The 273,048-nt window shown below is 36.9% G+C and overlaps 1 protein-coding gene across 2 annotated transcripts; it reads right to left on the bottom strand.

Annotated features, from left to right (window-relative positions):
• Positions 1-107,680: 107,680 nt before the first annotated feature.
• On the bottom strand, positions 107,681-265,059 carry Vps41 (VPS41 subunit of HOPS complex). Of its 2 annotated transcripts, XM_005319206.5 has the most exons (29): positions 264,992-265,059; positions 253,194-253,232; positions 233,389-233,496; positions 227,144-227,221; positions 199,283-199,357; positions 190,744-190,806; positions 187,382-187,447; positions 170,189-170,308; positions 168,705-168,851; positions 162,474-162,540; positions 151,443-151,540; positions 147,339-147,468; positions 145,792-145,907; positions 144,358-144,414; positions 141,362-141,423; positions 139,914-139,995; positions 137,513-137,605; positions 133,499-133,626; positions 132,030-132,174; positions 130,792-130,833; positions 130,183-130,233; positions 127,734-127,871; positions 122,757-122,811; positions 120,562-120,702; positions 118,914-119,050; positions 110,955-111,054; positions 110,808-110,852; positions 109,219-109,298; positions 107,681-108,395 (listed from the first exon to the last, which is right to left on the bottom strand). In XM_005319206.5, exons 1-29 carry the CDS (start codon positions 265,010-265,012, stop codon positions 108,315-108,317), a joined length of 2,565 nt encoding a protein of 854 aa, XP_005319263.1. In that variant the 5' UTR covers positions 265,013-265,059; the 3' UTR covers positions 107,681-108,314. The 2 variants fall into 2 exon arrangements, with proteins under 2 accessions (XP_005319263.1, XP_013211432.2); XM_013355978.4 differs by lacking the exon at positions 109,219-109,298.
• Positions 265,060-273,048: the final 7,989 nt, after the last annotated feature.

Below are 273,048 nucleotides of genomic sequence, written 5' to 3'. Positions count from 1 at the left end.
CACAGTAAAGGCATTACCTTGTACAGTGGGATCCATCATCACAGTGCCTCTCCACTCAGAGCCCTCACTCAGCCAAAGCCCCTGAGTAATAAGCTCAGCTCACTGCTGAGCCTCATCAGAGTTATGCTATGGTTCTGTGTGTATGGAGCCTGCAATAATTATTGTTTTTCTCTGTCCCAAACGTATGCCTACTCATCTGCAGTAGTTCCTCTTCTCTCTCCAGAGGCCACAACCTTACACCTGTTCTCACGTCTCAACTTTCCTCAGTCCCTCGATGACTCTCTCTGTAGTCCCTCAACCTTTTGCTTCTTGGAATCAACTTCATGGAAATCAAATCAGTTGAGTGATGAGGGCAGGATCATTCCTGTTACTATGATACTCATTGACACTATTATAGGTCAGCATTAAAGTTCAGACTTTCAAGAGGTCTTGCCTAGGACAGAATCTGTTTGGATAGAATCATATCCCTATAAAGGTGTATTGAAGTTCTAGCCCTTGATGCATGGAAATGTGATCTTATTTGAAAATAGGATCTTTAGAGACTTAAGATGTAAGTTAAGACGAGGTTATAATGGTGCAAGGTGGGTCCTTTATCCAAATGGTTGATGTCCTTATAATAAGAGAAGTCATAGAGATAGACACACAGAGAGGAGAAGTTCATATGAAGACAGACATAGAAGAGTGATAGCTATGTGGCATCAGTCACAGAGACTGTGTAATTTTATAAGATGCTTTTTAAGGAACACACTATCACCAAAAAACACAGAAGCCAGGGGAGAGATCCTGGTCCTTCCAATAGTTCAGTATTAGACTTCTAGCCCCCAGAGTGGTGGGAGAATAAATTTCTGTTGTTTTAAGCCACCTAATCTGCAGATTAGCCCTCACAAACTAATACAGAATCAAATCTCTTTCTTCTGAAAACAGTGCATCTCAGAAAATTTACCCCTCAGTGCAAAGAACTGGCAAACAGATTGCCAAAGCAAGATTGTCATTAGCTAGAGCAGCCTGTGTTCATCTGTCACCTTCTTTTGAAACCATTTAGTTTTGTAAGTGTATGATTTGTCCTTATTTTCCTTCTTAATTAAGTGGGAAACTTAGTAGCTTTGGAGTGAGCCTGTGGCATGTTGGGTTCTTAGGAAGCTGAGGCTGAGATGGAATTAGGGATATGGGTTAATTAGAAATCAATGAGCCTGTCAAAATAAAGGGAAGGTTTGTCAAGGAAGTGTGCAAAGCCTTGGCCCATCTGCTGGGGACTCTGTCCTGAGCATTAATAGGGTGTCTAGTCTCTGACTAGAGCCTCTGTATGCTGCCTACCAGTTACAAGTGCAGAGGAGTGGGATGAAGACAGTTCAGGCAGCTCTTGCTACAGTAGCTAATCCTGAAGGGACTAGCAGGTGGGACTGCTGAGACTGTTGAAGTGGTCCTTCTCTGTGATTCAGGTGTTGAACTCATATAACATGCAGTAGGCTTATGTTCCTAGTTCTGCTCTCCACAAATCATCTCCTCTCTCTTCCCCTGCCTTATTTTCATAGTTTCTCCTATACTGAGATGTTCCTGAAGTTATTCTAGTACTGACTTGACCATACTCTCAAATCCCAGGCTTTTACATTTGAATTTGGGCCATTTGCTCCTTCTAAACGAAGTTAATAATAGTCACCTATGTTATAAGATTTCTCAATTGTACAGTTACCATTTTCCAGTTCTAATAAATAAGAAACTTGTAGAGAGATAATTAGAGGCTATGCAAATACCCTTGCCCCAATCAAGCATGCAAAATTATTGGCCTAAATCTGTTTTTTTAAATATGAGAACTTTTAAATAGTGATTTTTAAAATTTTTTCAATGCTACTGTATTGAATAGTCAGAATTCTACTGCATAGAAGAGCTGACTTCTTTTTTCCAATGCATTTATGAGTTTTTGATCTATTCTTTGTTGAGTTCGGAGTCATAGATTCTTATTTTATTGAAACTCCTATTGTTCTTATTATCTTGATGCATAAATTATTCCAGATTTGGCGAGTGAAAGTCCTTTCAATGTTTATATATATATATACTCATTTTGGGGATCTCTTTCCTGTTTTCTGGCACAATAAGATGTTCTAGGCTCATCTTCCACTTTTCCTACCAAGTCCTTGAATATGCTATTCCTCCATGGAACCCTCATTCCTTTTGGTAAAGAATAGTATTTAGTGGGCTGGGGCTATAGCTCATTGGTAGAGCACCTGCCTCGAACCACCTAAAAATAAATAAAGATATATGTCCAATTACAACTAAAAAAATTTTTTTAAAAAGATTAGTATTTAGAATCCAACATGTAGGCTCTAGATTTGTTCACTGTTACTGATTATCATTGTTTCTGGGTCTTCCAACTAACAGAAAAAAACATATATGTATAATGTTTTATATATATATACATATGTGTGTGTGTGTGTGTGTGTGTGTCTATCTCCACAATAAAGATTTAAACTTGCTCAGGGAAGTTATTTCACTCATTTAAAACAGATTTGTTAACTGTGATTAAGTTTTATGGTTTTTCCCATTTTCTTTTTTTTTAATTTTATAGGCTATGTAGAACATTAACATGAATCCAAAAATCAAAATTGTATGTAAAGATGTCCCCAGAGAAATGTCACTGCTTCTCTTGTGCTATCAACCCAGACTCTCATCTTCATCCCTTGTTGGGAGCCAATTTCATTAGTTTTTTTAAATTATTGTTCCTGTTTCTTTTGGGAAAAAGTCTAATTTTTCTTCTTTTCTCTTCTTTTTATTCACATAATTTTTTTTCAGTTTTCCTTAAAAATATATTCTAGAAATTTCTCCCCTTAAGTTCATAGAGATTTTTTTTCCATTTTTTTTATTGATTGTTCAAAACATTACAGAGCTCATGATATATCATCTTTCATACATTTGACTCAATTGGGTTTTGAACTCCCCAAATACATAATGCAGACTCACTTCTGTTACATACTCACATTTTTACATAATGGCATATTAGTGACTGTTGTATTCTGCTACCTTTCCTATCCCCTACTATCCCCCCTCCCCTCCCCTCCCCTCCCATCTTCCCTCTCTACCTCCTCTGCTGTTGTTCAATTCTCTCCCTTTTTCCCCCTCCCCCTTGCCCCTCATAACCTCTTATAATTTTGTGTATCACTGAAGGTCTCCTACCATTTCCATATGTTTTTCCTTCTCTCTCCCTTTCTCTCCCCCCATTCGTCTTAGTTTACTGTTAGTCCATAGAGATTTTTCTTACTCTTTTTTTAAACTAGTCTGCAGTTCTTCATGGTGTGCATTTACCAGAGTTCATTCAACCAGCTGTTATTTTTCTTATTTTTTCTTTGATGCTTAAATTATTCTAGACCAGTGAATAATTTGGCCAGTGAAAGCAGTCTCCTGCATTTGAGCATTTAGGTAATTTACAATATTTTACAATTACAAACAATTCTGCAATGAGTAACTTTTGTAAATGCATTTTCATATTGATCAAGGTGTATCTTCAAGGTAAATCCTTAGGAGTAAAATTCATAGATCAAAGAATATATGCCTAAGTACTTTTGATCAATATTGTTAAATTCTCTTTCACATAATAATACTATTTTCTATCCCATCAGCAATATGTGAAAGTAGATCTTTTCCCATAAACTTGAAAATCTTGTCCAGATTCAAGGGTTTTTATCAACTTGATGAGCAAGAAAAACTTTATAGGAATTAAAAGCTTCAAAGAAATATGATTATTTCCTAAATCTCTCTCTAAAGTTAAGAAGAGATTATGGAAGTTCATGTTTCAAACTCCAAAATCAAAATTAACTACATCTGTAAGTCTATTTCTATCAATGATTTTTAAAACTAGATTATAAATAACATTCTCCTGTTTCTTCATGATTCTTACACTTTTTAAATTTTATGTTATGTATAAAAGAGTAGAGACCAGATCAAATAATATATGGTACAGTTTTTTCTGTCAGGAGGCTCAGAGGAGGCGATGATCTCTTTGATCTCACTAGGAGTTAAGCTGGGGTTGGGGATATATATATATATACCATCTGTATTAAACATGTACAGACTTATTCCCTCACCGTACAATATGATAACTACTTAGGTAGTTTTACATTGTATTAGGTATTTATAAGTAATCTGGAGACAATTTAAAATACACAGGAAGACATATACAGGTTATGTGCCACTGTCACATCATCTAGGGACTTGAGCATTCTCCAGTTTTGGTGTCAGAGTAAGGGTCCTGGAACCAGTCCCCATGGTTACTGAGGGCCAGTTATAACTACAAGGCTATGAGATTTCCCTCTGCTTCCCAGCTTCTCTTGCTACTAAGGGAGTGCTCTCCTTGACCTTATAAAAGTTGAGCTGGGTGGCAGCTGGGCTTTTGAATTCAGTAATTTATCTTCTAGTTTGAAGAGTTTGGTAGGTGATGCCAGGTCCCTCCAGCTATCACTAATTCAGAAAAAGCAGGAGACTAGAGGGGCTCCTTTCCATTAAGGGGCTGTGTTACTTTTCTGAGGCTGTTGTAACAACTTGTTATAAACTTGGTTGCTTAAAACAACACAAATTTAATCATCCTCCATATCTGAAGGTCAGAGGGTGGGCACAGATTTCACTAGGCTAAGATCAAGGTGTCAGCAGGGTGCGTACATTTCCAGAGGCTCTGGGGAGAATCCATTTTCTCTTTTTCCCCCAACTTTCAGAGCTGAATTTCTTGGCTCATGGCCCCTTCCTCCATCCTGAGAGCCAGAGGTGTCATTTGAGTCTCACTGTTTTCATTTTCTCTCTTCTAATTCCTTCTTTTACTTTTAAGAACATTGATGGTGACACTGTATCAAATAGGAAAATATCCCCCATTTGAAGGTCAATGGATTAACTGCCCTAATTCCATGCATAGCCTTTGCCATGTAACCTAGCATTCACCAGGTTCATGGATTTGGACTTTGAGGGTCATTATTCTACCTACTATAGATCTTTCCAGATTCCATCCCATCTTGCCAGCCTAACTTTGAACATTCAGCAGGCTTCTTCTTGGGGTGGAAAATTTCCTTTGATATGGCAGGCCCACTTCCTTAGTCATGTTTCAGGTTGAGGTCTCTGGAAAGCAGGCTATGTTCAGAGATGGGACCCAGTAGGACCCTGGGGTCAGCACCTGTGGAAGGAGGTGTGTTAGTGAGTTGGGCTGCCTTATCAAAGTACCAGAGACCAGGTGGCTTAAAAGTACCAGGTGGCTTAAAACAACAGAAATCTATTCTCTCATGTATCTGGAGGCCAGAAGTCCAAAGTAAAATTGTGGGTACAGCTGAGCTCCTTCAAAGGCTCTAGGAGACTCTCTGGGCCTTGCCTCTTTCAGTTTCTAGCAAATGTGACATTCCTTAGCCTCCAGCTTCTCACTCCAGTGTCTGCCTCCATCTTTACATGTTTATCTTCTCCTTTTTAATTTTTATGTGTGTGTGTGTGTGTGTGTGTGTGTGTGTGTGTGTGTGTGTATTAGTAACTATAAGGCTACGAGATCTCCCTCTGCTTTCCAGCTTCTCAAACTATTAAGGGGCTGCTCTTCTTGATCTTATAAGAGTTGAGCTGGGTGGCAACTGGGTTTTTAAATTAACCCAGTTGCCACCTGCCGCAGCCGGCTAGCTGGGCAAACTACTGGGGGGGGGGGGAGGTGACAAGGAACTTGTGTACATTGATACAGCAGGAGTGGAAGCCTTTTCTTGTAGGACAGGAGTGGTATATATACATTCCACACAGCTTATCTAATTAACATAAAATAGATACAGCAGTTAACCAATAAGGAATCTCCACACTTAATGGCTCTTGCTGGCATTACTTCACAAACCACTCCCTCTGGCAAAATGCCAGGCGCCATCCAGACTTGTTTACAGACCTTGACAGCCACCCAGCTCAACTCTACCTGATAGGGGAGAGATATATATCCCCTATCAGATCTTATTATTCCCACTTAGATAATCTAGGATAATTTTAATCTAGAACCCTCAACTCAATTGCATCTGTAAAGACTATTTGTTCACATAAGTTAACATCACAGATTCTGAATATTAGGCAGTAGACATATTTTTTCCCCCAAGGGAAGAGGAGAGGTATCATTCAATCCAGTACAGGAAGGGAGAAGGCAGGTTTGAACAGACGGAGAATTTGAGCTGCAATTAAGGCCCAACTGCCTCAGCAAGACACACAGAAAGATCTGGAACTGAAATAGCCCATCCAATTTCTAGAAATTTCCAGAACTTTCTACACCTGATTTATAAAATGAAAGGCCTCTAATCTGCAGCTGAAGCAATCCCTGTAGGGCTGTCAGCATTCCCACAGCTGAGCCAACAGTCCTCCTTTGTAAGGGAATCTGGACATGACACGTGCTGCTCAGATTCACTTCTCCATATGCAGCTGGGGAACAAACTTGCCTCTCATTATAGTAAAACTCTCCAGCTTCTGACCTGGCTTCTGTTGTTCTGGACCCTTTTCATTCCCATTGCCATAAGTGGCCTAGTCCTATAATGGCTTCTCATCAGCCATAGTCTATAGAGAAGAGCCACCCTGAGCCCCTTAGTGATGTCAGTGCTTTCCTGATAACCTCAGCAAATGTCACTTCTTCTAGGTTTTTCCCACTGAAAAGGATCATCTTTTGAGTTCTCTGGCCTTACATAGTGCATCCAGGTCAGCATGACCTTCCCAGCACTGAGTAATCCCTTCCTCTACCATCTGCAATAGTAGTTCCAGCATTTTTTGTCACTCAGCATTGGCCATTGCTTTGCCCATGCTAACAAGGGTAGTATCCTTGCCAGGCTGTTAAGCCCTGTATGTTAGGGAAGTACAACTAAATCATAAACTCTCCTCATCCAATCTTCTCTATCAAACATGCTCAGCATTCAGTCCTGCACATGCTCTCCCAGTTCCCATCAGTACATGCTATCTGGAACTCGCAGCTCCTTTGTAATGTAGGCCTCTCTCTTTTTTTAGACCCTGCACATGCCTGGTTGAGACATCCTGTGACTTCTCCCCAGTTATAGGCTGAGTAACAAGGAAGGACGTGGTGGGGCGGTGTACATCCCTATGCACGTTCCTACCTTTCAGTGGAGAGATTTTGGATTGTCTTCAAGGGAAGGGGTGCACTGTGCTTGTTAGGGAAGGCTGGGCTACTGATGAAGATTCAGAACTTTCAAAAAAAAAATCACATACTTAAAATTGTCAGGGATTTTGACACAGATATTCCTAACCATGTGTCAGTCTCTCATTCTTCCCTGACCTTGGTGTCGCTGGTCTGTGTGGCCAGGAGGTCAGGGTTCTCCTCCTGTGAGGATGAAATGACCTTCTGCCTTTTCTGTTCTCTCATGGTAGGACACTTTGCAGAGCTTGTTTGCTTTCTACCAGGAGGATATTCTGATGTTCACTCTGGTCCTTCAAGTGGCAGTTAATTGCTTCCTGTCTTTCCTTATCTTTTTCTAGAATGTCAAACGAGGTTAGCAATAGGCATCTTTTTCCTACTTACCAGTACTTTCCAAGGTCCAGCTGATGAGTTTCACCACCTGCGGCCTTGCTTTCCACACTGATTGTAATCAGTAGTCATCACAAATGAAAGTTTTCATGGCTGGACCCTCACCTCATGCCAGACCAACTGTGTACCACTTATCACCCCTGACAAGGTCCTCACTGCCAGGTGGCCAGGGGGCACCAAACCTCCACTTGAATGTTCACTTTTCTGAGATGCCCCTGGCATTAACTTCCTAGGTGGAGTTCTCCAGGCAGTGTCTTTAGTTGGGGTCTAATAGGAGGTTTATTCAGTAACAAACATCTATTGGAAGGGAGAGAAAAGAAGCAGATCCAGGCAGAAATACGCCACCCTGCAATACAGAACCAATAGCCTTAGCCAACTTCCCAAGTAGTTCTGAAATAAAATAACCAGTCACAGTTTCTCCAAATTGGGCCAAAATGTCTCAGCCAGTCACTGAATAGGTGCTATCCCCAGAATGGCATGACTTTGAGTAAATTGCATCTATAGCAGCAATCTTTGAAGGGATTAACAGCTAAAATTTCTCTCTGACAGCATTCCCAACAGGCCCTTCTCTGAAGGAGTTTTTGACTGTCACATCCATACTGCCAAACTATTCCCACATGTGGAAATGAACATGAGCCATTCCTCATCCAGAAAGGGCTTGCTGTGCTCTGCAATGTATTCATTTAGACCATGTTGCATCCACAGCTTTTCAATGGCACTGAAGAAAAGGAAGATATTTTAGCTTACATGTTGTTGTTAGAAAGGAACAAAATTTTTTTCATAATCTCAACAGCCTGATCAGTACTGAAACCCCTCCAAACTTTGAATTATTTTCTTTTTTATTTTTAGTTGTACATGGATAAAAATACTTTTATTTTATTAATTTATTTTTATGTGGTGCTGAGGATGGAATCCAGTGCCTCATATGTGCTAAGCAAATATTTTACCACTGAGCTATAATTCCAGTCCTAAACTTTGAATTCTTAAATTCAGTTATCTTTCAGTTCCAAAAAGCATGATACTAAGGAAGACTGGTCTCCTCTTTTCCTTCTGTAGATGCTGATTCAAGTGGGGTTTTGGAGCACCGAGGAAAAGAGTATTCTTAGCTTGATTCACTTACCATGTGCCTATTGATATTCAAAATTGAAACCATTTAACAGAGCTGAAATGATGAATGTTCCAGAATTTCCCATTTGATTCTTCTTTATAACATTCAGTCTATTCTAAAATCACCATCTTGTCATTTAATTGCTTCAGTGAATTAATCACAACTGTTTTAATATTCTCATCTGATAATTTTAATATGTAAATTTCTTGTCCAAATGTTTTCCTTTTTATTCCTCTTTTGTTCCCCCTCTTTTCTTTCCTTCCCCCTCTTTTCTTTCCTTCCCTATTTCCTTTCTTCTCTTTCTTCGCATTCCAACTCATTTTTTATTTCATACCAGACATATTATGTAATATACTATTAAGAGAAATTGAAGTTTTTCAATGATGACATCTTCTTCCAAATAGGATTTACTTTTGCTTTTAGTGAGCAGTGAGAAGAATAAAGATCAACTTTATTTCAATACAGACTAAACTCACTTTAATCCCCCTCCCCACGTTCTTTCAATTCTTAAAATTGGGCAATTTATGATTTGCTCCATTTGGAATATCTGCCCTTTGGTGATACAAAATGAATGCTCCAGATGTTCAGGGGTCTCTTCTTTCTTTGAAGGTCTGTCCTCTTTTGCTATGTCTCAGCCCCATGGGACTTCCAGAAGTTCTGTTCATCCTTGTTCTTCCTAAGTTTCAATATTATCCTCAACTTTCTAGCCTTGCAGTTGCCTATAATCCCAGCAGTACAGGAGGCTGAGGCAGGAGGATCACAATTCAAAGCCAGCCTCAGCAATTCAGTGAGGCCCTAAGCAACTGAGCGAGACCCTGTCTCTAAAAAAATAAAATATAAAAAAAGTGCTGGGGATGTGGCTCAGTGGTTAAGCATCTCTGGGTTCAATCCCTAGTATAAAACAAACAAACAAACAAAACCCTAGAGAACAAATAATTGTGCCAAATATCAGCCTCAGCTACCACTTTTCCCTCTTATGTGGAATCTTGCCTTCCCAAGTCCTCATCATCTTAGTAGCTCTTGGAAGCCTTCAGATAGGGTGTGTGTGTGTGTGTGTGTGTGTGTGTGTGTGTGTGTGTGTGTGTTCACCTGTGCACACACGTGCACACTTGAGGCACATATTCATGTTACATTCCGCTCAGCTTTTCTACACATTCTCAGCAGGATGGTTGATCTAATACAAAATATTCCATCACTTGCAGAAAGCCCAATTCCAAGTCTTGTTTTATCGATTCATGTCTTCAGTATCTTTCTATATAGTAAAAAGCAGCTCTAAAGAATTTCCTTCTGTTCCTTGCATTGTATTTTTATTTATGTTGTGCTCTGTCTTTTGCATTGAGGAGTTCTCACTGTACCTTATTTTTTTTCTGTGATATGTTTACAGGCCACTGTCCTATTTCATTCCATCTTAATTATGCTTCCTTGGCCCTTCCCTGACGTTTTGTTGGCTCTGATATAATCTGAATGATTTCTGGACTTTCTTCCTGCTGTATCTGGGCCCAGCTTGCTTGCTTTCTTCCAAGGCCAATTTGAAAGCTTAGAAGTCCATGTTCTCTCTGCTTTTTCAAAGCTGAAGAAGTCTCAAGGGGTAGAAACATTTTTGTGCAAATGTTTCAGCTCTTCACTTACTCATTCATTAACAAATATTTTTTCATTGTATAAAAATGCTCCATGTACTAATCTAAGCACTTGAGATCCATGAGAGAACAAAACACAAAATCCTCTCTGTATCTTAAGTCTTAGTCTTAGTGGGGAAAGCAGACAACGCACTAAGCAATAAAATAGTAGATATCATCTTAGAAGATGATGAGTGCTGTGGATATAGGAAAGACAATAACGACTGGGAATGCTCAAGGTAGAGACACTGGAAGTTTCCATTTAAAATTGGGTAGATGGTGTAAGTGTCACTCGGCAGGTGAAATTGGGGCAAGGATCTGAAGAAGGAGACATATGGACCAATGGAGGAAAAGTACTGTAGGCAGCAGAAATGGCTAGTAAGGAGGCCCTAAATCAGGAGATGCCGGATAAGTTCCAGGCATAATATGGAGGTCATTGGTGTATGAATGCATCAACCAAGGCAGCGAATAGAAGGAGAATGCAAAAAAAGGGAACAGGAAGCAGATCAGATAGGACACTGGCGCTATTGCAAGGACTGTGATTTTTACTATGAATGAATAGGGAAGCCAGTCTCCCTCCCTCCCTCCCTTCCCTCCTTGTCCTTTCCTTCCTTCTTTCCTTCCTTCCTTCATTCTTCTTGCTTTCCTGATCTTTATACTGTATTATCACACATAAAATCCACAGATATTAATTGTATAGCTTAATATGTATTTACCAACATAAACAAAAACATAGTTATTGAATGTCAGCAGCACCCCAGTCGCTTTGCATTGTTTCCCCACGTCTACATCCTCCCCCTGGGAAACTACTCTTCTGACTATTATGTTCAAAGATCAGGGTTTTTTTTCCTTTCTATTTTTGAACCATGGTTGTACTTGCTCATTTTGGATATCTCCCCAGGAGTGGAAATGAAGCCTTTTTTGCATAAAGTAGAGATTCTATCTGACTTGATTTTAAAATATTCATTGAGCATAGATGAAAATATCAAGGGTTCAATAGAGGAACCAACAGGAGTCATTGTAATGACCCAGGAATTGAAGATAGTAGAATGAAGATGGTAGACCAGGTGGTAGAATGAAGGTAACAAGAGAGCCCTCAGTGGAGTCAAAGGAGAGCAAAGACAGGGATGTCCAAAGAGGTAGCTTCTCTCCAGTGTGGAAAACGCTGGCTAAAGTTCACAGGACTTTGGTGATTTTACCAGTGTGAATTTCATGGATGAAAGATAGAGGTAGAATTAAGAGCTCAGGATAGTGTGTTCCTAATGGAACTTTTATTTCTTTCTTTGAACTTTAGGCTTTGAAGCTTATTGAATTTATTTAGGATCCTTTTCTTGTTTTATTATAAAAGACATTTGGGGAGGGTTTTCACTGTCATTGATCACACTGTCACATATTGGGAGAAGAGAAAATATTTACATTCACTCTTTATCCAGAACTCATTTTTTCAAAAGAGAACATTTTTATACCCACTAAGATGGCTATAATTAAAAAGTCAGGTAATAAGTATTGGGAAGGATGTGGACATTAGGATCCCCATACATGGCTGTGGGGAATGTAAAGTGGTGCAGTCACTTTGGAAAACAGCCTGTTTCTCAAAAAGTAAAACACAGAATTATCATATGATCCAGTAGTTATACTTCTAGGTATATACCAAAGAGAAATGAAAACACATGCTCACACAAAACAATCTGTACAGAAATATGTACAACTATTCATAATAGCCTAAAGGTGGAAATAATCCAAATGTTCCATCTTCACATGAAAGGATAAATAAAACGTAATATATTTATGCCATGGAATATTACTCTGTCATAGAAAGGCTGACTTCATGCAACAGGGATAAGTCTTGAAAACAAGACCAAAGGAGCCAGATGCAAAAAACTACATACATTATTGTTCCCCTTAAATGAAATACCCAGAAAAGGTATATTTACAGAGACATTTCAGAAGTGTGTTAGTGATTGCTTAGGACTAGGGGAGGAGAGGATGGGAGGATAAGTGGGAGACAGCAAAAGAGCAAAGTGTTTCTTTTTGAGGTGATGAAAATGTTCAAAAATTAATGGTGGCAATGGTTGCATAACTGTGTGACTATTAAAAAAACATTGATTTGTATTTAAAAAAACATTTATTTGATTGAGTTGTGTAGTATGTGAATTTTCTCAAACTGTTTCCAAAAACAACAACAAACTTTATAACATTTAATGCAGAAAAATAAACATACAAAATGGTCCATAATCAGTCCCTACAACTCCTGATGATGTTCTTAAAAAGTAAAATAATACATATGTGTTGGCTCTAATCAAATGTTATTAGAGAAAGGCACAAAATACTGAGAACTGTATATCCCTCTCCTCCCACAAAGTCCTTGAAAATAACTCAGGCTAAGGATCTCTTATCCAAAATGGTTTGGATCAGAAGTATTTCTGATTCCTTTTTTTTTCTTCAGATTTTGGATTGTTTGCACATACATAATAAAATACCTTGGGATGGGACCCAAGTCTAAACATAAAACTTATCTATGTTTTACATATACCTTATATCTGTGGCCTAAATGTAGTTTGATACAGTATTTTTAGTGTGCCTGCATATTGACTGCAACCTGTCACATGCAGTCAGGTGTAGAATTTTCCACTATGCCTTCATGTTGGTACTCAAAAATTTGGATTTAGAGCATTTGGGATTTCAAATTTTTGTATTAGGGATTCTCAACCTGTCCTATTGAGATTGAGTTCAGGTTCTTTTCAGAAAGCATTTTATACGTATCCTGACATATACCTAGTGCATATCATCTTTACTTTGACTTAACACACTATTCACACTGCTCTGCAACTGGCACTTTCCACTTCATATTGCTTAAAGACCTTTTCACTGAGGCACAGATGCAGACACTCCTTGACTTGCAGGGGGAAGGTTACATCCTGATAAATCCATCATAAATTGAAAATATCTTAATTCAAAACTATAGTTAATGAACTAACTACTGAATGTTATAGCTTAGCCTCACCCACCTTACACAATCTCAAAACATTTAAATTAGCCTGCAGTTCTGCAAAATTTCCTAATACAAAGCCTATTTTATAACAAAGTATTTACCATCTCATGCAAATTATTGAATACCTGTATCCCAAAAAATTCTGGCAACACAATACACTATAAAGTGTCATTCATTGTTTCTTTTCATTGTCATGTGGGTGGTTTGAAGCTATGGCTGCTGTCCTGCATAGCAAGACAATTATCTTCCTGAATATCAGTGGGCATGAAAAAGATCATAACTCAAAATACAATTTCTATTGACTGTGTACTGTGATAACCTAAATAACAAACAGAGATTCTCCAAAGACAATGAATTTAATTGGGAATAGCAGAGAACTGCAATGGGAATATGTATGCTATAGTAAATTATGGACATATTTGGGGGAGGCACAGGAAGACAGGGTTTTTTTTCCTAATTAGTTATACATGATGATAGAGGGCATTTTGACACATCATGCATAAATGGAGTATTACTTCTCATTCTTCTGGTTGTACATATTGTAGAATCACACTGATTGTGTAATCATTTATGTACATTGGCTAATAATGTCAGATTTATTCTATTGTCTTTCCTACCCTATAATCCCTCCCCTCCATTTGCTCCCCTCTACCTAATCCAAAATACCTCTGTTCTTTCCTAGCTCGCCACCCCCCACCATCTGCATCTACATATTAGAGAAAACATTCGGCCTTTGGTTCTTTAGGATTGGCTTATTTTGCTGAGCATAATATTCTCTAGCTCCATCCATTTACCTGAAAATGCCATAATTTCATTTTTCTTTAAGCCTGAATAATATTCCTATGTGAATATATAACACTTTTCTTTATCTATTCATCTTTTGAAGGGCATATAGATTGGTTCCATAGCTTGGCTACTCTAGATTGAGCTGTTATAAACATTGATGTGGCTGTGTCACTGTAGATGTTGATTTTAAGTCCTTTGGGTATAAACTGAAGAGTGGTACAGCTGGGTCAAATAGTGTTTTCCTTCCAAGTTTTCTGAGGAATCTCCATACTGCTTTCCATAATGTTTGCACCAGTTTGCAGTTGTGTACCTTTTTCCCCACATCCTGGCCAAGATCTATTGTTGCTTGTATTCTTGATAATTGCCATTCTGACTGAAGTGCATTTCTCTAATTGCTAGAGATATTGATCATTTTTTTCATATAATTGTTGCTTGATTGTATTTCTTCTTCTGTGAAGTATCTGTTCAGTTCCCTAGCCCATTTATTTATTGGGTTATTTGATTGGTTTTTTTTTTTTGCTATTGTTGAGTTTTTTATATATCATGGAGATTAATGCTCTAAAGATTTTCTCCCATTCTGTAGGCTCTCTGTTCATGTTATTGATTGTTTCCTTTGCTGAGAAGAAGCTTTTTAGTTTGAATCCATCCCATTTATTGATTCTTGATTTTATATTTTGTGCTTTAGGAGTCTTGTTAAGGAAGTTACTTTCTAAGCTGACATGATGAAGATCTGGACCTACTTTTTCTAAGACAGAGACAAATCCACTTAATACAGTTATCTCATACTAGACAAAGGCACACAAAAATATTCATTGGAGAAAAGATAGCCTCTTCAACAAAAGGTGTTGGGAAAACTGGAAATCCATATTAGCAAAATGAAACTAAACCCCTATCTCTCACCCTGCACAAAACTCAAAATAGATCAAAGTCTTAGGCACTAGAACACAGACCTTGCACCTTGTAGAAAAGAAAAACAAGGGTTTTTAAAGGTAAAATGAGGAGGGTTACTTAAGTGGTTTAGAAACAAAAGTCAGTAACAAGGATGGCATCAATCCAAGTTTGGACAGACAGTTTCAGGAACTGAGGTCCTTGTGGAAGTATTTTTGTGTGAGGTTGCAGTGGTTTTTGTTAAGGTTGTGGTTCTTGATTGTGCATGTTAATAGATAAATGTGCATAAGACACACTCCTTCATAGCCCTCAGGGTTTTGTTGTTGTTGTTGTTGTTGTTGTTTTGAGAGAGAGAGAGAGAGAGAGAGAGAGAGAGAGAGAGAGAGAATTTTTTTAATATTTATTTTTTAGTTTTCGGCGGACACAACATCTTTGTTTGTATGTGGTGCTGAGGATCGAACCCTGGCCGCACGCATGCCAGGAGAGCGTGCTATGGCTTGAGCCACATCCCCAGCCCCCCTCAGGTTTTATTTACTTATTTTTGACCCAAGTAACTCTATTTTTATTCTGACAGTTTGCACAATAAGAAAGTAGGAAAATTGAAAATTAAACCTTTGCAAGTAAGAGATCATCTTTCCATCTTTTTCGTGTTCTTTCATCCCTTATTCCCACTTTGCCTCCAATCCTCCCTTCTATTCTTTCTTACTTTCTTCCCAGAAGGAGAAAATTGGGTGTTGTTTTTTTTTTCACACAGACTTTTGCACAGAAAAAAAAATTTTTTAAGTGTATGTCTTTTTTTATTTAACAGAAAGAATTCTACTATAAAAATACTTGGGTCTATTTCTATAAATTTTCAGATTATATAAGTAATACCTTTTTATCACATGAAAATAATATAGTATGTGAGTGCTTAGTTAATGAAGACACACGGCTTACTTTGTGCCAGACCTTGTTCTAGGTGCTTTTAATACTGACTCATTCAGCTAAAATCTCAGAGAAGCCTGTGAGATAAGAGTTGCAAATTCATTTCACCAATGAGAAAACTGAGGCACAAGAAGGTTAAGTAAATGGCACCACTAAAAGGGAGATGGACTGGACTTATTCTGTTTGGCTCTAGAGCTTACTATACTCTGTGACCTGTTCCAGATACAAATGATGCCAGAGGCACTAAGAAACCTAGCCTCCTACAGTAAGCAACCACCAATGACCAAAGATGAACATCTTTTTGTGCATATACTCATGAACAAACACATTTTATATACAAATATATGTACTATATAAATATAAAAATATATGTACTATATAAAATAAATTTGTGCAAAATACATATGTGTACACAGCATTGGATATACATATGTCTATTGTTCATATGTACATATATACATATGCATACAAATATATATGTACATATATAAATGTGTATATGTACATATATGTACATAATAAATATAAATTTATATATAAAAATATAAATATGTATATATGTATACATATAAAATACATATATATACAATACATGATATATATATTTTACATATACATATATAAAATATACATAAATATATACATACATTTTTATATTAAACATGCATTATATATAATACATGTATCATACATTTATAATATACATATATATTTATGTAGGCATAAATATATAAATAAATATACATGCATGTATATATTATGTACACACATAAAATCAAGAGCTCTTTTTTTGTCATTGGCTTTCAATGACAAATAAGATCATATACACTCCTCTGCACTTGCATTTTTAGTTTACCAGTCTCATAAAATTCCTCCAAATCGATCAGTGCAGCTCTACTTGATTCTTCAATGACTTCATGATATTCCTTGATCAGATAGACCTTAATTTACTTAATTGTTCCCCTAATGATCTCTTGTTTTAAAACTTTATTGTATTTTTTTTTAATGTGGTGCTGAGAATCAAGCCCAGTGCCTCACACAGGCTAGGCAAGTGCTCTACCACTGAGCCACCACCCAGCCCTCCCCTACGGATCTTTACTCACCTTGTTCCCATGATTTTTGCTGCCATGATTGTGCTGAAATAAACACCTGAGTATCTATTTCTTTTTGCATTGGTACTTCCATACTTAGAGACTTCCATGAATTATATCATTCCTTTTTGTTTTTTTTAACAAATTTTGCCAGATTATTTTCACAGAAAACTGAAGAATGCACATATTTATTAGCAGTAAATGAGCATCCTCTTTTCCTGAGAGTCTCACCAGCAGGATGTGAAATTCATTTTTTATTTTTGCGGGTATCATTGGCTTGAACTAATAATTCATTTTACTTTAATTTGTACCCCTCCCCCCAACATCTAGGAAGCTTAAAGATCTTTTGTTGTTGTCATTGTTCTCCCAGGACATTCGAATTTGCCCTTCTGTGACTTGCCTGTTCATAACTCCACCCAATTTTCTATTGTCATCATTTTTGTTGTTGTTATAGTCAGTCATAGTGCTTTGTGCATATTTTGATGCTATGTTCATTGCAAAGTTTTTTTCAATCCATTACTTGTAGTCCACATTTGTATTTATTACATTTTACCTTTTAAAATATCCTAATATTTATAGAAACATGACTAATTTCTGTAATAGCCTTTAGCAGTTTCTTGCCTTACCAACCTCCCAACATATATATTTGGTCTCCTACATTTTCTTCTAAGATTTTATGGTTTTGCTTTACCTTATTTACATTAAAATTTTTAATACATCTGAAATACATTTGAGTGCAAGGTGAGAGACATCAAATTCATTCTTTCCCAAAGCATAGCCAAGTTTGCTACTATTATTTATTAAATAAACCATGGTTCCCTACTGAATTAAAATGAATTTTCCACATATTAAATTCCCACAGGCAGTAGAATCTATTCTGGGGCATCCTATTATATAAAGTTCCACTCCTCTTCTTGCATATTCCTATGATAATACTATGCTGCTTTTATTACAGAGACTTCATCTATTTTAATATCTCATAGATTTCTCTTTCTCACAATTTCCTTTATTATTCTTGAACTTTATTCTTCCATATAAACTTAAGCTCATTTAATCCAATTTAAACATGTGCATCAGATTTCTATTTTGGATTGCCTTCAATTTCTATATTAATGGAAAAATTCATATTTTCATGATATTAAATTTTCCCATTCAGGAATGTGGTGTATCTTCCTGTTTATTCCTGTTTTATATTATGCCCTCATAGGGAAATGATCACCTATGCCTTCATATGGAGCCTTGTACAGTAGGCTTGCCAAAACCCTTTCTTCTTAAGTCCACCCTGTAATAGGAGAAAAATCTTAGAGCATCTTTTGCATCTGCCATGTGATGTCCCTCACAGTGACTCTGACGTCATCTCACACTCTCTTGTTTCTTTGAAGACACTTCTATTCGTTTTCACTTTCATTGTTTCTTTGGGCATGTCTTCCTTTGTGCTCCTACTCCTAATCTTCAAAATTTGCTGAAACCTCTCCTGGTTTTTGACATATGGACAACACAATCTACTCCACAGCTCCCTCTAGTGTGTTCTTCAAGACCTGCACCTGCTCAGACATCCTAGTTTCCCCTGTGAGGGAACCATCACCATCCTAGCAGTTCTTCATTGTAGTAAGCTACTAATAACCCAGACCCACAAGAAACTCAGGAAGTGAGGTGACTCTGCCTGGAGACTTTGAGAGGAACCCCTCATCTGCACATTATTCTTGCTGCTGTCCCCCAGTGCTCTCATGTGAAATTATTATCCAGGTCTCATAGACCCTGTTTGCTGAGCTGCCATAGGAAACTTTCAGCTGTCATTGACTGATTCTGAGGCTTGAACATTTGTCCCTCAACCTTTCTAACACTAATTCATTTTCTGACTATGTTTTTCTTGTCACTAACATTCACAATTTTGACTCCTTTCAAAGTGCTTCAATTTTGGATATCTCTGTCACTCCAGAAGTGAATCAAACTAAGCAAAGAATGCCTCTTTGTGCTCTCTTTTTGCAAAGGGAAGACTGGTCTTCTCTATCGGCATGTCTTCTAAGACACACCTAAGATGATGACCTAAATGGTGCTTGAATCCAGGCAAAATGGTAAAGAGCCACGTTTGGATGGATCAAGGATTGATGGTCTCAATTTCTCCATGCTGCCAGATTCCACCTTACCCCAGTATTTGAATTTAAAATCTTTCAGTTCCACAAGGATCCATCAGTATCATTCTGAAAGATTTTCTTTGTATTTGTAATGTGTCGAATCTGCAGAATGTTGACCCACATAGACAGATGAAAATATTCACCTAAAATGTAAGTAAATTTTCAGAGAAGGCATCTTTCTAAACAAAGAATGATAGACCTGTCAGTTCTAAGTCAACAACCAGAATTAAGAATATATCTTAATTCTGGAGACATCGACAGGTTTCCTCCTAACTATCATTTGCCCATCTTATGGAGTATGCTATGCTGCTTTTTTTTTTTCATGGCTAAATTATTTTTCTGTTGAAAAGTTTATCACTATGGTATAACATTAATAATCTTGTGTCAGTTACTTAGCTCCTTTCTGTCTCTGTTTTCTTGTCTCTAAAATAAGAATAAAAATAGTATTCCTTTCATAAAGTTCTGTTGGGGGTTAAAATAGCTGATAAATGTTAGGCCCTGGGGAAAGCACCATGGTTAGTGTCATACAAATGGTTGTTGTCCTCAGCCTGCTTGTCACCGAGGTTTCCTCCCACTCTTTCTATTCAATGTAGAATTATTTGGTGAGCCTCCTAACTCTGGTTTTTGTTTCCTCTCTGTTGCCATTGCCAGGACTCTTCTTTTGGGGTCTCTCTGCATCTTTGGGGAATATAAAGGAAAGAAAGGTGAGTCGGTTTGTTGAACCTTGAAACATTCTCATGGTCCCCATGAGGTCCTTCCTATTCAGAAGAGGAGGCACCACAAAAGCCTATCCTATAGGAGGAGACTTTCATCCAAGTTTATACAAACTGAGACCCATAACATCTTCCTCTCAAATCAGCTCCTGACCCTCACATTGGCACAATAATCCCCTGAGAAAATTTCAACTTTCATCTTGATTGGCTTTTATGCAAGAGAGGAAGGCAATGGGTGGCATTTGATGATCCTCTTCAGGAACAGCTCTCCAAATCTTCCTCCTGTGGGTTCCTGGCATCTTGTTCTGCAGCACCTGCTCTTAAGTTTTTTTGTCAATTCCAGGCACATCAGAGTATCCAATGTGCCTCTGAAACTGACATTAACCACATCAAAATAAAAGCAGCACAAATTAAACCAACCCACACTCCAAAATAGAAAAAGTATAAAAAATACAGTTGTACCAAAGGTACCCATCTGTGAATTCAACCAGTTATGCATCAAAAAATTTCAGGGGGAAAAAAAAAACTTGCATCTGGTCTGAACACATGCTGGCTTTTTTCTTTATCATTATTCTCTAAACAAGACAACACAACAACTATTATGTATCATTTACATTACTTTCGGTATTAGAAGTAATCTAGAGATTATTTAATATATGTGGAAGGCAGTGTAGGGGCTGTATCCAAATATTATTCCATTTTATAGTAGAGACTTGAGGGTCTGCAGATTTTGTTATCTACAGGAAGTACTAGAACTATTAGACTTAAATCTTACAGAGAGAGTGAGTAGTATGTATGTTGTGGTTTATATATGACATGTCCTCCAAAAGCTCATGTATGAGACAATGCAAGAAAGTTTAGAGGTGAAATGATTGGGTTATGACAGTCCTAACCTCTTCAGTGCATTAATCCCCTGGTAGGAATTAACTGGTAACTATAGGCAGGTAAGGTGTGGGTCGCTGAGACATATCTTTGAGGTATATACTTTGTCCTTGCTGAGCTGAGCAGTCTCTCTCTTTTTTCCTGGTGCCATGTCCCCAGCTGGTTTCCTCTGCCATGATGTTCTAATCACCTCAGGTGCTGAGGAATGGAGTCATCCATCTATGGACTGAGACCTCTGAAACTGTAAACACTTCCTTCTCTAAAATTGTTCTTGTCAGGTCTTTTTATCACAGTGATGAAAAAAGGTAGTTGTATTATGCTATATGTGAATAATTAATTTAGTTATGACTATATACACATATTTAAATAAGTGTTATTGAGCCTACGCATGTATGTCATGCTGGGCACTGGCAACATATTGGAACAATAACAGGCACAGTTCTGTGGGGAGGTAGCTACGACAGACTACCCAGAAATTTTCTGAATAAGCACACTAATCAAAAATGCAAATATTCTTACTTAGGTAAGTGTTCCAGAAAAAAAAGCAACGTAGTAGAGAAAGATGACCTAAGCTTGCAGAATATGAAATATTGTCTGAAGAAATGACATTTGATACCTAAATTATGTCTGGTGTTACCTAGGGAAAGAAAAGGAAGAATATTCCATGCAGCTAGATCAGGACACAGAAAGGTCCTGTGATGGGAAAGAAGATAGCCAGTAGGAGAAACATAAGATATTTGGGAGACAAGAACCACTGACAGAAGATTTGTGGAGGAGCAGTCTGTGTTTGTAAGTTCAAGTTCTGACTCCCAGGATCCAGATGAACTTGGTACAGACTACTTACTTGGTTATAAATAGTCTAAAGTGCCTTTGAGACAAATAAAGAGACAATACTGAGTAGGTTATTGAATGTATGCTTTTGGAGCTCAAAGGAAATGTCGAAGCCAAAAACAATAACTGCAGATATAAATAGCTTATATACAGAGTTAAAACTAATGATCTTGGATACAGTTGCCTAGAAAATAAAAGCATGTACTGGGAAAGAAAAAAAGAAAAAACTTGGGCCTTAACAAGCTTCAAATTTAACATTTGAGTAGCAGATGAATGAACTCCACAAAGCAGGTAAATGGGGCCTGAAGGTAGCTGGGAAACCAAAACCAAAAGTGAGTGCTAAGTAAAATCCTAAGAGGCCTTTAATTTGGGCTGGTTTCCTGCACTGGGCCCAACAGACAAAATCAATATATAGAGTTCAATCACAATCACTAAACTTTGATTGGTTGCAAGAGGCCTTGTAACCAATTAACTAAGCTAGAAGCAGTTGACTGATTGCTTGACAAGGCTGTGGCCAATTAAGTTGTTTTCTTTACCTCACTTCCATTTTACTATAAATGCTGTTTGAGAAGATTTCAAGCCCTTTCCTTGTTTTGGGAGCTGCCCAGTTAGTGAACCATATTTTATTTTATTTATTGTTTTTTTTTTGGTCAAGTAATGTCTACTAAGTTTAATTGGCTTAAGGAATTTTTCTTTTAACAGTTTTGGGGTAGTCAGCAGGATCCAAAGCAGACCTCCAGCAGTCCCCAGGAACACTGAGTACCCAAAGGTAAGTTCCCCCAAATCCCTGTGCTCCCTATTTTCCTGTGGGTATACTCTCTCTCCCTACACACACACACACACACACACACACACACACACACACACACACACACACACAAAATTCTCTCTCTCTCTCTCTCTCTCTCTCTCTCTCTCTCTCTCTCTCTCTCTCTCTCTCTCTCTCTCTCTCCCTCCCCCCACCCCCAATTCAAAGTTTCATGAATTGGAGTTTGGGGTTATCTGAGTTTTTCTGAGCAAGTTTAATGGTCCAGACTGTGTTTCCAAGTCATGACTGGCTGGACTGGGTCCTATAGGCAAGACTCCGTGTCTGTCCAAGTCAGACAAACAAACAAACAAAAAAACACAAACAATACAAACTGAGTTCTGTAGGTGGGTTTGGTTACTAGAAGACAGAATCGTGAGTTCATCTGGATCCCAGGAGTCTGGAACTCAAACTTCTAGAGCTCCATCCAGGATTGGTTTATGCCCTGAGACTAATGGGCTTGGGTTGCTATGAGAAACAAACTCCCTATTTGTTTGTGAAATCTCCTGGGTCCAACAGAAACTAGGTTGGCCCAGGTCTATTTGAAATTCCTGCCAATTTTATGGATAAAATTATTAGAACCTGTACCTACTTTAGAGAAATGAGTGAACCTTACTAGAAATATTTTAGAATTACAGTGGTCACAATTAGAAACTTTTAATTTGTGTCAAGTTGTTTATTTGTGGGATACATTAGAAAGTCTCATAAGCCCCAACAGAAACAGTGGGAAATGATGAAGTGCATTTTTACATTGGTACCAAGAGGCTCTTAAAAGACTGATGGTGGAGAGTTCTCTATAAAATTTGAGCCCTTGGTTTGGCTGGGGGAGGGTGGGGTTGCTTCTTTAAGCACCTTTGTGTCTTGGTTAAGATTTTAAGCTCAGAACATTAAGATATCATAGTCCTCCTGGAAGATACTGTGACTGATCTGTTAGTTAATGGACCACACCCTGAACTCAGCAATTTAATCCAACCAAGGTGGGAATCTTGGTTATTTATTAATAATAAATATTGGTTATTATTAATTTTGTTATTGTGAAACTATCTTCCTATTGTGTGAAGGAAACTCTTATCTATGAAGGAAGACTCCATTTATAGAGGATCTCACTGGACACTGGGAAGAAAGGAAGGACTGCTATTATAGGTATTTACAAGTGGACAAGGCAGAAAGATTCGGGTCAATATAACAAGCCTTGCTTATGACCATTTGAACTAGGCTTTCTACTTACGTTTTTCTTGGCAGATAATGATAGTTAGGCCTGAAATCTAATGGCAAGAAGTAACCTAGCTAAAAAACCAGTCAGGGACATAATTGGGCAGGTAGATCAAGAGAAAAGCAAGAATTCTTTCACTCAACACCCTTGCTGAAATGAATTAAATAGTCAGGATGTAAAGAAAATATCCTCAGAGTGAGTAGTTTTTAAAGAGAATAGACCAATAGTATAAACTAGATGGTTGATAGTGAGGTTTGTCTGGGTGTGGTGAAGTCCCCTCTCCTGTGATGAGTTCATTTGCAGAAGAAAACATTGTTTTGACGCATTGGCTTTCACAGATGAAGGCATTTCAGAAAGCCCTGCTCTGTTTACCAACTGGTAATTAATATAGTAAGGCAATATATTTTGAGGGTGTTATTTTCCTAAACTACTTCAATGGCTTATTTATTTTCCTGAACTACTTCAATGGCTTATTTTGTTTAACAAGTAATTAAAGCCTAATGAAAAATGAGTAGACCAGGTGAAAGTAAGTGGGAGGCAATTCATGGATGAACTTGGCAGGAGTCGTTTTAAGTTTTAGAGCCATGTTGCAGTGAATTGGGTGGTAAATATTTATGAAATGTCTGAGTCATTTTCAAGTAAGTTAAAATACTGAAAACTTTTACAGAGGATAAATGTGTGATTCTGACCAGTGAAAGATTTCCTAATTGCCTTTATTGATTGGAATGAGCTATTTGAAATTGTCTGAAAACAGTTGTTTACTGCTTTTATTGAGAAAATGAGGACTGTCCTGACTAATTGGAAACATTAAGTAATGAATGATGAGTTGGTTGAGACCAATAATCAACACCTGGCAGTTAACAGATACTTGAACATTCCTGTCTAATACATTTTATTATATACGTTTGCTAGCGACAAATGGCAAGCAAGGCAGATGTAGCTCCTTCCCTAGTGGAATGTCACAGGGGAAATGGATGCATACACACTGTACAAGTAACGAAAAACAAATTAGTAATCACGTCAAGTACTGTCAACAAAGAGGGTTGTCCATTCACTAGTATTTTCAAATAGAAGAATGATTGGGTTGAGCTCCTCATGTCAGTGATTTTTGTTGACTTTAATTCTAAAAATAGAGCTGGTCTCATAGTTTAATATTTGATAATTCTGCCTGTGGAGCAGATTGTATGTGGTATAAGAGAACTTAGGTATGTTTGGGTGTCCCAGTAGACATTAAAACTATTGTCTTAATGAGAAAATATGTTGCTAAAAATAATGAAATGGTGCTTATTGACATAATGCTGCTATATATTACAGTTCAAAATTGCCAAGTTTTTACTAGAAATTAAGGTTACTAAAAGTTAAATTCCTAAAAAATGGTAATTAAAACTAGAAATAATAACAATTATTTAGGCAAGGAAAGTTAAGATATGTTTTGGGTTAGTGAAGCTACAAAGCATGAAAGATGTGTTTTTTAAGGGGGAAAAAAGTAACTTTTTGCCTTTGACCTAAAAGTAGAATAATTGGTTGTTCCAAAATAAGCGAGGAAAAGCATAAGACAAATAAGGGAATTGATAACCTTATAGAAAATTTGTGAAAGATGAATTTTATGTGTGATCAAACTGGATACATTAGAAGGGAATTATTTATAAGAATTAAAAATTAATATAAAAATGTGAAAAATTGGAATTTTGTTCCCTATGTTAAAAAAATTATTGAAGAATTGATCAGTTCTTAATTGGAAACAATTTTATTAGGTTTTTGGGTTACTTAGGAAATCATATTCAGTAATCCTCACTAAAGAGCTAGGATTGGTCCTATGGCTATGTGGCTTTCTGTATTTGCCTTTAGAGCCTTTTGATTGTCATTCTGTTTGACTGAATGACTTGTTCATGATGACCTGTCTCTTGATCAAGAGTTTCAAACCTTTGATATTTGAGACAAACTCCCAAAAATCAAGTACTAGATTAGGTCTTTTGACTTTGAACTAACTTTGGGATATTTCAGAGCAGCCATTCTAAAATGATGCTAAATCATTGAGTTGTAGGAATAGTGTTATGATTTCCAAAAATTGTATGAAGTTCATAGAAGTCTGATAGTCCTGATAAAATACTAACACCATAATTTCAGATATTATCTTATGTATGCAACAGAAATAATCAAATTTACCTGTCAATTTTATTATTGTAATGGATTTTGAAATGTTTAATCTTCAAGAAGTTTCCAGAAAAAAATCTCTGAAAAGTAGGCTTTTGATAACATTGATATCCTATCACTGAAGTTCCTAGAATGTGAATAGAAAGACTGATTGGTTCATAAAACTGTTATTCCAACATCAGGAGCAATAGGAATTGATTGAACAGCAGGGAAATGTTTCAGCAGGTTCATGCTAAGTCAGCCAATGCTGAGATGGTTGGGATATGCAATTGGAATGATCTCCTGAAGATTGATTTACTAAAGTGCTATATAGAGTTGGAGAAAGAAAACTGGTATATAAAAGGATGTAAATTCAATGTTAAGTATAAGTTCAAGTCATGGAAGGCCTGCTCAGCTTAACTTGTCATTATTGAGTTTGTTTCCATTATCAAAAGTTCCCTCCTGAACTCATTATGTAATGAAAAGATGATACAAATTTTCTGGAAAAATTTTGGCTTGGTGACTGTTCAAAAATTGCTAACATGGTTTGTGGCCAATTTGGTTTGCCAGATGAATAATCCAGGGAAAACGATTAAAACTTCAGGTGGTATATTTCTGCTACTTGATGGACCATTTGAATGTTTACAAAGGGATTTTGTTTAAGTGCTACCTTTAATGATATATGAATTTGTTCTTGAAATCTATGTTCTCATGTAGAAGCTCTCCATGTAGGACTACTGATGTATTAATTAAAAAAAAAAAAAGTTAGGGGGGATGGTAGATGTAGCTTGTGGTAGGGTACATGATTAGCATGCACTAAGCCCTGGGTTTGATTCTTCAACACTCTTTGAGCACGTCTGGAGACATCTCAGCAACAAAAGTACATATTTTATTGGGCAAATTATAAAAAAACATAGGATGTCATGAACATAGTGGTATTGCCATTATCTCAATCATCCTCAATCCTCTTGGACCGTTGAAAGGATGAAGAACATTTAAATTGGCAAGATCAACTGGGACTGCTTTGACCAAAGTTACTGTCATTAGTTTTAATAAATAGAATAGTTACAGAAAGGTCTATGTTATTAGTAATGGGATCTTTTATATCTCCTCTCCTAAATTATGACTAAATTCTGGAAAGCTTTAATGTACTGTGCCAAAGCATATTTTTACCAGGCAAAGGAATCACTTCATGATCCATCAACTGATGATAACCAGACATTTCATCATTTAGAAACTGAAGACTAAATGTTCTAGAAATGAAACTTTTAAACTACTCTTAAACTGTCTCAGAAAAGACTATACCGAGTTATTACCACCTGCCCTACAGTCAAGCTTCATTGTCTAACCCTTTCAACTTCAGGGGGCCCAGCCAGACTCCTGGAACTATACACCTTTTGGACACACTAGGGCAACACTAAGAGAAGTCTTGCCCGGGAGTACACAACATCTTATATATGGAATGCTTTTCCTAAGATCATAACAAGACACTCTATCATAACCACACTCTATCCCTCTTAATTATTCTCTGCTTATGCCTCTTTTGTTTGCCATAACTAGAATTTCATAGTCGATGACTTTTGAAGGTGACTTGATCTTTCATGCTAAGCCAGGATCTTTATACAACCTAAAGGATCTTTGGTCCGCTCAGTGGATGACTTTAGGAATATCCTTGACATAGAATGTTTTAAATAATACTAGATGTCCTTTTATCTAGACTCCTCTAGTCACTAGTTTTTACTTGCCACCTTAGTTCAACCTAATTGTGGGATTCTAGCTGATCAAGGAGGTGTCTGCAGTTAATAGTAAATTTTGTTTTCATGCAGACGAATACATTATATATTGAAGACTCAGGTGCAAAATATTAATGAGCAGGCTATTAAAATTGATACTCTTCATCTCATTTGCTCTCATCATTCACATTTGGTTGGTTTGGTTCATGGCAAAGCTAAGGAGCATGTTCCAAATTCTTGCTATTATTCTTTCTATAGTCATTAAGAGAAATCTCCCTGATGTGCTATATTTTCTGAAAAAGCCTCAAATTTATGTGTGTAGTCATCTGTTGAAAGCTAAGTGCTCTCTCTTCAGCTAGAATGACAAGAACTTAAAGAAATGCATGATCACAAGGGGAGTGTAAGCTATGGACTTATACATGTGAAGGCCAGAAACCCAGGAAAATAATGAGAGTGGGGCCATCACCCTAAATATCTGTCACATTGTTGTGTAGATGAGAGTCTGACCAAAAGGGTGGGGATTTTTTTTTTTTACAATTTTAAATAAAATTATAATGCCCATTTATTTGGACTAGACTCCTGCACATGGTCCAACAGATCACACCAATCTAGAGTTTAATCCCAATAACTGAGCCCTGTAGCCAATTAAGTTATAACCAATTGAGTGGTTGACTAAGTGGTGGCCAATTAAGTTGTTTTGTGTCGCTTCCAATTTTCTATAAATGCTGCCTGATCATATTGTTGGCTGGAGTTCTCAGAACCTGCTCAGGTTCAGGGAAATGCCTAATTTGTTGTTTTTTTGTTTTGCTTTGCTTTATTCAAATAGATGCTACTAAATTTACTTGGTCTAAAGAACATGCATTTCAACAGGAAGAGTTATAAGAGTTGGAAGCACATAATAACATGCAAAAGCTGCTGAACTGTGTAGTAAGATACAATCTGAACAGCATCAGATGTATTTGAGAACCAGAAAATCACTGTCAATCTTATCAGAGCTGCGACAGAGGAGGAAGACGGGAAGTAGCAGGAAGTTCAGGACATTAAGCCTGAAATAGGTTGAAAGGTTGGTGATTAAGAAAATGGAGATTGAAGTTAGACTTCTTTTAAGAAGTCTGGTTGTGAAGGAAATGGGTGACATGAGAACATGATTTGAGATAGGTTTTGTTTACCTTTTTAATTGTGAAAAGTTATAAATATGAAAGGTGATGCATAATATGTATATGAGTATATGTGCATGTGTTCATGTGTATATATGTGTGAGTGTATAGTATGAATCTACACCCAGCTTTAGGAAAAAAAACAATACTAGAAGTTTAAAAGCCTTTGTGGTCCCTCCCCAGTGGCAATCTGATGAAGGAAGAATTTTTGTAAGATGCAGAAGATTAAACCATGTTTAAAAGGCGATTGGGGAAGGATCTAGTTAGGAAGGACTGGTTGGATTTGCAAGGGAGAAGAAAGCACATTTGATAGATTCCTTTGAATAGCAGGAGCAAATAGAATCCAAGGCACAGGAGGTGTGGACCACGTAGAGAGGTGGAGAGAGCTCTGAAGATGTGAAGATTAGGTAATTTAGGAATGAGATTGCTGAGGGAGTTCCTACTGATCCCCTCATTTCTCAGTGAAGCAGGAAATGAGCTCATGTACTGAAAACAAAATTTTCAAAGAAAGATTTAAAGTAGTCATCAATAACATGGAAAGTGAATTGCTCAGAGAAATGTAATTGGTCTATTTCAGGCTGGTTGTGTGTTTATTAAGCCTTTTTATACATCTTTATGGGATAAATTATGATAATTCAATGCATATACAAATAGGTAATACTTGAATCAGTAAAAAGCCTTTCCATCTCTTCAAAAATTAATCACTGATGTGTTTGGGATTTAGTACTGTCATTTTGAAATAAATCATAGATTAGGTTAACCAAGTTACTCTACTGTGTTAAAGAAAAACCAGCACTAACTCTCTACTCCATTTTTCAGTGCCCTTATCGAAGTTCCTTCTTTTTCCCTCTCACTGCCCTTCCCAGTTTCTAGTAACTACAATTTTATTCCATTCTTCCATGAGGTTGACTTATTACTTTTACAAATGAGTAAGAACACATAGGATTTCTTTCATGGCATCTTTCACTTTAACATAATGACCTCCAGTCCCATCCATGTGCTACAAATGATAGGATTTCATTCTTTTTATGGCTGAATAATATTCCATTGTGTATACATAGTACATTTTCTTTATCCATCTCCCGAAAGGCATCTGGGTTCATTCCATATTTTAGTTCTTTTGAATAGTGCTACAGTAAACATGGGAGTGTAATGATTTCATCTCCTTTGTATATATATCCTGTAATGGAATTGCTGGATCATATAATTGTTCTACTTTTAGGTTTAGAGGAATCTCTGTACTGTTTTCCATAATACTATTCTAATTTGCATTCAGATCCACTTCCTCCACATCCTTGCCAGCATGTGGTATTTATTGTCTTTCTGATGATAGTATTCTAATTGGGGTAAGATGCTATCTCTGTGTGAGGGTAAGCATTTTTTTTCATACGTGTTGATTAATTGTAAATCTTCTTTAGAGAAGTGTTTAGATCTTTAGCCCATTTATTGAATTTTTTCTGTTTTCAGTATCCAGGAGTTTTGAGTTCCACACATATTCTGTATATCAATCCATTATTAGATGAACAGTTTACAAATATTTTCTCCCATTCTGTAGGTTAGTCCTTCTATTACTTCCTTCTTAGTTCGATAAAAGCCCCCTTGTCTCTTTTTACTTTTGTCGCCGTGACCTTTGGGTCCTATCCAAAAACTAACTGCCTTCAATATTGTCTTATAGTGTTTCCTCTGTTTTCTTATAGTAATTCCATGGTTTGAGCTTTTACATTTAAGTCTTTGTTATATTGAGTTGACTTGTGTACAGTGAGAAGACGGGACCTAATTTCTTCTACATTACAAGGTTCTACAGCACCATTTAGTGAAGAGATGGCCTTTTCTCTACAATGTGTTCTTGGTGCCTTGGAAAAAATATCAAATGGCTAAGGAACATGGACAAATTTCTATTTGTTTCTTTGTCCATGTGTCTGTTTTCATGCCTGTAACACACTGTTTTGGTTTCTGTAGCTTTACTGAGTGTTTTGAAGTCAGTTATTGTAATACTCCTGGCATCACTTCTGTTTATCAGGATTGCTTTAGTAACTGGGCCTTTTATTGTATCTACATGAAATTTAGCATTTTAATTCTGTAAAGAAAGTCATTTGTATGTTAATGGAATTGCATTTAATCTAGAGATTGCTTTAGATAGTGTGGTCATTTTAAAAATACTAATGCTTCCGATCCATGAACATGGAATATTTTTCATTTTTGTAAGTCCCCTATAATTTCTTTCATCAGCATTTTATAATTTTCATTGTAGAGATGTTTCACATCTTGATTAAGTGTATTCCTAAGTATTTTAATTATTTGTAACTATTGTGAATGGGATTGCATTCTAAATTTCTTTTCAGCAAATTGTTTTATAAAATGCCATTTTTCTGTATCCTGCAACTTTATTGAATTATTCTATAAGCTCTAACAGCTTTATGAAGTATTTTGAAGTATTTAGGATTTCCTGTATATAAAAATTACATAATCTACAAACATGGATAATTTAGCTTTTCCAACTTGGATGACCTTTATTTCTCTATTGCCAAATTGCTTTGGCTAAGACTTCCAACTATTATATCAAAAGTGATGAAAGTGAACATTGTTGTCTTGTTTCTGTTCATAGAAGAAACACTATCAGTTTTTCCCCATTTGGTATATTGGTTATGGGTTTTACATATATAGTCTTTAGTATTTTGAGGTATATTCCTCTTATCCTAATTTGTTGAGTTCATCAAGAAGGGATATTGAATCTTATTAAGTGCTTTTTCCTTTTAGTGAAAATGGCTTTGGTCCTTTTTATTTATTTATTTTAAATACTAGGAATTGGACACAGAGGTGCTTTACCACTCAGCTACATTCCCATCCTCTTTTATTGTTTTGAGACAGGGCCTCACTAAGTTACTGAGGCTGTCCTCAAGCCGGAGATCCTCCTACTTCAGCCTTCTGAGTCACTAGAATTACAAGCATGCTCCAATTCAATGATATTTTCTTATCTGTTGATACAATCTATGGTTTTCTCCTTAATTCTGTTAATATATAACATTTATTAATTTGCATATGTTGAATCTTGCTTAGATTTCTGGAATGAATCACTTGATCATGGTAAGTGATCTTTTTGATATAATATTGAATTTGTTTTGATAATATTTTATTGAAGTTGTGCATCTATGAATCTATAGATTTCTTTTTTATTCATATTTGTATTAAGTATATATTATCAAGGTACCTTAGTTTGCTCAGGTTGTTATTAGATATCACCTACCAGGTGACTCATAAACAATGGAAATTGAATTCTCACAGTTCTGGGACTGGGGAATCCAAAACCAAGATGTCAGCACATTCAATGTCTAGAGAACCCTCACTTCCAGGTTCACAGATGGCCGTCTTTTTGCTGTTTCTTCAAGGGCCTGAGGGGTAAAGGGTTCCTCTTTAATAAAGGCACAAATCCCAATCATGAGAATTCCACTCAAGACCCAACCTCTGAATAAAGGCCCTAACTCCAAATACCATCTCACTGGGGAATAGATTCCAACATCTGAATTTTAAAACACAAATATTTAATTTATAGCACAAAGCAAGGATTTGGATCTAAGACATCAGAGTGAGAATTCATCTCACCACACAGGGAAAAGTGTGAATTATATTGACACCACACATCTAGCCTTGTCGACATTGAAACACAATATTGGGTGAGTTTATCCAGACTAGGGTAAAACATCATCCTACTGATGAGGGGAAGGCTGAGTTTGTGTCAGCAATTCATTTTCTTAGTTATGAGAAGATATACAGGTAAAGTCTGGGTAATTAAGCAAACACTGGCCACAGCCCAAACACTGGCCCTTTTATTTGTATTTGCATTTCTGGTCACTTGATCAATTAACAAATCAATCAATAATTATATTTTCACATACTAAAATTCAATAAATTTACCACAACCTGATTTAAAAAAAGAGTAGATAATGTATAAAATTGTATTTCATAGAAAATTAACCCTTTTAGTTGATGTATACAGATGCTCTATTCAGGGGGTTATAAATATTTATATGTCTTATTGGAATATAATTCCGTTAATAAGTATGAAATGTTCTTTGTCCCTTCTGATTAACTTTGGCTTGAAGTCCACATTATCTCATAGAAGATAGAAACTCCTGCTTGTTTACAAGATCCATGTGAATGATGATTTCCCCCACATCCTTTTACCTTCATCTGTGGATATCTTTGCTTATTAGGTGAGTCTCTTGATAACAGCATATTGTTAGGTCTCTTTTTTTAGTTTATTTTGTCAATGGATCTTTTATCTTTCATTTATTCATATGCAGTACTGAGACTCAAACCCAGGGCCTCACACATGCCAGGCAAGTGCTATACCACTAAATCAAAACTCCAGCCCTAATCCAATCTGCCTGTCTTTGGTTGATGAGTTTAGACCATTTACATTCAATTTCATTATTGAGAAATTATTTTTATACCCTGTCATTTTGATTTATTTCTGGTTTTTAAATTGAATTATTTTCTCCTTTGACTATTCTAGTGTAGTTCCTCTCTTTGCTGGTTTTCATTTCAATTTTTCATTTCTTCATGAAATATTTTATTGAGTATTTTTTAGAGCAGGCTTTCTAGTGATGAATTCTTTTAATTTTTGTTTATCATGGAAGGTTTTATGTCATTAATCCTGAAGCTTAATTTTGCTGAGTATAATATTCTTAGTGTCCATTTTCTTTCAGAGCTTAATATATATTATTCCAAGACCACCTAGCTTTGAAGGTCTTTGAGAAATCAGTAGTGATCTGCATTGGTTTCCCTCTAAATGTCACTTATCATTTTTCCCTGGAGGCTCTTAAAATTCTATCATTCTGTAAGGCATTTTCATAATAATGTAGCTTGGTGTGGGTCTGTGGTAATTTTGTATATTTGAGGTTCTGTAAGCTTCCTATGTCTAATTTTTCCATTTTATTCTTTGGTTTTAGGAAACTTTCTTATTTTATTGAAAAGATTCTGCATTCCTTTGATGTGTATCTCTCAGCCTTCATCTAAACCAATAAATCTTAAATTTGGTCTTTTCAGGTTATCCCATATTTATTGGAAGTTTTGTTTATGATCTCTTAACATCTTTTCTCCATTGTCAACTTTATTTTCAAGATTACATATTTTGTCTTCATTGCATGAAACTTGGTCTTCCAAGTGGTCTAATCTGTTTGTGATGTTTTCCATTGAATTTTTATTTGGTTTATAGATTCCTTCATTTTGAGAATTTTCTGCTTGATTTTTTTTTCAGAACCTTTCTCTTTATTGAAGTAATCTTTTACTTCCTGTATTTTATGATTTCATTCCTTATATCACCCTTTCCCTTTCCAATTAGTTTTACTATGTGCATTTTAAACTTTTTCTGACATTTCTTCCACTGTGGTGTCAATGGATTCTTATTGAACTAACTTGGTTTGTTTGAGGTGATTTGTTCCCTTGTTTTTTCATGATGTTTGTGTGTCTACTCATCTGACCATATGTATCTGAGGCAGTAGAATTTTTGCCCTGTAGACTTCTAGTGTCCCTAAACACTTCCAGTACCTCACAATTTAGGGGAGACAAATAATAACAAGCAATGCAAATGATATACAGCATTAAATCTAATAGTTCCTGCTATGATGTCTACAATGTTGTCAAAATAAATAGAAATTATAACATCAGTTATTGCCTATAACAAAAATAGTAAGTTTGCAAAAGTATTTACAATTTCAAATGGTGAATAGGGAGAAAACAAAAGTGATACAGGACACGATGATTATGAGGGAGAAGGAGAGAAGATAAAGGTAAAAAATTAAAGGAAGAGTGAAAGAATAATAGACATTGGCTGTTAGCCAAAGGAAAGAAAGAATCCAGGAAAACATAAGTGAGAGAAAAAATATATACAAAGTAAAATTTTTAAAATTAAATAAAAATAAAAGAATGTAAAACAAATCAAAATATACTAATCAAACATCCTAGTCCTCATAACCTGATCAATGAAAAATAACTGGTTTCAAAAATGCTAGAAATGAGAAAAAAAACATAAGAATATGTATAAATGTCCATGAATAATTAAGGTCAGAATTAAGTAAAGAAAAGAAAAAGAAAAAATGATCTCATTGAAAAGTTAAAAAATGTTTCTGTTGGAGTTCAAAAAATTCTCAGCTTCCTTCTCAGCATTTAGGTGGGATTATCTGGAGTATGATGCTTGCTCCATCTCGGGGAGGGGTTGCTAGAGTGAGAGAGGTAATCCTGTATGTGGAACTACTGGAGGCAAGGTTTAGGCTTAGGTAGGCTCCAAGCTCTTCACTGAATGCCAATTGGCCTGGAGATTTTAAATTGGCATACCCCCAGGACCCAGAAATTGCTGGTCCACCCTGAAAGACTGCACTGCATGGATCTCTCCTAGGTTCCACTCATGTGATAGAGAAGCCAGTTCTTCATCCACTATGTTACCTGCAGATCCCACATTTCCTGGTTTCAGTTCAGTCTCCAAACTCAATCTCTCCCACCAATGTCATTTTGAAACAGCCAGGCCAGGGTGTTTCTCCAAGCTGATCCTCTAAGCAGCTAGATTAGAGAGGGAGTGGGAGAGCCAGTGGGTTTCCATGACCAATATTCCCCTGTGTAAACCTCTCTCCATATTTTATTCTAGTTACTTAGGCACACTATGTTGTGTAGTGTGGGTTAACCAAACCTGTATTTTTGGCCAAACTCAGGTTTGCCAGGAATGGGCTCTCCCAGCTGTCGGCCCCCATGCAATGGCTGCAAAATGGTTCATTCTTCTGCCCTTTGCGCAATGGGATAGATGCAGTTTTTTTCCCATACAAGGATATTGTGCAGCCCACCTTTCACTTGAGTCTGGCGGGGTCTTTGATCTATAAACTCTCCCGACTATGACATGCAGATTCCTTTAATTTTCTTATCCCTTCACTGTGCTTGCAGAGGGACCACTCTGGCTGGTGTCTCTGGCCACAGCAGCAGCTGTGGCACTGGGAATTTCTTCCTTATTATATCCAACCTCCTATTATATCCAGTTCAATCCTTGAACTGCTTTGAGTGTCCAGTATCAAATTCCCATAAAGTCCCCACCCCTTTTTCTTTTTATTCATCTACCTTGCTGAGAAGCTGTCTGCTTTGTTTCACTTCACAGAGCAGCCAGGAAAGCGACTCTCTTAACCCCTTCAGCTTGGATCTGTAGATTTCTTTGTTCTACATTATTCTGTTTTGTTTTTCCTGTGAGGGAAATGTTGGCCTCATAAATATTTTGCCAGAGTTCCTTCCATTTCAATTTTTGGGAATAATTTAAGAATAATTAGAATTATTTTTAAATGTTTTTTAATGGAATTCAACATGAATTCTGGCCGTAAGATCCTAGACTTTTTATAGATATTTTTTAACTGGTCTACCAATCTCATTATTCATTATTGATCTGTTTAGATTTTCTATTTCTTGATTCAGTCTTGATAGGTTGTAGTGTTCAGGAATTTACCCATTTCTTCTAGGTTTTGCAGTTTTAAAGTACTTAACTGTTCTAGTGGTTTCTTATGATCTGTTACATTTCTGTGGTATTGGTTGTTATACCATTCCCTCTGATTATATCTATTGGGTCATTATTATTTTTCTTGGTTGGTCTAGCTAAAGGTTTATCAATTTTGTTTATCTTTTCAACAAACCAAACTGTTTCACTGATTTATTTTTTGGTTTTATTTCTGCTCTGTTTTAGTCAGATTTTTTTTTATCACTGTGACCAAAAGACCTGAAAGGAACAATGTAGAGAAGGAAAAGTTTATTTTGGCTCATGGTTTCAGGGGTTCAGTCCATGGTTGGCCGAATCCATAGCTCCACACCCAAGGTAAGGCAGAGCATCAGAATGGAAGGGTGTGGCAGAGGAAAGCTCAGGATACTGCAAGTGGAAAGGAAAGAGAGCTTTGTTCACCAAGGACAAAATATGAACAATGTAGGCACTCACTCTCTGTGACTTCTCCAACCACACCTACCTGCCTATATTTACCTCCAGGTTAATCCATATCAGTGGACTAATCCATTAAGTTAAATTCTTGCATTGCCTCACACATGGGCTCTTGATACCAGGAATCTAAAACATAACATGCTGTAATATAGAAGGTCCTTTGGATAGGGTTGGGGGAGGGTTTGATTATTTGGAAACTCGGTCTGTTTAATTTCTTCATCTTTGATACCAGTAATATCTATGAATGCCTCAATAGCCTAGACTGCAGCAGTTCATGCAGGGAGCTCAACCACTTCACAGTGGACATGGTTCCCTCAGACTCCACAGAGTTGAGCCCCGATGATACTCTAACTTATAGTATCAGCTGACAATCTCAGTGGTCAGAATGTGGAGAGGACTGTCCCCATGTACTCTGGGCAAGCATTGCTGGTGTCAAGGATTGAGGCATCACTTGACCTGTTTTCTGAGCTACAGGATGTGAAGCAGTCCTCTCGGGATGAATGTAGAAGATTCCTGGGTCTGCAGCACTAACACCAATAGTTCTAGAGCCACAGGATGAGATGGGACCTTCACCAAGTACCACAGTATTAGCACTGGTGATTCTGGGGTCTGTGGACAGCAGTTACCATAGACTCAAGGTTTTGAAACAGAAAGATTACCAATTATAGATCCCAAGGGTGACTGTAGTTAGTGTTGGGCCTTGTAGCACTATAAGCCATTTTCAAGCCATGGGACTCAAATACTAACTTTTCCAGGGCCCAAGGGACAAGTACCAGTGATACCAGGAATTTTGGCACCAGCAGCTATGGTCTGAAGTCTATACTTGCAGAAATATAGTGCAAGTGCAGGATACCCTCACTAAGTACCCAGGAATATGTACAGGTGACATACTTGTTCTTATATCCATGTTCCTAAAGGAGTAAGACAATGAGGGAGATGACCTTACTTTTCACAGGTTTGAGCATGGGTGGTGCTGGAGCTTGTGGCTTTGGGATTTGTGAAGCTGCATAACATGGATGTGAATGTACCTAGGTCATGTGGAGCAAGCTCTGGTGGGGATACATCTTGTGGCATTGGTGGCCACAGTCCTGGAGTTGCAGGATATGGGTGGGACTTTTCCCTGGTCCACAGGAACAAGCTTAAGTGATGCCAAAGCCTTTTTAAAATGATCATCAGCAGTCCCAAAATCATGGGCTAGGAATGACACCTTCCCTAGTTCCTGCCAGATAAACACATGCTATCAGGTGTTGGGCAATTCTTGGAGCTGTGGGAAGTGGGTTGCACCTTTCCCAGCTCCTGATGGACAGATAACAATTGAAGTTGGGACTTACACCAATAGTTACAATTATAAGGCTGTGGATCAGGGAGGAGACTTTCCCTAGTTCTTAAGTGACCAGTTCCTACAGGGTGAGTACAGGTGGTGGTGGCAGTGATTGGAGCTACTAATAGCTGTTCCTGATGATGTAGGAAATGTTTGGGACCTTTTCCCAGTTCCCTGTGGATAGGTACAGGTAAATCTGAGACTTTGCAACAATAACTGTCGTCCCTAGGTTGTGGAGAACCCTCCTTATTTCCTGTAGCTGGGATTCAGGTTTGTAGTTACAGTAGCGGCTGGTCCTGAAGCTTCAGGATGTTGAGGGGATGGTCTTCTTGCCAGTGAGATGTGCATCAGTCCGAGGCTTCCTGTGGCATCAGGATGCAAACTGTGGGCTTCTAAAGCAAGATGGTGTCTAGAAGGGTGTATTGTTGTAGCTTGGGTTCTAGGAGATTGGAGGAGGCCCAAAGTGGTTTCCTTCTTTGGAGAAGAGCAGTCACTCTTATACCAGACAGGTCCCCAACTGAATTTAAATCTTATAAGACCATGGAGTTCTCTTGAAGTTAGGATTGCCATTCTGCTATGACTGGGGTCGATGGCACTTTCCCATCTATCTTTCCCTGGCAATGTTGTTCCCCTGATTTGCCCTCTAGGTTGACTTTCTGACTCTGTGCTGTTTAGGGTTCTTGTTGGTTTCTTACTTTCAGAATTCACCCTCCAATACTCCTTGAAACACGTTTTTTTTTTCCATTTATTGCCCTCATTTTTTGTGGCAGAGTTGTAAGCAGGGCACCTCTATTCAACGATCTTGTCTTGTAAGACATGGATTTTGAATGCCACCAATCTGCTCAATTAGATACCTTTCTGCAGGAGCATTTGGATGTTTAAATGCAAACACAAAAATTCTGTAGGGTTGTAGTTCTGCAAGGAACTACAGGAAAGTACTGAAGATTGTGGTAATAGGGACTATTATCTAGAGTTTAAACAGAATCTATACTATCATAGAGATGAACCAAAAGAAGTAACAAGACCTGGAATCCCAGTGAATATAAAGGGTAAAGAGCCTTTGTCAAAAATTAATGATTTTGGAGGTAAAACAGGTCTAAGCTGTGGTTTGTAATAATCACCTGACCTCCAGTCTTGGACATCACTTTTCAGATGATGTCCTTCATTTACTTCTGTCCGGTGGGATGAACAGCTTCTGATTGGTAGGTTGGGCAGAAGTTACTCAGGAGCATCCAGGTCCCTTTTGCTTATCTCCTGTGCTGCCCTGGGAAATGCACTATGCTCTGCTCTTCTGACTTCCTCATGAGGAAGCCTGTATCTGTTCAGCCAGTTAATTCTGCAGCTCATGATTAGGAAGATTTTTGGTTGCACAGTTTGGTCACCATCTGTAATAATTGAGTATTTCGTCTCTTTCACCTTCCCTCTTTTATTTGGTTTAGAAATTATAGAAAGGAATGGGACTATTTATTGGCTCCTCTCCTATCCAACACCATTACTTTGGAAGACAGTAGCTTCAGAAGAGAGAGAAGATTATGAGAGATAAAGTGATCAAAGAACAGAGAATTTAATGTGTTGGGTGGGTTTCCTCAGTAGGTGTTGAAGTCACCCAGGATACAGAACTTGGGACCAGAAAAGATTAGAAACCAGGTTTCAAAATTCTTTATCCATATGGATGACTGATCATGTGATCACGCCAAGGATATGGTAAATTCAATGGTGTGAACCTCTAAGAAGCAGAGTTGTTTTCTTTTTTTAATTTTTAACTTTATTTGGGGGAAAGGTGGTGTCTTATGTTTGGAATTGGAAGTGGCAATATGAAGTGAAGAGGATACCAACTCCATGCCTACAACTGGGCCAAGACCAAATCATGTAAAAACACAGGGAAAAGGCATAGTGGAAGATGAACATCCAGCTGAGCTTACATCTTGGCACTGAGGGACAAAAGCAGTGACTTGAGGCAGGGTTGAATTAGCCTAGTTTCTTTGAGAAGTGACGTTTAGCACCCTCAGCCTTGAATGAGAAGGTAAAAGGACTCATTTCTGGCAATTTCAGTCCCTACTCAAGTGAACTGGGGTTTTAACCAATCTAAAAGTTCATAGTCTTTGTGTTTGTTCAGTTTTCCCTGAAGATTTCAAGCCAACTGTGTGATGTGGGGAGGGGTCCACAGACTCGTAGTTGGAGTTGAGCTCTGTGGCTAGAAGCTCATGAAGCAGGCTGTACCCAATCCTCCTCAACCCCCCATTGTGAAGACCTGCTCCCCCCACTGCAGATATTCTTACCTATGTCCCTCGACCCAGCAATTAGAAGGGTTTTTAAAAAAATCATAAGCTTGGGCTGGGATTGTGGCTCAGCGGTAGAGCACTTCCCTATCATGGGTGGGACCAAGGTTCAATCCTCAGCCCCACATAAAAATAAAGGCACTGTGTGGTGTCCATCTACACCTAAAAAATAAATATTAAAAAAAATCAGAAGCCAAAAACAGATTTAAGATCATTATCCATCTTAGTTCCCATTTCTTTTTGATGAGTCTTCAGTGAGATCGTACAGACCAACACAGCTGATTTCTAGCGTCAGGGCATCTAATGTTTAAAGTGAGCTGAGAATATCAGCCCAATGGCCAGTTTCACGATCTTCTCCCCCTCATGGAACAGAGTAGTGCCAGGTGGGTGACAAAACAGATGCATGTAAAGGAATATCATAATTTTTCTACCAAATTCAGTTTCCTGCCATAAATTCCCATTCCTTCTCAGCAGTGAATAACTAGATATTTATCTTGTCTCTTGCAGCTACTCTAGTCACTCCTATTTTAAAACTTCATCTCACTGAGGTAAATAATCCACTAAAGTATGGCCTCAGGCATAGCTTCCTTGCCCAAACCCTTTCCTAAGGTCTTCTGACCACCTACTGATCCCATTTGTATTTCCACTGCCTTTGGTGTTCCCATCTGGGAAGGAGAACATGTTCCTCTCCCACAGGCTGGTGCACTGGGTGGCTATCTGGGAAAGTCACACATCACACACCTCCTCATTTTCTCATCCACATTTTCTTGGCATTGGTGCCTGTTTTTGTCAGCTTTGTGTTGCTGTGATGAAAAGACCCGACAAGAACAACTCAGAAAAGTTTCTTCTGGCATATGGTTTCGGAGGTTCCGTTCATGTCAGCCAATTCGATAGCTCTAGGCCTGAGGCGAGGCAGAACATCCTGGTGGAAGTGTGTGGCACAGGAAAGCAGTTCAGTTTATGACAGCCAGGAAGTGGAGAGAGAGCTCTGCTCACCAGGGACAACATAGAAACCCCCATAACCACCCCCACAGTGACCTACCTCTTTCAGCCAGACCCTACCTGCTTAGAGTTAACACCCAGTTAACCCATATTAGTGGATTAATCCAATGATTAGGCTACAGTTTTCATAATCTAATCACTTCACATGAACACACTTGCATTGTCTCTCACATGAGCTTTGGGGGAGACACGTCATATCTAAACTTTAACAGTGCTCACCCGTAACTTTAGGTCCTCCCAGCTCCCTCCTCCTGGATGTGCCCAACATTAACTTTTTATATGGCAATTAGATGATTTTGGGATGCCTAGGTTCCTCATCAGGTGATCCTAAGAAGTCGGGACTGCTTCCTCTCGCACTCCGAAGGTATTCTGCCTGAGTAGCTTGGGCTGCCTGCACATCATCTTTCTCAGCAAACTGCAGAGAGAAGCAAGCACCAGTCCTCCGTTGCCTTGAGACCCACTGTCCAGAAGAACAATCTGGAGCAAAGATTTGGGTGCAGTGATTAAGGAAGTGCTTTCACGGAAAGAAAAATAGTACAGGAATGGGGAAGGGGAATTAGGAGGTGAAGGGAAAGAAAGCAAGCAAGTTTGGGGGCAGATTCCTGAGGAATAGCTGCAGCCAGCCTGCCTTCAAGAAAATTCTAGAGTTCAAAGAAGTCTCAGAAATGTCTGGACCTGAAATGGGGCAGGGTCAGGCAGTCATCCTCGCAACCTCCCATCCTTCTATAACGGAGTTGGATACCAAATCCTGCTTTCAAGGAAGTTGTATGTTCCTGCAGATAAGGCAACTTCAAGAAGCTGAGAAAACCCTCACAGGTATGGAGCTTTGGAGGATAAAGTCCAGCAATCTCAGGGACCAGGCAGAGCAAGGGGTACCATGTGTTCTTCCTTCCTCCCTCACAAATCCTGTTCCCCAAACTCCTCCTCCTCTGCCAGCTCCGCCAAGCCTTCTAGCAGGGCCAGCAAGCAGTTCTTCCAGCCCATTCACCCTCTCCAGTCCATTCCAAAACTGGCTGATTTGTCATTGCCAACTCCAACATGTTAGTCTTTGGTTTTATATTTGTGTGTACACATGTCTGTACACACACATGTGCTTGCACAAAAGCATTCGTCATGGGGATCAGGAAATCATGAACTTGCCATTGTTCTGAAATTATCAGTTCATCTATTATCACAAAGCAAGAGTGTTCCCTTTTTCGAAGCCCATCTACTGCTCCCCTTCTTCATCCAGGCACCCGAATGGGTAGCATCAGGCATATGACAGAATAGGAAACCAAACACATTTACTGGGTTTATAATACTGTCCCCCTGCCTCACTTCTATTAGCAAAATGCTCTTTGAGTTCTCTTCCTATGGGTTCGATTTCAGCATGTGGTTTTTTGTGGGGGAGATAGAATGTCCCATCTGTTTTTCTTGTCATAGTACCTATGTCTGGTCCTTTGGTATACTACATGCATATAACTGAATACACACACACACACACACACACACACACACACACACACAATGTATTTCAACTGACCAAAGGATTAGAGGGGTGAGCAGGAGTGATTGTTGTGTCTTAAAGGCAACTTTCCAAGAAACAGGCGCATAACTGGAGAGATCCAAGGCACAGCTGGAATAAATAGGGAGCTGACAGAGATGATTTGTGGCAGGGATAATAACTCTCGGGCTGCTTTATCTGTTTATTGATAAAACAAATTCCATCACCCACTAAGATTGAAATCAGTTTTGGTCATGAAATCCTGAACACAGAAAAGGGTTAAATAAATTAGTAATCGAAGTCAAGTAGACACATGGGGGAAGGAGGAGGAGGTGGCAAATCCAAGAGATTGCACAAGCCACACAATCCAAGAAGTTAGTCTCACTGTGGTTCCTTTACTGGCACTGGATACACAGTCTGAGGATACTGAACCAGGGCCACTTGCCTACACCTAACACTAATGAGCCAAAGGCTCTGAATGTCACACACTGGAACTCCAAGGCGTCTGTGGAATGTAGCTGCTTTTGGCAGTTTAACGTCCCTGTGTGCTGTCCTGGCTGAGAAACGGATTCAAGGGGAAAACAAGCTGTAATAGCAAAACAGCATCCTCCCCACAGCCGCCTGCCTAAAGGTATGTCAGAAGCTCTGCTTGTTTCAAAGTCGGCATTAAATGGAACTAAAAGCATCTCATTTCCCAGTAATCTCATCCCAACTCATCAGCTTCTGCAGCTGTGCAGTGAGACATGGGGTCCCCTGGCATATTCTCGTCCTCAAAAGCCGGTTTTTGCTGAGGTCCTCACTGGATCAGGCACCAGTACATCATGATTTGCAACCCACTATTCCCCTGGCCTCTCTGCTGAGGGACTAAGGATCAATAACCCAATGAGGAATGTGCCAGTTATATAAATAGATAAGCATAAAATTGTCTGAACAAGAATTCGTTTTTGGATTGAAAACTTTTGCTTAATTAAGTGCAATATATAATTTTGAAATTTTTATTGACTCGAATGGTTTTGTTGCATAGGCTTATATAATCTATGAAAACCATTTTCACATATAAAATATGTTCTAAAAATAACATATTAACTTCAAAAATATTTCCAGTTCATTTTTTTGTCAGAGCATTATAATTATACATAGCATTTGGGTTCATTTGGGCAGAAATATATATGCATGGAATTTAATTTCAGTCTCCTTCCTCGACCTCCCCCCCACTTTTTCTCCCCTTCTTCCTCCTCTGTTCTTTCTCCTCTCATTCACTAAACTGCATTTCTTCTTCTTATATAAAGGTGAAATACCCTGTGGTATCTTTATAAATAGATATAATTTTGTTAAATTCATTCCATTTTTCTTCCCCCTTTCTCTTCCTTCCTCCCTCATATTTTAAAACTAAAACCTTCTTTATATTATCTGAGCATTTGAAATAACGTAAGCAAAATAATTATTCTAGGTACATATTCACTTACTGTAATCTGCTTCTCAGCTACAGCTGTTCAACTGGCACTGATAATTTCCTAAGCAAGTTTTTTAAATGATTGAACTTCTAAAAAAAAATCACTAATCATTTTCAAATGTGCATTTTATGGTTTATAAGCTTAAATTATCCCTGCTATCTCTTGACTCTTCTCTGTATACTGTAATCTATTTGAGTTGAGAAAATTCTTTATAGGTACTAAAGTGACAGGCAAGTCCAGAACAAATTCTGCTAAATGGAGAATGTGCTTAACTGTAGTTATTTTTAACTGAAATATGTAAATATTCAGCCTAAATATTTTCACAGGTCTTGCTTTGATTCCATTCAAAATATCTTTAAATCTCTTTTGGACTTTTCTTCTTTTTCAATGTACATGGCGGAGTATATTTTGACACACATACATGAGTATAACTTATTTTAATAAGGATCCCATTCTTTTTTCTTTCTTCATGCTGCTACTAGTTCTTTCATCTTGGTTTACTACTAGCTGTTAATTATTTTTTTTATTTCTTTTTTAATTTGTTCTAATTAGTTATACAGACAGTAGAATACATTTTGACACATCATACATAAATGGAGTATAACTTCTCATTCTTCTGGTCATACATGATTTAAGATCACACCAGTCATGTAATCATATGTACATATGGTGGTAATGTCCAGTTCATTCTATTATTCCTACCTCCATACCCCCTCCCCTCCCTTCATTCCCCTCTGCCTAATCCAAGTGTCTCCATTCTTCCCTACCCCTGCTTCTTATGAATTAGCACCTGCATATCAGCCTTTGGTTTGAGGGGATTGGCTTATTTCACTTAGCATGATATTCTTCAGGTCCATCCATTTACCTGCAAATGCCATAATTTCACTCTTCAAGATGGAGTACTATTCCATTGCGTATGTATACTACAATTTCTTTATCCATTCATCTGTTGAAGCTAGGTTGGTTCCATAGTTTGGCTATTGTGAATTGAGCTACTATAAACACTGATGTGGCTGCATCACTGTAGAATGCTGATTTTAAGTCCTTTGGGTAAAAACTGAGGAGTGGGATAGCTGGGTCAAATGGTGGTTCCATTGCAAAGTGGTTGCGCCAATTTGCAGTCCTACCAGCTATGTACCAAGTGTGCCTTTCCCCCACATCCTTTCCAACACTTACTATTGCTTGTATTCTTGATAATTGCTATTCTGACTGGAGTGAGATGGAATTTCTGTAGTTTTAATTTGCATTTCTCTAATTGCTAGAGAGATTAAACATTTTTTCATATATTGATTGGATTTCTTTGAAGTATCTGGTTCCTTAGTTCATTTATTGATTGGGTTATTTGGTTTTTTGGTACTGGATTTTTTGAGTTCTTTATATTCCTGAAGATCAGTGCTCTGAGGTGCATGTAGTAAAGATTTTCTCCCATTCTGTAGGATCTCCACATTATTGATTCCTTTGCTGAGAACAATCTTTTTAGTTTGAATCCATTCCATTTATTGATTCTTGATTTTACTCCTTGTACTTTAGGAGTCTTGTTAAGGAATTCAGATTCTAGGTCAGCAAGGTAAAGATTTGGGCCTATTTTTCATCTATTAGGCACAGGGACTCTGTTCTAGTGCCTAAGTCTTTGATCCACTTTGAGTTTTGTGCAGGGTAAGAGATAGGGGTTCAATTTCATTCTGCTGCATATGGATTTCCAGTTTTCCCAGCACCATTTGTTGAAGAGGCTCTTTTTTCCAGTGTATTTTTTCTGTATGAGAACTGTATTTATGTGAGTTTATCTCTGTCTCTTCTATTCTGTACCATTTGGTCTGCATGTCTGTTTTGATGCCAGTACCATGCTGTTTTTGTTTCTGTGGCTCTAGGTTTAATGTCTGATGTTGTGATGCCTCCTGCTTCACTTTCCTTGCTAAGGATTGCTTTGGCCATTTTGGGTCTCATTTCTCCAAATGAATTTTATGACTGCCTTTTCTATTTCTATGAAGAATGTTGAGATTTTAATAGGAATTGCTTTAAATCTGTATAATGCTTTTGGTAGTGCGACCATTTTGACAATATTCTGCCTATCGAAGAGCATGGGAAATCGTTCCCCCCTCCAAGGTCTCCTTCAATTTCTTTGTTCTGTAGTTTTCATTGTAGAGGGTTTTTCACTTCTTTTGTTAGATTGATCCCCAAGTATTTTATATGTTTTGGATTATTGTGAATGGGGTAGTTTTCCTAATTTCTCTTGCAGTGGATCCATCACTAATGTATAGGAACACCTTTGATTTATTGGTGTTGATTTTATAAAGGATCCCATTCTTGTGGTTATACATGGAGCTTCGCTGGTGGTATATTAATATATGAACATAGGAAAGTTATGTCTGATCCCAGTCTTTTAAGTTGTGGCAAAATGAACATAAAAAGCCATTTTTATGGGCAGAGTTTCGTGGCATTAATTACATTCACAATGTTCTGTAACCATCACCATCATCTATCCACAGAATTTTGTCTCTCCTTGCAAAACCTAAAATTCTGTGCCCATTAAACAATAACTCCACATTCCTCTCTGTCCCCAACCTTTGGCTGCCCTCATTCTACCTTCTGTGTCTGAATCTGACTACCCTAGATACCTTTTACATGGGAGCCGGTACAGTATTTGTGCTTTTGTTTCTGGGCTTATTTCTGTTAACAGAATGTCCTCAATGTTTATCTAGGATGTAGCATATATCAGAAGTTTCTTCCTTTTAAAGCTGAATAATGTTTAATTGTATGTGATACTACATTTTGTTTACCCGTTCATCCATCAGTGGATACTTGGTTTGCTTCCATTTTCTGGCTATTATGAATAATGTTGCAATGTAGATGGGCAAACAAATCTCTTTGAATCCTTGATGTTAATTCTTTGGGGGTATACAGTGAAATTGATGAATCATATGGTAATTCTATTCTTAATTATTTTAGGTTCTACTACACTTTTTTCCCCACCATTTTACATTTCTTTCAGGAATACACAAGAATTCCACTTTCCCCACATACTAAGCAATACCTTTTGTTTCTGTGGTTGATAGAAGGTATCATAATGGGTATGAAATTATATTCCATTCTGATTTAAGTTTGCATTTCACCTATGATTAGTGATATTGAGCATGATTTTATGTACTTATTGGCTATTCGTGTATCTTTGGAGAAACGTTTGTTTAAGTGTTTGCCCAATTTTTAGTTGGGCTTTTATTGCTGTTTAAATTATAGGAGTTATTTATATATTTTGGATATTCCTAATCAGATATGATTTGTGAATATTTTCTATGGGTTATCTCTTTCATTCTGTTGATTGTTTTTTTAAATTTGATGTAGCCTGATTTTTTTCTTTTGTTGCCTGTCAAAATTTTTTATAAACTCAATAAATACAGATTGTGTCCTACTTAATGATGGTTTCACATGATTTTAGACTTTATGGTGATGCAAAAGTAATACACATTCAGTAGAACTGATACATCAAATTTTTAATTTTGATCTCTTTATTAGCTACTAATGTGTAGGAAAATATCCTCTCTGAAGCTGGGAAGTGTTATCACAGCTCTCAGTAAGCCACATGATCACAAGGGAAATCAGCAACACTTTACAGTATAAGAGCAATTTTGACTTATGTTATTTTCAACTTATGACTATTTACTGGAACATGATCTCACTGTAAGTCAAGCATTTGTAATGTATTTGATTTTTTTTAAGTGATAATAAATTCAGATGTTGCAAAATTGGTAGATTCCATGTACAAATCAAAGTATTCAAAAGAGCAATTATAGAACTTCAAAATTAACCTTAAACCCCTGTTGATCTCACAAAATTTGTTCCATTTCCTCCATTTTAGAAGAGACGCATGTCAACATCCTCTTATCTACAAGTGTTTTGCAGATGCACTTTTATTTTTGTGGGGGCGGAGGATAGGTAGAATACTGGAGATTGAACTCTGGGGCACTTGACCAGGGGCGGAGGATAGGTAGAATACTGGAGATTGAACTCTGGGGCACTTGACCATGAGCCATATCCCCAGTCCTATTTTGTATCTTATTTAGAGACAGGGTCTCACTGAGTTACTTAGTGCCTTGCTTTTGCTGAGGTTGGCTGTGAACTCTCTTGATCCTCCTGTCTCAAACTCCTGAGCCTCTGCGATTAGGGACATGTGCCACCACGCCCAGCCCAGCTGTGGGTTTTTTTTGTTTTGTTTGTTTGTTTTGTTTTTTGGTAAAGTTCAAATGCTGAAATACTGGGGACTACATTTGTTGAATATCTTGAAGCAAATGCAAGTAAACTTTAGATTACTCAATTACACACAAGTCCCACATGTAGGACACCTAGTTTGATGTACAAAGTAATTCTTTAAAGATTCAAACATTTCTCAACTACAGTCAATTTAAATCTGCAAAGAGATAAAGACCTATATTGTCCTTGGTCACTGTTTTGGTTTTCACTCTCAGCTTAGACATACACAGAGCACAGTTAAATTGTACTGGTTTATACAAAGCACTTGAAAAAAAAATGACAAATATAGCTGCTATTTTTGTTGCTGCATGTGTGAATGCAAATGTGAATTACATGCTCCACAGGTTTCTTAATTTAGCAAGAACCTTGTTTTTTTTCTGATTCTGCTGCATCAAAGTATGTGTTTATAATAGTCCAAAAAAACAATACCTTGCTGGGTACAGTGACACACACCTGTGATCCCAGTGGCTGAGGAGGCTGAGACAAGTGGATCAACAGTTCAAAGCCAGCCTCATCAACTTAGGCCTTGTCTCTGAATAAAATATAAAAAGGGCTGGGGATATGGCTCAGTTGTTGAGTGACCCTGGGTTCAATCTCCAGTTAGAAATGGAATTTGTTTTGTTTTGTTTTTTAAGTTGAATTTCTCTCAAAAGTGAACACTTAGGCTGCCTGAGTGCACATTTCTATTTGGAGTTTCAGGAGCCCATCCAGTGAATCAGTAAGTGAGATGGGTAAGGAAAGCTGGCACAAAATGGGTTGCTTCTAATTTAACATGGTGGGCTTACTTAGCCTTAAAGGAAGTTCTGGATGTCCCTGTGAAATGCACACCCAGAATTATCTCAGGCAAGGGGCCAAGGAGCTGAGGTATTTATATCCTGATTCCCTTTAATTAAGGGATGCCACTGAGAGTAGTGTCCCAAGCACTTCTGGAGTTAATTGTGTGGCAAAGTGAGTTAGAGCAGCTTTCAGCAGCAGTCCACTGACAAATATGCTAAGTTTTGAACAGAACAATGACGGCTTTTGCTTCCTTTTTTTTTTTTTTTTTTTTGTATATTGAACTCATCAGTCTGGTCCAATCAGAAGACAGAACCAAACCAGTATTGAAAAGAAGTTTGATATACAAAGGTCAGGAAACAGTACCCATGGGCCAAATTCATGGCCTGATTTTGTAAATAAAGCATTATTGTAACACAGACATGCCCATTTGTTGACATATTGTCTGTGGCTGATAGAGGTGAGGAGTTGTGACAAGATATATGCCCTATGGAGTTTAAAATATTTACGATTTGTCCCTTTATAGAAAATACATGCCTCCCCATGATTTAATGTAAAGAATTATTAAGCTATGATAAGAAAGTAGCTATGGAGATACAAAGAAAATTCTGAGAGCTGAGAGAAAATACATAAAGGAAGAACAAACTGGCAATTGGATTATTCCCCAAGGATGAGCTCATAATTGAATGAAGAAGATAGGAATGGTGGAGAAGTTGCTGGGTTCCCCAACCACAGCTAGCCCAGATTGCTGGGCAAGTCGGAGCACAGAAGAGTCAAAGTTGGTGGGCAGAGTGTGAGTACCAAAACAGTAGTGAGGCCTGGTGCACATCATGTTTCAGTCAGGAGGGCACAGAAAGAACTCTCTGGGTCAAAGGCAGGCCAAGGTGGTGGGCACACACACACACAGGGAGTCAGGCACCAGGAGTCAGGGCACTGCTTCAAGTGCTACTGTAACTAGGGGAAGAAGCAACGTACCTGGCTTGGGTTGGAGTACCTGGCTCTCTGGGTATGATAAAGGTCAGGCAGCCAGCTCACTAGAGGACCATCTCTGTGGGACTATACATGTGCACATAATTGGGGCTGAGGAGACAGTGCAGGACTCATTAACACAGACCCATGTTATTTGGAACTCCTTGTTATACTGCGACTACCTGAGTTGAGGGATGCAGAAAGTACAAGGTAAATGTTAGAGAAAGCTGCACTTCGTAGTAATATTAGTGTTGGAGAAACTGAGGAAAAAGTGTATTCAGAAGTAAACCACAGTAGTACCAAGAAGGGAGCCCCCTTCCTCCTGTCTGTCCAGGGGTTTCTATTTTATAAAGCTTAACATTGTACCAGCTAACCAAGGAAAAATTTATAATAGCCCAGATCCATCATCACAGAGTAGGCAAAAAGGTTGAATCTGGAATCCAGAATCAGCAGGCTGACAAGCAACACAAGTTTGATGTACCTTCTGGTTTCCCAGTCACTGTTATCACCACAATCCCATATCAACAAATATTTGTGAAAATTTATGTTCATCAACTTCCTGGAAAAAAAATTGAAATTCAGTACTTAATTTTTTCATTAAACATATACTTTAAAGTCTGTTACTGATGCCAATTTTAAATAAACAAGTATTATAAATGTAAAATAAAGCCAGGGTAGCAACACCACATGGACTTTATTCTACATGTTCTCCAGTAGGGTTACTCAGCTTCTATTTCCTAACCATTTTCTATTTACTTTGATTTGTCACCTGGGAGCTTTTGTTCATCATGCACCACAAAACACGGGCCAGGATGTAGCCTGCTGGTAGCTACACCAAGGGGCCATCATGGGTAGTAGCATCCAATATTTCTCTACCACCCCAGAAAGAAAAGGGGAAGCTATTGCTAGCTGCCTACAGTTGATATCACATTGTTTTTATCAATGAAAGTGGTACTATAATTAAAAAGATATATGGATGTACACTAATTGGGAAAGAGTGATCATATTATCTGTTTTCACTTGTTAATGTGAAAACGATGCTCAGTGCATAGGCAAATCACCCACTCTTAGATGAGACTAGCACAACAGAACAAAGTGTGGCTCTACCAAATCCATCCCAAGGTCTTTCAGTGTGACTACTAATACTACTACTTAAAAAAAAATACAGCCAACCCTCCATATGCATTCTGTATTGTGGATTCATCCAACCACAGATGGAAAATATTTAAATATAAATTGCACTTGTATTGAACACTTATACTGTATTGTTCAGGTAATAGCAACAAAAAATATAACAGTTATTTACAAAGAATTTACATTGTGTTGGGTATTATACTGTTATTTAGAGATGAGTGAAAGTATACAGGAGGCTATATGTAGGTTATAGGCAAATAACCCATTTTATGTAAGAGAATTGAGCATCCATGAATTTTAGTGTCTGGGGCAGCTCCTGGAACCAACTCCCAATAATTACTGAGGAAGTACTTTAAGGACAGAGGATAGACTGGTTGAACATTTGCCAATTGTCTCTCCCAGACAGTTTGGGATGAATAGTTCTCCCACCAATTCCACACCAGAAATACTATAAAGCTGAATTGGAGACTGCAGCTTAAATCAGGATCACCAAGCAAGATAGATCTCCCATCCATCCTCCTTGTCTGAATTCAAACAGGTTGCAGAGGGCAAGGCAGGTCTACTTTCCTCACCCAGGCACAGTGGGCCATGGGCAGAACAGGCTTGCAGCAGGGTTCAGTGCAGTGGCCTAACCCAGTAGTGAAACGTGGCCCAAAGAATGCCAGATTCAGACTGATCAGATCAGCCACTCCTCCCTTCATGGAGATGGGTGAGTGGAGGTGTGGAGAGAGAGACATCAAAGGACAAAACACTCCTGACTCTGCACCCTGCCCCTGCCCCATTTAGCCATGTAAGGTCCTCTAGGCACACATACTTTACCCTCCTCCTTCACTACCCACATCCTTTATACCAACACCCAATTCCAGTGTCCTACCTCTCTTTCCTCTAAAACATAACTAGACTCGAATCCATTCTTTCCAGCCACTGTTCCAGCTTCATTTTCTTCAGCCTGAACTCCTACAACAAAGTCTGCTTACTAGTTTTTTTGCCTCCACATTCACCACCAGAGATATCTTCCTACAGATTTATGAAGTCTCCTCCCTCTAATGGCCTTTCATTAATAATGGGATGACGTTCAAACTCCTTGGCCTAGAAGGCAGTCATTTCTGCAATCAGTTGAGCATCCAAGTTATCTCGAGTAGTGCTGAAGACCAACAAAGAATGGTCTCCATCTCAACCTCGCTGAATCTGCGGTGGTGAGATATAGGAATCTTGTAGAGTGCATTCCATACAAGGGTCTTCACATTGTGGCCCCAATCTCACTTTCTTTTCCTGCAACCCATCATATTTTTTTGGGGGGGGGGGTAGTACTAGGGACTGAACTTGGGGCCACTCGACCACTGAGCCCCATCCCCAGCCCTGTTTTGTGTTTTATTTAGAGACAGGATCTCACTGAGTTGCTTAGCTCCTCACTTTTGCTGAGGCTGGCTTTGAACTCTCAATCCTCCTGCTTCAGCCTCCCAAGCTGCTGGGATTACAGACATGTGCCACCACAACTGGCCCCACCATATCTTATAACTACATAGACTATTTTCCATTTATCTACCATAACACATACTTTCATGCAGAGTAGTTTTTTTAATATTCTCTAGAATAGTTTTACCTGCCCACCTCCATCTTTATTCTTCCAGATACTTCAACATCTAGCCCCAATTACATCTACTCTGTGAAGTCCTTATGTATCCATTGTGAAGAATTGGCCTGTCCTCAGTGTCTTACAGAACTCATATTTAACACAAGTCCTATTTTTCTTGGAGTTTCAAGAGACACAGAAAATAACTTCTCTTGTCTAATCTTAAGAAAAACTTAGGAGATATCATATGGAGATAAAAATATCAGCTCCAATACTGATAGACTGGAAGGTGAGACTTAAATGTGCAGTAATTGTGACTTACTATCATGATTTTCTGTCTTAAGCTATTTATGTGCAGAACCTGTCCTACTGTGCTTCCTGTTAGAGTGGCAGAGAGCTTAAGAACAGGGGGGGGGGAGAAGGAGAGACCAGCAAAGTAGGTCCTTTTGTCTTTTCCAAATTCTCCATCAGATGCATTCACTCAATCTGGTGACCAGTGAAGGACATAAGAGAGAATAGTATTGGAAGCATAGTATTGTCCAATAGAAACATGAATTTTGGAATAAATACACCTTTCTAATATACTATATTTTTTATATGATCCTCTCTCATTCTGCTCCATAAGCTCTTAGAATCCCGAGAAAGCTTCTGTTTACTTTTGCATTTCCTTTGCCTGGTATTAAGTTCAATAAATATTTGTTAAATGAACGTTTAATCCTGAAGTGCTATTCAACACTATAAATTTTTAAAATAGTGATAGCTCAAATTTCTAAATCCAACAGACACTAGTAGCTTCTCAATTCCAGCAGTCTAACTTAATTACTTGGTTTACTGATTTTTTTTTTTTTTGGCCATTGTCTACAAGTGTTATTTGTTGTAGAATTTTCCCAGCTGAGTCTTCTATTTTTAGTTGTTTTCTTAATTTAAATGCAAACAAGACAAAAGCCAGTGTCCTATGTCCTGCTCCTGTGAACACATCTTAAGAATGGTGTCTAAATATTTGCTGGTTTCTTTAAAAGAAAATGACCTTGCAAGGCGTTATATATCTAGATTGTTTGGAACCAGAGGAGAAGCAGATGATTCTTATTTCCAGAAGCCTGCACATATGAAAGGGATTGGTAAATAACAACAGAAAAGTATCCTTCTAGAAAGCTGGTAGAGGGAAACTGTCAAGTTCCTTCTGCCTTAGCTAGTCAAGTTGTAGAATACTTTAAAAATCAGTAAAGGTGGGGAGAGGCTATAATGGATGCTAGGAATCCAAGAATGAGATGAGAAGATAGAGGCATTGAAATCATTGGAGTGGGAAAAGGGCAAGTCACTTGCATCTTAGAACCATAGTTTCTTCCTATGAGAAGGGGAGTTAATATCACTTCTGCAGAGTTCACTGTGATTATTGAGTGAGGCCAGGTGTGGTACCTGGGCAAGCAGGCACCAGTCATTTGTACATCAGGCTAACAGCACTCAGTGTCACAGAGCAGCAACCCTGCTTCTGTCAACTCTTTTGGAGAACAGACTAGAAGCATTTTTTGAGCAATTTTATTTTTCAGAAACTCCTTCTGAGGCATTTCCCATATGTTCTATGGTTGATTTTTTTTTTCTTTTGTGAAAACGTAAACAGACATCTGGGCATTTTTACCACGTTACCATTGCTGTACTATTTACCTTTTTTACTTGAGCACAAGCTGTGAGTTTCAATGCTCATCTGGTCTACTTGGCTAAGAAGATGACATTTATACCACTTAGAAGTGGTTGACATTTAAATCTTAGCAGTAACTGTTGGAACACTTCCAGGTTAATCTTGGAAAATTGATTTAAATCCAATTTTATTTTTACCCCCCATAAGAAACGATTAACAATGGTTACCTTTGGAGGGAAACCTGGAGGAAGAGGAGGTATGACAGGCAGCCTATACAATGGTCCCAGTGGTCCCAATGACCCCATGTCTAGTATTCAGACCATTGTGAAATCTCTTTCTCTCTGACTTACCTCTAATGAGTACAACTCAGCAGATGTTTCCAAGATTGGGTTGTAGAAGGACTGTGGCTTCCATCTTGAGTGTTCTCTGTTGCTTTCTCTCTCATCTGCTCACTAGAGGGAAGCTGGTTGCCATGTTGTGATCTACCTCATGCAAAGGCCCTTGTGGCATGGAACTGGGGCCCTCAGTCTGCTGTCTGTGATGAACTGAATTTCAACAACCAAGTGAATGATCTTGAAAGTAGATTCTCCCATAACTAATAATTACATGAGACTGCAGCCCCATGAATACACCTCATGAAGTTCTTTGAGATAAGCAGTGCCTAGACTGCTGATCTGCAGGAACTGTGACATGATAAATGCTTTATTATGCTAAGGTGCTAAGTTCGTTACCCAGAAATAGATAACTAATATAGGAAGAGATTGTGAAAAAGTGATAAAAAAGCAGCTTTTACCTTTTATTTTATGCCTCCTATGCTGCATGAATTTAAAAATTTTATACATATTATATTTACTCTTCAAAATACTGTCAACAGATGTTATTTAGGCTGGTAGATTATAGCAAATTCTGCAAATTGGCTCACTTAGCACAAATTCCAACAGCTTCTATTCTATTTCGTTCTTATACTTTTAAAGCTACAAAACTCTAAAAAAGTCAAAATAAACCCTCCATTTCCCAGCCTCTCTTGTTGCTGGGAACACATGTGACCTAGTTTTCACCAAGCAAACATACTGCCTGTAGACTTTAGAAAGAAATTAGCAATTTGATATGATAGCATATTCTGGCACATCTGCAGGTAGAGAAGTTTGTTATTTTACAGTAGCTGTGGCAGAGGTTCTTTGGTCTCAGTGTAGATTAGATTCTGGTTCTCAGAACCAAAAGTGCCAAGTGATAGTGTGGTGGCTATGGAGTTTCCATAGGAACAACTTCATAGAGTAGCTGGACATTATTATTGTTGGAAGGCTGGGTAACTTCCATGATAAGAATTTAACTCAACACTTCTCCTCATCCTTATCTGATCCTTCTCAAATTTTAAGCTAAATTATATGAAACTTTCCTTTTGGTGTCTTCAAACACAAGGGTTTACTTGTTTTGATTAGAACAACTTTAATTTGATTTACTTTAATGTCCCTCACCACAGAATAGCACTGGCGGCAGGATCAGGAAGTTACCGGTATCTCTGTTTCCACTGTATAGACTCGGTTTCCCTAAGTGGTCTGCATTGTGGCTGGCCAAGCTGCTCTGTATTAGGTTGTCAACAGATGAAAACGTGCAAGGATAATGTTACCAGACTACCTAGTTTCATTTTCAATCTATCAATTATCCGAGGATCTGGGCCTAGGAGGGCTTCTTCCCAAGGTACGTAATAACTTAGAAGTACCCTGCATAAGAGATCCACAGTGAAGACCAAGATGTGGATAGTTTGATGTTACTGCCTAAAGTAGAGGACAGCAAATGAAATAGAAACCCATACTTAAAATACTTTCAGAAAAAAACTTTCTCTAAAATTAAGGAAAGCAGTTATCAAATCAAAAAGAACATTTACAATGAGTAACTAGTGCCATGACATGCAGTTGGCCCTCCGTATTTGGAGGATTTGAACATCCACAGATTTTGGTATCCTTGGAGTGATCTGAAACCAATGCCCCATGTCCCTTATAAGAATGAATGTATTCTGGTGAATTTGGTGAACCACAAGTTAAAGATGGAGTCTTATAAATAATTATATTAATTATTAAACTTAAAAACTGAGGGTGGGGACTGGGGTGTAGCTCAGTGGTACAGTACTTGCTTAATATGATCAAGGCCCTGGGTTTGATTCCCAGCACCGCGGGGGGGGGGGGAACTGAGGGTGAATGCAGGCATCTTCTAAGTAGCACTGTATAATAAATATGGAGACAACTTTCATAGTAATGATACTCAAACATGATCTGCAGACTGGCAGCTTTAGCATCGCTAGGATCTTGTTACAACTCCAAATTCTAGAGCCTTTCCCCTGGCATTTCAGTTCTCTGTGGGTGTCCAGAAATCAGTCCTTTAATAAGCCTTCCAGGTGGTTGAGGCAGGCTAAGCTTTAAGAAGCACAGCTCCAGAGTTTTGTGAAATAAACACGGCAGCTCACGACTTTTCTGCATGCTAAATTGCCATTTGCATGCAAAAGTAACAGACAACCATCTCTTATCTGTATAATCTCAGGAAATAATATTTCTCATGAGTGTTTGAAAGAGGGGAAATTGAATGAAGGAATTCAGTTAATGTAAGAGCTAAGATAAAAAAAAAAAGAGACAATGAAACATTTCAAGTATAGCAGCAGTCAGTCCTCAGGCAGGTACAACAAGGAAGCCTAGGGGCCAGGATTACCTGAAACTGGAAACTTGGCAGACCTGGGCAGTGAAATAGAGATATTATTATAGACTTATGGGAGCTGATATCTGAGATGGACACGAAGAACAACAACTCTGAATTGTCCTTCCTCCATCCTTCCAATTTCTTATCAAACCCTCCTGTGGCCAACCCAATCTGAAAGGGAAGGGGAGGGAAGGTATTGTTTCTCAAGAACCTAACAAAATCTCTTGCAGAGGAGATACCCTCTGTGGTTCAAGGCAGAGCAGGGGAAGGTTGAGGCATGACTCTGAGGATGAGTAGGCCCAGGACTGGTACAAAGTGTTCATGCAATCTACTAAATGACTTAAAAAAAAAAAAAAAAAAAGAGCCTGGCAGCATGGCCCTCTTCATGGACCTAAATGCAGTTTATGGGGCTTTGTGCTTAAAAGGGCTTCATACGATTTAATGCTTTGCTATTGTCATCTGAAAGTTCTTGGTAATAATTGAGCAAAGATCCCACATTATTTAAATTTTGCACTGAGCCCTATAAATTGTATAGCTGCCCCTGACTAATAGTAAACATTAAATTGTTTAAACATAATTATGTTCATAATAAGAGTTTAGACATTATGCTTTTTTATAGAAGAGCTACATCATGTTAAAAATAACCATAATAGACTCAAATAAAAAATAACCATAATAGCCCCTAAGAAGCTTTTTGTCATCAGAAAGACCAAGGCAAGACTAGAGGGGTAAGATGTCTATTCCTACCCCTCAACCTCTAGAGAGGCAAATTGAGCTGTTTAAATGGCCAGTGATTTAATCAATCATGCCTATGTATGGAAGCTTCCATATGTGTTCAAAACCACAGGATTCACAGCTTCCAGATAATGGAATGCATGGAGGTTCCTGGAGTGGCCTGCCTGGAGAAGGTAGAGAAACTCCAAGCCCCTATCCATATGCTTTGTCCTATCCATCTTTTCTTCCTTCAGTGTTCCTTGGTATCCTTTGTAGTACCCTTCATAATAAACCAGTGAACTCCAGTGACTGTGAGCTATTCTAGCAAATTAGTCAAACTAGAGGAGGGGGTGTGAGAACCTCATTTTATAACTAGTGACTCAGAAGCACAGGCAGAAAAACCAGGGGTTGTGACTGGCCTTCAAAGTAGGCAAGCAGTCTTGGGAACTGTCTTCAGCCTGTGGGATCTGATGCCATCTCCAGGTAGGTAGTGTCAGAGTTGAACTGGAAGATACCTTGCTGGTGTCTGCTCAGAATTGTTTCCTTGCTGGGAGTGGGGGGAGAAATTCTCACATCTTTTAAGGTCACATAATTCTTTTGTATTTATTATAATTAGGTGACAGTATATAAGAAACAAATTTTTTGTCTGTATTTGTCAATGTCTACAAGACATTCAATTAAAACAGAAGGCCTATGATTACAAGAGACAATCCTAAGATAAGAAGAATCAATTTTTTAAATAAAAAGATAGAAAATGCCAACAGGTAAAAACATGGGTAATCAAGATACTATCAAACTGAAGGCAAACAAAGAATATTAAACTTGCCTAAGAGTGTCCATTTATATGAATAAAGTATCTAAGAGCGTCCTAACTGCCATGAAGACATAGCATCAAAATATGTAAATAATTTTTTGTATAAGATGTTCTTGGACATGTTGATGAAAAGATAATATGACAAAACTGAAAACTTTTAAGTTACAAAGAAAGTTCATTCCAAGAGAGCTAATTTATAGTAAGATTTCTAATTACATTTAGATCTGCACCATCTATTAAAGTAGCCACTAGCAACACATGGGCACTGTGGAGTACTTAAAAATCCGGATTTAAGGTGAGATGTGCTATAAGTATAATATACTTAAAGTGTTAAAAGCATCTTAATTGTCAATATAGAAATTAATGTTAAAAGCATCTTAATTGTCAATATAGGAATTTTTAATCTATCATATGCTGAAGTGATAATGACTTGGATATATTGGCTTAAATAAAATATTAATTAATTCCATTTGTAGCTTTTTACCTTTTTAATGCAGCTACAGAAAATAACATGTGTGGCTGTATATGCCACTGAACTATTCCATTGGATAATCAACAATCAAATATTATTCCCAAAAATTTCTTTAATTTTTGCTTACTTTCATAACAAATGCCTGCTTGTGGCTGAAGATTTGCTGCTTTAAGCACAGCTGATAAATCCTGTCTTTATTATGAGATAATTAAGCTTATGAAAAAGTTAATTTTATCATTAGTTCACACTTATAGTTCAATCATTTTAAAATAATGAGGAAATAAAATTAATATTCAGATAACTTCACAATACAAAACAGAAAAAATATAAAAAGTGGATTGTTACCTGGCTGACGGGACCCACCACCAGGGGGAAAACCACTGTGGGAGTTTGGGGTCAGTTCATGTAGGAAATTCTGAATGTAGCACATCAGAACTTTACGGAGAAACAGCAACAGCCTTTTCAAAATGCATCCAGCTTTTTTCTATAATTTTACTGTAAAAATATCAGCCACATCTTATTTAAACAAAAATATATTTAATAAAATAGTTTTTCATCATTAAAAAAATTGACTTTTATGAAAATTGAATGTAAAAGCAAGGATTTTCTATAAAACAAAAAAACCTTGAAAATATAGAAAATGATAAAATCAGAATCATAGACCTAAGTCTCCTGCAGTCATAGACTATTAGAAAAAGTTATATTGTAGATGAATATTATATACACATAAATAAAATACATATATGTATGTCTATTTTCTTCCATATATTGAAAATATAACTTTTTAAAGAAAACTACACATATATCTTCTCATTGGTGTAAAGATTCAACATTGTTAAAAGTCACATTTTCTTAAATCTACCAATAAATTCAATGTACTTATAAATCAAAACTTATTTTTGTTAAAGTTTAAAAGTTCACATAAAATAAGGCATAATGAGAATAGCTAGAAGAAATTCTAAAAACAATTAATAGAGTAGGTTTGTCCTTTGCACATAAAACCATACAGAACTATAGAAATTAAAATAGAGGTTAAGGACTACACAGTGAATTACAGGAAATTGCAAACAATGCTTTATCATATACCAATCAGTATGGGAATTCAGTCAATGACAAACTACTTGGAAAAAATACAGCATAGTTCTTACCACACACTTTAAACCCAACAAAAATTCAGAATGGATCAAAGATTATATCATAAAAAGTATATATATATATATATATATATATATATATATATATATATATATATATATATACACATACATGCATACATAACATACGCACACACATAGATGTGTATATATGTGTGATTATATTATTAAAAGTGTGTCTATGTGCATGTCTATTAGATTGCATTACTATTATGGTTTGCATTTAGTGGGTTTTTATATTTTTAATCTATCTACAATCTAGTCTTTTCCAGCAATAAGACTATCTCTGTTATTATAGCCTAATAATGTATTTTAATATCTGCTAAGGAAAACTCACCTCATTTTTGTTTTCAGACATTTCCTTAATATTCTTAGTTTTGGTTTTTCCTCTTAGACTTATTCTATATTTCATAATTTGTTTTTATAGGTTTTTTAAAATTATTGCTTTATAGATATAAAGATTAAATTCACTGTGGAATATTCATATTTGTACATATCATAATTTAGTCAATTTCATTCCACTTTTATCCAATTTTATAAGCAATTTTGGGGGATTTTGACTGGAATTATGTGGGAAGAATAGGTACATTTCTAATTCCTCCATAAATCAGTACTATCTCTACATTTATTCAATTATTGTATTTCTGTAAGTATAGTTGTTTTCATCAGAGACTGTAAACATTTCTATTTATATTTGCTTCTACTTGTCTTTGCTTCTGTTTGTGCCAAGTTTTCCTTCTTCCTGAAGCATGGTTGCAGAGGTTTGAATTAATCATACTCCTTGGTTTTCTAATCTAATCACTTGTACTTTTTTTTTTGAGTTCTAATCAGTTATACATGACAGCACAGAATTCTGTGATTCATTGTACACAAATGGAGCAGAATTTTTCACCTCTCTGGTTGTACATGAAGTAGAGTCACAACATTCGTGCAAACATACATGTACCTAGGTAATGATGTCCGTCTCATTCCACCATTTTTCTACCCCCATGCCCCTTCCTTCCTCCCCTTTGCCCCATCCAAATTTCCTCCACTCATTCCATGTGCCCCGCTTATGGATTAGCATCCACTTATCAGAGTGGAATTTTGGGATTGGCTTATTTAGCTTGGCATATTCTCCAACTCCATTTACCTGAAAATGTCATAATTTTATTCTCTTTTAATGCTGAGTAATATTCCATTGTGTATATGTATGACAGTTTCTATATCCATTCATCTACTGAAGGGCATTTAGGTGTCTTCCACAGCTTAGCAATTGTGAATTGTGCTGCTATAAACATTGAAATGGCTGTGTCACTGTAGTATACTGATTTTTAAATCTTTAGGGTACAGAACACGGAGTGGGATAGCTGGGTCAAATGGTTAGAATTCTAAGTTTTCTAAGGAATCTCCATACTGCTTTCCAGATTGGTTGCACCAATTTGCTTTCCCACCAGCAATGTATGAGTGTGCCTTTCCCCCCACATTCTTGCCAATGCTTATTGTTGTTTGTATTCTTGATAATTGCCATTCTGACTGGAGTGAGATGAAATCTTAGTTTTGATTTGCATTTCTCTAATTACTAGAGATGTTGAACATTTTTTCATATATTTGTTGATCAATTGCATATCTTCTTCTGAGTAGTGTCTGTTTATCTCCTTTACCCATTTATTGTTGATGCAGCGACTTGTGGTAGTGTTGGTATTTTTGCTGATGATGTCATCGGTGGTACAATTTTTCCAACAAGAGCCGTCAATTGGCTTGGTGTATCTTCCTCCCTTCTGCTTGTCATGATCGTTCAGCTAAAATTTGGGGGCCAAAAGAGGTGAGGCAAAGAACCTCATCCCCTCCCCCCCCCCCCCCCCCCCCGCTGGTACAAAGACCTCTCCACAGGTGTGGCTGTATACTGGACCGGTAGTCAATGACGGGTAAGATCCAATTACAATGGTACCAACCTAAGACAGGAGGCTGACGCCCTGAGGTCAGCTCATCCGAAGATGGGTAAGTACCATATGTAGTATTGGAAAACCTAAGGCAGGCACGGTCCCTAAGCCACATGCTTGTTGTTTAAACAGAGAGGGGGAGATGTTGAGAGCCATAGCCAAAGGGGCCCCAGCAAACTTCCAGCTGCCAGCAAACTTCCAGCTGCCGGCTGATGATTGGCTCACAGCGGCCCCAGCAACATCTAGCTGATTGGCTCCTCTGTGGTGATGTTCATTGGGCTGTTTCCCTGCCCTTTCAGACCACGGAGCTGCTCATTGGGGGACTTCTTTGGCTCTGCCCACGCAACCCAGCCAATCGGCCTCAAGAGCAGGAGGATATTGGGAGGTGGTGAGGCTTGTGTTGGGGTGAGAGGCTTGTGGGAAGCCGGTGGTGGCAGTTGGGCTCTGAGGGTTTTTTCCTGAGGAGCTGTTTGGAGTGTGTAGTTCTAAAATTAAAGTTAGTTTCTTTTGACAAGTGGCTCCTGAATTGTGCCCAGCCAGACTGCGGCAATTTATGATTGGGTTATTTGTTTCTTTGGTGTTAAGTTTTTTTGAGTTCTTTATATATCATGGAGATTCGTGCTCTATCTGATGTACATGTGGCAAAAATTTGCTCCCATTCTGTAGGCTCTCTGTTCACCTCATTGATTCTTTTGCTAAGAAGCATTTTATTTTGAATTCATCCCATTTATTGATTCTTGATTTTCTTTCTTGCACTCTAAGAGTCTTATTAAGGAAGCCAGGACCTAATATGACATGATGAAGACTTGGGCCTTCTTTTTCTTCTATTAGGCATAGGGTCTCTAGTCTAACTCCAGGTCCTTGATTCACTTTTGAGTTGAATATGATGAGAGATAGGGGCTTAGTTTCGTTTTTCTGTATATGGATTTTTTAATTTTTCTAGCACCATTTATTGAAGAGGCTATCTTTTCTCCAATGTATGTTTCTGGCACCTTTGTCTAGTATGAAATAACTATATTTATGTGGTTTTGTCTCTGTCTTCTATTCTGTACCATTGGTCTACATATCTATTTTGGTGCTAATACCATGCTGTTTTTGTTACTACAGCTTTGTAGTACAGTTTAATGTCTGGTATTATGATGCTTCCTGCTTCACTCTTCCTACTAAGTATTGCTTTGGCTATTCTGGGTCTCTTATTTTTTCAAATAAATTTCATGATTGCTTTTTCTATTTCTATAAGGAATGACATTGGGATTTCAATTGGAATTACATTGAATCTGTATAGCAATTTGGGTAGTATGGCCATTTTGACAATATTAATTCTACCCATCCAAGAACATGGGAGATCTTTCCATCTACTAAGGTCTTATTCAATTTCTCTCTTTAGTGTTCTGTGGTTTTCATTGTAGAAGTCATTCACCTCTTTTGTTAGATTGACTCCCAAGTATTTTTTTGAGACTATTGTTTTCCTAATTTCTCTTTCAGAGGATTCACCATTGACATATAGAAATGCATTTGATTTGTTGGTATTGATTTTATATCCTGCTACTTTGATGAATTCATTTATTCTAGAAGCTTTCTTGAAAAATTATTTGGATACTTTAAGTACAGAAACATGTCATTTTGGCAAATAATGATTGTTGAGTTCTTTTCCTATTTGTATCTCTTTAATTTCTTTGATCTGTCTAATTGCTCTGACTAGAGTTTCAAGGACTGTGTTGAATAGCAGTGGTGAAAGAGGGCATCCCTGTCTTGTTCAGTTTGTAGAGGAAATGCTTCCAATTTTTCTTCATTTAGAATGATGTTGGTCTTGGGTTTAGCATAGATAGCTTTTTCTTTCGAGTATGTTTCTACTATCCCTAGTTTTGCTATTATATTGAACATGAAAGGGGGTTGTACTTTGTCAAATGCTTTCTCTCAATCCATTGAGATAATCATATGATTATTTAAGCCTATTGATGTGATGAATTATGTTTATTGATTTCCATATGTTGAACCAACCTTGCATCCCTGGGATAAACCCCACTTGATCATGATGCACTATTTTTTTAAATATGTTTTTGTATGATTTGCCAAAATTTTATTGAATTTTTGCATCTATGTTCATTAGGGTTATTGGTCTGAGGTTTTCTTTCCTTGATGTGTGTCTGTCTGGTTTTGGTATCAGAATGATAGTAGAATGAGTTTGGAAGAATTCCCTCCTTTTCTATTTCATGGAATACTTTGAGGAGTATTGGTGTTAATTCTTCTTTGAAAGTCTGGTAGAACTCAGCTGAGAATTTATCTGGTCCTGGGCTTTTCTTGGTTGGTAGGCTTTTGATGGCATCTTGTATTTCCTTGCTTGAAATTGATCTGTTTAAATTGTGGATGTTCTCCTGATTCTGTTTGGGTATATCATACTCCTCTAGAAATTTGTTGGTGTCATTGGTATTTTCTATTTTATTGGAGTATAAATTTTCAAAAGAGTTTTTTATTGTCTTCTGTATTTCAATAGTGTCTCTTGTGATTTTCCTTTTTCATCATGAATTTTGGCAATTTGAATTTTTTTCTTTTCGTTAGGTTGACTAAGATTTTATCAATTTTATTTTTCAAAGTACCAGTTTTTTGTTTTGTCATTTTTTTAATTGTTTGTTTTGTTTCAATTTCATTGATTTCAGCCCTAATTTTAATTGTTTACTGTCTTCTACTACTTTTCGTATTGGTTTGTTCTTTTTCTAGGCCTTTGAGATGTAGTATAAGGTTGTTTATTTGTTGACTTTTTCTTCTTTTAATGAGTGAACTTGATGCAATGAACTTTCCTCTTAGCACAGCCTTAATAGTTCCCAGAGATCTTGATAAGTTGTATTGGAGTTCTCATTTGCCTCTAACATTTTTTATCTCCTCTCTAATATCTTCTGTTATCCACGCATCATTCAATAGCATACTTTTTTAGTTTCCAGGTGTTGGAGTAGCTTCTATTTTTTTATGTTATCATTGATACCCAATTTCATTCCATTATTGTCAGATAGAATGCAAGGTAGTATCTATTTTTTTTTAATTTGCTAAGACTTTCTTTGTGGTATAACATGTGGTTTATTTTGTAGAAGGATCCATGTGCTGCTGAGAAAGTGGATTCACTTGTTGATGGATGGAATATTGTACATATGTCTGTTAAGTTTAAATTATTGTTTTATTGAGTTCTATAGTTTCTTTTGGTTTTTGTTTAGAAGTAGTGAGAGAGGTGTGTTAAATCACTCAGTGTTTGTTAAATCACTATGTTTGTTTGATTCTTGTAGGAGAAGGGATTGTTTGATATATAAAGATGCCCCATTGATATATAAAGATGCCCCCATTGTTTGCATAGATATTTAAGATTGTTATGTTCTTGTTGATGTATGAATCCCTTAAATAGTATTAAATGACCTTCTTTATCCCTTTTCACTAACATTGGTTTGAAGTCTACTATATCTGATTGGAAACACATGCTTGTTTTAAAGATCCATGTGAGTGGTATGTTTTTCCCATCCTTTCACCTTCAATCTGTGGATATCTTTTCCTATGAGCCTCTTGAACACATAGTTAGGTCTTTTTTAATCCAATCTGCCAGTATGTCTTTTGATTGGTGAGTTTAGGCCATTAACATTCAGGGTTCTTATTGAAACATGATTTGTTTTCCTGGTCATTTTTGCTTATTTTTGGTATTTAACTTGATTTCTCCTTTGATTGGTTTTTTCCTTTAGTGTAATACCTCCCTTTGCTGATTGTTATTTTTCATTTCATCCTTGTGGAATATTTTGCCAAGAATATTCTGTAATGCAGGCTTTCTTGGTATAAATTCTTTTAACTTTTGTTTGTCATGGAAGATTTTTATTTCATCATCATACCTGAAGCTTAATTTTGCTGGATATAAGATTCTTGGTTGGCATCCATTTTCTCTCAGAGCTTGGTATATGTTGTTCTAAGATCTTCTGGTCTTGAGGGTGGGTTGAAAAATCTGAGATCCAAATTGGTCTCCCCCTATATGTAATCTAATTTTCTCTCTTTTGGCCTTTAAAATCCTATACGTATTCTTTATGCTGGGCATTTTCATTATAATGAGCCTTAGTGTATATCTGTATTAATTTTGTACATTTGGTGTTCTGTAAGACTCTTGTATTTGATTTTCTAATTCATTCTTCATGTTTGGGAAATTTTCTAATACTATTTCATTGAAGAGATTGTGCATTCCTTTAGTTTGAATATCTGTGCCTTCCTCTATCCCAATAAAACTTAGATTTGGTCTTTTGATGTTATCCCATAATTCTTGGAAGTTCTGTTCATCATTTCTTCACCATGTGGTCAACTTTATTTTCAAGAGTGTATATTTTGTTTTCATTGAGGTTTGTCATCCAAGGGATCTCGTCTGTTGGTGATGCTTTCTATTGACTTTTTAATTTGGCTTATCGCTTCATTCATTTCAAGGAATATAAAGATATATAAAAATATATATCTTTTATATATATATATATATATATATGAATATATATAATCTTTTTTGTTGTACCAGGGATTGAATTCAGGGGCCACTCAACCACTGAGCCACATCCCCAGCCCTATTTTGTATTTTATTTAGAGTCAGGGTCTCACTGAGTTGCTTAATGCCTTGCTTTTGCTGAGGCTTGGCTTTGACTTCCTGATCTTCCTGTCTTAGCCTCCTGAGCTGCTGGGATAATAGGCATGCACCACCATACCCAGCTTCTACCTCTTACTTGAAATAATCTTTTACTACCTGTATTTGTTCTCTTATGTCTATGTTGGTATGATCAGTGGTTGCCTGAATTTGCTATCTTAGGTCCTTCTTTAATTCACAGATTATTTTAATTATGTACATTCTAAACTCCTTCTCTGACATTTTGTCTACTGTGCTGTCAATGGCTTCTATTATTGTAGTATCTTGGTTTGTTTGGGGAACTTTGTTTTTTTCATGTTTACATGTCTTCCTCTCTTGCAGTGTGGATCTGAAGTATTGCAGTTTCAACACTATAATCTTTTAGTGTCCCTGCAGGTTACCAATACCTCACCTTAAAGGGGAAGATCAATGTTTACAGCACCCAATGCGACCAATATGCAGCCATAAATTAATTAGATCCTATTAAGACTTTACAGTTTTGTCACTATAAACAGAAATGATGACTTTGGTTATCGTGTATCATATAGTCAGTAGATTTGCATAAGTGTTTACAGTTTCTAATGCTAGACAGAGTGAGGAGAGAGGATAAAATGTGGTGTTTATGAGGTAGGATGTGAGAATATAGAGGTATTAGATTGTGAAAGAGGAATCAAAAGAAGTTGGCTGTTAGTAGGAGAAAAAAGAGAGTGAGGCACCCCATGCAAGGCTCCCTTTCACTTCTGCAACAGGATGGTGTGTGTTAGCACACCTAGTAGGGATATTTCTGGTGCATCTGGGCCCATAGGGACCTTGGTGATGTTCTTCCAGGTCCTGCTTGTTTTCCCCAGATGGAAGTGGCCACATTCCTATTGGTGGCAGCAGTAGTGTTAAGCCTATAGGTACCTTGATTTTGGGCTTCCAGGCCCCAGTCAGTGTCCCAAGATGGAAGCTGCCCCAACTAACGATAGCAGAGGCAGCAGTGGAGATAACCATGATGACAGTAGAGATGTCCCAAGATGGAGGTAACCACTTTCAGAAAGGATTCTAGGAGGATGGGCTGTGTGATGCTATTGGACAGCCTGTTTGGTGATTCCACACTGTGGCGTGCGGTGCTACAGTGGGTAGCTTCTTCCCTGGTCCTGTACACTGTCCCATGGTGCAAATTACCATGTGGGGAGGGCCATGGTGGTGGCTAAAGTTTCCCAAGATGGAGCCGGTTTGGGTTGAGCCACCTGTTGGTGGTTGGAGAACCACAGCAGTGGTCCTCTCCACATGGGTGCAGTGGTCCTTGTTGGCATAACTACAGCCATCTTCTTTTTCCCCACCCTCATTTTATGAATACAGTCCTGATTCTTAAGAAATCACTTCCTGGCCTTGAGTAAAAATTTGCCTTCCATAAAATCAGGTGATGGTTGCCATGCCAATTGCAAAGGATAACCCCACACCTAATATGCTGCCATGATTTTGCCTATTAAAGGTCACGCTCAATTGAGGTGTTGCTGGTGCTGTTTCTCTGCACAGGACAGCCTGTCAGGCTTTGAACAATAAATCTGCTTTTGTCTTTGGTGGTGATGTGTTTGTGTGATCAGTCCTGGGCCAGTTTCCTTTCTATGGTGCCCTTACTCTAATACAGGCTCTCCTGTTTGAGCTGCTTCTGGATCCTGGCCTGAGAGCCCAGGACGATCACTACACACCCCTTCCTTCCATCCACTGAGTATTCTCCTATATCCCTACATGGTCCTCATTTGGGTAAGTGACCTTGCCCTTCCCCTCCTCTCTTCCTCACAAGTCTCCACTCTGAAGACTCACTACAACTTAAATCTTGGTTCTGCACTGAGAGACGCTACAACTAAAGTCTTGGCTCAGCACCAAGACTCACTACAAATGACGCTACATTCCCATCCCTTCCCCCTGGTGAGTCTACTCTCTATTCTTAGGTCTTGACTACTACTGCCTACTGTCTACAAAGCCCTGGGACCAGGTACCAAGACTTTCTACTTAAGTCCAGGGCCAGAGCATCGTGTGGTGATGACCCCCCCCCACTTCACTGTTGTCCCCTTTCACTCTCCTCTGGTTTGGTCTAGAGCCAGGGATATCTGCCTCTAGCCACTCCAGCACTCTCCCTGGGGAACTCTCAATCCAAAATCACATTTGATTCACCTCTTTGTGTTCTCCTTGCACACTTAGTGCCCCTCCATTTGCCTCCAGATCTAAAAGCCCATTGACTACTTCAACTTTCCACTCAGTCATGGCCCATCTATGATCTGGACAATGGATCTAAATGGCCACCTAACTGCACCTTTGATCCCAATATTTTGCAGGGTCTTTATAATTTTTTGCAAGCGCTCAGGTAAATGGAAGGAAATCTCTTATGTGCAAGCTTTCACCTTTCTCTGCTCTAAGCCTTCACTTTGCTCTTCTTGCTCCCCTGCCCAGCTTTTACTCACCACTAAGGCTCTGGATTCTTCCAGAGACCCTACTTCTACACAAATAAGGGACCCCTGAACCCTCTTTAAACCACTGACAAGCCCCCTCCTTTCCAAGCTCTGCCAAACCCACCCACTCCCTCCACACCACCATCCCAGCTGCCCTCACTTCCCTGCATCCCACCCACTTGACAAATTGGGGCCCTCTGACCCTCCTGTCACCCAATCTCATCTAGCCACTCAGGAATCTGCCCCTCTACTCCCTCTCCATGATGTCACCAGGTCATAGGGGGTAGTCAGAGTCCATGTGCCCTTCTCTGTCAGTGATCTCTCTCAAATCCAGAGACTTACCTAGGGTCCTTTACCTCCAGCCCTGCCACATATACCAGGGAGCTACAGTGCGTAATCCAGGCCTATAACCTTAACTTTCATGACATGCACATGATTCAGTCCTATACTGTCCTCCCAGAGGAGGAGCCTGGGAACAAGCCCACAATTATGCCAGTGAAGTCCACCAAACTACTCCCACCCATCCCATGGGCACCGAAGCAGTCCTTGACCAAGTCTCTAATTAGAACTATAATTCCTCTGGGGGCCAGACAAGAAGAGACCAATTCATTACCTGCTTACTGACAGGTTTAAAAAGGGCAGCTCATAAATCCATCAAGTATGATAAACTCTAAGAGGTCATTCAGGATAAAAAATGAAAACCCTTCCTTCTTCCTTTTTAAACCACCTAATTCAGGCCCAATATGCCAATTTAGATCGTGAGTCACCTGATGGTCAAAACTTACCCATGACCTACTTCTCCAAAAGCTTCCCTGATATTAAAGCAAAACTTAAGTAGCTGGAGCGGAGTCCCCTCAGCCCACAGGCCCAAGTACTGGAGGTAGCCTTCAGGGTGTACAATGCTAGAGATGAAAAGGCCCACAAAGTTAAATATCAGATGCTGGCTAAAGCATTTCCACGACCTACTACTACTACCTTTCCCTAACCTATCACTACAACCTTTGGCCCTACAACTCACAGGGAACCACCCAGACCATGTTTTAAATGTGGTCCATTGGTTCAGATCCCATCCTAATCCTCACCAACCTCCCATTCCCTGTCCTAAATGCTACCAGGGTGGGCCACTAGGGTGTTGATTGCCCTTTTGCCCAGAGAGGCAGAAGGTCATATGACTCTACCACATCACAGGAAGATCTTCTGGGACTAGCTACAGTTGACTAAGAAGGTCCAGGCTCTCAACACCTGACAACCACCATTACAATGTGGGAACCCATTGTGGTAGCAGGAAGGCCCATCTCTTTCCTTTTGGATATGAGGGCTACATTTTCTGTATTTGTCCATTTTGGGGGACACACTTCTACCTCCATGACCTCCATTGTAGCAGTGGAAAGCAAACCATATCAACCACTAGAAATCCCACTTCTTACATATTCCATTCACGAGATCCCTTTCTCTCTTTCCTCATTATTCCCCAATGTCCCACTCCCTTAGTAGGTCAGAACCTCCTAAGTAAATTTTGGTTCATCTGTTTTCCTTTAATATTCCCATGCAGGGCTCTCTCCCAGACTTGTCCCCACCCCCCCCTCCTCCTATCACCTACAACCAGCCCCTTATCAACACCCTTGCTCCCATCCTTAGTTAATCCCCAGGTACGGGACATACACAACCCCTCTGTAGCCACATACCAAGACCCCATCCACATCACACTTAGAACCCCATCTCTCTTTCCATCTCAAGCCCAGTACCCACTATCTTTAGAGAGCCTTAAGGGATTCAAACCCATCATTTTTGACCTCCTAGACAAAGGCCTATGGCATTGTACAGACCCCCCCTTAAAACACACCCATTCTCACCATCAAACAACCCTCAGGTGCTTTCCATCTGGTCCAAGACCTCCACATCATCAACATAACAGTAGTCCCTTTGCGCCACATTGTTCCAAATCCATACACTCTCTTGTCCTCCATCCCTGCCTCCACAACACATTTTTCTGTTTTAGACCTTAAAAATGCCTTCTCCATTTCCTTACACAAAGATTCTCAAGACCTCTTTGCTTTTACTTGGACTGACCCAGACACTCAGGTATCCACCCAACTTACATGGACAGCCCTTCCTTGGGTGTTAGGGAGAGCCCCACCTTTTCATGAAAGACTTGGCCTGAGACCTCACCCACCTATCCTTATCACCATCATTCCTCCTCCCATATGTAGATGACCTTCTTCTCTCCAGTTTTTCCCTTTACAACAGTAAAGCCCACATGCCAAATCACTAAACTTCTTGGCCTTGCAAGGATATCACATCTCCCCCTCTAAGGCTCAGCTTTCTCTTCCCACAGTCACTCTTTTGGGCCTCTTACTAACTCCATCCCATAAGGCTATTCTAGAACATCGAAAAAAACTCATTTCTCATCTTTCTATTCCTACTACCAAGGCTGAAATACTCTCATTCCTGGGATTGGCAGATACTTGAGGACATGGATATCCAATTACTCTTTGCTGGTCCAACCCCTTTATGATGCTACAAAGGGCCCCCTTGAAGAGCCCTTCATCACACCCATCAACACTCCCTTTCAGGCCCTACAACAAGCCCTCTTACAGGCCCTAGCCCTTCACTTGCCTGACCTGTCTTGCCCCTTTCTTCTATATGTAGCAAAAAAAACAAAGATTTGCCCTAGGAGCATGAGGTCACCAGTTGGGACCATCCTTTGCAGCAGTGACATTTCTCTCAAAACACCTTGCCTTTGGGTACTAGCCTCCTCAGCCATTCTAATTCAGGGGGGAAAAAAATCAACATTAGATCACCTCTAACAGTACCCCCCTCCCCCTCGCCACTTAATTGGGTTACTCTCTATAAGGGTCTTCAGACCCTGCCCCCTTCCCACATTCTTTCCCTCCAAATCTCACTGATGGAGGACTCCACTCTAACCTTCTAAACTTGTCTACCCCTCAATCTCTCTCCTCTACTTCCTCCTCCCAATGGCTCAGATTCTCATCAACCTCTCCGTTCTTGTGTAGAAACCTTAGAACAGTTACTCCCCCATCCCTCCCATATTCAGGAAGGACCTTTTTCAGCTCCCTCACACACCTGGTTTACAGATGGAAGGGCCTTTAGACATGAAGGTCTTCAAATAGCAGGATACACCATCACCACGGCTTTAGAAGTGATAAGAGGCTAACCCCTTATCCCCGCCCCAACACCACCAATCAAGAAGCAAAACTAATAGCTCTAACCCTAGCTAAGAGTAAATCTCTAGCCATTTACCCAGATTGTAAATACCTCTTCCATGTGTTATTAGCTCATGCAGCAATATGGAAAGAGAGGGGACACATGACTTCGAAAGTTTTTTCCATCAGCAACATTTCATACTCCAATGCCCTCCTAGAAGCCTCCCTCCCACCTTCTATTGTCATAGTACATTGTAAAGCCCTTCAGACAGATAATTCCATTATTACAGAAGGCAACAACCTGGTGGACTAAATAGCCCAACAGGTGGCTTTAACTTTCCTCCCCAACAAAAAAATCCAACACCATTCTCTTTTCTATACCCCCAGACTCTGCTCAATAACACATCTATACCCCCGCAACACTACCCAGGATACCTATCACAGCCTCACCTATATACACAACTTATTTCATCCAAACCTGTCTTCTCTAAGGGACTTTCAAACAATCTCTTACCCTCACCCAGAACCATATCAAATTCCTCCAGGACTTCTCTGCTTCCTGTAAGATATGTCAAAAAACTAATCCTTCCTCTAACATTTGTCCTCCCTCCTTTCCAGCTCACCAGGCAAGAGAACATTTACCTGCCAGTGACTGGCAAATTGACTTCACCCATATTCCCACTGTAAAGCATTTCTAACATCTCCTGGTCCTGGTTGACACATTCTCTGGATGGGTAGAGGACTTCCCACCACTAACAAGAAGGCACAAACCATTTCTAACATCCTCCTTAAGGACCTCTTTCCTCCTTTCAGCCTCCCTTCCTCCTTCCAATCTCATAATGGGCCAAAGTTTATCTTTCAAGTAACCCAACAATTAACACAAGCACTTAACATACCCTGGTATTTTCACATACCATATCGACCTCAATCATCAGGCAAAGTTGAACACGCTAATCGAACCATCAAAAACATTCTCACCAAACTCTCTCAAATTACATCTTGACTTGGGAAAAACTTCTCTCTCTGGCACTCCTTAGGTTACAAGCCCTCCCTAAAAAGCCCCTACCTGTCTTTCCATTCAAGTTTATATATGGGTGTACCTAGTGATACCCCCTACTCTATGCCTGCAGCCCCCAGCTATTCCCCCCATCTTTGCACCCCTCTTCTGAGCCATCTCTGAGCACTGCTTTGGAAATACATAGATCTTAATCACTCCCTACAGACAACACTTTCCTCCCCTATTCAAGTGGGAGACATGGTATTCCTCTTGTCCTCCCATCCCAATGCAGTTGCCCCACCTAATGGCTTGTCCCCTAAATGGATGGGACGATATGAAGTCACTCTCGCCACTCAAACTGCTCCCAAGCTCAAGGGTTTCCCCAACTGGATATATAATTCAGCTCTCAAAATCTGTTCCCACAAGCCAGGTGCTGTGGCACACATCTGTAATCCCAGTGGCTTGGGAGGCTGAGACAGGAGGATTGCAATTTCAAAGCCAGCTTAAGAAAAAAAGTGAGTCACTAAACAACTTGGACCCTGTCTCTAAATAAAATACAAAATAGGGCTGGAATGTGGCTCAGTGGTCAAGTGCTCCTGAGTTCAATCCACGGTATTAAAAAAAAAAAAATTGCTCCCTCACTTCACTGCAGCTCCCACAGGGCCTTATGACTCAAGTGGACACAAGCCTCCAAACTTCACCGGATACTGGAACAACTTGAAGATCAAGTAATTCCAGATGTGTGAATCCCTCGCTTGTCGTTACTATCAATTTCTTCTCATTTTATGGGTGAAGTTGACCTCTGACCTAGAGCTTCCACATCTCATCACTACCACTTTCCTCTTCCAGCTCATTCTCCTGAATGATTTTCAGGGATCCTTTCCCAACTTCACCCCAACTGAAATTCAGCATTTTTTCCACATTGCCCTCCACTCCCTTTACTTCTTCAACACACTATGATCACCCTAGTCCTCTTCCTTCTTTGTTTCCCTCCTACGGCTCCCAAAAATCCTCCTGGCACTCACTATGCTTGGCAGTTTTATCTGCAATGGACAAAAGTCCTCCGCTTTTAATTAACTCCACCTTCTGACCTGTTGAGGGCTGCCAAAAGGCCCTCTCCCTCACTTTCAACTTTGCCCAGATGTGCATTACCCACAACTGTTTTGACTGGGCCAGATATACTCAAGGAAGCTTCCCTTTCCATAATTTCTATCTCTGCTTAACCTCTGATAACCCCAACACTTGTAACAACCTCTATTGGTACGGCTGTTCCTAATGGTCTTGCAATTACCACCATACAGACTCCAAGCCTCCTCCCTGTCCAAACTTGTACAGTAAGGTCCCACCTCTACTTATGATCCTTGGGACACAAAATGGGACAAAGGAATAGCTCGTTCTATAAACCTTTATGTAGGAAGCTCAGACCCTCGTGGATCTATCTAGATAATGTGAAGCTACGACCAAGCCCCACACACCCCATTAGATGAAGTCATTGATATAGTAAAGGATGGTTCCCACCAAATCTCAAAAAACAAGAGACACCCTCAAACTTCCTGGATACAAATCATAGATTATTCTCTCTCCCTTTTATGCCATATAGTAAACCAGTCCTTTTATAAACAGGACTGCTTCATATGTGCCCCAGTGGATGATTCACCTATATCAGCCATTCTCCTATCCAGTGTGTCCCTACCCATCAACTCCTATACCCCCATCTTAGAAAAATGATCTCAACAGCTGCCCCTTCTTACAACAGGGCTAAATGGGTCTTGATGGAACACTCAGTCTAATACCACATGGACTCCACTTGCTCTCTACACCATTCCATCATGGGGTCAGACTCTTATGAGTCTTCCCAGGAACTAACTTCTCATGCCAAAATAGTTCCCTCATGACATGTATCAATGCTTCTACCCCAGACCCTACAGTTTGGCTGAGATGGCTGTACTCATTCCAGCCTTTCAGCAGGATATAAGCTGGCAGTCATTCTTCCAGTCCTCCTAGGCATTAATCTAACATCCTCCCTGTTAGCCTTGGGGATGGCAAGAGGAGACCTTGAACATGGCCTTAACTTGGCAAGGAAGTAGCCAGATCCATGAACACTTCAACTGGGGCCATTTACCTCCTACAAACTCAGATTGTCTCTGTAGAAGAAGTCACCCTACAAAACAGGAGAACAATAGACCTGATTACAGCAGAAAATGGAGGTACTTGCCTTTTCCTAGGAAATCAATGTCATTACTATATCAACCAATCAGGAAAGATAGATTCTGTAAGGTTTGTATGTTTTGTTGTAACAGCTGAACTCCAACAAAAGTTCTCTGGCCACTCCCTCTCTTCCTCTCTCACCAGCCTGTGGAACCCTGTCCTTACTAGGACCCCTCACTGCCATTCTCTGCCTGGCTTTTTTGTTGCCATGTGCTTTCAAGTGTCTACAGGAAACCGTCATGGAAAGAACTAAGACCTTCACCAACCAAATGGTCAGTCAGATGCTTACAGGAGAATATACTTACCTGTCAGAAGAAACCTGCTCTAGGACCTGCCTCTGCCCCTGTCATTGCCCCCATGCTAGGAGGAAGTAGCCATAAGAAAAGACCTCCATCCATGAGCCCCCCTGAACCCCAATAATATCCTAAACTCCAATATTAAAACAAGAAGGAAGGAATGTTGGCATAACTACAGCCATCTTCCTCCCCTCCCCCTTTATAAACACAGTTCTTATTCTTAAGAAATGACTTGCCTATCCTTGAGGAGTAAAAACTTGCCTTCCATAAAAGCAGGTGATGGTTTCCATGCCAGATGCAAGGGCTAAGGCCATCCCTAACACAGGGCCAGGATTTTGCCTATTAAAGGTCATGCACAAGGGGTGGAGGTCGGGGGTGGGGGGGTGGGGGAGTGCTGCTGCTCTCTTTCTCTCTGCATGGGACAGCCTGTCAGGTTTCTGACAATAAATTTGCTTTTGTTTGTGTGATCCATCCTGAGCCAGTTTCCTTTCTGTCCTTCCCACATGGGCATGGTAGTTGGTGCCCTCCGGTCTCCAGGGAAGTAGGCGTGCTGGGGCAGGCCCTCCAGTCTCTGGCTCAATGACTTGTACTTTCGGTTGATTTGTTTAGTCGTTAGTTGCTGTGCCACTGGGGTTGCATACATGTCATTAGAGGAGGCAATGCTCCCAAGAATGGTCTCATCACTCTTGGCCTTTCTGGTCTCACTCTACAATATGCACCCTGACTGATTCTCAGTGCCTCAATGTGAGTCCTTTCTCTACAGTTCCTCCTGTCTAGGACCTTGGCTCCAATCCTTACTTGTCACAGTAGTTTTGAACTCCAGTCTGAGTTTTCCCAGTCTGTGTTAACCTGTAGTCTTGCTGGATTCTGTTGGGCCTCTACACCTACCTGCATTATGAATTAGCACCATGCAAATAAAAAGCTCTAGAAATTACTCATCTCACCTGTGTGAGTTTGCTTTCTCTCTTCTAACTAACTTGGTGGTTCTGATACCTTCATAGTTTTGTTTTTTTGATGGTTGGGTTATTAGGCATACTCAAAAGGCTCACATGTGAGACAATGCAAGAAATGTCAGAGGGAAACTTGATAGAGTTAAGAGTATTAATCCACTTGAATGGATTAACTGGGTGGTAACTATAGGCAGGTAGGTTGTGACTGGAAGAGGTAAGTCTCTGGGGGCATACCTTTGTCCCTGCTGAGCAAATGATCTCTTTGCTTCTTGGAGTCTATGTCCTGAGCCACTTTCTTCCACCACACACTTCTGCCATGATGATCTGCCCTGTCTCAGTCCCCATCTCAGCCAGCTATGTTTGGACTGAGGCCTCTGAAATTGTTAGCCCTCAGACTTGTTAGCCCTGTTCTTTTCAGATCTTTTGGTCACAGTGGTGAAAATGACTATAGACTTTTCCCACTTCTTATAGTGGAATGAAGTAGATGTCAGTCTTTCATGACCAAGCACAAGTCCCTCCCATAGCTTTTAATTAAACTACACTGTTTTCATTCAATATCACAATTTTGATCATTATTTTATCAAGTGGGAAATTGAAGAAATAAATTATTCTAAAGCATGAAGTCCAGATAATATGCTCAAGTTTGAATGACCAGCCAGATATTTATTCTAAGAATTTAGGATTTTAAAGGATATTTTCTGATTGAAAATCCAGCATTCTGGTGTGGGTATCTGTTGCCCTCCCTCACCAAATCTACTTTTTTTCCCCAGGGCCCTGCAGTTACCAAGGCTAGGAGAATAGAAAGGAGTCTCTGATAGTGAAGAAAGGCCCAGTCTTTTTAATGTTTCTCACAAGGTGGTGCACCGGAGATGTGCCTTGGGGCAGACCTTGGCAGCTGGTGTTGGATACCTAGCTGTACTTCTTTCTCAGGAGCATGCTGGTTAAGCCAAGCAGCTGACAGAAGTTTCTTGACACCAAGGTAAAGGTGATATGAGGAAGGCTCAAATGAGGTCCTGTGGGGAGGGGCAGAAAGAGGTTAGAGTTTCCGTGCTGAGAGGATAAAATGGCCATGTATGACACCAAAGAGATTAGCTCTAGCAAGATTTTGGGGAATTTAACTATTATAAACTAATTAGGAGACCTGGGGAGACCAATTAGAGATGCCACTTCCACATCTCATCAGCACTGTGAACTCTGCATGGGCTGCGATATGCCAACTGAATTCAAAGTGAAAGTGTGTATTTTGTGTATACTGTGTAGCAAGACTGGCTTTGAATGTAACCATATGGCTTTCGAAAGGAATCTCCTGGGTTCTGAAAAGCAATTACACAGGTGCATCTGACAGTTGGGCTATTTTTTTTTTCAAATTGGGAAATCAGGCTTTTCACAGTGGGGATCTATTCAAAATTGGAAATCGGAAGATTTGGAGCACTCAAGAATGATAGGTACACCTTCAAATGGAGACCCCCAAGGATGAAAAACAAAAGTATTGCTCCTGAGCTTAAAAAAAAAAATCTGAAACACATCCAGAAACAGATAATGCAATAGCATGTATAAGTCACTGAAGGATCATTCTTTGCCAGATCTTTTAAATCTTTACTATAACCCTTTGAGGTAAGCATTCTTATCCCTCTTTCACAGAGAAATATGTAGAGGAATCAAAAGGTGAAGCTAACAGTCCCAGGTCCCACAAGTTGTCATATGACAAAACTATTAGCCACTAGAGTCTTCCTCCAAAACCTGAGCTCCTCACACTGCACCATCCTGTGTTTCCTTTTTGCTGTTGACCTCAATGGTTGGAGAGTTTCAATTTTCATTGTTAGTATTTATGACAGTTAAAACAGATGTGGCAAGTGGATGTCTCATATATAGAATGATTTCTGCTGGATTTAAAAAATGGTTATACTTGTAGGGAACAACTTTTAAAATTAATGTGTGTATATAACTTCATTCTTTGTGAAGAATACTCTATAGTTATGTGAATATATGCACACATACATAGTGACATTTTATATAAAGTATATTGCAGCCATAATTATGGAAGAGGGAGCCCACATTTACTAGCATCCATGGTCAATTGAAAAATCTTAATTTTTGGCTTTAAGCACTGTCCCCTGTATGCTTTACATGGTCCGTATTTAACAATCAGTATAGGAACCACCTGGCAATAAGCCCTTTGTCTCACGGAAGCAAATGAACTGCACAAACTTTCTCATGCTCTGTGGAAAAAATCTGCCCACTATGAGATATAAATAAATGTCTCATTGGTCCAAATTTAGAACTTTCCCTGTGAATGGTTTTAGAAGTGACCTAGAGAGGAGGAGGCTGTAGGAAGGAATAGGAAGAAGCCATGATCCACAAGTGAGAGAGACTCAGTGGGCCCAGGTTTGGTCATTGTTAACCATGTGGCTGGAGTGAGTCACATCACCTTTCCATTTTGAATTTTTCTTGTCTGTAAAATAAGTTATGTGATGCAGATATCTTTATTCCTGGACCATATGGAATTTTACTGCATTAGTTTTTTTAAAAATCTCCATGAGGGAGAAGAGTTTATAGTATTTCCCACTTATCTCACCATACCTTCAGGGTTTGGGGATTGATGTTTGTGGAACACTGTTGGGAAATACTGGGCAAGCATGAGTTTTAAAGATTTAATTCTAATGTTCTAGATTTTTTATAAAGGTGATTGCTTTTATGTTTTGAAACATTCATCCTGTACTATACAGGAAGCATAGGAAAACTTTTCAGTCCTCAGAAAACATTAAGTGTCTACTAAGGGCCACTGTCCCGGGGTTGGATTATGGCGAAGACAAGCAATTGGAGGTGTGTGGAGTCAATTTGCCAACTGCAATTTCTGTGGAGTCCTGAGACTCTATAGCCTTTGCTTTGAAGGATTTACATTGGGGTGAGTAGCAGTGAATGGTATGGCAATAATTTAATGCTGGCCAAAAACAAAACTAACAACCAAAAAAAAAAAAAAAACATCCAGAATGTCTAACTATTGGGCAGGAAAACCATTTACATATTCAGGGAAAATTTCCTCCAAGGTATGAACACTGGTTATCGCTAAATGTTGTAATTATGGGAATATTTTATGATTTTATTTTTTAATTCTTGATGAACATGCATAACATGGTTGGAGAAAACTAATTTAAAATAAAAAACAGCTATGCTTTAATATCAGTTTATTAAACATCTGTTTATTCCAGTATTTGTTAACTATGGCTAAGACTGTAAATGATATATCCATTTCAGCCTAAAGAAGTTTCCAGGGAAAACAGGAAAGAGGCAAATTACTTTATATTTAGTTTTTAAGTCGTAAAATAAGAAGAGCAGGCAGAGGAAGGATGTGACGTCTTTGCCTGGATCACTATGGACACATGCACACGTGGCCATTCCAAGGGGCAGCTGCCAGGATGGAAACCGAAGGGCTTTCTCCCCAATATTGGATGTATTTCTGAAAGAGACAGAAGACTTTATACATATGTCAGTTCATAAACTAAATGTTCTAAACTTTTTTTCCCTAGTTTTAGCTCGCTCTCTAGCTTTATTTCAGGTGATACCAGATGCCATATCAGGTGAGAGGGCTGTCCCACACGTACAGACTCCGCATGTTTGCCCTTCCCTTGGGTCCCTGTGCTCAAGTCCACTCCACCAGAGTCGGCCACACAGTCCACAGATGCATGGGGACACTTGGGTAATCAATCTCCACAAAACTTTGTGTGGCAGCTCATCGTCTATTCCTGGGCAGCAGTTTGAAACCCTTACAACCTGAAGAGAACTCCTAGGGGGAGTTTTTGTCTTTTTATTTTAGAGCAACTAGCAGTCTCTAGGTAGAGCTAGCCTTCCTGTATCCTCTCTGTCCAGTGATCAGTATCCTCCATGGAGACCCCAGTGGAAGACTTGCCTGTTTCACCCATCCTCTGGACAGCCCTCACCTCTCACCACCTCACACTCTCACAGCATCCCTTTGTCCCCTCGGTCTCCAGTCACTCCTTCTGCCTGTTTCTATTCATTGCACATTAGAGATGCTCTATCCTTGCAGGGCACAGTGGCACAAGCCTGTCATCCCAGTAGTTCGGGAGGCTGAGGCAGGGGGATCACAAGTCAAAGCCAGCCTCAGCAATGGTGAGACGCTAAGCAACTCAGATGCTGTCTCTAAATAAAATATAATATAGGGCTGGGGGTGTGGCTCAGTGGTTGAGTGCCCCTGAGTGCAATGCCCAATACTCCCACCCACCCATACACACACACACCAAAAAAAAAAAAATGCTATAGCCTCTCCCACCTGAAATGGGCTCTTTCATGTGTGTACCCTCTTCTAGGTGTCACCTATCTCTGTCCCCGTATTATTTTTCATGTTTTTGACTTTGTGAGTTTCAAGTGACTGGAGAAGGTCAGGGCTTTTGGATATGTGAGTCTGAGGTCTGGGGAGCTACCTGGGCTAAAGGCATGGGATTAAGGTGTGGATTTGAGATCGTTGATACTGTGGTAGCAGGGGTAATTGCCCAGGGCTCAGGGTGACAAAGAGACAAGGTCTAAGTAGAGGAACACCTGAGATGCTATAACTTAGGAGTCACCCTCAGTAGATTTTTAGAGATTTCTGAAATCCCTAAAAATTATAATAGCTAACACATGAGCAATAGCTATATGCCATCATTGTTCTAAATGCTCTAAAATCCTCCCAGTTATGAGAGGCAGTTATTACAACAACTCCATTTTAAAGAGGGGGAAAATTGTGGTTCAGAGAGGTTGTATAACTTTGAAAAGAATTTCAGCTAAGCAAAGATGGGACCTATCACAGAGCATTCTAAAATCTGCTTGTTCAATCATATTTTACATCATAACTCCTCAATAAAGAATAGAAATTATGTGGATGGTGCAATAATATCTAATTTGTGCAATAAATTTTATATACCTCTAGACAGAATTAATAATAAAGTATAACAAAGGTTTATAGGAATTTATCAAGAATTCCATCAATATATGTACTAGCGCATGTGCTGAGATGATTTTTTAAATTGTTTACGAATTCATTTGCCATCACTTATTGAATATTTTACTTATGCCAGGAGTAATGCTTGGGTTAGCTTTCCCTCACTCTAATAAATACCCCTGAGATGACTATTTTTATTTTGGCTCATGGTTTTAGAGGTTTCAGTCTATGATCAGGTGGACTCATTGCTTTTAGGTATCTGGTGGGAGTGCTGACTGGCAGTGGGGAGCACTTAGCAGAGCAAAACCACTCAACTTGTATTTTTCTGCCAAGAAGCAAAAAAGAGGAAGGGACAATCCCATAGTCCCTTTCAAGGGCACAGCCCACAATAACTTAAGAACCTATGTCTTATGTTTCACCATCTCCCAGAAGTACTATGGGATGGGAACAAGCCTTTAACATATGAGGCTTTGGGAAACACTTATTCAAACTATAGCAATTCTGGTTAGCATGAATGCAAAGGTGGTTAAAAGCGGTCCCAGATTTCCAGAGGCTCACTGACTTGTAAGAGATCTAGCTGTGACAATGCTTGTCACAATGGGGAAAGGGCTATAAAAGAAGTTGCTAGAAGACAGTCTTGTGCTTTGGTTCTAAAGCCAGGTGGATAGAGCCTTAGTTTTTTTCATTCTAAAAGAAGGAAGAAATATTAATTCTCAAAAGGTTGTTGCAGGAATCATGGGGAATGATGCACACAGCTCCCAGTGCACTGCCTGGTACAGAACTGGCAAGAGGCTACTTTTCAATACAGAACATTTTACATAAGGAACCTGCAACTTACATGGCACAAACAGTGGCAGAGAGCATGGGGAAATGACCTAACCCTTGCTAAAGAATTTAAATGTTTATCCTTCAAATTAGTGTATTCTGAAGTAAGGAGCATGCATACCCTCTTAGAAGTCACCAAAATGATTCCCTTATTTGGCAAAGATACTGTGAGTGTATAAGATTTTTTCATCTATTAAAAATTTACATTTTGTATGTTTTAAGATAAACCTGTCTATCTTGCATAGTAGTATGTCTATGCAAGTTGTAAACAACAAATGTATTGGGGTACAGTCTTAAAAAATTTCATGCAGACAGAAGGGTATGTAAATAAAAGGATCATAGGAAGTCACTGAGGAGTTCTTAGCAGGGAAATAATATATACACTCTTGAATGTCTACTGGATCTTTCTAAATAGCATGAAGCAAAGACAGAATGTAGCAAAAATAAAGGCAAGTCTTGCCAGGAGATGTTTATGAAAGTCAAAGTACTCAAATTCCCAATAGAACAACCTTTGGGATTTTTAACAAGAACTAGAATTTTCATTAATTTCTTAAATCATAATATACCCTTTTTAAAAAATATTCTGTCTTTAATCAATGACCACAACCTTCTGTAAATTATTTTATGTGATGGGTTATATACTTAATTTTAATTTCTGCTAAAAGATACATAGTTTTAAAATTTTCCAACCAATATATTGCAAAGATAATGTGTTGCAATGATATGTAAAAATGATCTCTATCCAATATAGGCGTCTCACATGAAAACACAAGATGAGAAATCAATGCCAAATACCCATTAAAAATCACTTTAACAACTTGAAATATTATTTTCATGTTTAAAAGTTATTCTGGTTATTTAAAAAATTTAAATAGACCTGGCACCAATTGCCCATATAGCCTTAATTTTTGTTACATGAGACATTATTAGATGTAAAAAATTTCTTTCATATTACATCGATGTTGGTTGAATTAGTAATGTACCCAAAAACATTATCAGAAAGAAAAAAACTTATAAGAAGCAGTAGCTACCCTGCTTTCAGTTCAAAGAAAATATTTTATCTATTGACTTGATTTTGGTTTTGCTACTGTAGTTTATAATTTATATTGCTTTGTCATTTGAGATTTTTTTCCATTTTTAATTTCCCATTGCAGTGTTCTACAACATTCATATCTTCTTCTCTGTATGTTTTCTGCTAACGTGTTTATAAAGCACTATAGCACATAACAAATATTCAAACACTGGGAAGCACTAGTAAACACAATTAAGTAGCATTTGAAAAACAATATTTGGATTTTCTAGCAAGGTTAACATTAAACAGAATCAAGTTTCCAAATTACTAATTTAAAGACTTATTATGCATCCAAAATTTGTTATTTATTAGAATCCCAATTGTGGAATTTGTAAGTGTATTCTTTTGTTTTAGTCAGCTCTCATCACTGTGAGAAAATAACTGAGATAAGTTTATAAGGAATAAAGGTTTTTTTGGCTCATGATGTCAGTGCATGGTCACTTTGCCTTGTTGTTTTGGGCCTGTGGAGCCATGTATGTCATGTTGGGAGCACAAGTTACAGGATCTGTTCACCTTATGGTGGCCAGAAAGCAAAAAAGAGAGAGGCTGGGGTCCCGATATCACCCTTCAAGGGCTGTTCCTCAATGATCTAACTTCCTTCTCCTAGGCCCTGCCTCCTAAAAGTTCCACCACTTCCCAACAGTACCACAGGCTAGCAACCAAGACCTTAACACGTGGGCCTGTGGGGGACATTTGAGATCCAAATTATAGAACGTGTATAAGTTTCTTAATATTTCTCTTATTTGCAAGGATGTCTCATTGTTAGCAGGAGACAGGACCACAAGCACACACCTATTACATGGTTACAATTTCCCTCCTTTGTACTCCCTTCTTCATTCTTGAAAATGTTACCTTAACCTTCAATTCCCATATAGGGCTTTCCTGACAATAACAGTATCAAAACAACAATGTCTCTATGTTGATTATTAAGCTTCCATCATCGCAGAATTTTAGTCTTTTTCCCACTTTCCCAATTTCTTGACTGATTTGCGGGAGGGAATTATTGGCAAAAACATAAATATAGCAATCAAACCAGAGGGAGAATTTCTGCACGAAAACAATAAATCCAAGTGAAAAGTCAGTGAACTGAACTAGAGCAGTGGTGTAGCGTTATAAAAGATGGGTGGATTTAGCACTTCTTTGGAGGTAGAGAAGATCATAAAACATATGCCAAGGGACGTGAGGAGTGAGAGATTCCTCTAGAATGACCAGGTAAACTATTTCAGGGATCTCTAGCTTTGGCAGTGCTCAAGAGAAACATGATTAACTGCTATGAAAGTAATCATACAAAAACTTAGTGGCTCATTAGAAACATGCAAATCAAAACCGCAATGAGATACCACATTATACCCATTAGGATGATTACTATAAAACAAATAGAACAAATGACCAAAAAAAAAAAAAAACAAACAAACTCTCAAGCTCTCAGAAATAACAAGATTGGCAAGGATGTGCATCAGTTGGAGCACTGTCATAGAAATGTAAAAGAGTATAAGATGGCAGTTCTCAAAAATTAAAAAGAGGCCAAGCATGGTGGTAATCCCAGCAGCTTTGGAGGCTGGGGCTGGAGGATTGTAAATTCAAAGCAGCCTCAGCAACTTAGCGAGACCCTGTTTCAAAGTAGAAAAAAAATTTTTAAATGGCAGGGATAAGGGCTGGGGCTGGGGCTCACAGTAGCACACTTGCCTGGCATGTGTGAGGCACTGGGTTCGATTCTCAGCACCACGTATAAATAAGTAATTAAATAAAGGTCTATTAACAACTAAGAAAATTTAAAAGGTAGGGGGCAGGAATAAGCACTTCTGGGTTCAATCCCTGGTATAAAAAAAATTTAAAAATGGACTTATATGTAATCTAACAATTCTATTTCTGGGTATAATACTCAAAAAGAACTTAAAGTTGGGCTGGGCGCAGGGGTGAATTTCTGTAATCCCAGTGGCTTGGGAGGCTGAGGAGGGAGGATTGAGAGTTCAAAGCCAGCCTCAGCAGAAGCAAGGTGTTGAGCAACTCAGTAAGACCCTGTCTCTAAATAAAATACAAAATAGGGCTGGGATGTGGCTCAGTGGTCAAGTGCTCCTAAGTTCAATCCCTAGTAACCCCCCCCACCCCCCGCCAAAAAAAGAGAAAGCCGAGTCTTGAACGGATGTTTGTACACTAGTGTTCATAGCATTATTCATAATAGCCCAAAGGTGGATAACCCAAGTATTCGATGGGAATAACATATATAAGATATAGGATTATATGAATATTATTCAGCCTCAAAAAGGAGGAAATACTGAGGCATGTCACAACATGGATGAACCCCAAGGTCATCAGGCTACATGAAATAAGTCATGAAAGACCAAAGAATGTATGAAACCACTTACATAAGATATCAAAGAAGTCAAATTCATGGAGACAAAAAGAATGATAGTTACTAGGGGATGGGAAGGGGGATGGACAGTATTGTTCAATGGGTACTAAGTTTTTATGAGATGAGAAAAAGGTTTGGGAGATAGATGGTGGCAATAGGTACATAAAAATGAATATATTTAAGAGAATTTTACACTTAAAACAATTGAAATGGCAAATTTATGTCATGTAAATTTTAATGCTCCTATGAGAAGGAATCAGAACAAACTGCTGTTTTTAACCAGCCTCGTGATTCAGTAGGGAAACACTCGTGGCTGCCTGAGCAATGAGCAAAGATCTAGTGATACTGCTACTGTTCTCAGTATACTGTCTTGCTGGAGTGACAGAGGGAAACTCAAGTGTTGGGATGACCAGGCTCTTGTCTAGGTATCTCCCAATCTAGCTGGGCAAACAGCTTCCCAAGAGACAGGCTGTTAGGAGGAGGGCAAGAGGTACAGCCCCAGACTTACCTGGATTCGGAACCTCGGCCTGCCCATCCCCAACTGGGTGACCTCAAGATGTATGACTTCAACCAAACATCACATGTATGATGGTTGAAGCTGGCTGTCTGTCGAGACCTTAGCTGGGGCTGTCCTTGGACCACCTTTACAAAGCCTCTGTGGCACATGGCCTGGGCTTTTTGGAGCATGGTGTGTGGATTCTAAAAGTGACCATCCTAATGGAATAAAGTGGACCTGCATGGTGTTTTTATAATCTAGCCTTGGTCACCTCTGCCACACTCTTGTGGTCAAGACAGTAATATTGTAAGGAAAGCATATGAGATATATTGTCACGGCTATTTACTAGTAATTCTTTTTTATTCCTCTACTATAAGTTCTTTTACCCAAATACTTGAAGGTAGAGAAAAGGGGTTTTCATATAGCACAAATTGTCCTAAGTATAACACTGCCCGCCATTTCTATTTTGTATGTTTCAATGAGCCTGTGTTCTATTTTTTTTTGGCTATCAATTGTGGGCATGTACACAAGAGGCAAACATCGCAAAAGGATAAAGCAACTTCAGATTTGTGTAGTTGGGACAGATAATTGGACCTTAGACACATCTTTACCTTCCCACATGCTGACACTGAAGACCTGCTGAGGATATTTTCCCCAAAACCAATGCATAATGTTCTTTTACCCAACAATCTTTTATCCATGATCAGCATTCTGGAATCGACGTTTTCTCCTCTCCACTTTTATCACACTGTCTGTACATATTTTAGTGCATTTTTTTCCAGAAAAATATGATTTTTGTTTATATTTTCTAATTTAAAAAAAAAGAGTATCATGCATCCTAGGCGAGTGCTCTACCTACCACTGGGCTACACCTCCAGCCCAAGGCCATTGTTTAGATCATGATCCTTTCTTTCTTTTTTTTGTAATATTTATTTTTTAGTTGTAGTTGGACATAATACCTTTATTTATATGTGTTGCTGAGGATCGAACCTAGGGCCTCCAATGGGCTAGGCAAGTACTCTACTGCTGAACCACAACCCCAGCCCCATCATCATCTTTTTCTGGCTGATTAAATTTTCTAGATTATCTTCATTAAAAGACTACATTAAAAAATGTGATTTCTACTTCCTGTTAATTTAGCTTAAAATTAAAAGTTAATCTTTAAATTATTGATCCCAGCTACTTTCCCAACATGCTAACACTGGTCCCAAAATGCACAGATTGAGAAAATAAAATCATGCTTTTTAAAAGGAAGCAAGCCAAGTTTTGCCGCCTTCTTAAAAAAGTACATCACCCACAAGCCTGATGATCTGGCAAGTGCGCAGCTTGAGCTAGCTCTGAGAAAACGCCTTAGAAGATTGATTCTAAAAGTGTATCTTGACCTTATTAAGACCACAAAGTCACAGGAGAACATGAAGACATCAATATAGTAATTGATAAGAGCATTTTTGGTGTCATTAAGAAATGTATCAACCAATGCCACTCCACACAGAGTTCTTTCCAGGTCTGGATGAACTTGAGATTGAACTGTTAAAAGAATTGGCAAGACGGTTTCATTTCTTAGTCAAGCAAAACATAGGGAACAGCTATCAATTAGAAGATATGTAGCCATAAGTGGTATTTACTTTCAAGGAGGAAAGGGTCCGGGACAACCTCTTTATTGCTAGAATAACACTGATAACTGTAAAAACCTTATTCTTCTACTGATCATCCTTTTAACATTTATATTATTTTTAGCTATTCAAATGTATAAACATATTCTTATAAAAACAATATAGGCAGAGACAAAACAAAATGAAACAATAAAACACCTTGTGGGCATGGTGGTGCACTTCTGTAATCCCAACAACTAAGGAGGCTGAGGCAGAAGGATTGCAAGTTCAATGCTAGCCTCAGCAATTTAGCAAGGCCTTAAGCAACTTAGTGAGATTCTGTCTCAAAAAAAAAAAATATGCTGGGCATATTGGGCATATGTCTCAGTGATAAAGCCCCCTGGCACCAAAAAACCAAACCAAACCAAACAACAACAAAACTCCTCTCTGTCCCAGTTCTTCCCCATTCCTGCTCTCCACCCCATGGTAACTTACCCACGTTATCTCTAAGCCTATATACTAGTCTGTGTACTTTTTGATTGCTTTATTTTATTGTACTTACCTGGGACCATTTTGCGTGTACTATTTTATAACTTGCTTATTTATACTTTACAGTGCCTTGGTTCATTATGGTACTTAGGGTGCTCTTCAGAATTTCATAGCTTTGCAGGTCTCTACTGATTGACATGTACAGTGACCATCATTGGTCATGCTTTTTATGCACAAGTGTGAGAACTTCTCTACAAGATATCTACAGGAAAAATTACTTGGATGAGGCATGCATATTTTTAATGTTAATTAATGTTACCGAATTACCTTCCAAAAAACTGTGACCAATTTACACCTCCAACCTACACTATAGAAATGTGTCTGTTCTCTGTTCCCCTGCCAACAGCCTTGGCATATTTTATTGCATTTCCGTAGGTATTAGTGAGATTGAGCTTTTTCTGTCATTTTGCCATTTGTTTTTGTTTTTCAGAGAATTGCCCATTTATTAGTTGGATTATTTGACTCACTTGCTCTTCCTTTTTTTAAAAAAATTATCTTAATTGCTTATATGCTGTAGATATTAAGAGATTTCTAAACTTCAGGAAGGCAGGAATCATGTCTTATTTCTATCCGTTTGGACTTACCACTATGCTAACTTATTTTTGTGGCCTTTACAAAACTAAAGACTAGTTTTGGTTATGCCTCAACTATGTGTGAGATTAAAAACTGACACCAAAGCAAAAGAGACATAATAACTACACTAAAAGTTGATGTCCTAGAAGGAATTAGCAATGTATAAAAATATCTGGTCATAAAGCAAAAAAGGTTTGGAGACATTTTTATTAGGAAACTGTCACATCATTTTTGTTGTTGTTGTTAGAAATGAAAGCAGGAAAAAAGGGGAGGGGGAACCACAAATGGTAGCTGTGTTAAAGGACAGACTTGCAGGTAGGTTTGCATCATCAGGAAGACTCTTGGATGAATGGGCTTGTGCCAACCAGAAGGGCATTCATTTTTAGTTATCATGACAACTCTATTCCAATACCAGTGTCAGCAGAAGTCTTAAATAGTTCTCCTATTTAACAGAGATCTTTGTTTTTCTCCTTACTCAGTAGACTGTTTCCATATTGCTCTCTGATTCAGGATCTAGTACTAGACCCCACCCTACCACCTGAGTACAACTTACCCCTTCCTCAAATTTACCTTCCTGCTGTCCTCACATCATGGTCTATCTCCCTTCCTGACCATTTCTCCTAATGCCCTCTTCCTTTGGCATCTCTAGACCCATAAGCCTTCTATATTCATTCATCTATTTTCTGTTTTTATAACAAAATATCTAAAGCTGGAACTTTCTAAAGGAAAGAGTCACAATTTTGGAGGTTGAAAGTCCAAGATTGGGAAGTTCCATTGGTTCAGCCTCTGGTGCGGTCCCCCTTGACTATGTCGCGATATGGTGGATGAGATCTTGGCATGACAGATCACAAAGTGAGGCAGGAAGCCCAAGTTATTCAGGGGTCATAACTCATATCCCTAGTTTTGGAAAACTGTCTTTTGTGCATGTCAGTATAGACACGTTCTCTGGTTTTATCTCCGTTACTTTACATTCAAGGAGAGAAGGCTAAGGATGTGATACAGCACTATTATAAAAACCTTTTCCTTTATGGGAACTCCTCGATGCATAAAAATAGATAATGGCCCAGCTTATACTAGTCAAACCTTCCAAAGATTTTGCTCACAATGGGAAATCATACACAAAACAGGAATCCCATGTAACCCCCAAGGACAGGCCATTGTTGAACGGGCCCATCAACATCTTAAAACCTATTTGCAAAAAACTAAAGAGGGGGAGATATACCAGAGTTGTCAGGGACCACATGCACTATTAAATATAACTCTATTCACTTTAAATTTCCTGCTCACTGATGCCGAAGGCCGCACAGCGGCCACAGCGTCACTTTTCCCCTCCCACCATACAAAAGGCACAGATAAGATGGAAGGATCTGGCTACAGGGAAGTGGCAACCCCCTGCTCCACTCTTGGCTAGAGTGAGAGGAGCTGTTTGCGTCTTCCCTCCAGGGACGGAAAATCCTATCTGGGTCCCGGACTGCTGTATGAGACCGGTGGACGAAAACTCGGGAAGGACCGACGACCCTGGGACTTCGGGCTCTGCCATTTTTGTTTCTCCAAAGGAGTGACAGAATGAGTTTTGCGGGACGGATCTTCCTTATAAAGGTCCTGTCATACAGGCCTGCAGACGGAGGGCTAGATCCCCCATCAGGTAATATCTATCAACATCTCTTTGGAACCCCCTGTGACTGTCAGGGAGGGAATTGGAATCAGGCCCCCAGTAGCTGGATCCAGACTGCCGATTGTGTAACCAGGGTAGCTTACCTCCAGGCTGAAGTTCATCAACAAATTGGAGGATTTCACCACCCTAAGTGGGTATATGTGAACAAACCAAAGATTAACTCCCCTGGTCCCGAAAAAACCCTCAGTAACTGCTCCACAACTTGCACTTATACTTCAGCATTTCATGTCTCCTGCTATGAGATGGCCTCAATTTGTGTATACAAGGGACAACAGCATTTTGAGGCCAGATTGACCAAGACTCGGTCAGAGAAGGAAGTGGGGGTGAGCTATCACTTTACTCCGTTTCTTTTTGGCCAAGGGGGAGTTGAATCTAAACTCCATTTGGCTGGGTGCCAGGGTGAGGTTGGTAAGTCCTCCTGTTGGCCCACTGCAGCCCCTACAGGGATCTCTGATGGGGGGTGGGGTGGGGGGGAACCTACTGATTCTGTTAAACATCTTCAAGTTATCAAGCTTTTGAAACCGCAGATCCCTGAGCTCGTATACCACCCCTTGGTGCTGCCTAAGTCACAGCTCCCGGATCTGGATGCTAACACGTTAGATATCTTAAGGACCACCTTTTCCTTGCTTATTGACTCCAATCCCACACTTGCTAAAGATTGCTGGCTCTGCATGACAACAGGGGCAGTTATGCCCATAGCGGTCCCTATTAATGTCACCATGCATAGAGATGATACTTGCCAGCCTGGATTACCTTTCAAGGTCCAGCCCATGGGTGTCTTTACAATATGCCTTCTGGGTGTGATGCAAAACAATACCTACAATGTGGATGTTGGAGTGACCTCCTTTGGGAACTGCTGGATGGTGAAGAATTATTCCTCACCCACTCCAGCCCTCTGTCCCCCTAATGGCACTGTTTTATGTGTGGGGGAAATTCTGCCTTCCCCCGACTCCCTGCAAATTGGACAGGTGTCTGCGTTCTCACCCTGCTCCTCCCTGACATAACTATTGTCCCTGGGGATGAGCCCCTGCCCATCCCCAGCCTAGACACTCTAGTGAGAGGACACAGGTGAGCTATACAGGCTCTACCGTTACTCGCCACACTGGGGATAACAGCTGCTGTGGGCACAGGCACAGCTGGACTGGGTACAGCAGTACATTCTTATTGCCGTCTATCTCAGCAGCTTATAGATAATGTGCAGACCCTGTCTGGCACTATTAGGGATCTATAAGACCAAATTGACTCTTTGGCAGAAGTGGTCCTCCAAAATAGGCAAGGCCTAGACTTACTGCCAATCAGGGGGGAATCTGTTTAGCCTTAGGAGAAAGGTGCTGTTTCTATGCCAATAAATCGGGCATAGTCCGCACTAAGATCAAACAGCTTCAGGAAGACCTAGAGAAAAGGAGAAGAGAATTATCTGAAAACCCGCTCTGGACTGGACTTAATGGGTTTCTACCATACCTCCTTCCTTTCTTGGGACCCTTGCTGGGTCTCCTTTTAATTGCCACTTTGGGACCTTGTATTGCAAACAGATTGATTCAATTCATTAAAGATCAAATTAACATCTTAGTCTCTAAGCCAATACAGGTCCATTATCAGTGCCTGGAGGCGGAAGAACCTGCCCATGAGGTGTACTTACGGCCCATCTGAAGATGAGATGTGATCCCTGAGGATGAAGCCAGCATTCAGGCCCCTGCATATGTGTGTTTGCTTTGTGTTTGAGTCCTTTTGTTGCCTTGCCACCATCGCCATAAAACCCTGTGCTTAGGGAAGCTCACTGGTTATAACTGTCCCATCAACAGAAACAATAAACGGGATCCGCAGTCATGCCCTGCTGGCCATAATATTCCACCTATCAATAAAAGCTGATCTTGTAGTTCCCAGTGACGGGCAACTTCCACGCTTGCACTGCAACCTAAGACAGGGGAATGGGGCCTCCCCAGAGACAGGTAAGCACTGTGAGGGCAGTGGACGACCTAAGACAGGGGCTACTTGATTCCCATTGACATGCAAAAAACAAAAAAGGGGGACTTGCTGGTAGCAGGCCTGTCCTGGCCCCTGGGGACTCAACCCCCAGTCCTTTGTTCTGCATGTCAATGTGGCCAGCTCACAAGGCCGTGATGCGGGCTTGCGGTTTCCTGTTTATCTGCCTCGAGCACATGTGTCTCACGGGAACATCTTGACCTGTTCGGAGCCTCCTGATAGGGGACGGTGGCGGTAACCCAAGGACGGCAGTTATTACTCTTCCCTCCTCGCTTTTGAGTGATTTCCCACAGCTGTTACAAAAGATATATAAGGGGAACAAATTTAGCAATAAAGCGCGCGCGCTTCCTCCTGGATGAAGAACCTTGGTGTCCTGTGTGTTTCTTAACCCCGCCGTCCCTCACCGAACTTGGCTCCTGTGGCCGGACGCAGCAGGTTTATTCACTTTCATGAGTACCAGTAGGGACCCCATGAGAACTACACTAATTCTTTCCAAGGGAAGCTCCTTTGTGATCTGATCATTTTGAAAAAGCCCCACCTCTGAACACATGAGACTTTGGAACATTTGAGATCCAAATATAATATATATTGGTATGACACATTTGGCTTCTGATTTAAACAATCTGACTTTTAAAAAAATAAAAAATAAATAAGAGAACTGGGCTAATGTGACTACTGACTCGATATTTGATATTAAGAATTATTATTTTAAATTTATGACAATAAAATTGTCTTTTCATGTCATGTACTTAAACATGCCATTTAAAGTTTAAATTTGCTTTAAAGTTATCTAAAATCTGGGCTGGGCATGGTGGCATATACATGTAATCCCAGCAGCTTGGGAGGCTGAGACTAGAGGATCACGATTTCAAAGCCAGCCTCAGCAAAAGCAAGGCACTAAGCAACTCAGTGAGACCCTGTCTCCAAATAAAATACAAAATAGTGTTGGGGATATGGCTCAGTGATCGAGTGCCCCCGAGTTCAATCCCTGGTACCTTTCATAAAAAAAGAAAAAAAAAATTATCTGGAATCTGAGAAGGAGGGGAAGGACAAAGAGGAAGAAAGATTGACTATCAAAGTTGGTTCATTATATACTATTTTTGTGTAGGTTTGGAATTTTCCATAATAAATTTTTTAAAAGATAGTTTATATGGGTCAATGTACTTTGAAGATTGCACTTTTGAAATTAGTTCTCCAAAAGCCAATGTTACTTCCCCCTCTCTCCTCCTCTCTGGCTTCTGTCACTGTCCATCCCTCTGGTGCTTCTTTCACTTCAAACTGGAAGCACTTTAATCCCCTGGTTCTCATCCTTCTTACTTGTGTCATGGGCTTAAAATGACTTCTCTGTCATGGCTTAGGGTTTATGGCCTTGATAACCAGAAAAATATTTGCCCTGGCAGGGTCTTGGGACCCTCATCCTCATCTCCTTCTCTAGCCTCATGGACAGTCTTGACCGAGCATAAACCAGGCTCACAGGATCTTTTCCCTTAGTCCTAAGACAGCAAAATCAATATTGCTTGCCCAGGAATTCTACTAGCAATATTAGCCTCAGTTGCTTTCTCAGTTCTCTTGCTGTGTCTGCCTCACAGATAGTGCATGTTTGTGTGACCCAAAGGGGAATGTCATTCTTTTAAAGGAAAACATTACTTTTGAACACAAAAACTATATCTTGGGATTTCTTGGGCTCACCCAAGGATCTTAGTTCATGTGTAGACCTGAATAAGGTCCATGTTTCTCCATCAGAAATAAGCAATATGTTTTTCTTTAACACATTTTTTTTTTAGTTTTTGCTATTTTATTCCTTTAAAAAATCATCACAAATTAGAAATTGGTAGACATGTGGAGATGTAGGGATGGGAGTGAGGGCAGAACTTTGTCTCATTTCTTGTATTTTACTAAATATGCTGTGTCACTAGCAATGACAGTTTTTAAAATGTCCCCCCATATTTCTTCCTCAATATGTTGAATTGTCTATTTATGAATTTTCTTAAGTGTGGCATCTCCAAAATATCTTCCATCTTCAGTGTCGGACTGAGCTGGGCAATAGTTCCTCTAGGGAAACCTAACTCATGTGTAAGCTGGACATCTTCCTATGAAGAATGTATCTTTGTCATGCCTCTGTTACCAGTGACTTCATGGGTGGGGAGTCCTCATGTTCTAATCCCTCTAAAATACTTTCTCCATGTCAACCAAAGGGATCTCCCCAGAACTGTCTAAACATCCCATTATTTGCCTAACATCGTCCAGTGACCAGCCACCCCTACCATTCTTTTTTGGGACTAAAGTCCATATGCCTCAAAAATGTCTGTTATGTCCTTCATGACTTGACCCTTTTATGTCTCCTACTTCGAATCTTATTCTTACCCAGTGTGACAAACATCTTCCTGTCTCACATAAGCCGCTTCTCTGTATTTCTGGTCCCATTCCTTTGGTAAATGACAGGCAATTGAATACTTGCTGAACGAAGGAATGAATAAATGGCTAATTTATATGTATCTTTTCAGAATTGGCTCAGGAAGTTTTCCCCAGCACATATCTGAGTTAGATGGTTTGTTTATTTGCTCCTTTAGCATTTGATGCATTACTGTTTTATAATGGTCTTGCTTGCTCCATGGTATATTTGCCTATTATCTCTCATCTCCACATTTGCCATTCTGTACCTTATTCTGTTGGACCTAGTAGTCTGCAAACTACATTTCCTAGGCTCCCTTGCCCACCAGGTACTTATTTTATCCTGACAATCAAAAATACTCTTGGGAGAGATCAGAAGACAGGAGAAATCTTCCAATGTCTGGCTCCAAACAGTGTGGCAGTTGCTAGCAGCTAGCTGTTACTTGCTGGTGGCTGCCTGTGTTGCTGTAGTGATAATAGGCAGGGGGGTGATGGCAGACTCCAGTGGCACCTTTTAGAACTTCCATCCCCAGTCAAGGCAATAAACCCAGAACTGAATGCAAATGTCATAGCAAAATGGCAGGTCATGTCTGATTCAGGGACTCAGCATTAGCTGCTTCTTATGTTTGGGTATCACCCCTTCTTCCTATTCTCTTCCCAGCTTCCTTTATTTCTTCCTTTGGAGCATTTGTCATGACTTGCCTGTTCTAAGTTTCCTGTTCAAAATACATAATGGGGCTTTCTCTTTAACTGGCCAGTGCCCACCTCAGCGATACTACTTAGTTTCTCAAAGGGAGGGACTGTCCTATTCGTCTTTTAATCCAACTGCCCAGCATAATACCTAGAACATAATAGTCTTGTCAATGTGAGGATGCAGAGAATGAAGAGGAATTCTTGAGACACTTTTTATCCCCTTGGTAAATATGTCTGTATGAATTAAGTGCGTTAAAAAATATATTCACTTTATCTTCCTCCCATTCCTGTCCCAGCCTCCTCCCCACTCTTAATCTCTGTGGTTTGGATGAGACTGATTCCTACCCAGTAACTCCGAGTATGTGGATATGAACCACACTGCTCCAATCACTATTAATATCAGGAATTTTCTGGAACTATTGGAAAAGGGACTTCTTTTCCTCTAAGCTATGCCTCAGATGGACTGTAAATGTGTTTCTTGAAAAAGCCTTTGTTCAAGTCTCTTGAGGTCAATATGTCTTTTCTATTCAGAAACTTCACTATTTGTTACTGAAAAATGAAGTTTCCATTATTTTTGTGGCCACAAAGAAAAATTATATTCATAAAACCTTAGCTGTGGATACTGCTTATGATCAGGCTGCTAAGGTTATTAAAGTCATTTTTCTATATTAAATGAATATAAGAAATTGTAGGCACTTTGGGGAAAAAACCTACAATCTAATATGTTTCATGTGATCTTGAAAAGAGTATCCTAACTATGTATTAAGGTTGCAACCTGGAATAGAGGGTCTTCAAAAGGTTACGTAGCAGAGAATCAAAGATATTTCAGATGGGACAGAGGTTGCTATTGAGGTGTAGGAAAGAAATCAAACCAAAAATCAAGCAATAATTTTGTTCCTCTGTGGGTCTTCTAAACTGTGCATCAAACAAAATGGCACCCCTTGGGAAACTGCCAATTTCATGAGTACTTTTTGGATGACTAAGAGGCCAAATCGTTCTTCCACTGTCTGGTTCTGCTCTAGATTTGATTAGCAAAATGGGAGGATTAGAAAGAACCAGTTCTTAGCAAAGTTATGTCCGTCTCCTTTTGGGAGGACTTAAATCCAGAAATGCATATTGAGAACCCACTGTGTGTAAATAACTTTGCTAGAAGATGAAGCACAGAATATTCTTTAGCTTTTATTCTTCATTTTGTTCCTATAACAGAATACAATGTCCATGTGGATTTGAAAAATTCAGTATGAAAATGTAGGGATTGGAGGGGTAAAAGTTACCATAGATCAGCTCCCATCTCCTGAGTCTGCCTCCTGAGCAAATCATTTCACCTCTTTGGGTCTTAGTTTTTATCTTTGTGAATAAGTGTAATAATGCTTGTCTCATGGGATTATTATAACAATGAGACAATAGGTGCAACTGGAAGAAGTGGTGAATGTGAAGAAGCATCCTAACTCTGCCATGAAGGTACTGCCTTGAATAAAAAAAATCATCAAAAGCAGGCAGAATACACCCAGCTCACTGTGGTACCATGGTCTCTAGGGTTGCTCTTTCCCTTCACAGTATATCAGTAAAACATTTATCAGGTCTTGAAAATGTGACAGACCATTTAGATGTGCCCTAAGGGATGGTCACACACACACACACCCCCTTTGTTAACAGGCCACTGGAGCAGATTGATACTATGATAATTGTGACATGCTGTGCCACTGAAATATGCAAGGTGCTAGGTGAGTTCAGTAAAGTGACAGAAAAATGCTGCTATATTGTGAACCTAGGAAAGCCTGAAAATGATCTTCTTAAAAAAAAGTGAGCTCCTAACATAACTGGTCTATCATCAAAAAGTCATAAAATATTCTTCTTTTCATGGTACATATGAAACTCCTTGACCTCCTCACTCTAAGACCAGTATTATCTCCTCCTCCTCCTCTTTTCTTTCCCTCATCATTTAACATCCCACAATGGGAATGGCATTCAACATGCTTGGCCCTTGAACAGAGAAGGGGAGACATGACAGTTGGCCCAGGATTAGGCTTCATGGAGGGTAACATTCCTCTCTGTCTTGCCTTCAGTTTCTAGATTTGGATTTGCATAAACTGGCACTGATGAAGTTAGCTCCACCATTATCCCACTAGTCAGTGAACACATACTCGAATGTCTTTTATATATATTCCCTGGGCACTGGGAATAGACAGAATTAATGATCTCTGGGAAATAACCATAGAGTGGGGTTGAAACTAATAAATTATTCCAGGGGTTCAAAAGTCTTTGGCAAAGTCCAGGTGGTAATGGATGCTCTTAATGGAGTGACTAGCCTTATCTGGAAAGGCAAAGAGGGCAACGTGGGAAGCAGTGTTTAAGCTGGAGGATGCATTAGAATTAGCTAGAAGACAGAGGGAATAGTCCCCTTTCCAACTTGTCATCACTTCTGCCACCATTCAAGCCCAGACTCTGTCCCTACTCATGGAGGACAGCAGCCCTTGCTTTTTAGCTTAAACTATTCACCACTGAGAAGCAGTACGTGAGAACACAGCTTAAAGCTCAGATATTGATGAATTGCTCATTCTTGTGGTAAAACTCCTCGGTTTATTTCTTTGTATTGGGCATAGTGGGTGACAAGCCTTCCAGGAAGTCAATCCTCTCCTCAGGGTGGGCGAGGGTCATGTATTCTCAGAGAGATGGAGTCCTGGCTTCACCAGAGTCCCAGAGAATGCTCAGGCACTACTCCATTATGTTAAACAGCTTTGTGTCACTATAATAAAATACTCCTCAGTATGGGCTACTTACAGAGAGAGACTTATTTTGGCTTATGGTTCTAGACAACTGAGTCCAAGATTGGGTAATTGCACTGGTTTTGGCCTTTGGTGAGGGTCCTGGATGTCAATGGTGGGGAGCATGTATTGGAGCAAATTGTTCACATCTCAAACCAGAGCATTAGAGAGACTGGGCCTTAATCCTGTTCATGGGCATGCCCCCTAATGACCTAAAGCCTCATCTCGTAAAGATGTCATCATCTACCTATGGAGACCAAACCTTTAACTCACGGACCTAAGGGAGACACTATCTATATTCAAACTATAGCATCCCTCTTTATTGAAATTCTAATTCAAGCTTAGTTTGAATTTTGGTGTTGTCACTTATAACTATTAGAGTAGGGCCCACCTGTAAGTCCTTATTGTACTGTAACTATGTCCTGACTATTACAAACATGTAATTGACTGAATGTTTGCTTTTTTTTTGTATAGTATACATTTGCAACCTGAATCTTAGCATAAACCATTTTAAAAACTGAAAGCAAAAAGAAAGTTTAAAAACCTATGTTAAAATGAACTTCAGGGTTGGGTTTGTGGCTCAGTGGTACAGAGATTTCCTACTATGGGTGAAGCACTGGGTTTGATCACCAGCACTACATAAAAATAAATAAATAAAATAAAGGTATTTTAACTAGAACTACAACTAAAATATATTTATTTATTTTAGGGTGCCATCATCTATATATTTTACTAAGTTCTAAGAGTCCTTCCAGATTTTTGGAGTTAGAAATCTATATTCTTAACCCTTTAATGTTGTTTAAATGAAATGACAGTAATGGCTATGTTTTAAATTACATTTTGGTGAGGAAGCCTAGAGACCACAAAATAAAAAAAATACAGGTAGTACCTGGAAAATGGATAAAGACAGCATTTTGGAAATATATCCAATGTGTGAATGAACTCAGGTGGCTCCTGGTCCATTGGGCAGAAAGTGGGTCTGTTCCTATTGCTTAAACAATCTATTGAAAGAATAGGAAATGACTGTGCTGTATTAGTTTGCTAGGCCTGCCATAAAGCATACAAACTGGGTGGCTTAAAAAATGTAAATGTGTATTCTAGGAATTTTGGAGGCTAGAAGTCCAAAGTCAAGATAAAGACAGATTTTATTTCTTCAGAGACCTCGCTGTTTGGTTTTCAGATGGCTGCCTTCTTCCTTAGTCCTCATAGTTCTTTCTTCTGTGTTAATGCATGTCTGCATACAACATTTTTATTCTTGTAAAGGTACCTATTAGAGTAGGGCCCACCCATAAGACCTTATTGTACTGTAATTACTTTATTTGAAAACCCCTTATCTAGATGTAGTCACATTTTGAAGTACTGGAGTTAGAACTTCAACATACAAGTTTTGGGGGAACACAATTTATCCATAACACCTGTAGGAACATATTCACTTTTTGTTTTAGAAAAATGATTCATTTTTCCTTTAGAAAAAAAAATCTTAGAGTTATGTGGCAACTTGGTTAAGAACTAGCAATTATTATAAACTGAAGACTACACATTAATATGTACATTATTTAGCATACATTAATATATACATTATATAATATTAATATACATTAATTAAAAAGAAAAGGAAGTTGCAAAGTGATCAGAGAGGATAGACAAGTGGGTCTTACTGAGGAAGATGGCAAAAAGAACCTTGTAGTAACAATGAGTTAATAAGCTGGCCAAAGATGTGGGTATCCAGACGCACAACAGATGGGCAGAGGATCTGAGTACAAAAATAACAGTATGAGAGTAACTGATTAATTTTGCTGTTTCTGATTAAACTTGCTATTTTCAGAGGGATTTAGAAATGTTTCCAGTGGGTAGGGGCCTTAGAGACCAACTACTTTTTGGGCTGCTCAGAGGTCAGTCTGCAGCAGCCTGACGGATGTTTATCAACCTTGGTTCAAACCAGCCCTCTCTTTATGGAGCTCAGACCTATAGGGGCATACTTAACTCTAGGTGGACATTTCTAGATGTTAGAAAGTTCTCTTATGCTGAACTTGCATCTTCCTTACTTTAATTTTCATCAATGAATCTCATTGGACTCCCGAAGCAATGTGAAACCTATCTTCCCTTTCCCCATTGTATACAACATAATTTTAAGCTTTACAAATTCAGTATGCCCCTCGGTTTTCATGACTGAAATATTGTACTAGTTCATTCACCTGTTTCTTACAGGAAATGGTTTCAAATTCTATCCTTTTCCTAGTTATTGTGTCAAAATTAGTTTTAAAAATGCCCTAACCTACATAGACATACATGGTTTCACTTGCAGAATGGAGAACACTTTTTTTTTTTTTTGGTATCGAGGATTGGACCCAGGGGTACTTAACCACTGCCACATTCCCAGTCCTTTTTTTTTTTTAATTTTGTGACAGGGTCTCACTAAATTGCTTAGGATCTTGCTAAATTGCTGAGGCTGGGTTTAAACTTAAAATTCTCCTGCTTCAGCCTCCTGAGTGGCTGAGATTACAGGCATATGCCGCCATGCCCAGCATTACATTTTACAAATAGGCAAAAGAGTCTATTAAAATGTGGCATTATATTTTTTTAAGCAGTCACTATGGTCCATATTTATGGTCAAATAAGAGCAGCAAGAGTAATAATTACTAAGCACTTGTATTAGTTTCCTAATGATAACAAATTACCCCAGAACTTAATAACTTAAAACAATAAGCATTATCTCAGTTTCTGAGGATCAGATATCTAGGAGAGACTTAAATTGATAATTCCACCTCATTCTTTCATGAGATTGCAGTAAAGTCGTAGCTGAGAATGCAGGCCCTGAAGGTTTTACTGGGACTGGAGGGTCACTTGTAAGATGACTGACATGGCTACAGGTGGGACTTTGATTCCTTACCAAGTGGGCCACTCCATTATGACCTGGTTCCAGCATGTTTTATTACCTAACATTGGGAGTGATACATTAATTATTCTGCCATATTTAATATTGGGGTAGATTTGGGGGCTGTGGGGACCATTTCAGGCAGATATTCATTAAGCATTTGCTACAGGCTTATTATTCTTCCTGTGCTGGTACTAGCTAAAGCATTCCCATGCAAGCTACCGTTATCATTCCATCTTACATTTAAGGCAAAGGATGCCTAGAAATGTTAAGTAACTTACTGAAAGTGTTGCTTAGTAAATGATAGAGCAGAGAATACTTCAGTGTAATTTCAGAGCAAGATGACCATTTTCTTACCTATGGCCTTTCCTTTTTACTAATCCGATATCCCCATTCCATTCTTGTGCAAGCAATGTTTTCAATATACTTGCAAATCTTTACATTTCACCTCTGTTGTATTGTTAAACATTATAAAGTAATTTCACTCTTGATTCTATTATTTGTGAATTCCTTTTATCTATATTCACATCATCTATAAATCTTCCCATTTGTGCATATGACTTGATGTGAACCAACCATGAAGAAATCGGGATGTATAGATGTGTCTATAAACCACACAATTAGAATAAAATCCTGGTGACAAAATGTATGTAGTTTTTGAACTAAAATTATTTTTAAAACTTAAGGTTAAATTTACACCTCCTCATCAAATTTTGTCAATATAGATATGAATATGTAATTGGATGTAGCTGCAGTCCTTTGATGTTCCTATACAGTTGGCTCAAAGCTTTTGTTCTTATCCTTGTGCTTCAGGAAGATTGGTCTCTCAACATTTCTGAAAATTTCAAGATTTTTATATTCTTTCTGACACTGTAGGTCTGAGCACCTGTTTCTACTCAACTCCAGCTCCTGCCTCTTGCTGCTGCTGTTCACTCCTTTTTGCTCTTTAGAGTCTAGGAGTGGAACACACCTCCTCAGTTTCCTCTAAAAACTACTTGCATATTGATACTATTTTTATATCAGATTTTGTTAAACATTTGAGGGGACATGTAAGGATTTAGCATCAATGCAGTAAGAACTTGAATATTAACCTATCTTTTCTTAAAAAGTCCTTTGATCACCCAGGTTGGTTGGTTAACTCTTTCCCTAAAACCCTCACTTCTCAATTCCTCTCTGGGTGAATCTTATCTGAAGCCTCAGTACATCTCCTCTGCTTAGCAGCGTGGGATCTGAAAAGGTTTTGCTTCCTCTCCTCCTTCAGCTTCCATCTCTGTGTGTCCCACCAGTCTTCATAAGGAAGAAACAAGTAGGTTTTAGTTTGAAGAAACATTGTTTTCCTCATTCTGTTACACCAATAGTGTGCTACAAGTCAGAGGGGGTGACATACTTCCTGGGTTGGGACAGTCCTGGTTTCACCTGTTCGCTTGGAGTAATCTTTCATAGTGCTCCCTACTATGGTTTAGATGAGGTATCCCTCAAAAGCTCATGTGTGAGAAAATGCAATAAAGTTTGGAGCTGAAAAGTTTGGGTTATTGGGGTTATAACTTAATCAATACGTTAATCACCTGACAGGGATTAACTAGGTGGTAACTATAGGCAAGCAAAGTGATTGGAGGAGGTGGGTCATTGAGGGGTGTGCCTTTGTATAAATATTTTGTCCCTGATGAGGGAAATCTCTTTGCTTCCTGGTTGCCATGTTCTGAGCTGCTTTCCTCCTTCATGCCCTTCCGCCATGATGTCCTGCCTTACCTCGGGCCTCGAGCAATGCAATCAGCGGTCTAGGGACTGAGACCTCTGAAACTGTGAGCCTCAACCTCTGAAACTGTGAGCCTCAAAATAAACTTTTCCTCTTCTAAAATTGTTCTGTTTGTCCCAGCAGCTAAAAAGCTGATTAAAATACCCCTTTACCTTTCAAAATGCTCTGGCTTACACCACAAATCATGATTACTCTAGGCAAGCAAACATACATGTGACCTTGAAAATGTATCATAGACATGTCAATATCAAAGCAAAAGGGAAGACAAGACAGCAGTTGGAATAACTGGGTACAAATTTAGATTTTTTTGGGGGGGAAAAATGACTTTAGCTTACTCATTTGGATATACTGACCTGCAGGGAACTGGTCTATTCTGGTTCCTTTACTGTCTTGAGCTAAGGCCCTGACCAATATGTCTGGGGTTTTGGCAGTGAATAAAGAGGTTCACTTTGAGACAGCCACAACATGGAGCAGAAACCAAGGATAGCAGACACACCTGTCTATCAGGTATCAGCAAAGATAAACATAATTGCTACCCAAACAATCAGGAGCTACTTCACCTCTCTCTTCCTGCCATGACATTCCCAACACTTATTCCCAAGGAAAGAACCCTGCACCCAGAGGGAGAGTAAAGCCTTCTCAGTCTGCTAAGGGAAGTTCAATGATGCCCTTTCTCTATCATATCTCTGGGAATTCTGAGGTTTTTTTTTTTTTTTTTTTTGAGAAACAATTTGAGGGGACAAACCATTTAGAGAGAATACCCATCACATAAATAGCTTTATTGTTCTATAGTACTGGGAGGTTGGAGTGTGAACTTTAGTCAGGCAGAATATACTGGGGAAGAAGACTTGGAGATGTGAAGACCTTACCTTGCACTGTGAAGCCTAGGTGGGCTTTAAATTGAAGAGGAGCTGGGAGAACAGAATTGAAGACACAGGAGAAATAGGTTAAGAGATTTTAAGCACTAAGAATAGCAAAATATCTGGAATCTTTATTTTTTTAAACTTATTTTAAGAGAGAAACATAATACTTTATTTTTTATGGTGCTGAGGATAGAACCTAGTGCCTCACACATGCTAGGCAAATGCTCTACCACGGAGCTACAGCCCCAGTCCAATACTTGGGATCTTGAAAGGATCATTCACTGACAGATGGGGTGGTTCTGGATGAGTTGAGCGTTCGAATAAATTGTGCCATTACAAATGAAAGCATGTAAGACCTTTTTGTTATGGGCAGTGAGATTCAAAAGGGAGGAATAGAACAGGGAGATAGAAATGACTGCAGATGAGAACATCTACCAGGAGGGCCACAATGACGTTACATCATTCATGTTATAGAATGTTATATATAAAAATATATACACCTATTTACATACATCAATATCTATCCATCAGGTAAATACTAAGCTTCCCTTCATTCAACAAAGATTCCAAGTCTTTTGAGTCATTCTACCACGGGCTACAGATAGAGATGAACAAGATCCATTCCATGGAAGTGGCAGTAACCTTCATGGTTTACTACCTCAATGCAGTGACAATATTTTAATTTCACAACTTCCATCTGGGTGAACATGAAGGAGAGCCTGAGTGATGGCTAATTCTGGGAGACGTGCTCTTTTAGGTTCCTTTTCTTTCCTGTTACTCTTCCTAATATTACATCACTCCTACTCACTCCCAGACTTACAATGCATGAGAAAAGAGAAAGGACTTTAATCCAGATTTGGTAACTTGGCATTTTGCTTAACAGTTCAAGGATCAGAAGTGAAAGTTACAGTTTAGTATCAAAATTCCTGGGAATTTTAATAGTGTGAGTGTTGATCATAGAAACTAGAACAGACTCTTACAGAAATGTCTCTCACAAAGTGGCACATGCCTGTAATCCCAGCAGCTCGGGAAGCTGAGACAGGACTGTGAGTTCAAAGCCAGCCTCAGCAACAGCAAGGCACTAAGCAACTCAATGAGACCCGGTCTCTAAATAAAATACAAAACAGGGCTGGGGATGTGGCTCAATGGTCGAGTATCCGAAAGTTCAATCCCAATACCAAAAAAAAAAAAAAAAAGAAATCTCCCCACACCTAGCTATATACATAATATCCTTTAATGTTACTGAGATAGAGCTTCAGAAGAAACTGAGAAGTGAGTGTATTTTTATTTACAGTGTTTACTTCACAAGGAAGATTTACCCTGCTGGGTGCAACTCTGCAATAGAGATGAGACACCGGACTCTGGAAGGTCCAGTTCTTCGAGGTGGCTTGGTTGCATCTTTATGAAATCTTTCCTAGTTTGTTTCTTTAGCCCCATCAATGCTTCTGTAAGCCATTGGACACTTCATAATCAGTCACTCTTTATAGTATGGTAAGTTTTACTTTCTATACAATGATCAAAACAGATCAAATGAGTATTTAAAAAACAACAAAAAAATATAAACCAACCAACCAACTGGGGGTCAACTATGCAGTGGCTGGTTAAGGTCAGGCACCACAAGGGCAAGCTGCCTGGATCCCAGCTGCAACCAGCTATTCAATCTGAACAAGTTGTTTCACCTTCCTGGGCTTAGTTTTCTAATAGATAAAACAACAGTGATAGAACCCTTACCTCAGAGGGTCTCAGAATGTTTTAAACAAAATGACATATGCATAGTGCTTTTTTTGTAATTTTTTTTTAGGTGTAGTCGGACACAGTACCATTATTTTATTTCTTTATTTTTATGTGGTGCAGAGGATCAAACCCAGCGCCCTGCACGTGCTAGGCGAGCACTCTACCACTGAGCCACAACCCAGCCCCTGCAAAGTGCTTTTAACAGTGCCTGGCACATATTCAATCAATATTTGTCTTTATATCAAAATATTCTGCTTAACACTATTAAAAATGACCAAATTAACTAAAAATTTACTGAGAATTTCAAGGATGAACATCAACTAACTGACAATTCTGGTTAAAAACAAAAGCAAAATAAAGATATCACAAAATAACTTTGAAATTGGCAGTTTCACACTCAGAACAGCTTTCTTTAAGGAGAAGATCCAAAATGCACACCCTGCACAGCATTTCTCATCAAGGTTCGCTTTTGCATTAAATCCATTTTAAATTGGGCTACTCATGCATGAAAAAAGTTAATTGACTAGCATTCTGATTATTTTGCTGTATTTAAATGATTAAAAGTAAGGTTCGGATGTCCTTTAGTATAACCATAGGGCATAATTTCTTTTTCATATGGAAAGTGATTCCAAGGAGGAGGAGTTAGTGCAATTAACAATAAAACCTATTTTGTTTTGGAATTTTCTGATGTTTCAGTTATTTCTGAATGAACATATTTTATTATTTTCCTCTTTAATCAGTTATTCAAAATAAACAGTTTGGTAATTATCTCCTTTTTTTGTACCTACAGTTTCATGTTCAAATGGAGTTACTAATTAGTACAATTTTCCCCAGAAGCAAAATGATTTATTGAAATCAACAAATCCTGTTGATGGTTTTGTTATAGAACTTTGCTGGAATGAGCCTGCTGAAATCATAAATAAGGGGTTAATAAAAATTTAACATGCTAAATCTTTACATTAAATAAGTAATTTGAAAACAATAAATTAGGCTTATAGGTTTTTTGTTTTGTAAAGGATGGGTTTCTCTGGTAAAAACAAACACTGGAAACTCACAGTGTAGCAGAAAGAATGCTAGATTTGAAATACGGTATAATACTAAGAAGGCTGAGAGATACATTCAAAAACAACAAACTTAACAATTCTAAATATTTATGACTAACAAATAAATTTGCTGTCTACAAGGGGATTTTAAGTCCAGCAATGAAGAGTTGCACTGTGTTCTCAGAACCTGGCCTAGGATTTCTTGAAGGGATGGGGAGGCCTGTCTGAAGTCAGGGAGTCTGCTGCAACCTTGGCAACATCTGTGTTCTGGTTTTCTCCTGTAACCTGGAGATGCCATGAGAAGTGGGCAAGATATCACTCATGATAATGGCCAGGTAAAGTTTGGATGTCTGCAGATGATCAGTATCCATCAGTACCCATCTTACCACCAAAATGATGAAAGCAGATGTATCCATATAACAAGACAATAACTATAACACACAATGACAAGTTTGAATTCTCTCCATTATATTCTTTGTTCTTTGAGGAGGATCCATGGAAGGCTTTGAAAAGGAATGTCATAATTATGCCCATCCTCTGGTATTAGACCAATACTATTTCTCCTGAGACTCCTTCCCTGGTTTGGACAGGGTCACTCCTTTCCTCCCTACTAGAAAAAACTAATCACAATCCCTGAGATAATAAGATGCTGAACCTCTCTTCTGTTCTTTACCAAGGTGCTTGACTTCTCAATTGCAGTTCAATCCAGTAAAAATGAGTCTTTCACAATGAAAAACACGTAACATTTATTCAGTCAACAAATGCTGAGTGACTGAAAGAGCCAGATACTCTAATAGTTGTAAGAACACACAGAACATGTGATTAGTTAACATAAAGCTGCAGGACATTAGCCTGCTGATGATATTCCCAGATGTCAATGAATGAATGACAGTTTGCACAATGTTTCATTAAACGCTTATTAGGACAATAACTACAGTTGATGACATAAAGAAAGCCAACCCTAGAATGCAGTAACTGTTGCCAGCAAAGCATGTGGAAATGAGGTCCAAGTTGTGGGTAGGAGTTTGCTGGATAATCACAGTTGGCAATGTTCTCTGATAGCTGGGGCAATTCTCAGTAGTCCACTTTATGGTTGAACAGTATTACTACGTTCTAAAACATTCATTTCTACCTTTGAGACTTACATTTTCATTGTTAAACAATGAGCCAAACAAATGACGAAATAATGACTATGAACCCAACTTCTTTATCAACTACAAAGAAAAATCTCTAGAAGACGGGCATGGATGTAGAAACTGTTATACACATAAATAAATCTCATCACTGGTGCTAACACACACTTGTTTCAAGAACAGTATTAAAAAGAGCAGCAAGAAGAGACAAGCAGAGCTGTGCTATTTTTTCATCTCCAAAATTGCACTTCCTGGTCCACGGTTCTTTGCGCTGCAGATGTTGCAGTATTGTGTAGGAGAGTTCTAAAAATATAATTAAAAAGCAGATTAAAAAATCTTCTCTAGACTTTCATGTTCAAAAAATATTATAGTAGCATTAGTAGGAGATAGACAGGAAGAGATGAAATGTCACTTCTTTCTCTGGAGATTATTTCTGGTTTACATAGGATTCACCCTGTTATCCCACAGCAGAATGTGGGGTAAAGGTGGCCTGGGGGACATGATGTGATAAAGGATAATGGTATCACAGCATACAACTCGGGCTAAGAAAAGTCCTAGGAGATACTTAATTTTTTACTGCACAGCTCTATAATTCTGAGCAGTCAGATTTTAGCTGAATGTATTAATTAGGGATGTTTTTATAATGTTTACTGCAATCTTCTATACATTTTAAAAATAGATAATTTATGTCCCCTGGTATCTGAGAGTTTGGTTCTAGAATCCCATTCAGACACCAAATCCTACACACATGCTCAAGCCCCTCATGTAAAATAGCACAGTACTTGCATATGACTTAATGTAGATTACTTATAATATCTAATAACATGTAAATGATATATAAATGGTTATTCCAGTGTGGTGTTCAAGGAATAATGACCATAAAATCTGCACACCTTCGGCATGGGTGCAATTACCGACCCGATACCCCCCCCCACCCCCCGCCAAATATTTCTGATCTGTGGTTAGTTGAATCCATGAATGCAGAACCCATGTATACACAGGCCTGACTCTGTATTATGATTTTAAAAAACCAACAAAGCCATCAGGATGACAGGTTGTGATTCTGAGCACATCCCCTGATCCCATCAATAGCTCTTTAGAGAATAGTTGCCGAGCTGCCACTCACCATGCTAGGGACAGGCAAGCACTCTTTGTGGAACATGTGCCGGCAATGGAAGACTACCACACTGAAGGGCTTTGCTGCATCTGGGGCAGAAGAAACAATTCGGTGCAACAAACAGACCAGGAAATTATTAAACCAAGCCTTATAAGTTCAGCTGTAGTTTTTCATCAACAGACTGCCTCTGGAGGATGGCTTATTGACAAAGTGTTCCTGAGGAGTGGTGTGCCCCAATGCAATGCATGAATTATAATCATGCTGCTATGTGATTCATGGTTACTTGCTTGGCTTCTGTATCAGATACCAAAACTATAAATGGAACAATTTCATAGCAAATGCAGCAATATTTATTATAAAAACTAGAATCAGCACGTCTTTGTGCCTGTGTGTGCCCAAACCCTCCCAGCATTCCAACACCTGCATAATTTGGTGCGCCACACACTGAAGTCAGGTTTGTGATTTTACTGAAATGCTTTCCTAGTTGACCTGTGGCCAAGATCCCTCCCCAGTGTCAGAGGCAGACTGGGTTAGAACATCCCATGACTGTGACCCTGGGTTTTACTGCACTCCTTTTTGGGCACATCCATTCTCCTGTTCCTGCTCAGTGTGGCCGTCTTGTTTCTAGTAAGATTTACAGCCCTTAGCAGATGGAATCGGGAATTGAACTGTACAGTATGGGGTGTTGAGGCTGCTTTGTTGAAATGGTGCCTAAAACACTATCAAAGCTCACTTCTTCCCCTAAGCCCATTGCAAGTTTTAGCAGAAGCATTTAAAAATCCAAACCTGCTTCCTCTAAAAAAGAACCTAGGTGAATTGACTTCTCATGCTACTGCTCTGTTAAATAATCCCTTAATGCTAAGTAAATGTGAGGTCAACTACATCTTTAGGACATTTCCATGAAGTATTTTTTAGAATCCTGACAACCATGCTTTAATTTCTACCTTCAAATTAAGTGATTTTCCTTTTCTCAAGTCGTAATGATCCTTAAGTAAGGGGTTTCTTATTATACATGAAGATATGTAATAGAAACCTAAATATATACAAAACCAAGAAAAGGAAATAAGCAAAAGCTTATACCTTTTTAAAAAGTCACAGTTCCAATCAGATATTATGTTTCCACTGAAATGTGAAATAACTTGGAGATACACATCAGAGAAAAAAACTAAGGGAAATCTACCTATAAATTGTTTGCAGAGATACATGGTTCTTCCACCTTGGAATTTAAAATATGGATTTTTAATTTGGTCTGATTTAACTCTAGAACAGTAGTTCTCAAAGAAGAGCCCCTCAATCAGCCGCACTGATATTACCTGGGAGCTTGTCAGAACGTTCTCAGCCCCTAGGCTGGCACTGTGGGTTCTCCCCAGGCTGCCAGCTGATTGATGCTGGTGTACCCTAGAACTCAGGAACATTAGCTGTGCAGATGGCAACACCAGCATTCAACTAAGTTGGGCTGTGGGCTAAAATGCTTTCCTAAACTGGATTATTATGAGTCATATAATTTTATAAACAGTAATTACCTAACTTCAACATTTTAATTCCATTTATCATTAATACACATTTGGGAAATTTGTCTTCCCTCCCAACCACCTTACCAGTAGGAAGGATGGGGGAAAGGCACGACTCACAGATATTCTCCTCTGTAAAAAAACACACAGAATTTGGATTATGCACTATTTATCTCTGCTGGGCTTCCAAAAGCCGGGCATACAGTTCCATATGATTGTTTCAACTTTACCCACCATCAACCAGAACACCTTTCATTTGAGTTCGGTGCATTTTCTTCAGTAAGGACAAGGAGTCGGCTACGAGAATCTTCTTGCAGCCTTCACGAAGCAGAATCTAATGTACACATTTAAAAAGAAAAGCCATCTTAAATAGATTCAAATGTTGTGTGTGAGGGGTGGAATGTCTTATTAGGGTTCAGGAAATTCATGTGCCTCAAATACTCCAAAGAGGTACTTACTGGTTCTCCTGTCCTTAGTACCCTCTTTCCTCCAAACTACTGCTATATGGAGCTCTGTGGCTGTGATCCATAAATCAGACATTACTGGCTGCTGCTCCCCACCCCCTAGTTTTTCCCCTCCTCCCCTAGAAAGGGTCTCACTAAGTTGCCCAAATTGGCCTGAAACTTGTGATCCTCTGACTCAAGTCTCCAGAGTGGTTGGGATTACTACAGGCATGTATACCACCAACCCCTGGCTCCTGTAGCATTTTTAAAATCAACTACACATTCCAAAGTCTGGCAAAGAAGGCCCTGTATTAACAAATCCTAATGTTATCTTATAAGGCTTCTTCATGCAGATTCTCTGGCACTCTAGCCCCTACATGACTTGCTCCTTCCATCTTCAGATCTTTACCCCAAATGGTAAACCTGTTATTCCAAAATTATATACTTCATAAATCCATCTATTCACTCACAAAGGTGTACTGAGTTCCTATCATAAGGCACTGGATGTGGATAATATGCCAATCAGAAGCAGGTGACTTTATGTGGCTGTGGGTCCTAGCAAGTCTCCTGGCAGGGATGAACTTTTGACTTTCTTCATCCAGACATCAACATCAACTCTAACCCTAGAAGGGCACTTTACTTCCCAGAGGCTTAAATTCATGCCACTGGGGAAGGCAAGCAAGGAAGTGGCCATCTACAATAGCCATGTGTACTCTTAAAAATCAACAAGAGTGCTGGATTTGGGTGAATCTAGTCAAAGGCCTTTCTCATTTATAAAAGCAAACATTCAAGAAAATAGAACTAATGCCTAAATTATATTTCTACATGTCTAGATAGATTACTAGTACTGATGAGGAAGAGATTACATTCTAGTATTATGTTAATTGGAAATTGTTTATGAAGTTTTCTTTAAAATTCTACAAATGGAGCTTTTAATTCATTTAAAAATATCAAGATTTTAAGACATCATTAAAGCACACAGATGTTTTTCTTGGTATATTTTTCTCTTTCTAAGAAATACTGATGTCAGAATACTCAAAGAAAATTGATAAGCAAACATACAAAGCTGCTCAGCCTCTGTCACAAAAATAAAAAACTTCAGAAAAATAGTGTCAGTCACAATATCTTCGGTGAAATATTTCAAAAAGAATTGGCTCCAACCCTCAGGGAGTGTTCAGAGCCTATTGTATAAATAATTCAGGTGAAAGGACGAGCCAGCAGTCTAGACAGAGGCCACTGGGTCTGCAATCTAAAAAGAAAACAGCAAAAACTGCAAACTGACAAGGAACCGTCTCCTCAGCAGGATTACATTTTCTAAACAGGTATACTCTGTCTGCCTGCAAAAGGTATTTTTTAAGAAAAATTTCAGTATTCAGAGGAAAACAGCCATGAGAAGGAAAAGTATAAAAATACAGCTTATTATATTACTTCCTCCTTTATCTGATCAAAATCCAAGGCTCCAAGTCTGAGAAATATAAAAAATTTTGTTTCTTTGATATGATGCCAGGTAGGTATATTTAAAAAAATAAATAAACTGTAGAAAGTAGTCATTCACTCCGCAACATCTATAATAATTTGAAGGCAAGCAAAGATGGTTAAGTGGAAGGTATAAGATTATATGCAATATTATTCAGGCATTGTTTTCCATTATTTGACACATGACAAAGGATTATGGTAACTAGGCATTTCCAGCAGCAATTCTATTAGTAATTCATGAAAAAGGTGCTGCTGACACTGATTTCACCCCTAGAAGTTCATATGTGGCAATTACCATGCATGTCTTTATTATAAAATCCTTTCTGGTTAAAAGTCAGATGCTGCAGCAGCTGGCTTAGGGTCATCTTCCTGCTTTTCTGACCTTCACACTGCTGAGTTCTGACTGTTGCCCGTTTTCCCACTGTGGGTCATCATCTCCTACTTGTCTCCTTCTATCCTTGTAAGTTTGGTGTTCTTTACATATTTAGGGCACATGCAAGCTCACCTGTTACCAAGTTTTCAATGACCAGAATGAAACAATCACTGCTGTTCTTTCTTTGAGTACTACAGTGCTCTCATTACTTTGGGGTAATTAAAAAAAATATTTATTCAGTTTTAAGGATCATGTCCCTTTTCTTACCTAGGTAGTTCCTATTTTCAAAAGCATGCTGACTCCAAGATGAAGTCACTTTTAACCAGGAAAATCTTCCTTGCCTGTTTCCTCCTGTTTTCCCATAATTTCTTATTCTGTTAGAAAGCTTCTGATGTCACTTTCAGAAATTAAAATCAGTTTGAAACACCTTGTGATCTTTGAAACATCTCCGTCTGGTACATAAACAGCACCACTACTAATCTTTGTTATCCTTATTGCTTGTAAAAATTTCACCAAAGATAAATTACTGTCTTCTCTTTACTCAACTTTGTAATAACATTGTTTCCATTTAAAAAATATTTAACATTTCTTATGAAGTATATAATATCTTTCAGAGACTTATTTTCCTTATGAGACTTAACTCTTTTTTTCCAAGATTATCCAAATATTTGAGCCAACTTCTTCCCACATCGTTCTCAATTACTCTTGGGTCTCTTCATGGTTCTAAGTTTTTCTAAATTCTTTATTAACATGACCTTTATTCTCTCCTTTCTCTTCATACTTTTCAAGACAATCAACTATAGTTTCTATATGCAATTTACTTGTATATTCTGTCCAGCTATAAATTTAAATAAAAACGTATTTCTAAGACAGCTGAAAATCAATATGAAACCTTGAATGCACTCTATCTTTTCCTTCTGGTTTCTCTTCAGTTCATCATCCATAATAATTCCAATCAAAAGCAGAACACCAGATTCATAGACATTTTATAAAGCAATGAAAGAACTGTACATAAATGAAGGTATGGTTCAAGAGAATCAGCTACTATGGGGAAAAAAATGCCATCCAAAAATAGCTTGGGTTTTTGAAATCTTTATTTTTTGAACCTAGGGGTGCTCTACTACTCAGTCACATCTCTAGCCTTTTTAAAAAATCTTTTTATTTGAGACAGGATCTTGCTAAGTTGCTGAAATTGGCTTTGAACTTGTGATCCTCCTGCCTCAGCCTCCTGAGTTGCTGGGATTACAGGCGTGTGCCAATGCACCAAAATCTTTATTTTAGAAGTTTTTGAACATTGACTTTTTGCTGAAATTGCCTTGTTCATACCGCAATACTTATCACTAGAATTGCAAATGACAGACAGTTACATGGCTTGGCAAGTCCCAGAATGATAGAGAGTTGGACTGAGAAACTTTCTCCCTCCTTTCTAATTAATCCTTTAGACCAATGTCATGGGGCTTGAATTCTAGTTGAAAAGCTTTGCTTTTGGTTGGCATTATAATCAAAGATGATGAATAGCAGAAATAAGATGGAAAATATAGACTCTCAGGTTTCACAGTTAGTTCAAAAACAATCTTACAATTGTATTTAAATTTACAACAGCACAAAGTATGCATGCAGAAAACTGATTAAGGAATCTGGTTGGACGTCACAGACCTTCTGTGTCATCCTGAAATGGCAAAGCTAAAAATTTGAGAAGAAAGTGTATTTCAGGGATTTAAAGTTTAAAAACTTAGTATATAAGCTATTAACTTTTTTCCTATGAGTAAAAAACCCACATGCCCCCACCAAAAGGCACATGAGAAGAAAGTCACTATTTTCTTACATCATTTTTCTGTGAATTTCAAAGTAAAGATGTAAAAAATAAGAAATATAGGGGTTTGAAGCCAATGTATAGGAAAATAACCCTGGTAGGCATGGAGATGTCTAGAGTAAGTATGGGGAAACAGAGGCCCAGGGATATGCAATGACTTGCTCAGGATCATGCCCTGGTTTGTGAAAGCTCAGACTCAGGACTTAGCAAGTGCTGGTTTCTCCACATCAGCTCCCTCTTCAGGACAAGTTAAAACAGGTTTGCTACTACCATCACCACCCTGCCTGCAATACCCATAATGAAAAATTAAGGATGGACTGCAATTGGTAGATTGGTGGCTATAAAAACTAATGCAGGGCTGGGGATGTGGCTCAAGCGGTAGTGCACTCGCCTGGCATGCATGTGGCCCGGGTTGGATCCTCAGCACCACATACAAACCACGATGTTGTCTGCCAAAAAACTAAAAAATAAATATTAAAAAATTCTCTCTCTCTTTAAAAAAAAAAAAAACTAATACAGTTTTGGATGAAAAAGGCAAAGAGGTTTGGGTTCAAACCTAGCTAGTCACCTTCCCAGACTGATAAGTCATTTACCCTTTTTGACACTTTGTCTTCTACTCTGTGAAATGGAGATGACAGCTCATACAGGACTGTTGTGAAGATAAAATATTTCTCAAATAAGACTGCCAAAAGGTGTTTTAAAACAAAGATGCTGAAATTGTTAAGAAAAAAATGTCTTCAACAACAGGAAACAATATAAATGCTAAATAAAAAAAATGCTTAATTTATAAATAAAAATGTTTAAAAAATAGAAAATATAAAAATATTATTTATACTACATATTTTGGAAACCATTTGTGTCAAGATGAATGTAATTTGTTCTTGAAATCAAGTTTAGGAACATTTTAAGTTTATGAAATACAAGCTACTTTCTTTTTACTGACTTCATGAAATTTTTAAAATTAAGTTGGACAGTAAGGCATGGTGGTGCACATCTGTAATTCTAGCAACCTGGGAATGCTAAGCCAGGAGGATCGTAAATTCAAGCCCAGCTTCAGGAAATTTAGTGAGACCCTGTCTCAAGATACAAAATAGAAAGGACTGGGAATATAGTTCAATAGAATAGTGCTCCTGGGTTCAATCCCCAGTACCAAAAAAATAAAAATAAATAAATAAGGTAATTACACTTTCAAGGTAACAGGAGATTGCTATAAATTAAACTAAATTGATGATGTAGTTTAACTTTGTCAAAGGCATCTAACTTGCCTAATGATGCTAAACCTAGGCTGAAGAGAGATGTTATATTTTAGAAAATACCAAACTTTAAAATCAGAAGAGTTGTTCAAGTTTCTCCCCCATAACTTTCTCTATCCTCTTTCCAATGAACAACTAGATAATGAAATAATCCCCCAAAGCATTTTCAATGCCCAAATAATTTCAAATGCTCATACTTGATTGTACATCTCCCCTTAGCTATTCCCACTGTATATTAGCAACAGTATTTCTCTAACATATGACCCTGGATCTCTGTTTACTGGAGCTGGTTTTTGTCAAAAATTCTTGGCAATTCACAGACATGCAAAATTTCTCTCCAATTTTTGAGATTAACATAATTGTCAAGTTTTTATTTTGCTAAGTGAGAACTTGTAAAAAAATCAACTATAGTTTTATGCAACATAAAAACAAGGCTAAGTAGAATCAAGTAAAAGACATGTATGTGAAACTCTTCTAAAAAGTGCAAAAGGCTCTATAAAGAGATGTTAAGTTATTTTTACAATGAATCCTTGTAGGTTGCCTAGGGAAAGAAAATAAATAAGTGGCCACTAATGAAAAAGAGCAGCCTTTTCCCATAGGGAAAAAAATCCTAAATCCCTTCTTTATCCATGAGTAAGAAGTATTCCCTGGGATTCTCTGAAAAACCTCTCCAGTAGACCATGTTTTCTCTATATCCTCCAATAAAACCTCTGAGCTCCTGTGGAGACAAAATATATGGCATTTTCCACATGCTTTGCCACCTTCCCTCTGGGTGGGTCCCTTCCTCTCCTGTTGAGAAGCTGCTCTTTAGGGGAACTTTAGGCAACAGCAGCTCTTTGGACCCACTGGCTAAATAATTTTGAGCCTCAAACATATTACCCAACTGCATATTTACACAGCTTAAGGAAGAGCTCTCAGAATATCTTAAAATATAATTAAAAGAATAAAATATTGATTTAGCAGATGTTTTAGTGGGTAATTTTTATGTTCAGAATTCATTTTGCAGTTAGTAATAATTATTTCCAGTTGACTCACAACTATGCAAATTTGTTCATAAAAAAATGAATGAGCAGTGAGATTACAGTGGTATCCATGCACTTGGTTCTCTGGAATAAAAGAGCCTAATAAGAGGGGTTTATCAGGTGGTTTTGCAGGCAGCGTGGAGAGGGGAAAAGAGAAGGGCACATTTTTCACCAAAGGCTAAGCTTCATGCACTACAGTTGAAGGATCTCGCTCTTGGGTATAGTTGTTCAAAGATGCCTGGATGTCTTCTCAATAAATTTGACCTGGAACTTTGAGCATATCCTGGCATACGCAGGGAAGTTTGTAAGGACTGGCAAAGTGCAGATCACTGTCAAACCTCACTCCCAGAGGTTTATAAGGCTGGGCACTGAACTCATTTTCAACCAAGCCTTGGCGCTACTGAATGTCCTGCCTGAATTACTGTTCTGCATTCGTAAGGCACTGCACACGGTGGGAGCACCTTGTAGTCCCTCTCCTTGCCTACGAACCCATCCTATGTTCTATTTCCTTCTTCCCTGTTTCCTCCCCTATTAATATTTCCCTTGGGTCATCTGTAAACCTCCAATCCCACTGGAAATAAACACCTTCATATTGTTCAGCATTTTGCAGAACAGTTCCTCTCTTTGGCTTAACTGAATACAAGTTTCTCTCCAACTAATCCCATTTCCTAGCGTGCAGGGTTCCTGATCTCTCATATCCCCAGCTGCAAGAAAAATGTCTCCTCTTAAAGATGTGTCATCTAGTCATCAAAGCTGCCTGTGGGCCACATGGGTAACATTCTAGTTCACTGAGGATGCTGAAGCCTGTCTAATAGCACCCTGCCTCCTCCCACTACTCTTCAATATCCATTTGGATGCCTCAGTCAAGGCTGTGATCTCTGTTTCTTGATTAATTTTACTTCAGTGACCTTTACCTTTGCCCTATTTTTTAAAATTGCAATAGTAACAGTATCAACACTCCCTAGCTATAACCTCTTGTTTCTCTAGCTCTGTCATTCCTTCACATCTCTCATATCCATTCTCTATGACATTAAATTTCCTTCAACTTTTTCTCTTCACCTAGCCTCCTACCTAAGGCTGTCACCTGAGTTCCAGCAGATGGCTCGGTACTCCTCACTCTTTCTAGAGATTACTGTCCAACAAATTCTCCCTATAATGCTCCTCTTACCAAATTCCAGGAATTATCCATTAAAACAAAAACGCATTTTAAAGTGAATTAGAGAAAGAATACAGTGTGAACGTTTAAAGTTATGTGTTTTAAACAGTTTCAAATATTAAGGAAACTACCAGTGTTCTGGAAAACATCAGGATGCTTTGTAATTAGTATATTAATTTATATGAAAATAATGGGTTTCACTTTTCTTATCACAAATTCTGAATTAACAGGGATAATAAAGTTGTGCTATTCTAGCAAACAGACAAAAGTTAAACAGAATCCTGTTATTTCAACCTTTTTGGACAATGGATTACTAAATGGCTTCAATAAAAATTATTAACTACTGAAAAATATTTTTTAATTTCTCCAAAATGGACACAATATTTATTCTCCCTAATGATGTTTGGGTGGTCTGATTTCATACATAAATGTAAAAATGCCTTCTTAATGTGAAGAAAAATCTGAGAATGGCTAAGGAATCAAATGGCTTCCTGAAGGGGTGATGTTTTCAGTTAATCTACTTGAAGTTTTCCAATTATCTGGGCCTAAATAAAATGTCACTGTGAAATTTAAACCTCACTAATATCTAACATAAACCTTAGAAATGTTTATCTTGAAACAAGCCCCTAATTAAGCCAAAAAAAAAAGGATACTTACTTGCAAATTGTAGTCTTGCAATATTTTAACTAAGGAATCTCTCAGATTGGGAATCTCCATTCCTTCCTTAATACGGTGAATCAGCAGAATTGGATCAACATGGGTGCCAATATTGTTCAACAAGCCAGTAATAAATGCTACAGAATACCACACAAAACAGCACATAAGCAATGTTACAATGTATTTTATTACACAAAATGCAACTTTAGACCAAAAGTAACTTAAAAAGATTGTTTCTTTCAAAGTAAGTGTTAAAACCACTTGGATTTTTTTATGCCATTTGTAGGAAAATGGACGGAATTTGAGAATATTACATTAAGCAAAATAAACCAAACTTGGAAAGTTGAGGGCTACTGTGTTTTTTTCTTATATGTAGAAGCTAGAGAGAAAAAAGGGAAAAGAAAGGTGTGGGAGAATCTCGTGAAAAATCAGAAGAGAAGGGGAGAGAAATGGGAAATATTGGGAAATGACATTGGCAAAATTATATTGTGCATGTACACATATAACAACAAATTCTACAATTATAATGCACTAATAAATATGGAAAAAAATTGAATTTCTAAGCTCTCAAGAACCAGTTTTCCTTTAAAGTTTAAATTTTCAAGAACTAACTTAAGACATAAAAGAGAAACTAAATGAGAACAGTTTAAAAACAGTTGAACAAATGATCACCTCTATTCAAATCTTTGTCTTCAAAATATAACCAGTACTGTCAAAGGGATGCAACTAATATTTTTGAGAACTTCCTGTGGCTCAGCTATTATATAATATTATATAATATGCCTTGGTATCTTATAAAGTAGAATATTGAGTGTCTCTATTTTACAATCAAAGGAAATAGGATGTTAAATTTACCCAGGTCACAAAATTAGCAAGTAATGAGCTCAAATTCAACCCCAGGCCAGACCCAAGTTCATGATATGGTCTATGCTATTCATCTGGCCTCCTAAGGTCCTTAAACTACTACTTTATCATGTTCAATTAGATTCCTTGTATTTTCAAGACATAAAGTCATCAAGCCAATTTCAGATTATGGTGTAGGAACATAAAGCCTTCCTTACCACTCCCCATCAAAACAAAACAAAAGATTTTAAACCGCATTGCTAGTTTCTGAACCATTTCTACATCTTCAAAAGAGGACTTGGGTTACTGTTAGGTGACTGTTCTTGTTCCAAAATGGGAGGAGAACCAATGCAAATGATCAATCTGAGGGCTGCACTAATAAAATGGGGTAGAAGCTCCTGGTGCTGCACTAATAAAATGGGGTAGAAGAAAGTCTGAATACTATCATGCAAACATCAAAATATGACCAGCATCAAGCAACAGTACCATAAAGAGAGAGTGGCAAAGGTTATGTACTTTCATAATAAATGCCCCCATACACAAACTAAAACCAAAACCCAACCAAGAAATGTGCCCCTGGGGATACAGTTAAATAAGCTGTAAACCACTTGTTCCATGTCACACCTGGGTGATGCAAAGTGATGAGGCTCCAGCCTTTTCTGCACAGGGGTCTTAGGAATCCTTACAACAGGTCTGCTTGTATTGTAGAGATCTTGCTATATTTTTGACTCAATGTATCCTGAGATAATTCTTATTAAAAAATAACTAGAAAGCAATTAAAATCACAGATGACTTTTCTACTTACGTGGTTTGTCAATGGAATATAAAATTAGATCTTCCCAGAGTTCTCCATCATCTTGCTCCTTGGCAAATTCAATTGCTTTATCAACATCATGCAACTCCTCCATAATCATCTTCAGGGCACTTCGGCTATTGCCCATCCTGCCTATGTTAGAGAGAAACAGCATATTTCTTAATTTGTTTACACAGTTTGAAAGCTAAGACAAAAGCATATTTTCTTCTGTGACATTAGCGTTTACTACCCACAACATGGTAAATATCTTTTGTTAAGTGTTCACTTCATGAAGAGTACTTAAATATTTAAGTGCTTGCATAAATTAATCATTTAGTCATCACTATAATACTATGATGGATGTTCTACTAATGATCTTATTTCACAGAAGAAGAGTAGATATGTTAGGCACTTGTCAAAATCATACAGCTACTAAATAATACAGGTGAAATTTGAGCTCAGGGATGCCAGATTTTACCTGCCTTTTGACAGACCTGTACTTTTTTAGTCAATGTTAATACCTTCACATTCAGATACAATTTACACATTGAGAGACCTTGGAAATCATTCTGCCTCTTTAAGGTGGTTCTGCATTTTGCTTATTGGGTAAAAGTGTGACTCAATTTTCAGTGGGTTACTTCATTTCTTTCTTTTCCAGGTTCTAGGAAAAGCCATTCAATAACCTTCATGAGGGAAAAGTATTTATCAGCTATGCTTCTATTAGCTAATTACTGATCTTTATACACTTTGTTCACTGGTATTTCAATTGTTTTAATAATTTAGATCAGTTTTTACTACACTTCATGTTGAAAGCCTTACTCAGTGGAGGGTGATCAGGCCTCTGCCTTGACTTTGTCCCCTCACGTATGGTTTGGATGTGAGGTAACCCCCAAAACCTCATGTTTGAAACTATGCAAGCATATTCAGAAGTGAAATTACTGGGTTATGAGAGCCTTAACCCACTCAGTGAATTAATCCCCTAACAGGGATTAACTTAGTGGTAACTGAAGATGGGTAGGGTGTAGGAAGAAGAGGTAGGTCACTGGGGGTGCGCCTATGGGCACATATATCTGGTGAGTGGAGTCTCTCTCTTTCTCTGCGCTTCTGATTGTCATGTGAGCTGCTTCCCACTGCACACTCTTCCATCATATGTTTTGCCACATCTCAAGCACTGAGGAATGGAGCCTGCTGTCCATGGGCTGTGACCTCTAAAACCATAAGCCCTCAAACTTTTCCTCCTCTACAATTGTTCCTGTCAGGTCTTTTAGTCACAGTGAAAAAGCTGACTAAAACAATGAGTTACTTGAGGTTATGATCAGAATCCCAAATACACACTTAAGTAACAAAATATAGCCACATAAGCACTTCTAAGGAAGGTAGGTTCCATAACTGGATAGTTCCATGTCTATTGCTGAGCACCCATGGAGCTGCCTGTGCACAAAAGGAAACAGAAGATATGGATCATTTTCCAACAAAGGCCAAAGGCAGTGAGTGTGGTATGAGAGAAAGATGTGAAGTGGTAAAATACTAATGGGGTGGGCTGGAAAGTAACACTAGACAGGAAGCGCACATGAACTCTGCTGTATGCCACCAATTCCTGTACAGGGGTTCCCTGTGAGCCTTTCAGTGAAACCTGCATTGCCCTGATGCATTCTGGAGGAACATGAATAGACAAGAAGTTCTGTGTCTTGGTATGCAGGGTATAAGAGCTATGACACTTGTAGAAGTGGGAACCTGAAGACCAGGGACAAATGACACAACTAGAGTCTATTAAAAAGGTCTCCTTTCGCTCAAAAACTCCATATTCAATTGCATTTCCCCCTTCGCTCAAAAACTCCATATTCAATTGCATTTCCCCCAATTATTTAGGATATGGGTTTTGAAAATGAAGATTATTTTTTACCATTATAATGGTAATATTAAAAAAGGTAACCCATCTACAATTTTAATCTATGTTGTGGTGCAACAGTTTTAATTGTTTGTTGTTTATTATATATTGCTAGTATGTTCTTTCAATATCTTTATTCACTAACTTCCCTTTTATTCTGTAAATTATTTTTTCATATATAGAATTCTTGTACAAAATAGGCTTGAACTTCTGTTATTAATATCTAATATTAATATCTCTGTCCATTCATACACAATTTACATCAGGTTGCACCCCATTTCTTTGCTTATGGGGACCAAAATGAATAAAAGTTACTTACTTAGAAGATACACTGTCTCTTCTACAAAATTTCTCTGCTGACAGATCTCAAGAGCCTTCAATTAAAGCAGAGTAAAAATGTCACTATGAGGCTAGCAGACAAAAATAAATATTGATAGTCACTTAAACTTATAAACTTGAAAGAATTTTTCCACTGCTTTTCTTTGCAACAAAATAAACAAAATACAAATCTCCTAGGTCTTGCTGGCAGACTCATTTGTCTCTCAGAGTTACTGAATCCTACACAATTTCACTGACAAAATATTTGAAGTAACTCAGAACATTCTATGAGCAAAGGCAGAAAATATGATGCTGAAAAAAAGGACTGTTCCTAGTAGTATCTCTATGCTACTTCAAGTTTCTTTACAGCACTGCTTCCCATCAAATCTATAGTCATTTGTTTAAATTGTTTATTTTCTCTAGAATACAAGCTTCAGGAAAGTTGTTCATTGTTACTTTTTCCTAGCATTGAGCTTACCATATGCCCACTAAACATTTGTTGCCTAAATGAATGAATGAATGTAAATAATTGCAGCTCACGGTGTTTGAAAGAGAACTCTGCTCAAGAATTTGTCCAAAATGAGAGAGAAAAACATCTGATGATGATCAAAAAGGATCAGAAAGAGGAGATGAAGAAATGAGGGACTATACACATAATAGCATTTCTGTGTGTGTGTGCGCGTGCGCTGATAAATAATTCTAAATAAACTGGCATACATTTACTATGCTTTGTGTAGGTTGCTAGAAGGCTGAGTTAGAGAAGATACAAAGAAGATGACAATAATTAAAATGTTAATGACGACCTGTGAGATGAGGAGAAAGGAAGAGGCTTAGGAGGAGTAGAGGCAGCATGAGTATACCATGGGAACTTGGAGTACAGGGAGAAGTGATAGATGTGACATGTTATTCCACAACTAGCAGAACATGAAAGGAGAGTTATGTGCATGAAGAAGGGATGCTGAATTCATGTGGTTCCAATTCTGAAAAACTTCAGAGAAGAGATATCATTTGAACCAGGTACAGTTCAACAGGGAAACCTTATTTCATAGCCCTCCTATAAAACCTTCTCGCTGCACTGCTCTGCTCATACTCAGAGGGAAGAGTCTTTCTGGTATCCTACAAGGCATCCAACAGCTCTCTCTGCTCTCCTAGAGCAGGTTCCTTTCCTCTGCTTACCTCTCCAATGTGTCCCCTCTGCTAAACTGTTTCCTCACTCATCACTTTCTATCCTGGCAAGGACCTCAGACAAATATTCCTATGGCCCTCACATCAGGCCAGTTCCTAGGCATTCACTTCAAGCATGGCTTCACAATTCTTTACCAATTATTCATTTAATTTCCATTCACTAGGGTCATGTGTACTCTAAGTCCTATGCTTTGCACAAAGCCTGACACATATGGGGTGTGCAAAACATATTTTTAAGAAGTGAGCAGGCAGTAAATATTTCAAGAGTAAGTTTACTGGGCTGCATATTTAAAATGGTTATTTAAAAACAACCAGCCAAGGTTGTTTTGTAAACAAGAATCCAGGAAATAAAAAGAACAGTTCAAGTTAATTAGCTCTTTCTGCTCAGTGATCTATCTTGGGAAATAACAGCAGGAGCTAGTTTTGATATTTTGATTTTTGACTTAAAATTTTTCTGTAGGCGATATATTTTAAACCAGCTAAGGGGCAGGAAAAAAAATGATCATAGAGATTAATGTAGCAAGAAAGGGAAAACAAAAAGAAAAAAACAAGCATCACCTTCTCAAGAACTGCAATGAAACAAGGATGGTATTTTAAGGTACACACACCACTTAAATAAGAAGTGAGAATAACTGAAGGTCACAATGAGAAGAAAGCATATAATTCAATGACTCACAAGATTCCTTTCAAATTAGGTGGCAGAGAGCACTAGTTGTCCTCTAGTATCCTCCTCCCATTTCTTCCACACTAATGGAGGAATTTTCTTACTTTCTAACATGGGTGTATGACCACCTGGACTTAGAGAAAACATCTCCCAGCCTCCTCAACTAGGAGAATGTATTTGTCTCAAATCAGAGTTTGCAGCTTCAAGGCTTGCCCAAGTTGCCCAAAAAAACAGCCACTTGTTCTATGTGGTTATTTAAATCTAAATTGATTTAAATTAAAAGTTGGGTCCTTGTGCACCTGTCATGTTTTAAATACTTAATACTGATGTGTGGCTAGTGCCAAGTTGGACAGAGTAGATTACAGAACTTTTTCAACTCTACTGAACATTTCAAGCAAAAGTGATGCCAAAATTCATTTATTATATATTATCAAAAATGAAAATTCATGTGGAAAGAAATGTTTGAAGGCAAGCTGAAATTACCAATGGAAAGGAATTCAAGAAGATGTGTATCACCAAATTCAAAGATAATCTGAAATGTGAATTTCATAAATAATTAAATGATTGTTACTAGAAAAGTATTAAAATTCTCCTCTTCATAAATGATAAGAGAATCTGAAAATCTCTAGAAATTTTAAGTATTAAAAAAGGTATTTCTAGTACACACTATTTTTCTATTAATACAAATATGGCCTAAGAGCATCTTTGATTCTTAAATGTTTCTGGACCATAGTGCTCCCTCTAGAGGAAAGAGTAGGGAATCTAAGATTTCTAAAGTGGGAGACAGGAATACACAAAGGCACTGTATTTCATTCACTATATGATCATTGCCATGTATTAACGTACATTCATGAGTATTCTGTGTATACTCATCTTGTACCAAAGACAGATTTTTAAGCAATACCAGCACTTTTTTTTTAAGCTTCTACATAATGGTCACATCCCACTATCTTGCAAAAGATTTTGGCATAAAAATCTGTGATGACTATGTAGTGAAACATGGATATATAGATGTAAAGGGAAAGTGGTATAAAATAAAAGTGAAAATGTAGAAAATTGACAAATTGAGAAAAAATGATGTAAAAGTAATTTTTAACTCTCCTTTTTCTGATTAGTAAAGGTAAGGAAATTAGAAATTTGAGAGTAATAATAGAAATTTATCAACTGTAAATTAAATAATGACTTCTACCTAACCTTGACCCTGTCATCTTTTATTCACTTTTTAAATCCTTTTTAGTAAAAATCTATGAACTTTGTCTCCCAGCTTATTCCTCCAAATTCACAAATACTGCCACCTTGTGAGTGCTATTAGATATGAGAGAAAGCATAATTTCAGGTATAAATCTGCCAACTCTATAAAGCTGATGCTCTGCTTTTAACTATAATCAAATCAGATTAGCAAAATCAGGACCAGTGCCTAATAATCACATGTAGTAATACAGAAAAAAAGGATAGGCTGGAAGTTTAAAGGACTGTATTTTTCATGATGCCTACAATATTAAGCAATACCTAAGCTGTAATTTTAATTAACATTTTAAACATGAAAGATGATTCCTCATCATAGTAGAAGGATAGAGAGCCTAAAGTTTAAAAATCCATGTTCCAAGTCTTGGCCCTTGACATTTTAGCTCTGGGCTTTGGGATGTTTCTTTCAGCTCAAGACTCAGCAAGTTATGTATAAAGCAATTCTATCCATCTAGCAGCATGTCTGTAGAGATTAAATGTAACAAAGCACCTGAAAACACAGCACATACTATGAAGCATGACAGAAATATAAAGTTTTTTATTGTTTTTTTTTTTTTTAAACTGATGCAGATGTTCTAAACAAACTATCTGTCCTTCAGAACGAACAATTCCATACAAAACTTTTGGTAAATTTTTGTATTTAAAAGATGTGGTAATTTTAAATCCGCAAACTCTCGCGTTGGAACACTAGGCCCCCAAAGGGCTTTTGATGTGCTATCAGGGTATCTACAAAATTCTGGCTAAATACTACTGATTAAGGACTTCAATCAATTCAAAATAAAGTTGACCTGGATTCTTAAAGACTTCAACCAGTTGACAATTTGATATCAGCTGCCCTCTCAACAAAAGGAAACAACCTAAACTGAGCAAGAAATTGATTTTTTGGTGGGAAGTGTCAGGATTAAGTTTTTAATTTTATATTCAGGAGAGAGACCATACTTTCTATGAGTCTCTCTTTAGACAAAATAGGTAAACCTATATTACATGTCTTCATTCACTACTAGCATGCTTACGACCCGTTTAATTGGGGAACCTACTCTAGTACATACAGTAACTTTTTCATGTTATAAGTAAACATATATGGAAATAATATATGAGGTGATTAAGTATATACAGAATTCTTATTTTTAAGAAAAAAAGAATGATATCCTTTATTAATAAATCATGACTATCTCCTTTAAGATAGTTTTGGGTACCTGGACAAGAGTAATGTAAGGGTTCCCACAATAGATACTGACAAGTTCTGTCTAATGAAGACATCTCAATGACCTGTAACACTGAAGCCCTTCAGAGATTTTTACAAATGTAGATTATTGACTTTGTTCTTTTCTAAAAGTAATGATATACTCCTTGCCTTATAAGAATTTATAGGTGAATGGGAAAGAGATAAAAAAAGAGGTAATAATGGAACATAGCAGTGTTAGTGAAATATAGGAACAGAGGTGGATGTTTAGAGCAAATGTGGTCTAGGATCTAAGCTATCAATTTTGGCTTATTAAACTGGATTCCTCACTGGAGCAACTACTTTTGACTTTGGACAGAAGCAGCTCTGATGACTCAGCTCTGACTTCAAGGTGCCACCCTACTCTTGGGACACTGACTCAGACTCTTAATTTCAATTTAGTTTGATGGTTGACTGAGTCCTGGAATGTACATTAAACCTTTATGTCAATTAAGCCTGTCACAGAAATGCCTTAGCTCCTCACCAAAATCAAATTCAGAAGGACCTCCTGTTCTCATCAGAGCAGTCTGGCAAAACCTAAGCTTTGGTAGCAATAGTCTTTCCCTTGAACAGGGATATACAGAGGTGGGAAGAATGACAAATGGCTTAGCAACAATGACAACTCCTTCTGAACTGTACAAGTCAGGTAGTCTGTACCTTACCTTTTCAAGTGGGCAATGGGTACTATCTCGGAGAAAAGGTAGTAAGTTTGGTCGATCATACTCAGCATAAAGACTGATCTGTTTTTCATGGTAGCGCTGCCCTTTATGATGGTCTCTCTTGAAGAGTTTATGCAAATACTACAAGGAACAAAAATAAACCATGAATATTAAAATAGGAGAAACACAAATAACAGTCAACATTGCTACTTTTGGTTATAAACAGCTCCCATAAAGAGGTGGGAGAGAAGCAGTGTTTAGGAAAGTAACCCAGATTATGTAGAAGTGGGAAGGAGAATGCCTCCTATTGAGCAAGGTGATTCTGATACTTCTAGAAGGTTTCTAAGTGAACTGGCTCTGCCATAACCTTGTGACCTTAAACAAGTCACTATCCTCTCTGAGACTGTTTCTTTACCCACAAAGGAGCTTACTGGGTTGCTGTGAGGATTAAATGAGTTACCATTTGTAAGTCACTCAAAACTATGCCTGGTATATGCTAAACACTATAGAATTGCTAACAATAGTATCTGTTAATATCACCTGTCATTCTCTGCTTTACCTCAGATATAAAATGTTTGATTAGTGTTCTTTCTAGAAGATAAAAACTCTTTTTTTAATCACAGAAAAAAGAACATGTTCTTTAAAACCCCAGTAGTGGGAGCAAAATTAACTCTCATTCATTCCCTGTTTTCCTTTTCGAATCTTAGTAAGATGTGTGGTTGTAATGAAAAGCTGCCTCTATTGGGAACATCAAAAAACAAAAGTAAAAATCAAGAGGAGTAAAGAGGTTCGGAACCATTTTTAAAATCTGATTGCTTACCCTAATTGTTTGAAAAAGCTAGTGAACTTCAAAGGAAGTGAATAATTCACTTTCTTCTTACATGCAAGATTGTCTATCAATACAGTACTCAGAAATCAATGTTCAATATTTAGTTAAGTGTAAATAAAAAGCCCACAACCCACTAGAGATAAAGACTCGATCAAACCAATCACACACAGGGCATTCACACCTATAGTGATTGTAAACAGGTGAGTTGGTTCAAAATTGACACAGATCATCAGTCTGCCTGTAAAGCTGTGACTCTAAATGGGTGAGCTGATGTTTGATATTAGCTGTTGCATGTAACCATGACATATGTATGCACTAAAGAACCCACTCCTTGGGCTAACTGTTCACATCTCCCTAAATAAGGCAAGAAGGGCAGGAAAGAGTAGCATCAGATTGAACTCATCTTCTAGCCTGAGGTGTGATGAGGTAAACCACTAGGCATTGACAGTAGGGTCAGTGTATGTGGGCTGGGGTAGCTAGTGTTATTTCCCAGAAGCTCAAACAAGACAGGGAGGCTCTGCCCCATGTGCCAAGCCAAATTTATAGACACTGTATCATCTGTCAAGGAAGATGAACCATTTTAATGTGGATTCTTCCACCATTACCCTGGTTACTGTCACAGAGCCACCGCCTACAACCCTGTCTCATGGCTTAAGAAAGCCAGAATGCTTTATAAACAAATTCCCAAGGTGGCCAGAAGAGTGGAGCCTTCCTTGGGTAAGCAGATAATCTTGAGATTTCCGATTGTGAACAATATAGCAATAGCATCTGCACAACTCCTGAGCCACAAAAACAAAAGCAAAAAAAACATACCTTACATTTCTATTCTGTTTTCAAGAGCTTCAATGTATAAAACTAGCTTGAAAGAAAGATATTGTCCCTAGGCCTCTTCCTGGGGTACAAGAAGATGGGCAAAGATACTATATTTGATGCCGTGGTCCTACTGAAACGTTTTATAATTTTTTAAAGGACACAGAAAATATCTACTCCCTTAATAATGCAAAGCATGGAATAAAAGTAGCCCCCAAAGAAATCAAGACCAACAGGTGGAATACTACAAATACCAAGGCTACTAAAAAGAGATGAGATTAGCTACTGCCAGGGTGAGGGGTCAAAAAATGAAGCCCTGCTCTGATCACCCCTTGGTTAGAATGGTTGTATGCTATTTCTTTGGTGGAGAACTTGGTCTCTACACTGCACCTTCTGCTTTTGCTGTACTTTGCTATAGTTACGTTTAAAGGCAATTAAAGAGAGAAGGAGCTTACTCCTAGGCACAGTGGACAACACAGAAGTGAATACAACTTTTAAATCTCAATTCAATAGTTACGTTTAAAGGCAATTAAAGAGAGAAGGAGCTTACTCCTAGGCACAGTGGACAACACAGAAGTGAATACAACTTTTAAATCTCAATTCAATTGTAAGTCAAAGTTCAAGGGCCTGTTCTGCATTAACCCTAGCCCTGGATTCAAAACATATCACACCACATTTTAGTAATTTCAGAGTATTGTCTATGTAGTCAAATCTCCAGGTTAGGTATTAATCTCCATAAAGAAGTCCCTGACACTGAAAGGTGTTCCATCCCACTATTTAAACAAAAGGGGAAAAGAAGACTTCAAAGCTCACCACATGCTGTAACTCCGGTCTGTCTTCTAATTCTTCCACTACCTTTTTAATCTAAGGAAAAAAATAGAAAATTTTAAACAGAGTTATGAGGACACAAACACAGCTGCAAAATTATCTGATAAACACCTCTCGTCTTTCTAGTTAAAGTAGTACTAGACACTTATCTAGTAATCTGCTGCGATGGGGTGACTGTGGTTTGTTTTCTGGCCAGAACTCATGCTGAGGATTGATTCCCCAATGTAACAGTCTGGAAAAGTGGTGGGGACTAGTGCGAGGTTGGCATGACTGCCCCAGTGAAGGGATAAGGCTGCCTCTTCTGGCTGTTATTAAAGAGCAAGTGCGGCCCCTCCCAGTGGTCTTGCTGCTTCTGGTGCATTTGACTTCATTCTCCCACAAGTGCACTGCTGGCCTCTCCCACGTGTTCCCTGTCTCTCGCCATGTGATGCCCTGTGCCAGCTCAGGACTCTGCCTATGAGAAGGCATTCATTAAACATGGCCTCTTGACCTTGGACCAGAACCACAAGCCCAAATAAACATCTTTGTAATTTACCCAGTGTTTTGTTATTGTGTTATTAACTAATGGAATTACACATATAAAAAGCTACTCACTGAAATTTTATCTTCATTGTCCAAAAGCATGTCAACAGCTTTCTAAAATACAAAAATTAGCCACAGTCACTGAAATTTGCCACATAAGAACACTAAACACAACATAGTGTACACACTGCTACAGTAAAGGTGAAGGGCTTATTTTCTATGTTTAAGTTTTACAATGGCTTTTATGCAAAATAATAACCATAGAGGAATGCATTTTCAAATGTGTCTCAGTCTGAGGCCTATGTATTTTGCACACTAATAAGATGGTGCCCTGCTGTAACTTACCAAGCACAAACTATCCTGACATATTCTAGCCCCCAATGATGTCTCAATTATCCTCACAAATTTTCATGTGACTCTGGGGAGTGATGGAGAGCATCTCATTACCAAAACCTCAAAAATGAGCTTTTCTTAGTATCTGAAAATTGCCAATGCCTCCCTATGAGATTTCACAGAGATATAGAATCAGTCTTGTATAGAGAAGAAGGTAAGAGTTGGAAAAAGAATAAGACACCAAAAGTCTCACAGTGTATGAAGCTTACAGACTTTTGGAATTTACTTTAGCCACCTTTAAAATTCATGAAACATAAATGAGTTTATGATAAGAGAGAAGAAAGCTCATCAGACTGAGTGTTGTGAAGAATACCCGGGTCCTGTTCTTGAATCGGCTACCACCTCGCCATCCAAACTTTATTTTTGTTCTCTAAAATATGAAGTGTTGGAATAGATTATTCCTAAGGTCTCTTCTAACTAGAAAACTCGGATTCTTAACTTTGGCCCAAACTCTTGAATAGCAATTACTCTCAGCCCTTTCATCTTTTCCCACAGTTCTACATACAAAATTAGACTCAAGACACCTGGGATGATGGGTGGGCATGAGGGAAGACTGGGTATGGGGAAAATGTAATTAATTTTTATATATGCATGCCATCCTCTTAATCATCCTTTGCCAGAGAAATAGAGCCCCTCTACCTGAACTTCATTCTATAAGATCTATAGCCTTAATAGACTTGAATCAGTATAAAAAATAGACTAAAGTATCTTTGAGAAAAAGAGGTATATGTAGATCTTATCTAAATAAGATTAAGTTAATGGAGATTAATATAGCATATAATACCCCTAAATACAGAAAAATACAATTAAATGCATTATAATATAATGCATTAAAATTTAAGAGCTTTTAGAATCCTACTTTTTCATTTATCTAAAATTTCAATTTTCTGAATGAGATCAAATAAAAAATACATTACCTCTGAATCAAAATCCATTAATAAAACTATTTTATCCTTGATTGAACTGAAAAGATTATGCTTGTGTATCAGTTGGAAAACGTCTTTATGTCTTAATGTTAAGTATATTTCCAGAGCATTGCCATAGTTTTTGTCATAGGTATACCTGGTAAGAAAAATTTTTTACATTAATGTTCATCAGCAGTTATAATAAAAATACACTTGCACAGAAATTATGTTTTTATAATATTAAAAAAACATTTGTTCAGATAAGAAAGATAACTTAATTTTTGAGAAATATTCCTTGGGATTTAACAATTCATGACCAGTAAGTGCTTTTTCCTCAGAACCCTGCTTTCACCTTACTAGAATTCCAGAAAATTTATAACATTCATGAATAAAAAATTTTCATTGGGGGCTCAGCCTCAAAAAGTTTTACAGAAATCGTTTTACAGAAATCCATATACCAGACAATGAAGCTATGATCCAGAATGAAGGACATATTCATTTCAGAAACAGAAAAATCAGATAAAATTCTTACAAGCAGTATTCAGCTGACAAATTGTTTATATTCCAAAACCTTATCTATAAGGTGTTATATAAAATTGAAATGTTTTTCCATTGAAACAGTTTTTTTTTTTTTCACATTGATTAAGTCCCTCAGCCTGCTCCTGAAAGCCAACTGAACAAAAATTAGACATCAGTTCCTTATTAACAATGCTACAGAGTCCAAGGGACATCTGGAACAATATTTCCAAGAGAAAATGATTAGTGTTCCAAGTCAGAATGCCACAAACATAACTTTTTTTGTGAAAAAGTTTAACACGGTCTTTTCCTGGTCCTGGACAAAGATGGGAGACAAGAGGTCTGAGGTGGTAGGGTTTTGAAGAGAGTCTGAAGCCCACAGGAACTGTCCTCTAGACAGACCTGCACAATTCTACATGTTTCCCTAGACTGAGGCTCCATGAGGGAATATCTTATCTTTGTATCAGAGGCATCTGGCACAAAGCCCGATCAAAGTGTCCAATAAATATGAAAAAGGTTAATGAAGCTCCCATTTGCTGAGCCTTGATTTGGTGTCTTGCACTGCTCTTATTTTGCTGTTAGTTCCTAAAGGGAACCTGTGATTTTATATATTTGGAGTCTGATGTTTGAGAGACTGACTGGAAAATCTAGGAATAACAGAATCCAGAGCCTGGCTCAGTGGAAAACTGTTTTACTCGAGAGGTCTAACACCTGACAGCCTTCCCACCTCCTACCCATTGCCCCAGAGTACCCTCTCCTTTGGGAAACAGATCATATTATAACTGAACAGTTTTACATACTGACCTTACCTTCTACTTGTTCATTTAACATTTATGCAAGGTTTTATTTTTATTAAGAGTGAATGTGGGAAAATGACATTAGAAAGCATCCTCTCCACTCAGAGTTTGCAGAAGTCTAAAATATACAGAGTGATTTGCAAAGGTAAAACAAAACAAAAAACTCACAATTCAGCCAGGGTTTTGAGTAAAGTCTTGTTCTGACTATCTTTCTTCAGGTGGTCTCGAACTGCTTGAACTATTACTGAATTGTTGTACAGATCTCCAGGCCATTCTCGGATCAGTGTAGCAAAACCCTAACCAAAGAGGAACAGCAGAAAAAGAACAACACTCTTTAAACAAGTGTAACACTGTGATATACAGTTTGGTTTTGGTCCATGGTTCTTGGCTCATAATCTCCTCCTCAAAGCAGGCCATGGAAACTTAAGACCCTCCTCCTTCCAGAGTGGTTCTGCTCCACACCCTCCAGGAAGAAATGTTGAACAATTTGACCCTGCAGGCCTCACTGCGTTTCTGCACTCAGTCCATTAGCAATCATGCCTATGCAATGGTGTCTCTCTAAAATCCAAAAGGGGAAGGTTTGAAGAGCTTCCAGAGAGCCAAACACTGTAAAAATTCCTTGAGGGTGGTGTGCATGGAGAAGGCACAGAAGGTCTATGTCCCCTCCCACACACCTCACCCTATGCATCTCTTCATCTATATCCTTGTTAACATCCTTTACAATGAAGGGTAAACAGGCTGGCCAGAGTTTTGTGAGCAGCTAGGACAAATCACTTGAACCTGAGGAGGGGGTTTATGGATGCCCTGGTTTATAACCAGTTGGTCAATAGCACAGTGTGCAACTGGCAAATCAGGTGGGTAGGAGAGGGAATCTTGGGAACTGAGCTCTTAACTTGTGGTATCAGACATTGTGTCCAAGTGGACAGTGTCAGAATGAAACTGGATTAGAGGACAACAGCTAGTGCCACTGCAGAACTGCTTGCTGGTGGGGAGAAGTCCCTACATTTCTTGAAGTCACAGAAGCCTCTGTGTGGATTGTGGGGTGAGAACACAGGAAAATAGTTTGGTTTTCAAACACAAAAATAGGATTACAATCCAGTTTCAACAATACTTAACAGATATATATGCAACAGACAGTGATTTTATGATTAAAACTTGAGTCAAATAACCATTTGATAAAGTGATCCCACTCCTCGGCATATTACCTGAAGGATTCAAAATCAGCATACCACAGTGACACAGCCATATCAATGTTTACAGCAGCTCAATTCACAATAGCTAAGCTATGGAACCAACCTAGGTGCCCTTCAAGAGATGAACAGATAAAGAAAATGTGTTACATTTTCTAAATGGATGGAACTGGAGACTATTATGCTAGGTGTAATAAAGTAATCCCTCAAATCCAAAGGCCAAATGTTGTCTCTAATATGTGGATGCTAATTCACAATAACTGGGGGGATGGGTGGGTGGGTGAGAATAGAAGTTGACTGGATTAGACGGAAGGGAAAGAGGGAATAGGAAATTGGACATAATTTTCGTAGGTTCTTGTATGAATACATGACCAGTCTAACTCCACATTGTGTACAACCACAAAAATGGGAAGTTATACTCCAGTATGTATGATCTCTCAAAATACATTCTACTGTGATGCAGAACTAAAAAGAACAAATAAAAATAAAACTTCAGTCATAAACTTTTCATCAATATTCTAACTATGGGTTTCAGGGGGCAAAGTAAAATATGGAGAATATAACTACCATAATCTCCATTTATTATTCTTGGGAAGTAGGTTGTGCTATCCATTTCTGTTCCTATTTTTATGAAATGTACAACTAGGTAAGGCACCCTGTTCTTTACATAAAGTACTGTTGTACAAGCAAGGTTTAGCTTTGAATTGTTCTATACTCATTTTGGACAGCTATAACACATGGATGAAATTGTTAACATCTAACAGTATCAAAGTCAACTACTTTCCCCAACACCTTCTATGCACTTTATTTAGGTCTGGACACACTGTTGTGCACTGCATAGCAAGTACAACTGTACATGGCGGCTCTGTGGAGGACAAAGCTGCTTCCACAAATAAAATCATCTGGCATAGTAACTTTAAAAGTTACCATGTCTGACCTCCTTCCAGTCTGGCTTCTGACCCACGTTTATGTGGGAATTAGAATTTTGATTAAAGTCTTATCCTCTAGCCCTTACTCTGGTTATATCTGGATCTCAAAATTTGTGGTTCTGAGAGAAACCCCAGATATCCTGATTTAATTCTGTTCTCCCTGACAGCTGATCTTGGCCAGTAGCCTATATAGTACCTGCCTCCCAATGTTAACGTTCATGTTTTATAATCCTAAGTAAGTTGAGTTTACTTATTGATCTTTGACAACTTGGGAAGGGGTGGATTAGATATACTCAAAAGACAGAAAAAGAGAAGTAAAAATATCCATATTACTAGAAAAAATTGATATTAAATATTACATGATAACACTATTAATGCTTTAATGAACTACTTTAAATTTATTTAAATGTTATTCAGAGCCAGGTATTGTGGTGCACATCTATAATCCCAGTGCCAATGGAGACTAAGGCAGGAGGATCCTAAGTTCGAGGTAAGCTGCATCAACATACTGAGACTCTGTCTACAAAAAAAGGGGTTGGGGATGTAGTTCTGTGTTAGAGAGCACTGACTTCAATCTCCATTAGAAGAAAGTTATTTAGAAGTAAAAACAGACTGGTACAAGGTGTTTCTATAAAGTGCCAGGATTTGATAAGAGAAAAACCACAGAAGAATCAGGAATATCGCTCCCACTAAAGTTTCATCCAGTTTTGACTAAAGTAACCCCCCTAGTGAGGATGGCAAGAGAGCAGAGCAACAGACCACACATTTTCCCTCCAAATTGCAACCTTCATATTAGCATGTAAAGTAATTTGACTTTAGAGATTTTAGGGAGGGAATTCAATCAGAACACAAAATGTTCCTGAATCAAAATGACACTATGGATTAAGCTTCTCTTTTCTTAAGACCGTGCAATATTTAAGCTAAAAGAGTCTGTAAAGAATTCTACCTTAATAATGGCAGCAATCAGTAACCTTGAGACCAGAAATAATACTGTTCAAAGGAAGAAGAAAGTTTGGCTCCATTTCCTCCTTTCCCTAACCATGCAATAGCCTCGCAGTACTGCCAACTTCTAACAAAGAAAAAGGACTAGTCATATTGTGTGATAAAAGCAAGATGACCCCACTGTAAACTGACATAAACACTACATTTCACGTTAGGCTTCTTCCTGCATAACTGGCTTCACACATCCTGGAATAAATGTGTTACCTAAGAAATACTGATAAATTCAACCCAGTGACCACAATGATTAATTAGAGGACAGTCAGTGAAGAACTGTTGTGATAGAGTGAACAAAGGTATAGAACACCTCAGTGCCCATTACATAGAAGTAAAAGGTTAAGAAGTATTCATTAAATTAAATGCCACAGAAATTGTACCACTTTTAACATGCTTATACAGTAATATTAACTAGTCAGTATTATAATAAGACCTATTTAAAACAATTCTATTAGGTTATAAATTAACAGGCAAAGCTATAAGCATAGGACTAGAAACTCTATGAGACTAGAAACATGTCATGAAGCGCATCATTACCTCAAAGAAAATCGTATTACTTTATATCTTTTTAGGAAGAAAAGAAAATTGAGAAGTCAATATTTCAGAGAAGTACATTGGGTGGGGGATATGACTGTTAATACTCTGTTGACAGCACAAAATTTTCATACAAAAGTTGTTATGGATCACTACTATTATGTGACAATTTAATTCAAAATTTAAACATTAAATTGAAAATAATGTAAGCTAGAATAGGAATTATGCATAGAACTTGTAACAAAAAATTAGTTATAATTTTCTCAATACTACTGATCTGGCAGACATCTTAAAACATTGAGGAGAAAATATTTGCAAGCTTGAGATTTAAGTCATGCTTATTTCAGTCTCAACCAAAAGTTTCCCAGACATAACATGAATTAATGGGATAACTTTGATGATAAAAAATTTAAAATAATTTAAGAGTTGATATATGTGAAAGAATTACAACAGGATCATAAAGATAAACTTTCAAGACTTCTTAAAATTTTCTATTGAATACAAACAAATCTGTTCATGTCAGAATGCCGTACCTCATAATCACTTTCCAAAAACTCATGTAAGACCATTTCATATATGAGTGGCTTCAGAACTGGATCTCCTCTTGGCAAATAAGGACTAACAGCCTGTGGAAGGAAAGGGAAACAAGAATTCTTTAAAAGGTGGCAAAACAAAACTATATTCCCATTACACAGATAATATAAAAATATATTTTTGTTTTTAAAATTTTAAGACTCAGGAATAAGAGTACTCTGGAAAATTATTCTGAAAAGATGCAAATGAACTATACTTTCTAACAACAAATAATGATACATTTTCAAAAGTATAAAATTATAAAATCAACTTGTTAAATAATCTAAAGTATAAGTCACCTATACATCTTTCCTTCCTGAAACTGAAGTACACCAAACAACTCACAATCATGTTTTGAAATAGGAAAAATGCATCTTGCATTCTTCAGATATTTCCAAATATAGTTCAATTTCCTTCTACTCACCCATTATCATGCTTTGTACTGGGGACAGTATCCCCAAGAAGCTTAGTGTCCAAGAAGGAAGATGTAAAGAGAAATAAACAGATACTGGTGATACTGTGTGGTAAATATTATGAGAAAGGGATTAACAAAGGGCTGTGGACATAGTGGAGAATCTTATGTCTGTCTGTATTTATTTATGGAAGTGCTGGGGATCTAACCTAAAGTCTTGTGCATGCCAGGCACTCTACCAATGAACCATACCCCCAACTCCACAGAGGAGAATCTTGTATGTTATGGTCCTGAATTTATCAGGCAAAGGCAGAAGGGGAAGCGGATCTGGCAGGGAACAACATGAACAAAGGCATGCAACCACAAACATTTGTGTTCAAGGAAGACACAGGGGCCCAGAGATGAGAGAATTAGGTCCCTGAAGGTGCAACTGGAGAGGAAGAGAGGTGGGGTCATGAAAGGAACTCAATTTTATTCTATGAGGAGGAGGGAAGCAACAGATAATAGGGAAGTGAGAGTCCAGATTTATTTTTTAAGTAGATATCTTTTAACCAGGACTGCCCCTAGAACAAAACTTTAGCAAGGGATGCCTCTAGATCTATCATAAGGTCCTTGTAATGTCAGGCAAGAGTTAAGGAAATGGCACTGAAATGGAAGTGAAAAGGCCCAATTAGTTGATTTGATAAAACTGACAAAAACCAGAGATTAAATGGAATGAAGAGGTAAATTGAGGAAAATATTCTCACTAGGATAGTGGCTCTTGAGCCATTAAGAATGAGAATGAAAATACTGTGTGTTATAAACACACATTCAAAGGAAAATGACCAAATTTGGGAAGGACGTAGATTTACCTTAATTTGTATTATCATTATTAGAAATACATATGAAGAGAATTAGCCATCATAACAATTCAAAAGAATTGTCTGGGTTATACAACCATCAGGTAAGCAGGCCCATGAAAGTTTGGATGAAACCTTCTAGGAAAAGCCCAATAAGAAATGGAGCTGGGGTGCTGGGGATATAGCTCAGTTGGTAGACTGCTTGCCTCCCATGCACAAGGCCCTGGGTTCGATCCCCAGTACCACATATGGAAAAAAAAAAGAGAGAGAGAGAGAGAGAAAAGAAATGGAGCTAGGGTCCAACTACAGAAGAATAATCCTTTTTTTTTAAATTTAAACATTCTTTTCTTTTTTTAATTCTAATTTGTTATATATGACAGCAGAATGCATTACAATTCATATTATACATATAGAGCATGATTTTTCATATCTCTGGTTGTACACAAAGTAGAGTCACACCATTCGTCTCTTCATACATGTACTTAGAGTAATCTTTATGGGGCAAGCACAAGAGTAAGCAGTCATGGAATTGATAAGCCAACATAATTGGGACATCTAAAAAATACATTCATATCTCCATTAGAGCATTCAACAGGCTCAGAAAAATTTAAAAAAATGTTTTAAACAAACATAAGAACACTTTACTGATTTGAATGCTGTATACTAAGTTTAAAGATTAAAAAATGAAGCAGCAAAATAATTTATTTGAGCTACATGGTCAAATTTCACCTTTTCACAGGTAAGATATTTGAAAAATACATTAATTCTTCAGTAAATTTGAAAAAGGTCTTATGTTTTACAATTCAGCAAATAAAATTATACCTGGCTTCCAAAGCCATTATTTAAAAAGAACATGAAAACTTCATCTAAATAGAGAGAAAACTGTAGTGGTAAAAGGTTAGAGAGACCATCTCATATATGTAAATATACATAGTATACACACACCCAAAATTACAAACTATGCTTTATGTTTTGAAACTAATTGCCAAGTTTGATTTTTTGATTTTTCTTTCCCGCTGATAAAATACTTCCCAATAAAGAAGTGATTATTATTATTTTATTTTCATTTAACATGCAGAAACTAAGAGTTAAAAATAAATCTTTGTTTACCTTAAGCTGTCCAATTTCTTTAAATTTATAAACTTCGTATTCCCAGAGGGCTGCATTTTTCCCAAGGATTTTCTGGCATTTGCTGCAGTAAAAACATTCCAGAGAGAAACAAATTACAAATAAATAATTTAAATAAATAAATAGATGGAATAAGTAGACATTTTCCCCTGTGGTTTAGATAAATCTCTCTTTGAAGGTTTTGACAAATTTCTTTCTCATGTGCTAATTAACATGAAGTTATTACTGTTACTTGGTTGCATATACAGTTTGCCACAAATCATGAAAATTACACAAAATAGTTATAAATCCAGATAAATCTCTTTCAGAAGATTACATTAGGGGTTTCCCCAATGATTTTCCTGTTTTAAGTGTACTATTTGTCTGGATCAACACTGCTGGTTTGGGGCCCTTTTTTGCCTTGAAGAAAATTCATCATATCCAAAAGTATCAGTTCCTCCTGAACTGATTTAAATAATAGGCTACAAAATGAGACTTTAAAGTCCCATCTTAGAATGTAATCTAGATTACTTATGTATGAATGAAATTTATTGTTTTTATTAACATATTAGAGAAACACAGTTTCTTAAATAATCTCAGGGAACTAAAGGCTACCTTCCAAGGATGCTGCATGGTCACAGAGATGGGCACTGCAAAATTCCAAAAGGATCACATGACCAATATATACATGCATGCTTTCTGCCCACCAAAGGCCCCAGCAACCTGGGAGCCTATGGTTTTACCATTTCCATTTAGTAGCCAGTTTCTCCTTGGGAAATAATTCTCCTGAAATTGTAAGCAGAGGCATTTTGTTCTGGGCTATCTTTCAACGGCCCTAGACAAAGACAGTATCTCCCTCCAGAGTAGAGGGCAGCTCTGCTTACTGTCCAGTACAATGAAGGCAAAGTCTTTTTTCTGGGTCATTGCCCTAGAAAAGATATCCCAGGCTCAGGACTCCACCCGAATAACACAACACACTGCATAGGCAGAGTCACTGGGCCACCTCCATGTTGTTCTAAGGGAATGGGGATTGAGGATTGGGGACCTAGGTTAAAAGATGATACATTGGTTACTAAAACCATTGAGATAGTTCTTTAGCTCTGACCCAGGAGTCTCATATCATGTCTTCTGCTTAACAATGAAACTGTGGCAGGCTAACTTGCTAGCTTATAAATGGGAAAATCCCACATTCTTCATGGATCTTGACACTTTTCTCATTAAATATATGAGAAACAATTCTCCTTTTGGTAAAAGTGCAACAGAAGTTGCAGAAATAACAGATATTAATCTATTCTGTGATTGAAACCACCAATATTCAAAATTACTCCTGTTAGAAAGATGTTTAAAAAAAACACCAAAATGTCTGTTAAATAGAAGAATGAACGATTGCTGTTGTTAATATTGACCTGTTCTATTTGTATTAGTAAAAATTGTGAAAATGTGTTTATTACCGTGCTGCTATGTCATATTCTCCTCTCTCCACCAAGTGATTTATATATGCCAAGCCGATATCCTAGAGAAAATGGAGGAATTTCAAAATTCAAAAGGAACAACTGGAAAGCTGAATCTGTTTGTAAGCAGGACATGATGTTAAGGTCCTATCGACAATAGTGATATTGCAGTTTGCTTTATGCAGTTATGCTTGCTTCTTTCTTTAGTATATTAATATTTAAAAGTACATGTATTTGTTTTTATATGTATATTAATTTTTTTGGGGGGGGGTGGTGGTGCTGGGGTGTGAACCCAGGCCTCTTTACCACTGAGCTACATTCCCAGCCAGGGTTTCCCAAGTTGTCCAGACTGGCCTTGAACTTGTGATCCTCCTGTCTCTGACTCCTATCACTGGGATTACAGTCATGTACCACCAAGCCTGGCTCTGAAATTCAATTTTTAAAAAATAAATAATGTTACTATTTTAAAGGCTTCTAATATGATCCCCTCTAAGAGATTTTCTGCAAAGGAAAAAAAATGTTTCTAATATTAGAAACATGATCCAACAATTCCATGTTGTCAATGGATATAAAATTTTGTTTCTTGTGCTTTCATCTGTAAAATGTGAACTACATGTCTCCTCTACCTCAAGTATGAAATGTTAAGAAAAATGAAATGACAGACTATCAGATTAAAAGGAAATATGAAATATTAAACTTAATCCTAAAGTGAAAACGAGCTGAGAAAAATAAGAAATTCAAATCCATAAATTTACAGATGAAGGAAACTGGCATGAAAGCAGGGAACTGAGTGTCTTCAGAATATTCACTGGTTCTGAAAGAATCTGGAGTGGCCAGTGTCACCACAGGCATGGGAGAACAGCTTTTGCTTGATTTCCCTATGATTCTTTTTATGAAATATTATCCTCACCTGAAAGCATTTTCATTAGAAGCTAAAATTTATTATATATAACAAAACTTGCCTTTAACTTCTACTTCATGTACAAAAAGATACATGTAGAATTTTTTTCAATATGGCAGAAACGAGAGGAGCCCATTTTTTCTCTGCATGCCTGATATGGAAACATTTCATGCCAGGAGAAAAAAAATCTATGCATACTTAATATATAGGACAGGCTCTTTTCAAGAGGGGAGATAAACAATAAAGTTTTTATTTAAATTTTTTTCTTTAATGACTATTATGTGAGAAATCATTTCAGACCTACTGAATGAGAGTACAAACAGACCATATATCACAATATCTACAGAGTCATTTTGTGAGATTTCAGTACCAGTCCCTCCACCACACGTCCATGCTGCCAGGTTGCGGAGCTCATTCTGAACCTTTCCTCTTTTTCTATATACCCTATTTTCTCACTTTCCCATTTAGCACAAGCATGTTTAAATATCTCTGTTACAAAAAACAGCAACAACAACTATCCCATGATGCCACAGCCGCCACCTACAGTCTCCAGTCTCTCTCATTCACAGCTAAGCTGACTCTACAAACTCCTTTTAACTATTAACTTTTAATTATTAACTTTTAATCCCTATACCACGTTGAAAATAAATTATATATATGCAGAAATTTCCCTAGTTACTTTCACATTACCAAATCCACTATACACCTGACTAACTCAGCTTGTCTAGCCTTTTTGACCTGTTTACCTCAGGCCCATAAGTATGTAACTCTCTTTACCCTCAATTCTCTCCTCTTTCAACTCCTTTGACATAAAATTCCTCTGGCTGTTCCAAATCTGTTTTACAGATATTCCTTGAATGACAGTGTTCCTTATGGTTCCATTCCCATTCCTCTGTGATACTATGTACCCACCCTAAGTAGGCTAATCCAAACTCAAGCACTCAACTGATAACTTTTCTGGCTGATAACTTCTGAATCTATTTTTGAGTTCAAATTTCTTTCCTGTGCTCCACGAGGATGTCCCATAAGATGTCCCTATTCCTGCTGACTCTGAGCAGGTTTCATCACTTCCTACCTGGACTACAAAGATATCTGATTATCTGATAACTGATCTCCATCTCAGCTGACCTTGTCTCCACCAGAAAATCTCAGTAATAGGGAAATCTGATATGGGCCTAAAAGCTCAGATTGTCTTTTAAGGGTTCTAAAATAGAACCAAGCTTCTAATTATGGAAATCTCTTCAAGATCTGGTTCTTGCTTTCTAGGTAGAAATTCCTTTAACTGCTCTGCATAACCAAGTAAAACAAGCCTTTTCAGTTCTCTCCTATTTCTAAAGAATTCTTGCCTATCCCCTACATTTTTAACTTAAAACTAAAAGATGCTCTGGTTTTCTCTTTTCCTCTTAATTCTAAATTATCCTGCTTGTACATTCTGGGAATTAAAGCCTTATGGGGACCAAAGAGTTTAAGGTAGGGAAAGTATAGGCAAAAGAAATTTGTGTAGAAACTCAATTAGTTATAAAAGACTAAGTTTGTAGTTTTCACCTGCAAAACATAGGTACCAGGCTAGATGTTCTCTTAGGACCTGCAAAGGATATGATTTCTTATCTGCTTTCTATCTGCACATTCTCTGTCATAGTCAGCAAAGAAATGGGCCTTCAGTCTCTACATTTTTCCTGAATTCAAAATGAAATAAAAATGTATTTGATGTTCTAGATAAGTCTCCAAAAAAAAATCAATTGAGTTTGTTATTATGGAGACACCAAAGCAATCTGGTTTTACAAAGGCACTTTTTCAATAAATTTTGAGATAATGTGATTTCATCTATAATTTAAAGAAACTTCCACATACATAACTGGAAAGCTTTGTATTTAAAGTGTATTTTACAAATATAGTTTTCAAATTATACCTCCTTGCAGCTGTTCAAGTGTCTTGTTTACAAGAAGAAATTGATTTGATAAAATGAAATATTTTGACCTCACAGACCAAAGAGAATTAGTTTAAAATAAATTCTGAAAAGATAGGTAGAACATGGTCTTTTCAACTTATTAAAAGGTAAAGTTATTCTAATATAATTTAAAAAAGGCATACTTACCAGAATCTTATGTCTTTTTATGTTCCTTTGGCTAATTTCAGCTGCCATCAAAGCTTCCTATATTTACATAGGCATGATAAAAGAAACATAAAAGGGAAAAAAAATGGGAGAGTGGGAGAGAAAGATGTTGTGGTTACAAACACTATATTTATTATGTTTTAACATTCTGGACTACATGAATAAAGCCCCATTTTCCTGTGGCTTTTGCTTGAAGCACTGGAATTTTTAATGCCATGGTTGAATGAACTTCACTGAATTCAAACTCAAACAAAGGCAGTCAACCAAAATGAAGACTTCTTTCATTTCCATTTGAATTCATTTCCGCATTAGGATATTGGAATCACATTTCATACACAAATCAAAATACAACAAAATCTCCTAGTCTCCAAGCAAAATAAGGCAGCTGTCACTCTAAATTGGTGTGACAGATACTGAGGGGCATATTGATGGACAGAGGAAGGGAAGGAAAGAAGAGAGCAAGGAGAGAGGGAGAGAAGGAAAAAAGGCACTTTTCTTTAGGTTTCAACATAGATAAATTGTACCCGTTTTTGTATATCTATAATTAAGCATTTGAAAATCTCTGATTTTGTTTTTTACTTTAGAAAGTTTATAAGTATTAGTCTAACATAAATAATTAAAAATAAAATCTCTTTTAGCAACTATTCAACTATATCTAACAGTTTTTAGATTAAAATGATTTTTCCTATCCTTCCAGGTAGTTACAAATTTAGAGGAACAAAAAGTTGGATTAATTGCTATTGTTTTCTGATAATTAATACATAAGCCCATCCACAGTCTAACTAAACCAACATGATACATTTCAGCTATTAAAATTGAAAAATATATTTTTTAAATAAAGTCCTATTGGGGCATTCTCTAATCAAATCCGTCTAAACCAAGATTTACTAAAGTGGACAATATCATTCTATCCAAGCTAGTAGGTCTCATCACTTCCTACCTGGACTACAAAGATATCTGATTATCTGATAACTGAGGTTGGTTTGAAAAAATTTAGTAGCTTTATCTTTACAAAAACAATAAGGATAAAATGAGTGATTTCATTAAAATGTCCAAATAGACAACTCTGAGGAATTAGCTCTCTTTTAATTCCTTGGGTGGAAAAAAAAATAAATCACAAAATAAAATTTTAATAGGTTAGATCTAAACCTCTCCCTCCCTATACCACTGAGTCCTCCCCAATTTAACTTAGTAAAGCCAGTCAACATCATTGCAATCTTTTTGTTCCCTAATTTCTGAGAGGGGTATTGGAAAGTTATTATCATATATATATATATATATATATATATATTTTTTTTTTTTTTTTTTTTTGGTTTGGAGCACTCTAATTCAACCACACAGAAGATTTACAACAAAGATCTATTATCCTCTGTTACAGACAAGTCAATACTTCCAAGAAATTAAAAGCAAAACTACTTCATATTTCTTCTTTTCAAGGAGCCAGTCGATGTGATCATCTTGGTCTCGTTCCTTGGCTACTACAACATCTCTTGGACTCACGATGTAGAAGAGTGATTCCCCTTCAGAGTATTCTAGAAGTGAGAGAAGAGAGGAACAACTAGAGTGATTCAACAGTACAAAAAGTGTTACAACAGTTTGGGTGAGCCCACCCAATTTCAGAGTAAAGAGAAAACTTTTCTACACTTGCAAATGTGCTTCACTTTGTTGAAAGGTAAAGGAAGGAAATAGGGTAGAGCATAACAGAATGTATTTCAGATCTTAAAGGGAAAGAAAGAAGCAAGAAAAGAGAAAAGGGAAACAGGGAGAAACAAGTACTATAAAACTTAACAGGTTCAAAATTCTGTGTTTAAATACATTAACATTCTGACTTCATATAAAAAACAATGTTCAAAATTCTTCACATCCATTGCATATTAGAATTCATCTACTGTATATAAACTTTATTTATGGCCACTTATGACACTGTTCTATTTTTACAGAACAATTACACCCCACAGTCTGCGATAAATGTTTCCTCCTCATCAAGGTCAAGGCCATCTAAAGCATAAATGACAGACGCCCAAGCCCTGGGGACATAATCTATCATTTCAGCATGTTGTGCACAATGCCAATGGTGAGGGTTTCCTGCAGAATTCAATTATAAAACCTGTTCTGAATGGTTTCTAAGTGTGTAACAGAGTTTGCTCTAAGCAAAATACCTAGATTGGACGCTTTCAGTTGTGAATCACAGTTGCTTTTTGCCAAGTCCAGAATATACTCCCATTTTTCAACTGATTTGGAGGTTCACGTAAGAAAGCTCAAACATGTATAGAATATTTCTTCATTTCTTCAGCCAATGTAGGAAATGAAAATATTCTCACAAAGTGTCAAACGTTTTTAAAGCAGGAAACAAATTTTTTAAAAAGCCTAACTGTTCTATTTTCCTCAATGTATTTTATGAGGATATGATGACACTCAAACACAGATGGCCTTGGTATGACTAAATAATAATGGTGTTCCTTTTGTGTCTGGCAAAAGGATGGATGGCACAGTGAATGACTAAGTATGCTCATCCATCCACTCCACAAATATTCACCTAATGTCTAGTGATATGGTAGGACTCTTCTCAGCTGTGAGCACTCAGTAACTCACAGAAAGACAATTTCTCTGCCATCCCAGAGCAAACCTTACAGGGACATAAAGTTGGAGGGATGTCAGAACCAGAGAGTTGCTTGACATCAAGTTAACTGTTACTTAGCACGATGGAAAAAAGTAATAATAAAACAACAAACAAGGAGCCTATTCCTCATCAGTCCTGGTTTCTACTTCCTTTTGCAATGAGAGCTTAGAAAAGCTCTGGGATATTTCTGAGCCTGAACGCTCTGGTTTTCAAAAGAAGAGGCCTGCCTACATATTCTCTAAGATCCTCTCAGCAACTCAATTTAAGTTTCCTTTTGTCAAAATAAAGTAGAAGGGCAAATAACACAGGAAATCACATGAACCAGACCTTTGCTGTCTCTCACCTAAATGATAATCTCTACATTCATTCTCCTGAAAACCTCTGACTGTCAAAGCATCAGAAGAGATCTCTTCACAAGTCTCAGAAAGTGGCTGGATGATATCCAATCTAGGTCTGGCACAATATTCTCTTTCCTGGGGGAGCAAGGAGAAAGGAAAAGTCATGTTTTAAATACATTTCCAGTTATGCAAACTAATTCAAGGTAACCATACTTGCTTTGGTTTTGTTTTATTCTTTTTTTTGCAGTGCTGTGGACAGAACCCAGGGATGCACACCAAGCAAATGCTTTACCACTGAACAGCACTCCAGCCCACTTGCTTTGATTTTATCATTTTGCACACATAAGCCATTCCCAACAGCCTATAGTAGACAGCATCCTAACAATGTCTTATTTCTTGACCTTTTGTGTAAGATAAACAGCACTGTGTGACATGGGCGGGCACTCTACCACTGCAGCCCATCCAATCTCAGGAGTGGCCCAAGACAGTGAATTTGGCCCTTTTATTACATCTCTTCTACAAATATGTGTGGAAAAGTAAAATAATGTACGAACTGTTCCATTATCCAAATCAATGATAATACTAGTAAAGTTACTAGTAGTGTTAAAAAGCCGAAGATTTAGGAGTTGCCTCTAAATCAGACATTGTTAAGATGATGGAGATATTCTATATTTGCACAGCCCAATATGGCAGATGTTAGTCACAGGTGGCTACTGCACACATAAAATGCTATTAATATGAATAAGAATTTAAATTTTATTTGATTTTAATTAGTTTAAATACAAACAGCCATACACAGCTGGTGACTTCAGTTTTGGATGATGAATCACAAGATTAGGACAAAAAGGGAATGATGAGAGAATATTTGCTGAGGACCTGTGGCAGTTCAATAAATCTAGCAAGTGAATATACATATATTACTCTAAGTTCTTAAATGAGCCCTAGAAAGTGAAGAATTATAATTTCTAATTTTATAGATGGAGAAAACAGAGAATCAAAAAAGTTAAGGTTAAAGTTATATAAGCCAATTATAAAAGTGGGTTATGTGGAGAATCAGGACTTAAAGCCAACTTTAGACTTGAAGTCAAGTTTTTTCTAATTTAAAGTTCATGCTTTGTGAACTTTATGTACAAAACATACACTTGAATTCATTTTACAAACCAACAATACCTGAAGCACTTTGAAATCGGTACAGAGAAGACACAGATGAGAGAAATGAAATGGGAAAAAAACAAACAACCAAAACAAAATACCCTCCAGAACTAGACCTGGCCCTCTAAGTTTCCCAAATAAAATAGTAAACCTGAATTTGACAAATCTTGTTCAGAAACTGGGAAGTAATTACATTAGCCTTCCATCTCATATACTGAAAACATTCCAAAAATAAAATAGCAACTACACAAGATCAACAAAAAGAGTGAGTATGAACACATAGCATAATTTATCAGATAAATTTGAAACAGAAAAAAAATCAAAGAAAATGAAAAGATTTGCATATTTAAAAAACTGAATGTCATATGAACCAGACTCAAAAAGTCAAGGGTTGAATGTTTTCTCTTGTAATATGGAGAGGAAAAATATGAAATAAAAAAGGGGATTTCACAAAAATAGAAGGGAGATTAACAGAGCAGAGGAAGGGGACTGACAGGGAGGAAAGTACTAAGGAATGACAGAGGGAGCACTAAGGAATGAAATTGATCAAATTATTTTAAGTCCATGTAATTAACATATCACAATGAGAGTCTCTCTCTCTCTCTCTCTCTCACACACACACACACACACATAAATGTACTCTTTTAAAAATAATAATAAAAGAGAGACCAGTTGAGGAAAAGGGCTAGGAGTAACAAGGAAGGGAGGGAATAGGGAGGGAGGTACTGAGGAATAAGACTGATTGAATCATGTTATGTGTATGTGTAAATATGTCACAATGAATCCAGCTATTATGTATAATCATAGAGTACTAAAAAAAACCATAAAAATTGACTTCTATAAAAATAATAAAAGATGTGAACATTAGAATAGCAAAGTAGAAAAAATATTTCAACAAAAAACCACATTAAACCACCTCACCAGACAATACCAAAAGTGCCTTTCTATGTGTAAGAAAAGTACCAGTAAGGTGACTCACATCATTTTACATCTCTTGCTCTCTGGCTAACCAGCCTGCTTATCTAGCTCGCCAAGGTCAGGAATTTGGCTTTGTTGATCTCTGACCTCCAATGTTTAGCCAACACTTATCACATTTGTACTTTACTAACTAATGAAAGAAAAACCAAACGTTAGGGAACCACTTAATAAATTAAGTTATGTCAATCAGACAGGATAGTATATGACTACCAAACATACTAATAACAGAAAGAAACCACATATACGTACGGGGAGGATTAATATGCATAAAAATAAGGCAATATTAAGGAGCAAGTGCCACTGAATGCAATTATGTGAAAACAAACTATGTCAAAGGCATCACATGGGAAATGTTTTGGGAAAAATACTGAAAATAAATTTTATTAAATATAATTAAACATTGTTCAATATGGATAAAAAGAAAAGCTGGGGGGAGGTAGAAGGTGGCCTAAAGATGATCTCTTTTATTCTTTCTGCCTTAATAATTTATTTAAGGATTTAAGGCACACTTTGATGTTCAATAAAGTGAGTCTCCGTGTACACTGACACAAATGTTTTAAGTCATCTCCAAGACCCTTCCTTCTTCCTTGGAAATAAATTCCATTTTCTAATTTATTCTGTAAGGTTGGCCTTTCTTTGGATTTATTTATTTTCAATACTCTTTTATTAACAAAGGCTTCTTTTCTTTCATTCTTTCTTTTGGTCAGTTGTTTATTAGGCCTTCCTTTTTCATTTTACTGCTTCTTTCCTTATTTCTTTCAATCACAATCTCAATCCTCCCCACATTCCTCATCAAAAAGCACTGAATTTACTCCCTCAGGAGCGACTGCTTTTCTTTATTTTCAAAAAATAAATAAATAAAATAATAATAAACTGATGTCCTGCAATAGGGCTAGAAGCCACCCCTATTGATTTTAGAAGGTCTGAGTGCTCACTTAAGTCTACAGCATTCCATTGCCTAGCAACATGGGCACCCAGAGCTTCAGTTACTATAGTGATGGCTTCCTAATGCAAGTGCTCGCTCAGAGAAAAGCTCAAGTGCAGTTACCACTTCAAAACAAGGGCTCCCAGGGTTTTTCCTCCCCCATTTTATTCCTTGCCATTTAAGAAGAAAAGGAGGAGGACACAAACAAGGAGGGTCCACTTGCCTACTTACTCTAAAGGGGTAGAGAATCAATTGCAATTTCTTTTATATACAGCATCCAAAAGAAAATCCTTTACAATAAACTCTCCTTGTTTGTGCCTTGAAGCCTTCCCATCCCCTTCTAGGTAGGACCCCTAGACTCTAACAATAACAACAAGCTGGGAATGGTGCTGGCCTAGGCTTCAAAGGGATAACTGGGTGTGCCGGCCCTTCCACTGGATCCCAGATGTAAGCTTCATTCTAACATCATTACAATGAAATTTAGACTACCTACTGCTTTCTATTAGCCACACATTTCACTATACTATCATTTGCATTGGTAACTGAAAGTTACAACAATCCATAATTGGTAACTCAAAGTTACAACACTCAAACTACTCGGATTCACCAGGCCACTGGGAAGTAAACAAATATGTCTGGACCACAGGAAATAATGAACTGCCCTTTCCATAACTCCCTCTGACCACAGGGACCCCTGTTGTTGCAGCCGATCAACTTCATTGCTGTCATTTCTGCTAATGCACAGTGTCAGCTTAGTTTCTTCGCCTTTCCGCAAGAGGGGTACTTCATTCCTTTCGACTAAAATACCAAGAGACTGATGAAAAAGAAGGGGAAAATGACTTTTCTTTGCTCAGAAAAAAAGAACAAAGGCAGGCAATGAATGGACCTTCTTCAGGTAAATATATTAGGGTCTACAGCATAGTCTCTGCTAGTCTTATAGATCAAGAAAATTCTACTCAGCTTATAGAAGACTCCTCTGACAGGCAACCTGATCCGGGTATAATGCTAAAAATGAACCCCCACATCCCTTTGAAATTGTGGAAAAAATAATTACCGTTTTTTCTGAAACCTCTTTTACGTAGGAAAGTACAACAAGCTGATCACAGAGAGGGGCGAGTCCACTGATGTGGAATTCAGTTTCAAACTGAGACACTGTGAACAAAAGATTCACCATTAAAAGGAGGAAAAATCAACACACAATGACATATCAATTACCAGCCAGATTCATTTTAAAAAGAAATGATAAATGTTTAAGGTGATGCAAATGCTAATTACCTTAATTTGTTCATTACACATTGTATACAAGTAGCAAATTATCACAGTGTGCTCCATAAATATGTATAATACTATGTGCCAATTTTTTAAAAAAGCTAACATGAAGGGGCATAATTAAACATACTTTCAACTCTGAGCACTGAAAATGCTTCACAATAATCAGTACTAGATGGCTATGTAAGAACTTAAACTTGAAATTTCTATCAGCAACAAAAATGCACCCAAGGAGCTGAGGTTGTGGCTCAGCAGTAGAGCACTAGCCTAGCACGTGCGAGGTGCAGAGTTCGATCCTCAGCACCACATAAAAATAATAATAAATGAATAAAGATAATGTGTCCAACTACAACAGAAAAAAAAATTTAAAAAAATGTACCCAAGAATAATAGCACCATAAATGTCAAGAGTAATATGTGCCCAGGCAGTTTAAAAATGACATAGTTAAATCACTTGAAGACAATATGAAGCCCATAAAACTCAATGTAAACTATTATTAATAACAACACTAATTTTTTCATATGCCTAATTTTAAGTTTTTGACAACTGGGGCATTACAGAGGTACAAACATCACAAGGGCTGCTGTTTGTGATTATAAAACACTCTTTTTTTGGCATTATTAAAAGAACTTCAAGTTAAAGCATGCAAATACAGACTGCATTATGATCAAACATTATTATTTTTCAAGCGAAATAGAGGTGAAAGAAAAATAATAAGCTTCTTTTTCCTTCCTGAAAATGGACTACTTAAAATTTAGAAAAAATATTACTTTGTTTAAGAAGTATGTGAATTTAATAACTTTGGATCCCAAAGATTTGAAGAGAGTTCCATGGACAGAGTACAAACATTATCAAAATATGATTCTAATGATAAATGCTTGCTGTATAAAATACAAATGATTGTTGTTTTAACAAGTGAAGTTTTGAGGTGGCTTCTTAAAGGGTAAGAGCTGACAGAGCAGTGGGACTGGAAGAATCTTCCAGGAATCATTAAATGAATCACTTAAGGATTCATTTGGGAATAAACTCTCATGCAGGCGCATCTCATTTTCAAAGAGTTTCTCGATTCGGATCTTCTTCACAGTTGTGGGTATTAGCTGCAGATCTAGCAAATGTCTGTCATGAAATTACTCTCTTTTCCCAAGTAAGGGAACTCAGTGCATCATGCTGGAAACAATATTGAATGCTGAATTGGGAAATCTGGGCTATAACTTCCACTAAATTGAACTTGGACAAGTCATTTTAACTTCTGTGGATATAAATTTCCCTTTCTATAAGATAAAAAAATGAGAGCAGAAATAAAATCCAAAATACAGAAAGAACAGGGGCTACTGAATTTTTCTTCTTCCTCTTGTCCTTTTGCCAGTCTTTACAGTTTCTCCTTATTCAGCTGTTAAGAGCGTGTGAGACAGCCACCTCCACCTCAACCATAGGGCAGAGACAAATACTTCCAGTGTACTCAGGCTGGACAATCTAGAGACTCTCATCCTACTGTGCATACAGGTGGGAAACAGAGAGGTGTGAGTTGAAATGTACAGACAGTACTGAACAGTATGGGGCCATACAGGACACTGTGATTGAAAACGTGGCAGTTTCACCTTCTCTTAAGCTATATGGACAACTGACAAGAGTTTTTGGTAGCGAACACTCCACGTTGGCAAAAAATGGACCTGAGTTGTTCCACTAAATCACATTTCATGTTTGAAATGCTATGCATACCTTTATCAGCAACTCTGGTAAAGAACAAATTCAAGCCACAGAAGCCGTACTGATGACATCACAGGGAGGCTTTTCTGTGCTCATTTGCCAGAGACACCCTCCCAAAAAACATCCCCTTAAACACAAAAGAAGCAGTGCGTGAATGAGGTATTTTCCTCATCTGAGATGCCAAATAGGCTGCCTAGCCTCACTAATGGGCAATGTCAGAGTTTATCCTAAAGGTAACCAAATATAAATAGATGTCTGAGTTTTTATGAATGAGCTTTAAAATACAGAACAGAGAAGCTAGAAAATGATCTTATCCAAAGCCTTCCTCCTCCTCCTTACGATCTGCGTACAATAGTCTGTGTATAATAGCTTACATGAATAAGAGAGAAAATTTCCAGTTCTCTAATTAAGAACATGACAGAAACTCCAATGGGTGCTTAAAGAAAATGAGGAAAGATTATAAAGACACACAGTCTCAATTCTGGATATTGTAATAAATGTGTATTTGTTAAGTACTTAATTTATCAGACTTTAGTAATTGAGAATTAATAATAATTTAGACAGAGACTACATGAAGGGGCAAATTACAAACTAACACAAAGTTACTTATAAAGAAAAGATATGGGGGCTGGGGATGTGGCTCAAGTGGTATAGCACGCTTGCCTGGCATGCGTGTGGCCCGGGTTCGATCCTCAGCACCACATACCAACAAAGATGTTGTGTCTGCCGAGAACTAAAAAATAAATATTAAAAGTTTAAAAAAAAAAAGAAAAGATATGGTACACAAAAATACTGATGAGATTTCCAGAGACACTGGGCAAGTTATCCATATACAAATAAAACTGAAACTAAAACATTCTGTTAAAATAACTTATTAGTATCAAAATCATCTTCTTAAAGAAAAAATTGTTACTGAAATACTATTATTCACAAAATAAGAGTTCTAAATGGCTATTTCTCTTAGTTGCGAGTACTCTCCCACTTTATCACTCAGCAATTCCTCTCCATTAATACCCACTAGTAATAATATCATGTTAAAAAAAAACTCATTCCTAATTTGAGTTGCTGGTTTATGAAAATATCTGTAGCAATTCTGCTTAAAACAAAACATTACAGAAAGGATGCTGGGGTCTTGCTTTTTCATAACTAATTCAATGAACATGAATGTTTTTAGATCTAACATGATAGAATTTATTTTTCATATTAACACTGAATCCAAGAAGGGCTGCCTGGACACAGTTGTATCAGAATGAATATAGAAATATAAGGAATAGTTTTCCCAATTTTTAGAGAATGAAATACTGAATGATAATATTAATCTTCTAAAGATATGGAAAAGTTTATGAACTTATTTTGTAAAATATCCCCAAATAATTATGGGCTTTATATTTCAAAGTGGGCCAATGGAAATTTCAAATTACTTGTTTCTCCTGAAATCCTACTACATTTCATGTAACAATGAGTTTAATACTTTTAATAAAAAATCTTTTCCCCCTAAAATAAACCCAATTTGAATACAGATGGCTGACAGGTTTAATGCTCTAGAAACTCATCTTTAAGTAGATTATCTGGAGAAGATAAATCACAAAAAAAATGAAAACAAATTCTGATTTGTTTGCAAAACACAAAACTGAAAGAAAGCAAAAGAGGAGGAAGAAAGAAAAATGAAGTTCCCAGAGAAAACCACAAAACAGAAGCTATCCTTCAGATCAAGGAGACCAAGAAAGTGAGGGAATGATTCCAGGCCAAGGCAGGGAATATGCTGTGTTCACCCAACAGTGTGCTGATGAACATCAGCAATGGTGGGCATTAAGGCAGCAAAAGCCTTCCTTATCCTGATGGAGATGAAAGAGCTTCTGCACTATGGTTTATTCAGGAGGATAAAGCATTCCTAGACATGATAGAAGAAGTAATACAAGACTTTTACATAGAGATCCAAAGTAGATTAAGAGAGGGTGAGTTTCAAAAGGGCTGTTCACATGAAAATTCTATTCAGCAAAGTTTTCTAGATCCACAGTAAGGATAATGAATGCAATTTTGCTGGTAGGACTGATACAGAAGGGAGGCTGCAATTCTTGATCATTGCTGCCCAACAGATATACAATGCAAGTCAAAAGCACAGTTGCATATCTAATTTGTAAAATTTTCTATGAGCCACAATAAGGAGCAAAAGCTTTGAAAGAGCTAAAAAATTTTTAATTAATTTATTTTACAGTAGAATGCGTTTTGACATATACTACACAAATGGAGCACAACTTCTCATTCCTCTGGCTGAACATGGTTCAGAGTTACTCTACTAATGTAATCATACATTATATAGGGTAATAATGTCTGTCTCTTTCTATTGTTTTTCCATCCCCATGACCCCACCTCTTCCCTGACTCCCCTCTACACAAACCAAAGTTCCTTCATGAAAGAGGTGAAATTTTAATGATGTATTTTCTTTAATGCAATATACCCAAATTATTATTTCAATATGTAACAACATAAAAAATCATTAATGAGGTCTTTTACTTTTTTATTTTCATGCTAAAACATCTGGAATTTGGTACATGGTACACATCAATCTGCCACCACTACAGAGCAACATTACAAAGTCTCACCACAAGTGGTTACTGGCTACCATACTGGTGACTATAGGTCTAGAAGGCCTCCCAATTTTTTTCTTCTTTAAGTCCAGTGATTTTACTAGAATATATCTTGATGTCAGATAAACAGACAGATAAAAGTGTTTATCTGGTAAAGAACAGATTGTTCTTTACCAGATAAACACTGTCTTTTTTTTTTTTTATTCCTTCTTTTCCCTCTCTGTCCCTCTCTCAGCATAACTTTTTGGTTCTATTTGCTTTTATATTCAGTTGCAATCTGTGTTATGGTTATGTCTTTCAGATGTGCATTCATTATGAAGGACACCACTGATCTCCTTATTTTTCTTAAGCTTTAGTAGGGATTTGATCTCAGTATTTTCCTAGTGTTCATTATGAGGTAAAGTCATTGTCACTGAACTCTTAGGAAACAGGGACTGAGAAAGATCTTCTAACCTTGTAGAGCTCCCTTTTCTGCTATGATAATTTGATGCTTAAAAAAATAAAAATCTGGTCACTTTCTGAGATCCCCTAGTTCTTTTGTTTGTTTCTAATGTCCCTGTCTTGCACTGACAGGCTCCCTCCCTGCTGTTCTCCTCAGATATCCTGTATCTGTCAGGAAACCCTGGCTGTTCAACTGTGAAGTACATAAGGGAAGCTGGAATCTGGCCCTTCACACATAGGGGTGATCCCCACACCCACTGCTGATGCTCTTGGGGTAGCCTACTGTCCTTTCTGATGAACACTGACTGACTGTGAAGTACATAAGGGAAGCTGGAATCTGGCCCTTCACACATAGGGGTGATCCCCACACCCACTGCTGATGCTCTTGGGGTAGCCTACTGTCCTTTCTGATGAACACTGACTGACTACTTTGAAGTTCTCCTGGCCTCAGTCTGCCAGAGAACCCCTATTCCTCTCTACTCTGTGTCACACAGAGGCTATGACCATAGCAGGGCACCGGGCTACCACTAGTGTTTTTTCCATATCTATTTGTGTCTTGGGGTTCTCAGGACTACCTTGTAAATGTGGTCTGTGTGTTGTTTTGCGATCTACTTGTTCCATTTTTATGTGAGGACTACTCAGGCAGATTGAAAAATAACGCTGACACTGTATCATCTTCCCAAGATCAGTGTTTTATATCAACTTTATATTACCCAGGGAAATGGGGTTAGGGTTAGAGCCATAACACGTAAGCAAAGTTGGGCCATCAATGGCACATACTATCAGTTTCAGAATGAGCACCATGTGATTGAAATAAGAATTAATAAGAAAAAACTTTCTTGTGCCATGGGTCTGAGATCTCTGAGGGTTATCAACAACTTGACCAAGTACTAGCTGTGCATAAGACTCTCTTCTAGAAATACCCAGAGACTAAGACCTTGACCCTGACTTAAGGGAGCTTGTGCATCTATTATTTTAAAAAATAATTAAGGTACTGCCTGCCGTATCAAAAAAAAATGGAAATAGATATAAAACAAGAAACAGTAAAAAGCAGAAAAATTTAGGTTGGAGAGAAGTATGTATGAGGATGGAAATAGTGGCAATAATCATGACTATAAGAACAGTCTATATAACATAAGAAAAACAACCTCTTCATCTCACTTAAACACACACACAGACACACACACACACAAAAAAAAATTTTACTTAAATAATAAGATCTTTCTCCAAATAATTCAGAACTAGGTGATTTTACTATCTGTGTATATGACCTAAAAAACATGATTTTAAAGCAATGTTCTTAATTATTACTGTATTTCTGTCATCTATAGATTCATATATTTTACTGAGAAATGCAATTATGAAATATATTGATCTGTTCTCAATAATTCAGTAAACCCTTATATTTTTCCCAAAATTTTCTTGCAGTTAGTTTTTTGACACACAATAATTGAGTCTTCTGATTTCTAAAGGAAATCACTCTTCTTCTTTCTCACTGAGTAACTAAATAATAACAACATTAATTTAATGCTTCCATTTAATAAATATGACTATGCTGAGAGGCAGTATGCTAAGTGTTTTACATTCAATATCTCTTTTCACCATAACAACATCTTTATTTTAGAACAGCTGAAGCTCAGAGAAGTTAAGTATCTTCACTAATATGTCTCTAAAATAGACAGCAGCAGAAGCAGTAAGTTTAGGTCTTAAACAAGTCACACTACAACACATAAGTAAAAACACTGAGACAGACACTCAGATTAAAAGTGTACTGGGGGTTACCAAAAATAGAAGTTAAGGGCTTGACAACTCTCTGGTGATTCAGCACAATGTTGTCAGGGTGCCACCTGCCCTTTTCTTGAATCCATCATGCTACTATGAGGGTAAAATCGCTGCAGAACATAACTTGTGTTGCTGGTTTTAAACACTTGTTATTCCTTTGCTCATCCCCAAATGCCCAATAGCTAAATGTGACCCAGAAGGATTTGGATTCTTCACTGGAGTTAAATAATGTGATATCCTACAGATCTTGTTATTTATGATTCTTAAAGAAACAAAAAGGAAGTATGTTGAGCAATTTATAAATAGGAACAGGTTCCTTCCATTGTTTTATATTCACTAATAAGCTTTTTATGATAGTGCCATGTCACCATAAAATTCTAACCTCTTAGTTAACAGACAGTAGTATTTCATAATCAACTGGAAATAATGCTCACAGAACTTATTTTCAATAAGTTTAGATGCTTTGTCAACCTGACCAGTGATCAATGAAAATACATTTGGAAATTACAACATTTCAACAGCTTCAGGGCTGTGCTATGAAGCAAATATATTAAAGTAAAAGCGACTTTACGATGCGTGACAGCAAGTCACCGAGAAGACCTGGTACAAGAAAGTAAAATTGAAGAGTATGGCTAATGGGCAAAATAACAAAACATTCAAATCAGACAGAAGCCAGCAGTACCCAGGTCACAAACCACTTAAAGCAAGTTTAGTTTACAATTTCATTCTATATTTTCTAATCAAACTTCAGCACACTACTGTCAATTAAATGACAACTCTTAAGTTGATATGATTATTTCATCTACTAAATAGTTAAGCTGAACTACAGCAGAACACAAAACCACATGTCGCTAGCTCCTTAAATAAAAACACATTGGATGTCATCTTAAAAAAAAAACAAACAAAAAACCTTGGATGATACCAGTGACTGTCATAATTGCTACTGAGACTTAGTAGCAATTATGGGAAAACAATGTCACATATGTGTACAAGAAAACTATCACAGCTGTGTTGTATGTCAAAGTCAAAATGATAACAGATAGATGAAAGAGAAATACATAGATGTATGAAAGAATGATCTCACAGCTCTCCTGCATCAAGCAAACAGATCTTCATCATCCAGATCATCACCTTCCCAATAAATTGAGAGGCAGAAAACAGTGTGATGTACTGAACTGTTAAGATCATAGTATATGACCAATTAAAGGTACTGACCCTACTTAATTAACATCAAGAGATGATACCTTCTTTTATCACCTTTTTGTTCCTCACAGTTTCTCTGTCATTCTATAGAGTCCTGTGTAGTTGGTTTATCTCAGTTATTTTTTTAAACAAGATTCTATATGAAATAAAGACTAGAAAGTCAATAATTAATTCCTTGCATGAAAATTCTCAGTCCTTGGCAGCAACTTCCAGAAAATGGCAAACACTGGCTTCATTAACTAAAAATGTATCAGCTCTCCAATTCCCATTCCACAAAGACCATGGGAAACTTTGGTGAAAAGTATCAGGGGGTTAGGGAGTCTTGTGGGAATAAAGAGAGTCAAGTGAGATTAAAAACAATAGGCATGGACCACACTGTAATTTTAGCAATACATTCTGAAACAAAAAATAACATCCAAAATCTCTATGAACAGAGACTGTCTTCATGGTGACTGGCCGACTCTTTATCATGATTATTTTTCATTTACAAGAGTATATCAATATCCTGTTGGCAGAAATAACTTTCATGTTGTTTTTCTGATTCTAACTTGTAAGGAAGAGTTAGAAACATCTGGCTTCTAAGAAATGTGTAGCCACAGATAGTGCCACTTCACCTCATTTATTAAAGAACAGTGGCTCACACTGTTCAGGGCTAAAGTACATTGTAATCCTGACCTCCTAATATTTCTCCTTTCCTTTATCCTACTCAAGGACTCTTATCCACACCACTTTGATTCCTGCTGTGGAAATGGTTTACATTCTTAAGGGTATGCTCTCATGAGGGGGAAAAATGGTACTTAACCACTAACCATAATAGTGAAATGTCAGTAATGTGATACTGTTAGTACCCACACAGACTATTTCACATAAATTACAGTACAGATCCACTACCCTTCAGTAATGTGATTCCAGGGCTCTGGATTAATAAAGCCACCACAGAGGAAATTTAGCAGTCACATGTTTGGATGGACATGTGCAAGTGATAATAACATGCATGATTTAGTGAGTATTTACTATTGCCAAGCACCATGCAAGGCACATTACTTGTGTTATGTCTTAATTCTCACAACTACCCTGAGAGGTAGGTGTTATCATCTGCCTATCACAGTGGGAAAGTATGGCTCAGGGAGGTTAAGGAATCCTACCAAGATCATATACTTCACCACACTGCCTTGTCTACCTGGAAGCCTTCTGGTGGTTCTGCAGAGTTGGATTCTATCCATTTTATTACCACAGGTTTAAGATCTTAAACAAGGTATTTACATCTCTGAAGGTCAATTTCCCAATCTACAGAATGAGAAGCAAACTGAGTAACTTCAAAGGGTTGTGGTGAGAATGAATGAATACAGGTAATGTACACAGTACGACATCTCTACCTAGAATGAGAGCGATAAATATCAACTAAGGAGAGCAGATGACAATCGCTACATTTTTATACTTTCCTGGAAATTTTTACATTCTTAAAAATTCTCAGATTTGTTATTTTAATACTTGTCTCTATTTAAAATATTCAAATATTATCTCTAAGGACACTGTGCACTGAGATTTTCAGAGTTCTGTTGTTGTTTTTTCCCCCCGACAGGAAAGAAGAGTAAGAGATACTGAAACAATTGCCTTTATCTTCTAGTTACCTGTCTTCTCTATTATCTTGTTTCTCAACTTTTCTCAGTACTGTTATGTTCTGTAGACACCTATTTACCCATACTCTTAGCAACCTAAACTATGTATTCTCTAAGATTAAAAAAAAAAAAATGATTAAAACTCTACCACCAACTTCTGACTTCAAGTACAAAACAGCCCAGAAGTAAATCCTACTCACATTTGTCATGTGGGTAATGTGGAGTAAATGATTTATGACAGTTTTGCCTTGTTATAATGACCCATCAAATTTATATTCTCCATCCACCATCCAAATGGGCAAATTAATTTTATAGTTGACTTATAATATGGCAAAACTTTTTTCTCCTAAGAATTATAAAAATAAAAATAATGGCAGATCATCCTTAGCACACTTTTCTTCAAGAGTTGTTTCCCAGAGTCACGGATTCATTTCATCCTACTATGTGCCAAGCACTGTTCCAGGCCCTTGATATAAAGAGAGCAAATGCAGACCAGTGTATGCTTATAATGAATGTGGCGATAGTCTGGTGGAAGACACAGAAATGCATTAAATTTATCAAGTGATCACTACATCTATAAGGCAAAGGACGGTAGCCAGTGTTATACATGCTCCCAAAGGAGGACTTGGTTTCATTAGGAAGATCTAGTGAACTTTCTCTACAACACGTGAGCTGAGGAATAATTTGGTAATAAGGTAAAAAGAAGCAAGAAGAACATTCTAGATGGAAGAGGAGGTAGGTAGAAAAAAGTCAGTTTGACAACAGCATAAAGACTCAGGAGAATGTCTACAGCTGGAGAGGCAGACACAGCCACCACAGACCCCTGTAGTCTTGCAACGAGGTGACAGTCAGGTACTAATGACAAGTTTCTCTTTATTCTAAGAGGAACAGGAAGGAATTGAAGGATGATGATGTGATCCAATCCAAGTTCTGAGTGCAGTGGAATAAGTTAGAGTCATTCATAGTGGAAGGAGTTAAGAGGCTGCTGCAGAAGTACAGGTAAATGGCAGTCCAGACTATGGCAGTCTAAGCTGGACCAATGATGATAAAATCAAGTATTTAGAAGGTTCAAATTGGCAGGATGAGGTATCAGTACCGTACTAGGGAAATGAATGAATTAATTCTTGTACTTCTTGCAACTAACTCCTGAGAAAGATTCTCTTCCAAATTTTACAGACAAAAATACTGAAGAAGGCAGATAATTGTCTCAAGTCCAGGTGGTATGCAACAAAACCAGAACCCAAAGCCATGGTTCTTTGACTTCAAAGGCAATTTACAAAATTATTGTGTGAAAAAAAGAATAGTTTCTTAAAAAAGGGTTTCCATAGTAAAGTTGCAAAACCTAGAAGCTTCTGATATATTTCATCAAATCACCCAGAAATGTGTCCTGATGAGAAACATGGCTTTAGATTTCCACTTAATAAAACAGACATTCTTTAACGTTCACACTCATAGCAGACGCTGAGTGAACCTTACCTATTTCAACATATCGACTTGGCAAATCCCTCATTTCACTGGCATGCCGTTCCTTCACTGAGCATATCTGGGGAGAGGGGGAAAAAAACAACCTCACTATGAATTCTATTCATTTGATGGAAAATTCTTCACAATATTTTATTCAATATATACTTGTGTTAAATTAACCATGTATCCCTGAAGATGAAGCGCAATCTATCTTATGACTTAAATAAGAAAAATTAATTTGAATGACATATAGCAACCATTACTTATATTCTCCAACATTATTCTTTAATAAAGTCTGATTCAAGGGCAAAGAAAGAGAGAAAACTTTAAGATAGTTTTTTTCCCCTTTATTTTATTTATTTATATGTGGTGCTGAGACTCAAACCCAGTGCCTCACACACACTAGGCAAGCACTCTATCTCTGAGCTACAATCCTAGCCCTTTAAAATAGTTCTAATATTTTTCTAATGATGCATCCTCTGAAAGTCTACTTAAAAACTACAGTCATGTACTACATAATGACATTTTGGTCTAAAGCAATACATATACCATGGTGGTCCCATAATATTATATTGCCTAGTGGTATTATGGCCATCCTAGCCTGTTCAGTACTCTATTATGTTCACACAATGATGAAACTGCCTGTGATGCATCTCTCAGAATGCATCCCTGTTGCTAAGTGGCCTATGACCATACCAAATAAAGTCATGTCAGGAGTAAAATGCTCCATGGTTAATCTGACCAATATTCACATTATATCTTGTATTTCTGATAACATTTGTAACTCACTTCACTGTTGTTAAATAATACTTGGCAAAAGTGGCACATACTCTTCTTATCTCAAGTACATTATAATCAGTTACTACATAATCTATTTCAGGGATTGGTAATCATGCCCAAGTCCCAAGCCTGTTTTGTTATGGCCTGTAAGATAGGTTTTCACAGTTTATAAAGGGAGCAACAAAGATGGGGAAGGAGATGTTGGGGAGAAAGGGAAGGAAAAAAGAAAGGAAGGAGCAGCAGCAACAGTGTGGCATGAAATCTCAACTTTTACTACCAGGTATTTATAGAAAGTTTGCCAAAATTCATATTAAATCATATCTATATAGTTTATATGTATGTGTGTGTGTTTGTGGGTAAACAAAATCTCATATATGTGTAAAATTACAGTATATCTCAATCTTTATCTCTCTCGAATACAACAGATAACACATATGAATGTTGATGATATCTGTTTTAGGTTGATAAGACTATGGACCTTTTATACTTGTTTTGCTTTCTGAAGTGAATATATTCAAATTTATAATAAGAAACAAGAAAAATTTATATAAGTTCTGCCATTCAGTTAAGACTGAACCTGAAGTCAAGTACTAATCCTAAATCTTTCAGATAGTGATCTTTTATAGCTACTCCCCTAAAGTAGAGCTACACTAAGGAATATTCTAAATTAGAGAAAAACTCAAAGAGGAAAACAAGCATTATTTCTTATCCCAGCCCCCAAATATCATCATTAACAAACTTATTTTTTAGGGAAGCTACTTTTACTAACTTAGCCATTTACTACAAATAATTTAATGTATTATTTAAGTATTCTTCCACAACACAATTCTTTAATGTGATTTATAGCATTTTATTTTAAGAATGTACTATAATTTATGTGGTCGATCTCCTTTTTGGCCATTAGATTTTATATCTATCGTTATAAGCAAAAGTGCAATCAACATACTTGAACATATATGTTTCCTTAGGAAATAAATTCCTAGATGCTGAACCAACAGATTAATGAGTACACATACTTTAGGTTTTTTTTTTTTCTGTTTAGTTTAATAAACATGTCTAAATTGCTATCCAGAAATACTGCAGCAACTCTGTACCTACAAAAACTCACTTTCCCTCATATACGACAAAAACCTATGGCTTTGGAAGTCTAAGCCCCCATTTAGGAATCATTGGCTCTCTTTTCCCTTGAATGCTTTTTGACACCTGTCTTCTGTCCATTTCCTATAATTTTCTGACAACTTCCCCAATTTTCCCCAATTCCTTCTCTTTTTGGTAGACTTCTGAGCTTTTTTCCACACTCACTAAGAAAACTACTAAAAGATCTAACAGGCACACTCCACAATGCCAAATAACTATTTTAATGTGCTGAAAAAAGTACATACGGAAGTGTCTCAGATGGTTCACAATAATAAGGCAAATATAATAGTAATATTAGTACTTTTTGAGCAACGACTAGGCACCAGTGCTAAATTAGGGTTATTTTCTTGAGATTACCGAGCAGTGGTGAAGACACAGAAGTAAGGTAATTTTGCCAAAGTATGATGGGAAAGCAGAAGCATGCATTGGCAGGGCAGGAACACTTCCTGGAATTTGTGACATGGAGGTGAAGCAGGAAAGATAGGACAAATTTACAAAACAATGTCATAACCTGGAGCCATCAGCTAGGAAATCAATCAGACAGGACAAGCAAAGGGAGAGTTGAGGCTGGAGAGAAATACAGAGCTTGGATCATACAAAAACTTGGAAACCATGTTAAAGGTCAGTCAGAAGAGAGTGAAATTATCTGCTCTGTATTCTGGACAGATTATTCTACCTGCACCGTTTAACACAGAATTAAGGGAAGGTATAAAATCAAAGCCATGAGGACTTCCTAGAAAGATGAGAAGTGGAAAGATTTGAGGGATGTTGACCAAACCCAGGAAGTCAATGGGGAAAAGCAACATTACCATGTCTAGAGACAAGAACCCTGACACTATGAGGGTGATCCAAGACCATCTGGCTACGGTTGGAACTAACAGGAAGGCCTGAATGTATCCCTCTGGCCATGCCACAATCTCTCTGCAGACAGGATATATGACACAATTGGTGGGTGGGCCATTGCTCTACTCCCATCTCTTATCAGTTCTGTAGTATGAGATTTTATTCCAGCACCTATTTCATAGGTAGAAAGCAGCAAGTATTGGGGTTCTGTAGGTAAATGCTACCCTAAGGGCTGGGGCTGTAGTTCAGTGGCAGAGTGCTTGCCTAGCATGTGTGAAGCACTGGTTTAATCCTCAGCACCATCTAAAAAATATATTAATGAAAAAAAATATTATGTTCCCTTCTACAACTAAAAAAATTTATATAAAAAAATTCTACCCTAAGTTCATGCCCTACATAGAGAAGATCAATAATTTTAAGAGTACTCTGCATTGATAGGTGGACTCTCACCCAGGAATACTAATCTTTATCCAACTGTCTCCTCCACTTCTCTGCATGAGTGGGTAACAGGCATCTCAAAGTGCTCATTCCAAAAAACTTCTGCCTTTTTCCATTGAAACATGCCTGATCAGCAGTGTTTTTCATCTCGGTAAAGGTTAGAAACTTCATCTTTTATTTTCTTAGGTGACCACTAACTTTTTTCTCTTTAAATTATACCCCATATCTAATTATTAACAAATACTATAGGGTCTACTCTCAAAATATGTCCAAAAGCCCATCTTTCTCACTAGCTCCATTTTGTTGATCTGAGAAAACATTTTTCTGAGTGATGCTGCAGTAGCCTCCTGCCTAGTCTCTCTCTTTCAGTGTCCCTCTGCTTTTAGCTCTACACGGCAACTAGTGGTCCTTCTAAAATACAAGTAAGGTCATTTAACTAATATCATTGCTCAAAACTCTGTACTGGCTTCCCTCCTCACTCAAAACTCTGTACTGGCTTCCCTCCTCACTCAAAGTCCAAAGACTTCCCAAGGCCCATGAACTACAACATGATCTGCTCCTCCACCTTCAATCCCCACATATTTCTCTCTACTATCTTCATCCTCTACCCTCTCCTCCACACCTGCTCTACTCTGACAACAATTTTCCTGCTGTGCCTCAAAACAGCCCAATCATTCCCTTACCTCAAGGATTTCCCCACCTCCAACCCAGTACCCCCACAGGGCTACCCCTTCCCAGATCTCTCACCAAATGACATGTTAGTTATTAGAGAGGCCACCATGGGACCACCTAAATTACAGAGTACCTACCCCCATCCCTTCATCATTACCCTTTTTAAATGCTCTTGTGGTAATTTACTATCAACAACATGCTTGTTTAATTTTGCTCATCTACTCTCATTAGAGCATAAATTTTACAAGGGAAGAAATTTATTCATTTGTCTTTCATGTTTCTGCAACATTAGAACATCGCTTGGAATATTTCAGGCACTTGGTAAATGTTCAATGGGAAAATCTTACTATTTATTTATATAGTGGTGCTGGGGATAAAACCCTGGTACACACCAGGCAAATGTTAATTGTTCTCTGAAGAAAGACCAAGTCTTCACCTTCTCTTCTTTCAGAACTCACCTAGATTCTGAACAGCTGAATGAGTCCAAAGAAAAAGAATCTCCAAGAAATTAAAGTATTGGATGTAAATTTTATGGATCTTAATTTAGGCACAGTGAAAATGTATTTCTTTCCTATGATTGCTAGAGACCCGGTGGTTTGAAACAACAGAAATATATTCTTTTATACTTCTGTAGGCTAGATATCTGAAATCAGCTTCACTGGGCTGAAATCAGGTGCAGGGAAACATTTCCTCAGAAAGCTCCAGGGGAGAAATTGCTCTTGGCCTCCTCCAAGTCCTGCTGGCTTCGGTGTCCTTATCACCACTCTACTTCTACCTCTGTGGAAGCACTGCCCTGCCTCATCAACAGTAGTTTCTCCCTCCCACTGAAACACACACGATTGCATTTAGGGTCTAAATACATAATTCAGGGTAATCTCCCAATTTCATGATCCTTAAGTGAAGTGCATCTTTTGCCATGTAAACAAACATTTACAGGTTTCAGGGATTAGGACCTCTCTCTTTGGGGGCCACTATTCAGCCTAACAGAGAAAGCATTTACAGAAACAATCAGTGAACTTGTAACATGGCCCTGTAGGCTAAATTTCCTGGTCTTTCCTTTTAAGAAAATTACAACTATAAAACAAAGGAAAAAGTCATACTGTCCATTTAAGGAATGGTTAAAATACCAGGAGTATGTTTACTGGACTGGGAACTACACATGTGGGATAGGGAGAGAGAACCACAATTTTTGTTTGTTTGTTTGTTTGTTTTTAAATCTTAGGTTACTAGGCAGTTTCTTTCCTGCTATTCTGAATATGAACCAGTTTGTGTTTACAAAACACATTAAAACAATTACTTGATGTTCAATCTAAAAAGAAGAAAAAGAAAACCTGAATCCTATCAATGTAAGGGCCAGGAGGACCTTATCTCAAGTATAACAGTGCCGAGTTTGGTAATAATAATAATAATTGCGTTAGTAATTTTTATGCTTTACATTTCCAGAGGAAAATAAATTTTAAATAGCTATGTCTCTTTCATGACTCCTCTAGAATTTTATGGACTAACAATAATAGCAGCTAAGAAACTGCAGTAAGTCAGTTTCTATGCCAAGCTCTTTACAGTTATTACTTCATTTTTTTCTCCTAAAATTTGTAAATTGGAAATTATTTTTCTGCCATTTTGCAGAAAATGGCAGGCTTAGAGTCATACAGAAGAAAGCAGATGGAATTAATCTCAATGTCTCTCTGACTCCAAAGACTGAGCTCGTCCATTAGATTAGTGTTGGGATACTCCCTCATAGCATTTTTAGCTAATTTTTAGTTATTTTGATTAAATTATTTAATATATTTTCAAAAGGAAACAATTTTTGGCTTTGAAGTATCTACTGTAACAGAATCACTACTAGGCATGAAATAAATGTGAATTCGTTTGAGCTCCATTTTGTAGAACAACTAAATTACATTTACTGAGCCTCATAGGATCAGATCATTATACACTAGAAAATATTCCCAAATCTTATTACTGATAATAAGTATAGGCTTCTACTCCACAAAATTATTAGCAAGTAAGTTGGAAGATGTAGTTTTAACCTTCTCTTTCCACCACCAACACAAATGAAGATGCCAATCAAGTGGTCTATAAACAGCTATAGCCAACTGGGTTGTGGGAAATTTTTAAAAAAGATAAAATAAGGCAGCACCAGCCTGAGAAAGGAAAAGTTTACAAACTGTTTTGCATGGTAGTGAAAAGAAAGGATAGCTCATAAAATCTATACACGTGAAATAAGTTCAGTCTTAAATTGTTAACACATCACAATAACATTCAGGCAAAAATATTTGTGTTTCAGGAGGCAATTTATGAACTCATATTCCTTTAGACCACCTCAATGGATCTGTAACATTATAGACTTATTATAAGGACAAGCAAAATCACCTTAACAGAAGTCCCCCAGCCAATAATCAGTGTCACATTGTCCTTCCAGCAGAGGCTGCAGGGATACATATCTGGGCGAAGACTTATATCATCTCGGGGCACATTGGTGATTCTTTGTTTTGAGGTAATGTCAAAAATCTTCACACCCTAGAAAAGGAAATGGCATTAGGAATTCTCTACTTGGGAGAAGGAAAATCTATGAACAGGCCCAGCTGCATACGACCAATAACCAGTGCTGCAAAGTATTGGCAGGGTTTGCAGAGCAAAGTTAGAAGCCATGTAAAGAAAATGTTCCCGGGGGTAGGAAAGACAGTGGAACAAGATGGACATCATTATCTCAAGTACATGTATGAAGACAAAAATGGTGTGACTCTGCTCTATGTACAACCAGAGACATGAAAAATTGTGCTTTTATATGTACTATAAATTGAAATGTATTCTGCTATCATGTATAACAAATTAGAATAAAATAAATAAATTAAAACACACACACCCACATAAAAAGAAAAGAAAATGTTCCTTCTCCACACAAATCCTATAAAAATACCTTCATCCTTCTTATTGGGCAAAGGAATTTTGTTTTACTAGTGGGTGGCATGGGTGATTCTAACCTAAAATAATGGGGAAATGTTTAGATACCAACAACTACATTTTCAAAATGACAGACAAGTAACATTTCTAAGTGTATTATTCCAATAAAAAATGAGGTTTGGTTTTTGGAAAGATTTTAATTCTGAAAAACCATCTATATAAAGAAAACTACACTTGACATTTCAAAGTTCTCAAACGCAAACCTCAGTAAGCAGCTCACTACAAGTGAGCCAAGAGAACATAGGTTTGCTTCCCTTTCTTGTGACCCAAAAGAAAAAAAATCCTGAGTAACAAGGTGGATTCTGAGGAGATTTCTACCATTAAGCAGAATGGAACTGACTACTCATAGATAACTTAAAATTTCAAAAGACATGCCAGATGAGAAAAAGTCTACTCTTAAAACTTTGTACTGGACCCAATTCATATCAAGTAAATTTTGCAGCACCAAATATTATGATCCTTTCTTAAAAGCAGCCCTAGATTTTTGCCTATGATTATATTGGGAGTAAAATAGAAATCAGCAATATTCTGTTCTTGTTTCATATCAAGTGTTTCTTGCCCTCGGCCAATAGGCAAATAGTATTTTCAAGACCACATTCCCAATGCAACCCTTCAATTATTAAGATGGCTTTTCATTTTCTTGGTTACTCTTCATGCCTCAGGTTTCTTATCCTAAAATAGAGTCCAGAATATGTTGGGAATTACTATATTATAAAAGCCAAAAGCAATCTAATTTCTTTAACTTCCCAGGTAAGATACCACTTACCATTTGTTATCTTTTACAAATGATCACTGGAGCAAGTGGCATCTCCCTTTGACACAGTCCTATGGATTTGGCCACTCTTCTGCCACCAAACAAGGAAGATGCTTAGGAAGGTAGAGACTGTGCTTACCATATTATTGGCCCAAGCGATCAGATGGCCTCTCCATTTCACACTCCGTATGTTCCCTTCCCCTTCATGCAGAACCGAAGACTTCCATCTGTTCATCCAGGACCGTTCAAAGAGCAGCAACTAGGGCACACAGCATAAACACAGACTTTCAGAAATGGAGAATAATATGAGACCTTACTTACCATTCTTGTCCATAATGTTACCAAATAACCAACACTCTATGGATTTATTTTTAATTTTTATTTTTATGTACTTACAGTAGACGATTTCCATTTTGGAAAGCATTTCCCACACATCTTACACTGTCTGGGACATTGTTTGAAAACAGATTTAGTGTTCCTGTGACTACAGAGCCAAACCACAAGATGGCACCAAAATATCAAGGTTCATGGAAAATAATGCACATCTAATCAAAAGATTTGTATCCCTGAAAGTTCTTCAAGTAATGGCTAAAGAACTAATTTATTTTGTAAATTAGGAAATCAAAATCTCACAGTTTTTCACTGAAAATAAGATTGTCACAAATTAAACTGTAGAAATTAGGGGCAGTCTTATGTATTTCCCAAGATAAATAATTTGACAATTACTTTTAAGCAGTAATTCATGTTATGAAATAAGGGAAATTTGCTTTAGGATTAAGCTTCTTTAAAAAGTACAGTAGCAAGAGCCTTTATTTTAAAGGGGAAAAAAAATCTGTAACTGAAAAAAGAATCTGCGGAAAAATTTTAGTACAACATACAACTCGTCAAAAACTTCTACTACTGAATATACAGTTTTAGTAATCATGCATTATATTAAGGACATAAAAAATATTTTTCTTGATATATCCAATTTAAATTCTTTAAGATAATTATACAATATACTCAATGCATGTAATCCTGAAATACATGTAGATCCCTTAAAAGTTGATAACAGATTCCAAAATTTTTTAGAATTCCTACTATTAGAGGCAATTTCAGTTCACTTCAGTGTATTCTGAATCCTTCCTCACTCCACAACAGCACAGGTGGACACAATAAGTCAAAGAATAAATTCACATTCTATTTGTATTTGTATATCTTTCTCAATAGTTAGGTTCCTATAGACATAAGAGGCACAAAAGAAATTTTGCTTTTAATTAGAGGCCCTCTTTATAAGCTGAGTACAGCCACTTTAACATGCTATAAACACCTGAAGTTCTCTATTATCCATGGAAAAGCAAGGTGGCTTCACAACTTCCACAGTGGTAATGGGAAGCAGCGATTTTACTGAAGCTCTTCAGTCCTCCTTCCCATGAGATATATCCTATACATTTTCAAAGATCCTCTAACCCATCTCAACCTCACCCTTCTCAAGTTCTAATTAAAAAATCATAGCTACAGGGTTGAGGGTATAGTACAGTGGAAGAGTACTTGCCTAGCATAGCAATGGGTTCAATCCCCAGTACTGGGGGAAAAAATCATCACTACTGAATATACAGTTTTAGTAATTCACTAAAATACCACCATCACTAAAATACCACCCTGTGACCTAGTTAAGAATCTAGTTAAGAGACCCCTTAACTGGGTATGTCATCTGTCTGTGATTCAACTTCTTCTTGTGCCATGATGCAGAGAAAGAGTCAGAAAGTCCACTACATCCAACCAATGCAGAAGGATGATGAATGGTTTAGTATTTTGTCAGAAGATAGGTTTGAAATTCAAGAAATGAGGGAAAAGGCTAAGGATAAAGTTCTACAGCACAGATAGCATGGAGGTAATTATAAGAAAGGGGTGGACACAACCAGCAGTCACTAATCATCTGTTAAAAGAAAGGGTCAGCCGAATGACCAGGAGAAAAACCTGGCAGAGCCCAATATCAAATTCCTCTCCCTTACCAATCCTCACCTAAATGATTAACACAGTGTTAAGAGAAGAAGTGATTACAGCTGTATTTGGGAAAATTAAATACACACCAAATTTTAAAAAACATCTGAAAAATATGCTAAAAATAATATCTCAGTGAAGGCCATGATTTAACTTGTTTCCAGAAAAAGCCTAAGTAGTAGTCAGTCAGTTAGATATTGGGATGCCTAAATGTCCCCAACCCTCTCTTTGGCCCCTTCTCAGGGTAAGGGGGAATGTGGAGGTAGAATAGTCACTGAGCAAATCTCTGTTAAAGCATGCCACCCACTAGCACTCCAGCACTCCAGGGTCACTTGGGGAGCACAGCTGGGGGAAAAAAAAAAAAAAGAAGGCATGCTAGCACAAGAAGGGCATCAATGGAAAGATTCAGTATTTGACAATAATGGGAATTATCCAGAGAATAAAACAAATCTCCCATTCCTGACTCCACAGCAACAAGACATCACAAAAAAACAGAAAAGGACTAAAAAATTGGTTCTCATTATTATTCTCAGATAACAACAAAATTAAATAATAATCAAAGTATTCTGAGTATAAGAACACACATATAAACCTAAATGTCAGGGGATGTAATCAAAATTTGTAAACAGCAAAAAGTTTATAGATCTGAAAATTAATAATGAACTGAAGTTCTCTATTATCCATGGAAAAGCAAGGTGGCTTCACAACTTCCACACGTGCATGCACTGGCCTCATGAAACAAAACAAAAACCCTTCATAAGCTATGTAAACAGAGAACTAAATAAATGGGGAAAAATACCATTATGTTTCTGGATAATAATGCCCAAGATTCTCACTGAAAAGCTTAAGTCTCATTAAGTTAACTTCTCATTTTAATGTAAGTTTCCCAAAAATTTCAAAGGAATTATTTCTTGAAATTCTGAAAGTGCTAAAAATACATTTGAAAAAAATATATATACGAGAACAACAGGAGATTTTTTTTAAAAATTAAGCAATTTGGTGGTAGGGGTGAATTTGCTGATAGATAATGAGATGTTTTATAAAATTAATATCCAAAAAGTACAATCAACCCTCCCTACCCCACGCCAAAAAAAAAGTACCACATTGATTGTAGAATTGACAAATGAAGGAAAAAGAAAAGAAAGAAATAACAAAGACGAATCGAAGTGACACAGTTAGGCAGGGAGTGGGCATGAGGTGTGTGTAGGGGAAGAGAAACTACTGAGCACTTCTTCCTGGAGGATCTTTTGGCATTATGGACACAAAACTTTAAAAATGACCACATCTTGGAATTTATGCTAAGAAATTATTAGAGTGAGTAAAAAAGCTACCTATAAAGACTAGAAATGCACTGACAACTGGGTAGTGATTGAATACAAGTGGTAAAGCTGAACAACTGAGAAGAAAGCATCCATTCTTAATTATTTCATGTGTGTATATCCACTAACTTACAAAACATCAGGGCATATTAAATAGACAGGCAGATTCCAAAAAGGTATTGCCTATGATGTTCCTTAAGCAAAATATGAATATGTATCCATATGTAGATTAATATGATAAAATATGGAAGATACATTACACAAAGTCATAACTCCTAGCAATGAGTAACAGGAAATTTTCACTATTTCTATTTTATAATTATTCTTCACTGAACATGTGAATTATTTTTACAATGTTAATACATTAATGAGAATGAGAATCCATTCTTTTATTTTACAATCAGGTTAATAGAGGGAAATAATTAAAATGAAAATAATATTAGAAATTCAATGGAACTTAAGAAAGAAGGAATATTCGAGGCATACTGAACATGTATAGAATTAACCTACACAAACTATACCGACTTTGAAAAATTGTCCATAAAGTCTTCAAAACAAACAATTCCAGACAAAATCCAAACTTCCTCTAATGAGTCAGTTCTGCTGTACTTGGAGTGCTTGTGGTATAGGAAGAGGCTGAGGCTGTCAGGGCCCTGGCTTCCCTTTGTGTCCACCAGAGCTCCAAGGAATACTTCCAGCAGAGGGCAGGAAGAAAACAAGGACAGAATTCTGAAATCAGTCCATTTCAGGGTCAGTTCCAACAACCTTGTGGACCCTGCTCTAATACAGAAGCAAACAAGCTTCTCCTTTAAGGATAGTTTATAGTACAAACAGGCAAATGCCATTCTATATAACTGACAGATGTCTAGAAAAAAGGTATAATATACCAACTTCTGTGAATGGGTCAAATTTTAACTAACATTACAGTTTAAACATCATTCATATTATTTTCTGATGTCTTTTGAATGGTAATATTTTTCAAGACTTTATCTTCATTTTTAATGGATGAAAAATAAATTATTTGTAAAAAAAAGCTTAATATGTTAGAGTATGTCATCATTTAGAATTCTTTTGGTTTTCAAATAATTTTCCAATTTCTTGGTTCTTTATGTTTTATGGTCATGCTGGTTTTATTATAGCACAGTGAGTATCATGTTACTACCTTTTCACTGAGGTTGGTGAGCCATTCCTATTTCTTTGTCTTTCCCCAACAAACTGTAAACGCATTGGAAAAAGAAACTATATATTTTTCTAGATACATAATAAATTTTAGATGCTAATTGGGCTTTCCTGTGTCTACTCATCTTAATCTTGATCTATACATACAATGTGTTCACTCTAGGAGAATCTATGTAATTATCCCAAACACTTCAGTTAGTTACCTAGTCCATCTTTAGTTAGTAAATGTCCCCAAACTATTTTGAACATACTGGAATCTACCCTAATCTCAAAAATTTAAAGGAAAGAACCTGGGAATGATTCACATAACTAACACATCTTTGCTTTCAGAAAGGGTTTTCTTATAATGATCCTACATCCAACTCCTCTAATGTCAGTCTATATACCCTTTGTTCAAGGTCACAGGCACAACTGTGGTACAACTTGTCAAGAAACTGAAAACTGCTTTTAAGGTCAATCTTCTCCTATTCGTTTTAAGTAATTAGTAGCTCTATTCCAGGGACACAATCAGGCCAGAGACTTGGTGTGGACAGTAATGATGTGCCTGACTGCAGAAGGTTCTCTGGATTGTCACCATAATTATTTCTTCTGCCTCTATGGCACCTAACCTGCTTCTCTCCTCTACATCACCTGCCGGCCTCCTAGAGCATTGATTTCTACCCTTCCTCTCCACCCTACTTTTTATTATTTACTCACAAGCCCAATTTTCCAATCTTTACATAGGATTATAGACTAATAATTATGGAATCATTCCATTGGCATTTTCATGCAGGATTTGTAATATTTACTCCACAAAATAATACAGAACTTCACATATGAAAGAAAAAGACCAAATGATCCACTATCCATTTGTTTTTTAAATCCTAATCTATGGGAATTTCAAGCAAAAACACATTTTCTGGCAAGAATGGCAAGGAAAATTCTCCTTTGGTAATTTAAGGAAAGATAAACTACTTTTCTTACAAACATTCTATACTGAATTAACTACCACAAAGCTATCTGCCTCTATTTCACTGACATTTAATAAAATCCATTTCTTTCTTGTAGTCATAAAACTGCCTAGAGACCTACTGAGCATGAATGTTCTACAAAGCATTTTAGGGGGTAAGCCATTGAGCGAACTACCCTTAAAAGCAGCTGGTTAATTTATTTGGTTCATCTTCCACATCCTGTAATATTGAATTGTCATTATCACAATACTGAGAGCAATTTAAGCTCAATGGGAGCTAAGTACACAGAGAGGAAAAGCTGTTTCCAAGAGGTTTGGGGTTTTTTTTGTTGTTGTTGATGATGGAGAAAGTATTTTAGGGCTTTATTTCCCATAAATCCACATTCTAGCAGTCAGCACTCTCTGTACTTATATTTCAATAGGAGCCCTCACATCCCAGAAATACACTTTATTCTCCTATGTTTTGTGCTGATAAATCTGTCTAGTGCTTTCCTACACTACACAGAGGTATAAGGAAGCACATTCCAAAATCTCCCACATGTGTAGCAAGAATCCTATCAGGTTGTAATAAAGCCACCAATTATGATAGCCTTTATCCTCATCCACCCTTTGATGGAGGAAAGGAGCATGACTGGCCCTGTTTTAATCATCCTGTATTCTTTCAAGTTTATGAACCACTTGGTTCCTTCAGGCTTTCTCAATATTGGTAACACTGCATGTTTTGAGGCACAAAAGAAAGGAAAAAAGACTGGGCAGGGGCACCAAACTAGGGAGAATGTGGGATACCCAGATACGTTAATATAGAAAGGACTAAGGGGCTTGGAAGAAAGAAACTTCATTACAGAGAACCTCTGCTAGGTTGGAGTTGATTCTCAAGATAATAAAATCAAGTAGAGAAATGAAGAAATGGAAAACCCAGCAAATTAGAACACACCCAGTAAGACAGTCTTGGTAAAAACAGACAAAGGTCATAATGATGGGGATGGCCTGTCACAGAACGACTTAAATATCCAAAATTTGAAGATTATGAAAGAAATTTAAAAGGTGATGAAGATGAATGAGAAAAACAGACACTGTGGATAAGACCCAGATGGTGGTTGGCTGCTCACAGCAAAGAGAAATCTTGGAATCCTGAGAAAGGAAGGAGTAACCATGAACCTACGGGAACAGATAAGCACATTTTTCTTCCTGCTTTGGCTCAAGATCAAAATTTAAAATGAATGGCATTTTTAAACATCACCAACAGTTTTACTGTCTCCATCAAGATAGAACATAAAACATAGGAAGAAAGAGGGAATTTCTCAAATATATTATAGCTTTAAATTCAGTGGTTATTTTCTGGACATGTTATAATTCTTCAATTTCCCTTTCCTAAGGTAATTTAACATGTTTAAAAGAAGTTAAATAAGAGCAAATATTTATACCATGGAAAGTCTAGGTACACAGAAGGATTCTGAGAGCTCTGTTGACTGGCCACTTGCTTATAACCAATATTTGAGTAAACATTTTTCCAATGCAATACAGACTTTGGACAAGTGCTTAAAGTTAACTAGTCTTTTTAAAAAAATATTTTTATTAGTTATTGATGGACCTTTATTTATTTATTTATTTGTTTGTATGTCGTGCTGAGAATTGAACCCAGGGCCTCCACACATGCTAGACAAGTGCTCTACCACTGAGCCCCAGGCCCAGCCCCTTAACTAATCTTGAGAAAACTACATAGCCAGACCAATACTGTGGAATTTAAAAAACACTGTACAATGTAAGGTAATAGCTAATTTATCACCCAAGAAATCCAAGCCACAGGTTCAATGTGAACAAAATAAGCTAAATACAAGGGGTGCCATTTATGAGCAGTTTCCTTTATATTAAAAAATACAGATAACAGACATATATCTACCTATTCATGTATACGGGTTAAGCAATCAACTATATCCAATATGTGAAGTAGAGTCCTATTTAAACTAATAATCTACAGTTTCTGCATATTCAAACTCACATTTACAAATATAATTTCAAAAATTATTGGAATGTGTATTAAATGTGTATCACCATTTTAAAGAACAATCTTCTATATGGATGCTACAGGTTTAAAATAGCTGGTTATTAATGCCAAACACTCTGGGTTTGTCTTTCAGTCTGCCAGGGCTAGGCTCAAGGTGAAACCCTTTCAGTAGTAGGGTGGAGAAAACACAATATCATCCACTGGATGATTAAACTTGAATTAATGTTCTGTGCAATAAACAAGTATCTCTCATTTTAACTATATATTATCACTATTATAGATGAATGATCAAAGGGAGATACTTGCACAGTTATTATATGAAAAAGAAATGCAAAACTGCTAAATCTTAAATAACATAAAAAGTTATCTGAACACAATGGTTTACGTACTTGAATAAGCCCTTCACTCAGCTCAAAGTGAAAAGAGAAAAATAAATATCAGAACACTATCTACAGAAGAAAACAAGTAAAAAAAACCTGCCCTCACACTTCATAATCCACTCGTGTCATCCTGATGAAAAACAGGGATTAATTGAGTGCAACGGTTAGCCACTGAGAGCTTCCATGGGAGTGGCAGAACTAATGGGTTCTGGGCCTCTCCATAGGGTCACGTATAGTCATCCTCTCCCTACACACCTCAGTGTCTAAAGTCTCATTTAGTCTCCTAATGTTTCCCTGAGAACACAAATAATTATTTCAGATTTAGTCAAAACTAAAGAAAAGGCTGCAGGCTATTTAGTAAGCAGCAATAATTTGTGCTCAAACTGACAATAAATATCAAGTAGACCACCTTCATCGTCCTGGCTTCTATGGTAGTATTAAAAATTTCCCTGAGCAAAGAATATAATCAGAAAAAAAAATCACAAAAGAGGATACACAAGTTGCTAATAAATAAAAGTGTTCAAAATCTGTAATTATTAAAAGACATTGAAAATACTGGCAAAGAGGATATGGTGAAACAAGTACTCACACACAGCTGATACTTTTCTGGAATGCAATTTTACTTGGAAGTAAGCATTAAATGCCTAAAGAATAATCATAATCTTTGACTTAGTAATTCCAATCCTAGGAATCAATGCTACAAAAAACATTGACAAGAGCAGACGAAAGTTCATGCCCCAAGATTTCTAGTGTCATTTTTTTTTTTTTTTGCAGTATGATTTTTGACAATCAAACACTGGCTATAACCTATATGTCCAAAAATAACAGAATACTAAGAAAATTAACTAGATCCACAGGATAAAATATTATTCAACTATTAAACAACAATGAACTAAGAGCAGACTGCAATAAGGTAGGAAATTTCATATATTACCCAATATTAAGTTAAAAGAAGATCTAAAATAGTTGAGGTTACCAGACACAAATACTATTGGTTTGGTGTATAGCCTTTCATGAATATACCCACAAAGATAATCGTATTTACACACACACACATGCGCGTGTGTGCAAAAATTATAATCAGACCCTATATATATTTTGGTAAAGTAACCTGGATAGAAGCAATCTATCAAATGTTGGGCATTTGATTTGTTCCCTCTGAGAAAAAGAAAAGCTGACATCCAGAAGTTGCCCTGGCATTCAGAGATAGGCCTTGATATTTTCCTGATGAATGTAAACAATTTAATGGAACACCAATATCAGACAAGGCCACTCTGTGAACAAAAAGGATCAAGACAAAATAAGACCAATTCATAATCATGTCTAAATGAATATTTTCCCAAAATAACCACACAGCCATCCTGGCTAAAAGGAGAAACTCTGCTGCTTTGCCAATTATGACTTCAGCCTTGGCTTAGTCTTTTCTTAGTCTTTTTTTTTGGCGGTGAAGGTTGAGGGAATGAACCAAGGGGTGCTTAAACACTGAGCAATATCCCCAGCCCTTTTTAATTTTTTATTTAGAGACAGGGTCTCGCCAGTTGCTGAAGCTGGTTTTGAACTTGTGGTCTCCTGCCTCGGCCTCCTGAGCCTCCAGGATTATAGGCATGTGCCATCATGCCGGCTTTTCTTAGTCTTCTGGGTAAGATTTATTAAAATACCCAGGTATACAATTACTCTTGCTTCCTGACAATAGGCAATCTGGAGCAAAATCCTGCTTCCTTAAATGTCCCCCAAATCATCTCCCACCAGCTCAATCCTACAATCCCTTTTCCTGAGCATCCTCTTCATAATACCTACAGGGGTCCTGGAGATCTTTGGCTATGGGTCATTTACACAGCTAATTCACAATTATTATACATTTGGTTTATTCCGATTCTCAGTGTTACAAACATCAGAGGAATGCTGGCTGAAAATTAGAAGGAATAACAAAACAAAGCCAACCCAACCAAGGTGAGGTGATTCCAAAATGCTTAAAGACAAAGAAAAATTACAAAATAACCTCATAGTGAAACTAACATATAAATACACATGTACACATTTTTCACTCTTAAATGCCTCAGAATATTCATTTCTACCAACATCATTTTGATTAATTAATAATTTTATAACTACATTCTATCAATACTGTCCTATTTAATATTCTTTTGGAAACCTACCACCCACCATACCTGAAAGCAAGATACTATATGTGTATAGCACCTAATGTGGACCTTGATACAAATTTGTGTTCAAGAAGCAGTTACAAGCCAAATATTTCTGTGAAATGATGATTTCGTTTATACTAGTGATGCCAATTAAAAATGATTATAATCCTAACAGTTTGTTTTATACAGAGCATCATTTAAAAAAGAGAGGGCTGGGGAAGTGGCACAGTGACAGAGTACTTGCCTAGCATGCATAAGGCTCTGGGTTTGATCCCCAACACCGGAAAGAAAGAAAAGAAAGAGTAGTGTGAGGGAAAGAGGGAACCTCTTAGTATTAAGAATAATCAATTAGTATTAAAAGATGAATTGATTGCTCCAGGAAGAGACAGTGGGCTTAACATTGGAGTTCAGGTAAAAGCTGCGATGAATGTAGTTAACATTACACATGAAAAAATTAGCTGAATTTATTAAACAAAAAATGTCAACAAGAATTTGATGTGTATGATTCAAGGGGAATGTAAAAGAAAACAAATTTTCCATGGATACATTTCCCTCACGCCATCCCTGATAGGCACCAAAGAAACTGAACATCCTACATAAAGTCATCAAAAATAAGCAATTGATATTTGAGACAAATGAAAAATTATGAAAGCAATGGAGAATGCCTGTTTTTCAGACTGACAACTATTTTAAACAAAAGATTTCTATTTTTAGGCTCAGCCAGTCTAGAATACACAGAAATCCCTGCAAAAATATACCTTAACAATATAATTATTTTACAATCTGGTTCCACATATCTAAAACAGGGTTTGTGAAAGTTATGTTTGGGTTTTATTTTCTATTAATTGAAGGTTAATCAGTTTTGGTACATTGAGACATGAAATGAATTCCTAGGAATGGAACGACAATTTACAATAGAATGTAGAAGAAATAAAGGTATTTATTTTATAATTGTTCAACATGTAACCAATAGGACAGAAATTTGGTACTTGCCTGCAGTTTAACATAAATTGACTAAAAAGCCTTAACACAAAAATTTTTAATTTATAAAAATATGCAGTGACTTCATTTGAAAGCTACATCAGAAGATCTGTGTGATTAAAGTGTGCATATATAAGAGTGCCCATGACCAAAGCAACTGAACTTCCAGAAATATCCTGGAGAGTCAAATGTTGTGCACAGTAGACTTTTAGAAAGGAATAATGTTAAAATCCTTCTAACTCTAAGAACTCCCAACTCCAAACTGACTAGAAAATAAGCAAACACACAAAGAAGCACCTTGACATTTCATGTTTAGTGATCACAGAAGTAGGAAAACAATGCTTGATCAATCTCAATTCTAAAAATATTCAGCAGTGGCTGGGAGAAATGGAGAGATTTTGGTCAAAGGTTAGAGATTTTCAGTTTTAAGACAACTTATAGGGATCTAACAGTGTGGGGACTACAGTTAATAACACTGTATTGGAAAACTGAAATTTGGTAAAAGAATAGACCTAGAGTGTTCTCATAACAGTCAAAAAGGTAACTATGTGAGGTAATGGATATGTTACTGACACTGATTGTGGTCATGATTTCACAACATATACATATTAACTCATCACGCTGTACACATTAAAAATATGCAATTTTTATTTGTTAAATATACCTCAATAAAGCTGGGAAAATAATTTTGAAATACTTTTTTAAAATTTATATTTTTAAAAGAAGCTGGCTTATGCTACCATGTCCTTCAGGTAGAATTTCCCACCAGCCTTCAGCCCCCAATAGTCAAGTGCTTCTCATTTCATTCACGCAGGTCCTCTCACTTGCTGACTGACATTTTCCAGCTTACAAAGCAACTTGTCCCTTTGGCCAGGTCCCTTTATTCTATCCTACAACACCACCAAACAGCTGACTATCTCATTTCTAAAAATGAACTCCACTGCAAACAGTATCACAACAATTTAATAATTTGTCACAGTAGTAAAAACAGTCATTATGAAGGGTACTCTGGAGTTCAAAGGTTAAGGTCACATGAATATGAGGTTTATCTTGTGGACAGAGAGAGTTACGTGGAAGATTTATTTCTAAAACAGAAATTTCATTTGCTATGTTCATTTATTAGAATTCTTGCGACACATGAAGGCTACACTTAAAATGGTTCATGCATTTGAAACCTCTCTCCAATGGCACTTTGGCACTTTTAAGAGACGGGCTTTTTCCTTTTTTTCCCCTCCAACATGGAAACAAAACAGAATTTAGAATAAGCTTTTTATGCTCATGTGTCAAGCAGTGGAATCCATAAATCCAGCTCTGGCATTCAACTACTAAGAAGTTACCTTGAAAACCTAAAATAAAAGTTTATGCCAAACAGAACTAGAGCCTCCTATTCTCAGTACCTTGTGGATAAGAAGCTCTCTCTAAAGACCTAAGCTGCTAAAACCTTAAAAAGGAAATATCAATAAATGTGTCAAATGACAGTTTCAGGTTTTTTTTTTCCTGCCACACTGCTATTTTGCAGCACTATTTTAAAATCGATGTTCTAATTACTTCAATTTTTTTACAGGAATCAAAAATATTAATAACATTAAAACGAGTAAGATATTAACTGGGACATCTCTCAACTGTTCTTTGAATGAAATGAATACCTCATTATAGGACCTCCATTTTCCTACTTAGCTTTTCTTGTCTCTGTTGTACTAACCCTCTGTTTACAGAAATTTGCATACAGTTCCAAGTATCAGAGAACAGATGATCAAACTGTACATTAGTGTTCTTAAGGGTTAAGAATGCCTTTATTCCACACTACATTTGTATCTGGCTAGTCTTTGCTCTAATTTGTTTGAAGATTAAATTGTTTCTTAAAGGCAGATGGTCACAACCTCTCAGTCACATAATATCTGTCTTCATTCTCATTTCCCTCTATGTGATCTGCCACCTATTCCAAGCAGAGGAGTCTTGGCATCCGCAACTGTGATTATTGCAAGGTTCACCACAATTTGCTAAATGCTGGCTTTTTCAAACTTGTTCTGCTTATGGTGCTACTTTAAAATTGTAATTGAAGCGATACGCATTGCAATTGGGCAAATAGTGTTTTTGCTTTTCTCATTTTTCAAAGGTATAAACTTCCATAACTTAGTTATAGATGAGTACCTCCTCTTTGCTAGCACTTTCTAAACGAAACAAATCATTGCATAATAGTCCTCCCTTCTTAATGTCATCTTCTAAAATCTTTGGTTTTAAAAATCAAAGACATATTTATAATGAAATTAGAAAAAAACACTTCCTGAAATATCTTCAACAAAATAAGCAGAACACAATAATGTCAAAAGCATGTAGTATCAGTGATCTTTAAAAGTGTATACAGAAAAGATACTGTGAGCACACCAAGAGGGTGTACTGTATACAAAGATGTCATTATAGTTTATCAAATAAATGTTACTTTTTACTATGAAGTACACATTTACATAATAGACATGAGTCCAAAGTTTGTATGCTACAAATCCTTAGAGGACACCCTTAAATTTTTAAAGCCTCTAATATAAGTCAGAGAAATTATACTGGCTTTTGAAAAGGGAAAGAACTGAAATTCAAAATGTTATAAGAGTAATCATTAACTTGTTTGTCATCCTATAAGTAACTATAGCAAACTTAGTGGCTCTCAAACCCAAAAGGTGAAGCTGAAAATGTCCTTCAGTAGAGCATCTACCTAGCTTGCATAGGCCCTGGGTTTAATCTTCAGAACCACAAAAATGAATAAATACATAAAACCTAAAAGGGGTGCTGGCACAAGGATAAACATACAGATCAACAGAACTGAAAGTCCAGAAGTAAAACCTGACATTTATGGTTAACTGATTTTTCAACAAAGGGGCCAACACAAGAAGAGTTGTTTCAACATGTGGTGGGACAAATGGATAGCCACATGCAGAAGAATGAATTTAGAACCCTACCTTACATCACTCACAAACATGAACTTAAAGTAGATCCTTGACTGAATTTAAGAGGTAAAACTGAAAACTCTTTGAAGAAAATATAAGCATTAATATTTATGATCTTGGACGTGGGTATCTTAGATGCAACTTTTTGCTTCTAAAGATGTCATCAATAAAGGGAAAATACAGCTCAGAGGCTGGGAACAAATATTTGCAAATCATATAACTGATAAGAAACATGCATTCAGAATACATAAAAAATGTTTACAACTGTATAATAACCCAGTTTAGAAATCGGCAAAGAACTTAAGTGGACATTACTTCAGAGAAAATATGCAAATGGTCAATGAGGTCATGAAAAGAGATATGTGACATAATTAAGTCATTAGGGAAACAAAAATGAGCATCACAATGGGATACCATTTAACATGCACCAGGATGGCTACAATCAAAAAGACAGACAAAAATGAATGTTAGTGACAAAGTGGAAAACCTGAAACCCTCAGGTATTTCTGCAGAAGATGTAAAATGGTACAGTCACTTTACAAAAACAGTTTGACAGTACCTCAAGATGCTAATAGAGTTACCATATGATTCAAAAACCTTGCAATTGAGAAATGAAAACACACAGCCACAAGAAGTTGTATAAAATGTTCACAGCAGCATTCCTCATAATTACCAAAAGGAAGACCCCACATGTTCATCAACTGATAAAGCAGATAAATGATAAGATACACCCATAAAGTAAAATAATATTTTGTCATCTCAAGAAATGAAGTACTGATACATGCTACAACACACGTGCACCAAAAACACTAATAAAAAAAAAGCCAGCTCTAAGATTATGTATAATTCCATTTATATGAAATGTCCAGCATGGGCAAATTTACAGATAAAGTAGATTAGTGGTTACCTAGCCATGGAAGGAAAGGAGGAAAGATGATGTGGCAAAAGGATTTTTTTAAAGGGGGATAAAAATGTTCTAAAATCATATTGCTGGCTGCACAACACTATAAATATCACTAAAAACTATTGAATAGTATACTTTAAATTAGTGAACCTTATGGTATATGAATTATCTATCAATAAAACATTAAAAAAATCTAAAAGAAAAATTACTTAACATATTGAAACCAAAATGTGTAATCACATGTTTTTTCACTTCAAAATATTACACATGTACATTTATCAGACCCAGTACTAAGTCTTATATACAATAATGTTTAAAACTTACTGTATTTTAAAAAATTATTTTAATTTAGAAATTCTAATTTGGTAATAACATCATTTTTAAATTCTTTTTTACCAGATGAGCTGAATCGTTTTTACTTAGTCTCATTTTATTTACACATTAACATCTTCTTGTGCGTTGAAAAAGAAATGCACAGACGCATTCCTGGAGAATTGAATAAGGAAAGGGGAAGTCAGAATTCTTTCTTAGAGAAAACTGAACATAGAATCACCTATCAAATAGTCAATAAGTGAAGAGATGAATCAAAACTCTGATGTTCTTACTTGAATTCTACTTATTTTACTGTTTATCATGTCTGTATCCCATAAACTCCAAGTTCTTCCTATATAACCTTGCCAACACTGAGATGCTAGGTAACCGCTGTTTACACAATGCTCACTTACTTTACTCAAAAAATCTGACCCAAACTGCCAAGTTCACACTATTTTTCCTGTAAATGTTATCAAATACTAAATATAAGGGTGAAGAATATGTTATTATGTAACCCAGGCATTCTGCAGGTAGATGTGTGTAGCAAAATTAATGAAAATTTGATGAGATTACTGTTATTCCTATACAAAAAGTGAAAATTATTAAACTTCACAGATACATAAATTGTTAAGAACCAAACTAACACAGGAGAATCTCATCTTCAGATTCTGAGGCCTACCTGGAGAGTAACACTCCTATTATGTTTCTTATTTCTAATACCTTTAAGAAATAGGGGATGGTAAAATCTCTAACTCCTAAAATTGGAAACCAGAAGTCAAAACTGCATTAAACTATAGGGAAATATTTAAACCAAAGTGATTCATCAATATTTTAAGTACAATGTAGATTACTTGTAAGAAGACAGTAAACATCTTCAAAGCAGACTCTACAGAACCAATAAAGCCTCTGATAATTGCAGCCTGAGCCAATATTTTGAATACAGCCTCTCAACAGACCCTTAGCTGGAACTTAATTACTAAGCTACTCTTTAATTTTCAGATTATGAAATAATAAGCATTTGTTGTTTAAACTCCACCAAAGCTTTATCCTCACTGAGTTTTAAATGAAAATGCAAAAGCTCAAATCACAGCTAAGTGAGTTTATGCTCTATCACACACAAAATTCTCCAAAAATGTGTTTAATAAAGAAACATATGTGGAGTTTTAAAGCTACTCTTTCCTAAGGCTGAAAAGGGCAAGGAAGGGAGTTACTTTTATAGGAGTAGATGAGGTATAGGTCTACAATAGAGAATGTGACATTAAGTCTGCAATTAACTAGTACCACGAATATTTTTACCTAAGGCAAATCAGACTAGAACCAAAGAATAACAATGGGTTATGAGGTGGAAGGAAAGGAGCTACCTCGAAAGCAGAAATCATAGTTAGTGCAATCTTGGCTTCATGCCTTGGGCTCAAATCAGGATTCCCCAGACCTGCCCCATACGCATTACAGTGACTTAGGGAATGACCAGTATACTTTTCTGCCATCATTCCATAAACTACCAGACCATGAGGAAACAAAGGATAACTATAACATTCAAAACAAATGAGTAGCTGGACCTCAAAAAATATAGTATATACATACTGTATGTATATACTACTTTAAAGAGGGAGAAAAAGGCACAGACTACTTGTTTTTCACTGGCTCTAAAGCGAATAAGCAATAATATTTATAGTTGCAGTATGGATAGTGTTTTGCTATAAAAATGGCTTTGAAAATATTTCTGGTTAATAGATAAAAATTGACTTATACTATCAGCAGAATGATGCTTTGATTTGAGAACTTATTATAATTACAAAGATAATCATGCAGAGAAAGGTTTCACTGAGATAATAAAATGTGCCAGGAACAAGATAATACAGAGTACCAATAATTATCCTAAAATGTTATCAAAGCCTGAAAGAGATTTTCTGTAAAGGGGAAAAACATCACTAATTTAATTGCTGTTTTTTATTTTTAAATGCTGCCTCTTTTTTTGTGGAAGAGACAATATATCAAATCTCTAGGTGGTAGATGGAGTAACATCTCTTTTAATCTTGTCCTGTACCTACTTCAAAGGAAGGTAGTGAAAAACACTGAGGTCACAACAACCCCAAGAGATAATGTTCTTACAATTTCATTACATTTTTCTTTCTCAAAATTTCTCCTGAAGAATAGTTAGACATTAAAGACAAATTACAGATCAAATGAAACACCCTCAACAGCTCCACATCACGACAGACACACAAAATATTTACCTTCTTCCCTCCAGTCACAAACTGCTTGCAACTGGATCTCACAAAATGTGGGTGTACAGCAATGATCTACAAGAGAAAAGAATCCAAGCCTAGTATAAGAGTCACAGTTAAAGCACTGAACGAAAACTCTTTATATATAAAGAGCAGCATGACCTAAAAGCTGTCCTAATACCTTGGTACGAAGTAATACATGCAATAATATTCTGAGACTGAGTTTTGCTCTTTTTAAAATTAATTATTTATTTTACAATAGAATGTATTTTGACATATGGCACACAAATGGAGCATAACTTCTCATTCCTCTGGCTGTACATGGTTTAGAGTCACTCCACTAGTGTAATCATGCATGTATATAGGGTATAATATCTGTCTTTTTCTCCTGTCCTTCCCATTCCCACAATCTCCCACTCCCTTGACTGCCCTCTACACAAACCAAAGCTCTGTAATTCTTCCCTATGAGTTTTGCTCTTAAGTGAAAATTCTCTGAAGTCAGGTCAAAACGCTAAAAATAAAAATGATTAGTTCTAATTTTCACTCAGTGAAGACCCCCTATAAGCAGATACCTCCTCTTCAGAGGCAACAAAGAAGGTCTTTAAGGTAGCCGGGTGTCAAAACTATTGGTAACTAAATACAATTCATAGAAAAAACCCACTGAGAGAACCTGACTACCTCCTTGTTCAAGATGGCTTCCACGATGAATGGCACCAAGTGGAAGAGGTGAGTCAATATAGCCTCCCACACAATTTCCATTTATACCAAGGCCCCGTCAGAGGTTGAGGCAATAGAGGTAGAGGACCTAAGAGGTATGGAACTAATCATTAGGGTCCTCACCCCTGGCCCAAAACCTAAGTTCCTGTCCCTATGATTCTCATTAGCTTTCCATTCAAATCTCTCCTCAGTCCCTTGTTATACAGGTCTCTCCCAAGGCTGCTCTTGTTACCACTCCTTGTTACTGCTAGTGGCTTTACGATTATATAATATCATTGACATACAGTGTGTAGGGGGCGGACAATGAAGGCAATAATGATACTCTAGTGGCTCCAATTAGCACAACTCCCTCTTTGGGGGCTCATCTGTTATGGCTCTAAGCCTGCATATATTCTGCCTTTTAAACGCCAGATGATCCATAAAACCAGCAACTTAATTAATTTTGATCTTTTCTAACATTGGACTAAAAACATTTATTAATGGACTAATATATTTCCCTTCTTCAACAGAATATGTTAACAGATTTCTTTCACACTGTCATTTTTAGGGCTTAGCATAGGGCCCTTCATTTTTTTTTAACCACTCCTATCTCTCAGGTTAGCTTTCCCTTCAACACATTCCTAATCGATCCAAAACACTAATATAGAAGCATTTACAGGGATTGTATTGTTTTATATTCTTAAAATCTCTGAAGAGTCCTTCTAGTTCTCTCTTAAGGCAAAACAGACATCTTTGCAAATGAAAAACATCATTTTCCCTGCTTTCTCCCCTTCAAGTATAAGAAAATAAAGCCACTAGGGCCACTGCCATAAACTGCTACTCTTTCACTGCCCGACTTTTGCCATAGTTGGGCTGAGCCTCACCTTGTCCCTGTCTCACACGCAGATAGAGAAGGCTTTTTCCAAAATTATCTACCCTAAATGGTCAATCTCACTGCTTAGTGCTGCTCCAGTATTTTTTTTTCTATTTTCAATCTTTCCCTCTCTACCAATTCTTACCATCAGCCAAAATGTGATCTGCAGAAACGTTCTCTAGACATTACCTGATTTGTCTGCCACATAATCTATCTTCTTTATTACCAAATTTCCTGAATGAGAAATAATATTACCGTTGTTTTGACACCCTCACCTCCAATTTCCTCTTGAAGTTGTTCTCACTGTGATCACCAAAAACGTCATAATTGCCAAATAAAGTATACTTGATTTAGTCTTCCCACCATTTAAAACCCCAGCTGCCTTTGGCACTGCAACCTACTTCTTTCCTCTGGAAGCCCTGTCTCTTTGGTGTGCCTGACACCATTCTTCTGGTGTCTAGCTCTTCTGGTGTCTGCTTCTCAGACCACTCCTTTACTATTTTTGCTTCTACCACCTGAATCTTTAAATTTAGGATGCTCCAGAATTTCAAGATTGGGCTTTTCTTCTCACTTTATAGTTTAAATGGAATAATATCTTTTAAAATGGGTTTATCTTACTCAATTGCGTGTACCAACTTTGTATTTAAGGGCCAGAATCTATCCTAAAGTCCATACTCATGTTTCTAAAACCTCTGTAATACAATGTACTATAGCTATCTAAATCCAAGACCAAACTAGCAATGTCCTTACTCAAACCATCCCTTAATGTATTCTCATGCCATTATCAAAGCAAGAACCTGAATTTACCTTCAGCTCCTCTATTTTTGATCATTCTCATCAAATGCATCACTAAAGCTAAAAAAGTCTACCTCCCATGGGCAGCCTAAATTCATTTTTTCTACTTTGTCTTAAATACTCATGATCACTTTTTTTACCAAGCTCCTGATATTGTTCCCAGAATATTCCATTAGCCTGCTGAATTGTCTCTCATCACCACTCTCCTGTTTAAATCACCCTTCCTTATGGTAAATTCGCCTTTATAAAACACATGTCAGATCTTATCTCTCCTTTACCTAATGGTCAATAAGTGTTTGAATAAACAAACGGGTAAAAAAAAAGAATGACCTCTTCTTTTTTAACAAGCACACTTTACCATAATTGTTATCTAAAATGGTCTTCTTGCCTCTTGTCTATCAGACCAGCAATCTATATAGTATACAGGGACTGTATTAATTTTCCTAAAAATTAGCTTAATTAATGTCACTCCTTTATTCTTAAACATTCAATAATTTCCTTTTATCAGACAGAGACCAATTCCTTAGCTTTCAGACTGAGCTAGCTCTAGTCAGTTAGTCTGTATACTTCTCTGGACAAATCAGTCTTTTATGCATCACCTAAACTAGACTCTTCCTGAAAACAATGTGAACTTTCTAACACCTCCGTTTCTATTTTGTTATTCTTCCACATGGAAAGCCAGCTTTTCTATCTGCCCCTGTCCATTTATTAAAGCCCAGTCAAATATTGCTCCATCTATGAAGCCATCACTTAAAAGAATTGAAAATAATGACTTTTTATCTTTGAACTGTAGTGCTATTTTACCTAAGTTTTTAAGCACAGATTGGGTATCTGTGTCAGTGGGTGTCCATGTATGTGCATGCATGTCAGTATAACCACCAAAATAAAAACTCCCTGAAGATAGACACATAACAGTCTTCTAATGTATATCCTGCTCTCGTTTCACAGCATCCAAATGGTATCAGCGTATCATGATCAGAAAACCTCAGAAAGATTAAAAACTTACTTTAATAGGACAGTCAAAAGTCTCATGAAATTCTTCTCCAGAATATAATCCAAATACTTGAACCTAAAAATTAAATAGATCATGTTAATTCAACATGACAATAGAAAAGACTGCTGAGTCAGTGAAAATACATACTATTCAATTATAATAGCAACTAAAAATAACAAAAGTAGAACATTTAATAATTCTAATACCCTACCATCACTATTAAATTCTCAGGGTAAACAATTCCATAAGGGTGAGAGTACTCTATTGCTATTAAGCTTTCATAAGCATCCTATGGACAAAATTCCCTTCACTCATTACAAATTTATTAAATGGATGCCAACCTTCAAAAATGAAGTAGATATAAAAAGGTTACTAATATTCTTTTATGAACTTCCCATAAGTTATCCTAAAGGAAGTATTATTTTATCCCTTAAAGGAAAAGGGAGCATGTGCATATGTGTGTGTGTACATATATACATATATATATCATATACATATACAGGTATATATCAGCCACGTAGATCAATGTGGTAAAAGGTTAGGTGAACTGCACTTCATTTTCAATCTTATGCTAAATCTAGAGTACATAAATGAAATATTTAAGTTCCCACTTATCAGTGCCTACCTTAAAGTTGTTTCAGACTACTTTGTTCATATTTTTATGATTTTTATGAGTCCTTTAATTAGACCATAGCAACAAAAAATGAAAAGGAAATCTGAGGTATAATATATACACTGTAAAGGATACAAAAAATTAATTTACAGCTTGACACATTTTTTTTTTATGACATCAATCTAACCTGCCAACCATCAGGCCAATCAAGAAACAGAACCCATGAAAACCCTCTGTGCCCTTTCCTGACTAATACTACCTGCAAATTAACCACTATCCTAGAATACATCACCATGGATAAGTCATGCTGGTGTTTGAATTTTATATAAGTGAATTATGAATTACTCCACTGGCTTCTTCATTTAAATTTTCCCCATGGGATTGATCCATATTGTTACATATAGTAATAGTTGGTTCACTGTCATTGATGTATGGTATTTAAATGTATGGCTATAATTCATGTATCCCTTCCACTAATGACCACTCGGGACGTTCCCAGATTGGGGCTATTATGAATAATACGCTGAAGAACACTCATTACAAATACTTTGGTACACTTTTATGCACATCTATAAAGGGTGTATAACTTGGGATGGAAATGCTACATCATAGGTTGCAAACACATTCACATAATAGACAGCCAAACCACTTCATAAACTGATTTTAATCAATTTATGTACTTGCCAATAGAGGATGATAATTTCAGGAGATCTTAAAGACCTGGAACTAAGTAATAGTATTAGGGCCAATAGGAACTATTTCCCAATACTTGAGACATGTTCGTTCTTCTAGTCTCCAGGGTAATGTTGTTATTTTTTTCTTTAAATTTTGGAGGAATTCATCGGTGAAGTCCTTTGTGTCTAATGGCTTTGCTTCAAACAAGGTCTGAATGCTTGTGCCGTCCCGAATTTCTTATGCTGAAATCTAACCCTCAAGGTGATAGTGTTAAGAGGTATTACTTTCAGGAGGGCTGTGCCCTCATGGGTGAGTTATTAGTTCCTTTATAAAAGGAATCAAGGGTATTAGCTAGACCCTTATTCCTTCTGCCTTCTACCATGTAACAATAGAATATTCATCCTTCTGCTATGAAAACAAAGTGACAAGGTGCCACGTTGGAGGCAGAGAAAGCAGCCCTCATAACACTGAATCAGTACCTTTATATTAGACTTACCAGCCTCCAGATCTGTGAGGAATAAGTTTTTGTCATTTAAAAATAACCCAGTCTAAGCTATGCTGTTACAGTAGCACAAACATGCTAAATAAGAGTTCTCTATGAGGTTTTTAATAACAAATTTAATTTTTATATAGATATAAGACTATCCAAGCTTTCAATTTCTTCTTGTTTTAATTTTAAGTAAATTGCAAGGGGTTCATTCTTTCAAGTCACAAGCAAAAAAATTCACTCATATTATATGATTTTTTGAGAAAGCTTCATGCATTAACAGATAAAATCTTCAAGATGTTCCACTCATTTTGCGACTACTGCTTTCATATATTTGTGCAGGTATGTTATTTGAGTTCCAGTAATAGCATATGATACAATGTAACCCAGAGGGAATTTGATTTACCTTGAAGTTGTCTCTTTTTGCCATGTCAAGAATACATTCTAAGAGAAAACCTCAGGGTAAATATGTATTCTTGACATGGCAAACACAGATATGCCTACTACCACTTTATGTCTCATTGTTCAGAGTGTATAAAGTCATTGTTTTTATATAAATGTACAAGTACAGGATACACTGAATTTGTTACAAAATAGTGGTTAAGAAGTAAGAAAAGGGAAGATTTGCATTCAGGGTTTGACTTTACCATGGGAAATTTAACTTGACAGATCCCCAAAACTCTAACAAAACTGGGTAAGAAGGTCTTGTATCACCTGAATCTTAGTGAAGGGAATCAACAAGTGGCCCCCTTCGAGAAGTGTCCTCAGTATGAACTACTACTGAAGTTGTAAGATGAATTTCCCTTCTAACAATTGATTCCTTCTCAGCACAATAATGTCACAACACAGTCTTATGTCAAGCCTTATACTCCTACCACCTTACATCCCTAAATGTTTTAAATATGCTTTATTTCCATGGTTTTCAAACCTGATTAAACATGTAAAATCCATGGATACAAATGGCTGGATCCCACCATAGCAAATCAAACTTTTAAAGTGATTTTTTTCTCATTATTTATTTATTTTTTAGTTGTAGTTGGATACAATACCTTTATTTTACTTATGTATTTTTATGTGGTACTGAGGACTGAACCCTGGGCCTCTCACATGCTTGGAGAACGCTCTACCAATGAGCCATAACCCCAGCTCTAAAGTTATATTTTTAAAGGCTCATAATGGACACTACATTGCTATGGTTGGAGATCTTGTTCTATCTCATTTGATCCTCACAACCACACTGCCAGGGATAAGATCAAACACCAATGTGCTTGTTTAACAGATGATTCTTCAGTAAATTAAATGACTTGCCTAAGGTTATAACAATCATAAGCATAGGAGTTGGGACCAGAACCCAAGTACTCTAAAGCCCATTCTTCTACATGATATCTTTATATTATATTTATATCTTAATAAGATAGCTTAAAATTTGCAAATAAAGATAATTTTTCACACACCGTATTAGAAGAACAGAAGAGAACAAAAACAACAAAAACCAACATTCAAAAGCCTTAAATAGAGAGTGTGAATGTCAGAATTTGAATTAAGGCAACTCAAAGAAGTTGAAAATAAATTAAGACTACTCATTCAAATGGATAAACTTCCTTTTGCCTATAGATGTGTAAAGATATTTTCAAGAATAAGGAATTTCCATTGTGCAGAAAAATATGAGATGTAAACAAATGATGCATAGGCCTACTGAAGAAAACTGACACATCAGTACAAAAGCAGATAAATACTAGGCTTGTGGATCCAATGGTATCATGAATTCCTAGGGATAAATGTCCTTTTAAAAATTATGAATCCATATTGAAGATACAAATATGTATGGATATAGAGAGAGAGAAGAGGAGAAAAGAACAAAGCCAAAGACATTCTTAGAAAACAGGAATTATTATTCATCACTATTCTTGAGAACTAGCCAGAAGCAAAAATGCCACCACTGGAGGAGTAACTACACAGGATAGTTTCTAATACTATGCTTAACTGAATAACATTTACCTCCATTGCTCTCATAAGGAAACACTGCAACTTCACAAGACAAATTTCATTTAAAAAGTCAGTGTCAGTATTATGGTGATTTATAAAAGTGTCAGTGTTGTGGTTCACTTCACTAACGTAATATCCCAAACTAACTGGTCACAAATTAGACTACTAAAGTTAACATAGTCCAAAATGATTCAGTCATTTCCTTTCTGTCTCTTTCTTTATTTATTTGGCCATTTTGTTGGCAAAAATCAAACTTTTCTGTGAAGGGAATCTCTTCATTGATAGCCCAGACAGTTTTGGCTTCCAGGAGATCTCAGCTAAGAATCAGAAAATTAAAGGTTACAACATAGAGGACCCTTTTGATAATGGTATCCCCTAGAGCAGCCCAATCAACTTGCAACAAAAATACCTAATGAAGAAAAAACATTAATAACAAATGGCTTTATAGCAAATCTCCAGCAAAATCTTAGAAGAATTCTTATGAACTACAGAGAGAGCCACATAAGTACCACAGGGGGTATGTAATATGTTTTACTGCCTTAATAAATAAAACCTAACACTAATGGAACAGGAAGGAATATGTATAGTCTTTCTCTACTTTAGCATGGAATTCTATATATTTGTCAACTAAAAAACCATGCCATACCCCACTGGACATAAAGGAACTATGACCAAAATGGCCAGAACATCATACAACCCCCCTGGTTCATATTTCCTCCTAACAACCTCTCTCAAACCCCAGCTTCCAAATAAAAATAGGTCAAGAATGAGAACAGGGGTGCCCATGCAAGCTTTCATTACATCTTGAGCAGTAGTGAACATGACCCTCGCAGGAGAGATTGCTGGTTTTCATACAGTCCGCCCAGGTAGAAAATCAGGGAGCAAGGAGTGATAACAGGGGAGCCTTCCACTTCCCCAGGGAGGGCTGCCTTCACTGAATTACTCCAGTCAAAGGAAATCAGGCTCATTTGAAGACCTCTGTTGTCAATCTAAGAAGGTGATTCTCTAACACCCAAAATAAATCAGGCAGGGCCAAGAAAAAGTCAGGCACTAAATCTGTTGCTAACATGGAATCAGGAAGAGCTCTTCTCCCTGTTATGAAATAGATAAAACAAAAGAAACAAAAAATACACAATCTATTTAAAAAACTGTAGAACACCACTCCAAAGACTCAGAGAAAAATTATGCTTTTAAAGATGATGTAATGGTAACCACTAGCCAAAGAAAAATTAGAAAACTATTTGGAAACCCCAACAGAAAAATAGGGTGATGATAATGATAACTTCAGTGATAACTAACAATTACTCTTTCTTCTGTACCAGTAATATCCAAGTAATTTACAGATATGAACTCATTTAGTCGTCCTAATTATCATAAAGTAGGTATTGTGATTATCCCTATTTATAGGGGAGGAAAGAGACCGAGGCACAAAGAGATATAAATCACTTATCTGATGTCATACAACTAAAAAGAGACCACATTATTCCATTCCTAACCAATAGGCAGTACTGTCCAATACTCGAAGGCATATAAGAAGTCATAATTGTTGTTGTTTTTTAAATTACATATCAGGTTGATACGAAAATAGAGCCAGGAGAGAGATTCCAGGAAAATTAAAAATGCAAAATAGAATAAAAATCTATTCCACAAAGCAATAAGGAACAAAATTGACACTGGAAGAAAAGCAAAACAGCAAAGTAATAAGTAGAAAATCTGTCTCTGACTACAGAGAAATCAAAGGATAAAACCAATGAGAGAGCAAAGTGTGAATTTAACTTATTATGTAATATGACCACTTCTTACAATCTGTGTGTTTTCCAAAAAAAAAAAAGGGGGGGGGGGTTAACAGTACTTATCCATTCTACCTTTTGCATGGAAAAATGTAAGTACCATAATAGAAGAGGGAAACAGGCTAGGCTACAAAGAGGAAATAAATGGCCAAAAAAAAAAAGGTGATTTGTAATTGAGTGGCACCTCATGACATTTCCATGAAGGTCTCCTTTTGCACCCCCTGTCCAGCTGAAGCAATGGAGGAACTGGGAAGCCAAGCAATGCACACACCTCAGGGCAGCAGAGTAGGAATACCAGCCCAAAAAGCTGAACACAGCTTTGCACTTGGCCTCTAAGCAATACTGCCTCCAGCCTTGTATTATTGAATTTCTTTGAAGAAATGAAAACAAATGGAACTGAAGTAATAATCAAAATTATAACTGAGGTAAACTTTCCTGAAATGAAAATAATACTTTAGTATATATGGATCAAAAGGATTTACTAAGTTCCAGACAAAATTAATGAAAAGAGACCAAAACTAGACATAAAGTGCCAAAATGAATTATAGGACCATTTATTATTGCTGTTTCTTCTTATTGTTATTATTAGACAAGCCTATTATTATTATTATTATTATTATTATTATTATTATTATTATTATTATTCAAGCTCCAAGGCCTACAACATGTCAGAAAAATTAGAGTAACATCTCCAAAATTTGGAAAGAAAAGATTTTGACCCAGAATTTTATAATACTAAAGGAAACATACGCAAGAGATGAGAAACCCTGTATGTCTTCATCCTGAAAGTAAACCTATAATAATATGCCAGTAAAATGAAACTGAATATATATGTAGACACATACACATAAGATAAATGTATTTGTGTATTTCAAAATTTAGAATACAACTACAGAGAAGTCATGGGGAAAAAGAACAGAAATGAGTCCCTGTGAGCAAACAGGGTAAATTTTAACCAACTCTTAGAAATATGACTTCAAAAATAAATGCAAATATCAAAGGTTATCTTCGAAATAAAGATAAATAACTATTTATCTTAACACACTCAAAAAGCAAAGATCGCAACAGCCATTTAAAGATGCATTAGGGCATCTGGACTAATGACTCAGCAGTAGAGTGCCTGCCTAGCATGTGCAAGGCCCTGGGTTTGATCCTCAGCATCACATAAAAATAAATAAATAAAATAAAGGTATTATGTCCAACTACAACAATAAAATATTTTAAACAAAAGATGCATTGAGACTGGATAGCTGGGATTTATCTTTGTAAACATCCTTGGCTTTAATCATCATTACTTACATTAGTGTATCATTCTGTATTAGTTTCTCAATTTTCACAACACTCATTAACCTATGATAATGAGTGGCTAAAATAAACATGTGCACTCTGAAGATTCACTTTTTGTTCTATTAATGCTAATAAAATGTGAGAAAACCATTTTTTAAAATACATCATGGGTCGATATGAAAATATGGCAGTCATAAACTTTACTAAAATAGGCAAACAAAGGTGTTTGTTAACAAGGGTACCATGAGATATCTTGGGGTCATGTCACTATGCACCAGATGAAGTAGTTAAAATATTTCATTTTCACAGTAATTCTTCAACATTTCTGAAAATTCCTAAAATATCTTAGCAAAAACTCTACATGCAATTAAAACCTTAAATATTCTCTTTCATCAAATTAAACTGGTTATCAATCTGGAATAAATTTTTTGCATTTAAGAAAACAACATGAAAATTAACTTTCTTTGCAAATACATGAACATAAAAGTGTTTCAATAGTGTGGATGATTTTTCTCAATTTCTGCACAAACAAACTCTTTCCTCCTCTCCTCTGACAACTACGTTCATCTCAGAATTTCACAAAGTACTGGAAAATTTGACAGTGCTTTTTGAAAAGCACTAGTGTTCCAATTACTGTTTCAAAAGATTCTTTGGGCAACATTAGACTTCAATATACAAAATGCATTCTCATATGTCAAAAGGATTTCACGTTGCTTTTTATTAATAGATTAATAAGTATAACATTGTTAATAGATACAAATGGTTATAACTCTTTTTACTGAGTATATTGTTTTTAATTTACTCATCTTAATGGCCCACTGAATTTAAAGCCCATAAAAATACAAAATTAGATTAGGAAATCTCTATTCAGTAGGGAATACGTAAAGTTCTATAATGATTCTTAATGCAGTCTCTTCTTAAACTGTTATTGTAGAAAAGTAGCTTAAATACACTGTGCATTAGAATTTTATCATTGCAAACCAACATTAGAAAAGACTTCCATCGACTTAAAAACAAAAAAGACATTGTTATAAGTGAAAAATCAATCACTGAAACCACTAAATGTCACAGCTCAACATCAGCAAGAAGCACTGATAATTGTTAGTTATACACTGCACAAATGATGTATGTTCTCGGTCAAGGAAGTAGGTGCCAGGTTTTTAGAAAACTGTACATATATTGATTTTACATTTATTTAATGTGGCCATTGTAAGACACTTTATTCTTCTGATAAACTATGATTGCTTATCAAAAGATTCTATAATTCAAGAGAAACATTCATAACTTGTGTGTGAAAATGAAAACCACCAGCCTACAGAAATCATGCCCACAAAATCCAATTTTGTGGATTTATGGCAGAAAGGCATTAAGCTACTGTCTTGCAGGAACTGCAGACTAGTCACTGAGGTGTAAGTGGCATAGAAGTAATGATTAAGGTGACACGTCACCCTGCCACAGCTGTTAATCAGCTTAATACTAGTTATATTATTGACATTCTTGTAATTACATTTCCTAAGGCACATTTGTGCAAAATATATTTTACTTTAATAATAAGCAATCGGAAGCAAGTCCAATATTCAAAAGAATAATCAGGGTTCTCTTAATGCAGGTATATAGTAAGCAGAATGCATTTCCGATCACCTGGGGTCGGATAAAATCAAAGCACTTAGTGCTGGACCAGGAACTTGGGACAGGACCCTGTCCTCACCATACCTTGCCATCCTCTGAACACACGCCCATGTGCTCTCCGCTTTCATCCAGGCTAATCTGATTTATCTTCACAGGACTCTATAAAAAACAAACAAAAAGGACACATAAAACTTCAGGAAACCATCTATCAATAATCAAATACCTTTGCTCTTTGTAAAATTTAAGTGATATAAGTTGTTTATTAGTTTAATCCATGAGTCAGAGATGTATTCTATTTTGCAAATAAATACAGTAAAATACACCTTTGTTTCACAGACATGTAATAAGTGCAGAAACCCCAACTTTTTCCATATTTTCTATTTCGTATATTTAAAGTATCAACCAAAATGTTATTTCTCACACATTGAAAGATGCTGCTGAGAGACATTCCCATGTATAGGATGAGACAGCTGGCACAGAATCCTTCACATCTGGATCCCTAAATCATGGCACAAGCAATACTCTAGTGATGCAGTCCATGAAAATGAAGCTCACTTTTTTAAAGTTCCTAGAATGTTAGAAAAGGAAAGCTCCTTAAAGACAGGTATGTGGTCCATTATGAAGCCCACAGCAAAGATCCACAACAGAGAAAAGAACAGAGACTACAACCTTGAGAGCAAGAAGTGAAGACACACACTGCAAAGGGAACACTGTTTTGGGCAGTCAACAAACTGCAAAGACAAAAACAAATGCTGCACTGGGAAAGCACCTATAAGAGCAAGGCTGACTTCTGGCCAGGGAGTCTTCCTTGGATTAATGCTTCCTCAAATTGAATATCTTCTGTCAACAGTTCCCTCATTCTGACCTTCTTTGTACCAAACAACATTTTAATATCCATTTTACTCTCTTCAAGTACAAATCCCATATAGCTCTGATTGTACTTTAAACAGCAACCTTTTATAATCTGTTTCAAATTACAATAGGTGCATGTAGACTAGACTTTTTTTGTCCTCTTCACTATAATACTATCTACATGTGACAATTTAAATTGTACGTTAAATTCTTTAAAATTTAAAAATTCAGTTACTTAGTTGTAACATGTTAACTGCTCAAAAGTCATGTGACCGGTGGCTACCATACTGGAAAACACATGGATGACAACATCTTCCTCATCATAAGAGCATTCTATTGGGCAGTGCTGTTATACCTACAAAACTGAGACCTAGTGCTGAATGCAACCAAGAAATCAAGCCTTCATCATGAGATCTTCTCCCCCACCCATCCACCACTTTTTTTTTTCTTACTGCAAGTTATAAGTAACTTTTCTTTCCTTACACATGTCAAAAGTTACGTACTTGTTCTTGAACTCCATTACTGAAAGGTTCAGGGCCTGTCCTAACATTCTCTGAATCACATTTTTTTAAAATTTATTTACTTATTCTAATTTGTTATACATGACAGCAGAAGGCATTTCAATTCATAGTACACTTATGAAGCATAATTTTTCATTTCTCTGGTTGTACATAAAGTAGAATCACACCATTCCTGTCTTCATACATGTACTTGGGGTAATGATGTCCATCTCATTCCATCATCTTTCCTATCCCCTGGTCCCTCTCTTCCCCTCTCTCCTCTTTGTCCTATCCAAAGTTCTGAATGACACATTATCTGACATTCGGCTTTAGAAGTGATCAGCTAAGGATGATGACCTTCATCTCACTAGGAAAATGAAGCTAAAAGACTTTATGTAGGTGGTCTAAAGCCAGGGTACTAAGTGGCTGAACCTTCATTACAACACACGTTTCTCCCTGGATAGAAAATTATACCATCACATTAGCAATATTACAGGGGAAAAAAACAGAACTCCATTTAAAGTATGATAATCCCTTTTCCCTCCTGTCTCTGCTAGCAACAGAAGATTTTTTAAACTTATTTCTCTACCAATGATCAATATTCATTGATTCATTTCCCTGACTACTAATATACTTAAGGTGTTTTTCTTAGTCTATTGGTCAATTGATTTGCTCTCCTCTAAAATGTTGGCTCATTATTTTTCTATTAACATGTTTCTTGTTTTATATTCACCCAGACATTATATTTGTTTTCTCCTTTTCTCCAAAGATGGTTACTGCTTTATTTATTATATTTATGCCTTAAATCCTTTTGAGATTCATTTTATTTTCTGCCAAATGGATACCCAGTTAGGTTAGCCCCAGTTATTAAATAATCTATCCTGATCTACTCCTGAAGAGAACTGTTTACCATATAATAAATATTCATAAACAGAGAAAACCTTCTCCATTTTTAAGAATGATCTCTCTGTCCATTTTTTATACCAATTCAACACTGATTTAATTAAACAGATTGCATATAGTATGTCCTGACATCTAATAAGGTAAGCTCCTGTCTCAGTTTCCACTATTTTGCTTGGCTTTATCAAATATTCATTCTTCCATATAAATTTTAAGATAAAATGACCCAAAACTGTTAAAGATAATGGTCACTATTCAACTTACTAATCCAAAAGGAGCATAGAACGTACTGATATGCCCTTCTCTTTATTTCCATGACACCACATTTGTCTGGTTTTCTTTTAAATTTCTGGCTGCTCTGTCTGTCTCTTTTGCTGGATATTCTTCCTCTCCTGATTTCCATATCTAATAGTTTTGTCTTTGTATCTCTCCTCTTTTACATCTGTACTCAATGTTGGTATTCTTTGTTACAGACAATAAAATGACTCCTAAATTTATATCTACAGACCTTATCTCTCCCTATTCCAGAACAATATATGACTGTTATTTTATAACTGTACTTGGATGCCTAATAGGCATTTCATCTAAAGTATAACCAAACCTAAGATCTTCATATTTCCTTCTGAAGGGGATCTTCCTGATGTGCTCCCCATCTCAGTTAATGACTTCTACATTTTCCAGTTCCTCAAGGCAAACGATGTGGAGTCATTTCTGTATCTCATCTTTCTTTCCCACTCTCTATCATATCTGTCAGAAATTCTATCACCTCTTCAGACAAAATTTATCAAGACTTCAACCACATTTCACTATCCCTAAGTTGCCATCCTGGTCCAAATCACTATCATTCTTGTATGGATTATCATTAAGAGTCTCCTCAATAGTTGACCTTGCCCTGCCCTAACTTTCCCAAAGTGACACTGTTAACTGGTTCAGAAGATGTTACTACTTTGTTTAAAACTCTCCAGTGGCCTCCCATCTCAAGATTAAAGCCAAACTTTCTAGTATGATCTGTAGTCACAAATGATCTGGCTCCTGCCCTCCCTCCAACTTCTGACCTATTGCTTCTTCCCCCTCCTTCTCTCTATTACAATTACGATGACCTTTTGTTGTTTCACCAGCCTTTGCATTTGTTTACCCTATGCTTGTAATGATTTCACATTTGCTCTTCAGAAAACAAAAGGAAAAATTCCCCAAAAAACTATTAACAAAACTAGTTTATCCTAGAAATAAAAAGCTGGTTTAACTGAGAGATATCAATCTGTGTGTGTATGTGTGTGTGTGTGTGTGTGTGTGTGTATTTTGTTTTGTTGGTACTGGGAATTAAACCCAGGAGCACTCTACCACTGAACTACATTCCCAGACCTTTATTTTAAAATTTTGTTTTGAAAAAGGGTCTCACTGTTGCCTAGGCTGGCTCAAACATGGGATCTTCCTGCTCAGCCTCCCAGGTCACTGGGATTACAGATGTGTGTAACCATGCTCAGTCAGTATACTTTTCTACATTAATAAAAGACAAAAATCACAGGTCCTCTCAATAAATGCAGAAAGTAGTAAACTCCCAGCATACAAGGAGAAAAATTTGTCAGTCTCATAAAGGGTATTTATCAGTGGTTAACAAATAAATTGTACTGCACTTAATAGTAGACTGTTGAGACCTTACCTTTTGTTAATGGTACTGATTCTTCTAATCCATAAACACACAGCATTCCTCTATTTACTTAGATTTTCTTCAATGTCGTTGAACAAAGTTTTCTACTTTTCCCTTTAGGTCTTACCTTGTTTGACAATTTCATTCTAAGTACAGCAATGACAGTAAGCATTCTTGCCTCCTTCCTGACATGCACAATCCAATTAACACAAATAGACAAAACAATATTACACATGTGGGGGAGCACGCACAGGGTGTAAAACAAAAAAAGAAAATCTAAAAGGTTCTTACTGTAAAAGTCAACATAGTGACTGCCTCTAGGGAAGGGAGAAAACTGTGATCCGGAAGGGCTGCCAGGTCTATTTGTGCAGAATTTGTGCATAATACTTTTCCATTTATCACTGGCCACAAAACAAAGACCAGAAAATAATGTGTAATTATAATAATCACTTCTGCTTTGAGAAGTCATTTTATTTAGTTTCATTTCCAAGGATGTCAATGTTATAATCCCCTTATCTGTAGAGGATTCAGTCTAAGACATCCAGTGGATACCAAATCCTATTTATAAACACTGGTACTGAAACAGAAGATCTGATGCCAACACAGCTACTAAGTGACTAACAGGCACGTAGCATATACAACAAAGGAATGATTCACACTCCAGGTAAGATAGCAAGAGATTTCATTACACAACTCAGAACAATGATCAATTATAAATTATTTGTTTCTAGTACATTCCATCTAATGTTTTCTTTTGGACAGCTGACCAAAGAAGAACAAAAACATGAATAACAGAGGGCTGCTATAGCTGCTTATTTACTTGTGTCATTAATAAATTCTAAGGGTTGGGAGTATAGCTCAGTTGTAGAGCACTGAGCTAGCAAGGCCTTAGTTTGATCCCTAGAACGGTGGAAAGCAGGCAAGGTGGGGTGGACATTCTAGTGTGACTGCACTGTGGTCATATAATTTTTATATTTCAAAAATTTAATGATGTCTCTTTGTTATGGTGGAGATATGAGGTATCCTCCAAAAGCTATTGTATGAGCAATGCAAGAATGTTTAGAGGTTATGACTGGGTTACAATAACCTTAACCTAATCAATCCATTAATCAATTGCCTGACAGGGATTAACTGAGTAGTAACTATGTAAGTAGGTAGGGTGTGGCTAGAGGAGGTGGATCCCTAGAGATGTGCTTTGGTGTATATATTTTATCCTTGTGGAGCAGACAGCTCTCTCTGCTTTCTGGTGCCTTGTTCCTAGTTGCTTTCCTCTGCCAAAGTCTTCTGTCATACCTAAAGCCCCAAGGAATTGAGCTGGCCTTGGATGAACTAAGACCTCTGAAACTATCAGTCCCCAAATAAACTTTTACTTCTTAAAACTGTTCCTGTCAAGTCTTTACATCATAGCAGTGAAAAAAGCTGACTAGAACATTCTTTGTAACCTAAGATATCATAGCTTTAAAATAATTCATATTCTTTACTTTTGGATAAATGTACATTTTAAAAACCATGTTATTTGCATCATTTAATGTCTCTATATATTTCTTTACTGTTTTCTTCATCTATCAGACTAATTAAAAACATTTTAAATTTAAAAACTTCTTATAGTTTTGTCCATTTCTCCTTGAATTTAAAATGAAGTTTGGTTTTTATACTAAATGCTACACAATTTGGCATATCAACGGGTTTAACTGTTATATTTTCCTTTTAACTTGTAAATAAAATCAATACAATATGCCTTCTACTGGTTAATGTTCTTTTGCTTTAAACTCTACGTTTATTCTGTTTCTATTGCCAACAGGCTTAATTTTTGTTTGGCTTTTTATGATGTATATTTCCTCACATTTTTTTGATGTAATATGTCCAATGCTGAGGCTTTTTTTTTTTTGGTAAGAATATCTGACCTATTTAACACAGCTCTAGTTACTACATTATTTCATAGATTTTAGAATTATGTTTTCCCATTTCATTTTTATTCTTTTGCTATAATACTCAAATTCTTTTCTTTTTTATAGGCAGGAATTAAATGCTATTCATTCTACTTTTATTTTATTAGTGATTACCTTTAAATTATTATAAATCACACTTGAATTATGTTTCTCACAAAATCAATACAATCACATTGACCCATTTAGAAAGTGAGGTATTCAGCAGAAGACTATGTGCTACATCTATTTCCTTCTCCATTTTGAAGTCAAAGTACAAATATCTTCTATTTCTTGGACTATTTTAAACCAACTGAAGAGAGAAGCTAGTTAATATACCAGTAAAAACTGTAATCTTAAATTGTAGGCTCTAGGCATGAATAAAGAGACAATTTTCCTACTGAGATGTCTATAACTTTTAAATTGATTCATAGAAAGTTATCATAGATTAAAAATATTTACCCTTTATCATGTAAACTGAAAAAGATTTATAATTTATTATACAACTTAAATTTTTCTTTAGAGTGGCTTTTGAAGAAATCTGAATTTTTTACTCACTAAAATCAAACCAAGTAAACACTCAACTTGCAAAAGAATATAAATTGTACGTTACAAAGAGTTGAACTCACTCATAACAAATAATGTACCAAAAACTAAAAAATAAGATACTGTACTTATGAAATCAGCAAAGAAATTTTACACATCTAGTTCAATCAAGGAAGTGCAAAAATAACACTCTAACGCTCATGATGGTGATTCAAATTTGAAAAGTTTCTGAAAGTTATTTGGCAGTATATCAAATTCTTAAAGATATACATCACATATCATAACCAAGGCAAAGTGCTTTTCTTTTATAAGATATTAAGAAATGAAAACCACCTAAATTTCTAACAGCAAGGAATCTAAGTATTAAAAAATATAATTTAAAAAAGCAGGTTGGGATTGTGGCTCAGTGGTAGAGTGCTCGCCTTGCACGTGCGAGACCCTGGATTTGATCCTCAGCACCACATAAAAATAAATAAATAAAGGGCTGGGGATGTGGCTCAAGCGGTAGCGTGCTCGCCTGGAATGCGTGCGGCCCGGGTTCGATCCTCCAGCACCACATACAAACAAAGATGTTGATGTAGTGTCCGCCGAAAACTATAAAATAAACATTAAAAAAATCTGTCTCTCTCACTCTCTCTAAAAAATTAAGTAATTAAATTTAATTAATTAAAGGTATTTTTTTAAAAAAGGTACTATGTAGTAAAGTATTTGGCTTTGTCCAGAGAGAAGTCTGGTCTTTCCCTTGGCTTCTAGAAAGTAATCCCTGTCATAACTGATAAAAATGTCTTGGTTTAAGTCAGATAGCTGGCCTCACCTGACATTAGAGGGGGCCTTCCTACCTCCAAAAGTCTTAGAATGAGGACTGGCCATGAGAAAAGAACAATCGTGTGATTTAGGTTTGGGACTTTGAGTCATGGTTATCAGTCAGCCTGGAAGCTGATATCAACCACATGGATAATGTGTCAATCATGCCCACATAACAAAGCCTCAATAAAAATCCTGACACATGAGTGTGTGAGTTTGGTGTGTCCTTTACCAAACAAACATGTGGAAGGTTTTGGGAATCCTCAGAAATTGCAGTTGGGTAGACTTGGCAACCTGGAGAACTGTACTCTCAAACCTTGAAATCTGGCTAACTCTACTTAAATAAGATCCAATGTTTATAGAATTACCTTATTTATAAATATGTGCATATCACATATGTGACTGGAGTAGATACTCCAAAATACTAGCATTGGTTTTACCCTCTACGTTTTAGTTAGCTTTCTACAAGTATTTTGTGTGTGTGTAATCAGAAAATAAATATTTTTAAAACAGGGTTAAGGAGCACACTCATTAATTAAAAAACAAAAAAAAATCAATATCAATATTAATTTTTAAAACCATCATTCTAGGGCACTATTCCACAAATTTTTATTTTGAATGATATGAGTACCATCACTATGCATATTCCATTTTTATAACAGCTCCACATTATTTAATAAAGGACAAATAAACAAAAGGATTTCAATGTTACAACTGTTATTGTAAGTGGTACTTGCAACTGGCATGGCATCTGTAATCATTCCTCCCATAGCCAGGAACAAAATGCCTGACATATTTGGGCAGTTGTTTCTATATACTGGAAACAAAGAAACAACAGAAAGGCTGGCTGTAGGATGTCCATAAACTTGGAAGGAAATTTGACAGTGCAGGATTTTGTGTTTCTTCAATGACTGATTTCCTATACCTTTTAGCCTAACAGCTGAGAAACAGAAAATGTCACATCTAAACATACAATTTGAGGCATGTGTTTGCAAAAATGGGTTACTGGAGTAGATGTGGAAAAAGGAAAGGGACCAAAGAAGACCAGAGAGAAGTGCCTCAGCTGTATTTTCCATTAGCTACAATTTTATTCCTAATGGAGCCATGTTTGGAATTCTGGACAATACAACAGAGTCTGTTCAAAAATCAATAATGTCAAGCTGACACCATAGAACATACAAAAATGTTTCCTTAATGGAATAAAAAAAAAAAAAAGTTCGAGTAAGCAGGAGGGGGTGAGAACCAGCACATACCTTCTAAACCCAAGTCCACTACAGGTGGTCTCAAGATCTTAAATTTAAAGAAAAGGCAAAATTACCAATATGTACACCTCATGTGATAATCAATTACCTAATATAAAATGCTTGAAATAAATACACTTAGTATGGATTATGCCAGCTCTTCAATTAGGAATAAATTCACAGTCATTTCAAAAGCTGCTTTTAATGGTGTTCTTTGTGGCAACTTCTTTTCCCCTGACACTCCTCATCATCCCACCTTAAGCTATCAGTCCCCCAATGGTGAACCTAAGAAATCAATCTGCTAATGTATAATTTGTAAGGCTCCTCTGACTAACAAATGGATAATTGATTCCTTCACAAATGCTGCATCCCCATGGACACAGGGTGGAATGAATAAGAAACAGAAGACAGGATTTCATTTTTCTGCTCACAGAGATCCACTAGTTAGCAATCCCAACACCCACATGGTTGCCAATGCAGCTTCATGCTCTTTAGTCACAGTTAGCGAGCAAGCCGCACTTACATTCCATGTGTGAAAAGCAAACGTCTGTTCTTTCATACTTGGGAAAAGCCCATCTTACTGCTTATTTTACTCTCCACTGATGATACACCCTAGAGACAGGCAAGACCTCCATCTGGACTTAGCCTATGAAAAATATACCTGATCACAGGTATTCTAGAAATCCACAAAACAAAATATTAATTTTTCACTGACTTATTTTAAAGCCAAAACAGCCCATCCTTTAAACTCTCAAACCTTCTTAGCTGCTATATGATTTCATCTCTGGCATTAAATCCTTCTTTGATTCAAGAAAGGGAATAAATTTAATAACAAGCAATCTTAAAGCTAGAAAACTTCTGTGAAGTTTTCCTGAAAGTCTCAATATGGGTTGAGTAAAAGCAAGAGGAGATGTATGGGTTCTAACCAATTCTTCAGGAGAGCTACCCACTCAGTGCCCCTGGGCCCCAGGGTGCTGAGTCACTCATTGTACCAGAGCCAATGGCTGCTGTCCCTGCCTCCATTGCCAACTATTCTCCCCAAGGTTGCCAAGAAATTCCCAGGGAAATGGGAACTCATTCAGCCTTCCATGACTTGACTGCTTTGTGACAACTTCCCTTGCTAACCAACTTTCTCTTCCCTTAGTAATTAATAACAACTGCTCTTCACTGTTGAATTTACCACCATGAGCTACATAAACACTGCTGAACAAAAGAAGAAACACACAATATGGACACTTTTTGTTATTTTTGGTCCAAATAACAAAAACTTAAATACATCATATTTTCCTAGCACACCAGATCCATCGCTGCAAGAAGCTATGAAGACATGAACCCACAGTATATTGCTTGGGAGAAAATTAAAGACAATTACTACAACAAGTTTCTACTTAAAAAATGGAGATGGGAGACTTCAGATTTTAAACTAACAAACATGACAAATATTACAGAAAGAGATGAGGGGAAATCCTACAAAAAATGATTTATTCCTTGTCTGAGTTCAAAACAGTATTAAATTCTATATGTTATAAACATTAAATAATTGGAGATAGAAAAAACATCTTCAACACCACAATAAACTATACAAAGAACTGACTGATTATCTCTTCATTCCTTAAGTGTGTTAAATAACACAATATGAACAGTCTTCTGCCTAAATTAGGCCACCAAAGTTATTAGGGAAGGGTCACCAACACCTTCCTAGTTTCAAAGTCAATGAATGTCCTTCAGTTCTCATGACTCTCTGGCATGTGAAATGCTTCTCCACTGGCTTCCATCATACCTATTTCTCATTTCCCTCCTGCCATTTAGTCACAACTTCTCAGTCACCATTCTAAGTTATAATCTTTCTTTAGCCTGCCTCTTAATTATCAGTATTCACTTCACTTTAGCTCAGATCTCACTGCAGGGATTTATTTTCATATACCACAAATGTTCTTCAGCTTTGTGTCTTCTGTACTCTCAATTTCACCAAATAACTGTCAGTCCACTTATGACATTTAAGTCAGAGTACTAACAGGCATCCCAGAACCATTTTCCTCCCTCACACACCACACAAGCAATCCAAGATGACCAAGTCCTACCATTCCACCTGTCTTAATGTCTTTCAAATTTATCCTTTCACTACTGCTGTGGCAGATGATCTCATAATTTATATCACTTTCCCAAAGGAGCCCACATGCATGTCCCCCCACATACTCTTCATCTTCACCTTCTCCACACTGCCAATCATAAGGTCATCCTTCTATAAACAAATTAGATATGTTACTACCCTTTTTAAAGAAGATCCTTCTTAACTCTTTCAAATAGAGACTATACATCACATTTACCCTTAGCAGTGTCTGCTCATGATTGCTATCTATGAGTAATTTTATTTCTTTTCTTTTCTGGTGCTGGGGATTGAACCCAGGGCCTTTCACATACCAAGTATGTGCTCTACCATTAAACTATACTACCAGACATAAGGAAAATTATTAACAGAGACCCTTTTGCCTTCAAATCCTAATTTGAGTAATTAAAATACATGGTCATCATATTGATAAAATCGTTCTTCATTATCTGACTCCACTTACCTCACCAGGCTCATTTCTAGTCAGAACCAAAGGATCCAGAAGATTCTAGCCATCTGATTTTTTGAAATGTTCTCTTTAACTCTATTTCTTTGGCCTAAAATAAGCAATGAACAATCCCCTCTTCATCTTCCCCCACCTAAGTCCTTCTTTTCCTGTAAGATTAAATGCAAGCATCCACTCTTCTCGGAAGGTATCTAACTTCTTTTTTGCTGGTTGGGATATGCCTCTCATGTTTTTCCACATCACCCTCTCTCCTCATTTCAGAAGAATAACTCGCTTTGTTGCCCATCTCTACCACCTCCCTGTAAGCCCCACAAGAGAAAAATTCTACTTTAAACTAAGCAGCTAGCAGAAGAAAAGCTCAAGGAAGTTGCAGAGGTGAGAATCATTCTTTCAAAATTTAAGGTACACCTCATGTAACTAGAAAATAGATAAATACATAAACAAAAGCTCTGTTAGAAGGCAATTGAAGAGTAGAAGAGATGAAAACAGAAATGGAAATTTGTCATGTTACTTTCTTAAAAATAAGAAAATTTAAAGAATGTAAAGCCTAAAAACTAGTTCAATGGAAAGAGTTAACTTCCGATATGCCTCTGCTCTCTTGGGACCCAATGTTTTCAATGTTCAATATTAGGCTTGAACAGCTGAAGAGAAGCTGACAGTCCACTGTGGCAACCATGTCCCTGGGATGCTAACTATATTTCATAATTAAAATACACATTCAAGAAACGTATCTTCTTATAAGGTTTTACACATGATTTTGCCTCTCTTAAGATTGAATAACTACATTAATTCGAGGCTCTTTAAGTGATATTTCAACTTTTAACAGAAGCTGCTATTTATGTAGATGGGGAAAAATGCTTTCTTTATAAGTAGCAATTCATTTCAACTTGAGAAATAATTAGGAAATATGAAAAGCAGCCAGCTTATTCTTTATTTACTGCTTTGAACAAACAGAAGATATAGGTGATGAAATGTGGCACAACTGGCTATATGTTACATATAAAATTCTACATGATGAGCTGACAGAAATATCCTTTTATTCTACTAGTCATCAAGTATTATCAATTTATACTTTCAGAAATCCACCCCCCCCCCTATTTTTAAAAGCAAAACTTATTTCTAAGTGAAAACTGTTTGACTAAGTTATATAGTAGTTAAAAATTAAACATACCAATATTGCTATTTTAATAGTTCCTTGTCTATCATTTGAGGAGATGTCTGCTGTGATTGTAGTCCAGGAATTTACAAATGATCCTCAAATATTACAAACTACTGAACTGTAGATGAGTCCTTTCCTGTGATTTCAAAGCTGTGGTAGTTCAAGAAAAGTAGCTTTATGGTTCATTGGCACTCTCCCCCAATGCTACAAAGGTGATGTGAATATACAAAATGACCAAAGTACGCTGGTACACTGTTTATATGTATCTCCAGGTAGCCCTGTTTATATTCTCTAATGTCTACTATAAGAATGTTATTTGATAAGAAAAAAATTAATTATTAGATAACTTTAACTTGCTATGTAAATATAATTTCCATTCTAATGACCTAAAAATCAAATTACACTACTAGAAAATAAATGTTCTTGATTTAAACTTTAATATCCTGCAAATAATCGAAATCAACTCATTTGGGAATTGAAAGATTAGAAACAAGTTCTGTAGAAGAGGCATCTTGTTTGGAAAGAAAAATAAGGTAATTTTGCCTATTCATTGTGTCATCACTGTTTTAAGTTAACATTTGAGTTTAATTTTTTTGCATTTGTAAGAATGCTTAAAATCAGTTTTTGCTAATCACTGAAATACTCCTAAATGCTTCTTCTCTTATTCTTTAAACATGTCCTCCAGGCTGGACTCCCAGCTCAGAGGCAGAATATTAGCCTCTAATATTTAATCTCTAGAACCACAAAAATAAATATATATAAATTAATTAACTAAAATATAATAAAAATATCCTTTAACCAAGAGATTTTAACTACCTCCCCATAAGGGCACACTGAGTTTGACTTAGATGCTGTAAATTTATGAGACCACAGGCATTTACAACCTCCCTTGACCCCTAATACTCTAAGCTGCTGTCCCTACCTGGAGCCCAAGACCAAGAGCCCTGTGTGTACAGCTGACTAGTAAAAGGCTCAGACACTCACCCTGCTGCTGTGCCCTGCCAGAACGACACAACTCAGCAGCAGCAGGGGCACAGAAACAGCCTTTCCATCTATGGAAGACTTATTAGATGGATGTTCGTTTTCTAAATCCTAACAACCTTTAAAAGCACAGTGAGGATTTGGAAGGGATTGCCTCCTAAGAAGCTGGCATACTGCTGATTCCTAGAGCTGTTTTCCTTCTGTTAAACTTCATCTGCTTCTGCCTGTGCCTGCCACATCCCCGTGGACAATAGTAGGAACTGGCCTTGCATGTGACACCAGACAGTAAACACATATCCAGACAGTTATTCACAAGCTGGGCACTGATTACAAAGCATTACTACAAGAAAACAAAGAGCAACAACAAAAACAGGCTTTTAGTGAATGTTTCCTCTTTTACTCACACGCCTGGGACTGAACTGGATACCAGGTACTGAGAGGTAAACAAAATAAATGGAGGCCTTGCCCTCATTAATGAATCCCTGAAATACTACTCAAGGTTGAGACAGGGACCTTCTAGGATGCTAAAACCCTGCAGTTGTCCTCTGCAGTAGGAGGATGAATAGTGAATCCAGAGTTAGAGCTCATTTCCCCTGAACTTGTGATAGCCACATCCTGTTGCAAATGAGAGGAAGGTAAATTTCCTTAACAGTTCAGATGAACATCTTGGACAAGTTGCATGCTGGTTTTCCCATGATGCCTTGAATGTTTTCCTACAATAGTAAGTTTGGCAAATAAGAGGAAAACTAACAGGACCTTCTATGAAAATCAAAATCAGTCTCAAAAATAGCATAAGGAACGAACAAAAATTTCTCTTCCTAATATTCAGTTTCAATGAAAAATTTCTGAGAATATACCAAAACATTGCACTTGGTTTTGATGTAATTGTGAAACAATCTACTCTACTAGAATACCAAAGCTAAAAGGATGTTTAAAAATAAGCCTTTTTTCATATATAAATAACCTGAAATAAAATAATACTGACAGTTTTCAAAATTGTGATATATGTAAAATATGATGAAAATTATTTGTTCTTAAACTGCACAAATATTCTCTTCAGTTATACATATAACTACCAAAGATAGAAAAAATGACAAAAAGAAAGGCAGTCACTAAGTTTTCAGATTGTTGCAAGAGAATAAGGAAGGAGACAAATTCACTAATAACTGCATGTAATGAAAAAAGCAACTAATATTACCAAAACATTCCAAATGATATAAAGAGAATTTAAGGGAAAATAATATTTATAACACTAGAAAATCTTCTTTTGAGATATTTCCTGAAGGAATAAAAAGCAACTATCAAACACCAAATGCATATTCTTCTGCACGGAGGGACTAAGGATGATGTGACAGAGAAGATGGAATACTGGGCAGTTCCATGGGTAGAGACAGAAAGTACATTCCAGCAGAGCTAAAGGACAAAGTATGGGCACAGTATAGGCCATGAGGAGGGACAATACTGTCAAGGCTGAAGACAGGAGTCCTGAGCGCTGCACAGAAGAGCTGCTCTATTCCACAGACAGAGGCATCACTTGATTGTCTTTGGTGAAGTGACAAAATCTCAATACTGTTTAGGAAGACTACTTGGGCAGGAAATATTTGAAGACACATTAGGAAGGAAGATCAGCTGGGTTTTAGTATAATACCCCAAGTGAGGGCAATATAAAAAACTAGCTAAGAAAGAATAGGCTAAATAAAGCATCAGAAGGAAATACAGGGAATGATGGGAGGCAGATGTCAGAAGATAAAAGTCACAGAGATGGAAATAAACACTAAGAAGCAAAGAAAATAGGGCCTTCTGAAGAGATAATATTTATCAGGGATCTGGAAAACCTAGATTTTGCAATCAGTCAGAGTGATTTTTTTCCTTGGCTCAAGTAATAAGGTTGAAAAAAAGAATAGGAGACTTTACTTTGTAGTCCCCCTAGGTCCCACTGAAAAGAAACAAGATATGCTGTCTAATTAAAAGGATTGTCCCTTGGCAGGACTGTGTAGGGAGCAGCTTAGTGCTGTCAGCCTGTGGAGCCAGAACGCAACAGAGAAGGTACAACAGTAATTCACAACATAGATGTTTTCTTATATCATACAACTCAACAAATCTGAATTATTTTTAATATTAAGCATAAAAATAAACTTTGATGGGTTTAGTGACAGATAGACATGGTAAATACAGCAGCCTCTACAGTTGGACATGGCCCTAAGACTGCTAGTCTACAGGATATCTAATCCTACAATTCCAGAACATAAAACTCACTAAAGAGAATAATAAGTGCTTTCCATAAGAAGCAAGGCAACAGAAATAGAGTTGTCATCCCCTGAGACCAGGTAAGTAGAAAGGGGGAAAAAAGAACATTACTATTCTTTAAAAATGAGTTTTAGAAGCCCAACACTTCCCAAAAAAAAAAAAAAAAATCTGTTTGCAGTAAACACAGTCTCTCTTATTTTTCTCACTTCTATTTTTAACTTAATAACAGCAGTTGCAATGCTAATGAACTTTGTTTATCTAAAAGTTAAACAGGCAATGCATCAATTTAAATAATTGAGATTAAGTTGTTAAGGAGAAAATCCCTTATTTATTTTTCCAACACAAGATGAAGGGAAGTTACATAACACTTCACAAATTTAGCTATAATTTTTAAATTTGGGGGTGGAGTGGCACAGGGCATTAAACTCAGGGACATTCAACCATTGAGCCACATCCCCAGCCCTACTTTGTATTTTATTTAGAGACAGGGTGTCACTGAGTTGCTTGGCACCTGGCTTTTGCTGAGGCTGGCTTTGAACTCGTGATCTCCCTGCCTCAGCCTCCTGGGCTGCTGGGATTCAGGCATGCGCCGCCACGCCCGGGAAATCCAGCAGTATTTACCACAAAACGTATTGTTATAATGCTCTGGTATAAAAACACTGCTTTATCAATTCCCGCATTTAAACCACTCCTTAAGAAAACCAACATCTCTCAAAAAATTCTCAAAAGAAAATTCTTGTAAACCAAGTTTCAACATCTCTACATTTAGAAGAAATTCCTGAAGTCGACTCACTAGATCTACAGTACAAATGATTTTTAAAAACTACTGATTTAAGTAAGCATTTTTTAAACATTATTTGTGCCAGGTGATTTGTACCATGTTACCTACCCCTCCCAAATAAACACAGGCTCTAATGAAGCAGGCAGTGAATGTGAGTGAATCACAGAAACTTCTCTTTTTTTCTCTTTTACCTGTTTTATATAAAATGGACATTATTAAAACCAACCATATGAATGAATTAAAAACTAACAGTTCTTCAGAAACCATGGGAAATGCCTGCAGTAAGAAATGAGGCTCAGATAACGATTAACTTACTGTCTTGCACTACATATAAAACATGTATTGGCTCTCATAATATCCCAAATTGTTGAACAAATCAGAGGTGTGACTGTAATCCATATATAGATAAAGAAAATGAAAAAAAAGAAGTTATTACTTAACTTACCCAAACTAAACAAATACAAGGCAAAGGCTGGAAAGCAGGATTCTGACTCTAAGCCTGGCCTGTACCCTGTGCTATCTAACTTAAGCAGCACGTCTACACCTGCCACCTGAGCCCAATCACCCTTCTGCTGGACATTACTGCCCTGTCAGCACTTCATCTGGAATCATTCCATCAACACCTCTCTTTCTACACCCATTTTTGTCTAGTGGGTTTCCAATAAGGCAATGTAGTAAAGGGAAGAAATGGAGGTAAGGAAATAAAACAGAAAATCGGTAATGCTCAATGAGTTGCAAATTTTTGCATATAGTGGTCCTCTCTTATCTGTGGCTTCACTTTCCAAGGTTTTAGTCACTTGTAATTTTGTAGTCTGAAATTATTAAAGGGAAAATTCTAGAAATAATCCATAAGTTTTATATTGTATGCTGCTCTGTGATAAAATCTCATCCCACCCAGGATGTGAATCATCCCTTTGTCCAGCACAACTGTACTATACACAATACCAGCCTGTTAGTCACTTAGTAGCCATCTTGGTTAAGAGATCACAGTGCCTGTGTTCAAATGAGCTTTATTTTACTTAATAATAATAGTTCCAAAGGACAAGAGTAGTGATTTGGTAATTTTCTTAACAGTGTATTGCTATAATTGTTACTTTATTGTTGTTGCTAATCTCTTACTGTACTTAATTCATAAGTTAAACTTTGTCACAGATATGTATGTATAGAAAAAATATACTACAAATAGAATTTAGTGCTACCCATAGATTCAAGCATACAGTGGAGGTCTTGAAATCTCTCTCACATGTATAAGGGAGGACTACTGTAAGCTTTTCCCAGCAAGTCAGGAATTTTATTCTGTGTCATAATATCAAGCAAAAATATTTCTCATAGTACAGTGAGAATATTTTGCTTGAGGAAAAGTGAAAACTTAACATAAAAAGCAAAACTTTAAAAATTTTAGAAGAAAACCCAGAAAGATAACTTCACAACATGGGATATTTTAATAAAAGCAAAACCCAATTTTCCCCTCAGAAAACATAAAAAATTAAAAACTATAAATAAGATGTTTTAGTCAGTTTTTCATCACTGTGATCAAAATAAATGACAAGAACAACTGAGAGAAGAAAAAGTTCATTTTGGAAAAATGGCTTTAGAGGTTCAACTTATCATAGGCCAACTCCATTGTTCTGGGCCTGAAGTAAAACAGAATATCATGGTGGAAGGGTGTGGCAGAAGAAAGCTGTTGGCTCATGGCAGCCAGAAAGCAGAGAAAGTAAGAGAGGAGTCAAGGACAAGACATAGTCCAAGGGCATGCCCCAGTGACCATTAGGTCACTTCACTCATGCCCCACCTGCCTATAGTTACCACCTTGAAGTCCATTCAAATTATTAATCCATCAAGCCAATTAATCCACTGATGAGGTTATAGCTCTCATAATCTAATCATCCAACCTATGAACATTCCCACTTAGATGATTATGGTTTCAAAAAATAAGTTTTTGTTTGGGGCAGGGGAAGCATTTATAGACCTAAACCATAACAACTACATTGAAATTTAAAAATTTCTGAATTGCAAAGGCCATAAATGAAAAAGAAAGTCACAGACTAGAAGATATTTTTCACTTTTCAAAGAAAAGTATTATCCATACTTCATATGCTGCCCTGGAGAGAGCTCCCAATTCTAGTATCTGGTATTAATTAGACATGTAAAAGCTTTGCCAAACTGATAGGTATAAAATGCTATCTTATTGCTTTACTTCATGTTTCCCTTATGATTCTGTGATTACTACAGAAACTGAACATCTTTTCATGTAGCTATTGGGCATTCAGTGTTCTTCTGAGAACTGCCTGTTCATATTGTTTGCCCAATTTCATTCTGGTTTTTTTTGGATTTTCCTTACTGATCTGTAGGAGTTCATTATATAAGTAACATTTTAACAAAAATAAATATACTCTGAAAACTTGGTAAAACATCTTATGATTACAGCTTTTATAGAACTTAAATAATCAAAACAAGTGTACAAGCATATGAAAACAATAATGTTTAAATTTAAAATATTAATATAGTGTGAAAGTGGATGTTTTCCTAAAAGTAAATTGTGAATGTTTTAATTTATAGTAGAAAGATTGGCAAGGGTTAAATTTGACTTAGTGACTTAATTTTTCTAATTTTGAGCCATTATATGAGTCACCCTGATCAATGTTGTTACTTTTTCAATGTTGTTGTTTCTGCTTGTAAGCAATGAATTTTTAAATTATAAATCAATTTAGAACTTCACACATATACTAAAACAAAATATATGAACAATTCTCAAAAGTAAACAGTCTCATTAGTAACCAGAAAAATGCAAACTAAATCAATAAATTTCTCATTTTCTAGAATTCTAAATGGCAATGAATTTTTGAATGACAGAAGCCAGTGTTGGTGACAAGACATAGCAATACCCTTTCAAATAGTGCTGACAGGAATATAATTCAGATAAGCTAATTGTAGGGAAATGTAACAATCTATAGTAAAACCTTGATAGCATCTGACCTAGAGACTTCACCTCATAAAGAAAGTCAGTCACAAGATTTCCCAACTCACCCAAGGATGCTCATCCTAGTTTTATAACAGGATTTAGGATCATTCATTAAGTATACAGAGCACTGAAAAGTTGGTTCTTAGACAACTCTAAGCAATAAAAGACCCACTTTATACTTTGAGAAACTTTTCTTGTATAATTATGGTAGGTCTCACATCATTTCTGTCACGGAGCCACCTAAAATGCTCTAATATGAATAATTTTTTCCACAAGGAGTAAGATTTTCAGACTACCACTCAGAGCACTTGATTCTTTCTTGGAGATGAAACTCTAGGCAACCATTGATCTGCTTTCTGTCACAATGTATTTATTTGCATTTTCCATAATTCTATAAATGTAATTTTATAATATGTGGCATGATTTGGTTTCTTTAACTTATCATGATAAAGTTGAAATTCACCCAAGTTACTGCATGAATCAATAGTTCATTCATTCTATTGATGAGTACAATGCCATTATATGAATATAACACATTCTGTTTACCTACAGGTAGACACATAGATTGTCTCCAGCTTAGGATTATTATGAATAAAACTGATATGAATATTGATATCATGTTTATATATATATATATATATATATATATATATATATATGCTTTCAGTTTCTAAGTGTGAAAAGGCTGGAATGTACGACAGGTTTATATTTACTATGTTAAAAACGTGCCAAACTGTTTTCCAAAGTGGTTATACTATTTTTACATACTCACCAGCAGTGTGTAAGAGTTCAGTCTCTCCGCATCTCCACTAATGATATGGTAAGTTTTTGTAATTAAAGCCATCCTAACAAGTCTATTTAGTGGTATACATTATTCCACTTTACCCAATGTTAATATTTCTTCTTCCTATCAATTAAATTTTTTTTTTAAAAAAAAAGCTAAAGTGTTAAGATATAATAGCTACTCCTGAAAGCATTCGTCTTTCAAAATTCACCTTAAATTTCAGTTTCTATAGGTTCTCCCCAGTCTCAGTCTTGTTCATAAGCCTTTTCATAGTCTTACTTGACAAAAGTGCCTGAATCCTCAAAAAGAACTATCAGAACTGACAGCACTCTGTCCTGAAAAAGGAAATAAATCTACATGTTTCAGACAATAAGCCTTAGTCTACCATTCTGTTCAAAGTCATGCTCTCAATAGTTAAAAATTATTTCAACCCTGACTTTGAAATATGTGAAATACCAGGGTAATTTCCTTTAGTGAAAAAAATATTACATTTTAGCTATTTAAGACAGATTTGTCCAAATGCAGCTATCACAAAAAGGTCAGAGATATACAATATTCTGTAAAGTAAGTATGACACTTTAAATGAGAGAAGCATCCTTAACTATAAATAAGCTTTCACAACCACTTAGATGTATAGATGCTACCAAAGTTATCAAACTACTTATAAATACTTATTCCACAAACTTGAGATTATTTTTAATGCAGGAAATTGGAAATATGAATTTCCTTGGCATCATTTATCAGAGTTAGAATGATTCCCATTTAAGTAATTCTCAACTCATTTGACACATCTCTTATCACTCAAATACTGTGCCCAAATATAGAAAACAGGTTCTTTAACCACAGAAGAATCTGAAACCTGTCAATCAGTCTTAGACAAGCATTACAGGCACTGGCACATTTGGGCCAACAATGTACCATTTTAATCATATCAAAAGATACAGGCTATGCTTCCCAATTAATGATGCCACATTTTTACTAGCACACTATTGATGATACTTGCTTGAGTTTGATAAGCAAGTACTGTTAGATCAAATGTAATGCAGCATATCTTTGCTCAAGGATAGGTAGTTTAAGTTTTTAGATCTGTTCCAAAGAGTCTTTCAATGAGCAGTTACTCCAACATCACAATGGCCACAATTTTATGAAAAAGCTGGACTGTTCAGAGAATAATTTTTGCATGATATCTGTCTTAACTCTCAAAGAGTTGGTCATGTCCATATGATTTCCCATAACATATACACAATAACTACAATGTCAGAAAGGAAAATGTAAAACTTTGATTATCTGGAAAATTGTAAAGACATGGAATTTTTCAGACTTGGGATTATAGTCTTTTGCTGCTAACAACTTTGAAAAATGTGTTATGAAACTGCATGATTGGACCAACATTACAGAGTATAATTACATAAACTAAGTTGATTACAACATCACTGGGAGATATAATCTTATGGGACCATTGTAGTATATGTAGTCCATCATTAATTGAAATGTCATTATGTAGCATATGACTGTATTAGTTCAACCAAATTATTTTTGGGGGCATTGAGGTATCAGGGATTAAACCCAGTGACACTTAACCACTCAGCCACATACCTGTGCTTTTTTTTTTTTAATTTTAAGACAGGGTATCACTAAGTTGCTTAAGGCCTTTCTAAGTTGCTGAAGGTAGCATTGAATTTGCACTCCTCCTGCCTCAGCCTCCTGTGTTGCTGCAGTTATAGGCATGCGCCAAGCACTTAACAGTTTAGCCAAATTCACACTTAACAGTTTAGCCAAATTCTATCTATTATTCACTTCTATTAATTCTACCAAGCATTTATTCTGAGAACTAAGGACAGCAAGACAAATTATACTAAGCAACTGTCCTCAAGAAGCTAGCTTTCCATGAGGAGAATGAAATTAGTGAAAGAATCTCAATAAATATACCATATATTCTAATGGAGGTAACACAGAGGAGATGATTAAGTCATACAAAATATAAAAGAGGTGTGTGTAAGAACATTAAAAATGCAATTTAAGAAGCTTAAAGGTACATTAAACTTTTAGGGAATAAAAGTATTTCCTTGATGAAATTTGAAGAAAAAAATGGGTGATCCTCCAAATATTTATATATCAATACAAAGATACTAGGAACTCATATATATTAGAGATGAATTCTAAGCCAAATAAAGCAACAAAAGGTCAGGGTGCAATTTGAACAATGGCTGAGTCCCAATGTCCACAGAGAAAAATGAAGCCATGGTCATTCACACACTAGTCACAAAAATATCCTTTTACTCAAGTTAGGGTCGTGACTTAATAAGAATGCCAACTCATGCCAAGGAGGTGTTGAGTGCACCAGGAGAGGAGGATGGGAGAGGGAGTGAACATGAAGCACATAACCAGAACTCAAGCTCAGACTTCCTTACTTGGCACATTTTCTATCCAGAATGATCTTTCAAAGTCTCAGCTTCTAAACTCCAAAGATTTCATGAATTACTCATAGCAACTAGGAAAGGTCTGAGTATTCATTAGTAACTTGTTATGTACTGCTGAAAAAGAGGGTTCTCTTTCCAAAGTAGAATTTAAGGTTGAGATCTCACAGTAGCTTGAGCTTCCATAACAAAAAAAAAAAAAAAAAAAAAAAAACATAGGGTGACTTAAACAAAGGAGATTTATTTTCTCATAGTTCTAGAAGCTGAAAATCCTAGACCATGGTAGTTTCCAGTAAGGGCTCTCTCTTCATGGCTTACAGATTGCAGCCTCCTGGGGCTTGTAGGAGGAGCATTCTGGTATCTATTCCTATAAGTACACTAATAGCATCATGAAAACCCCACCCTAATGACCTCATCTAAACCTAATCACATCTTAAAGGTCCCATCTCCAAATGTTATCACATTAGAGGTTAGGACTTTAATATATGAATTAGGAAGGGAGAAGGAGATGATGACACAATTCGGTCTACAGGAGATAACATTGTTGTTATGTTATAACAATATAAAAGCTTCTAATTATAAATATCGTAAGGAACTCTTGAGTGACTAATACATAAGAGAGCAAAGACCTGGCTCCCATGGGTCCTTCTGAAAGGCTGAATAATGACCAAAAAAACATCATTTATGGGTATGATTCAAAATTATATTATCCAACATCTTGTTTCCCCCAGAGAAACAAGAAGGAAGAAGAGGGAAGGAGCATAGCAGAAGACATAGCCCCTGCCCTCTAAGACCTGAACAGGAAGCTCCAACAGACAGGACAAGGAGCAATACTACATGTGAAATGATAACTATACAGGAGTTCAGAGCAAGAAAACACCTCAGGACAATAATCCAGGGAAAGAACTTCACAGAAAGAATAAAATTTAACTGAAGAAGGGAATTATAGGGAAAAAGACATGATTAAAAGCTTAGGAGCAAGCATGCTGAGAGCAATAATCAGAAGATAATGACTAGAGAGGGATGAAACTAGATATTGGATATTGGAAAGGTAGTTCCTGGCCATGACCAGGGTTTGGAATGCTTAGCTAATTAGGACTGTATCTGGGAAGTCATGAGGAGCAATGGAATATTGGAGACACAATGATTAGGCTGAAGACTGGGCTGGAAAGGGTGACCAGAAGCAAAGGGACCAAGGAGGAGTGAGTTAAAACAAATCCTATGAATTAAGGAATTCTGGAATTTTGTTAGCATATGAACACAAAGATTAATTAACAACTAAGGAATGGAGTCTGTAAATTTAATCCTAAATTTTTTAAAAAATAGGAATACCAATAGACTGCAACCTAGAGTTCAAGGAAACTCCTCAACCCTCCTCTTAAGAGATTAATTTCAAATATTTGATATTTATCTTAACATAAAATATCCAATAAGCCCATTTTTTCTCTTATCCCTTTCCTTTTGTAATCATCCTGTTTAACAGTATTCATTTAATATCTCCTGTCATAACAGCAAAGCTTGTCATCTTCTCTTTCTACCAAAGGAAGAAAGAGACATAAAGGTAAATGGCAGAAATTTGGCTTAATCAATGAAGCTCTTTGCTCTTCCAGGAGCATACTTAAAGGAATTAACATTTAAATCATAAGATAAAATGCTCCAAAATTTCAATAGAGAGATGACACAATAATTTGATCATTGGTTCAGAGTAAGTACTCCTAATTACTTAAGTTTTAATTAACTTTTAAAATAACTTTTAAAATAACTTTTTTTAAATAACTTTTAAAAACTATACATTTATATTTAAGAAAAATGAAGGCTTTTAAAGAAAAAGTAACTACTATAATTAATGAGACTATATAGGCATAAATATCATATGGGAATTCTAAAGGAATTTGGGATTCTCTAAGAATTTTGAAGTAATAATTATATTCTGTATAAGCAATTAAGACAACAATTATCCAGGAGAATATAGCTTGACCTGTATTATTATATATAATTTCTTAGAAATTTGAGCTATTATATGTGACAGTTAGGCTTATTTTAATTTTACTGTGAGTTAAGTAAAACTTTATGAAGTAATTTTGGATTAACATTAAGTTATATCTAGTCAATCTCAAAAAATTATGGCTATAGCATTTTAATTAACATATATGCTAAATATTCTTTCAAATACACTGAAACATGAATGATAACACCCATAATAAAGTTTCACACTAACAGAGTCAGAGGTTTATTGGGCATTTTTTTGTTAAAGAAGTTGTCATTCTTAATCATAATCAATAAGAGAACAGTCACAGATGAATACAGACTAACTCAGTGGCATAACTCATTTACATAAAGATATTGGAACAGGATAAAAACCTAGGAAAGGCAATGGTATTTTATAAGCAAGTAGTGGAAGGGGTTACTTCAACAGACAGGGATAATTTGAGCCATGCCCAAGGTCCGCCAAAGACACACAAACATGCACAGTGATGTGTACACGTGTATGTGTGCTACTGAGATACAACTCAAATATACCTATGTATTTTATATTTGTATATATTCGGGAAGCCATTGAGTCAGTATTTTCAGCACTCTCTATCCTCTCTTCTCCCAGGTCAAACTGTTATCTAATCTCTTATCATTAGAGTCAGTTTTGCCTTTTCTAGCATAGTATATAAAAGTTATCACATAACAAATACATATGAGTGTCTGGCTTCTTCAGTTTATATCAAATCTGTGAAATATATCATGTCATTACATATTCTTTTTGACATTACTAGGGATTGAACCCCAGGGTGCTTTACCACTAAGCTATACTCCCAGCCCTTTTTACTTATTTATCTCTTATTTTGAGACAGAGTCAGTTCACTAAGTTGTGAGGGCTAGTTTTGAACCTGCCACACTCCTGCCTCAGTCTCCCAGTAGTGGGGATTATAGGCATGTGCCACCATGCCTGACTAGATAGTCTATTCTTTTGAATACTAAGAACACATCACAATTTATGTATCCATTCCACTATTGATGGACATTTGGGTTGTTTCTACTTTGCAGCTGTTATGAAATAAGTCACATTAACCTTCTATGTTTCTTGTGGACATCTGCACGGCATGCATTTTTCTTGAACATGTACCTAGAAGTGCATAGGCTCACTTTTAGTAGATTCTGCTAAACAGCATTTCTCTCAAAATATTAATAGAAAAACACACCCTTCTTCAACATGCAGAATGATTTGTTTAGTTATTTCTTTTTTTATATCACATATATTTTATGTAAAGTTAAGAGACTTTCTGGTGCAATGATTTCATCCACATTCAAACAATAGAATCCCCTAGGAAACCTTTTAAAATAGTGATTCCTTAATAATAGTATGCTCTATCAAAACTTATGGTACCTTCTGTAAAAACAAAACCCTATTGATCAACAAGGGTAAGGAACTACTGCTTCCTAATTCTATTACTGGAATCTAAACTATATAAACAATGGATGAGTTAGGATGATATTTCTTGGGAAAAAAGTTTCGCAAATGTAAAGTATTATTATTTTGTCTACTGTTAATTAGTTTAAATTACTTTTTTTTTTTACCTAGAACTAAAAACTAAAGTCAGGAGTGTCAGTTCATTAATTTTTTAAAATCCTTGTTTTTCATTGTGTTTATTCCAATAAAGACAAAAGTTCTTGATTAAATATGGCAATCATTAAATTCAAAGAAAATTCACAAATTCAGTTTTTAGAAAAGATTTCCTTTTTAAAAGAGCAATGAGACAGAGGCCTACAAAGCAACCACATCATCAGAAACAGGGGGAGAAAAAGGAATAAAGGGGAAATTTTCATAGATAAGAAGCCCAAGATTTAGACTTCTTTCAAAAGAAAATGGAAATCTGAAACATCACTTAAAAGTCATTTAATATGATACTGATCATCAAGAAGACTTAGCCTTATATAAAACTTTCCCACAGTGAACTATTAACTTCTTGGGTAAACAAAGAAACAAAAATAGCACCAGTCATCCTCCCCTGGCAAAAAATGGTGAAATGCTATAAAGAGCTTAATTTCAAAGATGTCATACAAGCAGGACTGAGAGTAGAGGGGGGGACTGAAGGTTAGGGAAAATTTACGTATATCATAAATCATCTGAAAGAAATGCATATAGGATAACCTGACATAAAACTTACTTCAGAGAAGCTATAATTAAAAGTATACACTGAAGAGACGCAAGGATTGCTTTTCAGAAATACAACAACAGTACATACCTCAACTCTTAGCAAGCAAGCACTGCAACTTCTATACAACACTTTTAAAAAGACTTACTTGGCAGCAGAACTTCTGAGAAATAATTAAACTGGAGCAGAAAATTTAAGAGATCATATAGGCAAACTCTTTTTTAAAGATGAAGAAACAAGCATAGCATCTCTTTCTCTTTCTCTCTCTCTCTCTCTCTCTCACACACATACACACAGTCACACACACACACACACACACACACACACACACACACACACACACACACACACACACGCTCTGGCCCAGTTACACATTTTAGTGGTTGGTAACTGAAACACCGGATGTTTAGGATATCAAGATGTATGCTGGTATGTACACTGTGCAGGAGGTAGATGAGAGAGGGTCAAAAGTATATGCCTATTGCCTGAAAGGGATGCGAAAGCAGAAGCAGCAGCCACAATTTCCATGAGGTGTCAGTATGATTAGTAGGCCTGTTTCCCTTTCTGGGCTACTCCAAAGATTCTATCACCATTCTGTGGTTCCATTTCTTTTAAGCAAAACAAGGCACTCCTTTTCCTTTCCACACACGATCCTTTAGAAACTGCAGTCTCTTTGTAAATTACATTAGTAGCTTAGGATGAATCTTTCAACAGGTGCTCCTTTTTTTTTCAAAAAGTAATTTCTGACCCCAATATGAGCATCTTATTCAACCCAAAATATTAATATTCACACAAAAATGGAAGTTATAGATTCTTTTAAGGTATACTTTAAACATCAAGCTTCAAATTCAACATTTCCTTTATCCTCAATGATTCCAAATCATAATTTAAAAAAATAATAAAAAGCTTTGCTTTCAATCTACAAAACTTCTAAGATCAAACCTCAGAACACTCACAAAAAATATTTTAGCTCTATATATTCAGAAGAGATAAACTGATCTAGCAAGATGATCAATCAATTTTCAGTTATTTGTAGTATCTCAATAAAATGACAAGTCATGTGCTTCCAAGTGGTATCAGTCACCAACTGAGGGAGTTCATACTTTAAGGCTTCCACAAACTCTCAGGGTATATAAACTAGCATTATGAACTAACAATAGCAGTATTTTGGGGGGTCTAATAACAATTCACCTGGACACTTTGTTAAAATTTTAAAAGAACACACAGAGTATTCTAAATGTTCCATTTGCGGTCAAATGAATGACTTTAATTAATTAAAAAATAATAATTAATAATATTCATACAAATAGATTTTACATGGAGTTAACATATAAAAGATACCCCGTCAAAATATACATAAGAAATCCCAGTCAAAAGATCCTCTTTATGCTCTTAAAACAAAATGCTAAAACTAGTACTCTAGAGCATAAATTTTGAGCATAAAGTTTAACACATACATTATTTTATACCATATACTTACTACATCAAACTTCTGAGTGATGTTTCCCTGGACATCAAGTAAATAAACCTTGCCATAATGTGTGCCCAGTGCCAAAAACTGTAAATAGAACAGAAGGGCCAGTTAATTAATGTATTATTAATAAAGAATTAGTAATAAAACCATTTTCAAAATGATGATGCTTAATGCATAAATGATCTGTAATATCTCAGAAGATATACATTCCTTGGAGAAGGCTTGTTTCCAGTTTCAGAGAAATGACAGAACAGGACCTATTTTATTGTGATAGTGCAAGCTAGCTGTCAGAATGACTCATGAGGACCCTCATCTACTGACAACTAATGGTGTGTATGCAGTCTGTACACAATGCCTGATGGACTGAGGCAGTAAATTAAAAATGCAGCCGTGAAAGCACAACCAACCTACAGCTGAATACAAAGTCAGAAGGGAATGATTAAGAAACTCCCCCTAATTTATGGCAAATGTGTAAATCTATGCTATCATATAAGTTCAATACAAAAATGCATACAAACAACGAAATTTTTTTTTGAATGGATAATCCATCCCATATTGAGGGACGAAAAACCTCAGAGGTACTTTACTATCACTTAGCTTTAGGATGTCTCTAAAAGAATTACTATAAATATTGAGTATAAATGTTTATATTCTAATGCAAAAAATCCTCTTCTGTCACTAAATAACTGTTGGGCTACATATTCATTTTATGATATCAGGCTACTTCATAACTTGCACTGTTTCTTTACTTCTTTGAACTGATTCTAAATGATCTAGAAGAAACTTGAGGACTACCTGAAATATGACATGAGATTTCTCTTCCTTTTTATTTCTTTAAGCATTACTCAAGAAGTCCAAAATTCTCTGTATTTCATTGCATGTGAGCATGCTTCATTGCAGCCTATAATGAAATGCTCAAATTTACAGGCACTACTAAGCATTTCAGTCAAGCAGCACAATCTTTAAAAAATAACCTTACAGAAAGTCAAGATTTAAAAGGATTTATCAAAATGGAATTGCTTAAAATGAAATTTCGGTTCAGGCACTTAAAATATGAAGCTACATTAAAGAAGAGTCACAAAAAGGGAAAGAAGGGGTTCATTAGAAATTCATCCCCTGCAATGCCTTTCACTCCTGCAAGGTTGCCTTTTTTCAGGAAGAAAAAAGTCCCCCGGGTAAAAAAATCAATACTGGTTAATAAAACATCAGGTGTGCAGACATAACTAGGTATGACGATTCCGATGCACAGGCCTGCCTGAATGCACCAGGTGCCAGGACGATTAGTCATCCAGGGCAGACAGTGAGCCTGGTGAAAACAGGATGCTTGGGCACTGGAAGGGAAAAGGGTTAGAGGTAATTCTGAGGGGAAATTAGTCTGAATATTTAAACCAAATAGGAATGTTTTCTCCAAAGCAAAACAACATTCTAACCAGAAACAGAGGATGCAAATGGTTATAATTTTATCTCTACAGTGACACTACTGACAATATTTGAACAGAAAACCACTATACAAAATACTAACTGAAAACAAACAATACTCCATTCTAAGGCTCTCTGTGGTAAAAGAATGGGTCTTAAAAGCTCCCCGCACCCCAAGTATCTCACAGTATTGATTCTCCTCATAAATACTGTATTTAGTTTGTTAGGAAACTAAGGGAGGTTGGATCCTTAAAATGCTTTAATACTGTGTCATTCTCTGACACCATTGTAAAGGCCATTTTTGAACTTCTAATTGCACTTTATTTTATGAAAGTTTTAAGAGGTTCGGAGTATTTTACTCACATATTAATTCTTCCCCCATCTGCCCAAATTACTAATTTTATTCATTTAATACTTAACACACAAAGAAAACAAAATAATTATTTTGATTTTATAGTTTCAACCTAAAAGTAAAATTACTTTAGAATACATTTTTTGATGTGATTTTTTATGACAAGCTACCTTTTGTTTAGGAAAACATTTAATAATCATCTTGCTACTTCCTTTTAGAAATAAACAACTATGTGCTCTTCAAAAAAAGTTTAATAGGCTGATCATATTACTAAAATTATGAAAGAGTCACATTCATCTGCTAATACCTTCAATAAAATAAAACAAAAAAATGCAAAATGGCAAATTGAATACAAATGTGGCAGAAAATAAATGCAAATCTTTCATATTTTACTCTTTCTAGCCATTAAAAAGCCTTAAGCTTTTATATATATTGAGTTTTGTTTGTTTCCTTCTTTTTAGACCAAAAGCACATAAAATCTAGGATGAACAAAAAACAAATATAATTTCATTAGCCCCCTTAATGTTTAATTACAGAATCTTGATTAACTTTATATGTTATCAGATTGGGCATCCCATTCTCCAAAATCCAGGCCTAACTGCTTTTACTTTGCAAGACTGAACTATGTAGGTAAACAAGTAGAAGAGGTGGTAAGCCATCCTGTGAACATCACAAAAGAAAGATTTCAAATTGGGTCTGTTCCATAATATCATCTACCTTTCTCATAGTGTTTTAGAGTATTCAAAGTTTAAAACTGAAAGGGCCTTCAATTACACATGAGGAAGTAAGTTCTGGCAATTGATGAGACTTCCCTTGAGATTTCCCATCCTACAGTTAAGGACTATAGAGTTAGGGCTAGGACTATAGAGTTAGGGCAAGAAGTGAAAGCTAAAATATGGTGCTGGGGGTGCAACTCAGCAATAAAGCATTGTGTAGCATGCTTAAGACCCTAGGTTCAGTCTCTAGCACCACAAAAATAAAATAAAAATAATACTAAAATGCTCTTAATTTGATCAGAATTCTCTTGATAGACATATGGACCTCAGATTAAGAGTTCAAAATCTAAATGTCAACATTGATTACTGTTCCCAACCATTAGCTCTCTGGCCAAGTTGATTTGTAAGTAAGATGTTAAAAAGTGGCAAACTGTGTTCTCCATTTTAGTCATTCAATGGTTCATTCAACAAATACAGAAAAAGTACTATAATGTTCTTAAGACAATGAGCAATGTGACTTAAAGGTTATGGTACACTGAGGAAAATATACATAAAAATTGATTAATTGCAATTAAATTTAATGAGTATGCTTAAAATGGAAGTATCTGTAAGACCTTATGGAACACAGGAAGTATCAGCTATGCTAAACCTGAAGTAGAAATTAAATAACAAAAGCCAACAGCTTAGGATGGTGCTAAACACCATTTTCGGCAGAACAGATACAACCTACTCAAAGGCACAGCACACAATAAAAAGACAAAAATCAAGAAATTATGTACATAGATGAAGCATCAATCTCATGCCCAGATAGAGAGGTGATGAGGATAGAATGGTTGGCTAGAATCATCTGAATATTTACAGAGATAAAAGGTAGATATGTAGAGGAAAACAAGGTGTTAGTGAAAAACATTAAGACATCAGGAAGCCAATTAAGAATTTTGAGCAGGACAACATGATCACAGTGGAATTTCTAAAAGATTTCTTTTATAGAAGTGAAATGAGTGAACTGGAATAAAGGCAATCTGAAGGAAAACAGATTCATTTATATATGTACATTAACAAGGAAGAAATGAGAAATGCCTAGACTGATGGAAGAGAAGGGTTCAGGCAGTGGATTCTAGCCAGGGAGCTGAGCAAAAGGGTATTGTGAGTAAAAATCCCCAAGTGTTGCTACCACAGCACCACACTTATGGCACAAAGTGGGATGATACAAGACTAATTAAACACAGGGCACAAGATCTCAGAAGGCCTTACATTCCACACCAAGCTCTGATTTTATTTAGTAAATGATGAAAATCATACAAATCTGTATTTTTAACACTTCATCCTGGCAACCAGGAGGCAGATGTATTTAAAGAGGTAAAATAAGAGGTACAAGAGATCTCCCTGTTATCCAAGTTCAGGCAGGAAAAGAAGAGAGCCTATAACACAGCAAGAAAGAAAATATTGCCAGACTTAGGGAATAACTCAGAAAATGGCTTCAGGAAAGGGGGAGAAGTCACCTTTGGATTAGGTGACAAAGGAAATGGTGATGCCACCAAATGGTACAGAGAACAAAAACTAGATGGAAGTTTAGAAGGAAAAGAAGATGAATTCATTATAGACATGCTGAGGTTCAAGTAAAAAGAGACAAAAGGCAGAAATGTTTAGAAAGCACCTATATAACATACTCATGCTGTTCTGGTGAGGTCAGTGTGCAGGTAGCCACACAGAAGTCTTGCAATTCAAAACAAAGAGAAGATAAAAATATGAGCAATGTGGATAATGAACCAAATCTTGGAAAAAGCAACATGCAGGGAAAAGGTAGATGCAAAAGAGAATGAAAGAAACAGAAGGAATATCAGAAATTACCAAGAAAATAATAAGAGGGGTGTCAAGCTAAAGACATTTTGAGAAGAGGTGAGAGTCACAATTTAAAATCAGTAAACTGTATACCAACTGGTAAATTTATAGACAAGACTGCTACATCCACACAACAGAATACTATTCAGCAATAAAAAAGGAATGAAGTATGACTAATATATAAATAAGAATTAAATAAGCTACATCATGGATGAACTTCAAAAACACATGCCAACTGAAACAAGTCAACACGAGAGATCAAATAATATATGAAGGCATTCATCTGAAATATCCACAATAAGACTGAAATTAGATTAGTGGTTACCTGAGGCTAGTACTGAAGGGAAGAAATGAACTGCAGTAACCAAGAAAAGTAGATAAAAAGATCCTTGAACTGGAGAAAGAAAACCTCCTGTGGGTAAAGATGGGGTATAGACCTGGATGAGGTAGGAAAGGAGTCAGGAACTGAGGCCAATTGTGCCTCATGGTTTCAATTTTCTTAAATAGAAGTGACATCATCTTCTGAGAGTAAAAGGACAGGAGAACTGACAACTAAATAAGCTGATGGAATAATAGCAATTTTCAGTGACAAATTTTGACAAATTTACCTCACCATGTGAGACCCTACGAATACTAGCTGCCTTGGTCATGGCACTAATTCAGTGTTGAGAATATGGCTGAGGGGCACAATGTGAAGATGGGATGTGAGATAAGGGAACACACTGAGAGTTTGAATAATTAATCATTTCACGCAGTCAGAAACGAAAAAGAAAAAATGGGATTAAAAAGTGGGACTCTTTTAGTCACAGAATAAGGTGGTAGGAAAATGAATGCGAAAGCCTGAAGGGCAAAAGGAGTCAACAGAGAGTGTAATGAAGACTTCACATGCTCAAGTTCTAGGTATCTACACCGTGCAGAATGTGGCCTTAACAGAAGGGGATGAAATAGAAGGAGGTGAAAAACAATGGAATTAAATAAGGATGAAGAACTGCAAGTCCAGTCTTTAATGAGTGAATAACAGGGACAAGAAGTTGGGGGAAAGAAGCAAGGGGAAGGGGTAACCCTGTTGCTGTAGCCAAATGGCAGGTACCTCAGAGGAGGCGATTTCTGGTAAAACAAGAGAGAAGAGGGAGTCTAGTACACTATATAATGAATACAGGCTTATAAAATCTGAAGCAAAAAGGAATTAGGTATGCAGCAAGCAGGAGAAGGAGACAACACTGCTGGTAACAGCAAAAAAGTAAGTAGATGGATCAGAGGTCAGGAGTTTCCTTGCAAAAAAAGACAAAGACCCACTCATAAACTCACAGGAAAAAACAAATGGTTGCAATACCATAGTATGCCCTATTCCAAGCAAAACAAAGACTGTTATAGTCTAAGAATAGGCTAAAGGTGCTCTCCAGTATCTAGTCTGAAGTGAAAAAGTGGGTGGGAATTTTGTTATACCAGGAATCCATATATAAGATATATTTATATATTTGTATAATGTATAAAGAGCAATCGCTGGCATTTCTACTGATTCCTAAAACCTCCAATGGAAACTCTTATTCTTTTATTAAAAAACTGATAAAACAAAAGAACGAATATTCACCCTGTTTCTACCCTTAATGTGTTCCTAATCTAATCTTTATGATTTCAGGAACTGACTGATGGAGTTCTCAAAATCATATAAAATCTTTACATCATTTTCTAAATTCTACTTGATACACCATAAGAATGTGTGTGTGTGTGTGTGTGTGTGTGTGTGTGTGTGTGTGTATGTGTGTTTAAAATACCTAGGTGCTGGTTTTGTTGTTAGTGAAGAATAAGAGAGGAGGAGCAAATGGGAGATACAATCACTGTAAAAAACCACCCCACAAACTTCAGGACTCCGAAGTGCAAACTACCAATACAAACAAGAATCCTCTGAAAGTGCACCTTACCTTATCATGGACTGTCATGCAGCTAGCTGCATCCTTCTGAAGAATTTCAGTTACCCCATTGGAAAGCCTTTCATACTTCAGTTTGGGTTCCTCTTCACTCTCTTCTTCCTACATAAAAAGCAGAGAAAAATTACAGCTGATGCAGATTTGTTTGTTTTGAAACTCTAAACACACACTTCCTAAGGGCAAACAAGAGATAATCCCCTCACCCATTTTATCAATAACTACAACTACACCTGAAGGTTAAGATCTTCATGTTTCCTTTTGCCAACTGGGTGTATCAACTTCATCTCTAGAGTAAGTTCAAAAGCTGAAAACAGGAGTTAGAGACTTAGAGTGATATTGTCACTTTCTATTTTCAAGCTTACTGTTTGGTACAGCATCATGAGATACTCTTAATCCTCATAGTTAAGGAATAAATTTAGTAATCAATATTGACTATAATGAACATGGATAATAAATCAAGGATAGTTGTAAAAATTATTACAATAATGATCCAGAAAAAAATTAATTTTACCTCAGTAATGACAAACAAAAAAATGTTCACATATCAAAATGACAGCATAAAGCCAGACTAAATAGAAATTCATAAAAGCAATCTATTCACTGATATTTACTTTGAAAATAACTGCAGAGTATTCATTATGCAGCTGCTATGAAAGTACCTTGAGATACATCAATGCCCCCACCCAGAATAACTAAAAAGTCTTGATAAAATATATATTAACTGTTCCAGGAATCAAAAACCTACTGAGGCAACCTTGCCAGAAGAGTCAAGATTGTAGGGCGGTGGAGAAACCAGAGAGGTAAGCTGGAATTCTATAGACACCATCTTCCTGAAAACATTCACCAATTCTGGGTATAGGAAAAGGGTCTATGAACCCAAGCTCTGGCAGGGAAAATAGCCACTGCCGGGGGTAGGAAAAGCAGCAAATTTTGGTGCTCATGGGATACATAGAAAAGTATGGAGATTTGAGAGGCCATGATTCCAGTGGAAGAGAAGGGGAGAGAACTGAGCTTGTTACATAGTCACTTTTCCCTATAAGACAACTTTTATTTTCTAAAGCTATATAGGGTGTGAAGCTAAAAAGCTAAACCACTTGCTTTGATGTACTAAGAAGACACAAATTAGAGGTCTGGAATCATCAGGAAATGGTCCTCATAAATACCACACACTCACTGTTGGAAATCCTGGTCCTTAGGGGACCTTAAAACTTAATAAAATATCCATGGAGCGGTGACTTACTTTAATCTCTGATTATAATCAGGGAACATAACTCCCAACCTATCTACAGATGTATCTACAGACTAAAGGAAAGAGAGATTCCACTTTCATTTAAACACACACACACACACACACGCCTCTACAGTTTTTCACTTAAAATTCCAAAGGTTCAATTACCAGGCATGCCACAAGACAGGACCAAATAACCAAAAATCAAGAAGAAAACACAATGTAAAAATAAACCCAAAAGGGCTAAGGTAGAGCACCTGCTCAACCTGTGAGGCACTGGGTTTGAGCTTCAGTACCACATTACATAGAATTAAAGTTAAGAGAGAGAGAGAGAGAGAGAGAGAGAGAGAGAGAGAGAGAGAGAGAGAGAGAGAGAGAGAATAAATAAATAAAACCAAGAGTAAGACCCAGATATTATGGTTAGCAGTAAAAGGGTATTTGTCATTGTATGTTCAAAACAAAACAGAAGAAATGAGAAAACTGATAAAAAGAAATTTTCAAAAACTGTAATCTCTAAAAAGAGAAATGAAAATTTTACAACTGAAATTAAGAGTCACTAACCAGTTTAATGGAAGTTTAGCAAATCAGAAAAGATTAGTGACACAGAAACATAAAAATAAAGCTCTTTTAGACAATAAATGTTTTAAATGGTATGTTAAACCTTTTCGTTGTGTTCCATGGGTCACACATTCTTTAATGCATTTTCCAACTACTTGTCCTTTCTTTTGGAAGTCCAGAGGACAAATGGATTTTTAAAAAGATACTGTAAGAGGCATGTAAACAACAAAAAATGTCTAATACTTTAAAAACATTTATTGTCTGAAAGAGTATATAATGCATGTAATTTGTCTAACATATTACAAAATTAAGACTTTTAAAAAACATAATTATTTGATAATATACTTTTATTAGAGTCTCAGAAGGATAAGGAAAAATGGCAAAGAGCAGGAGCAACACTTAAAAGATATATCAACTGAGAATATTCCAAATTGCTAAGATATACACCAACAAATTCAAGAGACTGTGCAACCTCAAGCAGGATAAACATGAAAGAAATCACACCTAAAACACATGATTAAAAAAAAAAAAAGACTAAGCAAAAGAAAAATGACTTCTAGAGTAATAACTGCTCTGCCTATTGAAGATTATGAGACAGAAATGACACCTTAGGGAGAAACTGCAAACTCCAATGCTCACAGAAATCCTTACCTCTGTGGCAAAGAACTGCAGTTTTACTTAGAAAGGGGTTAATCTGTTTAAAATTGGAAAGGATAGGTAATAAGCATCATGCTAAAAGTTTAAAATCAGCTATTTCATCCAAGAAAAAAAGAAAGAAAGAAAGAAAGAAAGAAAGAAAGAAAGAAAGAAAGAAAGAAAGAAAGAAAGAAAGAAAGAAAGAAAGAGGAAAAAACACTATAAAGTTAAGTGTAATTATCCTATGGACAGAGTTTCAGTAAAAAAAAAAAAAAACTGACTACCATAAGTTTTAATTTCCTCAAAACAGTAGATAGAGACAAAGCCAAAAACCAAATTCAGTTATAAATACTAAGTCAATGCCTTATATGACATACTACCCAGTCTCCTACAAAGATGACTCTATACACAACAAAAGCTTCTGTAATTGCCATGCTTACAACTATAAACAATGTGACTGGAAAGAAATGTTTTAAAATTGCTTCTTTAGCAGATGCATTAGTTATCAATTACTGCATCACAACTTATGCCAAAACTTACTGATTTAAAACAGTAATAAATATGTATTCTTTTACAGTTCTATGGGCAAGCAATTCAGCAGTGGCTTAGCTGGTTGGTCCTCTCAAGATCTGTCTAAAGGTTGCAGGCAAGACATCAGCTGAGGCAACAATCACAGGAGGACCTGACTGAAGTTAGAGTATCTGTTTCCAAGATGGCTCACTTAAATGTCTGGCAAAATGGCACTGGCTGTTAGAACAAGGCTTCTCAGCTCCTTGCTTACAGGCTTCTGGGTAGGTCTACCTGAATGTCATCAGAACATGACAGGCTGCTTCTATCCCAGTGAGTGGACCCAAAGAACAAAACGAAAATTTTGTGTTTTATATGGCCTAGCTTCAGAGGGTATGTACTGTCATTTCTACACTATTCTATTGATCATATAGGTCAGCCATGATTCAGTATGAGAGGGAAGGACACAAGGACATGAATAATAGGAGCTGAAGATCACTAGGAGCTATCACAGTTTAGCTACAAGAACAGTAATCAAATGTTAAGAACAACAAACCTATTTCAAAAAAGAAATCATTATTCCATGTGTTCTGATAGGCTGTCATAAATATAATAGAAATATATATAAGCCAACAGTTGTTTATTTAGAAACAGATTATTACAATCAAAGACATATATTATATATATATAGCCTCAATATAAGAACAACTAACAGCAACAAAAGGGAAGTATTATTAACACAGTTATCCAAAGGATCTTCACATTTGATAAAAAGATACCCCATGATAATCTACACAACTCAAGTAGCTATCCCATTCCAAACTTCTGTTTTTAATATAAAATATGAAAGCGCTAATTAATCTAGTCTAAACCAACCTGAAAAAGAAAAATAACAAAAAGCAACAAATAAACACTTCTACTTATGTGTCTACAAGGAAGAAACAGAAATCATTACAAAGTTAACATTAAATGTGACACAGATGATGTGTGCATTCTGAAGCAAATGTGTTAAATACAAATTGAATCCTAAATGTTAGTCTTTATAATAAGGTGCCACATGTTGCTCAAGTCTGGACATCAAATGTGCATCCAATGTGAAAAGTTAATTCTAGCCTCTTGACTATTTTGCATAAAAGCACTCATCCACGGACCATTAGATAAAGTTACTGTAAATAAGGTTTGCCTGTCTTATTTATAAGTGAAAACTAAATAATTTCTCTCACATAAATATACAAAAATAAATACTTTCACAACACAGTTCACTGAAGCATTCTTGCAAGGTTTCAAAACCATAAATAAAATGAAAACTCTAATATTAGGCACTTGATGTACCATTTCATGCTTTTCTGACAGGTATCTTTATGTTAAGTTAAAAGCAAGCTCAAGGTGAATTTTTAAAGTTTTTTTTCCTCCTTGCTGTATACAAAGAAAACAAAGTGATTCAAAAATACAATTCACAGAGGCTATTCTGCTACACCACCCTATATACCACATTTTCAATAAAATAAAAATTTTAAATTAAGTAGATTTAATAGAGTTTCACTTTTATTTTTTTAAAAAAGTTTTAAACAGAAATAAGGCCTTCATGCAGTTGAACTTCCATGGTAAACAACCCAGTGTTAATAAAAAGCAAATCAATAATTTTTGTTAAATTTTAATAATCTTACAAACCTACAAATAAAACCATCAACAGTCTGAGTTGAGATGACAGTTAACTGCGTTACTATGACAACCTAGTGGAATAGAACAAGTCCTGACTTGCAGCTAAGCAAAGATATGAACAGAGTGACATTTACCCATACAAGAAAAATTTGCAGCTTTCCTTTAAAAAGAATCAATTCCTCAACTAACATGGATTTTTACTAAGTATATAGCACTTTTAATTAAAGACAAATCCTTTAAACCTTCCTATGAAGTTCTAGAACACTATCTGAAAATAAATGTCATATCACTGTCACTCTTACTGAGTTTTGAACTTATAGGGGGGGAAATTACTTTGGAGGTTAACAAATTAAAACAATTAAAGATTTCTGTCTAAAAAACTGCTCAGCAATTTGTTACTGTTGTTAATTTGTTCCCACAGGGTAAATTTTCATGGAGGAAGTCTTGCTACATAACATGCACTTGTATATGAAAAAGAATACCGCATTTTGCTTCTCACTATTAATTTTAAGTTTGTGTACCCAAAAAAGGTTTCTTTTCTTTTTTAGTGTTTATAGCCAACGGATTCTACATTTTTCATCTTATTTTAATTTTACCAATACCTTCCTTTCACACATTAGTACAATTTACCCAACTTAATAACACTGTTCATAGTTCAAATAAAGAGTTTTACTTGTAAAAAACATATGGCATATGAAATCTAGAGGTTAAAACAAAGGTCATTACATTTTTTATTACATTTTTTATTATTCCTATTTATGTAGAAATTATATGTTTATTTCTGGATACTACTTTTTCAATAAATTCAGTCATATTTTGACAAAATAAAATGATACAAATGCACTGAAGGAAACAGTAAGATGTCCTACAAAGCCCACATTAAGACAGTAGAAACACCACCAGTCGAGCACAGCAAAGACAATTGGCAATCTCACTACACTGAGATGGCCTTTCCCAAACCAGCTTCCCCTTGGAGAAAGACCTCAGCTGAACCACCAGGAATTTTAATCAGATGAATGGTTTACTTGGTTTCATGTCATCAACTACATCTAACTAGGGGCAAATCCTTTTAATAAATATCCAATATTTTTAAAGCTAGATACAATAGGGAAACACTAACATCCTCAAAAGAAATTCTCATTGTTTAGGGGGGGAAAAAAGCACTCGTGCAGTTTGAACTTCCTCAGTAAAAGGGGAAAAAAAAAAAAAAACCAAGTGTTAATAAAAAGCAAATCAATAATCAACCATGGGTATGAAGGTATAAAATAAAGGCTTTCTTCCTCTAGGACATTCTCTCTAGAACTGTAATTACCTTAAGGAGAATGAAATACTCAAAATTGGTAGTCAACCTTATAAGTTTAATATATAAAAATAGCCATCAAAATCCACTATCAGAACATTTGAATTTTAGAAAACTGGCATTTTAAAATATTCTCTTTGCAAATTATTCACATCCCAAAAGCCCCATGACATACTAACATTTCTTTTCAGTTACTATTTGTTAGAGATAACCAAAGAAGAACAGAAAAATAAAATCAGTTGGTGCAACACACAAATAAGAAAGTATTTTTAATGCATAGTTGAAATTAATGCTATATGTCAGTCAAAACACAATCTGAATCTTGAAAACACAACTAACAACACTGTAAACAACAGATCTGATCACTACCACAGGATATTATCAACAAAGGCAAATTAGACAAAAACTACACATTGGATATACACATTTAAAATTATAATGTTACCATTTAATGTATATGCATAATATAGGACATCTCCAAATATATCCCATAATCAGAGAGGTTAAGATATCCATGGTGGGAGGGAAAAAAAAGGTAAAAATGATCCATGATGGGGGGGGGAGTGCAAGATGCGTAAAACAACACTGAAGGTCAGGCTCAAAATAATTTGAGGACTAATGACTTCAACTAGTTTTTCATTGTCTAAATCACCACCCACCACCAAACACAAAGAATGAATGCTTCTTCCTTAAAGGGGCAATTGTGACTATTAATTATTGTATGCTATAGTTCTATTACAGAAAGGACATTTTATTTATACAAAAAGATGAGTATCTGCTAGGAAAGACAGCTTTATAAATCCTTCTAAAGTGTCAAAACATATCAAGAAAACTACATAAACAAGCTGAAAGAGTAACTTTTGGTTTCCACTAATAACACAAAGTATTATAGCTGCCTCAATGACCAAACTTTTTAGGAAAGTGACATGGAGATAATGGAACTCATCTACAATCAAACAACTGGTCAAAGCTCCCAGGATACCATTCCATCAGACTGCTGACAAATAAGCAATTACATTCTTATATGAATGTAAATTATGTTGTTAAACTTTCAACTTTCAAATAATATTGCTATTATGGAAAAACATATTATTAAGAAAGTAGATAAATTAGCTGATAAATGTAATCTGAATAGCACGAGTCTACTTTTTCCAATAGAAAATTCACCATGAGTTTACTTATATCTACATATTATTTTTTAAAGTGTAAAATACATATGTCTAAATGGTTCTCAACTGGAGGTGATTCTGTCCCCCAGAACATTTACATTGCTTATTTGACAACATCCAGAGTTATTTTTGTTGTCACAACTGGGTGGGGGGTGGAGAAAAGGTACAACGAATGGAGGTCAATTATGAAGCTAAACAACCTATGACACACAAGACCCAGAATTATCCAGCCCAAAGGCCAATAGTGCCCAAATTAGAAACTTTGAGTTAAATTAACTTCACAAAATAAAATATTACACAGACATTAAAACTTATTTCCAAGGATAATTTAATAGCAAAGGGAAGAGTTTCATAATGTCTTGTTAGGTGAAAAATAGGTCACAAACCTGTTTTGCATAATCCAAATTCTACTAAAGAAATCTATGTGTATACATGCAGGAAATTAGAATAATAAACACCAAAACAGTAACCTCTCTATGCTTCAGGTTCTTTACCTGTAGAACAGGGATGATAATAATAGGACACACATCACAGGGAAGACCTTTAAAGGAGACAGAGAGGACAAAAACAAATAAAAATTCACTATTCTGAGCTATAGCCAATATTTCCTAAATTTTCTAAAACAAATACATCATATGTGTTATAAAAAAAATGCTACTTTCAAAGGTATTTTTCAACATCTTCTTCAAAACTTTTTATTGGGTGAACTATGATTCTTATCTCTCAGAGCTGCTTTCCTTACCATAACACTTGGACCCGAAAAGTGAGAAAAAGTTGAGCCTGTAATAATTGAAGAGCTCTACTTAAGATTCACAAGATATGCAGTCTTCATAAACCCTGGTCTCTCCTTTGCCCCGTAGTATCAGAATTTCATGTTCAATTCAAGGAGGAAAAAAATAAGGTGAAGGTTCCCATGCCCTAAGCCACATACCATAAACAAGATCAACTCTCATCATTTATTTTATATTGGGAAAGCGATAAGAATATATAGAGGAGGGGAAAAAAATCAGAAAAGCAAATAAGCTTTTCATTTCCTTCCAGCCATATGGAATAACCTCACAAATCTTCAAGATATGCCATTCAGGTGGACAATTTCCGCCACTAAAGCCAACATAACCCACTTTTCCTTTCTTTCCAATATCCCTTGGTGATCACAAGATCCTTAGAAGCAGGGTTTATGCCTTTTCATTGTTCTGAACTTCACCTAACAAAACTGTGGGTACCTAATAAAGACCAGTGAAAACAAACGTCTGTTGTAACAGCACAGTGAGTTTAGTAAGCAGCTTTTCTAAGACATTCTCATTTAGATTTCCACACTCCAAATCAGAGACTGTCAACCAAAGGAACTGCAAGAAGAGGGGTGAGAAGGTGGAGGCAACCAAACAGAAGCAGGTGGCTATTCTAAGGGTAGTGTAAATTGGAACTATAGATAAATTTACAAAGATGAAACTCTAGCATCTTCCAATGGAAGAAGCAAATAGAAGTCCTGCAAACTCAAACTTCAGGAAAAAAAATACATTTATTTCTAATCTGTAAAATGTTATATGAAAAAGAAAAATATTAGAGTTCTTGAAATTATTTAGAGGAGATTTAAATATTTCAAGCAAGTCTGACTACACATTCCATATACCAAGTGCAAAGAAGTACCTTGTTAGACACTCCCACCAAAGTCTTCTAGAATTTCTCAGTACTTTTCATGAAGAAACAGAAATAGGCAAAAACTTACAATAGCAATAAAAATTAAACCACTGCCAAACAAATCAAGGAGAAAAGTGATGCATTTGTTGAATGTGAATTCATTGCACACTCTGATTTGTTTTAAGAAAACAAACTACGTGAACAAAAGACAGCTGCTTTCTAGCCACCCTACTAACCCTGTGTCTACACTTGGAGCCTGCTCAATTCTACCAGAAGACACCCATTCTACCCCTTAAGGCCTATTCTCCAGGAAGTAGAAACTATGCCTGCAGCCTCTGCCCCCTTTATCTCCATACCCTGGTACCTTTTAGCCCTGACCACCACTTTTCTACAACTTTCTTCATCAATCAGAGACTCTAAACCCTACACCAACTGGACACTGCATTATCTATGGCCTAGGTTTCCAACCTTAAGAGCTTCAAAATGAAGAGCTCTTCAAAATGGAACTCTGATGGCAGTAAGGTGGGCACTGCAGACATGATAAAGGTAAAAGCAAAAGTGAATTAATAAACCAGATAACAGAAACATTAGTAAGTCTCCAAGCATTAGTACTTGCTATAATTTGGATCCTGAATGTTCCCCAAAGGCCATGTGGCTTGGTTGCCAATCTGTGGTGCTTTAGGAGTTTGTGGAACCTTTTAGAGAGAGGACTAACAGAAGGAAGTTAGATCACTGGGAGTGTACCTTTAAAGGGGATATTGTCACCCTGGCCCCTTCTCATCCCCCTCTTTATGCTTCCAGTTGCCATGAGATGAACAAGCTCCCTCTGCCACATGTTCCCACTATGATATACTATGCCACCACAGGCACAAAAGCAACAGAGTTGAGCAATCATGGGCTGAAACCTGTGAAATCATGAGCCAAAATAAAATGTTCTACTTACAAACTGATTATTTCAAGTATTTTGTCACAGTAATAGAAAGTTGACTAACAGTACTTTTTCAAAGACAAATCAAGTAAGATAATCACAGAATAAACTGAGAAAAATGAAAGTCATCAGAGCACTACCTGTCTCCTACAGTAAGGAACCTGCCCAGACTGTGTTAGATACCAGTTCTATTAAAAACCTTCAAAGAACACAAGTTACTTAAACTGTCCCATAACAGGGTCATATAAAAACTTCTTAATTCATTTTGGAAAATTTGGTATAACCCTAATATCACAACTCTTGGAGTACACCAAAGGAAAGAAGCACACATTTCCTAAACACAGTTCAATCATCTCATGTAAAAATTTAAATGTAAATGCTTTACATAGACTCTCACAAAAATCAAACTGAACCTATTTTAATAGGAAACATTTAAGATCAAGTATTGTAGAAATGAAAACGCTAGATATTAAATTATCTGACATTATCATTTGATAGTTCAAAAAACAAAAATCATAAGGCAATGTGACAGAGACTCAGGCAACATTTATAAACACTTTCAGAAACACTTGCTTCTGAAAAAAAAAAAAGCTTTTAATAAGTTAAAAAAAAAAAAAGGTTTCCTTCTCAAAGAGCCTAGAATTAAGAGCTGGGAATGCAATTTGAAATCAAAAGCCAACAAGATATGATACTTAATGAAGTAAGAGAAGCATTCCCATCATCCACAGAAAACAACCCAGAGGTGCCAACTATCACTTTCACTTCTTTCAAAACCAATTTAGAAATTTTAGCCACGTCAAAAGACAAGAAAACAGAAAAGATAATAAATAGATCACTGTTGTATGGTCTTATTTGAAGATGATATGAGTAATGAAAGAACAAAACACAGTTCTGCCAAGACAGCTAGCCTGAGCTGCAAGCTTCCTCCCCCAAAATCAGCCCTGAAGACAGGATAAAAATGAGAGCAAAGAGATTTCAAACTCCACACCCCCAAGTGAGAAACTCTGAAGGTAAATGAAACCACCCAGAAAGAGGAACAGGGAGCCTGCATCCAGGGAAAAGGCAGCAGTGGGGGCCGGGTGCAAGGTCAGCTGGCTAGATGCTGTGCTTACCTTTCCACAAGTTTCTCAGGGAGGTTCTGCTGCTTCATTCAGTAGCACAATGGGCAGCAGCACCCAGCTCTCACAAGAGGTGAGAATGACCAGCTACATTCACTCCTCCAGCTTCTATTCTGACTTCTTCCTAGAGCTACTGCCCCATGGAGTACCGCAAAGGGCACTTCACCAGAGCTCAAGAAGAGTCATTGCCCAGATTCCTATGCTGAAACACATTTTTCAAGAAAGTGTGTTCAAAATAATAGGAAAAAAATCAGAAGATGTTGTAATAGAGATAAGAAATAAGGAACATCAAATATTTTGATAAAGTTCACTAATGTCATTTTTTAAAAAAGAAAGAGGAAGGGGAAGAAGGGTGAAAAGCAGAGATAGGCAAAGAAGGAAGCAAAAATTATTCAAATGCCTACTAAGATAGTAAAAAATTAAATGAAGTGAATAACTAAGTACCAGTCATAAAATTAACTCAAATAATGTTTTCCTATGCCATATGCAATTTGTACCACATGCAGCCTATATATACTAAGCTAGTTACTTAAAGCCTGAGTTACCTCACTTTTTATGAAAAGGAAAAATAATATGTATTTCTGGGAATTGCTATAAGAATTAAATGTAACAAATGTTCACAAAGCACAAAGCACAGTGTCTGGTAATATTCACTGAATGTCAGTTCCCCAAAATATTACTATTATATGTGTTGTAGACCAAAGTTTAAACTGCAGAACTCATATCCTTCCTTCTAAACTGATTTCCTATCACACTACAAGAACACAAAATTGAACAAACAGTAACACATCTAATATAATTACCTCTTTGTTTTAAACTTCTTACAAAAAATAAAGACATGTTGCCTTTGATTTTATTGCATCATTAAAAAGAATGTTTTCAGCTCAAGTATAGCTCAGAGATAAAGTGCTTGCCTAGAATGTACAAAACCCCGGTTTCCATCCCTAGCATCAATAAGTGAATAAAGTTTTCAAACATATCTAAGTGTGAACCTTGTTATAAACAAGGGGAAAGAGACTATTATACTAGTCTATTTACTAAGCCTGGAGCCTATCCTGGACTCTAGCAAAGACTAAAAATAGTCTTAGACAAAATGCCTCAAAACTGCCCAATCCCTGGTGAAGGAAAAAATGACCACAGACTAAAACCTTAAGCTCTATCAAAAGTTTCCTCACTCCTGTCTTTCTGTGATACTATTCTGAGAGATTTATTTAATCCACTGAAGTCTTTGAAGAAAACAGTCATATTTTAATGCAAGAAATGAGATGACACAGATGTCTGGGAATATCTGTCTTTAAAGCCACTTGCACTAAAAACCAAACAGCTCATGGAAGAAAAGAGTCCTACATGCTATTTAGATGTGTCACAGGATTTCTTGAACCTGCAGAGAATGTCTTAAAACATCTACAGTGCAGAATCAGGCACTAATTGTCAGTGAGATCATCATTTAAACAACATCAATAAATAGTCATCAGAAAAGACATGTATGTTTTTATAAATATAGCTCCCCCACAAGGTTACCAGTTTCATTACAATCATTTTCTCTTATTTTCCTTTGCTTTGATATATTTGACTTCCCAAATTCTGAGAAATAAAGCCAAATGAAAGTGCTAAGAGGACAAGGTGAGCCAATCAAATTACTTACTACATTGGATTCCTATTACTGACCACAAACTTAGTGGCTTGAAAAAACACAAATTTGTTATCTTACAATTCTGTAGTTGCTGGTCTAACAAGACCGCCTGGGGCTAACATCAGGATGTCAGCTATGTAATACTTCTCCAGAAGCTTTAGAAGAGAAACCATTTCTTACCTTTTCCAGGTTCTGGAAGGCCACCTGCCCACCTTGGCCTTGGCTATGGGCCCTCCCTCCACCTTCAAAGCCAACAAAGGCAGGCCAGGTCCTTCCCACATCATATGAACTGTTCTCCTGTCTCCCTCTATCATCTGTAAAGATCCTCACTGTAAAGATCCTCGCCGTTACCCTGAGGATTATCTTGCCCAGATAATGCAGGACAATCTATCTTAAGAGTTACCTGACAGCAACCTTACCTCCTCCCTGCCTTGGAACATGCCATATTCACAGGTTCCAAAGGTAAGACACAGATATCATTGGAAATTCATAATTATACCTGTTACTAATGACATGAGGATTGGGGGGCTAAAATTGGTAGGTTATTGTGTTAGATGCCTAAAGCCAAATCTAAAGGTAAAAGACAGTTCTCATTTGCTGGTTCCTAATTAAAGCATGATTCTTTTGAGGACACAGTCTGTAGTCAAACAATTCTCAATCTGAATCAGACCTGTTTGAAAAAAAGACCTCTCAAAGTTCCAGTTTCACCACCTTCAAAATAAGGACACAACTGTATCTTATCAGAGAAGCCCTAACCACTGAAGAAAAAACTGTAACTTCTCAACCTACTCCAAATACCACTTAATCAATGTCATTTCTTTTAGTCTACAATATGTATTACCACCTCATCTATCTGTAAAATATTTTTGCTTACTGTCTACTTTCCTTATCAAATACTAATGTACCACAGTATCCTAGTATTAAGAATATTTGTTGAATAAATCAAAGGATCAATCTTATATTGTCTAAAATAATTTTTCTCCCAGGCAGTGAAATTATGAATTTTGTTCAAAGGTCTATCACAGAGGGAAACATTCACCTTTCAATCTCTAACAAATGATAGAAATACAGATTCAAAAAATTTTACAACCAGAAAGTTTCTACTAAGTTTCCAAATGGATAATTTTTATAATATATGCTTCAAAGGGAATGTTTATCCATGCCTGAATGATGCAATAAGCAGCAGAACTTGTTAATATTAATAGCTCATTAAATAAAAGAGCAAGTTTTTAATCTGAGAGCTATCTGGAAGGCTATACATTATAACCCCATGCTCCATTTTTCTCAGCAATCGATCTCATAATAGGGTACATTACCATTTTAGTTGCTATAAATTTGTTTATTAAAATTAATACATGTAAAGAATCAATTTAAGTTTCAATAAATGATTCATAATGTTCTACCCACCAGGTGAGATAAATAAATTATTTTTGTGTGATGCACTTTCTGATTAAAAAAGCTCTCTCCTGATTTCTCACAATGACTGATTTTCATTTTAACAAAACTGATAAAGGATTCTCCTAGTGGCTGATGTACCTAGAAGCTGCATTTTATTTTAAATTTAATTTTTCATTCAACAGAAATAGCACCCGGGTTTATTTTAATAGCTTCAGCTGTCAGTCCATTTGGTTTTAGTAAAATTTATATACTGAACATATTCATGGCCTCCAAACTGTGGTATTTGGAAGGACTAAACCAGATCTAAATAGAAATCTGTTAAGGAGGCATGTTTATTAATAAGGATAACAAAAATTATAAAGATAGAGTGGTACTAATTAACTGTTTTGTTATTACAAGCCTTTGCCCAGGGGCTGGGTAATGCAACGTATGTACATGAATTTTTGCTTCAATGGAACCTATCATAGACATTATAAGCCTTAGTTTAGCCATCCAGTTGCATTCAAGAATCATAAAAGGTCCCTGGAATCCTTACCTGGTACAATGTGGATCTCAAACACTTCAGTGTCCATCTGGTACTCTTCTCTCTCCTTGCCTTCCTCTCTTTAGCCTAATATTGTTTCCCCTTTTCATCCTTCCCTTTGCTGGTCAAGCATAATCTTGAAAGGTTAGGCTAACAATCTGATGCATCTACAACAAAGTTGTTTGTACAACACACTAAATTCTTCTAAGATGGGACATACTTCTAAAATATATAATGTGCCAAGAAGTCATTCAAAGTAATCAGGATTTTTTTAAATACATATATCCATGAAGCAGCGATGCTTTAGTTTCAGACTCTATGACTGATGTATCATACAGGTCACTATGTTCCATAAATAGAAAAGATCCTTCAGGCAACGATGACATTTCCATATTATTGGTGCTTCAATGTTCTCGCTTTGTACTACTGATTCTACTCAGAAATAAATCTGTTACGTCACGACAATTTTGGAACTGATGATTACTTTAGCATAACGAGCTTCTCCTGTCAAATATACTATCTGATGGCATCTTGGTTCATATTAAATAAGACAATTTATGTAAAGCACCCAGTACAACACATGGCACACAGTAAATGCTCCACAATACTTCACTTTATACATAGACAGGAGTTCCAGGGTTTTAATCCTGTCCAAGTCTATGAAGGTACACAGATAGTCTGGAATAAAATTATAGAATCACAGTGAAGTCAGTAAGCCTCCTATAACTAGAGATTAGGAGCCCGGGCTTTGGATTAAGACTGCTAGATTCAAATCCACTTACCAGCCAGGGACTTTCAGCAAGTTAACACTCTAAGTCTGTTTCTTCATCTGTATCTTGGTCTGTTTTGTGCTGCTATTAACAGAATACCAGACTTGCTAATTTGTACACAAAGTTTATTTGGCTCCCAGCTCTGGACACTGGGAAGTCGAAGATAGAGGGGCTGCATCTGCTGTGGGCCTTCTTTTTTTATAATTTATTTTATTTAGGTATATATGTTACTGTGGGCCTTCTTGATGCACCATAACATGACAGAAGGCATCACATGGCAAGCACCCAAACAAGAGACAGCAAGAGAGGATCTGAACAAAATTTTACCACACATCCTCTCTCTGCAATGACATATCCATTCAAGAGGGCAGAGCCCTTACAACGTTAAGGACCTCTTAAAGGTCTTACCTATCAACACTGTACACAAGGGATTAAGTTTCCAACACATGAACTTTGGAGAGCACATTCAAACCACAGCAATCTGTAATACAAAAGCAATCATCAAGGCCAACTCACAGGGCTGATTGATAAACCTAGAATCTACCAAAGGGCCAAGCACTGTTTTCTACACTAAATATATGATCATTTTTGTAATGATCATCATTATCAGAAAAGACTCCCAACATATTACCCCTTCCACTACATCATCTCTTCTCCAAATAGGGCTCAAAAAGTGCCTCTACAAGCAGTGATTTATAGGTTTTTAAAGTAAAATAAAATTCCATAAATTAGTTTGCTCACTTCCTTTTGTAATATGAGAGCTTCTAATTTGTTTCAGCATGAGCAAAAAACCATTATAAAAAAAATACCAATGGATTAAAAAGTACCACTTTTAAAGATGAATAATCTACATGTTGAGAAATCAGTCTTTAAGTTTAAAATTTGGGCTGAGAATATATTTTTCCTTTAACTGCCTAATATTAGATTCAGTTCCCTACAACACAGCTGAGCTGGATATTTGGAATCTTCTTGACTCTTCGATCTAGCTCACCTTTCACACACCATCCTAAACTTCCTATTGACTGAACTTGAGAAGTAGCTCCTTGAAGGCAGCTCCTCTTTGTCTTCTGCTACCTTTTTGCCCAGGCCCTGCACACTCCTACCTCTTACGGGGACTTCCATGAGAACCACCCAAATGGTCTTCCTGCCATGGTCTCTCCTTCTAGGTCACCTGTTACCAGCCTTCATCTCTCCCCAAAAATCAAGCCTTTGGATAGCTCCCTGATATCCATAGAATCAAGTCCACACTGCCAGATTTGATCCATTAGGAGCTTTCAAATCTTACCTTCTTATATTCTACCAGTCTCATTTCCATCTTCCTCCTACATTCCGGGCACACTGAGTGCCTCATGGTTGGCAAATATACATACAATGGCACAACACTGTCTCTGCAAATACTTTTCCTCCTTCCTGAAGACTCCTGCCCTGACTCATCTTCCAAGGTTCCCAGCATATTCATTCTTAAATATTCTAACTAAAACCATTCCTGAATATCCATCCATTCCTCTCTGCTCTTGCCTTGTCCCACTAACAGCAATCATCCCTAAGTATTGAAAAGATCTTAGTGCTTCAAAATGGAAAAGAAATCCTTTTAAAGATAATACGCTTCTCTGTTATGCTGTTCAAAAACAAAACACTATCTAAGAAATTGGCTCATATCAAGATGGAAGAAACAGTACACCATCTAATATTCAAAAAAGCCTAGATAGGAGGACTTGTTTAGTTATCCTACAAAATTTGCCACAACTAATTAAAGTATTAAGATAAATGTAGGACCCTTAACTATGGAGTCTCTTAAGTGACATGCTTAGCTATCATGTTTATAATACACTTCTGAATTTCTCCTTTAACTGCAAAGTGCAAGTTAAAATTCTTAAATTTTTATATGCAGACATATACACATTTTCATTACATTAATTACACTACTCTTAGCAATTTCATTTCATTTGGTTGGAGTTTTCAAGATTAGTGAAAAACATATGGACAATTTGGGACAGAAAATACTTCTCAGACATACATTAAAATGAGAACTTTAGATAAATCTAAAACAATGGTCTTCCTAATATAAAAGCCCAGTTTATATAAAATGCATCAGTTCATAAAATGATAAACAAATTGTTAAAACACATGGTTGAAAACACTACACATTACTGCTCTCAGAACTGAAAATTATCCAAGTACTTGAATAATAAAGAAGTATATAGAGGAAATGCCTGTCCTAAAAGTAATAAAACATGTTGGAAAGGAGAGAGAGAGAGAAAGGAATAGAGGAGGATTCTTTGGCAGATTAACTGGTATCTTAAAAATATCACCTCTGGAAGTGGAAAGTGGTTTAAACTAAGTAAAGAAACCTAAGATAATTTCTCCCACAGTTCAGCCACAAACAGACTTACTAAATGTATAAAGTCTGAACTTGGTTTCATTTCTTTCCACAGTTGGGTCAACTCTCATTTCTTAACTTCCTAGTTTTTTTTTTTGTTTTGTTTTGTTTTTTTTGTCCATTTCTATTCTGAGTTTTTTAATTTCAGATTTAAGGTCAATGATCATTATTTTGAAATGCCTGTTTAATGAGACTCAACTGTTTTATAAAAGGGGAACACATTACTGCTTTATGCTACATAAAAAAGCTGTATTCTCACTTTGCCTTCTTCCTATAAGAACTTCATATGGATGTTACCTACCATTTCAGTTCATTTTCAAAGTCTCGTGTGTTCCTAGACAGCAACAACAGATGCCCCTGAGAAGGGGATGAGGCTTCTAGGTGGTTTACTAGTTTTCTGAGTTACGTAGATACAATGAAGAGTTTCTTTTAAATAAATGGAACTTTCATTTTTTGTGGGAGTAGAGTAGGTAGTTCTGATCTTAGGAGACTCTATCTGTAGTCACCCTTAATTCTCTCTGCTTTGTCCTTTTCCTTAACTACCAAGCCTCTAAGGAACACCTCCTCCATCTCTCCCAGAATTAGCACCATCCTGCAGTTAGTTCCAAGCACTTTCAAGCCCTTTCCTTCAAATTTCCACGTACACCACATCTCAGATCTCCAATGTTTTGCGATATTTTCCCACTCAGAGAGAGAGAGAGAGAGAGAGAGAGAGAGAGAGAGAGAGAGAGAGAGAGAATTTTTAATATTTTTTATTTTTCAGTTTTAGGTGGACACAACATCTTTATTTTATTTTATGTGGTGCTGAGGATCGAAACCAGCACCCCATGCATGCCAGGCGAGCATGTTACCGCTTGAGCCACATCCGCAGCCCACTAAGGGTGATTTTTATCTGTATTCTGCCACCACTGGGTGCTCAGCTGCACTCTGCACTTCTACCCCATCTCCACCTGACTTTCAGCTCCAGCAACAACTCCAGAGCTGGCTCTGCTGGTTTCCTGGGGTTTATTCCCCCACTTGTATTAAAATCTGTAACACTCCCTATTTCCTAATTATACTAGAGGCCTGACTTACATGTACTCTTATTTTTTCTTGTTGATTAATTTCCTATCTGTAGAACATGTGGCAAGATTTAGATTTGGGTTCCTGCCATCATTCTCCTCACCTATGAAATCAAATTCCTGGACAGATCCCAAATACCGCATGATTCTATACCAATGGTTCTGAGAACACAAGGTTAGTTGTTAGTTACAGATTTCCAAATCTAAAAACGGTAATCTGAAAAGTTTTCAGTACTTTCAGTAATTAATAATGCTATACCCTACTATAAGCACACTCAGAAATACCTTATCTGCAGCCCCACAGGAACAGAAATCCTACATAATGTTAAGAACTATAGCTAGAAAATGGTATTATATATATAACATTTTCTAGAAATTAAGCATAAGCCCACATTTTCCCTGAAAATGCAAACAAAACTCATATAAAAACAATATGCAACAAAAATCCCAATTTAATAAACAATTGCAGTTATAGTCACGTCAGTGTGAATTTCCAGCAGGTCAACACAGATGCTTTTTCATTTCCCTGAACTAAATGAAATATTGAAAGGAAAAAAAAAATACTATATTTAAAAATAATATATTAGTCCACCTATAAAATTGATACACTAATTAATTTGTATTATGCTTAAACTTACTTCTTATGCATATTTTTGAAAAGGAAGGATTTTTTAAAAACTCTCACTTTTAAAAAGAATGACTTTATTCTCAAGATATAACCTTTAACATAACTCCTTCATAGTTTCCTTTTTTATTTTAAGAAATAAACTATAATTTCAATGATTCAGGAATTACACCAATAAGTACCTCATAGTCATCAAAAGAATAGGTAAAAAATAAATATTAGAGCAAGGACTGTAGCTCCATGGAGAATGCTTACCTAGCATGTACAAGGCCCTGGGTTAAATCTCCAGCACCATGTAAAAAAAGTAGAAAAAAACAGAATACTGCAAAACCTATACTGGATAATTTTTTTAAAAAGACATCACAGTGTTGAGATTAGTTTTTAAAGCCTGACATCAATTTTCCCAGTGTCCACATGCTTCTGTGCTTTGTCCACATGCTTTGCAATGAAAGAAAAACTTTTTATTCCTTTCCCTGTTTATTTCTTAAGCTAATCCATTTAGAAGTTTGAAGACAACAGGCATGCTTCTCCCCCAGCCTCTACTGTATAGCCCTCACCACCCCTACCCCCAGCACCAGGAAATGTCCCACTGAGCAAAGCAGAACAAGCACAAGGGTAGGACATGGTAGTGACAAATCCTAGGGCTCCTTGAATTATCACCTTACCTCAGACTCATCGGTAGATTCTTCAAGAGACCCAGTTTCCTACAAAGATAGAGAGGGAAATGATCAGAAGACATGACAAAAGAATAAAAAGCATTTGTCAGGGGAAGGAGTCTTCATATCCCCATCTCTAATCTCTTTTTAGAAGGGTATTTGCAACCACACTTTAACAGACCCTCAACATGCTCCTATCCCTTATGCCCCCCTCAACTTCACACCTAGGCAGGCCAAAGATGGTTTACTTAAGGGTTCTAGTGGTCCACACTTCCATTGACCTCCCTCAAGCAGTCAGCAGGTAAACTAATTACCCTAGAATCTGTCACCAGAGGACCTGGAAGACACTTTCCCTAGGTAACAATGGAAATCCATCCAGCAAAAGTGCCTCACTGATCTTGGAAGGGAAGAGTAAACCTTCATCTCAAATTATCTACAAGCCAATTCCTTACACTGAAAATCTCTTGTGTTATTAATTATGATGCTATTAACCTAGCTGAATCAAAATGCTAAAACAGTGTTTAAAAAAGAATCCCCCTGCAGTGGTACCTAGCAGACAGTGTGTAATTTACATGCACTCTTTAAACCATTAACTCTAAGACAAATTCTGCCATTTAGCACAGTTTCCTCCTTGCTAGACAATGAATCTTGCTGCTCTGAAGGAAACAAAGCAAAAAGGGAAAAATTGACTTGATCCTGCTAATCTCTCACCTGTCCACTGAAAGAGAGAATCTGCTGATGCCATGCATCCTCAAAGAGGTCAGCAAAATGAAGATTTACTTAACGTACTTATAGATATCAATAGCAATAAAAGGTTACAACTAATATGCTGACACCGAATGTAAGCATTTTACAACAATCCATGAAGTAAACAAAGAAAAAACAACAAAAAAAGGCAAGGTCATTTCACATCTAACTAATATTTTTTCAAGAAAAAAAGAACATTTTAAAGTCAGGCGCATATATTACTCAATTCAAGCTTGACATCAGGATAAATACAAATCTGATGTTTAGAAACATTTTTATTTCATACATCAAAAATCAGCAAGAGCTTGGTTGGTGGCAGGCAACCTCTGGAATACAATTTTATAGAAAATACAGTCCCTGCACTTGAAAACCATCTGTAAAATAGGACAAATGTTACTATTATGAGATAATAAAATTAAGAATTGTATTACTGGTATCTTGTTAACCATGATGAATATTGGAATCTCCTCTAAATCCCAATGCAGCCTGTTTAATTTAATCAAAATCTTTAAAAGTTCTTATTAATTTAGAGCTACAATCCTACACAATAACTTTTTGTTCTTAGCACCACCACGACACATGAAAAATCCAACTCTTCTGCCACTTGACTGTTCCCCAGATAATGACATTACATTTCTACCTCTTATCCTCTGCAATAACCATCCACTTCCAGGTTTTTGGCCTCTTGTCACCTTAGTCCTTCTCTTTGGGGCACATTCTATTTTTAATATTAATAGTCACTATTCTAACAAAATAGAGAACCCAGAAATAAATCCAAGCACACACAGTCAACTAATTTTCCACAAAGGCACCAAGAAGACACAATAGGAAAAAGACAGTCTCTTCAATAATGGTGCTAGAAAAACTGGACTTCCTCATGCAAAATGATAAATTGGAGCCTTATCTTACACTCCTCCCAAAAATCAACTCAAATTAACAAGACCTAAATCCATTAAACTCCCAGAAGAAAACACAGGGAAAAGCTCCCTGATGTTGGCCTTGGCAATGCTTTCTTAGATATCATACCAAAAGCTCAAGCTACAAAACTAAAAATAATGGGATTGCATCAAACTAAAAAGCTTCTGCACAGCAAAAGGAAACAATCAACAAAATAAAAAGGCAGCCTATGGACTGGGAAAAAAATATTTTTATAAAGAACTATACAACTCAACAGCAAAACAAAAACAAAAACATAATCCAGTTAAAAAGAGGACCTTTATAGACATTTCTCCAAAGAGATAAAAACAGCCAACAGGTGTATGAAAAGGTCCTCAAAATTACTAATTATAAGAGAAATACAAATCAAAACCACTATGAGATATCACCTCCCATCCAGAAGGGACAGCTATTATTAGAAAGACAAAAGATAATCAGTGTCGACAAGGATGTAGAAAAAATACTGATGGTGGAAATAGAGATTTCCATTATGGAAGAGAATTTGGTCATTAAGAAATTATTAAATATTCTCTTCCATTAAGAAAGAGAATTTGATTATTAAGAAATTAAAAACAGCTGGGTGCAGTGTACACACTTGTAATGCCCAGCAGCTTGAGAGGCTAAGGCAGGAGTATCAGAAGTTCAAAGCCAGCCTCAGCAATTTAGTGAGGCCCTACAACACTTAGCAAGACCCTGTCTTACAATAAAAAATACAGAGGAATGGGGGCTAAATTGTGGAACCATATAGATGCCCTTCAACAAATGAATGGATATTAATGAATGGAATATTACTCAGCATTAAAAGAGAATAAAATCATGGCATTCGTAGGTAAATTGATGGAGCTGGAGAATATCATGCTAAGTGAAGTAAGCCAATCCCAAAAAAACAAAGGCTGAATGTTTTCTCTGATATGTGGATGCTGATCCATAATGGGAAAGGGGGGTGGGGGGAACTTGGGAGGAATGGAGGAACTTTAGATATGGCAAAGGGAAGGGAAGGGGCATGGGGGAGGAAAGATGGTGGAATGAGATTGTCATCATTATCCTAAGTACATGTATGAAGACACGAATGGTGTGACTCTACTTTGTGTACAACCAGAGACATAAAACATTGTGCTCTATATGTGTACTAAGAATTTAAATGCATTCTGCTGTCACATATAACAAGTTTGAATAAATAAATAATTTTTTTAAAGGATAGTGGGGCTGGGTTGTGGCTCAATGGTAAAGTGTGAGGTAAAATGTGCCTAGCATGTGTGAGGCACTGGGTTCTATCCTCAGCACTACATAAAAATAAATAAATAAAACAAAGCAATTGTATCCATCTACAAATAAAAAAAAAGTAACTTAAAAAAAGGATGGAGAGATATCTCAGTGGTTAAGTACCCCTGCAGTCAGTCTCCAGTACCAAAAAATAATAATAATTAAAAATAGAATTACTGTATAACCCAGCATTTCATCTTGCTTAAACACCCAAGGAAATGAAATCCATTGCCTCATAAAGATATCTGCAATCCCATGTTCATTATAGCATGATCCACACTAACCAAAATAAGAAACAATCTGTGTCTGCCAATAGATGAATGGATAAAGAAACTGTAATATGCAACACACACACACACACACACATACAGAAAAAGAGAGAGAGGGTGGGGGAGGGAGGGAAGGAGGGGAGGGGATATTATTCAGGACTTTAAGAAAGAAGAAATCCTGCCATTTGCTAAAGCATGGATAGAGCTGGAGGACATTATGCTAACTGAAATAAGCCTGAAATAGAAAAATATTGCACTTATGTGTGGAATCTTAAAGGGGAAAAAAAGGCAAATATACAGAGACAGAGAATAAAACAGTGGTTACCAGGGGAAGGACAGCTATAAATCAAAGGATAAAAAGTAGCAGATATGTAGGATGAACAAGTCTAAAGCTCTAATATACAACATGAGGACTACAGATAGTAACAGTATATTATTGTATTCAGGATTTTTGCTAATAGCTGTTTTTGCTACAGGGGACAAAATGAATTACCTCTGTAAGATTATTTTTTTTTTAAGAGTAGAGATTAGAAATTTATTAAAGGACAGAAGAAAAGACTTCTCCCGGAGGAAGAAGGGGACCCAAGAGGTGGAATCCCCCTCTGTAAGATTATTAACATATTAATTTGTTTTACTATAGTAACTATTTTACTATATATGCATCTCTAATGTCATGTTGTACACCTTAAAGGCAGAAGGATCATGAGTTCAAAGCCAGCCTCAGTAACTTAGCAAGGCTCTAAACAACTCAGTGAGACCCAGACTCTAAATAAAATACAAAAAGGGAGGGGGGAGCAGTGGCGGGAACGTGACTCAGTGGTTAAGCACCTCGTTTAATTCCTGCTACTTAAAAAAAAAAAAAAGCACTGTAAGATTTTTAAAAAGCAGTTGCTATTCTGACTTCTTTATTGAACACCTATTATGCATTTCTCATAATGTTAAATGTTTTAACCATCTGCACCTTTGTAACATAGCATCCTACATCTACATTCTCATTTCCCATATCTAGAACGCTAAAAAGATACTTAATTCTCTTTAAACCCAAGGAAATTTTTATTTGGAATTAATTAAGATATGCAAAAAATGTAAATGAGTGAATGTCAATTCCTATTCTTCATCAAATAAAAAAACATAAATCCCCAACCAGCAATGTCAACGCAGAGATTCAAAATCTAATTACACTCTTGCTACACACCAGAAAGACTGCAATACCAGAGTCTAACACTTCGAGGCTTGCAGTTCTCGGAGACCTGCATTTTCAGGGAAAACCAGGCTCTGAGAGCTTCCAGTGGCAAGTGGCATCAATAGACAAGGTTTACTCTATGGCAAACTAAGACCTACACTCAGCATTAGCATGAACCTCCAAGCCATAGATGTGGCCTCAAAAAAAAAAAATTACACTTTTATCCACAATCCTACCAAAGCAATGCATGAGTGATTTCAGAAATTATCCTGGCCTGTTATTTCTCTGCTACTTTCATTCACCAATCCTCTCTCTTTAATGTCCTTAGAGACAGGTAAACAAGAAGCCGTAATACGTACCCCAATAAGGGATCTAAGCAACAAGTCCGAACCCTGAGAAAAGTTATATATTTAGAAAGAGTTCATGATTTTCAAATATGTTTCAGCTTCCAAAGAATCTTAACTATGAATCATGAAAATGTTATAAAATTGTTCTGTTCTCTATGTGGAATATGGCACACACAAAAAAACAAATATTATATAACTCTGACTCTGCAAATATAAATAAGACAGAAGTTAAGCAGAGGGGTGCGAGGAAGGGGTAATGGGGAGTTAATGTATAATGGGTACACATTCAATTTCTAATGATGAAAAGTTCTAGGGAAGGAAAGTGGTGATGGATGCACAAAAACACAAATGCACTTAATGCCACTGAATCATACACTTAAAAATGGTTAAAATGGCAACTTTTGTGCTACATAAATTTCCACAATTTAGAAAACTGTGCTATTTTGGCTGAAGCAAAAGTAATGTGCTAAAAGACTCCCAGTGACATAAATGTATAGCTGGAACAAATTCTGAGTAACAGGCTGAAAGCTAAATTTAATAATTTACCTTTCATTTGCAAAGCAACCCTTGAAACTGAATCATCAAGAACTTGATCTTAATTCTCTGCACTGTGACCTGTGACCCCTCTAATATACTTTACCTGCCATCTATATTATCTTCCCAAAGCACAGATCAGCGTGTCACTGTCCTTCTCAAAGAACCCTCAGTAGTTTCCCAGTCTAAAGAATGAATTCAGATTCTCCAGCAAGGTAGTCAAAGCTTTTTACAGTCTGACCCCCAAGAGACTTTTAGCCTCACTTCCCGCTCCCTCCAAAAAGCTACACTCACCAGCCACACTAGGTGACCTCTTGCTGAGATATCACACGCTTACATCTCAATGAGAGAAGTGGCAAAACTGTATGAAACCTGAATATGGAATACAGGTATTTTGTTTGGACTGGTGATGTTTTTTAAAGACTTTCATAGAAAAATCTGTATTTATGGTTTCATGGAAATCAGACTATGTCTACATAGTATCCATATTTGCACATAACCTCAGTTGAAGCTGAACAGTAGTAATACCTGAGATGGAACGCACTTAAACCTCAGACCACTGCCATCCTCCCCACTCTGGTCATTACCACCTCTCTGCCCTGAATTTGTGATCCTTGCTGAGGCTTTCCTTACAGCCCATCCTCCACTTAGAAAGCCCTTGGCCCAACTTGGCACTCATCCTAATAGTTTTCTAATTCCCAGTATCCTCTCAAAGTTCAGTGCAACCAGCAGAGGGAATATCAGGAATGCCAGGCAGTCAGGCCGAGGACCCTCACTCTTATTTCAACATCAAAACTTGTTTTTTATGTAATATATTTTCATGTTGCTAAGATGAGGTTTAAGGTTTTAAAATTACTGGCTATTTTTAAATCTTTACTTTCTTTCACAACACAACCAAAGTCTCTCCTCCTTCACATAACTGCATCCAATAAACCCAAACCACAAGTCCAGATCTGGCCTCCTACACTGTTTCTTCTCATATCCTCTTCTAGCCCCTAATATTAACTGACTTGTTCAAATAGCAATTATTTTAAATACACTGTAGATAATTCATAAAGCTTTGGCATCTTTGTCTCATACTATGCTACCCAACATATCAGCTCAACATATGTTTGCCATTGATGACAATAAGAGACAAGCAGTGATCTGAAACAGGAATGCTTGCTTCCTCTGTATGTTCCCTCAGGAGCCAAGGCTCCTTTTCTCCACGCGCCTTTTCTCCACAGATACTCAAACTACTAACTCATGCCACAGGACAGTTACGCAAAGGAATCTGGAGAAAGGTAGCAGCAAACAATGACAGAGCACATCCAATAAAATGTTAACCAAGCAGAGCCCCCTAGGCTCTCAGAAGACCCCTGTAGGAAAAGCTTACAACCAACCCCAAGACTAATCTTCTATCAGCACAAGTCCAATAGCAGGGGTCTGGGAGAAGAGAGTACAGCTAAGAGTTAGGAGGGATTAAGAGGAAGTCCAAGAGACAGAGAAGCCAGGAAACCTCCACCCCTGGGGGATTTGTGGGATTCCCAGAATTTTAAGGGTGTACACATACTGTTTGTTAGGAAAGAATATAAGAGAATTTGAAAGAGACACAAGAGGCTGAAGAATAAGAAAGGCCAGCTCCAAATGTGCAGAAGGACTAACGTGCTCTACAAAGAAACAGAGCAGAGATCTGACCCCAAAAAATCAGACTGCACCTAGATAATAGACATGAGACACTCAACAAGGTACTGTCACTTTCTATCCCTTTCCAACAAAGACTGTGCCCCACCTGGGCTTAACAGGATAGAGGGTTGTTATAGATCCCAATGTCTGACATGCACAGGAAGGAGGAAATAGTTTGTTATATATACTTCATATCAACAGTTCAAAGAGCCAGTGTGGGGCAACCAGAGAATGGGCTGTTTACGTAAGAAGAAGGAAAGAGTAACTAGGGAGCTGTCTAAAGAATGGAGACTTAGATTACATCCGGGTTCAGTCCACTGGGCTCACCTAGCACACCCATCTTATTCTGCAAATAAAAACCAATAATATATGCTGCAGCATGGAGAAAGGGTCAAGCTCGGTGACCCAGGCTCCAATCTGACTTTGCATCAAATCATCAGTCTGGGAAGTTAGCTAATACCCACTAATATACCCAGATTCCAGGTTCTGATTCAGTAGGTCTAAAATAAGAGCCTGGATTTGTTAAGAAAATAACACTCCAGAGGATCTGGCATCAAGAACAAACCAAGGCCTCTATGAATGAGCAGCCATGAATGGGGAGCTACATGATACAGAAGCCCCTGATTAGATAAGCATTCCTCCTGAAAGGCAGTAATGTGGAGGATGCTGGGTAGACCATTAATATTCAGCTGGTGACAAGGCCTCCAGCCAACCAACCCAGATGAAGATGAGCAGGAAAGTACACTAGGCAATAAGTACATCCAGCTAAGGTTTAGTTAAATGATAGTGACTAAACTTTAGTTATACAATAGTAAAGAGTGGACCCTTAAAGATCTGTTGATTTTGTGCTTTTGTAACTTCTTGTATAGGCTTTCCTTTTCCTTTAGTTATTGGTAACGCTGCCTCTAAAAGATATATCTAGGCCAAACTGTAAGAAAAAAAAAATTGAGACTAGTCCATGTTTGAATGATTAATTTTACCCTATTTGTAAAGTAACCTTTTCAACCCAGCCACCTTAACATACTTTTATCTCATTTCATATTCACAAGAATCTTAAGAAAGTAACATTCCCAACTTACAGACAAGAAAACTCAAACATGAGAGCATTCATGATCGTGGAAATGTGATAACCCATAAACAGTCCACAATTAAGACAGAATTTTCCTACTTTCTAAGATTCAGAAGGAGTATTCAAAGTACAAACTCTCTAATCTAGTCAAGAAATAGATGGTTTGATTGCTTAAATACCTTAATGGACCAGCCTCCAGGCTGGATGAGTAGGAAAGATGAAAAATAGTACCTGGCAAGAGTAAAGGATGTATCTGTATTAATAGCATTCCAAAGTCTCAGTAAGATAAAATATATTCACACAAATTCTACTGAACCTCATTTACAATGTGACAATTGGAAAAGGATCTTCCCCTAGTAAATTCATTTAAGCATTTTATTAAGCACCCAGCATCTGGAAAATACTAGCCCTATGGGAAATACAGACATGAGTAAGCTCTTGTTCCTGTTCTTGAGGACTCAGCAATCTGTAGGAGAGATAAGACAAATACACAAACAACCAGACTTCAAGCAGAATGTTATTCATAAAAGAGGTATGGACAAATTCTGGTGGGCATCTGTGATTATGAAGGCCAACTATAAATCATTTTGGAGCCAAGCAAAACTGCTGGTTAGAAGATTTCCAGGCAGAGCGCAGCATATTAGTTCTTTCTGTGAACTATAAAATATAAACGTGGTTATTTTGCGAACTACCTTTACTATATCAGCAAAAGCAAGAATTTCCCAAAGATTTAAAAACATATGTTCATTCATACCCAAAAAGTTATTTTAGTTTTAGACTCTCTGAACTGTTTAACTCACTCAGCACAGATGCCACTATTTTGGTTATTCATAAAATTAAGGATGGGAACAATAATCAAAGAATACAGCAAACACTGAGGAAAGTTAATGCCAAGAGGTTCAGTTTTCTTACTCATTTGGAGAGCTGTTTGCATTTATAGGGCACAGTAACAAGAAAAATACCTTCCTTTGCCCTCCTTTATAACTTACAATGATAATTCACTTAATACATATTTAATTCCTAAAGAATTCAGGGAGAGGAAAAACATTCAGGATTTTCATAAAGGTTCTTCAAGGTGTCAGAATAAAACAATTATTAAATTTAAATTGTTCCATTTTGGTACATTTTAGTCTTCCAAAAATTGTATAAAAAAGACCTACTATCAGATTTCAGTGATTCTCTACCATGAAATACAAAATACACCCATCATGCGCAGTGCAAAAATCCTAACCACTTTTAATCCGTAAAGAATTGCCACTACAGGTACAATTATTTGCTAGCTATGTTTAAAAACTAGAAAAATCTGTAAATACTTGCTTCTGTCACTGACAATAGACTACTGTCTTTTTAGGAAAAACAGTGACACCACTGAGGAGCAAATACCCACTTCAGTGGTTACTCTATTAAAGCATCCAAGGTGGAATGACGACTTGAAGCAAAATCCCTAAGATAATAAAGGCAAATTTTACTTCATATGATTCTTAAAAAGATTAAAAGATTTTGATTCTTGCATATATTTTAAACAGCAGGGTGCTCTAGTAAAACATCATGAACTTTTGAGATAGATGACTAAAGATCACAAAAGATTTATTATAATGAGAAAGTTCATCTGAGAAAATTCCTCAAGTTGACTGAGTTTCAACTGGCTCAGCTGTAAAGTTTAATCAGTTAGCACATTATTTATTAAATATCAAATAATAGTCTAGTTCAGGCATATAGTCATGAACTAATCATTGTCAGATAGCTTATATTCTAATAGTGAAGGTATACAAAAATGTACAGAAAATGTAAATAGAAATTTTAAAACTCAGCATGTCAAATGATGATGAGTATTACAAAGAAAAATAATGCAGGGAGGAGGTTTCAAAGAATGTTGAGGAAGGTCTCAGTCAAAAAGAACACTTAGACCAAGGCCCCAAAGAAGTGAAAAAGAAAGTCCTGTGAATACCAGGAATCCTAAAGGAAGAGCATTAGCAAAGGCCCTGAGGTAGGAACATGCTTAGCTTGTTGAAAGAACAGTAAGAAAGCCAATGTGATTAGTGCAAGGTGATAGAAGGGAAGGAAAAACAGAAAAATGAGATCAGAGAAAGAAGGCAAGGAGTGGCTAGGACAAGGACCTGCAAGACATCAAGTCTACTGGGGAAGGGCATTGTCTTTTCCTCAGCATGAAATGGGAAGCCATTAGAGGCTTGAAATAGGAAGTGTTTGATCTAGCATATATCAGAAAGACCAAAGGCCATGTTAAGGGGTTTTTTAAACTTGAAAGTAATGTACAAATGTGAAGCATTCATTCGTGTGTGTGTGTGTGTATGTATCTATCTATATATATATATATATATATATATATATATATATATTTTTTTTTTTTTTTTTACATGAGATAGCATTACCAAACTTGTCTTCTGCACAAAAGTGGTAAACACTATGGGCAATTCTCTCCACTTCTCTTACACGTATCTAAGAAATTAAGAATCTGTTTGCTTGTTTTTGCTTTTATATCAAACCAAGGAACAAAGATATTTCAACATGAAATGAAGATTAACAAGGTGAAAAACAATCACACCACTAATCAAACAGAAAAAATGATAGTCATGAAATGATATGTTCTTAATAAGTGTTTTCTTCTGACTTGCCCAGAATGGAAAAGGGAAGTTTAAGTGTAAGAGATTCTCTTGTTATCACAACGACCAGCCAAGTCATACTTCTTCCTAGTAAAATTTCTTAGTTATTGGGATATATCAAATGTAGGAATTTTTCATTATGAAATGCAATTATAAGGTAAACAGTTAAAATTAGTGAACCATATCAATGTATTTTATGGTACTAAACAGCTCATCATTACATTACTTTTTAGAGGCATCAGAGCAATTGATGGCCCTGTCAATTTGTGAGGAAAAATAGTATGAGGACACTGGAAATGGAAATTTAAGTGACTGCTCCCAATTCTAGCCTAAGTCATCTTTCTTTTCTGTCATTTTGATTTTGTCTTTTAACCTAATGTGTACCCACCACTATTGCTTTATGAAAACAATGCATATTCTCAAAATTAGTAAATACCCCAAACTCCAGTACCATGTTGCCAGCTGTTGATTGAACATCTGATTATCACTGCTGGCAACAAATAATCCCACTAGCCCAACAGTTCTAAGCACTTTAACTTTGTGAAATAACGCATTCCACCTAAATCCACGTTCTAAGGAGGGTGCAATTATTATCTCCATCGTATATTTGAAAGTTAAATAGCCTAAAGTCACACACTTAGTAAGAACAGGATCTAGATTTGGAGCCTGAGCATTTTTGCCCCAGAAAGGTACCTTTAATCCCTGCTGCACCGCAACAATGCCTCAACTCTGTACCTAAACTCAGTACACACAAAACTTATCATCTACTCTCTCCTACCTTTCACTGTGCTCTTCGAATAGAAAGCAATCTAAATTTCAGTCACCTGACCTCAAAAAAAAATCTCTTAAGCCTCCCACAGGCACTTGAGGCTGCCTGGCCTGCCATTATGTCAAAATTTTCCGAAGTACAGGCCAGAGAATAGGCCCACGGCTAGAACGCCTCCTAAACGCGGGGGTGTGTCCGCGCGCTTCACCTCGCACCAGGAACCCTCCCAGGGACAGGCGACCACCTCCTCACTCTGCTCCCTGAAAGGAACTTTCGCCGCCCTTCCTCGCCTTGCCAGGGGTCCGCCTCACCCTCCAGCAAACCAACACGCCCAACTCCGCGCCCTCTACCACCTCACTCTTGTCTCTCGCTCCCTAGAGCCCTGAAGTAGCACCAGCAGCCTTTACCTGCTCTTCTGCTTCCGCCATGGTGCCGCCGTACGGTCACATGACCGATCCGGAAATGAGAGGAAACCCCCGACGCTGGCCTCGAGGCCTGCTGGGAAATGTAGTTCTAGCCGCCCGGCGCCTGGCCGTCCTATCTAACTTGGAAAACTGGTTTGGCCTCAACTATGCAACCTCTGCGGAGTCCTGCTTTGGAGAGTCTGAACAGAACCATTGTTAATGCTATGATTTATTTTATTGTAGTTCTAGTTTCCGAGGTTATTATTGTGTTTCCTAAGCACTTCATATATATCAGACCCTGGATTTAGAGCTTTGCATGAATTATCTCATTTAATCCTTCTAGAAATCCCTACCATTAACTGCATTTGCAGAACATTGTAGCTCTGTGGTCCCACAGCTAGTAAAAGGCTGAACTAGGGTTAGAGTTTGGCCTTTTCTGATGTCAAATACTCTGTAATTATAAAATGATGATTAGTCTAAAATTGTTGCACTAGTGTTTTTAAATATTTTAAGTGAATATAAAGTAATATTTGCAAAGGAAAGTCAGAACAAGGTATACTCCAACAAACATTTAGTTCCTACTGTTTTCTACTTTAAGTAAACATCTTCTGACACGTGAACAATGGAAAAAGTTAATCACTATTGTTTAATTTTTGTTGAGTACCACTTATAGGTAAATATTAAAGATAAGAAAATAAATTTGTCCTTGGTAAAATCTGTAAAACTATTGCATTACTTTGATCTTGTGGAAAAACTGATTCTCCTCTTTGTGTTTTTGGACATTATTAACTCTCTTTCTTAATCCTCAAGAATCTGCAATATCATATCCAAAGACACACATTTTCTACTTTCCATCCAACTTGAGAAACTGATAACTAGCAGAAGGCATCACAAATAGCAGCTTGTGGAGGATGCCTCATTATCCTTTTTTCCCTGTGCCACATTGACTCTGACTTCCCCAAATCTCTACCTGTCACATGTTTGACTCATGACTACTCAATGGCTCAGGAGCCAGGATGATATCATCTTTCAAACATTTGTCTTCTCCCAAGGGCCCAAACATCCTCCAGAACTTACTGGGGTCAATCTTCCCATCTGCTAATCAGCCACAAGGGAATGAAGGTGGATGCTCCCAAAGCATTTAGATATCCATGGGTAATCACCCAATGCCCTAAACATCAACCTGCCCAATCCAAGAATTTCCCACATCTGTTGTAAAATAGTCCAGAACCAAACATTGCTCGTAATGGACTCCAAATCCCAGAAAGACCTTTGTATAAACCAAAGATACTGTGGAATCCATCAGTCCATTCTCCACAGGAAGTACAAATAAGCCTGGCTATTCTACTTTTCTGACTTTATTCACAAACTGTCATTTTCCCCCTTTTCCATTATGAGCTAGACTCACCCAGAAACTTCTAGGACTACAGCTTCTTCAAATTGGCAATCTCCTCTGCTTTGGTGAAACAACTGTGATGGGGATAAGGAAGTAAAAAAAGATTATTACCACTGTTTTCCCTCCAGGGTGCTTTTGTTTTATTGCTCAATTTTATTTTGGTAAGAAGTCAGGCTGCAGCACCTCTAGAGAAAGAATGATTAAATACTGAGAAAATAGCCACTGAAATCCAGAACAAGATTTTTTTTTCTTATTCTCCCCCAATTTTGTTTTTCTTGCCCCATAACAGTATGTGGTCCCTAAAGTTTTGAGGACTCCAGAGTCTGACCAGGTCCTGACCTTTCTGTCTCCTTCTAAACTGCCAGGGCTCCTAACCCCCACCTGGCCTCTGAGGCCAGCTGATCTGTATTTTCTCCAAGGCCCCTGCAACCTGGCCCTGTGTTGATGTTAGAATTTGGGATGGGGGCCAGTTGAAAATCTTCAAAAAGAGATCTCCTGTGAATCAGCCTCTTGCCAAGGTTGCTGCTTCCTGATGTCTTTGTTAAATTTGCTCTAGTCTCCTTTTGGGCAACTGGAACTCCCTTGATGAGTCTTCTCCACGACTTGTCCAAAGGACTCATCTCTTTCATTTGCAACACAGCTTGTGCTTTGGAAACCTGGTGGAGAACACACAGTGGCAGCCCAAACAAGCAAAGCTGGAGACCGTTCATGTACTCCTGGTCTTCATTCTGGAATGAAGAATATTCAGTGATCTTTCCTTTTATGACTAAAGAGGCAGCCAAAGTTTGCTGCAGACTTTCCTCTACTCATTCAACCCAGAGTCTGGGTCTATCCCTCAATCAGTGTACTATCTTGTTTATAATAAGATATTATGAGCATTGTGTCTTTCGTTGTTTCCTTTGGAACAGACCAAAAAAGTAAAAAGAGTCCCAGGTATGTAAAGATGAAACCTACCAACTACAGACTAGCAGGTTCATGCTAGGTCCGCAGGCAAATGAAATGCACATGTGAATAAGGGATATCCGGGATAAGGTTTTCCTTATCCGGGATATCCTGTAGCCTCCTGCAACCCAAAGTGCACTTCACAGAGCACAAGAGAGCTTATTAGAAATGAATAATTCTGGGCACTTTGAGAAATCTGTTGAACAAGTATCCGAATTTTAATAATATTTCCAGGTGATAAGTATATAGAATAAAGTTTGGAAAATGTACATCCTAACAGTCCTTGTTTCCATATTAAATCACCTACTTCTTTCATGCACACTGTCAGTTTACCCTCACCCAGCTGCAAGCTATGGAGATAAAGATTCAACTTCTTTTTTTAAAATATTTTATAGTGGTTGATGGACCTTTATTTTATTTATTTATATGTGGTGCTGAGAATCAAACCCAGTGCCTCACACATGCTAGGCAAGCACACTACCACTGAACCACAACCCCAGCCCCAAAGATTCAACTTCTTATTCTGTTTATAGACCCTAAAATTGTTAATAGACTTCAGAAACCAGACCAAATGATTTATATTTGTAGAGTGGTTTGCTGGCTTTAAATATATGTCTCAAGGGGCTCGGGTTGTGGCTCAGGGGTAGAGTGCTTGCCTAGCATGTGTGAGGCACTGGGTTCGAGCCTCAGCACCACATAAAAATAAGTAAACAAGATAAAGGTGGTGTGTCTATCTACAATTAAAAAAATTAAAAATCTGTCTCATAGTTTGCTGTATAGATGTGAATAGTTTACTAATTGTTGTGATTTACATCTGGACTGTCCCCACAAAGGCTTGTGTGTTAAAAAACATCATCCCCAGTCCAGCAAGGTTCAGAGGAGGGCTTTTGGGCAAAGATCAGGAGAGCTGTAACTTCACCAATGGGTTAATTCATTTGATAGATTGCTAATTTGAATGGACCATACAGGGTGATAACTGGAGAAAAGTAGGTGTGGCTGAAGGAAGTGGGTCAATGTGGGCACACCCTTAGGGACTGTATATTATCCTTGGCTTCTCCCTCTCTCTCTACTCCTTCCACTCCCTGCTGTCCTGCACAGCCATGCCCATCTACCATAATGTTTCCACCTTGGAATAAGTTGACCACGGACTGAATTCCCTGAAACTGTGAGTCAAAATAAGCCTTTCCTCCTCTAAGTGGTTGTTGTCAGATACTTTGTTCACAGCAGTGAAAAATACACTAACTCAAAAAATTAGAGCCTTTTGTTCATAATAATAACCTTATCTCATTTTTAAATAATATGAATGGATTCAATATTTTTCATTAAAAATAACATTTCTAAATTCGGGAAACTGGAAAGACAAGGCTAAAAATAAATAGCCTTGTCTCCCTTTTAATTAGTTAGGACTTTTTATTTCCCCCAATCTTTAACTTTCATTCCTTCTTAGATTGTTACCATTTTAGCCTATAGGTCTTTCCTAACAGCCAGTAACAAACAAAATTATGCCATATTATTCTACTGACTATAAGTTTCAGTCTTAGCCTTTCTTTAATTAGCTTTCTCTCCAGAATAGCAAAAACAATAACAATGTTACCTTTAACAATATTGGAAATCCTCAGTTTATTTTTCAACTTAGCTTTACAAAAATTGTACCCACTGAAACCTGTTACCTTCTTGTGTTCTAAATGCCACTTCAAGACACTGCTTGTTGGAAACTTGCCTTGCATCACTATTAAAAAAATGCCTAGGCTAATCAATTTATGAATAGAAAAGGGTTATTTTGACACACAGTCTTCTAGGTCCTAGCCCATGACCAGTTGGCCCCATTGCTTTTGGGCCTGTGGCAGAGCAGTGGACCATGGCAGAAGTATGTGGCAGAGCAAACCCCTCACCTCATCACCAGAGAGCTAAAGAGAGGAAGAAGAAAGGGACAAGGTACCCCTATCCCTTCAAGGGTAAACCCTAACTGACCCAAAAACCTTACACTAGGCCACCCCTCTGGAAGGTTCTATCACCTTTCACTAGTGCTTGTTGGGGACCAATCCTTTAACACCTGGGCCTACAAGGAACAATTAAGATCCAACTGAGCAAAAGCACTGAGCCACATCCCAGCAATTTTTATTTTTTATTTTGAGACAAGGTCTTACTAGGTTGCTTACAACCTAAGTTGCAGAGGCTGGCTTTGAACCTGCAATCTTCCTGCCTCCTCCCCATGAGCTGCTGGGATTATAAGCATTCACCACCAGACCTAATTACAAAAACATTACTTTTCCTAATTCCAAAATAAGGCATGTTAATGATATACAATTAGAAAAATACAAATTGTATATTATATATTTAAAATGAAATTCAAAAGTTATCAATAATGCCCCCATTTAAGTCATCATTGTTGCATGTTTTTTTTTCTTCTCCCCTCCCTTCTTTCTTTCCCATCTTTCTCTGTTTAAAGGATTTTTCCCAAACAAAAAATCACATCATTAAGTGTTGCCATCTGCTTTCTTCTGTTATGCACATTTCAACATCATTTTCCAATAACATTATAAAATAAGACATTATTTTAATGGTATATAATATAAATGTATCCTATGAAAAATCATAATTTATGCGATCATTCTTTTGTAGTATTCTTCAAATATATCTAATTAACATACCATTGTCTGGTTTGTGAATATTTCCTTAGAAAAAATATGCTAAAATAAAATAGCTTGGCTATTGAAACCTTTGAAATTGTCATGAAAGGTCTTTGTAAATATCAAGAGATGCCATTTAAAAAAAACTATTAAATGTTGTAATGTGATGATTTTTGAATAATTGAGAAAAAAATTTTATTCATCATTTGGATTCCTATTATATGTCTCACTAACTAATATTTCAAAGACCATCTGTTTGAGTTTTCCCCAGACATAGACTGCTGATGTGAAATCCACTTACTGAACTTCTTTCATATTTTTGACAGAAAAGCACAAAACTAATTTTTTAACTTAAAACATAAATTCAATCTGCTCAGGATCCAGGTGTTTAGCTGTGCCAAGAAAATGTGTTATTTCATAGAAGATCTTTCATTTTCAATCAGAATTTTGAAATAAAATGCTTAAACACATCCTGCCTTTGGAAGCAAATATCATTTGTGAAACAAGGTCCATTTTTCAGCAAGAGTTCTACTTCAAGATTTGTTTGTCAAAGAAGAGCCTTTCTTTTTCATATATCTTGAATCCTTCAAACATAAAAGCATGAAAAATTGAAAAAGAAAAGAAGAAAGTTTTGTCACACTAAGTGAAAGCAATGGTAGTTTCTAATTATGTTTAAAATTTAACAGAGCAAGCACATTAATTCATTAAAACTTAATAGTCACTTTTTATATAAATAGTATATAAATAGTATATACATGTTTCTTAGCCAGGAAGCTGTTCAATCCACAATACAGTCGAATCTATATATGATGTGAAAACAGTGAAAATATTTTTGTTGCAATTAAAGCAAGTAAATAAAGTAAAAACACTATGATGTTGGTTTAATTGTTTGGATTTAACTCAAACATTAATTTACAAAACAACAAAGCACTCAAAGTTACAGGGCTTATTTTATTTTATTTTATTGTGTTTATGCTGTACTCCAGTCATTTATTAAACTTGCAGGACTGGATTGTGACAACCAGAGAGTTATCCAACATTTATGACACTGTTAGCATAGGAAAATGCAAACTTAGTTACAAGACTCTGACCCAGAAACCAGGTTTAGAATATTTTAGTTGTAACTTTAAGGAGGGAATGACTTTGACCACTACTAGGGAAGATTTGTTCCTTAATATAGGGAGCATGCCAAGGAGAGCAGAAGAAAAAAAGAAAGTTCAAAATGAACCAGTAGGATGACGTTGCACACAAAAATCAAGCCAGACCCACAGAATTACCTAAAGCTCCCAAAGCTCATTAGGCTCCCATGTGGTAAAAATGGGATTCTGCACCTTCAGTTTTAACCAATCTCAAATCCAGAATATTATAAAAAGAAAAAAAAATTGCACCTATACTGAATATGTAGAGAAATTTTTCTTGTGTTTTTTCATTAGACAATATAGTATAGCAACTATTTGCATAGCATTTATTCTATATTAAGCATCATAAGCAATCAAGAGATAATTTAAAGTGTTACGGGAAGATATATGTAGATTATATGCAAATAATGTTTAAAATTTAACAGAGCAAGCACATTAATTCATTATTTAAGGAACTCTTTTGGTCAGCTTTTCACCACTGACCAAAAGACCTGACAAGAACAATTTTGGAGGAGGAAAAGTTCATTTGACATGCATGGTTTCAAAGGTCTGAGTCCACAGACAGCTGACTTCCATTGCTTTGGGCCTAAGGTGAGTCAGAACATCAGGCAGAAGGATGGGGAGGAGGAAAGCAGTTCAAGTCAAGATAATCAGGAAGCAGAGAATCCCAGTGGGCTGCAACCAGCAAGGTCATAGGGTTGGAGCTACACAAGCCATTTGGGGAGAAAATTATGTTGCCATGTGCCTCAGATGCCAGACATGGAGCTACAGAGCTTCTTTGCCCAGCTAGATTTTGGTCTTGCTTTGATCCCATCCCTTCTTTCTAGGCCCTATTTCTCCCTATGGAAGAGAAACGTTACTCTGTGCCTTTATATGTTGGATATTTGTAACTTGCTTTTGATTTTCATTGGGGCTTATGCTGAGAGTTTTCCTGAACTCTCAGAGGAGACTTTGGACTTGGATTTTTGGACAATCCTAGAACTAAGACTATGGAGACTCTTGGAAATGGAGTCGGTGTATTTTACATTTGTGAAATGGGCATGAGCTTTTGGGGGCCAGGGGCAAATGTTATGGTTTAGATATGAGATGTCCCCCAAAAGCTCATGTGAGAGACACTGTAAGAAATTTCAGAGGGGAAATGATTGGGTTATGAGATCCCTAACCTAATCAGTGCATTAATCCACTTCAATGGATTAACTAGGCAGGTAGGGTGTGACTGGAAGAGGTAATTGCTGGGGGTGTGCCTTTAAGGTGTCTATTTTGTCTCTGATGAAAAGGGCTTAATCTCTCTGCTTTCTGGTGCTACGTTCTGAGCTGCATTCCTCTGCCATACTCTTCCCCCATGGTGTTCTGCCTCACTTTGGGCCAAGAACAATGGTGTTGGCCATCTGTGGACTGAGATCTCTGAAACCACATGCACCAGATCATCTTTTCCTCCTCCCAAATTGTTCTTTTCAGGTTGTTTGGTCACAGTAGTGAGAATGTTTACTAAAACAGGGACTTAAACATCAAATGATTTGGGTATCTATAGGGGTCCTAGAACCAATCCCCTGTGGATACTAAAGGAAAATTGTATTTCTATCTGGTTTAACAGTTACCAGAGAAAAATATGTAGGTGGCAGTACCAGAACGAAAGGCCTAATATTTCCAGCTAATATCATGAAATTCTCCAACCTATAAATGACTTTCAGGCCATCTGAAATGCTCTTCCTTTCATGTATGCCTTTCCCTTACTCTGGTACTTATAGATCCTTCTTCACTCTGGGATGTTTGGCCTTGCTGTTCCCATAAGGTTGATCCTTCTAGAGACACCTCCTCTCTTTTTACTGGACTTCATTAGACTTCATTTGTGCAGGTGACTGGGAGGGAAATGGGGAAAGATCTTTGGATAGGATTGACCATGGATAAAGAAAACAGAGTCCTATTATCAGTTAATATGTGTGACAGGCTTCT

This window comes from Ictidomys tridecemlineatus, chromosome 2, assembly GCF_052094955.1.
Source record: "Ictidomys tridecemlineatus isolate mIctTri1 chromosome 2, mIctTri1.hap1, whole genome shotgun sequence".
NCBI classification, from domain to species: domain Eukaryota; kingdom Metazoa; phylum Chordata; class Mammalia; order Rodentia; family Sciuridae; genus Ictidomys; species Ictidomys tridecemlineatus.
This window is presented reverse-complemented; position numbering and strand designations above follow the sequence as displayed.

Excerpts from the sequence above, each read along its gene's own strand:
- Vps41 (XM_005319206.5), bottom strand. The coding sequence starts at position 265,012 with ATGGCGGAAGCAGAAGAGCAG. Across the intron at positions 145,908-147,338 it reads ATGTAGAGATTATCATTTAG|AATACTCTGAAGGGGAATCA; the intron begins GTGAGAGACAGC and ends TCTCACTTCTAG. Across the intron at positions 110,853-110,954 it reads GAAAGGTGTTCTGGTTGATG|AGGAGAATATCTGTGAGTCG; the intron begins GTGGGTAAAGTT and ends GTTTTTTTACAG.